The sequence below is a fragment of the Callospermophilus lateralis genome, chromosome 9, assembly GCF_048772815.1.
Source record: "Callospermophilus lateralis isolate mCalLat2 chromosome 9, mCalLat2.hap1, whole genome shotgun sequence".
Lineage (NCBI taxonomy): Eukaryota > Metazoa > Chordata > Mammalia > Rodentia > Sciuridae > Callospermophilus > Callospermophilus lateralis.
This window is the reverse complement of record NC_135313.1, coordinates 90,891,888-91,180,245: the sequence shown is the minus strand read 5'-3', so window position 1 is coordinate 91,180,245 and position 288,358 is coordinate 90,891,888. Positions and strand designations below refer to the sequence as shown.

General features: G+C 37.2%; 4 protein-coding genes across 11 annotated transcripts; 2 read left to right on the top strand and 2 right to left on the bottom strand.

Annotated features, from left to right (window-relative positions):
• Positions 1-12,125: 12,125 nt before the first annotated feature.
• Positions 12,126-110,142, top strand: R3hdm1 (R3H domain containing 1). 8 transcript variants are annotated; one of them, XM_076866875.1, is made up of 25 exons: positions 12,126-12,212; positions 14,213-14,423; positions 22,320-22,361; positions 22,845-22,934; positions 26,852-26,966; positions 28,342-28,420; positions 36,489-36,548; positions 36,631-36,771; positions 40,591-40,699; positions 41,201-41,296; positions 44,145-44,182; positions 44,266-44,316; positions 44,426-44,652; positions 46,897-46,965; positions 50,092-50,243; positions 55,729-56,043; positions 60,735-60,858; positions 74,098-74,252; positions 78,543-78,694; positions 98,716-98,819; positions 101,382-101,554; positions 103,859-104,003; positions 107,287-107,369; positions 107,813-107,897; positions 108,820-110,142. In XM_076866875.1, exons 2-25 carry the CDS (start codon positions 14,253-14,255, stop codon positions 109,173-109,175), a joined length of 3,132 nt encoding a protein of 1,043 aa, XP_076722990.1. In that variant the 5' UTR covers positions 12,126-12,212; positions 14,213-14,252; the 3' UTR covers positions 109,176-110,142. The 8 variants fall into 8 exon arrangements, with proteins under 8 accessions (XP_076722990.1, XP_076722987.1, XP_076722986.1 ...); XM_076866872.1 differs by having other exon boundaries at positions 46,897-47,151; positions 55,732-56,043; XM_076866871.1 differs by having other exon boundaries at positions 46,897-47,151.
• A 15,259-nt stretch (positions 110,143-125,401) lies between these two features.
• On the top strand, positions 125,402-164,911 carry Ubxn4 (UBX domain protein 4). Its single transcript, XM_077110286.1, has 13 exons — positions 125,402-125,695; positions 134,254-134,356; positions 137,078-137,106; positions 137,793-137,911; positions 139,089-139,266; positions 144,631-144,724; positions 148,495-148,549; positions 149,247-149,411; positions 150,536-150,663; positions 153,753-153,855; positions 155,983-156,114; positions 157,195-157,397; positions 161,890-164,911. The coding sequence occupies exons 1-13, from the start codon at positions 125,614-125,616 to the stop codon at positions 162,026-162,028; spliced, it is 1,530 nt and encodes a 509-aa protein (XP_076966401.1). The 5' UTR covers positions 125,402-125,613; the 3' UTR covers positions 162,029-164,911.
• A 2,076-nt stretch (positions 164,912-166,987) lies between these two features.
• Lct (lactase) lies at positions 166,988-207,405 on the bottom strand. The gene is made up of 17 exons (XM_077110281.1): positions 206,766-207,405; positions 202,596-202,675; positions 199,943-200,026; positions 196,346-196,448; positions 195,403-195,481; positions 191,101-191,827; positions 186,522-187,167; positions 182,566-184,116; positions 181,644-181,912; positions 178,003-178,293; positions 177,545-177,743; positions 175,858-176,054; positions 173,601-173,710; positions 170,867-171,001; positions 169,167-169,390; positions 168,171-168,401; positions 166,988-167,211 (listed from the first exon to the last, which is right to left on the bottom strand). The coding sequence occupies exons 1-17, from the start codon at positions 207,403-207,405 to the stop codon at positions 166,988-166,990; spliced, it is 5,790 nt and encodes a 1,929-aa protein (XP_076966396.1).
• A 9,589-nt stretch (positions 207,406-216,994) lies between these two features.
• Positions 216,995-268,678, bottom strand: Mcm6 (minichromosome maintenance complex component 6). The gene is made up of 17 exons (XM_076865825.2): positions 268,464-268,678; positions 261,444-261,590; positions 259,267-259,377; positions 257,639-257,888; positions 254,259-254,424; positions 253,851-253,996; positions 252,505-252,655; positions 247,857-247,998; positions 245,079-245,220; positions 244,255-244,362; positions 236,070-236,225; positions 234,439-234,567; positions 229,773-229,934; positions 225,697-225,832; positions 224,869-225,024; positions 222,089-222,228; positions 216,995-218,031 (listed from the first exon to the last, which is right to left on the bottom strand). Exons 1-17 carry the CDS (start codon positions 268,568-268,570, stop codon positions 217,915-217,917), a joined length of 2,466 nt encoding a protein of 821 aa, XP_076721940.1. The 5' UTR covers positions 268,571-268,678; the 3' UTR covers positions 216,995-217,914.
• Between the last annotated feature and the right edge of the window lie 19,680 nt (positions 268,679-288,358).

The window sequence follows — 288,358 nt, the reverse complement described above, 5'->3', positions numbered from 1 at the left end:
TGCTTTTCTGAGGTTCAGCTCTGTATATTCAATTTCCTGTCATATTTCTAAGAATGTCCTGAAGACAACTTAAATTTATTGTATGTAAAGCTGAAATGACTATCCTGCCACAAGATCCTTTTGATGCTATCTGTATATTCAAAGTGCTCTTTCATAACTCTTTCAACTATTAAACTCTAACCTTTTCTCTGACCACTCCTATGTGGATTTGTCTTTCCCTAGTTATCATAGTCGTTAAATTAACCTATTCATTACTAGAGATAAAACATAGGTAGTGGCAAATAGCAAGGGGCTCTAGCCTAACTACCTGAGTTTAGACCCTAACTTTGCACTTTCTTATTTTTGGAACCTTGGAAAAGCTGTTTCTCTGCCTTGATCTCCTCATCTACAAAATGGGGATAATAAGAGAACCCAACACTGTGGGATTTTTTAGGACTAAATGAATTAATATACTTAAAGCTTTGGAAATAGTGCTAAGTGACTAATAAGTATTTAAGAGATTACTAGGGTGGGGTTTTTTTTCAATATTTTTTAATTGTCAGTCGACCGACTGACCTATCTTCCTTCCTTCCTCCCTCCCTCCCTATCTTCCTTCCTTCCTCCCTCCCTCCCTCCCTTTATTTTATTTATACATCATGCTGAGAATCTAACCAGTGCCTCACACATGCTAGGTAAAGCACTCTACCGCTGAGCCACAACCCCAACCCTGAGATTACTGGTTTTAAGGTACATATTTCAATCATTATCTCCACACTAGAATTTAAGCACCTTGGGTTCTGGCAGCCTGTCTTCTTGATTCACTGCTATAATCCCAATACCTAGAACAGTGCTTAGTACATAGGAGCCATTCCAAAGATACGAATGAATGAAATTTCTTCTCCTTTTAAGCTTTTATCTTTATTTTTTTTTATTGGTTGTTCAAAATATTACAAAGCTCTTGACATCTTATATTACATATATTAGATTCAAGTGGATTATGAACTCCCATTTTTACCCCAAATACAGATTGCAGAATCACATCGGTTACACATGCACATTTTTACATAATGCCCAATTAGTAACTGTTGTATTCTGCTACCTTTCCTATCCTCTACTATCCTCCCTCCCCTCCCCTCCCCTCCCATCTTCTCTCTCTACCCCATCTACTGTAATTCATTTCCCTCCTTGTTTATTTTCCCCTTCCCCTCACAACTTCTTATATGTAATTTTGTATAACATTGAGGGTCTCCCTCCATTTCCATGCAATTTCCCTTTTCTCTCCCTTTCCTTCCCACCTCATGTCTCTGATTAAATCAAAGAAGACATTTGGTATTTGTTTTTTAGGGATTGGCTAGCTTCACTAAGCATAATCTGCTTTAATGCCATCCATTTCCCTGCAAATTCCATGATTTTGTCATTTTTTAGTGCTGCGTAATACTCCATGGTGTATAAATGCCACATTTTTTTTATCCATTCATCTATTGAAGGGCATCTGGGTTGGTTCCACAGTCTAGCAATTGTGAATTGTGCTGCTATGAACGTCGCGATGTGGCAGTATCTCTGTAGTATGCTCTTTTAAGGTCTTCAGGGAATAGACCGAGAAGGGCAATGGCTGGGTCAAATGGTGGTTCCATTCCCAGCTTTCCCAGGAATCTCCATACTGCTTTCCAAATTGGCAGCACCAGTTTGCAGTTCCACCACCAATGTACCAGAGTACCCTTTTCCCCACATCCTCGCCAGCACTTGTTGTTGTTTGACTTCATAATGGCTGCCAATCTTACTGGAGTGAGATGGTATCTTAGGGTGGTTTTTATTTGCATTTCTCTGACTGCTAGAGATGGTGAGCATTTTTTCATGTACTTGTTGATTGATTGTATGTCCTCCTCTGAGAAGTGTCTGTTCAGGTCCTTGGCCCATTTGTTGATTGGGTTATTTGTTATATTATTGTCTAATTTTTTGAGTTCTTTGTATACTGTGGATATTAGAGCTTTATCTGAAGTGTGAGGAGTAAAAATTTGTTCCCATGATGTAGGCTCCCTATTTACCTCTCTTATTGTTTCTCTTGCTGAGAAAAAAACTTTTCAGTTTAAGTAAGTCCCATTTGTTGATTCCTGTTATTAACTCTTGTGCTATGGGTGTCCTATTAAGGAATTTGAAGCCTGACCCCACAATATGTAGATCGGAGCCAACTTTTTCTTCTATCAGACGCAGAGTCTCTGATTTGATATCTAATTCCTTGATCCACTTTGAGTTAACTTTTGTGCATGGCGAGAGGAGGGGATTCAGTTTCATTTTGTTGCATATGGATTTCCAGTTTTCCCAACACCATTTGTTGAAGATGCTATCCTTCCTCCATTGCATGCTTTTAGCTCCTTTATCAAATATAAGATAGTTGTAGCTTTGTGGATTAGTCTCTGTGTCCTCTATTCTGTACCATTGGTCCACCCGCCTGTTTTGGTACCAGTACCATGCTGTTTTTGTTACAATTGCTCTGTAATATAGTTTGAAATCTGGTATCGCTGTACTGCCTGATTCACACTTCCTGCTTAGAATTGCTTTTGCTATTCTGGGTCTTTTATTTTTCCATATGAATTTCATGATTGCTTTCTCTATTTCTACAAGAAATGCCGTTGGGATTTTGATTGGCATTGCATTAAATCTATAGAGAACTTTTGGTAATATCGCCGTTTTGATGATGTTAATTCTGCCTATCCATGAACAGGGTATATTTTTCCATCTTCTAAGATCTTCTTCTAGTTCTCTCTTTAGGGTTCTGTAGTTTTCATTGTATAAGTCTTTCACCTCTTTTGTTCGGTTGATTCCCAAGTATTTTATTTTTTTTGAGGATAATGTGAATGAAGTGTTTTTCCTCATTTCCGATTCAGAAATTTTGTCGCTGATATACAGAAATGCCTTTGATTTATGCGTGTTGATTTTATATCCTGCCACTTTGCTGAAATCATTTATTAGTTCTAGTAGTTTTTTTGTAGACCCTTTTGGGTCTTCTAGGTATAGAATCATGTCATCCGCAAACAGTGATAATTTAAGTTCTTCTTTTCCTATTTTTATGCCTTTAATTTCTTTCGTCTGTCTAATTGCTCTGGCCAGTGTTTCGAGAACTATATTGAATAGAAGTGGTGATAGAGGGCATCCCTGTCTTGTTCCTGATTTTAGAGGGAATGCCTTCAATTTTTCTCCATTCAGAATGATGCTAGCCTGAGGCTTAGCATAGATAGCTTTCACAATGTCAAGGAAAGTTCCTGTTATCCCTAGTTTTTCTAATGTTTTGAACATAAAGGGATGCTGTACTTTGTCGAATGCTTTTTCTGCATCTATCGAGATGATCATATGGTTCCTATCTTTAAGTCTATTTATGTGGTGTATAACATTTATTGATTTCCGTATATTGAACCATCCTTGCATCCCAGGGATGAATCCTACTTGATCATGGTGCACAATTTTTTTGATGTGCCTTTGTATCCGATTCGCCAGAATTTTATTGAGAATTTTTGCATCTAGGTTCATAAGAGACATTGGTCTGTAGTTTTCTTTCTTTGAGGTTTCTTTGTCTGGTTTCGGAATCAGGGTGATGTTGGCCTCATAGAATGAATTTGGCAAAGCTCCCTCTTTTTCCACTTCCTGAAATAACTTGAAAAGTATTGGTATTAATTCTTCTTTAAAGGTTTTGTAAAACTCCGCTGTATACCCATCCGGTCCTGGGCTTTTCTTGGTTGGTAGTCTTTTGATTGCTTCTTCAATCTCATCCATTGATATTGGTCTGTTCAAATTGTGTGTATCCTCCTGACTCAGTCTGGGCAAATCATAGGATTTAAGAAATTTATCGATGTCTTCACTCTCTTCTATTTTATTGGAATATAGGTTTTCAAAATAATTTCTAATTATCTTCTGTATTTCTGTAGCATCTGTTGTGATCTTGCCTTTTTCATCCCATATGTTAGTAATTTGAGTTCTCTCTCTTCTTCTCTTCGTTAGCATGGCTAAGGGTCTGTCGATCTTATTTATTTTTTCGAAGAACCAACTTTTAGTTTTGTCAATTTTTTCAATAGTTTCTTTTGTTTCAATTTTGTTGATTTCCGCTCTGATTTTAATTATTTCTTGCCTTCTGCTACATTTGCTGTTGTTTTGCTCTTCCTTTTCTAGGGCTTTGAGATGAAGTGTGAGCTCATTTATTTGTTGGTTTTTCCTATTTTTGAGGAATGACCTCCAGGCGTTGAATTTCCCTCTTAAAACTGCTTTCATTGTGTCCCATAGATTCCTATATGTTGTATCTGTATTTTCATTTATCTGTAAGAATTTTTTGATTTCCTTCTTTATGTCTTCTGTAACCCATTGATCATTCAGTAACATTGTTCATTTTCCATGTGATGTAGGATTTTTCCTTCCTTCTTTTATCATTGATTTCCAGTTTCATTCCATTATGATCAGATAAAATACATGGCATTATCTCCACCCCTTTATATTTACTGAGGGTTGCCCTATGGCATAATATATGGTCTATTTTTGAGAAGGATCCATGTGCTGCTGAGAAAAAAGTATATCCACTTGATGATGATTGATATATTCTATATATGTCAGTTAAGTCTAGGTCATTGATTGTGATATTGAACTCTATAGTCTCTTTATTCAACTTTTGTTTGGAGGATTTGTCCAATGGTGAGAGAGGTGTGTTGAAGTCACCCATAATTATTGTGTTGTGGTCTATTTGATTCTTGAACTTGAGGAGAATTTGTTTTATGAACGTTGCAGCACCATTATTTGGTGCATAAATATTGATAATTGATATGTCTTGTTGGTGAATGGTTCCTCTTAACAGTACATAATGTCCTTCCTTATCCCTTTGGATTAACTTAGTCTTGAAGTTGATTTTATTCGATATGAGGATGGCTACCCCTGCTTGCTTCCGAGGACCGTGTGCGTGGTATATTTTTCCCACCCTTTCACCTTCAGCCTGTGTATTTCTTTTCCAATCAGATGTGTCTCCTGGAGGCAACATATTGTTGGATTTGTTTTTTTAATCCATGTTACCAGCCTATGTCACTTTATTGGTGAGTTTAAGCCATTAACGTTAGTTACTATTGATAAATGGTTTGTACTGCCAGCCATGTTTAATTATTTATCTTTTTTTTTTAATTTAGTTTGTTTCTCCATGATTAGCTTTCCCCGCTGTCCTCTGTCGTTACCGAGGCTCTTCCCACTGATGGTTTTGGTTGTTGTTTTTCATTTCTTCCTCATGTAGTGTTTTGCTCAAGATGCTTTGCAATGCTAGTTTTCTGGCTGCAAATTCTTTTAGCTTTTGTTTATCATGAAAGATTTTTATTTCGTTTTCGTACCTGAAGCTTAATTTTGCTGTATACAGAATTCTTGGTTGGCATCCATTGTCTTTCAGTGTTTGAAATATGTTATTCCAGGATCTTCTCGCTTTCAGCGTCTGTGATGAAAAATCCGTTGTTAACCTTATTGGTTTACCCCTGAATGTAATCTGCCTCCTTTCTCTTGTAGCTTTTAATATTTTCTCTTTATTCTGTATATTGGCTATCTTCATAACAATGTGTCTTGGCGTTGATCTACTGTGATTTTGTGTGCTCGGTGTTCTGTATGCATCTACAATTTGTATATCCGTTTCCTTTTTTATTTCTGGAAAGTTTTTTGTTATTATGTCATTCAGAAGGTTATTCATTCCCTTGGTTCGATTCTCTGTACCTTCCTCTATCCCGATGACTCGTATGTTTGGTTTTTTAATGTTATCCCGTATCTCTTGGATGTTTTTCTCGTGATTTTCTACTAGCCTTTCTGAGTTGGCTAGACTCTTTTCAAGATGATATATTTTGTCTTCATTATCTGACGTTCTGGCTTCTACTTGCTCTACTCTGTTAGTAATACTCTCAATTGAGTTTCTAATTTGGTTTATCGTTTCCTTCATTTCTAGAATTATTGTTTGATTTTTTTTTAATAATCTCTATCTCCTGATAAAGATGCTTTACTTCTTCTTTTATCTGTTTATGTAATTCATTTTCAATGTATTCTTTCACTGTTTTGCTGTCTCGTATCCTCTTTAAGGTTCCATTCCATCTGTCTAAGGTGTTCCTTGAGTTCTTTATATGACCATTTTTCTGGTGACTGTAGGTCCTTCTGAATATTTAGGCTGTCCTTCATTGTTCGTACTCCCTTTCTTCCTTGCTTTTTTATGCTGCTCATATTACTTCTTGTTCTGTTTGATTGCTGAGTTACTGTTGACTCTTATAAATTTATTTGATGCTTGGGAGGAAAGATATTAGAAGGGAAGGGAAGAAGTCACTAAAGAGAATGGGGGTAGGCAAGTAGAACTCAAGAAAGGGGGAATAAGAAAATTGTAAAGAGATGAAAAGACAAAAAAAATAGAAAATAGGGGAAGAAAGAAATTTTTTTAAAAGATAATAATTATAATAAAAAATGAAAGTTAAAATTTAAAAAAATAATAATAATCATAAAAATTTAAAAGGGTTAAAAAAATTAAAGAATAGCAACCACAAAAAAGAAAATGAAAATGAAAGAAAAGAGGAAAAAAAGAAAAAGAAAAAAAACCCAAATTAAAAAAAAATAACAACAATAATAATAATAATAGTAATAATAAATGCAGTCATAGAGTTCGATTTACTTCTCTTCCAGTAGGTGGAGCTGTGCCCACTGGGTCAAGCTTCTCCTCTCAATAGGTGGGAACCAGTCACTGTGCAGCAGCTCTTCCTCCCAGACTGGGCGGGTCTCCAATCCTGAGTGCCTAGGGCCTTCTCTTGTGTTTCCTCGAGCCAGGCCCTGCTCACCTGTGACACTCACCAGAATACTGGCTACACGCCTGGTCTGCTGCTCCTGGGAGCCCTGTTTTCATTAGTTCCTGGGCACACTCTCCGTGTTTGCCTCCCTCAGACCCTAAGTTTGTAGAGCTTGGGGCTGAGAACCCCCAGCGAATTTGCTTACCTTCTGGTAGCCACGCCCCCGTATCTGGTGCAAAAGACCTCAGTTGTCAGCACTGGTGGGAGTGGTAGCCGGGAGTCCCGCGCCGTGGCGAGTCGGTGCAAGAGACCTCAGTTGTCAGCACTGGTGGGAGCGATAGCTGTGGCTCCCGCGCCGCTGTGGCTCCCGCACCACTGCCGCGGCTCCCGCGCCACTCCTGATTCCCTTGGTCTGGCTATCGCGCTCACAGGAGAGCTGGGAGGGGCCCTTAAGTTTTCCCCGCTGTTCTATAGCTGAAAGAGCTGCGATCAGTCAAAAAACAGAGATGATGACGTCAGCTCTCCATGATGGTGGCCGCTGGCTTCCTCTGTGGTCTGACCGATGTGGAGAACCGAATTGGATGGCTTCCTTCCCCGTCTCAAGCCCAGAATTCAGCTCTGAGTACAGTATTTGCACAGCTGGCGGGAGCCTGCAGAATCCGTAGAGCTGTATCTTTGCGTTGTTATCTCATCGTTGCTTCCCAGCGAGCGCCACAGACTCTGGCCGCGGGGCGATTTGCTGAATACGCAGCGTGACCCTCCGTGCGGACAAATCTCTCGCGTTTGAGCCCCAGTAGCTGGTCCTTATGTGATGGAAATCCTTCCTCTAGGTTTCGGAGCACCCCAATTTTGCTGGAAATTTCTAACAAGCTAGCTTTTAGCCATTCTACCTTGTCTTTTTCCTGCTCAGTGACGCGGTACACGGGGGTGCTGCACTCCCTTCGCCGCCATCTTCCCACCCCCAAGCTTTTATCTTTAAATCCTTCATCTAAACTCTAGTTACTTTCCATTACAACTATAAGCATTTTGCTTGCTAGAACAAGTTATGTCTATATTGTAGCTAAAATCATTCCCTGTGGCTTCTTTTTAAAATATGAACCTGTTATTCAAGCTTTTTGTATTTCTAATCCTTTCCTTTTCTAGAGGTAATTAGTAACATAAAATATCTTTCCCATCCAGGTACCTTTCCCATTCTTTGACCCCCCAACCCCCGATTTGTTTGGTTTTTTTTCCATTGGTGCTTCATTGATAATAAAGCTAGAATATATTTATATGTATCATACCATAATTTGGTAAATTTCATTTCATAGTTCCTTCCTTTTCTTCCCCCTTCATCCTCAATCTCCTTCCTCAATCTCCTTCCTCAAACCCACTGATCTTCTATTTTCACAGGATCTCTTCCCCCACATTTTTCGCCCCGTATTTCACTCAAGTGTCCATTTATAAGAGAAAACATTCAACCTTTGACTTTCTAAGTCAATGTGGTAAATATTTTTGTTCCATATATTTGTGTGCGTGTGTGAGTCTTCTTAGATTGTAAATCATTGCAGATGTGAAATGTTAAAATTCAATCTGATGTCTCAGATGTAAAATTTTAGGATATGAAACTTAAACTTGATTTGGTATCACATTATTTTCTGAAGTGGACTTAAAATACAGAAGTCCTTCTCCCCCATCTTTACCATCATCAATTTTTTTTTTTTTTTGCCTTTAACCTCAATTCATACATTTTGTTTTAACTAAGTGGTCTTTTTCCTGCATTCTATTTAAATTCTTTTTTCCCATCTTTCCATATAAGTTTTTCTTAAAGGCAATTTGTCTTGAAGTCTTGTAAGCCTCCAGTTATAAATTCTTTCCTCCCATTCTAAAACTATCGAAAGTCTTTTCCCCTCTCTTATAATACCCTCTTGAAATGATTGTAAGGGGGGCAGAATATAGCTCAGTAGTAGGGCACTTGCCTAACACGCACAAGGCTCTAGGTTTCAACACCCCGGTGGCATTATCTGTTTGTTAATAAATGTCACTGCTAAACTTTTTTGGGGGTTAACAAACTCTTTCAAGTCAAGACAGTTTGTTCTCTTCACTCTTTTTTAATAAAACTGGTACTCACTGAAGTTCAATATTTTCTATGGTTATTCAGTAAAATTTTTTTGAATGTCAGTAACTGTTTGTAAACCATATAGACATTTAGCAAATGTCGATGTTTTTATTCTTGTTCAAGTGATGACCAGTGACTGAGAGTCAATTTCCACTATTTCTAACTACATCGTTTTGTCTTTTTCTCTGGAGGCCTTTGACCAGTTAGTTTCCCCAATTTATAATCTTAGGGAGAAGCTGACATGTGTTAGTTTGGGGCATTTTTATTTCATTTTTAAATATGATGGGTTGACTATATTTTTTAGCATTATAACCATCAGATGAAGTGGCACTGAAGATCTGGATAGTCATAAGGAAATAGCAATGTACTGTGCTTTGCCACATTCTATTCAAATGACTTGAATAGTGTAACTTTTTCCCCCTCAGTATAAGTGATATTTAAATATTTGTTAACTTAGAATAAACTACTGTTTTTGTTAAATACTAATGGGATTTATTGTTGTTGTTACCTAACTTTTCAATTCTTTTATGTAGTGAAACTAAAACTTAGGCCCTAAGCATAGCAAAATTATATTTTTAATTATCAGTATCAATATTGCATTTTTATTGCTGAAAATTCCATCTGAAATTTTCACTAGAGAATCTATTCATCTGTAGACTGCATATATATTGTAGTCTCCCTTTTCAAATATGGTTGATCCTAATTCCACCATTCTTTGTTACATCAAGGAAGGTCCGTAACTATACATTTTATCATTTGTGAACTGCTTTCACATGGTTCCTTAGCCTTCTTGCTGCTCAGGTTTGCAGTTAGAATTCATCATCACAAAAGACAGGAGATTTAGAGAAGTTAGATGGTTGTATATTACTGGAGTTGAGAGAGTTGGGTAGAAAATAGTCAGTAGCACTATTATTACAAAGTTAGTAGTATTCTACTATTAACTTTGTAATAATAGTTACAGACACACACAAGTTCATAGATCCTGTCATTGAGAAAAGAATAAGTTTACTTTCTATCTTAAATCTGATGTTAAGGAGTTAGTACATATTGTGATTAGTCTTAAAATAAAGGCTCTATAAATGCAAATTGTCCATCTTCTTGGTACATATGAATGATGATATAACAGTAGTGTAGCATCAGTCAACGCTGGTTTAAATCCTTGGTTCTCAGACTTAACTAGTGTGATCTTAGACAAATTACTTAATTTCTCAGTGCTTTTAGTTTCTTTATCTGTTGTGAAACATAGATAATAATAAGATATTCTTCTTATCATTGTTGTGAAATTTATTTGTTTTTATAGTGCTGAGGTTTGAACCCAGGGCCTTATACATACTAGACACTCACCCACCTAATAGTTATAAAAAGATTTACTATATATCCTAGTACATTTATAGTTTTACTTTTTTTTAGGATATGGTCTTTAATTTTATATATAATTCCTTTTTGTTTATAGTTCCAGACAGGTATCACCCTTTGGATAAACATTGGAAGAATGTATCTGTCTCTTTTAGGTTAAAACAGATTCTGAGAATTTCCATTTTTAAATATCAGTAAGAGAAGGGTCTGGGATAGTGGCTTCTGAGATTCTTTAGGGCTCCAGAGACTAAGGGGGATCTTCTGAGATGTCCATCTCTTCAGGTTATTCTCCTTTCTTATTTCCCTTGTAGCTGTTACCTTTGCCAGTACCATATTTGCTTCCTAGTGGATTTGAACCTTACTTTTACAGAATCTCAAATTTAAGGAATTCATGATTTTATCAGTCACTTAACAAGAAATATGTAAAGCATTTTATGGCTTAGTGAGTGCTGCCATCTTGTGTCTATCATTTTATGAGAGAAAAAGTTAAAATTGAGAAAAATTATTGAAGGAATTTTTGTTTGTGTTTGGTATTGATGTAACTTAAAAAACAGCCATTTAGTGGCCAGAGAAGCTTGATCAAATTGAGATGATATAGTGTCCATTTTAAAAAATAAAACAAAAAAACCTGACATTTGTTTATGATTCTCCCTTTTCTATTTATTAGCCCTTAGTTAATGGAGATGTGAAAACTAATCTGAAAATATTTCAGGGTTCTAAATTATTATATTTCAAAATATCTTTTAAAGAATTAACATGGGATATGAAATCTTCTATTATGCATGCACAGCTGTGTAATAGATTTCTTGGTACTTTTACATCATTTTGCTCAGTTGTTTTACCTTAAATGGTACAATTCTGTTTATTGACAACATAAATGTCAAAGGAAAATGGAAGAATCATATGGTATATTTTTAGAATTATTTGCTTGCCATGAGGTCTTTGCTTGAAATACATAAATGTAAAATGAAACTGGCTTAAAAAATATGACGTGGAGCTGGGCCCAGTGGTGCACGCCTGTAAACCAGTGGCTCGGTAGGCTGAGGATTGTGAGTTCAAAGCCAGCCTCAGCAATTTAGTGAGGCCCTAAACAACCCAGCAAGACCCTGTCTCTAAATAAAAATATAAAAAAGGACTGGAGGTATGGACCAGTGCCCTTGGGTTCAATCCCTGGTACCAAAAATATGTAGAGAGATATGTGACTTGGAGAGACTTTTGGCACTGAGTTTTTCAGATGTTATTAAAAATTGTCATTCTACCCTTTACAGACATTTTCTTTTAACAGACAAAGTAGATTTCTTTGAAAATGTTAATTGACTACTATAACCTTTTGTTCATTTGTATGTTTAAAACTCTAGGATGTATTATTCAAAATTACCATCTTAAGTTCATAGGGTTATAGCTCTGGGGGGAAAAAAGCTATTTAAAAAAATCATAGTTTTTAGAGTTAAAGTGTTCCTGGTTGGGATCTTGGGACAAGACTTTTTTTTGTTTTCCCCCTCCCTACTATAAAGTGGAGCTACTGTCTCCCTTTTATCACTAACCATATTACAGGTTCTCCTTTTACATTGGTTCCTTCCCTCTCCTCATCTTTCTTACTGATAAGCTCTCCAGGCCTCCTTGACTTATTCAGGTTTACATAACTAATATATGTGTGAATTAGTTATAACTAAGTGTCCTTACTCTTATTTAAGAAAAGAAAATAAAACTCCTAATGGTAGTATTTTTAATTTCTAAATTGCTATGAAGTGTTCCATTTCCCCTACTGTTTTGCTAAAATGTGTCCTTTTGTTTTAATTTTAGGCCACTGAAAGGTATGATACATTTGATCCAAGACAGTCCATCTCAGTCCAAGAATCTACAGTGGTGACAAGGACATGGGACTCCTCCTGCCAGAATACAGATGGTTCAATACAATTGACATCCTGGCTGACAGCTGTGAAAAGGAACCTTGGATTATTTTATTTTATTTTTGTGGAACACCACAATCTCAGATCCATAGGACACATCAGGTAACACTCTCCAGTTCCTTCAGAAAAACACATCCCTTGTTCTTTTTTTAGTTATAGATGGATATAATACCTTTATTTTATTTTATTTTATTTTATTTTATTTTATTTTATTTATTTTTATGTGGTGCTGAGAATCAAACCCAGTGCCTTGCACATGCTAGGCAAGCGTCCTACCACTGAGCTACTACTGTAGCCCCATATCCCTTTTTCTTTAAACATCTTACCTATAGTGCTGGGAATGTACTTCATTGGTATAGTATTTACCTAGCATGTTTGAGGCCCTGAGTTCCATCCTTAGCACTAAAAAAAAAAAAAAAAAAAAATCTTATGTGTAAAAAGTAAAGATCCAGAGTATTTTCAGTAGCCTCCCTTTCATCTTCCCATTTTGCAACATTATTTTCAGAATGACCCAATTAACTTATGGTATGGATTCTAATTAAGGAAGACATTATTTGTTTTGTTTTGTTTTTGAGATGGGACTGCAGACTTGAACCACTGTGCCTCACTAATAGAAGATGCATTTTTTATTCAGTGTAGTATACCTGTAATTTTAGAATCTATTTTTCTTTGGCAATTTTTTTTAAGAAACATTTATAGATATCTAAAATCTACAGGTACTTTATTGTAGATCTTTATTTCACTAAACTCTTGAAATTTCCAAATTGTACAAAGAAAACCACGTACACAGTTTTTTCATCAAGTTTTATTTTAAAAATTTGTTAAAATACAGAAAAGAGGAAAGAATTTTACAGTGAACATTTATATAATCATCCTTTATTCTGCCATTAACATTGTACAATACTTGCTTTAACCTATTTTCATCTCTATTTATCCATTGATTTTAAATTTTTTGATCCATTTCCAAATAAGTTGTTTACATCAAGAATAAGAGTAAATTGTGGGGGCTGGGGATGTAGCTCAAGCGGTAACGCACTCACCTGGCATGCGTGGGGCACTGGGTTCGATCCTTAGCACCACATAAAATAAAATAAAGATATTGTGTCCACTGAAAACTGAAAAAATAAATATTAAAGAAAACTCTCTCTCTTCTCTTCTCTTCTCTCTCTCTCTCTCTCTCTCTCTCTCTCTCTAAAAAAAAAAAAAAAAAAGAGTAAATTGTTCTGCTGGTTTTAATACATTTTTTACATGTCCTAAAATGACAGCTATCTTTCTTTCGGTTTAATCTCTGATACATTTCTATTTGATATATAGTGTAAAGTTTCCAGTATTTTCTTCACTATTGACTTAGAGATATATTTATATCTGTATTTGATCCCTATGGATTTCATTTCCTAGAATTTCTGATAATGACATGTTGTTTGCATTGAATCACATAAGTTAGAGTTTCATTGCTTTACTGGGTTCATTTTGAACCCTAACCACAAGCATATTTTGCATAGGATTTTTTTTTTAATTTTTTTTAATTACTTCCTTTTGGAATCAGGATAATTTAAGAAATTTGGAATTTGAAGAATACAGATGGAAGTTATGATAAGAAAATATTTTTCTACCAGGTAATATAGTATGCCTTTAGAGAAAAGTGTTTTTTCGAGACAGGTCTCACTCATTTTCTTAGGGCCTTGCTAATTGCCGATGCTGGTCTCGAACTTGCAATCTTGTCTCAGCCTCCCGAGCTACTGGGATTGTAGTATCCCATTCCAGCAAGAAAAAGATTTTTAAGGTCATCAAAATATGCATATGTAACCATCTAACTATTATCTTCCATCTTGATGTGATTCATTCCTTACTGTTTCTTAAGAACTTCTACAGTATGTGCAATTAAATCACCTTGTATCTTTATTACATCTCTTTTCTCCCTGTATTGTGGCTTTTTAAAAAACATATCCACCACAAAATAATATAATCCTTAAAAGCAGAAATTTTGCTTCTATGTACATTCAGTGTTATATATTGTAATATACAAGGTACACAGTCAATATCATATAGTAAATGAATGTAAAGAATGTTTCAAACTGAATTAATTTTTTTTTCTTGTTAAGGCTTCAAGTTCCCGATAGAATTCTAAAATAACCTTCGCTAATGAGGATGTCTGATACTGTTACTGTAAAAGATGAAACTGAAACAGTGAAGAATTTGGAGGCAGAAATGAAAGATACAAGCAGAGTTGAAAATCTTATCAAATCAGAAAACTATGGGAAGATTTTGGCAGAAAAGAATGAACATTGTATTGACAACAATATTGATTTGCAGGTAAACAGGACTTTCTCTGTTGCTATAATTACCTAATATTCAATATGTAGTTATGCTTTTTTTCATACAAAACTCACTTTTCAGAATTCTAAATGGGTAAGTTGACCCTCTGGGACATGCTTCCCAGCTGGTTTTTCAGTTATCTGGATTAGCTTGCTGAGTCTTAGCTCTTTGATTTGCATATGTCATATAACACAATTCTATTTGTGTGTAGCCAATGTGTTTTATTGGCTTTATACTTTTATATTCTACTCTTCCCTATCAATGCTGTGAAAGTTCAGTATGTAACTGAAGATCACTTAGAGGAGAGAGATCTAGAGAGATTGAACCTGCAGAAGATCTATTGGCAAAAACAATCTCCCCTGGGTTTCTTAGTCAGCCATGACTAAGTAGAGGTTGGTGAGGGGAAAAAATGTCACTTGGTGCTTTTGATGCTGTGCATTCAGTGTTAACTTTGACTAACCATTGACAAGACTTTTAATTCCAGGCCTAGTTAGAAATTCAGTTGCTAAATTCAGTTGCTATATTGCTAGATTCAATATAGGTTGAAACTGTGTCAAGTAGTACTTTCAGTATTCATTCTTTTTCAAGGTGTTTCAATTACCTGTTCTCAAAATGACAGGCTAACTATTTTTTTTTAATACTTTTAGTTGTAGATGGACACAATACTTTTATTTTATTTATTTTATTTTCCTGTGGTACTAAGAATCCAGCCCAGTGCCTCACCGTTGTGAGGCAAGCGCTCGACTACTGAGCTACAACCCCAGCCCCACAATTTTTTTAGTAAGGTTTTGTGGGTCAGGAAATGATGCAGCAGTTGGCTGAGTGAAATTTTGTATTTTATAAGGTGTTCAAAAAGGTGCTGGTATTTAACTGGACAATGGGCTGGCCTGGAAGATCCAGGATTGCTTCCTTCACTTGTCTGGCATCTTGGTAGGAATGGCTGGAATGCTGGACTCACGTGGACCTAGGAGCATCCATCCATGATCCCTCCAATGTAGCAATCCAAGATAGTCACACTTCTTATGTAGCACCCCAGCAGTCCCAGAGAGAATGTTACAACAGGCCAAACAAAGCTTTGAACTAGGCTCGGACATCCTACCCTGTTTCACTGTCTTTTGATGACACATATCAATAACCCCAGCTCATAGGATGGAAAATTAGACCCCATCTCTTGGTAGGAAAGAGTTTAGCCTTCTTTAATGTACCACAAAAATTTATCCTAAAATAGAAAAACTATTCTATTATTTTTTTTTTCTGTTTCCTAAAGACTTTGAGGTCTGCAAGCCAAAAATTCTACCTTCATCATTTTCTTAAGACAATTAAAGCAAGCTCCTTTAAAGATCATCTCATTCCTTTATTCAGTCAAAAACTATTTCTCCCTGTTATGTGCCACACACCATGTTAGACAGACACCAACTCCTACATCTACAAAAACGTACTTAGTTCTCACTGATTAAGCATAGTCAAGTAATAATTATCAAAGAAATTAGGAATAGTACATTTTTTCCAGTCATTTTTAGTAACAGCACTTTTTAAAATAACAAAAAATTTTCATCCCTATAATTAGTACACTGCAGTGATGGCAGCATGCCAGTATGTTGATTGTATCAGAGAAAATCTGCTAAAATTTTATTGCATTTGTGATTGAAATTGTATTTCATTTTAGTCTCTTTTCTACACCTAATGAACATTCTTCCAGGTTGTGTTTAACAACACATGGTTAACTTGTATTATTGTGTTTCCTGACATGTCTAAGTATTGCACTTGACAATAAGCATAAGAACATTCTTATGACCACTATTGCATCATGGCTCAGTTGTTTGTACAGGTAATACAGGAAATTTTTTTTTTCTTCTTTCGTGTGTGTGTGTGTGTGTGTGTGTGTGTGTGTGTGCGCGCGCGCGCGCACACAAGTATGTGTGGTATGATGCTGAGGATCAAACCCAGGGCATTGTGCATACTAGGCAAGCACTATACCACTTTTTTTTTTTTTTAAGTTAGCTCCCTTAACTCAAAAAACCACTGAACTCTATCCCAGCCCAATCCCAATATTTATTGAAAACCTGTTCTGGGGGTTGGGGATATAGCTCAGTTGGTAGAGTGCTTGTCTCACGTGCACTTGGCCCTGGGTTCAATCCCCAGCACCAAAAAAGAAAAGAAAACCTGTTCTGTGTCAAGGAAATATAATAAACAAAAACAGGCAAGGTCTTTGATCTCATGTTCCATATAGCATGGTGACTATAAAGACTTGGAAGAGGAAAAAGTGAGAATTTATTTTATGTTAATTCATCAAATACGATCTTTACTGTTTCTTCAAATGTTTATTTAGCATTTACTGTATGAAAAATTGATTCTGTTTTGAGTTTCTGGGGTTCAAGATGCCTCCATCAGAGTTACCTGGCAAGGGGACTACAACAGTTGAAATGAATGTACAGAAGAGACTAAAGTAATAGAAATTGGGGATGGAAGTAGATAAAACTAGAAAGTAACTTTTCCTGTTTTTACAAAAAAATAATGTGAAAGTCATCTCTTTCAGCATCAACAAGGAACTGTGTGTTTTATTAATATGTGTGGTATGATATTGAGGATCAAACAAAAAGTCTGATTAGTATGGAGTTACCTATTCTAACACTATTAAGCATTTTATCTTCCTTTGGTACCTCTAACGTACTGGGTAAAGATTGTGTATACACAATCCAAAACCTATTGGAACAATTCAAACAATGCCTCCCTACTCCCCAATCCCTTGTCAACTATTTTTTAAAAATAGGATAGCCAGTCCAAATTGTGTTGGTAATCTTTGTTGTGGAGTGAAGAAGAGAGCTGATTTTTGTTATCACCTAAGCAAGCCTTGTTTGTCAGAATGCATGAATAGCTTCTAATGTATATGAATGAATTTTCAACACACAGACTCAGTTAAAGTAGGATTGAATACATTCCCAGTTTCTTTAGTAAGCCTTTTTTTAATATTTATTTTTTAGTTGTAGTTGGACACAATACCTTTGTTTTATTTATTTATTTTTATGTGGTGCTAAGGACCGAACCCAGGGCCTTGCCCGTGCTAGGGGAGTGCTCTACCACTGAGCCACAACCCCAGCCCTTTAGTAAGCCTTTTGATAATCAAGATGAGACTCTTATGTCTTCTATTCCCCAAATTAGTTCCAAGACATTTCTTTAAAAGGGAACAGGGAGCACGATAAGAGGAAAGAAAGCAATGGTGTTCTAATAAGGCTCTCAGAAAAATTCAGGGCACAAAGCCACACTTTTTCAATATTGAGAGCAAAGGAGTAGGCAATAAATTCCTTAATTGATGAAACATACAAAGATGTTTCTTTTTAAGCCATCAAATAAAAGCCTCTATGTGAAATCATGCAAATCATTTTTCTATTTGTCATGCAGAGATTAAAAAGGATGTGTGTAATGTAGTGCTGGAGAGAAAAAAGGAAAAGGTGGGGATGGATGTCATGAAAATCAAAAGGAGATCCGTAGAAGAGAGGGACCAAGAGATGGGAGGAAGGGGGAAAGTGCTTGGGAGTGATATTTTCCAAAGTATATTTTTATATTGTGTGCATTTATGATTATATGAAAACAAATCTCATCATTATTTACTATAATGCACCAATGAAAAAATGTATAAAGAATTTTTTTTAAAAGGATGTATAATGTACCTAACACAGAGAGCCTAACAAATGGAAGATAGTATTAACAATAGTATTATAATAATCATAATTATTAGTAATTATTTATGAGCTACAACACAACTAAATGGCTTTTCAAATTTGTCCCTTTATTATCATACAAGATGGATTTTTTAATATTGAAATAAAAAGTAAAACTTCTTTCTTAACACAACTCCCTAAAATTTCAATGTAATAATTATTGTTTCTGTTAACCCTATTTATATGCTGTAGTTTTATTGTCTTTTATTAATTTTGAATGAGTTCTCTTTTTAGAACTTCTTGCTTCACTTCCCATGGTACAATTTACTTTTTAAATCTCTTTCTAGAACTTGGTACTCTTTCTATTGAACCTGGGTTATGTGCATATATGACAGACTTTATAAATATGTTCACTTTTCACAATATTTTACTATGACATGTATGAAGATGTTTATCATACTTTGTAAGTGTAGAAATGTTTTTATATACTATTTTTACTTCCTTGGGTGATTTTCATGTATATCACCAATAGGATGAGGAGATTCTTTGCCTTCATTTAAGTTAGCTCCCTTACCTCCAAAAACTTTGTTTTCTCTTTCAAATGGCAGCATGTTGTCTTTTGTTTTTACTGCTTCTGACCTTTAGCCTAGACATTTATTCATTATATTCTTTCACATAATTACCATTAACCCTTCTACCATCCAGAGAAGTGGTGAGAATAAGCTCTTCAAGATCTGTTAAGAGTCTTAGTTAAAGGTTTCATTAAAATTAAAATTTCTTTCATAATAGTTATTAATTATAAAGGAAAATGATCCCCTTTTTGATTAAGTCACATTTCCTCTTAATTCAATGATATTAGATTGGCAGTTATTTTTATGTTAACATTGTATAACCCAGGAATATTATTCTGGTTCTCAATTCTCCAAATTCTGGTAGCTGGCAGCTCTGTCCATACATTAAATACTAGTTTCAAACTGAAATTCTACTAACATTGTTGCATATTCTGTACCCACTTGTTGGCCTAGTTCCTGTCCTATACTTCGTTGTAGAACAGTGTAAATTATAAATTGGTGCTTTATCTCTAAACCATCTAAATTCTAATTTAATTAGCATCCCTTTGAACTAGTTAAGATCTGTTAAACTAGCTGCCACATTTTTCTGACAGCAAAATTCTGCTAAGAATGAAAATGTGCTGTAAATGACAAAATCTGATTTTAAAATAATTATATACCAAATTTGGAGAATTCCTATTTTAAGCCAAATTTAACTGCCAGATTGATAACAAATATGAAATAAAGTATATTAACTTAATAAACAGAACTTTTTTCTCTGCTTTGTTATGTGTGTATGGCAGTGTTTTAGAATACATTATATAACTTTTGTTCTTTGCTATTGAACTGAAATAATACCTAATTTTACTGAATAATGCCACTTAGGCAGTTTATAGTTTACTTACGTAGTAGTGCATTCATTTTACTGTGTAACAAATTACCACAAACTTATAGACTTAAAAGAGCACTCATTTATCAGCTCATAGTAGATCCAGTTGGGTTCTCTGCTTAGCGTTTTACAGGACCAAAATTAAAGGTGTCAGTGAGACTGAGCCCTTTTCTGAGGAATCATGCTTTTACGGATCATTCCAGTTGTTAGCAGAACTCACTTTTTTACTGTTGGTCTGAGGTTTTACTGTTGGTCTGAAGTCCTGGTTTCCAAGCTGGCTGTTGGGCTCTCTGCTTTTAGGAGGCTAGTCAGTACTTCTCAAATTGTCCTATTTTCAAAACCAACAATGGTGTATTTAATTCTTTAAATCTGTCTGACTTTCCCTTGTGTTCTCTACCTGAGAAAACTCCTTGCTTTTAAAGGTCTCAGTTGAATGGGTCAGACTCACCTAAATCCTAAATCTGTATCCTAAAATCAACTGACTTGTCACAGTTACTTGTGTACAATCCCTTCATACTAGTACCTAGATTAGTAATCAATTAAATAGGTAGAGATTGGGAGTCCTCTTGGGGGCCATCTTTAGAATTCTGTCTACCAGGTATATGTATAATCCACAACAAAAACGTTTTTTATAGGTGTAATGTAAAGGGCACAGGACTAAGATTGTGAAGCTCTTGGGTTCTGTTTGGCTATTTAAGTAGCTCATTCTGGTTTGGGCAGTCTTTAATACCAGGTCCTATGTCTTATTCATTTTCATATCTCCAGTTCCTGGAACAAAGTTTAGTGTATAGCAGAAACTAAGAACATGTTAGTTGCATGATGTTAAATTAAGATAATTTTAGTTCTCTGTGTCTTTACTCATCTTTCTTCAGCATCATCAAAGGCTCCTTACAAATTAAAACTGAGATAGTCAATACACATGTAAGACTTTGAATACTCTAAAGCAATACTATAGGAACAATATATAGCATCATCTTTATTTTACAGGTTGAAAGCAGCATCTGATAAATTAAGTAACTTATCAAAGACATCATGGCCAATAAACAGAGATAGAACATTGGTTTTCTGATACCAAAGCCACCTTTTTTTTTTTTTAATTGGTTATTCAAAACATTACAAAGATTGCAGAATCACATCGGTTACACATCCACATCTTTTTTTTTTTTTTTTAATCTTTCACTGAATCTCTTCAAGAACCCTGCAAATTAGCTCAAACTGTGTAAACTTTATACAGATAAGAGTAAACTGAAATAGTTTGACCAGGGTCACCTGCTAGTAAAGAAGCAGAAATTTAAGTCCAGCTCTTCTGCCTTTTAATCATCTTTTATTTTAGACATTTTTTATAGAAGGTTTATACTACTAGTACTTATAATTGCAAGGGTTGAAAGCATAGGACAAGAGTAAGCCACAAATTAATTTCCTTTATACTTTCTTAGAACTCTTCTAGTCACGTGCATTTTCCTGGTATCCATCTATTAGATTTCTCTCGTTTTTTTGGTTCCTATAAGCCTTGACTCTATGGCAGTATAACTTCTTTTCTTTCTTTTAGTATGTAAGTTACAGTCTTTTTTTTTATTTTAACCAGATTAAAGAAGAGAGCAACTAGAAACAGAAAACAGTACCAACATGCAGAAGCCCTCTTAGGCAGCATTAATACATGTGTATGTATACACATACATATAATTTTATTCTCTATAAGAAACAAAGTAATTTTTCTTAATTTTGTCCTGATTTTTCTTTTGTTTTATTATTGATTTGGTGATCCGGAGTCAAAATCCTAAGAATATCATGCTCTTATCTTTGAAGATCTTTGGACTCAAAATAGGAAGAATGACTTACTGCTACTATAGACTCCTATTTCTGTTGACTCTATAAAAAATGGCTTTGTTTGAATGTCAGAATAAAATGGTGGCCATTTTATTTCTTATGTGACATGTATAAGTCTGAGATTTAAGGATGTTTCATATGTTTTGCGTTTGTTACCAAACTGGCTCCCTGACGTTACTAAGTATAAATGGTAGATGCCTGGACCCTGTGCTGGTTGGGGTTGGGTTTGGAGTGGGAGATAGGAAGGAGGCAGGAAGGAAGTCTATTTTAAAAATCTATCTGGTTCTGATGCATAGGTGTTTTGACTGCTTTCCCAAATCAAAGCCTGATATCAGAAACTAGAACTAGTTGCCTTAGTGGGTTCTCCAGTTATGTGACTGGTAATCTGTCGTGTTAAACATCCATATTGTAAGTCTGCCCTCTTTCTTTCATCTCTGCTTCATTGCTTTACCCCAGACTTGGTGAACAGGATTCTGTCACTAATAAACTGGTGATGTGCTTCATACATTGCCAAAAGGCTCAGTACATGTGTGTTGGACTCTGACTCTGCATTTGAAACATTCTCTTTAGTAAGGTTGGAACTTTTCTGATTTCAGCTACTTAAAACTGCTGAGTTGTTTTGGGAGGTTCCCTGCCCCCAAACTTAGCTATAAAGCAAATATAAAATAATGAAGAAGTCTATCTTATTTTGCTATAAAATCACCTTGTAAGTTCCACTGAGTTCAATTAACACAGAATCATGGCTCTTTGCTGACTTAAAGAAAAATGCCAACTGACAGAAGGATTTTAGAGAAATTTCTTCAAGTGTGCTTCTGGGAGGAATCAATACTCTTTCTCTGAAACCAACTTTGATTTCCTCATTTTGCATACTTTGTGCACAGTTTTTCTGTGTTTTAGGTTTATGAATTAAGCAAATTTTCTGTCTCAGTATGAAATTTAATACAAATCTTTCTTGTTGTATGTTCAGCGACCACTGCAGTCATTTGGACAGACAGGAAAAAGGTCTAAGGTATAGTAAATATTTTGGTGTGCTGGCATGCCAAGGGCCTTCCTTCATGCTTGATGAATCCTTGTTTTCATATAGCACTACATTCAGTTTAGTTTTTTTTTTTTTTCATATTTTGTTTGGGGCAGAAAGCTTGTTTTGTTTTATTTGGGGCTTTTTTTGTCTTGCCTAGTTGCTTTTGTGCATTGCTTTTTTATCTTGGATGGTTTTTTATCTATAGAGAAATTGCTTTCTCACCATTCTTGGGTTTTGAAGTTGGAATTTTTCCCATTCTTGCTATTGCTATAATTTTCCAAACTGCAGTTGTTTGCTTTTTCTCTTAACAAAAGGCTTTAGAGGTGCTTAATGATATATTTGACTTGTACATTTCATCTATTTTTATACATGGCAAAAACTATAAAGAAATTTAGAAACTCACTCCAGGGGGCTTTTGGATATGCCCTAGACTTATGAAATGTAGTGTTAATTTTAAATACTTCTCTCTAGTCAAGCTCAAAGTTAAAGCTAGTTCGGAGCCTTGCAGTTTGTGAAGAGTCTCCACCACCTCCTGCAGCAGAGATATCACAGGAGAACCAGGTAAAAACAAAACAAAGCAAAACAAAAATTGTTATTTGAAGACATGGTGGAACTGGAGAAATTTTTCATATGGTTAAGTGTGTGTGCGTGTATTCTATTTGTTTTGTTTTTACTAAGTAAAAAAACCAAGATACATAAGAAAAGCTGGAAAAATTCTTTGCTTTAGTCTAAGGCTTAAAATAATGATTTCTCTTTTGGTAAAACTTTGGGATCATATAATAACTGGGACTATTAACTTAAAGATAATTACAAAATTTTTGTTGAAATGTTACAAAATATTAAATTGTATTTTCAGCAAGTATTATTATGATGAAATTTGTCCTTTTACTTTTTAGTTTGAGAAATTTTTATAATATTGATTGTTTGAAAAGAAATTGCCCAGGACTTCAGCTTAATACATTATTTGACTTAAGATGAATGCATGATAAAGCCAGTTTTCATTTTAATGTAATTCTTTAATAGTTGTCTCATACTTCTAATTCTTCTATCTGTACTTAAAAAAAAATGTAGAATAATGAGATTCAAGCAAATAATCCAGTTTGCTTGTTACATTCTTTTTAATGCTATAATTTAACCTTTCTATTAATTTCAGCCGTGAATTGATCTTTGTCTCACGTTACATTTGGGACATTTGTGCGTAAATGTTTTTAGACCTTTCACCACTGTTCATCATTGTGATAACTTGGGATGTTAGTGGTTTGTTCTACTTTATAAAAGTTCTAGCAACCTAAAATGCTCCTGTATCCCAACCATTTCCAAACAATGGAGGCAACTTTGTGGTTATTTAAGAAGCTGTGACTAATTTAAAAAAAAAAGAAAGAAAGAAAGAAAGAAAGAAAAAGTCATGCCATTTTGCACATCTTTTTTTAAAAATATATATGTATTTGGTGATTCAAGTGAAAATTATACTTTGCCTTTATTCAGATGATGCTCTGAAAAGCATACTATAGATACTAAAGATAGTTGGCACACATTTAGAATATGCACCATACTTTGTTTCTAGGATTTAAAGAAAATAAAATTTTAAAATAAAATCAGTTGTTAATGAAACGTTCTTAAAAATCTTTCTTCTTTGATATTTGTTCAAGTGTCAATATCAGATTCAAAATTCTTTGTAATTTTTTTAAAAATGTAGCTCCTTAGGAGACAGACATATGTTTTAACTTGATAAAATAGATACATATTAGCAATAAAATAGCAGACTTTCTAACAAAAAGCAGAAATACAGTCAGAATATTTTATTAAGTAATATTGTCTGGAGAACATTTTCAAATATATACCTTTAGCTTTTTGCATGGTTGTTAAGTCTGAACAATTATGACATACTCTGAAAGAAAAAAGAAGAAACTCAGCAAAATGTTTTTTTGAAAAGCAAACTTTAAAAGTTCTTTTGTACAAATGAGAGTGAAGAATGCTCCTGTTCATAATGGAGCGATGAACAGTATAGTGTTCTTTGAAAATTCATTTCTTCTTTCTGTTTACTATAATTCTATATCATTTCAGCCTCATAGTATAATAATCAAAGGAGATTGAGGGCATGAGAAAGATTGGGCATTTGTAAGTATATTAATGCAGAAAAAGTGGGTAATTTTTGAGAATGGTATTATCATCTTTTCTTATTTTTCAATATATTTTACCTTATGTGGAAACACATTGAAGGAAAAAAATCTTAAGGTACTCAATAAATCTGTGTAATGAAAATTCGTGTGAGAAAAAAATAACAGGGATATATAATGTATTTTAATGTATACATTGTTGAAAATTTTTGTGTTAACAGTTTTTAAAAATGGTTTACATCATATGGATAATGAATGAGATGGTTATGTCAGAACTTAGTTATTCCTTAATATAATGTTTCCTTATATTCTCAGACATAATTTTTTCTTTTTAGATGTTAACCTATTATTACTACCTCTTTGCATAAAAGATACTCCTTTTATAGAACGGTTTTCAAGCTTTGAGTTAACCAAATGGCACCAGAATAAGTACTGGAAAATAAACGAAATATGCTACTATCTTATCCTTGATGCTGGAGATCCTTTTCAACTAATATGCTTGATATATTTTTGAGGAATTAACTTGGAATAAAACTCATTATAAAAAAGGTTGAGAGGCAATCAAAAGAGAAATGTCACTTATGTCTGATGAGAGATTATGAGAGGGAAGTGACCTCAAAAAAGATATCAATGACAGTAAAGAATAAAGGAATTATAGCTTTTTATAATACTCTAGTTATTTGTGGTCAGAAAAGTTTATATATAAGGATTTCAGCATTTAAAATATGTCTTGTTTATTTACTAGTGGGGGGGAAGGCCAACTGAAGATGCCTTTCATATTAAGTCTACTAGATTTTTTTAATACCATTCATTTTGATTAAATAATTTAATATCTAGAATGTAAATGTATGGCTTTAGGAGCAGTATTGGAAATGAAATCTGCTAGTCATTGGAAAAGCCTTTGAGTGATTGTCTAAGAGGAGGTAATATGAATTTTTTTTTCCCCATCTGGATTTGTAAGAAGCTGCAAGTCAGGAAAACTCCTAAATGTTCTACTTATGAAAAATAGTTCTGAAATTTATTTCCAAATGCCTGCTTTACAATTACAGAAAGATTAAGGAAAATGCCTTAGAAATTAATCACAGTGAAAAATATGACAAACTGGTTGATGAATGTAATAAGTAGCCAAGTGTTTTGGGTAAGCAAAAACAGAGGATAAAGCAAATGTTCATCATCCAGGTGAAGATTGCCAGTACACAGCATTTACACTATATTCTGAGCACAAACTAGGAGGGAATAGATTAAAAGAACAAAAATTAGATGAAAACAGCAAAATGTGTTTGATCAAGATTCTATAAAGGCTATTGTGGGAGTGGTAAAAAAATTCCACTAGCTGCAAATTTGAAAACCCTGAAATTTATATCCTCTTTGATACTGACTTTCTGCTTCTATTGCCACCACCACCATCCAGAAAAGCTAGATAATTGTCTTGATGTTTTTCATCACAAAAGAACAACACTATAACTTAGTCTAAAAATACTGAACTTTTTTTAATATTAATTTTTAGTACATATTTTAATTTAGTACTCAATAGACTAAACTTTTTAGTACAAATGGTCTGGAATAGATCCTAACTTTCTTTATAACATTGCCCAAATAAAGAAAGCTCAACATGATTTTTACCCTTTTCAGGCTGTATGAATTAATTTCCAGTAATTCCATTTGGTTCTGTGTTGCATGGAATGAGATTGTTTTAAAATAAAATACAAAGTGTTCCATTTTAGTTTTATAGAATGTGGTTTTCTTTACAGTTCAGCATTATATATCTTAAACGAACTCAATCTTCTTTGAAATATTTCTAAAACAACTTTGTGGTAATTGAAAGAAGCACAGTGATATATAAATATTAAATAGGAAATAATCATTTTATGTTATATGTCATTGATTTTGGAAATTTTGTATTTTTGTTTGTGGTGGGAGAATGAAGGAAATGTGTGCTTTTAATAGGTACTCTGAAACCTAAGTTTTATTGACTCAACACTCATGCATTTCCATTTTCATGACTGATGATAATTACCATGCTTTTGCTTGGCATGAAAAAATAGGTTAAGGTAACCTTAGTTCTGACCTTCCAGGGGCTTACTAGTAAAAACAGATACACTTTTGTTTTGTCCAAAATAATTTCTAAGATGTTTTCCAATTGATAGAGTCAATGAAAATATTATTTTAGCATTTTTCTCAAGATATTGATAAAAGTAATAAATACTTTTAAGTTATTTTCTAGTGTGAAATTTCCAATTGGGTAAAATTAAAATCTTTTTCCTTCTTCTACAATTGTGTGTTGCTCAGAAAATATAACCTTGTAGTATTATATGAATTGCTTTATATTTTCATTGGATAACTGATTTTGCCTTTCAACAGGAAAAAATTCAGATCCAGTTATCACAGTCATTTGAAAAAGAGGAGAAGCCCTTGAAAGATGAAGCAGAAAAAGAAAAGGCCAGTGATAAGTTGCCCAGAAAAATGTTATCAAGAGGTTTGCAATTTTTTTAACATAATTTTAGTTTCACTTTCAATAATTTCATCCTTTATCCCTCAATAATTATGTATAATAAAACTGTATTTAAAACAACTCAGAGCAGCCCAGATATGGTGACAAACACCTGAAACCCCAGCAATTCAGGAGTCTGAAGCAAGAGGATCTTAAGTTTGAAGCCAGCCTTAGCATCTTTGCAAAACCCTGTTTCAGTATAAAAAATGAGAAGTACTGGGCCCTTTGTCATAGTGAGAAAGGGCCCTGGATTTAGTCTCCAGTACAAAATTTAAAAAAAAAAAAAAAAAAAAAAAAAGGCAGACTGGAGAGAGATCCTGTAGTTTTTATTTATTTGGTCTAACATACTTCTGTATATCAGATTCTTTGGCCAAAAATGGCAGGCAGCACATACTCATCACTAAGGAAGATACTCAACTTGATCTTGCTTGTCTGTCTTTCATACTGAAATACTGAAATCATTATAATTTGTATGTTAAATTGGATGTGATGGTGCACACCTGTAATGCCAGTAGCTCCAGAAGCTGAGGCAGGAGGAAAGCAAGTTCAAAGCCATCCTCAGCAACTTAGTGAGACTTTAGCAACTTATTTTACATACACACACACACACACACACACACACACACACACATACACACACATACATATATGTATATACTTCATTCATTTCCTTATGATATAAAGAACTGATGCCATGATATTTAGTGCCCCATAAGATTATTCTTGGAAACCCAGAATGTTTATCTTTCATAAAAAGTTTTAAAAGTCTTCACCATCATTTCAGTTATGTTCATGAGTATTATAAACTGCATAAGGATATTATATTTTAAAGGAAAGAAACATGACTTTATAAAATATTTTGAAAGCAAGCCTTTGCTAATAGACATGAAAGAATTCTAAATATGTAAAATTATTCTTGGAGAACTAAAATTCTTATCTACTTCAAAATTACTGTCTCTATTTACTTTCATAAGTGAGGTGAACTTTTAATTTGATACAAATATGGTTAATTATCCAAATCATTTGAATTTTTTACCTAAGGAAGTATTTTTTAACATGAGGGTGTGGTGAGTATGTAAGAGAATCTTAAAAGAATTCAGAGTAAATTATTCTGACATGTGTGAGAGGTTCATTTTTTTTAAGAATATGCATGTCCATGTAGTTATATAAACCTATGTCATGCACATTATACAAGAGTAGAAAAATTGTAATCATTTGAGTTGATAAATTTCTTTTCCTACTTTGTCAATTTTTTTTTTTAATGTGGTGCATCACATTTAAAGTATACATCATATGTAAAAGGGAAAAGGATTTGTTTTCAAACAACTTTATACTGGATTTCTGTGTTGTTGTTTTTTAGATTCCAGTCAAGAATACACTGATTCAACTGGCATAGATCTACATGAATTTTTAGTAAATACATTAAAAAACAATCCCAGGTAAAAATTATATTTATAAGGTTTACATTGCTTCTAGAGTACAATAATTTTGCTATATATTTTTATTATTGAGTTAGAGTATTAAAGTAAGATAGCAGATATTTGAAGTACCCCAAAGGCATTTTAGTTTTTTAGGGCTCAGATGTTGTTGGTCTACTGTATGCACATGTATAAATATTTTTTTGCATTATGCATGTTATCATGATGTAAAAATTCATAAATTTTAGGTATTTGAGGAAATACAAAATCACCAAGATAGGCTCTGATGTGAAATTGAGAGATGGTATTAGTCATTAGAAAAAAAAGAAAAATATATGGCTTCTCATAGTGCACCCAACCAAATTAAGAATTCAGTGTATTCATTTATAATGAGGTCTTAAAGATAATTAAATGCAGAATTTTTGTTCTTTATTGCTGAGTTGGCAAACATGTACTTCCAGAGCTTTTTTGAAAAAAAAAAAAAAAAAAAACTCCAATTTACCCCCAAAGCTTTTTTTTTTTTAGTTGTTAATAGACCTTTATTTTATTGATTTATATGTGATGCTGAGAATCGAACCCAGTGCCTCACACATGCTAGGCAAGTGTACTACCGCTGAGCCACAGTTCCAGCTCACTGCCCCCAAAGCTTTTTAAAGTGCTTATTTGAGTGAATACTTTGTCATGGTACTGGGTGAGTAGTTTTTAACTTTTTGTCAGGTTTTCAAGCTGCTTTAAAACTCCACAAAAAAAGCTATCCACAAAATATCTCATCAATACTTTCATGACGTAAAAGGCACCAAGGTTATGAATCCCTCATCTAGATGTGAGCTTCCCAATTAATAGTTATTTGACATTCAGTAAAATTAAAATAAAACAATGCCCCTAGGTATGAACACACAGAAGATAACTCAGTTGTTAGAGTGCTTACTTAGCATGCACAAGGCCCTGGGTTCAATCCCCAGCACCACAAAAAAAAAAAAAAAAAAAGGTGTATCTATGAAACAGGCATATATTGAGTATCTATGGTATATCAAGCACTGACCTAAACATTGTAAATATAAAGTTGAATGAGGTATCATCTCTGATCCTGAAGTATTCACTATCTCTGTTCTAGAAAAGGACACATAAGGACTGGGGTTGTAGCTTAGTGGCAGAGCACTTGCCTAGCATGTTTAAGGCACTGGGTTCAATCCTTAGCACCATGTATAAATAAACCAATAAAATAAAGGAATTCTGTCCTCTACAAGTACAAGAAAAATTTTTTAAAATAAAAAAGGACAAATGATAAATAAACTAGAAAAAATGTAAAGGAGGTGTTTAAGGTAATATTTTTAAAAAAGAGAGAGAGAGAGATCCAACCTCTCTTTGAAAGGAAAGGGAGGACTTCACTGAAAAAGTAGTGTCTGGGGCTGAGATTGTAGCTCAGTGGCATAGTGCTTGCCTAGCTTTTGTGAGGCACTGGGTTTGATCCTTAGCACTACATAAAATTAAACAAAATAAAGTCATGCTGTCTGTCTACAACTACAAAAAAAAAAAAATTAAGAAAACTAGTGTCTGGCTGAGTCTTGGATTCAGAGTTTCAGATATACAAATGTTTCAAATAGAAATGTTTTTTTTCTATCTGAAATGCCCAGGCATAATAGTAGGTTGGAAGAAAGGCTGTATCTAAAGAAAGACAACATTGAGCCCTCTGACTCAAGGAGTATGGTAAATGATTCTAGAAAGTGATGAGAAAGGTGTGGTAAGATGAGAAACACAAAGCATATCTAATTGTCCTCAACCTAAGAGTACCAACACCTTAAGATCTTGAGGAAGTGTGCAGGGATCATTTTTATTGTCCCAATGAGTGTGGAATGCTATTGGGAAGTCAGGGGTGCTAAAAAGACCAGTAAAACAGCAATGAACAATGAAAAACTGTCTTACTTGAAATGCTAATAGTGTGCCAGTTGAGAAATACAGATTTTGGTGTACTAAGTTGAGGAGTAACTACAGAATTTTTTAAACAGTGTAATGCCATAGTGAAATTTGTGTTTTAAATGTTACTTTGACATTATAAAGATTACTTCAGCAAAAAGGATGGTAAGTAAGGGAGGTATTAGGAGGCCATGAAGAAGAAAAGAGGAAAGGACACATTTGAAAGATATTCAGGCAATAGCCTGGCAGGACTTGATTATTAGTATATGCAAGGATAACAGGAATAGCCCCTATGTTTTTGGATGGTAACTGGTCCTGTTAACTGTGAAAGTAAATAAGGGGCAAGCATGAATGGAATGAGATATACTTTAGGTATATTTTAAAGTACCCAACAGAGATCAAGGAGATAGTCAGTTGAAAGGCTCTGGTTTTCAGGTGAATGAATGAGGCTTGAGTTAAGAGACTCAAGAGTCATCAGTAAAGATGAAAGTTGCTAGGACAAAATTCTCTGAAAAGGCAGACTTACAATGTAGATGAGAAGATAAAGACTGGAGTCCTAAAGATAGCAGAAGAATCATGAGACCATTTGTCTTAAAAGTCAACCAAAGGGAAACAGTTTCACCAAAAATAAAATAACAGAGGTAGATTAAAATAGAAATATCAAAACAGTCCATTAGATTGGGAAATCAGGAAGTACTAGCTGCTTTAATAAGTCATTTTATTTACAAATAAATGGTTGGTACAAATCAGAAATTAGTAGGTGGAGGAATAAGTGGGAAGGTAAGAAATACATAGCTAATGTTGGTAAAACAAAATAGAATCCTAAGCTTGAGTGCAGTAGCACATGCCTATAATCCCAGAAGCTCTAGAGGCTGAGGCAGGAGGATCATGAGTTCAAAGCCAGCGTCAGCAAAAGTGACTCTAAAGAAAACAAAAATAGGGCTGGGAGTGTGGCTCAGTGGTTGAGTGCCCCTGAGTTCAATCCCCAATATCCCCAAAAAATTTTTAAAAAAAACATAGACTCTTAACAACAGGTAGAATCTCTTTTTTCCTTTGAATCTATAGAAAAAAATATCAGCAAGGGACAAAAATTAGGAATCCATTTTTACACATTCCTAATTTTATATTGTGAAGTTCTGTTTTCCTCTACAAATGCAAAAGTTTTTTAAGTTGGCTGCACAGATTTTTAAATGTACAATTTAATGGTTTTCAGTATATTCACAGATATGCACAAGTATCACAATTTTAGAACTTTTTCATCACCCTGAAAAGAACCCAGTAACCTTTAACTATCCCTATGCTAATAGTAATAATGAAATTATTATTTTATTATAATCTAATCTGTTTTTTGTTCCTATAGATTTCCGATTTGGACATCTCTTTGAATGAAATTATATAACATATTTTTTAATGACTGACTTTAATTCACTTAATAAGGTTTTCAAGATTCATCCATGTTGTAGCATGCATTAGTACTTTATTTTTCTTTGCATTTTTTTAGTATATAAAAGTTAACAACTCGTGATGTCTAATGAACAATGAAAAAATTGTTTTTACTAATATCAGTGTGGGTTTAGGAAATTGAAGCTAATACTAAGTTTTGTGAAAAATAAAGTTTACTTAATAAATGGCTCATTTTCTCAATGAAGCAGATGGCTAATTGCCAGTTATAAATGTCCCACAATTAGTGGTAAGTACAGCAAATTTTCACTAAAGTTTTCAGAATGAAATATTGCCTGGTAATTTCTAGATTTGTTTTTATTGATAAGAAAATTTAGTTAATTTTTAATCCAGGCATGGTGGCACATGCCTGTAATCCCAGGAAGTCAAGAATTTGGAGCGGGAGGATTGCAAGCTCAAGGCTAGCCTAGGCAACTTAGCAAGACCCCCAACTCAAAATAGTTTTTCCTTTCTGGATCATTTGCATTTTGAAATTTTTCTTCATATCACTAAATCTTCTTTATTTTGTTATTAGCCCAATAAATAAACTCAATTTTAACTGTTGAATAATGAGTTATCTGTAATTTCTGTTAGCAAGAAATATTTTCAGAGGCCTCACTAAGTACAATTGTTACTGAATTAGAACCTATATACCTGAAGAACACTTTGACAGAGATTATACTACTAATTTTATTCCTGTTTTTGTATTTTATAGCCATGTTGTTTAGGTTTTATATGTACTTCTTTTATTGGAGGTAATATTTAAATTATTTCTTACTTTTTGCAGAGATTTGACCCAGGGCATATAAAATAGTGAATTACAAGGTGTTCAGATAGAAGCTTTATTGTTTTCTGCTTTTTAAATTTGCTACTGGTACACCAGCTATACACACTTTCTCTAAAGTTAGTTCTGGTACAATGACTTGAACACTGAAAACTAACAGATTGTTGCCTCTTTGTGTTAACTTTAAATACTAGTTTATTAATCAGTTTAATTGAAATAAATGTGTTTACTGTGTCTTAAACAATTAATATGTATTTGTTCCTTTTAAAGCTTATACAGTAGCAATTTCAGTAAGTACGTCTACCTTTAGATGGTTTTGTTTCACCTGCCAAACATTAATACGCCTTAAGAAAAACAACTGTGTACCCATTAGTTCTAGTCCTATATATATAATACTCCTACAAAGAATTATTAACTTTTAACTTATGTCAATAACCAAAAGACCTAACCTTGATAGTAGATTTGAAAATTTGGAATTGTGAACTAAGCACTGTGAATAAAAGATAGAAGGTGTAAAACTTAAAACCTTAGCTGAGTTATCACTCTTATTTGCCCAGCAAGTCCTACTAAAAGCAGGGGATTTTTATTTAAATAGTATGCAGCCCAGATAATAATAGAAAATCCTCTGCAGTTCATATATCTAAATTTTAAGGGGGAAAGTCCTGTTGTGTCAAGAGCACAATTTTTATATTTTATTTTCTTTCATAGAGACATTAGAATTTTTTTTTCCCAATGGAACTCTGAGTTGCCTGCTTCAGATGCTTTTTTTAAAAAAATAAGAGTGTATAAGCCAAGTGCATGCCTATAATCCCAGCAACTCAAAAGGCTAAGGCAAGAGAGGATCACAAGTTCAAGACCAGCTTCAGCAACTTAGTGAGACACTGTCTCAAAATAAAAAATAAAAGGGGCTGGGATGTGGCTCAGTGGTAAAGCACCCTGGGTTTAACCCCTAGTACCAAAAATAAATAAATAGTATAAAATATATCAAAAGAATTACTGAGAATTGTATGATCTCAAAATAAAAAATAAATTGACCCTAAAAGCTGAGAAAAAAGAGATCTTATAGGGGTGGGGTTGTAGCTCAGTGGTAGAGCGCTTGCCTCACACATGTGAGGCCCTGGGTTTGATCCTCATCACTACATAAAAATAAATAAAAATAAAGATATTTTAATAAAAGAGGTCTTAAGCTAAGCAAATACATTCTTTGGGGGAAACATTTATGAAATAGAAATCCCCATCCTTCCCCAAAAATGTAAGGAGGGATATTTAAAGACCTTTGGATAAAATAATTTCATTAATTTATTCCATGCAAAAAACATATTTGGTGGTTTTTTATATACTAACAATACTGATGAAATAAGATAATAATTGTGATAAATGCTATTGAATAAAGAAATGAATTTAAGAAAAGCATATTAAGAGGATATTCTAGGCAAAGAGAACAGCATATTCAAGGAACAGAGATAAACAAGAATACGAATAGTTTAATTGAGTTAGGTCAGGCAGTGAGGCTGGAAAGATTGATGAAGACCAGTTTATGCCTGTTCTTGTAGGCCATGTTACAGAAGTTCAGTTCTAAGAGCAGTGGGAAACCCATAACAGATTTAAGCAAGGGAATACATGGTCACATATATATATTCTTAAAAGATCATTATCCAAAAGAAAATGTGGTATATATGCACAGTGGGATATTTCTCAGCCTTAAAGAAGAATGAAATGGATGGAGCCGAAGAATATCATGCTAAGCAAAATAAGCCAGTCCCCAAAAAACAGAAGCTGAATGTTTTTTTCTGATATGTGGATGCTAATTCATAATAAGGGGCAGGGGGAGAGGGTTAGGGAAGAATAGAGGTACTTTGGATTAGGCAGAGGGGAGTGAAAGGAGGGGAGAGAGGGTATTAGGGTGGAAAGGATAGAAGAATCAATCGGACGTTATTACCCGATGTACATATATGATTACATGACTAGTGTGATTCTACATTATGTACAACCAGAAAAATGAGAAGTTATACTCTTTATGTATGATGTGTCAAAAGACATTCTACCATTGTATATTACTAATTAGAACAAATTTTTTAAAAAGATTATCCAGCTGGGCACAGTGGCACATGCCTGCAGCTTAGAGGCTAGGCTGGAGGATCACAAATTAAAGCCAGCCACAGCAACTTAACAAGGCCCTAAGTAACTCAACAAGATCCTGTCTTCAAAAAAAGTAAAATAAAAAGGGCTGGAGATGTTGCTCAGTGGCTAAGCACCCCTGTATTCAATCCCTGGTACACCCCCAAAAAAACTATATAATACATCATATATATTATATATTTTTATCCATGCTTCATAAAGAATAGATTGGGAAAAAAATAAGGAAATATACAGAGAAAGAGTATTTACTGCCATTATAATAATCAAGCCAGAGATCCAATGGAAAAAATAAAAGGCAAAATTTTTAGCAGACATTGTAACAGAGTAGGAGAATTAGAAAAAGAATGGTACAGGCCTGAAATTCTTATGCTTCTAATATGACACACTGGGTATAAGGTGGTACTAAGATAGAGAGTATGAAAGAATCGGGTCTGAGGGCAAAATTGAATGTTGCTAGAATTTGTGTTAAAATGTAATTTTCTTCTCAGCTTTTGGGTTTGAAATCACCAGGTAGACATAGTTTTCTCTTGACTTTTTAAACTAGTGAAAAATGTGACTAAATATTTGTTGAATATATGAACTTTCTATGGAGTTCAGCATGTTAGTTTTATGAAATTTGTTTTGCAGTGAACAGAGAGAATCAAACTCATGATTGATGCATAGACTTTCAGGTGACCTAATCCAGATCTGTTAACTCCTGTATTAAAATTTGAAAAGATTCTCCTATATAGTGTTTATTTTAGAGAGCCATTAACCCTTTGATCTCATTTTCTTTTTTTAGTTTTCTGTGGACACAACATCTTAATTTTATTTTTTATGTGGTGCTGAGGATCAAACCCAGCGCCCTGCGCATGCCAAACAAGCACGCTACCACTTGAGCCACATCCCCAGCCCATCATTTTCTTAATTCTTATTCTTAAAATTTGGAAGACAGAACTGAATGATTTGCTTCTACCCTTAAGGTTATGTTAGGTTGGCAGGAGAGGGGTTGTTTTGTTTTGTTTATCCACCATGCACATGAAATTTCCAGAGAGCATAGAAAAACTAGAGCAATGTTCTTGTTTTGTGCACCTTTGTGAAGTGGTACCATTAATTTGTTACAGCCTTACTGTACTAAATAGGACCCTGGTGTGCTAATTAGTTGTATATGTTGGACATCTTTGTTTTCACTTTGATATTTCTGGGAATAGTTCTCAAAGCCTTAAAAGTACACAATAGCAATTTACAGAATGATTGAAAAGTCCTTCTTTTCTGTGATAGTTAGTAATGTAGTTTATACTTCTCTGCTATAGCCCCATCTGCATATTAGCATTATATTCCCTTAGGAGTATTCCTGTTATTAGCAATACAGGTTCTTCAGAGTACTGTTTCTATGGAGTTCAGCATGGTAACAAAGCCATGAGCTTAACTAAAGATGGCTGCTTTCCTGCTAACTCTCAGCTTTATTGAATGAGGAAGAAAAACTAATCTACTCCATATATTTTAAGAGCAAACTGTAGCATAATGATACTTAGCAGAACAGAATGCATTTAAGAATGGCCACGTTTGGTAATTGTTAAAGTTGTGTGTATATTACACACTCTCTCCACAGGTGTGCATTTGTGTGTGAAAATTTCCATAATGAAAATTTAAACAGAAAAAAAATCATTTTTCAGTCTCTTAAAACATTTGTTAGAAAGCATGTAAATATTTTCACATCAAGCTTATGATGATAGTTCTGAATGTATAAAGGGGAAAATAGCTATAAATTCATAACCTGTTGGCATTTATGATTAAGCTTTTACATACAAAAGTCTTCATACTTTGTTTCAGGGACAGAATGATGCTGCTGAAATTGGAACAAGAAATTTTAGATTTCATTGGTAATAATGAGTAAGTCCTGACATTTAACAAGAAAAAAATTATCATCACAGTTCTTCTTGACTTACTAAATTAGTTTTTCTTCTACTTCTAGGTCTCCACGTAAAAAATTCCCCCCAATGACATCTTACCATAGGATGCTATTACACAGAGTAGCTGCTTACTTTGGATTAGACCACAATGTTGATCAGAGTGGGAAGTCTGTCATAGTAAACAAAACTAGCAATACAAGAATGTAAGTGTCAAGAGATGTAGGTACATGTTATATGTCTATGTATTAATACTTACCTTCCCACAGCATCTTTCATCTCAAGGTTTCCACATGTTTTAGCAGTCTAAATAAATGTCATGATAACCGTATGTGATATTACCTACAAATACATTTAGCTCACTAGGAAAAAATGGACCCACCTGCACTGAAATAAGAAAGAAGAGTCCGGGACACATGTTTTGAATAATTAACTCAGAATATAATATCAGCCATGTTTGTTAGCTACTCTCTATTAAAGATTTTTTTTAATTTACATAATTTAGATAGCCATGGCCAGCCTCAGGCAAATTAGTTTTAGTTTTTGTTTTTAATGAGCAGAATTTGTCTTTACAATTTTTTTTAACAAATTTTCACATTTAATTTATCTCCTGTCTATCACTTTACTATCCTTTCCAAAAGCCCATTTTTGCTCCTTTCCTCTAGCAGACCTCAAGAAATTGTGACTGTTGGTTAATATAGCATCATCCATATTGCTACATTCCCTTCCTGGGCTATGTATATAAAACTTGCTGAGGAAATTTTTTAAATGGTTAGGAGGAGCTTTTGTTTTATGGTATTGGTAAAGTAGATAATCAATGCCGATATTGCAAGTAGAAGGCCCCATGCAGAGACATTCAAATTATTACATGTACACAGCACCTATTCTATTTGTAAGTCTTATCCTAAAGCAGTTTGTTAAGTTCACCTTAAATTTGGTATCTGCCTTTCAAAAGGATTTTGTTTCTTAATTTCATATATGGCAGCATGGGACAATAGTAATAAGCATCAGTTGACTTCAGATGCTATAAATAATATTCTTTAATCCATTATTTTTCTGCCTTTCCTGAAATCGGACTTTTCTCAAAGTCTTGTGTTTGAACCATGTAGTTTGCACATTTAAATTTAAATCATCTTTGTCCCTTCTGCTATAAAGACCTTTATAGCTACCATATTGCTTACTGGAACTAAATTGGTTTTCTTCCATTTCAAATAGTCTTTTGTCAACTAAATAGATACATTTGGTATTTTTAAAACAATCATTCCTACAAGTAAAATTAATAAACATAGTTGTCTTGGGTGAAAGGTCCTCTCTTTAGGGATTATTTAAAAAATGTGGATCTGATTTAATTTTCATCTGTTGACTCCTTGCTCTTAAAATATTATTATCAGTTAGTCTTTTTCCAATTAGTTATATAATGGCTAAAGTAGGATATTAATCATTAAGATATGAGCTGAACTAAAAGTGAACAAAATTTTTAACTTAACCAAATTCATTTAACCAATACCTTTCAACATTACTCAGAGCTGCTGGATTCCTAAGCACATGTACATTAGCAGGCATTTTGACTAACATTTTGACTGATGACTCTAAGGTTTTCAATACAGTGTAACCTCAGTTATTTGAATTCTATGAATTATGTCAGAAAGCTTTAGGGTTCTCTTTATTATGGTAATTAGTAGTTTAGCTAAGCAGAGCTAATTATGATGTGCTTAAAGAAGTCTGGGTTGATAACGTAATTACTACTAGACATTTCGGATCATTGAAGTTACACTGTATTTTTGTTTTATATCTTCTGGGATATGAAGAAGGCTGTAAATCGGAAAACCTTAGAGATCTGCTCCACATTGAATAAAAACAAACTTACCTTTTCCTCATAGGGAGATTACCCGCTCCAGCCTTGAACCAGTGGTGTTGTGGATGTCAACAACCCGGTGTCCACTGGGGTGTCTCAATGGAGCGGGAAGTTGGCGATTGCAGGGCAGTAAATTCAGGCATCTATAAAACAAAGAGGTAAGACAGTCTTAAGGTTAGCGAAAATGCCTGCCAATGTTATTTGGTGTGGGGAATCCAGCTGCTCTTAGAAAAGTTGCCAGGCCCTTGGTTAAACCTTAAGAGTTCACTTTGGAATAACAATCTTTCACTCAACTGCAATCTCCTTGAGTAAGAAAATGTGAGTTTGAACAACTACTAAAATAGATGTCATTAGTAAATGAGGCAATCGTATGACAAAAACAAGATACTGCCATTGTCAGAACCAAATAGATAATCTTCCAAATCCCAAAGGAAAGCACGCTTCCCATAATTTTGATTGCAAAGCTGTTTGTATTCCTTTTTACTTTTTATATAGCTTTATGCAGATATCTACTCCATTTCACACATCTAAATCTGTTTTGTAATAGAGATTTCTTTTGCTTGTTTAAATTATTCTCATTTTTAAATCTTCTGCATAATTTACAGGAGTCAGTACTTTATTAAAAATTCACATTACAACAAATATTCAGCAGTGTAATTTGGGTTCTATATATAATGAAATGTTAGTTTCTGAACATGGGGGATTTGGGATTATGATTAGAAATTTTCTAAGAGTATTCACATACTTACATACCTTTATAATAAACATGTGTACATATACAGATATATATTTATTTATATCTGTATATATTTATATATATTTGAACCTGATTTTAAAAACTAATAAGATTCATTAAGATTTTGTGACTATTAGATCTATTTTTCTATATCATATATTTTAAAAGAAAAATTCACTGTTAGAATAGAATGACATTAAGGCCCAGAATTTTATTGAATTAATATTTGAAGCTGAGCATATATTTGGGGAGATGAAATTTCATAATTATATTTTCCAAGGGCTAGAACCATATGTGTGTCTTCTAGTATCAGTGGAATTTACAACATTTCTAGTCTGAAAAGACTAATCTGCTATAAAATATATTGCTAGGACTTCATATTCATTATTTTAGGTTGCAATGTTCAGCTCCAAAAAAGAACTTATCTTTTCTAGCCTGTTAATGTAAAACAAAACCATGCCCTGCTATAATATAGAATTTTTGGTTCCAGGCACTCAGGCCCATAATCCCAGAAGCTTTGAGGGGTGAGGCAGGAGGATCACAAGTTCAAAGCCAGCCTCAGCAACTTAGTGAGACCCTAAGCAACTTAGAAAGATTCTGTCTCAAAACATTTTTATAAAGGGTTGAGGATGTAATTCAGTGGTTAAGCACCCCTGGGTTCAATCCCTAGTTACCTATACACACACACACACACACACACACAGGGTTCAATCCCTAGTTACCCATACACAAACACACACATACACTCAGGAATTTTTAGTAACTTGGGTACATTTTGAAATAGTCTCTTAAGTTTCTAGTTAATTCAACCCAAAATATTTGATTACTTTCAGTTATATAACTGGAAGACTAGGTAATATAGGAATGTAATATATACGCTGTAGTGCTATATGTTCTTACATGTACCACATTTTCTTATATATTTAGAGGTGGCAATGGAGAGAAGATATGTAGGCTTTTTGTCAGACTGTTCTGGACTCCAACTATAGCTCAGTCATGTACTTGTCCTTTGACCTTGACTGTTCGCTTAAGCTATTTGAACCTCAATTTTCTCAATAATATTTATAAAAATAACAAACTTCCCCTGAGCATTTACCATGTTAAATGTTGTTCCTGTATTAATTCATTTCATCTTTAGAACAACTCTGTGAGATAGATACATTATAATTCCCATCTTATAGATGAGGAAACTGGGAAATAGGTTAAGTAACTTGTGCAAGTCCTAAAGCCACTTCCATGACTAAAGCTTGATATTTGAATCCGTAACATGGGATAGTTAGTGTTTTCTTGTGAGATAATTATGAGGAAAAAGTGAGATATCTATTAATGGCACTAATAAATAACTTATTACTTTTCATTAAATGTTATGTTTGATTTTTCTGTAAATACTGTGCATTATCTTTTTTGTTCCTTTGTTTTGTTTTGTTTTTTTAGACCTGATCAGAAATTTAATGAACATATTAAGGATGATAGAGGTGACGACTTTCAGAAACGATATATCCTTAAGAGAGACAACTCTAGTTTTGACAAAGATGATAACCAGGTAACCTACAGCAAACATGACATTTTTATACATGCAAGACCTATTATACAAGTAGTTCATTGTTTTCGTCAGCTTATTCACTGCTGTGACTAAAGGACCCAACCAGTACAATTGTAGAGGAGAAAAGGTTTTTTTAAGAGCTTCACGGTTTTATTTTGAGCTCACGGTCTTAGTCCAAAGGCAGCTGACTCCATTCCTCCTTGCATGGTGGAAGAGTGTGGTAGAGGGAAGCAGTTCACATGGTGATCAGAAAGCAGAGAGAGTCTCTACTTGTCAGATACAAATATATACCCTAAAGCCACACCCCAATTCCCACCTCTTCCAGCAACACCCTCCCATTTCAATTACTACTCAGTTAATTCCTATAGGGGGATTAATTCACTAATTGAGTTAAGACTCTTATAATCCAATCATTTCTCCTGAACTGTGAGCTTTGGGGGAACACCACATCTAAACCACAACATTCATTTTCCCAAGAATTAATTGTTCTCTTTTCTTTAGATGAGAATACGTTTGAGAGATGACAGAAGAAGCAAATCTATAGAAGAAAGAGAAGAAGAATACCAGAAAGCTCGAGACCGAATATTTTCCCAAGATGTATGTACCAATATTTAGGACTTTATGTTAGAATACATTCTAATTGCATTGTAGGGTCTCAATTCCTCTTTAATCTATTGACCTTATGTTTATTATTTTACACATAAGGTCACCTTTTAGAAATATTGACACATTTTGTTTGTTACTCATTTTTTTTTTTTAATATTTATTGTTAGTTTTCAGCGGACACAACATCTTTGTTTGTATGTGGTGCTGAGGATCGAACCCAGGCCGCACGCATGCCAGACGAGTGTGCTACCGCTTGAGCCATATCCCCAGCCCCTATGTTAATAATTTAATAGTTTACAGAATACTACATTGCAGCACTAATGTAAAATTTCAGAAAAGGTAAAAGCAAATGACAGGAGTCACTGAGACTGTTGGACTTAGTATATGTTTGTATTTTTTTTTCTCCAGACTTCTGACAGACCGGAAATTTTTAGAACTTTGGTAACTGTCTACGAGTCATATGTTATAAAATTAATTTTTTTATTAATAATCATTTTAACTTTATAAGTGATTATAAATGACTAATTATTTTATACATTTTTGTCAGAAGAGAATTGATTTGTTTTGTTTTTGTTTTTTGTGGTGCTGAGGATTGAACCCAGTGCCTTCTACATGCTATGTGAGCGAGTACTCTACCAATGAGCTACATCCCCAGCCGGAGAATCAATTTGTTTTTACCAGCATTTGCTAAGCACCTCTTTGCAGTACTCAGTATTCTTCAAGGAATATATATAAATGTATGAAACATGTACTAACACTGCTACATACAGAAATTTTCTGTGTCTTAAAAGAAAAAGATGAAATAACATTAAAATTCAGACCATTCCTTAAAAGAATTTATAAATTTAACAAATCTCATTGATTACTTACTTAGTAAGTACTATGCTGGGCACTGAAGAACATATCCATTGTCAGTTTATGATAATTAATCCTAAAACAACCCTGTGTGATCAATACTGTCAGTGTTTTTATGCTATACATAGAGAAACTCAGAATCCAGAAGGCAAAGCAAAATAGCCAGAATTCACACAGCTAGAAAATAGCAGAGTTGGGATTTCAGTCTAGGTCTGCTGACTGCAGAACCTACATTAGATATACTTTTCTCTCAATAGTTTGTAAGATAAATGAGGTCTGCCCCGATAAGGAGTTAAATAATAACAATATGGTGTGTGGTTTGTATAGAGATATGAAGGTAAAATAGGGGATTATAGCCATGAAGTACTGCAAACTATGGGACAAGGTGTAGAAGAACCACAAACCAGAATTTGGTAGGGAGTGACAGAATTATCTTCTGAGAGGAGATCTACAGGAGTAAAGAGTTAAAAGTATATGGTTAGTATATGCATAGGCCCAGAGGTAAGGGGGAACTTGTCATATAAAGAACTGGAAGAATCAGTGACAGGGTTATAGCCAGGCTGGCATAGGAAGTATAGAAAGTTTAGGTCAGAGAAAACAGGAACCAGGTGACTTGAGCCCTGGAAGTTTGTTAAAATATCTGAACTTCAGGTGGTGGTGGTTGTGGTGGTGGTGGTTGTGTGTGTATGTGTTTGTGTGTGTGTGTGTGTGTGTGTCTGAAAACTTTTTCTATGAAGGACCATATAATAAATATTTTAGGCTTTTTGAGCCATATAGTTTTTTTCACATCACATCTACTCAAATCTGACTTTTAGTGAGACAGTACAGTACATAAATAAGTAGTCATGTTCCAATAAAACTTCATTACAGGGCTGGGGTTGTGACTCAGTGGTAGAATGCTCACTTAGCATGTATAAGGCCCTGGGTTCAACCCTCAGCACCACATAAAGATAAATAAATAAAGGTATTGTGTCCATCTATAACTAAAAATAGATTAAATAAAAATTTTTATTAACAGAAATAAGTGGCTGGCCATAGTTTGTTGACTCCTCTGCTAAAGCAGGGATCCATGAAGGGTAGAAGTATAATCACAATGACCTTTGATAGAAATCGCCCTGGCTTCTCTTGTATAAACTGAATGAAAAAGGCAAAAATTGGTAGCTAGAAAACTGTACAGAAGACTGTTTTAATAAAACAAACAAAAATGATTGTTGCCTGACTTCAGTTAGTAGCACCAGAGGAATTTGACTATAATCTCCATAAAAGCATAGCTGTTTGTTCACTCTGTTAATATAATATTTATTAAGGGAATGAAGCAGAATCAGTAAACTGGTATATATTTTGAATATATGATAACAAAAATGCATTCACTTGTTTGGAAGAGAATATTTGAATTTCAAGTTAATTTGGACCATACAACCAGTGGCATCAAGATACATAGCTATTAAAAGTATAGTAGTTGGGGCTGGGGTTGTGGCTCAGTGGTAGAGCATGTGCAAGGCCCTGGGTTCAATCCTCAGCACCACATAAAATTAAATAGATAAATAAAATAAAGGTATTGTGTTCAACTATTAAAAAAAAAAAAAGTAAGCATAGTAGCTAAACACACCTATAACCCCAGTGGCTCAGGAGGCTGAGTCAAGAGAATTGCAAGTTCAACACCAGCCTCAACAATGTAGCAAGGCTGTAAACAATTTAGTGAGACCAAAATAAAAAATAAAAAATGAGGAGGGCTGGGGGTGTAGCTCAATGGCAAAGTGTCTCTAGTACAAAATAAAAATAAGCATAGTATCTCCAAGCCACAAAAAATTCCATCATAATTTATATGTGTATCCTTATTCTTATCACCAATTTGGAGGTTTTTGGGGGGTGGGGATACTTTTTAAATATTATTGCGTGTGAATTTTGTTGTCATCGTTGGTTTACAAGTGGCATTATGTATTTGACTAAAGCTCAACTTTTTATCTCTCTCCTTTCTTTCTAGTCCCTATGTTCCCAAGAGAATTACGTTATTGACAAAAGGTAAGAGAATTTTTGACATCTATTTTGGTAAATATCTGATTGATGTTAATAAAAATTAAAATGTCTTATTCAAATTCCAACAGAATCCAAGACGAGGATGCTAGTAGTACCCAGCAGAGGCGCCAGATATTTAGGTATCGGAAGCATGTTTTCAATGCAGTACTGAAAAATTAAAGCATTTTTTCTTTATTCCTTCTTTTCTTTCCCCTATTAGCTTTTCAAAGTTTTATTTTTAAATTACAGAGTTAATAAAGATGCTTCAGGGAGATCAACCAATAGCCATCAAAGCAGCACTGAGAATGAGTTGAAATACTCAGAACCACGGCCCTGGAGCAGCACAGATTCAGATAGTTCCCTGCGAAATTTGAAGCCTGCTGTAACCAAAGCCAGCAGCTTTAGTGGAATCTCAGTCCTGACAAGAGGTGATAGTTCTGGAAGCAGCAAAAGCATAGGCAGGCTTTCTAAAACAGGTATAAATATCTGCTTAATCCTATCTAATCAAAATATTAGTTTCCTGATGTTGTCTTAACTTTTTATTATGTGGCTTTGATTATCTAAAATGTAAAATTGCTATCTGTAGTGCACTAACATTAGAATTCATTCTTAGAGATAGTTTACAAATTTCAATCAAAATAAAAATTTTTGTTTGTTGTGACAAAATTAGGTAGGTTTGATGGCACACCTCTTGGTGCCCAGAGGTAATTGAAAATTCTTCATTGCTTATTTCTTTTTGGAAAGCATGATTTCTTATCTTCAATTATTTAACACTAGGTTTTCAGCTAATACTGTCAGGTATTGATTGATATTTTTCATGAAGTCCTATATTTCCCTTTCCAAAATGAATAAAATTGTTAGAAGTTTTTAAGAAATTTAAAAACCAAGGAAAAATAGTATGATGTAACTGTTATCAATGGCTGGAAATTTTAATAGTCTCATTCTCTTATCTGTTTTGTGTTTAGAATACATTGATATATAACTTTTTCTTTTTACATTTTTACTAGTCGGCTTCAATACAAAAGAAGCTTATGTATCCTTTTAGGACCCTTGTAGATATTTATCCCACTCCCCAGCCCCCGTCCCCAATAAACAGGAAGTTCAGAAATGGCTGTTTCTCCCTGGATTTTGGGGTTAGTATAGATACTAGCATTATGCAGGCAAGATTTGAAGGGTACATTTCAGGGTAACCAAATTTTTAAATACCTGACTATAACCAGTGCTTTAAATGTTTAAGACTTGTGAATTTCAATTACCACCTTTTTAACTTAAAATATGGATATATTAAAAATATCTTAGTGGCTATGATGTCTTGCTAAAGATAGGCAAATATTATGAATATGAAAAAATCAGCATTTATTTTAAAATGGCCACTTCATGGTTATAATTTTAAAAAAGAACTATTACTGCATTATGAGAAAGTCATTTAGAAAAAGTACCAAATTAAAACATTTTGAGAACATGTAGTATAAACAGTCTATGTTATCTTCAAAGGTGAAAATAAATATTACTTAATCCTTTAATAGGGAAAATGATTTTTTTAATTCCTAGGATAAATTGATGGAGTTCTTGTCAAGAGCCATTTTGAAACAAAATAGAAACTGTCTTTCCTAAGGCAGTCTATATGGTTCATCATAGTGGTTTATTTCATTTCATTAATGACTCTCCAACTCACTAGGTGCAGTGGCACATGCCTGTAATTCCAGCAACTCAAGAGGCTGATATACAGGAGTATCTAAAGTTTGAGGCCAGCCTCAGCAATTTAGCAAAACCTTGTCTCTAAAATAAAAAAGATTAGTGGTATAGCTCAATGGTAATGTGCCCCAAGTTCAGTCCCCAATGCCAAAAAAAAAAAAAAGACTGTCTATCCCAAAGTCAACTTTCATTTTCAAAACCTAATCTAACTATATGCATTGTTCAAATATTTTCCGTTCTTTCATTGTCTCACTGTCCACCGTTAGCCATTATGCTGGAAGTCAATGCCATTTTCCATCTCTGTGATAGAGAATTACATAGATTGCAAGCATAAAAGCAGTCAGATTCAGTTATCAAATTAGTTTATTAATTTAGTGAGAAATAAATTTTAAGCTGATGCTAAATGTAAGTACTTGGAATATATTTGGTGCTATCTCTGTCCCTTGATAAGAAAATTGAAAGTTGAGTTTACATTATAGAAATGCTATGATTGTAAGCTGAGAAATGAAATTCTGCAGTGAAACTTGACAGTTTCTCTCAATAGAGAATTTATCGTTTCTGTTATTTCCTACACTATTCTTGATCTTTCTGTGTTCTTATAGATAAGGGGTTTCTGATATAAGAGGTTTGCGGCATTTAGCCGTACTAAGTTCTTTTTCCTGGGGGAAAATTGTAATCTGAATATTCCTAGGTGTTAATCTAAAAGGTAAAATGTATATAACTTTGTCCTTTTGGGAATGTGGATAATGTGCTTTTTGTGGCTGTCCGTGGCTGATGTTATTATAAACTTGCTTAAATTGCATGCTTTGGCTATGACTTTTCTGACAACTTAATGTGATCAGTTTGCTTATTAAACTTGTTTGTGTTGGGGGCAGGGTAAGCAAATTGAACAGTAAATCAAAAATAGCCATTGCTTTTATGTGATAACTGCATGTTATGCAATGTGAATTTAATTGTAAATTGTTAAAGCCTATGTTTTTATATAAGGTTTAAAAAATCCATATTTTTCATTACTCCTCCCCTAGGTTCTGAGTCTTCTGGTAGTGTAGGGTCATCTACGGGCTCTCTTTCTCACATCCAGCAGCCTCTTCCAGGTACAGCTCTCAACCAGTCTTCTCATGGCGCACCTGTCGTCTATCCAACTGTCAGCACTCATAGTTCTCTTTCCTTTGATGGTGGCCTAAATGGGCAAGTCGCATCTCCTAGCACTAGCTTCTTTTTGCTTCCCTTGGAAGCTACAGGCATACCACCTGGCAGTATTCTGATCAACCCACAAACAGGTTGGTATCCAGAAAAAGTTGTTTATTTCAGTTGAGATAGTAGAAATTATCTGAAAATAAAAGATACTTTTTAAATGTATTATCTGTGCAAGTGTTTGACAGCTTTTTATTTTTTTCACGAATAACTGACATTTTCCTAAGAACTTTAATAAAAACACTTACCCTAGAAAATTTTAAGATATTTAAATCAGAAGGCACTTTCCCCTGTGACATCTATGAAATCTTCAAGGCTAAATAATGACCTAACTACAATTAAAGATTAGTTCCTTTCCTAGAAATGAGACAGCCATCTTTGAAGAACAACTAAGTAAACAGCTCTTAATCATTATATAAAATGAAGTAGAGAAAAATCCTATACTTAATTTCTGCTGAGAATGTGGTGGTTGTTTTCTACAGAGGAAAAGCTCTGAGACATAATTTGTTGAAAGAAAATGAATAGTCATTATGAATTAGTATTGACCATACATGTTCTTATTTTTTGCAGTGAACTAATAGTACATCTATTGAGCATTTACTTTGTACCATATCCTGTGTTAGGTATTTTTGAATACTTCATTTATAATCTTTATAACAACCTTATTAGGTTGGTGAAATCCCCATTTATAGAGAAGGAATCTAAATCTCAGAGAGATGTATAAACCACACTTATAATATATTTCACTATGTTGAGTGACAAAAAATGATTTATAGAGAGAAAACATGATCTTTTAAAGGATTGCAGAAAAATGGAGAGCAGTTTATTGTGTAAGAAAGGATGTTATGCAGGTAATTTAAGAAAATATTGGTTAGTTAAATTTCTCTCTTCCTCTGTCTTCTCACTAAATGGGTATCGTAGTCAATGAATAGTTTATTTCACATAGTTGATTCTGTTTTTCTTTTATGATAATCCAATGTATTGTTTTCATTCCAATTTTATTTAATATATCAAAAGCAATTTATACAGTTAATTATATCTCTTATTTCTTGCAAGACCATTCAAATATTCCACTGGTGAGAACATGCAAAGAAATTTTAATTTTAAAATTATTTGGAAAGGTCATGAAAGCCATCTTGGATCTTTTGATGCCTTTACTTTAAAATTTGAGGATGTAGATGATGTGGTCATAAAGGCAGTGGTTAGGCCACATAAAAGTGGAAGTGTCAGATCTTTCTAGTGTCCTTGCCCTTTCCTTTTGTTTGTAGTAGAGAAAACCATGGCTTAGAACTCATTACTTTCATTTTTTTAAAATTCAAAACATATGAGTTAATATGGTTTTGGTGACATGAAAACATGAGGCTGTAACTCAGGAGCAGAGCGCTTGCCTAGCATGTGTGAGGCACTAAGTTTAATCCTAAGCACCACATAAAAATAAAGGTATTCTGTCCATCTACAACTATAAAAAAATTTTTTTAATTAAATTTCTTATGTGTTGATAGACTGAGAAACTGATCAATTATATACACTTTTAGTGAGTCCAAATATGATTTCTTCGATTTTGGGGAAGTGTTGTAATACATCTAACTTTTTGCAGACAGCCTTTAAATGACTTCTGATCCAGCTGTCATCCAAATGTGCTCTACCACTTTGTTTTTGTTTTCTATTTTTTCCAAATTCTTTAGCAGTCAACAGATATCTTGCCTGACTTGTTTTTGTTGTCTATAACTATCATATAAATTATCAGGAAGCTAACTGATGAAATTATTTTACTTTGGTGGACTTTTCCTACTTTGTAGCAATAGATGAGTAGAGTCTTCTCTTGAATATTATTTTATTATATGCCATAAGTTTCCTCAAAAAATAAAATAAAATGGAGAGTGATTTAATATGTAAGAAAGGATGATGTAAAGGCAATTTAAGAAAATATTAAATTGAGCTACAGCCCCAGCCCAAGAATTTTTTTATGTCATTAAAAAAATTAATTTTTCATGTCACCAAAAACCATATTAACTCATGTTTTAAATTTTTAAAAAATGAAAATATTAATTTTCTCTTTAGAATGTGTTCAATTTATCTCTATTCCTCTGTATTCTCACTAAAAGGGTATCATAGCCAGTGAACAGTTTTTGACATAATTATTGTTCTTCTTTTATGATAACTCAGTGCCTTGTAAAGAAAAACACTGATATTTGAATCTCTCTATTGCTTCATCAAATAAAAGTCTAGAAGAATATATACAAAATATTAGCTATAAAATTATGGGAGATTTATTTATTTATTATTTCTATTTGTTAACTATTTTTCTACATGAAATGCTATATTATATAATAAGAAAGAGTTGTTTAGAACACATGTATACAGAGTATTGTACCAAAGTTCTCTCTGACTTTTTCATTTACCAGTGAATAAGGCTCATAGGAAGTAAAAAGAAGTTGTTTTAGAAAATTATAATTAAAAATAAATTACTTACAACTTTTTCAAATTTGAAATTATAAAATAAGGACACTGCCATTAAACTCAAAATTTGAAGTTTAAAGCTGTCAACCATCTTAATTTTATCCTACATTAATGAAATATATGCAGCACAGCCTCTAAGTTAAAGATTTCTCATCCACTAATAAAAATTAATGAATAATAGTCTATTATCCTATAGTCAAGCATTTTTTCTTTAAAATGTGTCCAGCCACACAGGAACACAGTCCTACAACTGAGTAAAATATGTTGCATGATTCAGAATTTTTCAGAAAATACTGTGTATTATAAAGTAAACTCAGTAAGATCTGGGACAATAACACAGCAGCAAAACATTTGAATATTTAACTAGGAAAAATAAAGACTTTAATAGCTTCATGTCAAATCAGTCTATTTCCCAGTGTAAGAAAATCGTTTGTTTTTTTTTATAAGTAGGAGTTTTGGAAGTGGAGATAAGGAATGTGTGGACATGTTTTGTAAATTGTCAGTAGAATGACGTATTTTCAATCTTCATTGTAAATTGTCTTTTTTCTCCTTTTCTAATTTTTCAGGTCAGCCCTTCATAAACCCAGATGGAAGTCCAGTTGTGTATAATCCTCCTATGACTCAACAGCCAGTTAGAACCCAAGTGCCTGGACCTCCACAGCCACCTCTGCCACCCCCACCACCTCAACAACCAGCAGCTAATCACATTTTCTCACAGGTGCACATATCCACAGTTACCTAATGCCAAGTTCACTTTCTTTTGCATATTGAAACAAAATTTACTAAGTATAATTTATATTTTATAAAATATAAAATTTACTAAGTATAAATAACAAAATTTACCAAGTAAGTCTTAGAATGTTAATATTTTGCCACTAGTGATGTCCCACTCACTACTCACAGCGAGCCTTAAATTCAAGGGCTTTCAACTAATAAATACTAAAAATAGTTTGGAAAGAAGGGAATGGTTTTATCTTATATGCCTGTTACTTTTCGTTATTTTATAACAATAAGAAATGGGCAAAGAGAGAAATTAAAACAAAATAAAAGTTGTTTATTGGCTCAGTGAGCAAAATAAATTGTTGTAAGATCCAGCAGATCAAACAGAAGAGACTAAAGGGGTTTGCTGTAGTTCTGCAAGGTATTCTTCCATTCAACTACCCTGTAAGAAAGTGAGACAGAGATTGGGAGAATTCCCAGAAGTATTCTTTGTTGGGGATAGGAGGGTATTGAGTATTGAACTCGGGGACACTTGACCATTGATCCACATCCCCAGCCCTATTTTTTATTTTATTTAGAGACAGGATCTTACTGAGCTGCTTAGCAGAAGTACTCTTAATAATTTCTTCAATTTGCTTATAAATAAATGTTTGCACATATATTTTCACATTCAATCTTTTTCCCCTAAAGATGTGTTCTTCATCTTTGGAGAACTTGATTATGCCAATCTAAACTCTTATTTTCATTTCTAACTTTTAAAGATTATTTGTTTATTTATTTATATAAAAAGCAGTTTATAAAGTTAGTTATACCTCTTTTTCCCTGCAAGATGATTTTAATGTTAAGACCATGCATAAAAATTTCATTAGCTTTGCTCACAAGAGATATCATTTATATTTTGGGGATAAAAAACATACACAAGCAGTTTAATTGTGTTATCAAATAGTATGAAAGTCATGAAAATAATTGGCCTCTGCCAATTAAGACTCGTGGGCAAGGCAGTTGGGTTTTTTATTTTATGTGTTTGTTTAAATTGAACTTAAAAGTTTTTGGGGCACTTCTAAGATCAGGCAAATGAATTCATATATGTAGAGGAGAGTGCCTTCCAGACACTCCTATATCTCCTTCCCAAACTCCATTTGGTTACACACACTCATACTACATAAAACTTCTTTTCTTGGCTTCATTCATTTTTGCTCTTTATTTTACTAGCATGTAATTGTCTTTGCAGGCTATGTATTTCACAAGAGCTTCACAAGAGTGATTTTGATCCAGTTCATTTTTATTTAATTTTGTGGGATAAATGTCAGTGTGGCAGCTTCAGAAAATTCTGAAGATTTATCTGTGATCATATTTTTTACATTTTTATCCCTCAGAAATAACTTTGATGTAGTTAGAAGAGATTATCCTAAATGGAGGTATAAAAATAGATGCTTCAATGAGCTATAATTTGAGGTTTTGAGGCATGCATCAAACTCCATGACTGATTTTCCTGGCATTATCTTAAGTGTTGTGGGTATTCATTATCAGATAAAAAAGCAAAGTCTCAATGATCAAATGATGTCAATAGCTATCTTTTGCACACTGAGATCATTCATTCACAGAATTTCAAATAAACAAACAAAATAATGCTGTGGTTTCCAAACCTTCCCAATGGGCTAATTTCTTAACCATATAATGTAAAACCAATTACCTTAGATGGATGTTGTTTTGCAGGTAGTGCAAAGTCAGAAAAGGAAGTGCTAAGGCTCTATCTTAGAATTTCGCTTTGATCCATCAGTCTTTTAGCCCATAGGTGGCTCTTTACCATCTGACACTGGGAGACATTAATCCATGTTCTTGATTCTCATAGTACTCTTCCTTTTATCCTCAAAAAGACCAAAATTTTTGTTGCATCTGACACTTATATAGAAAGTCAAGTTTTCTCAAAGTTATATCTTAATGGCTATCTGTCTTGATAACACATTGAATAGAAGTTCTAAAGCCACTGTGCCTCATTAGTGTGATATACACTGCCATCTTCTAGGAAGCTTGCTCATTTCTAGTCCAGAGGTTTATGAGCAACCAGAGGCTACTCTACAGATAGTTCAGCATTTACTTTTTTTTTTCTTTTTGTGCTTTCACTTTAATCTAGCATTTTTATTGGAATCTATACTAATCCAAACCTTTTGTTTTGCTTTGCTTTCTAGAAACCATAGTGTTGGTTTTGTACTAAAAAAGGGCAACTCATAAATCTTAGTTGTCCTCAGAATTTTTCCTGATTTAGATTATTCCCTGAGCAGTCATTCCTTTACTTTGTCTTACATTTTTAAATCATTCTCTTCAGAGGTATTGTCCAAAGCAAGATTTTTTTGTGAATATACATTTTCACCAAAAATAACCGATTAGAGTACCCGGGTTCTGCATCTGCTTGTGTATCTTACTTTCTACACATCACTTCTTTTTCCTTGTTCTGATTGTCATCTGTAAAGTGGATCACAGTGTTCAAGCCTATATGTATTTTTATCCCCTTTATAATCAAATTTATAAATATAAGATTGAGATGAAATCATATACTAATGTTATTGTATAAATGGTCAGCTATATTCCCCAATTTTTCAAATGATCAAATTTTTTTTTTTTTTCAGAATACCTGTTTTTTAGTGCCCCCAGGAAACATAAAAAACTCTTTCCTAGAACTCAGAAGTATTTCATTAGTGGATAAAGATTTCTAGTAACTCATTTTTCAGCTCCCAATGTGTATTCTTTCAATAAAACATGTTTAATTAAAAGGGAATTATTTATCTTCCTTACTTTAAAGAGTTTGTGTGTGTGCATATGTATGTATTGTTAACTAAGGTTGTTATTTTAAGTTGTTACTATTAATGTTACCCACAGTGCATTTTTCTTACAAAATTGCTAAAATTTAGGAACTTTGGCCCTAAAAGAGTATTTGATCATGCCTTATCAAGTAGAATAATTTGCATAAACATTGTGTAAGTTATTACTCTCTGATAATAAGAATGAAGTTTTTTCATTTATAATTTAGTGTTATATACCTAAATAGGACAGTCCCTCCATAAAAATGAGGAAAAAAGTATAAATAGTTTTGCTTTTACTAATTTAACCCAGGGGTCTTTGTTAGATAATAGAATTTAAAATGACTCAATTACCTATTTGCATTAATCTATAATAAAGAAGTATTTTTATCACAAAAAAAATCCTTCTAGTTATGAAGTAAATTTAGGCATAGAATGTTCTCAAAAGTTTCATTGTGTAGTTTCTTCATTTGGTATTGTTTTGTTTCCTCTGTTGTATTTTAAATGACTTTGTAAATGTTAAAGCTATTGCCCAAAACTATTAATTTCCATTTAATGCAATTTTTCTAGCATTTTATTCTGACATTAACATTGTTTGCCGACCTATTATTCTTTAGCCTGTTCGTCCTCTGCAGTCCTCTGCTCAGCCTGTTCAGTGCTCTACAGCCCCTTACCCACCCCCGCTCCTGCCAGTCTCACCCACCCAGCAATATTCCGTGGTACTATATCTCTATTCACCTCCTGTGTTGTTTCTTTATGTTGGATATGTGATAATTAAACTCTAATATTTTCCTACTTTTTCATAATGAGATAATTTTCAGATTGACTATTCTAGTTCTAAAATGTTTTAGCTTTGTTTCTCTTATTAGAGATCAGTGTAGAATCTGTGCAGTTGTAGGATGGCAGGTTTTATCTGGATTCAGATTTTCTATTCTGTCCCCAGTGTTATGAGTCCAGAAGATTCAGTACCAGTTATTAGAATAAATTGTAGCTTAGAGCTTCAGAGGACCTCTTCTAAGTATCTTCCTGAAGATCTCTAGATATTTTATTTCTAACTATAAACTAATGGGACCTCCTTTAATCCAAAGTCTGCCCCCAAATTATACCTCTCAGTGTATAGAGTACACTGCCACATTAGCTGTGACCCTGAAGTAGCAATGTAAAGTACCTTCTGCATAATGCCTAGCATGAAGTATATTTTAAGTAAACATTAGTTTTCTTTCCTTAAAATGAAATTACTAACAGCCTTAATATTTTTTTGCAGTAATACTGCTATTTTTTAGACTATATTGACCATCACATTTTGAAATTGTATTTCAAGTCAGATTACAAACTATATCTGACTATCATCCCCAACTCTTTTTGGAAACATTTTGTTTTGTTGGTGTTGACTTTGTTTGGAGGTAGGACAACCTTATTTACCAACCTTAACTCTAAATTATTTCCGAAAGTTACTTCCAGTGTGAAAAGAAAAGAAATTTTTATAGTGTTAAAAATATTTAGAAAAGAATAACAAAAAGCCTCAAACATGTTTTGGAAATTTTCACTAGAATTAGAAAATGACTTTTCAATGTGTCTCTGACATTGTTGTATATGGTATCTCATTTAAGAATACTTTACCATATTACTTATTTAAGTATAGCTAACAGGTATGTTCAGTAGGTATGCTCTTTCCTATCAAATCCATTCACTGAATTACTGTGATGGCACTAGAGTACTTGGGAAGAGTAAAACTTGTATTTTCAATTATTGAAATCAGGTTCCCCTTTTGCAATCCTTTTTCTTCTCCATAGCATTAATTTACTTCTAAAAACCATCAGACTAGAAACCGCAAATATGTCAGCTTTAATTTGGCAACTCAGTTGCCACAATTTTGTAAATCACTTTTTTTCAGGATTGACTTTGTAATAAAATGAGGTATATATTGTTATCTGTGGCTCCCTGGAAGAAGGATAATTCTATTTAAACATCATACTATTTTAGTGGTATTTTTCTAGACCAGTAGAAGGTGGTCCTTAACACTGTTGGTTCAAATGACACATAAATCATAATAATGTCTTGGGTGAGTGCAGAAGCAGCATAAACTGTCATTTGGATTACACTTATGTAACATTTAACTTTAGTGACACTAGGGAAGAATAGAATGGAAGACCAAATGATTATCAAAGAGATTAGAGAGAGGGGCTGGGTGATTGGATTTTGATTGTTGAGGTACAGTGATGCAAAGAACTGGAGTCCTGCCTTCTAGGAAAAAGTATTCATCACTTTATTCTTTACCTGGTCTTTGAAGTACTTTCAGAAAATGTATAATATAAAAATGTCCAATTTTACCTAAACATATTAATATGTATTTAATCTTTATTTAAATAAACGTCTTTTCATTTTTTGATCTTTTCTGCATGCTCTCATTAGCTATATTTTATAAATAACTGTAATAATGCCATTATAATAGCCCTGCCTTCCACTTTAAGAGTTCTCATGTTCTTGAAAGTGCTCTTCTGTTAAATCAGATCTGTTGTAGATGTGTTTGATGTCCATAATATATACTATTGCAACTCAGTTAAAAATGTATAAGATACTTTTTTTATATAGAAGTTTTTTTCTTTCTTGTATAAAATACTTTTCATGGATTAGCTCGGACCATGTGTAAAAGGCTTATTAATTGCAAACTTTTCCCTTTTTTAGCAGGATAACCTTGGTTCTCAGTTCAGCCACATGAGTCTTGCCCGCCAGACATCTGCTGATGGTTCTGATCCTCATGCCACCATGTACCAGTCCACTGTTGTTCTTCAGTCTCCGCAGCAGTCTGGATTTATTGTGACAGCAGCACCCCCACCACATCCTCCTCCTCCTCCTCCTCCTCCTCCACCACCACCTCCTCCTCCTGCCCCCATACCACCTGGGCAGCCAGTCCCTACTGCTGGCTATTCTGCCTCTGGTCATCCTGTCAGCCAACCTGTGCTCCAACAGCAGGGATATATCCAGCAGCCCTCACCACAGGTACATTGATTTTTCATCTTTTCTTTCTTATTGGAGTCTCTCATTTACGATCAGTTTTCACTTCAAAGATCTGATTTTAAATTCTCATGGAAAGAATTTGTGACAGTGTATAAACTTATCTTCTCCCATCTGGAGATAGTTAAGCACATGTTGGACACCCACATTGACAGGTAAATGTTGGTGAGTTTAACTACATAATCTTTGAATTTCCTTCTGATCCTGAGAGAGGTGTGTGTGTATTTGTTTATTTTTAATTAGCTTAAGGAAAACACAATAAATGTAAATAGCATTTCAAAAAGAAGAGACCATTTATTTGTTACTTACTAGTATCGAATATAGGAATAAGTTGATCTTGTATTCTGTGGTTTTGTTTTGTTTTGCAGTACTGCAGATCCAACCCACAGCCTCCCATATGCTAGGCTCCACCATTGAGCTACACCTGCTCTCCTGTGGCCTTTGTATTCAGTTATTCTAGTAGGTTTTTTTGTAGACAGCTTAGAATTTTCTACACCCAAGATTATTTCCATGATCTTTTCCAATCTGTATGCCTATTGTTTTTTCTTCTTCTTGCCTCATTGACAAGGGAGATACTCCAATACAATATTGAGTAAAGATTTTGGGGGCAGGGGGTTGTTGTTGTTTTGGTACCAGGGATGAAACCCAAGGGTGATGAATCACTAAACCACAGCCCTTTTTTATTTTTGATTTTGAGACAGGATCTAACTAAGTTGCTAAGACTGGCTTTGAACTTGCCATCCTTCTGCGTCAGCCTCCCAGGCCACTGAGATTACAGGTTTATGCCACCACTCCCAACTTGAATAGAAGTTTTGAAAGTACATATTCTTGCCTTGTTTTCAATCATAGGGGGAAGGAATACAGGCTTTCATCATTAAGTGTGGTTTTATCTGCAAGCTTTTTAAACATATTCTGTCAAGTTGAAGAAATTCCCTTTTATTCCTAATTTGTTAAGACTCTTCACCATGAAAGAGTATTAAATTTTTTGGAGTGATTTTTCGGTATCTATTGAAGTAATCTTGTGATTTTTCTCCTTTAATTCTGTGAATATGGTGAATTGTCTTGACTGGTTATTTTAAATTTTTTTATTTTGAAATAACATATTTGTACATATTTCTGGGGTACAATGTGACATTTCAATACATTTATACAGTATGTAGTGAGCAGATCAGGGTAATTGGCATATCTACACCCTCAGATATTTATTATTTCTTTTTGTTGGGAACAGTCATTATCCTCTCTACTGTTTTGAAATATTCAATTGTTGAGGTTGACTAACTTTTCAATGTTTAACTTACTTTTAATTTCTGGAGCAGACCCATTTAGTCATGGTAGAGTATTCTTTTTATATTTTGCTGAGTAAATTTGTTAGTGTAAAGTACTTTTGCATCTGTGTTAATGAAGGATATTAGTCTATAGTTGCTTATTAATGTCTCTGGTTTTATCATCAGGGTGGTACCATACTGGCCTCAAAATGAGTTAGGCATTATTCTCCCTCCTTTATTTTCTGTAGGAATTTGTGTGTGAATTTTGCTATTTCTTCTTAAATTTTTTGTTAGAATTCATCATTGAATCATCTGTGCCTGAAGCTTTTTGCAAAGAAAATTTTTAAATTTCAGATTGAATTTCTTAGAGCTATTATAATTTCCTGTTTCTCTTTGGATCAGATTTGATAATTTGAGTCCATTTCATTTATGTTACAAATTTTTTGGCATAAAGTTGTTCCTAATATCCCCCTTATATCATACTTTCAATATCTTTGGAATCATTGTATAGCCTATGTTGATCTCTATGTTGTGGAATTATAATAAATCTTTATGAGTTCTGGACATTAGGACCTTTATTAGATGTATGATTTGCAAATATTTTTACCCATTCTAAAAGTTGTCTTTTCACTTTGTTGATTACATTCTTTGATATACAGAAGTTTTTAATTTTAATAAAGTCTACATCATCTGTATTTTCTTTTGTTGCTCACTTTCAATAGCATATCTAAGAATCCATTCCCAAAACAAGGCCGTGCAGATTTTAGACTATGTTTTCACCTAAGAAGTTTATGACTTTAGCTCCTGTATTCAGGTCATGTATCCATGTTGAGTTAATTTTTGTGTTATGAAGTAAGGGCACCCCTCATTCTTTTGTAAAGTATTTGTGTGATTATTTGATTATTCCATCATAATTTGTTGAGGGCACTTTGCTTTTCCCCTTGAAGAGTCTTGGTACTTTGTTGAATATCAATAGACATTGAACGTAAGGGTTTTGGGGAGTGGGGTAGGTACCAGGGGTTGAACTCAGAGCCACTCAGTCATTGAACCACATCCTCAGCCTTATTTTGTATTTAGAGACAGAGTCTCACTGAGTTGCTTAGCACCTCACTTTGCTGAGGCTGGCTTTGAACTTGAGATCCTCCTGCCTCAGCCTCCCAAGCTGCTGGGATTACAGGTGTATGCCACTGTGCCCACCTATAAGGGGCTTTTGTGTTTTGTTTTGACTCTACTTCATTATTCTATATTTTTGTCTTCATATCATTAGTACATTAATTTTTTTAAATGGAAATTATATGTCTTCCAAGTTTGCTCTTTTTCAAGATTATTTTGACTTTCAGGTCTCTTGTATTTCCCCATGAATTTCAAAACAAACTTCCATTTCTGCAAACAAGGCCATTGGAATTTTGATAGATATAATCCTGAACATATAGATCTCTTCAGACATTATTGCCATCTTAAGTCTTCCACTCTTAATAAACATCATGTTTTTATATGTACTTAAGTTGTTCATTTTTTTCATATTGTTTTTTGTTTTAAATTTGTTTCTCCATTAAATTTTGTCCATTTTTTATAGTATTTGAATCTGTGTCAGTCAACTTATTTTTATTATATCTTCCTGATAAATAAACTGGTATCATTTTGAAATGTTTTTCTCTTTAGTATTTCTTGTTTTGCATTCTGTTTTACCTGAGATTGAAGATAATATGACATAAGCTTTCCTTCAAGTAGCATTTAAATGGTGTGTCCTCTTCTCTATACTTTTATTTCCAACCTTTTACTTAAAGCTTGTCTTATGTCTGTTTCATAGTTGGGTTTTAGATTTTTATCCATTCTGATGGAAGTATTACTAGACCCTTTAGATTTAACATATTTATTGACATAGATATACCATGTTGCTATTTGTTTTCCATTTCCTATATATGTCTTATTTCTATTTGTTTTTTTTCCTGCCTTTTGATTTGAGCTTTAAATATTCCATTTTCTGTCTTTTTATCTACATCCCTATGAAACTTGTGAATGGTTGTTTTTGTAGGGACATGTGCCTTTAGTTTACCAAAGTCTACCTCAAGTGACTTTTGAAAAGTATAACAGTCATATACAGTATAATACCATTTACCCTCCCTTTATCTTTTGTTATTGTTGTCATATATATTGCATCTGTATACATTGTAAAAACAATAATAATGTTACAATTTTTGCCTTAAAAAGTGATGTCTTGGGGCTCAGTGTTGAGCGCTTGCCTCGCATACATGAGGAATTGGGTTCGATCCCCAGCACCACATAAAATAAATAAATAAAGATATTGTGTCCAACTACAACTAAATAAATATGATGTCTTTTTTTAATTACAAGGAATAAAAGAAAGCATAATAATGAATAAGATGATTTCAGGTTTTACCAGTTACTTGCTGATACTTCCAGGAAAAAAAATAAATGAAGAGATCCCATATATATTAACATCTATTCTAGTGTATCATAGACAGGAAAACTGCCGTGAACTTTGGAGATTCTCAAACTACAACCAGTAGAGGAATTTTATGGTTGGCTGGTTTTCAGATGAGATGGGTACCCTTTAAGATCGCCACAGATCTCTGATCTTCTTATAAGTAATCTAATCAAAAGAACAGAACCTGAGGAAGCCTGTGACTTCTCTAAAATGAGCCTACTTATGCTCCACTGAATTACTTATTCATTCTTCACCTCATCCTAGGTCAAATTAAGAGAAATTCACAACTGATATGAATAGCTCTGAAAGGAAAAATAAATCAATAAATCAAAGGAAATGTGAGGAAAAGTAAAAAGTGACATGTGCAATAGTGTATTGGTATGGAAGTGGATAAACAGGTTTATTTATGCAGTGAATGATATTCAGCAGTTAACTGAGCTGGCAGTACATGTTTCATAAATGATTTTAATCGCAAAATAAGTTTCATGAAGTTGTATATTGTAAAGTACCACAAATTAACATTTTTAAACACTCAACAATATATGTATAGATTGTAGATATATAGTAAAAGTTTAAGACATTTATAGAACTATAGCCAGATATGGTGGCACATACCTGTAATTCCAGCGAATCAGGAGGCTGAGGCAGCAGGATCACAAGTTCAAAGACAGCCTCAGCAACTTAAAAGATCCTGTTATTTCAGTAGTATTTGGCTTTAAAAAAAGAGGGAAATCTGAAATAAATAATGGCAAAAATATTCAAATATGATTGATGGGCACATTAGTGTATACTGTATGTTTGAATTTTTTAACTTTTTCCATTAAATGTAAAAATTAGAAAATCAGATTTCAGATGATTGATGGCTGGAAATAATTATTATTCATATACTCTAATGTTCCTCACAAGAGTGGGGGAAATTTGCAAGTGAAATTGATTTTTGTCCTCAATGTTTATAATCCTAGATGCCAGCCTGTTATTGTGCTCCAGGCCACTATCACTCCAATCAGCCTCAGTACCGCCCTGTCCCTTCTGTCCATTACAGTTCACATCTAAACCAACCACTGCCACAGCCTGCACAGCAGCCAGGTGAGTCACATTTCTGATGTCATGCATTCTTAGCTGTGGATATTGCTTTTTTTCATCAAATTTCAAAATTAATTAAGATACTATCACATTCAAGGATCTAAATATGTGCATACATATGAGTATGTAAGCCAGTGAGATTTTTAAAATGAACGTATCTTAGAAGTCTCCAGAAACCAGCACACTGTCAGATTTGTATTCTAAAGGGATGAGAGCCACAATGGGAAGGTTCTGCCAGGCTGAGTGGTGTGCAGCTGCCTAGTCCTCACTGCTATGGTAATAGAAGCCCTCTGCAGCCTCAAAACAGCAAAGAAAGGCAAGGCAATGCAAAATGTCTTCTTAAGGGCTAACCAGAAACAAAGACCAAGACCACCTAAATTTGATTGAAAACTCTAGCTGAGGGATGATATTTTATTATCTTAGTCTCATGAAAAATGCCTTAAAGGAATGTTTTTATGTGTATTTTCAGTGTATTGTTTTCAATTCTTGATTATATAGAAAAAGAAAACAAATTCATTCAGTCTAATACTAGACATACAATATATATTTAAATTCAGCATTCTTTTCCTTTTGCCCTCTTTTAAATTTTCTTCAAGCCTTCAGTGAAAACAGCTGTAATATTAGTGTAAAAATATGCTTCACACTAGTTGCATTCTTATGTCCCAGTTGTTTAATAAGGTATTTATCTGGACTTTCATAACTATGGGGTTGAAGTAGAATTTTATTGTTGGTCTCTTTAGAGAATTTCTAGCTGTTTGTAACTATTGAAGGTCCTCAGACTATGCAAGTGTGACTCATGGAGGCACCATCACCTCCTCTGAGGAGTTTGCTGCTCTTGAAATTAAGTATGACTCTGAGACTTATCTCCACTTCAGGAGAAACATCTCTGCCTGGCCCATCTGGTGAGAAGTACTCTTACTTCTTAGGGGTGCAGGCTCCTGTGATCATTATGATTCATCAACTTCCTTTATCAGATGAAAACCATACTTAGCATAATTCTGCAGCAGAACTTTCACATCCTTAACCTATTTCCCCTGGGAGTGGTCTTGTACCTAGTATGCAGGTTCTTCCCTTTTCTGTATATTATTAGCCTTGTATTGTATGTGTGACAAATGTTTTCCGAAGGATGTTGAGTACAAACAGGCCATTTTAGCCAAGTGAGAATGTGTTCTCTGTCTCAAATATGACTCTTTTTAGTTTAAGGTTTACCTGAAGCTTAGTAATACAGCCCATGTCAAATAATATAAATTAGCATATATTCTAATTTCAAAAGATATCAAAAGTTGTTTTTTTATGCATGGTACCATTGGTCATGATACTGCTCATGCTTTACATACATTGTTGTTTTGTTCTAATAGAAATTATTTTCTAAACTTTCCTGGACCTCAGGTGATTGACTTTTCTTTAATATTTTTGTCTGATTTTTCTTCCAAAACTAACATTGATTACAATTGATGTCATGATATTTAAAAAAAGAAATTTATCCTCATGCTAGCACCTTTTGTTTGACAAATTAATTCAGTTCACTACTGTACGCTGTTAATGAGGCAAACAACTATTTTTTTTCTATATTGTGTGAGTCTTTTAGTTTTGTTCTTTTCCATGGCAAGATCTTTAATCCTTTTCATAATCAAACTGCCTACAAAATAAAAATTTTTATTCACAAATTGGGACTAATGTGCTAGTGCGAATGCATCTCTGCAAAAGAATTTTTCACTTAATGGAAAATGATTACAAATTCCTAGACAAGAACCAAAATATCTGATATTTTAGCATATGCATATTGTCAGTGATTTTTTTAATTGTGATGTTTTCTCTATGCCTAGTTATAAAAAAAAAAGAAAGGAAACAATAAGTCAGATAATGCAGGCACAGAAAAGAGAATCATGTCTTTGAATAGTTTTGGACCCTTTGCTTGACTATTACAACTTAGACATAATGTGACACTTTTAAACTAATTTTGTCCATTTAGTTGTTTTATGCAGTAGCCTCTTACAGCTTAAGTTAGTTTTATCTCAGTTTGAAGAATAAAAAAGAAAAGCATTCTTATCTAAGAGAAATTTTTGTTATCCTAATAAGTATAATAGAAAATTTCCCTGCAAATCTACCCAGCAGATACTATGGTGATAATTACATTATATCTTTTTATAGAATTAGTAGGAATTTGAACTCTTATAAAAAAATGTAGTCTAAGGAATTTTTTATAGTTAAACAATAGTATTTCCTTTTTAGAGTTTTTTAATCCTTGTATTTATTTTTTTAAACAATTTTTTTTTAGTTGGACACAATGCCTTTATTTTATTTTTTATGTGGTGCTGAGGATCGAACCCCATGCCCTCCACATGCGAGGCAAGCACTTTACCACTGAGCTACAACCCCAGCCCCTCCTTGTATTTATTTCACCATCTCAATCTGATTAAAATGAGAAATTTACCACATCCTTTACTTTTTTTTTTTTTTGGCCACACAACACTTGCATACCCACAAATATCAAGAAGCATGTTGTTTTCTTTTATTACATAAAAGGGTGAAACTAATTATTCAATGAAATAATGAAAGCATTGGTAAACTTGGAACAAATTTTCTTCACTGTGGCACAAATAATAGTTAAATGTATATATGTGAGTTTTAAGAAATTTTTCCCAAATTAACAAACCCAGCTGAGTCAATTATTATTAGGCTGGGTAGGGTATGGCAGTAGAAAAGAAATCAGAATTTTCTATTATTTTTCCCTTTTGAAGGTAGAGAGAAGGTTGAAAAGATTTCTCAAGAATAAAATGCTTTGGTAGCCAAATGTGTGCCAGTGGACAAGAGTTACATTGATCTCACTGACAATAAATCTCCACATATTAAGGAAATCAAATTGAAATAGTATTAATTTGACTGCTGAGAAATGAATGCACTAGTCATTAAAAATGTGAAACTACTGAGCATGATCATTTGAAATAAGATTGAGTTATCCCATCTATAGAAACAGAAGAAATTCTGGACAGTTCATTGTATAATGTGTAAAAAATAGCAAACTATGAGTCAGAATTCTGATGGCTCCTAGTCATTTTTAACTGGTGCTAGCTATATCACTTAAAACCTCTGAGTTTTAGTTTACTCACTTGCAAAAGTAAGGGAGTTTTACTGTATTGTCTATTGAACCTCTGTGTACTCTAAAATTCCATGAATCTCTGTATCTCCTGTGAGCCATTTCTGATGGAGAAAGATGAATATTAGAGAATTTATTTGCGGCAGCTTAGCAACTTACTGTCAATAATTAGAGTCATACAAGCAGCTGTTTCAGAAGATAATGTTACTTGCCTATTGGAATAGTAGATGTATTATCTTAACCCTTTAAAATGTGTAGTTTGAATACTATAAAGTACACTGCATGTGAGGAGTTTGGTGTGCTATAGAAAAACTCTTCTGCAGGTAGTAATTTTAGCAAAAATTTTAGGTTTCTGAAGCCCTGGTTCTTTTATAGGCAGCTGCTTTCATTCTTACAACTCTTTTTAAAAAAAAGTTTGCAGCTTCACCATACATGTTTAATATTTTGCTATAATTGGCCTTGTTCCTGAGCTGTTGGATTCGGGGCCGTAGCACTGTCTGAGAGGCTTACATTTCTCACAGTGAACCGGTCTCTTTTTCAGCTGCTTCCTGGCTTCTTTTTACTCAGATTTCCACTGCTTTTTGCTTTTTGCTTTTTGCTTTTTTTTTTTTTTTAATGCTAAGCTATTAACATTTGTTTATAATTTCCATTAATTGTAACTGCCTTTTAATCATGCATCATACTCAGAAATAAGCATTTAATTTAAGTGATAACCTTGGCTTAATATAATTTACCTTTTAAAAATTCATGAAAACTATTTAATTTCTTTTCCAAAGCAGATTTGAATGCCAGATTCAGTATGGTTTGGAGCTTATCAAAAAAAGTTTATTGTCTTAAACATGCCATACTCATTAGCAGAAGTCAATTGCTACACAAATTTTTAGGGACATTATAAATTAAAGCATGCCTTCAAATGGACCTAAGATACCTAAATGCATTTGAAGCTACTTGGGCCAAGGATATAATTCAATTTTTTTTCAAACTGGGTTATTATTGCATGCCTATGAGAAAATAATTCTGTAAAACTAAATATAGTTTTAGTTTTGCAACCATTTGGCAAATATAAAGAATATCAGTAAATTTATACCTTCAGTCAGCTTTCCAGTAACTCAACCATGTGATTCCAAATTTATTTATTTATTTATTTATTTATTTATTTATTTATTTATTTATTTATTTTAAGAGAGAGGGAGAATTTTAATATTTATTTTTTTAGTTATCGGCAGACACAATATCTTTGTTTGTATGTGGTGCTGAGGATCAAATCCGGGCTGCACGCATGCTAGGCAAGCGCGCTACTGCTTGAGCCACATCCCCAGCCCAATTTCAAATTTATTAAGGTTTGTTACCTGCAAACTATCGTTAGATCTTGATGAACTACACTATAGAAAACATGATTTAGGATAAATAGCATAAGACATGCAGACCACTGGCAGAATTGCAGGGCATAAATTTAAGAGCAACTTGGGTTTAAAGGCAAGCAAGGAAGAAATACCACTTTAGGTGAGTAGAGGAGGGAACATATTGACAGGAGATTCAGCTATGTCAAATAGAGACTACAGGAAAGTCAATAATTTCTTTATTTGACACTATTACCTGGTAAAAGGAATTTTGTATTTGTGTTACTGGGTGGTAGCCCTGGCTAGCCTTATGTTTTCATTGATTCTCTGAGTATTTCTGAGCATTGTGAGCAGCACAGAATCAGACATTTTGTAATACCTACAAATCCACCTATTTCCCTTTTCCCTTCTCCATTAATCTGCTGCCACTGAAATCTGGAGCCAAATATATCTGGTAAGTACCCCAAGATTTCCTTGAGTTGTTCAATAGAATAGTCATTTAAACAGCTGAGAATTAAAACATCTGTGTAGCTGATTTAATTAGAATTGAGGGTTTTTTTGTTTTGTATTTATGTTTATTTTGGGCACAAAGGTAGGAGAACAGAGAATGTTGGGGAGAAAGAATAGTGAAGTATGATGACAGCTATCCCCTTCCAAATATGCCTGAGGAACTAACCTTAATTGAACTTGCCTGCCCACTAAAATAATGCCACAAATAGAAAGATGACTAGGATTATAAGCGTGAGAGTTTGATAATTTGGAAATAGTTCTTCTAATTTACAAATGAATTTAGATTCAGCAAAATAGCTCATCTTTTTAAATAAAAAACCAACTACTTTCACAGTGCTGCTCCTGTACAAGTTCAGACTTAAAAATTTTAATACTACTATTAAGGGAAATAACCTTAGATTTATGGCTATTCTAAGTCATTCTTCATTTCTTCTATTATCTTTCTGATTGTATCTAATCTGTTATTAAGAATGCTTTCCTTTAACACAAAAGCTAGCTCAGGTCACTTATATAAAATAAAACTAGCCTATTAAAGTCTACTTTTTTGCTGAACACTGTATTTCTTTCTTGCTCCCTTCTCTGTTAAAGTGAAATAGAGTTTAAAATAGAATTTTATTGGGGGCCCTCCAGGGAAGTGCCTGAGCCATCAATTTATATTGTCCTAGTTCTCTCAGCTTGCAGAATTGATTGTGCTTTCCTCTGAAAGTGCTGGAAGAAATGAGATATTATTGCAACTATGCATTCCTTTACCAAAGGAAAATGGTAGGGTTAACAAGCACCTGTGTTGAGATCTAGATGTTAATTCCATTTGGTATTATTATTGGTATTGCATGCTCTACAATATAGATACTTTCTCCCAAGATTGACAGACATTTCTATAAAAGTTATCATAGGATAACTTTTAATTTCCAGGTTAAATCCAGCTGTATCGAAGAAATTTTCTAAAGTCTGTAATACAGAAACATACTTTTGTTGTTGTTGTTAACATGAGATTATTTATTGGATTGGTAAATGAGATTATTATTTATTTGACTAGAATTCATATCTCTGTAAAAATCAAAATTCTATACCAAACAGTGCTTCTCTTTGTTCAAAGAAATTGGTGCCTTGACAGAAACATACTTTTTAATTAAGAAAGAATAATTGACATTGTAACCAAGTTGGTGATATATTAAATGTCAGAATACTGAAAGTACTCTTTTTTTTTTTTTTTTTTTAACCTAATAGAACTTTTCATTCTTCAGGAATCTATTTCTCCTTCCTAATCCTCAACCTTCTCCCTCTTTTCCAGATCACTGGATTTTTTTCTCATACTTGGCAGTCTTCAGACTATACTTTTGAAACTATCAGAACTATTTTCCCTTCTCCCTTTTGTCTGAATAATTACATAAGGGACCTGAATGAAAGTGTCTCTTTAATAGGTGCTACTCCATAACAACCTACCTCAGTAGCCTGATTGCTTTGTTTAAACAAAGTTTCAGAGGAATTTGTGACAGTTCTTATAAAATTTTATTAAGCAATTTTATACTGAGGCATGCCTGTAATTTAGTGATTCTTTATGTTTATACTAAATTACATTATTAATGATTTTCTTCTTACATAAATAACAGTGAAATTCTTATCTTTGATTAGAATTGAACAACAATATTGAGGGTGAGTTTTTTGGTTTTAGTTTTTTAGTGTTTGGCATCTAAATACTTCTAGTTTTGCTTACAATTATAATAACTTGAGCCAATCAACCCAATCTTGGGTCCTACAGTCTTTTTGCATTGGAGAAATCCAGTTGTTTGGCTTTTTTGTTTGGTTTTGGTACTGGGGATTTAACGCAGGGACGCTTTGCTACTGAGCTACATTGCCAGCCCCTTTTTAAGACAATCTCACTAAATTACTTAGGACCTCACTAAATTGCTGAAACTCACCTGGAACTTGAAATCCTCCTGTCTCAATCTCCTGAGCTGCTGGGGTTACAGGTGTGCACCGCCATGTCCAGCCCCAATAATCTTTTAATAACCTTGAATATCCTACTCTTTAGAAAGTATAATCTGAAACTATATACTTTTAGCAATAATTTGCTAAAATTATTGGAACAGTGGTCAAACATCTCATCAAGACTTTTGAAGGAAGAGCTCAGATACGTGTCCTAATGCCCCTAAAATTTCCCTCCTGATTACCAGTCATGCAAAGCATCAAATGTTAACTATTTTCATTGCCACAGTCTTATGTTCCTCAGGCCCTGATTACTCCCTCCCACTGTGGTTGAAGCCTGGTAGGTTTTCTTATATCAAAGGTAAAAATGAATGAATGTACAACTACTCAGTGGATGGGGAAAAGGCATTACTTCACAGAACTTCAAGACTTCGTTTGTGAAACAGACTGCTCCCCTTGCACACAAAATGTCCAGGTTAAAGCTGGCATCATGCCAGGGGTATAAAGTCTGACTTCTTGGCAAAGCATCCTGACTTTGTAGAGAAAACAGCCACCATCTTTGAAAATTCTGCTAGAGGGCTGGGGATGTGGCTCAAGCAGTAGCACACTCGCCTGGCATGCTGGGTTCCATCCTCAGCACCACATACAAACAAAGATGTTGTGTCCGCCAATAACTAAAAAAAATAAATAAATATTTTTTAAAAAAAAAAAAGAGAATTCTTCTTTAGACTCATCTGGAATTGGCAACAGAATAAATATTTTGAGCAAAAACAGCCTCTGAGGCAAAGAGGAATATTGGAGATTCACATGTAAATAACTCGGTCTGAGAAACAAAAAGAAAAAAAAAACTCTGTGGGACGTGGAACCTTAAATACTTAATGATTTGAGCTCTTCTTCCCTTTCCCCACTGTTTTATATGTGTGAAATATAACTATAATAAGGAAGTGTAACTTTGAAGTGCAAGTCTCAAACTGTGCATCTTGGGAGTAGTAGGAAAATGTAGGACAGTCCCCCCACACACAGATAGAGGACACTGTGGGCTGATTATTTAAACTTTTAAATATGGTGGGGTTTTAGCCCTTAAATTCACATTAGCTATCATCTAAGGTCAGGTCCTACTTCTTTGTATATTACTATAATACTCTATCTACTTCAACATTTGTTCCTAAAAATTTTAGAATCAGACTGCTATGTGCAGATCCCAACTATACTATAAAGGCTAGAACCTCGGGCAAGGTATGAATCTCTTTATGCCTTTATTTTCTTATCCAAAGAAGGGATAATAATTATACCTGTTTCATGATATGAGCACTGAGTTAATTTTTATGGCAAGTACTCAAAACAGTACCTGAAACCTAATAAATGTAGTGAGTGTTAGCAATTAACATTACCTTGTGATGCTATTGAGGCAATGATAACTATATAGTATTCTAAATGAAAAAACAAAGGAATTTTAGGTAGAATTCCATCCTGATCACAGGAAGATAACAAAGTTTGTCCTAAAATATTTTGTCTTTTGAGTTATTATTCTTTGATTACTAAACTTGAGGTCTGTATTTTAAGAAAATTTATTTAAATACTTCCTTCCCATAGTTTGTAAAACCTCTATTAACCAGATGCAGAAGCATTACATAGAAAAGGGTTTTGAAACAGTAATCATATTATCCCATTTCTTTAAGTAATAAATATAAATATATATAAACATACATATGTATATGTTGCTGGCTATGTAGAAAATGAGGCTAGCCATACATGTTATAAGTGGTGATTAAAAGTGTTTTACAAATGATTTTTTTCTATAGAAACTTTTTTTGTATTTTCCAAATTTTCTTCCATGAATATCTATTTCATGATCAAATAAGATTATTTGAGGGGCTGGGGTTTTGGCTCAGTGGTAGAGTGCTCGCCTAGCATGCATGAGGCACTGGGTTCGATCCTCAGCACCACATAAATGTGAAATAAAGATATTGTATCTACCTAAAACTAAAATAAATAAATAAAATATTATTTGAAAAAGTGTTTTCAGTGTTCACCTTTTTTCAGAAATTTTCAAATAATACCATTAAACTTACCATATTAGATGTAAATAATGACTTATTATATTCTTATCAAATAAGTACTTGGAGGTTAATTAAATCTATGATTCAGCTATTATGGGTGATCCATTTATTTCCGACTGATGTGCTTTATATTCATTATGTCTTTTTTTTAATATTTTGTTTTAGTTGTAGTTGGACACAATACCTTTATTTTTATTTTTATGTGGTGCTGAGGACAGAACCCAGCACCCCGCATGTGCTAGGCGAGCGCTGTGTCAATTTAATGAAAAGATAATTAAGTGAATTTAACCTTACAAGTAATGTTGCCTTAAAACTTAAATTCATCTTTTGCTATCAGAAACCATTCACTAAATGTGAAGACTTGAGAAACTGGCCATACTTAACCTGTCCACACACATTAACTTCTGGTTTTATGTAGAAGCATATATTATTTGGGTTCTAGTCTATTAATATGTTTTCCCCCATTGTTTCCCTAAGGGAAAATATCTAATGTCCACATTTTGGCCTAGCTGAGTGAGAGCTAATATAGATTGGATTGTTTTTCTCAAAAGGGTAGTGGTGTTTAAATTTCTTTTTTTACTCCAAAGAAGCATATCATTTCTATTTTTTAGAAGTGTACACAAACCATGAGGGAAGAATTAGCAGGATAAAGTTTATGTTGCCAATAGATAATGATGTAAGGCAATGAACAGTTAGGAGGAGATGGACAAGAGCTTTTTAGGATGGTATTTTCTTTTAAAGTCCTTGGCATTCTTATTTTAGTATCTCCACTCTTACTCAAAGACATGTTGGAGTCTTCTAGTGAAGTACTAATGTTTGTGGTTTTTCTACTTTCATAATCTTTAAAATCTGGAACTTCCTGGTATTTTCACCACTCTCCTACTTGTAAAACTTTGCTTCTCCTTCAGTACTCTTCTGCTTTTAATCTTTTGCTTTTCACTCTATATATCATATCCTGTCATTCCTGAGTATTTTCTATTCTTCAAACATATTATTTACTTTTTATTTTTTCCAGATCTTTGCTTTTTGCTGGAATGTTCTTTTAAGTCCAAGCACAAATTCACTATCTCCATGGATATCAGGAGTAGTTTCTCCTTCTTATTTTCACAGTGCTATACTGCTTATCTTATGATTCTAAGAATCCTTATGTCAAAGAAAAGAACCCTGTTACACTTACTTTATACAACCCAGCAGGCAAATGGTATCCTCTTTACTACCTTCTGTAATGAATGACCAATTGTTGGGGTCAGATGTTTCAGATTTCACATTATGTTGTCACATTTTCAAAACATGCATGGTATTTATATGGATATGTGTATGTGTGGGTGGCAATAAGTGTGAATTAATGAAAATTAGATTCCCTTCATAAGAGAATTTTAGATAGGGTACCTCTAAGATGAGTCTTCCAAAATTAGGTAATTTAAAAAATGAGAACCACAATTGGCCTTTTTTTCCCAAAGCTGCTTCTAAGACAGCCTATAACCTTGAAAATGTTTGGTAAACTACAAAAGTAATATGCAGGATGGAGATTTAGCTCAGTGAAAGAGTGCATGTCTAGAATGCAAAAGGCCCTGGGTTCAATTCCCAGCACTACCCAAAAATTATTTAAAAAAAAAAAAAAAAAGGAATAGACAAAACATTTAAAGTTTCTTAAGGGAATGTGACTATTTAAGTCAAAGTATTTTATTTATTTTTTTTTTGAGAATTTTTAATATTTATTTTTTTTAGTTTTCGGCGGACACAACATCTTTGTTTGTATGTGGTGTTGAGGATCGAACCCGGGCCGCACGCATGCCAGGCGAGCGCGCTACCGCTTGAGCCACATCCCCAGCCCAAGTCAAAGTATTTTAATTCTGATTATGTTACAGGGAATTCTGCCAGGTATCCACTGTTTGTTTTGTTTGTTAGTAGACTATAATTCATCCAATTCCTTGTTAGCTGTCATTTTCCCAATATGTACAGAATTGAGCCCAGATTCTGATGCTGTGATATATGCTTGTGTGTATATATTGAGAGGTGGCGTTTCCAACACAAGATATCCTGTTTGTATCTTATTTTATTCCTGTCCTTTATTTTTCTAGGGTACGAAGATATGTCACTATGTTTCAATGATGTTTGCAATTTGTTATACGAATTTGAAATACTATTATTTGATGAATTGAAAATAGAGTTGAATGTTAATTGTTAGATTAAAAAGTGAGTGAGAAAGAAGGGCTGGGGCTGTAACTCAGTGGCAGAGTACTTGCCTAGTATGGGCGAGGCACTGGGTTTGATCCTTAGCACCACATAAAAAAACTAAACAAATAAAGGTATGATGTCCATCTACAACTATAAAAAAATGTTTTTAACAAAAAGTGAGGAAGGGGCTGGGGATGTGGCTCAAGCGGTAGTGCGCTCGCCTGGCATGCGTGCGGCCCGGGTTCGATCCTCAGCACCACATACAAACAAAAATGTTGTGTCTGCCAAAAACTAAAAAATAAATATTAAAATTTAAAAAAAAAAAAAGAAATTTCTTAAAAAAAAAAAAAAAAGTGAGGAAGAAGGGCTGGGATTATGGCTCAATGGTAGAGCGCTTGCCTAGCGTGGGTGAGGCACTGGGTTTGATCCTCAGCATCACATATAAATATTTAAAATAAAGGTATTATATCCATCTACAATTATATATATATATATATGTGTATATATATATATATATACATATATATATATATATTTTTTTTTAAGTGAGGAAGAAGATTCTTCTGCTCTCTCCCTTTGCCTACCTCCAAGTTTAAATAGTAGTATGCAGGAAATATACAAGGGAGAATAGTGTAGGAGACAGCTTATTATCAATTGTTTCTGACAAATGAGGAATTAGAATATACAATTTTTTTTGTACAAAGTAAGATTGGTAAAAGTCATTCAAAACATAGCTATGTAGTACTATTGCCATAGAAATAGCACCATTTTACAAAAACCCTTTACTGTTAAAAGATTCGCTGTAGGTTTTGACATTGTTGTGGTTAATATGTTGTTTAGCTACCAGATAAACTTTGTGTCTTTAAAGAAAGTGGATGCTAGAGTACATTTAATTATTTAATCCTTACGCAGAATCCTTAAGACTTCTAAGTGTCTATAGTGATATTGTTGTATGTAGTCAATAGTTAAAATATCTTTGCAGTTTCTCTTGATTTTGAGATAAATGAGGATGGAAATGAAATCTGATATAAGAGAGCAAAATGTGTTTGTGGTGTTACTGGGGAAACATTGGACTTTGCCTGTTGGAGTTTATATAAGCAGTACTAGAATTCAGTTCATTTTTGTAAAAACTTTTCTTCAGTGCCCTGAAACTAAATGATAAGTTATTTTTATCTTGTTTCTTTTTAAAGAAAGAATTTGTGGTAGCATTTTGTAGTTCCCCAAAAGCCTTGAGCTAATTGGTATACCTGAGTGAGTCCTCTTAGGATCAAGAAACAAAATACAACTGACATTCACGACTCTACTTTTAAATTATAGAGTCTTAATTAAGCTAAGTGACAAGTTCACTTTATCAAAGTAAATTTCTAATGTTAACATACTACTGAAATTACCAATAATGCCTTCATTGTATAGATTGAATCAAGTAAATTACTTAAGCTATTTCATTATGTTTCTTTGCTAAGTGACCATAATAATAGGTAAATAATCAAAAAAATTAATGAATAAGCCTACTTGCCTATGTCTGACATAGTCCTAATATAAGGATTTATATCTTAGTGTGATGTTTTTAAACATGCAGCCATTCTACAATAATGGTTCCCTGCACACACACACTTTTTTTGGTCCCTAGCAGGGCTAGTGTCATGAGCCTGCAACCAGTGCAGCGCATGGGGCCTTATACTTGCTTTATTGTTCTGCTCTTACCAACTTGACATTCTTAATCTTTTTTAACAAGGGGAGCTACATTTTTTTTTTCTTTTGGACCAGGCCTCACAAATTATGTAGGCAGCCCTGATACCCAAGAAATGGTTGTTGTAAAACATTGTAATATAAAGTGAATAGTGATTATTCTATGTTAACAAAGTCTTTTACCCTGTGATTTTCTATATAAGAAGTTTTTGTGCACATATTTTATTTGAATGTATTTTAAGAAGGAAAAATTGTAGATGATTCTACTTAAAATTAGTATAAACACTTTAAATGTTGCTGAAATTAGAAGGCTTTGGCAATTTGCTACTTAAAACAAAATTCTGTTGTTTAGAACACAGAAGTACTTTTTTAAAATAGAGATACCCTGTTAGATGGAATATATTAAACTCAAAACAGAATTTAACTCATTTTCCCTTTACAGGTTTTCAAGTTATCTCCAACCAGCAGCAAAACTACCAAGGAATAGTTGGAGTTCAGCAACCCCAGAGTCAGAGCCTAGTTGGAGGCCAACCCAACAGCATCGGAAATCAGATTCAAGGAGTGGTGATCCCCTACCCTTCAGTGCCATCATATCAGGTATATTGTCTCTCTTATCTGTTTTAGGTAGAGATGATTATAGATAAAACGCGTATCTACAATGTATCTTCTGTAGTTCTTTAATATATGAGAAATGTTTCTGTAATATACAACTTGATAGTCTTAGGAGTTTTTTAGTTTTTGTTTTTGCGTTTGTTTGTTTTTTTTAATTTTATATCTTTATTTTTATGCTGAGGATCGAACCCAGGGCCTTGCACATGCTAGGCAAGCACTCTACTACTGAGCCACAACCCAGCACCTCTTAGAAGTTTTATTAGTAATAGTGTCTTTGTTTTATACTGATTTTTTGCTTTATTTGTTCACTTCATTAATATTTCAGATATCTGCAACAACACATTATTTTTGGAAAGTAAATTTTGCCTGACACCGTCTGTGTTTCCAACTATAGATTTATAAACAAGTATCTTATTCTGTTCTTCAGCTCCTTAGAAAGTCGCCTGTGTGGAAAGAGAGTACTAGGAGAAAAAATAGAGTAAAGGGTAGGTATTTGAAATAGTGAGAAATAGATAGTATAGACCATAAATCAGTATTTAATAGAATAGTTAAGTATATGCAGTTTTTTATGCTAAAAATCCCTAAAAGGGATGAGGAATGAACTAATTTATATTTCTAAGACAGAAATATCTATTGTTCCATAAATAAGCAGGTGTCTTTATTATAATATGACACATTTTCCAAAACTCTTCAAATTTTAGAAGAATAACTTGTAAGCAGGTTTATTTTATTAGCCTTATAGTTTTTCATAGCTGAGCCTAACTGAAGAAAGATGTTCAAAGACCATTTTCATTCATCTCAACAGGAAAAAATAATCTAATTGGAAAGATAAAATGTGTTCATATTTTATGTACACATATATAAAGAAATTGATGACAGAATGCAAACCATAACTGAGGAGATCATGAAATAAAGCAATAAACAGTTTATAAAGACCTTGATAATAATGCCTACTCAGAAGATAGAAACCTTTAACTATTCCCTTAAATTATAAACATGGATTAGTTAAGAAGATATTCTGGGGACAGAGAAGGATCTAAACAAAGAGCAAGTATATACATTCCATATAATTTCAGAAAATTTAAGTTGAAATTAAAGTATGAAATGTGGAATTTGTCAAGGGAGTGTGTTTACTTTTGAAGCCCTTTGATAACAGAAAGCAATAACACAAAAGAGATATTTCATGAAACTAGGTTTTACTTCTTTTGCTTTCACATCCCCCATGCTTTTTTCTCCTGATAGTTCATGCTTGAGTATAGGCACATAAACTGCCCTTCTTCGGGGCTGGGGTTGTGGCTCAGAGATAGAGCGCTCGCCTACCATGCATGGGGCACTGGGTTCGATCCTCAGCAACACATAACAATGAAATGAAGATGTTGTGTCCACTTATAACTAAAAAATAAATATTAAAAAAAAAAAAAAAAACACTGCCCTTCTTCTACTTTCCCCATAGACATTAGATAGGAGCAACACCAGTCCAGGAACACTTGCCTTCTCAAGGAGTTTGGTCTCACTGTCAATCGAATACATTGAGCATCTGTTAAACATTTAAAAGCTCACAGTCTAGTGAGAGAAATGTTATTTTTTTAAATTGGTGTATTATAGTTGTACATAATGATGGAATTTGTAGTCATACATGCACACAATATAATTTGACCAGTATCATTCCCCAGCATTTCCTTTGTCCTTTACCTCCTTCTAAGTCCTGATCCTTTCCTCTACTGATCTCCCTTTGATTTTCATTAGATCCCCACCCCCATTTTTCTTTTCCATTTTCCTGTCTCTTCCACGTATAAGAGAAAATATAGGACCCTTGACTTTCTGAGTTTGTCTTATTTTGTTTAATGTAATGATCTCAAGTTCCATCCATTTTCCTGCAAATGATATAATTTCTTTTTTTAATGGCTGAATAAAACTCCATTGTATATATATACCATATTTTCTTTATCCATTCATCTGTTGATGGACACCTAGACTAGTGTCATGATTTCACTAGTGTGAATTGTGCTACTATAAACATGGGTATACATGTTTCACTATACTATGATGACTTTAGGGGAACCTTCATACTGATTTTCATAGTCTTTGTACTGTTTACAGTCCCACCAACAGTGTGAAATTTTTCCTTTGAGAATTGTCATTTTTAAATAAATTACAGCATTATTAGTGTAATTTTTTCAAATGGAGCTTAAATATTGGAGCTATTCTAGAGCTAAGACAATTCTAATTTCTATAGCATGTTTTTTTTTTTTTTACAAGTTGTAGATTATTTTCTCTTTATCTCATAATTCTCACACTAGGTGAATGATTATAGGAAGTGTTCTAACCAGCAGTGAATGGCAGCGTGCTTTACAGTATGCTTCCTAGTATGTTTGGTAGACAGATTAGGTAGTGATAAACTGTTTTCTGAACAATAAGCCAAAAAAGTCCTTTGTTTTTAGTAATGAATTCTATGGCTGCACATTCTCTTTCTCTTTTCATACTTCACACTTTTTTCTTTACCTGGTTACATCATCTAGTTTAAGCTGTGTCATTTTTCTCAGATCTGTCTTGCATATGTATTAATTTATACAGTAAGAAATAATCTCAGAGCCAGGGGCTCAGGAGGCTGAGGCAGGAGGATTGTGAGTTCAAAGCCTCAGCAAAAGCGAGACACTAGGGCTGGGGCTGTGACTCAGTGGTAGAGCGCTTGTCTAACATATGTGAGGCACTGAGTTCAATTCTCAGCTCCACATATAAATAAATGAATAAAATAAAGGTCCATCAATATCTAAAAAAATATTAAAAAAAAAAAAAAGCTAGGTGCTAAGCAACTCAGTGAAACTCTGTCTCTAAATAAAATACAAAATAAGGCTCAGTGGCTAGGTATGCCCCTGAGTTCAATCCCAGGTACCTGAAAGAAATGGGGGGGCGCGGGAGGGAGAGGAGAATCTCAGAATGTTATACTGCCTCAACAGATAAAAAGATGGAAATATGTTGTAGTATACAGTTAGATAAATCGTACTAATAATTTTCTTTTGGGATTAAGAGCTAAAGGGAAAATAATTAAGAGATTATTATATATTTTCTAAATTTTTTTTGTAATTGTAGATGGACAAAATGCCCTTATTTGTTTATTTATACATGGTGCTGAGGATTGAACCCAATGCCTCAAGCATGCTAGGCAAATGCTCTGCCACTGAATTACAGCCCCAACCCAGTTTATTATATATTTTTGAGAGGATTAATTGCATTTTATATAAGTAAGTAATTTTATATAAGTAAGACTTAGAAGATAATCATTAACTTTTTAAAATTTATTTGTAATTATAGATGGATACAATATCTTTATTTTATTTATTTATCTTTATGTGGTACTGAGGATCAAACCCAGGGCAAGCTCTACCACTGAGCTACAACCCCAGCCCCTTAATCATTAATTTTTAATTCACAAAGCCAAGGATGGAGAATAGGATGTGGTTTTAAAGAACTGAGGCTCTGGAGCTAAAGGGAATGCATCATAATCCTGAACTTTTTACTAACTAACTATACAACCTTGAGCAACTTACTTAACCTCAGTTTACCCATTTACAAAATAAGGATAATGAAAATACCTTCTTAAGTTGTTAGGATGCCTTTATGAGATAATACACAAAGTACTTACAAAAGAACCTGATACATGGCAGTAAGTACCCAGTAATGTTAATCCTCATCACCCCATTGATGTTGTCACAAGCTTTTATGTTGGCTTCATTTAACAAAATCACTATATTATGGTATATTAAAAATGAAGACATTATGATGCCTGTGTGGTTTCTGTTTTAGAAACTAGATAATGGAAATAGAGTATTGAAGAATCCATTATGTCCCTTTGGTTTCTTGTAAATAATATAGAAAACAAAGAATTGAAAGATTAACTTTACTAGATCTTTTAGATATACTACCTTATAATAGAGATAATACTCCTCCCTATGTTGGAGGTGGCATTTCTAGCTTTTTAGATAAAGGACTGAGGAGCCACTGTATCTTTGGCTACCAGTGTTAGGTTAAGTGATTGAGGAGGATGGACTTTTTAAATGGCAAGTTAGTTATGAATCTTGCAAGCAGCTTGAGAGTTTTAAGGTAGAGCTGCTACACAATAAAAATAGTACAGTACTATGGCAAACTTAACAGAAAAAAAAAAAAACAGTGTTATGTTGACTTAATCCTAACTGCACATTTTTAAAGTTTATGGAGGCTATGAACATCTGCAAGATTTAAAAAATCTTTTTCCCTTTAAATTGTCTCAAATTTTAGGTTTCACTGCCTCAAGGTTCTCAAGGAATTGCGCATCAAACTTACCAACAGCCTGTTATGTTCCCTAATCAGTCTAATCAAGGATCAATAACCACAACAGGAATGCCAGTTTACTATAGTGTCATTCCACCTGGCCAACAAAATAATTTAAGGTGAGTATGACTAAAAAACCTAATCTTCTGGCTTCTCTTTGTTTACCAAGATTATTATCTATTGTTAGTTTTAAAGTTGACTAAATGACTAAAATCATTTTCCTGATGTAGGTGAAACAAAGTATGATAGTCTGTTTTTCTAATATTTTAAAAACATAATCCATATAAGCTAAACATTCCATATATGAGCCAGAATCAAATCTCTCTTGTACTGTGTCCTTTATTCATCCAAATGGGGTACTAGTTATTCATAGTCCTTGGCATTTTGAGCATTTATTTGTTAATGATTTATTTGTAGTAGTTTGGGAAGATTGTATTTCCCGTAGATAAACTTAGCTGCAAAATATCTTACTGAAATTTTTCAGGCTCTGGGATGCTCTTTTTTCGTCATTAGGAGGAAAGAGGCATGTAAGAAAAGTAAATGATAATAGGTCTGTATTTAAAAAGTCATGAAATATTTCATCAGTTATTTAAACTTGGAAGATCAGAAGCTTCTCTGACAAACCTAATGTGTGAAAAATAGTAATCTTCCCTTGAATTGGGTACCTTTAGTCAGTTTTTCAGAATGTATTTTATTTACTCTAATAACATCCCCATGATGTTATCAGAGAGACAGCTGATCTCTTTTTAAGAATGGGAACCTAAGTTATAATCAATCATAAGAGATTGTTGCTACCCAATTATAGTAACAGATGACATTTAGGGTGGAAATGGGACTGACATTCCTTATTTCACTGAAATCTACCTAGGAAAATAGGAGCCTGTTCTGACCTTATTTGTTGTCAGGACCTTGCAGGAGTTCCACAGGAGGAACTCAAATTTTTCTTGTCTCTGTATCTTTGGCTACCAGTGTTAGGTTGAGTGATTGAGGAGGATGGACTTTTTAAATGGCAAATTAGTTGTGAATCTTGCAGGCAGCTTGGGAGTTTTAAGGTAGAGCTGCTACAATAAAAATTTAGAAGTGTGTATTGGGTTAAATTTAACAATTGGGCTGGGGTTGTGGCTCAGTGGTAGAGTGCTTGCCTAGCATGTATGAGGCAATGGGTAGGATTCTCAGCATCACATATAAATAAATAAGGTTCATTGACAACTAAAAAAAAAGTTTTTTTAAATTCACATTTGAATTTAAATTTATAAATAAGGAGAAAAGACTTTAAATTCTATAAATAAGGAGAAAAGACTCAATCTGATCCCCTTATTCTAACATGTACAAGTTCAGGATCTAGAATGCCAGTTCAGTTTATAAAATGTCAATTAGAGGCAGAATTCTATAGTAAAGTAGATGAAATGAAAGGTTAGAAAGTTGTTAAATTGTCTGCTTGTTTGAACCAAGGTGTAACCTTTTATTTATCAATGAAAGCAATTATCAGCAAAGTAAGTATCCCTATGTAGGGCAGAGGTTGAAAGAAATAGGTACACACTATTAATCCAGTGACTCATTTGAGACCAAAAGACACCTATTTCTCTAAGTTAATTCTGTAGGCATTTATGCTGGGAAGAGGGTCTTTTATGAGGGAAGAAGATAAGCTTACAGGAACCTAAAGGGGATAATTTAGGTTTTAAATTTTTGCCAGTTGTTTATTTGTCAATCCCTTGAAACAAAAATGATCGTCTGTACTTGACTTCTGAGGGAGTTTATCCTAAGTGTGAGTAGACATAAGAGAGCATTCTGTACCCATCTCTACAGTCAGCCTAGTATCAGGCATGACAGCAGACTCCAAAAGTAGTCAAGTTAATACTAATGACTATGCTTGGAAAAGAACAACAGGTTTAGTCCCTGGGCCTGCTTCTGCAAAGAAAATTAAACTGTGGAGAGCATCTGACTTGAGGAATATCCTAGAGCACAACAATAGAGAGATGAATGAGGTTCCCCAACAACCTCCAACTTGAATCTTGATAAAAAGTGTGGAATCCCTCACTAAAGTTTATGGCTATGACCCAAAATGAGGCAGACAAACTTCAAAGAAGCTAGCTACAAGCTGATAGTAGTGATTGTCATCATATAACAAACTGGCATTGATCTGTTTTACCTATAGATTATCAGTCTATGAAATGGAATAGGTTGTACAGAAAGCAGGGAATATGCATTCTGTCAAACTTGTATCCAGGTACCATGTAGTAGTTACTTGTATGAAACTAGTCATGTATGGAATTAATTAAGGATACCTTTGGGTGAAAAATAAAAATTGCTGTTAAATAACACCATTTTTCCAATTTAAAAGCATTCTTTATTTAAAAAAAAAATATTTCTGCTTCTGGAAAATATTGAATAGTTAAATTACTATAATATTTCAAATTTACTTGGAACCATCACTTAAAGTTAAACATGGCTATTTCTTATTGATCCAGTAATTTAATTACCATCTAGTGGCTAATGTAGAAGCCATTCCTTCATAAATCTATATTTAGCAGCTTATATAAATTATATTTTATCTGACATATTCCATTGTACTTACATGAAAAGAGGAAGTTGGTCCAAATACCCAAGTACCTGGAACAGGCCCCAGAATAGAAAGGAACTTGGTAAATCTATACTGAATGAACACATTCCTTTAATGTCAAAGGCTAGCTTGCACATATGTATATATACCTGTGGCAATTAATTATTGACCTTAATTATATTTTGTTTCTGTACCTCTATATATTTTTTAAGTTTTTCATTAGTGTTTTTAAATTACAAAAAAATTAGTGGTGTTGACGTAAATGAATGCAACGATGTATAAAAGGAAACTAATTTTCATGCCTCACTCCACCATCATCCCCAGATCACCAGCATTCACAAGCTAGTCTGCATTCTGTTGCATTGGCCCTCCTGTCTATACAGTACATGCATAAATGCACACATATAGGAATTAGGTAGTAGATTTTAGTGAAATACAGATTGTCTTACATTTTTCCCATAAATACAGATTGTCTTACATTTTTCCCATACCATATCATGAACATCAAACTAATAAGTATTAGTCTAGAACATTCTATTTTATTTCTAATTTCTTCACAATTATAATTTATTTAAATTAGATCATGTCATACAGATAGTTATTTGTTGGTGTTCTAACTTCCTTCTCTCTCTCCACCCCTGCCATCTGGAGCATCTCCCACATGGCATACATGCTAGGTAACTACGCCATGTTTCTCTCCTTGTTTATATCTTAAGTTTCTCCTTGAATTTAATCATACATTAACAAATATGGTGTGGAAACATAAACAAGATTCATTAACACACAAATATGAAACTAAGTGTTTATGTATGTATAATCTTACATATAAAATGTCTACAGCTTGGGCTGGGGCTGTAACTCAGTGGCAGAGCACTTGCCTAATGTATTCGTGAGACACTGGGTTCGATCCTCAGCACCACATAAAAATAAACAAATAAAATAAAGACATTCAGTCCATCTACAACTACAAAAAAAAATTTTTTTTAATGTCTACAACTTGTTTTTTTTCCCCCTTAATATGGCCATCTTATGTCTGACATGTTATAGAATTTTTATCCATTCACGTTTAGTATTACAGCCGATATGCTGAAGTTTTTGTTGTTGTTTTTTTCTGCCAGCCCTCATGTTTTTGTTTATTTCATCATAACTGTATCATTTGATTGGTCAGTCTTCTGCCATTTTCTCAGATGTATGTCAGTATTCCTTGAGACTCTTTATCATGGAATCTCAAATCTGATCCAGGCATGAGTTAATCTAAATAAGCTAATTTTTCATTATCAGAATCTTAGGCATTAACTGAGTGGCATGATGTGGTTAGAAAGAATATGGGCTTTAGAATCAGACACACCTGACTTCAAGTTTATTTGACCTTAGTCTCTTTGTATCTTAGTTTTCTCATTTCTAAGATTAGAATAATACTTCAAAGGACTGATCTCAGAAATTACATGTCTAGTGACATGTCTAATGACTTTCCTTGCCATTAATTATCAATTTAACTGTTTGACATCTATAGTGGAGTCACTGGAATGGGGAGTTGTTTTAATTTTTATTATTTTTTTATTTTTTTTAATTTTTTTAAAGTCAGTCAGATCCTGGATCTAGAGGACTCCACTATGGAAAAGATTGTGGCAGGCAGCAAAAACAAGAATAGACAGGTGGGACTACATCCAACTAAAAAGTTTCTGCACAGCCAAGAAAACAGTTAACAGAGTGAAAAGACAGCCTACAAAATGAGAGAAAATATTTGCAAACTATGTTGTCTGACTAGGAGTTAATATCCAAAATATATAAGAATCTCTTGACAATTCAGTAGGAGCAAACTGGTTTGGGCTTTTGTGGGGTTTTGTTGTTATTGTTGTTGTTGTTTTTAAGTAGTGCTGCAGATCAAATCAAGACCTCACACATGCCAGACAAGGCACTCTATCACTGAGCTATATTCCCAAGTTTTTTTTATAGATAAGCAAAGGATGGGGCAATGGCTGGGTATCTCAGTGATAAAAGACTTGCCTAGCATGTACAAGGCCCTGGGTTTAATCTCCAGCACCACAAAAAATAAAAAGAACTTAAATAGAAATTTATTCAGAGAAGACATAAAAATGGCCTCTAAGTGTAGGAAAGGATGTTCAGTATCACTAATCAGCCGGCTTGATGTCACATACCTATAATCCCAGCTGCTTAGGAGGCTGAAGTGGGAGGATTACAAGTTCAAAGCTACCCTTAGCAATTTACTGAAGCCGTAGGTAACTGTATCAAAATAAAAAGGCTGGGGATGTGACTCAATGATTAATCACCCCTGGGTTCAATCTTCAGTACCAAGAAAAAAGAAAAAGCAAATCAAAACCATAGCTATCACCTCAAATTTACTAGAATAGTTGTTATCAAAACAGCAAAAGGTAGCTAGTACTGGCTAGGATGTAAAGAAAAGGGAACTCAGGCTGGGGTTGTGGCTCAGTGGTAGAGCGCTTGCCTAGCATGTGTGAGACCCTAGGTTCAATCCTCAGCACCGCATAAAAATAAATAAATAAAATAAATGTCTATCAACAACTAAAAAATAAAAAATGTGGGGGAGAACTCTTATATGCTATTGATGAGGAATATTAATTAGTACAGCCATTATGAAAAACAATATGGTGGTTCCTCAAAAAATTAAAAACAGAACCTCTCTATGATGCAGCAATCCCACATTCTTCTTTTTATCCAAAATAATTGAAATCAGTATCTACCTGAGGTATTTTCATTCCCAACTTCATTGTAGTGTTATTCACATCATGTAACCAAGATGTAGAAACAACCTAAATGTCCACCCATGGATGAATAGATAAAGAAAATGTGGCATGGACATATTATGTAACATTATTCAGCCAAGGAAATCCTACAATGTGTATCATTATGAATGAATGCTTGAAGACAGTATGCTAAATGAAGTAAGCCATTCAGCAGAAGGATTAATACTGCCTATTTCCACTTATATGTCTAAAATAATCAAAAGAAAAAGAAGAGAATAGAATGGTAGTTTTCAGGAAAGAAGTGAGAAGAAAGCAGGTAATCAAGATTTAATGAGCAGGGGCTGGAGATGTGGCTCGAGCGGTAGCGCGCTTGCCTGGCATGCGTGCGGCCCAGGTTCCATCCTCAGCACCACATACAAATAAGATGTTGTGTTTGCCGAAAACTAAAAAATAAAAAATTCTCTCTCTCTCTCTCTCTCTCTCTCTCTCTCTCTCTCTCTCTCTCTCTCTCTCAAGATTAAATGAGCAGATTTAAAGTTTAAGTTGTCCAAGATGAATAAGTTCTAGAGATCAGCTGTACAACATATGCATATAGTTAAGTATTATATTATGCATTTAAATTTTGTTAAGAGGATAAATTTCTTGTTAAACATCTATATTATAATGAAAAAAAGCTGTCAGGAATTTCTGACATCTCTTTTTATAGGTCACATGTCTTTAGTACTTACCTGGTTCTGGGCTTTGTTCCAGATTATTGTGTAACATGAAAATTCCCCCAAAGGCAAATATGAAATCTGGAAGAAAGCATATAATAGGATATCACTATTTGCTTAAAGCAGCAAATATTTTCATTTTGGGTATTATTCCCAATTAGACTAAACAGAGGTGAATCTCTTTACTGTGACATTTTCCCCCCGCTGATTTACCTTTGTTTTCTATATGACTTCAATTTATGTCATTCATTTCTGGTATGCCAAATCAATACTTCTTCAAAGACACTACCTCTTTTGGCTTTAAGTAAATTTATCTCTTTGTTTATCTCACTGAAAAGCCTGGTTTTTTACAAGAGCTCTGAGCTAAGAATTAAAACTATATCATATTACTCTTCAGCAATACTTAAAGTATGTACAATGGATCTTTTGTTGCCCTTATAATTGCCAATTTGGGCCTCTTTACTAAAATTTATTTTTAAGCCCAAAATCAGTATTTGTGATTTTCTTGTATATTTATGGACACATTCAGAGTGACAAAAAATTTGAGTCATCATACAACATATTTCCAGCTGAAGTCAAACAAGGCACACTCCACCCCACCCTGCCTCCGTTCTCACATTGTAAACATTCATCTTTTTTACTGTCTTTTTAGTGCCATGTACACATTTTGTGCTCTTTGTGGTGATTTCACCACTCAAAATGACTGCCACATAGAATGCTGAAGTTCTGTCTTGTGTTCCTAACCACAAAAAGACTACTGTGTGTTGAAGCATGAATTATATCACTGTTGTCCAACATATAATACATCTCTAAAAAGGAAGAAGAAATTCACAGATGTATATGTGAGGCTCCTCTAAACAATGCTAAAGTCACATTCAAAATGCATCAGAAATTATGGCCAAAATGGAAAGGTGGCTAAGTTTGGGATTCATGAGATGATAGACTGAGTTTAGGAAAGGATAGCATACAGCATTATTATAGACTGAGAGCCATATAAATTTACAATCACAGTTCCCAGGGTCAGGAAAACATATATTTCTCAATTAGTGTTTTGGGTTTTTTTGTTTGTTTTGTTTTTAGAGAGAGAGAATTTTTTAATATTTATTTTTTAGTTTTCAGTGGACACAACATCTTTATTTTACTTTTATGTGGTGCTGAGGATCGAACCCAGTGTCCCATGCATGCCAGGCGAGCACACTACTGCTTGAGCCACATCCCCAGCCCCTCAATTAGTGTTTTGTTATGAAGAAAAAACTCCTTATAATTAATTGCAATAGGAAATGTGTATTATTATTAAGATGTTTTTAGGGCTGAGATTGTGGCTTAGTGGCAGAGTGCTTGCCTTGCATGTATGAGGCACTGGGTTCTATCCTCAGCATCACATAAAAATAAATAAATAAAGGTGTCCATCTACAACTAAAAATATTTTTAAAAAATAATGTTTTTAAATAAAAACAAGGTTGTATATTAATCAGTTGATTTGATACCATGACCTGAGCCTTACAAGAACCTAACTGAATTTCTTATAGGAACAATGGCTCATAATTTACTAAATCAGTGTACATACAACTTTATAGAGCATAATTGCTGCAAATAACATGCATTGGTTGAATTTGTACCTAACCCAGCATTAGATACTATAAAGATATACACATTGCTTTAATGATATTAGAGTTTATATTGTTACTGAGTTTTAATCATTTCCACTGTTAAAGTCTGCCAGATCTTATTAAAACACAATGTTTAAGTAAAGAACATAAAATTCAGTAAGTATAGCTTTTATCTTTTACAACACTGAAACTTTGCCTTTCTCTCTGTTACCAAAAACTTAATCCAGCAATAATTTACATGTTTAAGTATATTTAGCATGGAAGAAAGATAGGATATAATCTTGTCCTTGGGTAGCTACACATTTTCTTTCTTTTTTTTTTTTTTTTTTGAAAGCTAAATATGCATATGAAACAGAAAATAATGCAAAATTAATATAAGAAAGGGCTAATTTGAAAGTAGTAAGGAACAACATTTATGCCCAGACACTAAGCATTTTGTTAACTGTGTGGTATAAAACGTTAGAATTATAGTTTGGACCCTACTGCCTAGTCAACATTTCTCCACCTGCAGTTTTATTCCTACAAAATTAGTAATTTTACTACAGAAAGCTTAAAAATGCAAATGAAATCTTTCTTCAAAATTTTCTTGCCCAGAGGTGTCACATTTCTAAAACCTGATTACCACAGTGTCCTAAAAAGGATGAGTATGTGTTTATTTTTATTTTACATGTAGAAACTATGAAGCATAGAAAAAGATTAACCCAAAGGCCTGAACTCCTACTTTGTGAATTCTAGCTCTTCAGCTCAGTTATTCTTAATCTTGGCAGCATGTTAGGATGCTTGTGGAGTTATTAAAATTTACCAATTATATCCACCACCTTGCATTTTCTCAGTTAGTCTCACCTGATCTAAAGCCTGAATACCCTTATTTTTGTAAGCCCCCCAGGTGATTCTAACAGACATTTAGAATTGAAATCCACTGAACCTACAGTAAGCAGCCCTCTATAGTCTTATTTTCATCTGTAATTCAGCTGTCCACAAGTAGCTAACACTCGGTGATATTTATGCATTTGTAGTAAAGACATAATGTCTCTGTCATTATTAGATATTCATCTAAAACCCAGTGTCCTAACAATACTGTATAAATGACTACATTCCAACCAATATAATCTGTCTCTGTTAGATTAAAAGTATATCTTAGGGTCAAAGCTATAAGGTCTCATCCAAACAGTTTTATGTTCTGGATACTAAATGGACTGAAATAACTATTGCTCTATTATTAGGGTACAAAAAGTAAGATTCCTATAAGAACACCAATCAAGTCTTTGTTTTGAAAAATGTTTTTTACTTAGCTTGGGTTGCTTAGCAACCTTGTTTTCTTACAGAAAGGTTCTTTGTGCAGAAAAGGTATAATTTAAATTATTATTTTTGCTTTCAGTTATCACAGAGGAATCTTTGTATTTAGATTGGATTGTGTTTTTACATGTCAATAGGAGCACTGAGCACAGCCTCATAAAAGTCACACAACCAGTCACTTTCAGCAAGCAATGTACTAGTTAGGGTCGTTTGTTTTACAACAACTCATTACGGGATTTTTTTATTTATTTTTTTATTTTTTTATTTTTTTTTTTTGGTCTCAGTCTTTAGTATAAAGTGAAATTTATTTTGATACCTGCTGAGACCTCAAAACTGACAAACAAGGGACTGGGGCTATAGTTCATTTGGCAGAGTGCTCGCCTCACATGCACAAGGCCCTGGGTTCAATCCTTAGTACCACAAAAAAAGGTGGGGGGCAAATAAGATATCTTCAAAATGCTGTCAGTTTTAGTGTCCTTTCCCCAATTTTACCTTTTATTTTCCCATTTTTATCTTGAAACTCAAACGAATAATATATATTTGTCTTTGATCTCTAATCTCAAAGCGCTAGCCTAACATATAGAGAATAACTTGAAAATAGACTAACCTTTATTTCTTAGAACTCTGTTAAAGAAAACACTTTATAGAATCTTTATGAAAAAGAAATCCTGCTTTTAAAACTTTTCCCATTTTTCTCTCCAATGTGTTTTTCCTCATTTTTATATTCCTAATATTCCCCTAGTGCTTCCTTTGTCCTACTTCTGATACCTCTCTTGAATTCATTTTATTTCTAAGCTTCCAGTTTTGTATTTTGTTTGCTTCAGCTCTCCTTTGAAATAATTATTAACAATAAAATCTGTCAAACTGAATGAACCATATCTTCTGGTGAATTTCACCTCTGTTGTTGTTTAAAAAAGGAAGTTTCTAACAACTAGCCTAGAGAAATAAAATGTAGTAAGGAATAAAATTTCAGTTATATAAGATAAATAAATTCTAGAGATGTACTGTACAACATTGTACCTAGAGGGTACAGTGGCTCGTGGTAGAGCGCTTGCCGAACATGCTTGAGTCACTGTGTTGATCCCAGCACCACATAAAAATAAGCAAAATAGGGGCTGCAGTTGTGGCTCAAGTGGTAGAGTTCTGCCTAGCATGCATGAGGACCTAGGTTCAATCCTCAGCACCACATAAAAATAAAGATATTATGTCCACCTAAAACTAAAAAATAAACATTAAAAAATCTTTAAAAATTAACAAAATAAAGGTATTATATCTATATACAACTAAAAAAATAAAAATTAAAAAATGGTACCTAGAATACTGATACTATTTTCTACACTTGTAATCCCAGGGGCTCAGGAACCTAAGGCAGGAGGATCGTGAGTTTTAAAGCCAGCCTCAGCAAAAGCAAGGCGCTAAGCAACTCAGTGAGACCCTGTCTCTAAATGTGGCCCAGTGGTTGAGTACTCCTGAGCTCAATCCCTGGCACCATAACCTCCCCACCCCAAAAAAAATAAATAAATAAATAAAACATTAGGGCTGGAGATAATATAGCTCAGTGTGGAGTGCATAGTTAGTACGAACAAGGCCCTGGACTGATTTCCCAGCACTGCAAAAGGAAAAAAAAAAAATAGTGTGTGTGTGTGTCATGTTAACTGTTCTTATCACAATAATTTTTTTAACCACTCATTATGGTACTAGGGATTGAACCCAGAGCCTTGTATATACCAGACAAGCACTCTACCACTAAGCTACTTCTCTAGCCCCCACAAAAATTTTTTTTTTTTTGGATAAACAAACCAGTATATACTACATTGTACCTGTCTTGATAACCTACATATAATTTTGTAGCACTTATAGAATAGATGAAGAAATACATAATTATTGAATGAATAAAATAAAAAGAAAAGTCACTTTGCTAAAACATTTTCTTTTCAAAACATTCACTTCCTCTTTAATGTAATTTGTAATAGATGTAATAGATGTATTTTTAGCAGAATTCATTAGTAAAGTTTTACTAACAAAAAACAATGTAGAGAAGGAGGGGAAGAAGACAGTACTATATCTACTTCATTTTTATGAACTCACCAAAAATGAGAGAACAGTAGTATTTTGGATTTAAATTATACTATTTAAGTAGTTGCCTTTAAAGAAGAGGAAGGATAAGTGCCTTTTCATGCAAAAAGCTGTTCAATTTTATGCATAAATAAAGTTTAAAGTATTTGTGGTACTTCCTCAGCCTTTCAAATGAGTTTCTATTGTTGAAAATATCCAAAGTATTTCTCCTGCACCTCTGTATTTTGTTTCTTAATTAAAATAGTTTTCTTTATTTGCCTTTTTGTGTCATTCTGATTATAGGAAAAAGCAAATCAACTATAACCTCAGTACCCAGAGATAATCACTGATAGGTTTAGTGTACTTCACTCAGTTTTCAGTGTACACATATATATGATATTAAACTATGAAAATACATGGGTTAAAATATAAAAATTCTGTCTTATTAATCCATTTCCCTTACTGGAAAGAAACAACTGTTCATCAACATAAGAACTGCTCAGTTTGGTGTGTATCTTTCTAACGTATCTATTGCTTTTCAATAAGATATGTGAAGTAATGTGATTTGAGGAGAGAGTGTTGGTAGGTTGCCTTTTTTGTTTGTTTTGTTTTTTGTTTTTGTTTTTTTGTGATGCCAGGGATTGAACCCAGGGCCTTGTGCATGCGAGGCAAACACTCTACCAACTGAGTTATAACCCCAGCTCACTTGTTTTCTTTTTGAGGTGGGAAGATTAGTGGTATTTTACTTGTGTCACTGAGTTTTTTTACATATGTGGAATCTTTTCATGAATGTTTTATTCTGGAACTTGCTTTTTTCATTGAAAATTATGCTTAAACATCTATCTATGGAGTATCTGAATTACCTTTTAGATTGAAATAGAGAGAAATTAGCCTGAGTAAGAGTCTCAAAGGTTAAGGTAAGGAATTTTTTCTTTAGTAAAATAACAAGGAATTGTGGTTTCTGAAGCACAGATATATATGATAAAGTCTGTCTTTAAAAACAGAATTAGTGCATAATGGATTTTGATTTGGTTTTGAAATGGGAGAAACCCCAAATAGAAAGACATCATAACATATGCAGCCTCAGCTGTAGTGGTGGCAGTAGGAGTGGAGTCAGTCTAAGATGCAATTTGAAAGAAAAACAAATATTTGGTGATACTAATACAAGAAGAGTAAAAAGAGCCCGGTACTGTGGCACACGCTCTAATCCCAGCAACTCGGAAGGCTGAGACAAGAGGATCGAGAATTCAAAGCCAGCCTCAGCAACTATGATGCCCTAAGCAGCTCAGTGAGACTCTGTCTCTAAATAAAATACAAAATAGGGCTGGGGATCTTGCTCAGTGGCCAAGTAACCCTGAGTTCAATCTCTGGAACCCCCCTCCCCTCACCAAAAAAAAAAAGAGGAAAGAATGATTTGAGATTTCTTGATGGAATATGTCCCACTAGAAACAGTAGAATGTTGGGATTAAAAGTGAATATAATTCTAATTTGGATACATTTACTTCTATACATATTAAAGCTAGACTTAGCAAACTTTCTATAACAGACTAGCTAGGAAGTATTGTAGGCTTTCCAGAGTATGACACAAAATTTTGGTTACTATTTAGATATTTATATGATGAGGGAAAAAAAGCAATTTTTCCAATAATGTGTATTGACAAAATTCAAAATTTAGTGGCAATTTAGCAAAAAAGATTTATTGCTAATGAGAAGAATGGATTCAGTGGCAGATAATATTTCTTAATTGTTGTTCAAAGCCAGCATTCCCTATCATCAAATGTTCATCTGTTAAACCATTCTTAGCTTTTAGGCCATACAGAAGAAGGCAGTCGGTCAGATGTCACCCACATGCCAGTTTGCCCACTCCTATACTAGATGATGGACAGCCAACAAAAACAGATCAGAGGGCTGGGGATGTGGCTCTAGCGGTAGCGCGCTTGCCTGCCATGCGTGCGGCCCGGGTTCGATCCTCAGCACCACATACAAACAGAAATGTTGTGTCCGCCGAATACTAAAAAATAAATATAAAAAAATTTAAAAAAAAAAAAAACAGATCAGAGGGATATGGTCACCAGTAAAGGGATATATAAAAACCAACATAGAAAGAGATTTCAAAGATTGACAGTCGGATGTTGTTGGGGGGAAGATCATTAAGGGGAAAAAAATGAATATGACCACGATGTCATTTGTAATTTTTGAGATAGTATGTAGAAAGTAAAGGATTCTTAAGAAGAAAATAACAAATCAGACAGCTCCTCAAGTCTATGGGTAAAAGATTATAATTACTGCCAGACATGCATATAATCTTAGCAATTTGGGAGGCTGAGACAGGAGGTTCACAAGTTGAAGGCCAGCCTGAGCAACTTAACAAAACCCTGTCTCAAAATAAGTACTAAAAAGACTGGGAATGCAGCTGAGTGGTAAAGTACCCTCTGAATAGGAACGCAGCAGGGGGAGGACTATTTTGAAAATGGGATAATGAAAAGCATTTTTTAAAAAAACAGGAAAAAAGAACTCTTTAAATCATCATTTTCTACTGTTGAATTCTTCAATTTAGAATTTTATAGCTTCTATCACTCAAGTAAATTTTAAGCTTTTCTAATTTTTTTTTTTTAATCCACAGTGACTTTCCTTTACTGCCCATGAGTTTGAATGACTGTTTGTGAATGACTGTTCACAAACTTGCCCTTCATTAGATATTTCTTCAGGCCACAGGTAACCTAAATAACAAGCGGTCCCCTGAGATAATTCAGCCTACTTTAGGAAGTAGAAGGGGTCTATGTCGGAAGTTTCTCTCTGGCATTTCCTGAGAATGTTTTATTTTGTGAATAATTTCTGGGGCATGGTAGGTGACTGGTTTCTCTTTCTTATTTGGAGTCAGTGATATCATGAAATATGTTGAAGGATACCTACATCCTCCTGTTCTCTGTTTTGAGACAAAGTTGAGTAATAGGAACTGGATTTATCCTTCTACCTAACTAAAATGCCAAAATAGTATATAAAACAGTGGTTTTCAGGCATTTACTATTAGGCAGTGAAGGACACAAACAGAAAAAGAAGAAACAAAAGAATTGTCTTATGTTTGGTCCCTGCTCACTACCTATACAGTAATTTCTCAGTTACAGCTCAAAGAAGGGGAACCCAAGCAGACAGTCTTTCTAAATTAGGGGATGAAGTTGGGACTTCAAGGAAGCCAAATGGCTGGAGTTTACAGAGCAGAGGAATAGAAGAGAGCTACAGAGAGATATTTGGAGACTCACAGAGGGACCCTTTTCAGACTTAGTTGAGTACTGACACACATAAGTGCACAAAACCTACCCGGTGCCAAGAAAAGAAGCACTCAAAAGGATCACCAGGGCAGGAGTAGTTTGTATTCCTATCAGTCAGGGTCAAAAACCTCATAACACACAACACAAGAAGGATACTTAAAAGGTGGCGGTGGGAAATTAGTCCTAGATTAAAAACTGCCCTGGTCGTGCCTTAAAAGCATAAAAGAAAAACCTGAAAGAATTAAATCTTTTTCATATAATTTAACTGTAGTCCAGAACAAAACTAAAATATTGTTATAAAATATAAGAGTGTCCAACATCCAACAAGGTTAAATTCCCAAAGCCTGGCACCCATTCGGAAAGCACCAAGAATGAGAGGGCTCAGTGGTACAGTGCCTCTGGGTTCAATCCCCAGTGTAAAAAAAAGAAAAAACTTTAAAAGCCATGGTGGGCGGCTGCAGGTATTGAGGGAACATATTACATATGGAAGAACAAAGATAATAATGTCAGCAGACTTCTAGTTAGAAACAATACAAGCAATCTAAGCCAGAAGACAATGGAGCAGTACCTTCATTTGAAATAGTGAAAAAAAGAAAAAAAAAAAAACTAGCATTCTGAACTAGTATAAATGTTTTTCAGAAACAAAGGTAAAATACTTTCAAGTACACAAAAACTGAAAGAACTAATCACCAGCCAACTTGTACTGCAAGAAATATTAAAGGAAGTTTTTAAGAGGAAGACAATTCCAGATAGAAATTAGCTATATAAAGAAGAACAAAAATGAAAAGGCGAGTGATACACTGATTTAAAAATCAAAGTATCTGGGGCTGAGGTTGTGGCTCAATGGTAGAGCGCTCGCCTAGCACGTGTGAGGCGCTGGGTTCGATTCTCAGTAACATAAAAATAAACAATAAAATAAAATATTGTGCCCAACTATAACTAAAATAATCAAAGTATCTGATAAAGGACTTCTGTGGAGAATAAATACATAAAATAAAGGCATTGTGTCCATTCATAACTAAAAAATAATTTAAAAAAAAGAATTCTCAAAACTTAATAATACTTTGGAAAACAGTTTAAAAAGTTAAATATAAAAAAAAAAAAAAAAAAAAAGTTAAATATATACCTGCCACCTGATCCAACTATTCCACTTTTAGGTATTTAACAAGACAAATGGATACTGGAAACAACCCAAACGTCCAACAACAGGTGAATGGATAAACAAATTATATTTGTTACATTTATCAAAGAATATTCTTTATAGTAAGAATTAAGCTGGGCATAGTGTCCCATGCCTTTAATCCCAGTAGCTCCGGAAGCTAAGGCAGGAGTACAAAGCCAACCTCAGCAAAAACGAGGTGCTAAGCAACTCAGTGAGACCCTTCTCTCTAAATAAAATACAAAATAGGGCTGGGAATGTGTCCCAGTAGTCGAGTGCCCCTGAGTTTAATCCCCTATACCAAAAAACTAAGAATTATCTACTGATAAGAACAAAATGGATGAATGAGTCCCACAATTTTAAGTGGAAAAAAAAAAAAGACAGATTTTTTAAAAAGATAATATGGATACCAATTTTTTCCATTTATTCAAAAAGGATAGAAAATGCATTTTAATCACTGGTGAAAGCAAACAGATCAGTGATTGTCTGGTGCCAGGGGGCTGGGAAGAGTCAATGGGGGAAAAAGGGACAGTGGGATTACCAATGAACAAAATTTTCAGGGTTGGTGGTTTATCAGATTGCACACTTTATTTGCAGTTTATTTTCCATCAATTTATTTACCTCAGTAAAGCTATAAAATAATCTTGGGCTTTTTTCAGATAAATTAAGCAGAGATTAGTTTAAAGTGAAGAGAAAGCTGTAAAACTAACAGATCATTAAAATAAGAATATTTGTACCAGTAACATGCCATCTAACTGAGAGTTAAAGGTAGACTCACACCAAATGATTTTAAAACCTGTTCAGAGTAGCATATTGAAAAAGAAATGTCAAAGTTTAATCAGAAAATGTTTTAAAAGGCAAATGCTTAAAAATAGCTTCACAAATGTATAGAACCTTTATGCATAAAACCATATTGTGTTGAAAGCCAGGGAAGATAGTGCACACCTGTAATCCCAGCAACTCCAGAGGCTAAGGCAGAAGGATCATAAGTTCAAGGACAGGCCAGCCTTAGCAAAATAAAAAAGGACAGGAATGTGGAAATTGTTGTAGAGCACACCTAGGTTCGATCCCCAATCCTACCAAAAAGAAAAAAAGAAAGAAAGACAGACTAAGGAAAAAGAAAGGAAGACTATCTTGTTTGTTTGTTTGCCAGTTTCATGGTTTCACTGGGGTACAAGTCAGCAGAACTCCTCATATTGTCATATCACTTATTCTACAATAGGTGAAATTTATATTAAGAAAGTATGGGGCTGGGGATGTGGCTCAAGCGGTAGTGGGCTCGCCTGGCATGCATGCGGCCCGGGTTTGATCCTCAGCACCACATACAAACAAAGATGTGGTGTCCACTGAGAACTAAAAAAAACAAATAAATATTTTTTTAAAAAAGAAAGTATGAAATGATATTATTCTGGCTTCTTTTTTAAAATTGTTATTTCTGAAATGAGATGAAGCAATCAGAGGAATAAGACAAGTGTTCTTTAGCTGTGTTACATAGACAGGTGAGCATGGTTCTTTATGTCAATGCAGTTTTATGATGTCAGTCTAGGAACAGAGTTAAGAAGAGACTAAACTGTTGCCCAAAAGAGCAACATAGGATATCAACTGTACTAAAACTAAAATTATTGTTTGGCAGATATCTTCTACCACTTCAGTGAGCCACTAAAGTGATATCCAACAGGGCCACTAATGCAGCTGCCAATGAAGGCTGGTTCGTCCTAGTGGGTTGTCAGAATATGGCCCTTCTCAAAATCACTCATCCTCCAGGAGCACCAGAGACATCATTATGGTTGATTTTGTTTGATGATACCTGCCCTCCAGTTTCTCAAGCCAAAGACATATTTCCATAAAATGTGTAACATGGACTCTTTTGGGTCTCATGCAAGTACTTGTTTAAATACTGAAAAAGTTCAAAGCTCCTTTTTATTTAAGGGAGGATTGCTGGAAATTGAACCCAGAGCCTCATGCATGCTGAGCACTCTTTTTTTAATTGTATGTGGACACCATAACTTTATTTTTTTCGTTTATATGGTGCTGAGGATCAAACCCAGTGTTCCATCCATGCAAGGCAATGAGCCACAAAAAAAGAGAGCATGGAATTTTTTAAAGGCCCATTTCTATGCTATTTTCTTTTTATTATTATTATTATTATTTATTTATTTTTTAGTTTTCGGTGGACACAACATCTTTGTTTGTAGGTGGTGCTGAGGATCGAACCCGGGCCGCACGCATGCCAGGCGAGCGCGCTATCGCTTGATCCACATCCCCAGCCCTATGCTATTTTCTTTTCTAGAATATTTAAGTGATTTAAAACTATGGCTCATTGCCTACTCTGTTTGCTTTGAATTGTTCTTGGGGGAGATTAGTAGGGACCTGGAACTCAATTTTATAATTCTGAAACCTGATTTGTACTCATTTACTTAAGGATAATTTTGCACACACACACACAGAAAAAAATGTTTTACACTAACTAAAATGAAAACCTACTGAAGCGCTAAACTGAAATAGTAGTCTATAATTTAGTAATATGGATTATATTGTTCACCTCTGTGACCTGAATATTCTCTTCCCTTTTCTGGGTGGTTTCCTGTCACCCCATATGTCTCAAACTTGAGTAAGCCATATTAGCATGTGCCTAGTGAACAAAATCAGAGTAAGGGGCTCTGCACTGGCCCAAGAGAGCTGTTTACATGGTTTGGAAAATAAAAAACACCTTTTACCCAGTGAGAACTATCTGTTTTCCTCAGTATGAGCACATTCTCAGATTCTCAAGCTGTATTATTTCCATTGGTAGCTAATACTCATATATTCCAATCATAATATTACCAAATTCAGAAAATACTGTTTTCATATTCAGTACCCAAATCACTTTGTATAAAATTCTCCCTTTACATTCCTTTCTTTTTCCCTTTTATTGAACTGAACTGAGCGATTCTCACTTTAACAAAAAAGAGAGAGAGAAGCAAAATTTTTTTAAAAATCTTATTTTTTAGTTGTAGTTGGACACAATACCTTTATTTTTTTATTTTTATATGGTGCTGAGGATTGAACCTAGGGCCGCACATGTGCTAGGTGAACGCTCTACTGCTGAGCCACAACCCCAGCTCCAAGCAAATTTTTTTAATTCATATTAATTGGGGAATTGTCCATCTGGCCTGAATTACACAATTCTTTGTTAATCTTTTATTATGGACTGTATTTTATGTATGGTGCTAGGGATTGAACATAGGGCCTCAGAAATGTTAAGCATATGATTTACCACTAAGCTATACCCCTCAACCTCTGGACATTTTTAAACATATATAAATATGAACAGGAGTTAGAAAGTCAACAGAGATATAGCTGAGTGGTAGAGCACTTGGCTAGTATGTGTGAGGTGTATGTGTGAGGTCCTGGTTCAATCCCCAGCACCACCTAAATAAATAAACAAAAAAGTATGAAAGTGTACTGACCTTCTCCCTCACCCCCCCACCCCACCCCCAGCTGCTAACAGTTTCAACAGTTATCAACTAATGACTAATCTATTTTTATTTAAATCTTTACTTCTCCCTCCCATATTATTGTGAAATAAATTCTAAGTATCCTATTATTTCATTCATAAGTATTTCAGTATAGGTATCCCTAAATATACTATGACACATCCTAAAACATTTTGCAGTTAATATCTTATTTAAATCAAACATATCCCTTAAGTATTGCTTGTGTTCTTAAACATTTGTCTTAGAGTTTCCATAACCTCAATCTGACTGGTTGCATCATCATGGTGTCATTTGAAATGTCTCCCTATATTCTGTGTATTTCATTCATAGAGGGATCTAAAATAGAATTTTTAATTCAATTACATGAGATACAAGTACAAAAAATATTTCAGTTGGTTAAGAAATAATGTTTTTGCAGGCATGGTGGCACCCATCTCTAATCCCAGCAACTTAGTAAAACCTAGTCTCAAAAAAATAAAAAGGACTGGGAATATGACTCAATGATAAAATGTACCAGGATTCAATCGCTAGTACTGCAAAAGAAAAGATATGCTGCTTTATTAAATAAAAATTCCCTTAGTAAAAAGAGAAGACTGAAAAAAAGATACAGCTAATGGGGATTTAGATATAAATTAAGTTTCCTGATAATTTGCAAATTATATACTATTCTATAACTTTAAATTACTATCCTGAAATAATTTGCTGAAAAGAGGAAACTGAATAGAGACATATTATGACAAACCTTATTTATTTGAGTCTCAAAGACTGGCTGTTCAAAAATATAGCCAAATTTAATGGTTTTATACTAATTGCATTTTATTGTTTTTAGTATTTATGTTAGAATACATTAGAACATGTTCTGTTGCCTCCTTTATTCTTGGTTCATTTTCCAAGAAATAAAAAAACTTTTTGAGTCTGAATAGTGTCAAATTGCATATTCTCTTTTAAGTAGCTCAGTGAGATCCAAATACATTATTTTTTAAAGTTTATTAAAGTTTACTATTTTTAAAATAATTATTTGAACAATACAAAAGACATTTAGAATAATTTTTATAAAGCTAAAAGAGTTGGATATTTTTAAATCAGTACCATAAGCATACAGTAATATTTATTCAAAAAAGTAATTATAATTTACAGAGAAAAGATTAAAATTGGGTTTGACTTATTACCTACCAATTTGAAAATATTTTTAGCTGGATTGTTTATTCAAAGACTCTTCAGTCATCATCTTGTCATTGTGTTTTGTTTTTGTGTTTGGTTCTCCCCCCATCCCTAGCTCTTCAGTAGGCTACTTACAACATCCAGGATCAGAACAAGTACAGTTTCCTCAAACTACTTCACCATGCAGTTCCCAGCAGCTTCAAGGCCACCAGTGTGCAGGTATGAATAGATTACTGAAAAAAAGCAGGTAATAGTTTGTCTATTTGAGAAATAGTTCAATTAATGTCCTTTGGTATTTCTACAAAAATGTTCTCAACTTGTGCTTGGATATAGTCTGGATGTTTGAGTGCCATGCTGAATCAAACTTAAGGCATGCATTCCACGCCTTCCTTTATGACCCCTGCTATCACTCTGCTATCTTGATTGACATTCTCCAGGGTCCTTTCCTAGGCCCTCTTCTCATTACTTTCCAAGCTCTCCTTAGATAATCTAACCAGCCCTGAGACCTAAAGGTGTCTGCTTTTTGCTGACAATTCACAAATCTTATTTCTGCTAAGATCATGTAGCCAGCTGCCTACTGAACATCCTACCCAGGTATGTCAAAGACACATTAGACTCAGTATTTTCCTCTTTTTACATACTTTACCTCACCCTCCAAATAGTGACCAAACAGAAATTTCAGAATCATAAATAATTTTTTTCTACTGTCTTCTGTCCTTTTCTTTTTTGCTATATTGACATGGTACTCAGGTCTTTGCACATACTAGACAAATGCTTTACCACTGAACTATATCCCCAGCCCATTAAGTCATTATTTCCTCAAACCTGATACCTTCTCTCCTTCCCCACTACTGCTAAGTGATCTGTTTTGTTCTCCCCATCCCAATATCTTATTTGCAGTAATCTCTTAAGTGTTTTACTTACTTTATATTTTCCTCACTCCCAAGTTTTCCTCCTCCCCAAAACACATACCAGGAATTTAAAAAATTATTGTCTTGAAACAGAAATCTCTTCATGCCATCCTCTGAACAAAAAACCTGAGTAGATTCCCATGGTAAACTCCCTCTCAAACAAGCCTCCTACTTATAAGTACACATTCAAGTCATACAAAACTTTATTTTCTTGCTAAACGTACTTTTGCACCTGTTGGTCATTCTGCCCTGTTGCCCATTCATCATATTTCTCTGCTTGCCTAAGTCTTTCTTATCCTTAAAGTTTGAGAGTTGGGGATATAGCTCAATGGTAGAGCATTTGCCTGGCATGCTTAAAACTCTGGGTTGAATACTTAGCACCACACACACAAAAGTACAATATAATTTATTCCTGAATCTTTCACAGCAATTTTTTTTTTTAACTGAGAATCATCCTTAAAGTTTGACTCAAAAAAAAAAAAAAAAAAAACACCTTTTTACAAGGGCTTTTCCCAGTCTTTGAAAAAATTTTTTCTTGCTTCTAGGGAAACTTAAACAGATCTTTATATTGGATTTTATGTAATGATTTATTGACAAATATAAGCTTCTGAAAAACAGATAAGCAATAAATATTGATCATCAGTAAATGACTAATAGTGGCTATGTCTGGCATAAACAACTTTGACCGAGGAAAACCTTGAGAGTCTCGAAGGAGGCAACCTTTCCCCTAGTTGTTTACACAGTCAAGTTAGTTCTATATCTAGGGAACTGGAAATCATCTTTATGGTCACAACAGTACAAACTAATGTTCTGGTGTCAGGACGTGAAATTCTTTTTTTTTTAAAGAGAGAGAAAAAAAAATTTTTTTAATATTTATTTCTTAGTTCTCAGCGGACACAACATCTTTGTTTGTATGTGGTGCTGAGGATCAAACCCGGGCCGCACACATGCCAGGTGAGCGCGCTACTGCTTGAGCCACATCCCCAGCCCCAGGACATGAAATTCTAAATCACAAATCTATGGTCAGCATCAGGCAAAGTACTTGCTTGATACCAGTTGTGCTGCAGTACCTGTCCACTAGAGACATAAATCAAGATAGGGAGATACAGGGCTGGGGCTCTGCTCAGCGGTAGTGCACTTGCTTTTTATGTGTGAGGCATTGGGTTCAATTCTCAGCAACACATATAAATAAATAAAATAAAGGTCTATCAACAACTAAAAAAAAATCTTTAAAAAAAGATAGGGAGATACAGATATAATAATTCAATCATCTCTAATGAACAGTTAGCAAAGTGTTTTAACACACACATTATCCTCACAACTCTATGAAGTCATCCAGGGAAGCCTTCCTAGCCTCCTTTCTCAGGTGAGAAAAGAGATGAAATAATTTTCTTGAAGTCCAAGGATTTTTCAGAGTACTAAAATTGTGCTCTCTGACTCTCATGTCCCAAACTTTTTCTGCTAATTCATTCTCTATACAGATGATGCTTTATTGTCCATGTTTCTTACGAGTATTAAATTTTTGCAAAGTTTTTCATTTAGAATGCCTATTTTTTAATTTATTTGAAAAATTAGCGACTTTTGTAGATCATGTATGTTGTAGTACTGTACATAAGATCCTGTTGGGGTAATTAGGCTCTCCTAAGTAATATAGGCCTTTTTTTAGGTTAAGTGAGTTGTGTAGCCCTAGAGTGTTCATTTTAATGTCTTTTGAAACACATAATGCTTGTAGCATAGCTACAAGCCTTTAATTTGGCTTGCATATCTAATAGTAAAATTATTTTCAGAAATGTGAAATCATTGCTGTCATCCTAATGATCAGAGATACCAGCTAATATACTGATTGTAGTATCCTAATTTTGATTTTCAGCCATGCCACCACCACCACCTGGTGGAGGAATGGTGATGATGCAGCTCAGCGTACCAAACAATCCCCAATCTCGTGCCCACTCTCCTCCCCAGTGGAAACAAAATAAATATTACTGTGACCACCAGAGAGGGCAGAAGTGTGTGGAATTTAGCAATGTAGACAGTGTTGTTCAGGTAAGATGCTTTTGTTCATTATCACTTTGAAACTTTGCTTTTTTTTATCATGTAAGATCAACTTGTGCCTTGACACTAAATCTGGAATTCTTTTAGACAGAGAATCTTGAACATTTTCTACATCCAGACATTTATTTCAGTATTCAAATAGTATTTGCCAATTTCTAGATAAAGTTTAAAAAATCAGAAGGACCTGGGGGTGTAGCTCAGTAGTAGAGAATTTACCTAGTATGCATGAAGCCCACCCAGCTCAGGAAAAAAAATAACAAATAAATTAGATCTAAAGTTTTCTAAAGAAAAAAAAATTGAGCACTTACCCTACCATTCCCCCTTGAGCTATATTTTAGTGTAACCTGATAGTCAATGAAGAAACATTCTTCACAGAAGAATCTAGTTAATAAGTACAAAAACAATGGCAGAATCAGAAAAATTGACATTTTAGAACCCTATCAAAATAATGGATCAGGTAGGAAAGCTGGTGGAATGAGGCGAATATCATTATCCTAGATACATGTATGAATGACTACACCTGTGGTGTGACTCTATATCATGTACAAGCAGAGAAATGAAAAGTTGTGCTCCATTTGTATATAGTGACTCAAATACATTCTGCTATCATATATAACTAATAAGAACAAATAAAAAATAATGAATCAGGAAAAAATCATTAGCCAATATTAAAATCATTTTTAGGTAGAAAGTTCATGAAAGACTTTAAAGTAGATGAATTAGGCAAACAACATTGAACCTACTGATCAATTATACTCACTGATCATTTACAGCATTACTAAAAGTGTATCAGCCAAACATTATTTGCCTTTTGATGTTGTATAAGAGGAAATACATAACATCATCACCACTGAAATACTTTTATCAAAAAATTTGAACCAGAGCCAGGCCTTGTAGAAAAATACCCTTAAGTGTATTTACTGAAAAGAATAAGATTATATCTACTACCCAGATGGTAGTTTTAAAATGCCATTATCAGGCTGGGGTTGTAGCTCAGTGGTGGAGCACTTGCCTAGCCACATACAAGAGGCTCTGGGTTTGATCCTCAGCACTACATAAAACTAAATAAATAAAGGTGTTGTGTCCATCTACAACTAAAAATATTCTTTTAAAAAATGAAATCAACAACTAAGAAACAAAATTTAAAAAAACAAAACACCATTGTCTACTAAAAGAACCAGAGCTCCTCAGAAAAATAATGGTTGCCAAGATTTGTGCAGAGGAAGTATAAAATGGGTCTTGAGGATACAGGATTAGGCTTCAAGGTTTGGAACATAAAAAAGATACTGTTAATTTCCTGGTTTTGTTGATTCTACTGTGATTATATAAGAAAATGTCCTTATTTTTAGGAAATAGACACTAATTATTTCAGCAAAAGAGAGAGTATCCAACTTGAATTATTCTCAGAAATATATATATGTATATGTATGTGGGGGGGTGTGGGTATATATACACATATATATCATATGCTACATGCACACACAGAGTCATGTGCCACATAACAATGTTTTAGTCAACAACATGCTGCATATATGACATTAGTCATATTATATTATAATGGAAAAGGATTTGGCATAAAATACTTGCCTAGCATATTTGAGTCCCTGGGCTTCATCCTACACCGCCAAAACAATAAATACATTAAAAAGTTTTGAGTTACGAATGTAGCTCAGTGGCAGAGCATTTGCCTAGCATACACAAGGCCCTAGGTTCAATCCCCAGCATAGCAAAAAAAAAAAAAAATTACTATGGAACTGAAAAATTTCTATCATCTACTGACATTTTAGCTATCTTAGCAAACTCTTAGGATGTTCATACAATAGTACAATCACCAGATAACACATTTTTCAGGATAATCCCCATTGTTAAGTGACTCATGAATATTTTTACAGGGAGAAAGAAAACAAATGCAATAAATTTTTAGCATCATTTAGGAAATCTGGGAATTCTTTATGAGAGGTTAAACTTTTTAATGGAGGAAAGAAAGATTGGGATAAGTATATATATTCTTGCTTGCAAAAATATCAACAATATTATTGCCAATGTATGAAAGCAAATTTCAAAAATAAAATTTAATCTGTTCCCATTTTAGTAAAAAATGGATATATGAATGCATATGTATAGAAATGGTCTGTTACTCATGTTGATCTTTGGGAGTCGGAAGGTATGTTTGAGTTTTTTTAAACAAGTACATATTTATACTCAAGAGGAAGAAGAAATTTTGTCCAAAAGGAAATTTGCAAAAAGCATGCCCCAGTAATGCTGACCTGTTTTCTCTATGTACTGTAATTACAGCACAGCCCTCAACTCAGCAGTCCCATTATTTCACCAGCTCAGTCGCCAGCACCAGCTCAGCTGTCCACCCTGAAAACTATACGTCCCTCTGGACCACCACTTTCCATCATGCCCCAGTTTTCTAGACCTTTTGTCCCTGGGCAGGGTAAGTGCATCAGAAACTAATCACAGCTTCAGAGAATTTTAGGCATCCAATCCCAATCATTTGGTAATTTATCTTGATACTGTTACTTTTCTGTTTCCCACAAAACTGCATTTTCACCTTCCCTCAGGCAAATCTGTTTATTACCAGACACTCTTCTAGCCTTGTTTTTGCTGCTAAATACTTTCACAGCCAGGCATGATAGTGTACTCCTATAATCCCAGCAACTTGATTCAGGAGGGTCGTAAACTCAAGGCTAGCCTCAGCAACTTAGGGAGACCCTATCTCAAAATAAAAATTAAATAAGTAATGGAGGGTCTCAGGCCTCTGGGTTCAATCCCCAACACCACCCCCCAAAAAAATTTTTTTTAATTCAAAAATGTATTCAGCAAACATTTTTGTTTGCCTTTGAATACCAGGGATTGAACTCAGGGGCACTCAACCACTGAGTCACATCCCAGCCCTATTTTGTATTTTATTTAGAGACTGCATCTCACTGAGTTGCTTAACTTTTGAGGCTGGCTTTGAACTCCTCCTGTCTCAGCCTTCCAAGCCACTGGAATTACAGGCGTGCCACACTGTGCCTGGCTTCAACAAATGTTTGTTGAAGTCATACTGTTCCACTGGTATACAGTGATGAATAGGGAAAAAATCTTTAACATCATTCTCCCTCAGGTCTACTTAGAGGAACAGACTTGCATGCAGATAATTATAAACCAACATAGAGACCATTCATTTTATTTCCTGAAATTATCTTAAAAATTAATGCACAAGGGCTAGATTGTGGCTTAGTGGTAGAGCACTCTCCTAGCACATGAGAGGCCCTGGATTTGATCCTCAGCACCACATAAAAATAAATAAAGGTGGGCTGGGGATGTGGCTCAAGCGGTAGCGCGCTCGCCTGGCAAGCATGCAGCCCGGGTTCGATCCTCAGCACCATGTACAAACAAAGATGTTGTGTCCGCCGAAAACTAAAAAATAAATATTAAAATATTCTATAAATAAATAAATAAATAAATAAATAAATAAATAAAGGTATTGTGTCCAACTACAACTAAAAAAAAATAAATATTTAAAAAAAAAAGATTAATGCACACAATGATTTATTTACAAAAGCATTTTTCCTATAGCAGAAAAATTAAAAAAAAAACAACCTAAATTTTCAACAGTGAGGAATAAGTTATAATATAGCTGTACAAGAAATACTGTACAGGGCTGGGGATGTGGCTCAAGCGGTAGCGCGCTCGCCTGGCCTGCGTGCGGCCCGGGTTCGATCCTCAGCACCACATACAAACAAAGATGTTATGTCCGCCGAAAACTAAAAAAAAAATGAAAAATGTTAAAATTTAAAAAAAAAAGAAATACTGTACAACTGTCTAAAATTCATGGTTTAAAGAATCATTTAAAGGAGAACTACTGGGCTGGGGCTGGGGCTCAGTGGTAAAGCACTCACCTAGCATGCTTGAGGCCCTGGGTTCAATCTTCAGCACCACATAAAAATAAAGTAATAAAAAAGATATTGTGCCCACCTATAACTAAAAAATAAATATTTAAAATAGAAAGAACTACTCACAATATATTAAGCGATTTTAAAAAGCAACATGGTCATTTCAAAAAAGGTATACGCATGTTTGTTAGGCCCTTGAAAAGGTACTCAACGTGGTTCGTCATTAGGGAAATAAATATTGAAACAAGAATGAGCCAGGCACAGTGGCATACACCTCTAATCCCAGTGACTCTGGAAGCTAAGGGAGGAGAATCTCAAGTTTGAGGCCAGGCTTAGCAACTTAGCAAGACCTTGTCTCAAAATAAAAATTAAAATGGGCTGGGGATGTAGGCCCAGTGGTATAGCGCCCCTGAGTTGAATTCCAAGGAGGAAAGGATAAGGAGAATTTACCAAAAAGGAACTAGAGAAAACTCTTTGGAAAATAGGAATGTCCTTTTATCTTTTTGGAATCATGGTTACATAGATTTTTTTGGTACTGGCGATCTAACCTAGGGTGCTTTAACACTGAGCCATATCCCTTAACCCTATTTTATTTTTTATTTTGAGACAAGGTCCCCCTGAATTTCTGAAGGTCTTAGTTGCTGAGACCAACCTTGAAATTGTGTTCCTCCTAGTTCAGCCTCCCAAGTTGCTGATTACATGTGTGGGCCACCATGCCAGGCAGTTACACAGACTTGTACAATTGTTAGAATTTACCTAATTTAATAATTAAAATGTGCATTTTGCATGTTAATTAGCTCAGTTTTTTAAAGAATTATAAAATGTACTTGCATATAAAATGAGCCACACACTTTTATTTTCTCCTTTGTAATTCTCTATTTCCGAATTTTTTTTTTTTTTTATTTTCTAGAGAATTTTTTATATTTATTTATTAGTTCTCGGCGGACACAACATCTTTGTTTGTATGTGGTGCTGAGGATCGAACCCGGGCCGCACGCATGCCAGGCGAGCGCGCTATCACTTGAGCCACATCCCCAGCCCCTATTTCCGAATTTTCTACAAAATTTTACTTTAATATTCTAGAAAAAGAAAGCTTATCATTAAAAAAAAAATGAAATGGTATGTGTCATATAGTCTGATATGGCTGTAAGTGCATTTCTGCATATATGGTGGTATACATGATCTAGTATGAATACCCCAGAGGACTGCCTCACCCACCCTGTAAGAAAGAGTCTCTGTTTATTGCTGACCACAACTTAACATATTTGAAAAGAATGTCGCTACATGTGATTAAATCTTGGGTATCTTTATTTAGGAGGTACCAGAATTTTTAAGCATCTTTCTCTCTATTCTGTTTTAAATTTTGAGCCTTATTGTTCAATTTCATTATTGTAACACTCAATTATGACTTCTTCATAGTTTTTTTTTTTTTTTATGCATCTCCTCTGAGCCACATCCCCACCCCTATTTTGTATTTTATTTAGAGACAGGGTCTCACTGAGTTGCTTAGCACCTTGCTATTGCTGAAGCTGGCTTTGAACCCACAATCCTCTTGCCTCAGCCTCCCAAGCTGCTGAGATTACAGTCATGTGCCACCACGCCCAGCATAACTACTGTTATTAATCATAATCCTTTTAGAAGTTTGCCCCAGCTCTTTAAAGGAATTTTTTTTAAATACATGAATTACCTATACTTGCTTTACTCTATCAAATATGTTTCCCCTCTGTATCTTATTTTTTGAACAATTTCTAAAATTCTGGTGGGGAGGGGGAGAAAAGAAAACTGAGAAGTGCATTATAACTGAGGAGAGAAAACTGTAAAAATGTTTTTGACTTTCAGGAGATGCCAGGTATCCATTACTCGGCCAACCTCTGCAATATAATCCTCCTACTGTTCTGCATGGGCACATTCCAAACCAACAGGTATGAAAGGCAGCTCTATAACCTTTTTGTCACAGAATCCCATATTCCTTTGTCAGATACGGGGCACTGAACCCACCTGTTGGTACTGCCTAAGAAGAGCTGCATGTCTCAGCCAAATGATTTATACCTGTTAGCTCTGAGAGCAAAAGCAAGAGAAGGCAGTGGTACTTGATGAGCAGTGGCTCACTAGTACCACCCAAAGATGGGGCCAGGTGGCTAAGGGTTGGGGCACTTTTGCTTATGAAAGAGTCAGCAAGTGAGCAATCATATACCATTGCTGCGGAGCAGGATCCAGAGGGCCTTGGATTGATTTATTTCTGCAGGAATACTAAACCCTAACCAAGTTTACTAAACCCTAAAACTTAGGTGCTAAGTTTTTAAGCACTACAAACACATTTTTCAGCATTATTAAACTTATTTCTCAACTATTTGTGGGCTTCCAGGGTCAGTCTGGCAGCAGACATGGAAACCGAGGAAGGAGACAAGCTAAGAAAGCTGCATCCACAGACCTTGGAGCAGGAGAAGCAGGTATGTCCCTGAGGGGCAAGGGAATGTGTGTCTACAGATTGGTGACAGTTTTAAAATATATCACACCACAGAAATGGGCTTTCTTTTTCCTATAATCCCATAGAAAATGTCCCAGGAAATTATGCAATCTCCAAGTTAGGATTCTTGAATATGTTCTTTTAACTCTGCTTCATTTTAGATGGGAGAATATGTATAGTAAAGTGCAGGTGGGTTTAGGAACAATGAAGGGGCAACAGAGAGAAGCAGGTAGAGTTCAGCAGCCTCTGTGTTGAGAAAGGGGTTGTCTGAATGAACCATTTAGGCTTTTCTGTGGTGTAGTGCTTTCACATTTATACTTTAATCTTCTACTCAACAGCCTGGGTTGGTTAGGGCAAGGGTTATCTTTATTTACAATGGAAACATGAAATTCAATAAAAGATTTGCCTGAGATTACCTGATTTAGAAAAGTGTTACATATACTTGTGAAACTATCAGTGAGGACTTTGAGATCAGCAGCTTAGCACTATTAGCTCCATACCCTTGGCCTAAGTGGTGAATAGGAATGATTTAAAAGATGGCCATAGCCATAATGGTATAATAGCCATAATTATGGTGCATGCCTGTAATCCCAGAGACTTTGGAGGCTATGGAAGGAGGATCGTGAGTTCAAGGCCAGCCTGGACAGCTTAGCAAGACCCTGTCTCAAACTGAAAAATGAAAAAGGTCTGGGAGTGTAGATCAGGGATAGAGTGCCTCTATATTAAATCCCCTATACCAAAAAATAAGTAAATAAATTAAGGAATATCATGTCAAATATACTTCTGTGATTTTGAATAATTTCAGAAAATTTTCTTCATTACCTATGTTGTCTTTGGATCTGCAGTACTTTTTATCTAACTTTTTTGGTAACAGGGATATATTAATTCTACCTTTTCCATTCTAGTTGTTGGGAAGGTCTTAGAAATTACTGAGCTACCCGATGGAATAACTCGCATGGAAGCTGAGAAGCTTTTTGGAGAACTCTTTAAAATTGGCGCCAAGATTCGATGGCTCCGGGACCCTCAGTCCCAGCCACGTCATCACCCCCTTTGTTGTGGCAGCGGGGACAGCACTGTCAACCCTGAGCGCTCTAAACCCAGTGACTTGGCCTCTACATACACCGTCTTAGCCACATTTCCCTCCATTTCAGCTGCACAGAATGCATTGAAGAAACAAATTAATTCAGTTAACAAGTTTAAGCTGAGAACAAGCAAGAAGCATTATGACTTTCACATTTTGGAAAGGGCAAGTTCTCAGTAACAGAGCCACCTTTGGACCTTTCACCTCCATGATTCCCCTTCCCTCTCACATATCTGATTGGCTTGGTATTTGGAGCTTCTGTTAACGTTTTAGAGTCTCCTAGGATGTGTGGTCGTGGTGTTCTAGCTTTTGAAGAAAGGCCAGTGTTCCAGCAAATGGGAGGGGGAGAAAGACACATTTTCCCTACTGACTATAGGAATCCACACCGGAATGATACAGAGTTAGCAGCTTTTCTAAGGAAATGCTGTCAAATGCCTCCTAACTTTTATAGTTATTTTGTTTTATATTTCTGAATTCTTGTATCAGATCCAAAGCTCTATTGTACAGCAAATTATTATTCAAAATGATTATAACCAGTTGCAACCTGTATTTCTTTTTACAACCAGCACAGTATGACCCAACTTAGAATTTGGGGGGAAAAGATTGCAGGAATGGAAGAACCAAGCCAAAACCATGTACTATCCCTTTGGGGGCCTGAGGGTGCTAAAGAGAGCCCACAAATAGATTTCTCTTCCCCTGAATCTCTAAACACAGAAACATTTTCCATAAAATACAGAATTCTTCTATAGGGTCCCTTCCTTATTCACTTAGATAGTATGAATATTAAGTGTAAAGTAAATTATGTTCTTGATGCCTCTAAAGCAAACCACTTAGATTCGAAGGGGAATAAGAATCATCTTAGGCAGGAAAATATTTCCACTTTCTTTTATAAGTGTCACTCCAATAACTAAATGCCACTTATCTGCATTCCCCTCCTCGTGGATTTTTTTTGTCACCTAAGGAAATACATTTGATGAGTGCTGGAAACTTGAATGGTTCAAAATTTTTCATTGTTTGCAGCAGATAACTGGACATAAAGATTCATTGCACTTATGAACAAGGAACCTTCTTTTCAATTTCTGTGTAATTTGCAAGGCTGTACAATGTGTGCTGATGCAAGCCTTTTTCAGTTCAAGAGAATAAATGTTTACAAAGATAGGCCCACTTTGTCTTTCTTTTTAATTAAAAACATAACATAATCAGGCAACTAAAAATAGATGATTATGTTTGGTTATATAAATAATTTTGTTTAGTGGTAGTTGGACCCAATATCTTTATTTTTATATGTTGCTGAGGATCGAACCCAAGGCCTTGTACATGCTAGGCAAGCGCTCTACCTCTGAGCCACAACCCCAGCCCCAAAAATTTGTTTTTAGCGTATATTTTACACACAATTGTCTAGTTCAGCTCAAATGCTTCACAGATATTTTTCTCTATTGGTCAGTCAAGCATAGTCAGTCACATGACTGGAATATCCGCAAGGTGGGGTTTGCCAGCTTCAAGTTTTCTGCAGCTGGATTTGCTCCTACCCATACCAAGAATTTACTGTGAAACTGAAGATACTAAGTGTCACTCACTTTAGAGCATTGGCAAAGTCCCCCAGGACCCCAGTGAATGCCAGGGCTACCCCTCAGGCTGGCACATCCCACTTATGACTATTGTACTCTCAAGATCAGAAGTTGGAGCTTCCTTAGAATCTTTTCAGAATAACAAGCCCTGTCAAAGAGAAAAAGAATGAGTGAGGAATTATGAAACCACTTCCAAGGCCTAGTGAAATCTTTTTTAATTAAATTCAAAATTCATTACAAACTGGGTGTGGTGTTACATTCTTAGTCCCAGCTACTCAGGAAGTTGAGGCAGGAGGATCACTTAAGTTCAGTCCAGTGTGGGAAACAGAGAGAGACACTATCTCAACAAAGAATTTTTAAAACCTCCCAAATTTGGGCCAGTATGGATAAATACATCAACCAGGTTCAGCGGCACACTCCTATAGTCCTTAGGAGGTTGAGGGGGATGATTACAACCGTGGGCCACATAGCAAGACTCCATCTAAAAAAAGAAAAAGAGAGCTGGGGTTGTGGCTTAGGGGTAGAGTGCTCACCTAGTGTGTGTGAGGCACTGGGTTGGATCCTCAGCACCATATAAAATTAAAATAATGAAGGTATTGTGTTCACCCACAACTAAAAAATAAATTTAAAATAAATAAATAAATTTAAAAAGAAAAATAATGCTATTAGTGGAGAATGAAACCTTTTTTTCTTGAAAGTAAATGCTCATTGATCTTCAATTAGAAATTCAAAATATTAATAAGCTATAAGTTATCAGCAGAGATGTTGCCAACAAGACTACTACTGATTTTTATAGTTTTGTATCAAGGTTTACAAGGAAATGAAATGACACATAGAGGAGAACATGGATCAAAGTAGACTTCATAAATATTTCTTAAATTCAATTAGATTTTTATGTCTTAAAATTCCTTGGAGATGAGATTGAACAAATAGCACAGATCCAGAAGCCATATAGTCCTTATGAGAAGTTTTTTGGGCTGGGGATATACCTCAATGTTAGAGTGCAAAATTTTAAAGTTTACAACATTTTAGGCTTAGAGTAATGGTAAGCCACTTAAGTCCTTGCCCATGTGAAGTAAGGGAGAGATAAATTCATCATATGTCTCAAAGAAATATATAACATTACAACTATGTAACATAGTTGTAATGTAACATACTAAAGAGATTTTCATGGAAGAAATCAGGCTTTCATGAAAAAGCTGGCAGCTAAGAGGAAATCAGTCTCCTACCTGGAGATGAAGATAAGCTACAACCTCAGGGTTTGTTGCAAATAATTTCTCTGAATTTTGGGGGGGGGGGGCGCGGGTAGATGGACACAATACATTTATTTTATTTATTTTATGTGGTGCTGAGGATCAAACCCAGTGCCTCACACATGCCAGGCAGGCACTCTACAACTGAGCCACAACCCCAGCCCTGAATATTCTCTTTACTACAGTAGGAATCCTAGTCAACCCGAGCTTTTGCTTTAGACCTTTGTTTACCCTGAAGGAGTTAGTACAGTGCAAAGGAAATAGGTAAGAAACTAGAATAAAAAGGTTAGGCTATTCTCTGACAATCACATGGTAATATTAGTGAAACTGCCAATCCCACCTTATAAAAATATGTGCACATAGCTGGGTCTGAATGTTGCCCTGTTCTTTTTTTTCTTTTATTTTTTTTAGATGTTGATGAACCATAAAGGTTAATTATTTATTTTAATTATTAATTAATAATTAATAATTATTTTATTAATTTATTTATATGTAGTGCTTAGAATTGAACCCAGTGCCTCACACATGCAAGGCAAGTGGTCAACAGGAGCCACAACCCAGCCCCTGCCCTTTCTTTTTTGTCAAATATGATTGTTTTAAAAGATATTTATTTTTTAGTTGTAGTTGGGCACAGTACGTTTATTTCACTTATTTATTTTTATGTGTTGAGGGTCCCGCACATTTGAGGCAAGCGCTCTACTGCTGAGCCACAACCCCAGCCCATGATTTTAACTATACAAAAATGGTGGGCAGTGGAAGCACACATATGAAGACATTTAAGATGTGACTTAGGGGCTGGGGATGTGGCTCAAGCGGTAGCGCACTCGCCTAGCATGCATGCAGCCCGGGTTCGATCCTCAGCACCACATACAAACAAAGATGTTGTGTCCGCCATATTAAGATAAATTCATTCTCTCTCTCTCTCTCTCTCTCTCTCTCTCTCTCTCTCTCAAAAAAAAAAAAAAAAAAAAAAGATGTGACTTAGCACAGACTGAACTTCCCTAAGGACAGCTTCAGATGTCCCACAGCTGGCAATAAGCCTTATTTATGGGTTTTCCCAGAGCATTTAACAGGGGCAGATGTTACTTCTACCTATAAAGTGTGTTATTTTTTCCTGTGTCTATACTAACAGCTCTGGTAGCCTTTGGGAATGACAGATCACTTTTATACATTAGATAAAAACACAGCTGATGATTTTTAAGTCCTTGGTCCATGAAAGATATGGAAAAAATCCGTATGTGATAGTGAATTTAGAAGACAAAATGTGTTTGCCATTGTGCCAAAAATAATAAAAAATTCACTTAAGCCAGGTGCTATGGCACACTCTTGTTATACCAGCTACTTGGGAGGCTGAGGCAGGAGGATCACAAGTTAGAAACTGGCCTGAGCAATTTAGCAAAATCCTGTCTCAAAAAGATAAAAAAAAAAAAAAAAAATTAAAAAGTCTAAGAATGTAGTTCAGTGGTACAGCACCCCTGCATTCAATCAATCCTAAGTTGCAAAATAATAAAAAAACACTTTGGCATCAAAGTTGGCATTTTGGGAGGAGATTCCTCCTCCCGAGCTAAAAAACATTTTCCAGATCCCATCAGGGAGAGACCTGGGGCAAGTGAATAATGTGGAGACACAGGCCTTCCAGTATATAAACCACAATTCCTGAGTGGCTTAGGAAGAATCGAGGCATTACATCTACAGCTGCCGGGGAAACATCTCAGTTGGATTCATCACATGTCAGCAACTGAAAAACGTAAGATTTCAGCAGGGATGGGATGTGGCTCAGTGGGAAAGCAATTATCTAGCATGTGCAAGGTACACACACACATACACACAACTTGCAGAAGCCAGCCATTAGATCTTCATGAGGTTGGCCAGACCCCCTTCAATTCTTCCAATAGATGTTAGGATATGGTGTCCATAGTCTTCAAAGGCAGAGGGCATGGATTCTATCTTCTAGTGCCAGTGTAGAACTAGCACAAAGGTGCTTTACATGCTAGCATGATTCAAAGCTGGTCCTGATGTTTGGGATCCTAGAAGCTTTTATGAGTTAGTGCTAAAATAGAACCTGAGGCTCACATGCATGCATTCCGGCCAATAGAGCTAAAAAACAGTACAACTGCCCTTTAATCCACCACCATGCCCACATATGCCTAGACTGCATTGTATGTGGTTTTTTATGTCCCTCTTCAATGCCTACACTTGGATTCATTTTCGTTTTATTTCATAGACATGCATAGCAGCATGGGAGTGTGTAAAGAAAAAACAATAGGGGCTGGAGATATAGCTCAGTTGGTAGAGTGCTTGACTTGTATACAGGTAAAGCATTGAATTAGATAATATTATATATATAAATAATAATAAAATAATCTGATTAGACACTATTAGCTAAATAATAACATGTTTTTTAAAAAAGCACTGTTTCAGTTGTATCTTGTTGCTTAATAAACATCCCAGAATTTAGTGTTTAAAGCAACATTCCTGGATTGGAAAGCAGTTCAGTGGTAGAGTTTTTTCCTAGCAAGGACCTAACCAATCCCCAGCACCTCGAAAATAAATAAATAAAGGAAGGAAGGAAACAAGCAAGCAAGCAACAATCCTGTGGGTCAGGGATTTGGGGGAGGACTTAAGAGGATGGCTTAGCTTTTCCCACCTAATATCAGCTGCCCTAAACTAGGGCAGGGCTGGGCTGAAAGTTCCAAAGTGGCCTTACTCACAGGCCTGTGGTACATGGTCTGGCTCTCAGCTCTGATACCTCTTCAAGAGATGTCTCATCTTCCCCAGCAACTGTGTCCTAGACATCTTTACATAACTTCCCTAAGAACTAGAAAAGTTAAGGGCCTCTTAAAACTTGGTCTGGAAAATTCCAGACCATCATTTCTGTTGCATTCTACTAGTCAAAAATATGTCAGAAGACCAGCCTAGAATTAAGTACTAAGGAAATAAATCATCTCTCAAGAGAAATGGCAAAATTAATAATAATAATAATAGGAGATATCTTTGTAAACAATTTACCACAAACACAAATACTTAATAAAAAAAAAATCCCAATGACTACTTCATCTATATCTACTTCATATACATTACCAACACCCTGGTCCAGGCAGTCATCAGCCATTGCTTAAACTACTGAAATTGGGTATTATTGGTCCATTTCAGGGCAAGAGACCTCTCTGAATCCATCATGGTACTCAGAAAGGAATGAGTTGACTAGCCAGACTCATGTACTTGACTTTTTAGAGGACAGGGATGAGTGGTATCACTCAGGCTAAAGAAACTGAGAGGAAAGAAGAAACTAAAATGCTGTTATCACTGGGTGAAGGAATGAACACTGGACAGGTGGAACCACCTGATGTCCATACACACATAATCTCATCTAATCTACTGTACTACAAACTAAATTTTCATGAAGCTTGGAAGAAAAAAAAATTAAAAGCTAATAAATCAGTTCATTCAGTTTGGAACTCCAGATCCAGAGATGATGCTCTAAACTCAGTACCCCTTTCTTAATTGCATATAACAGTTTATACTACACTATGTGACTTATTTGGACTTCATCACATACAGTAGTCCCTCCTTATCCATGGTTTCACTTTCTGTGGTTCTATTTCCCATTGATCAAAAATATTAAATGAAAAATTCCAGAAATAAACAATTCATGGTTTAAGTTGTGCACCATAATAAGTAGTATGATAAAAATCCAGTCTGTTCTAGCTACGATTGGATCATTCTTTTGACCACAGTATGTTTGCTTTATATACCACCTAACCATTAATTACTTAGTAACCATCTCAGTTATCAGATTGGCTGTCGCTTATTTCAGAGCTTGTGTTCAAGTAAGCCTTATTTTACTTATTAATGGCCCTAAAGTTCAAGAGTAATGAGATTGTCAATTTGGATATGACAAAGAAAAGCCATAAAGTATTTCCTTTAAGTGAAAATACAACCAGGAATGGTGGCACATGCCTATAATCCCAGCAGCTCTGGAGGCTGAGGCAGGAGGATTGCAAATTCACAGCCAACCTCAGCAAAAGCAAGGCACTAAGCAACACAGTGAGACATTGTCTCTAAATAAAATACAAAATAGGGCTAGGGATGTGGCTCAGTAGTCGGGTGCCCCTGAGTTCAATCCCCAGTACCCACCCACTGCCAAAAAATACAATTAGACATTTTGAGTGGAAGAGATACTATCTTCAAATAACTCTTATCTGTATTTTGTCATAATTGTTATATTTTATTATTATTGTTAGTCCCTTATTGTGTCTAATAAATTAAACTTTATCATATGTATGTATAGGAAAAAACAGTATATGTAGGATTTGGTGCTACCCCCAGCTTCATCCACTGGAGGTCTTGGAACATACCCTCCATGAATAAGGGGGGACTTAGGTACTGTCTGGTGTTGTTAGTCATCCTTGTAAACATTTTATTCCAACTTTTAAAGCTGTACTATCCAAAATGGCAGCCACTAGCTACATGTATCTAAATTAATTAATATTAAATAAAATAGAAATTCAGTATCTCAGTTGCACTAGCCACATTTCAACTGCTCATTAGCCATATGTGACTGGTAACTATCATATGGAACAGAGCAGATACAGAACACTTCCTTCATTGCAGAAAATTCTATCAGCAACGCCATCCTAGAAAACTGGGATAAGGTGCTATATCTTTGATATCCAGAAGAATCTTATGAACAGTAGATACTGAATAAGTGTTGATCAATCAAAGACTACAAATATAGTGAGAATTGAGAATGGGTTGTATAATTTAAGAGTAAAGTTTGCTGGGCACAGTGGCATATGCCTGTAATCCCAGCCACTCAGTAGGAGAGAATCCCTGGGTTCAATCCTCAATATCAGAAAAGGAAAGGGTGGGGGGGGGAGAAGAAAGAAGAAAGGAAGAAGAAGAAGAAGAAGGAGGAGGAGGAGGAGGAGGAGAAGAAGAAGAAGAAGAAGAAGAAGAAGAAGAAGAAGAAGAAGTTGTTCAAAAGGATACAGAGAAGTGAGCTAGAGCAGTCAAATTTTCATCTTACCAATCTTCATTATTAGCTTAAGAAAAAAAGAAAAGTGTCTAAAATCACCCTGTCATTTGTCACATGGTTCCGAGTGCTCTCTCCATTTGCCCTTATTTTCTTATCATCCACTGTCCATACACTGCAATTACTGTGAACTTACTGTGAACTTTCAAAAATGCAAACCTTGATCATGTTACTTTTAAAAAAAAAAACCTTCATTTTATTTTCATGTGGTGTTGAGGATCGAACTCAGTGCCTCATGCATGCCAGGCAAGCACGCTACCATCTGGGCCATATCCCCAGCCCCTTGGTCATGTCACTTTCCATCACCCTAAATCCTCTTAAGTCTTGCCAGCTTTGGCCCTTGCTACTTCATCCAGCAAATGCCCTCTGTCTTCTAGGATTTAGTCCAACTGAACTTTCCTACATTCCTCACACATACCACATTCTCATTTCAAGGGTTCTACATAGTGGTTATCCACTTGAAACTGGAATTTTCCCAGTCTGTAACAGAATTGGGGTTCTCTCTACCCTGGCATATTACCAGACTAGATTTTCCAGCCACCTGTACTTTGGTGAGCCATATGTCTATATTTTGACCAATGAAATAAAAGCAGAAATGATACATACACTTCCATCCCCACCTCCTAAAACTCCAGAGAGGCTCTTGCTAACCAGGGTAGGTTTATAAACCAGCAAGTATCAGTATCACTAGAGAACTTGACACAAATGCAGAATCTTAAGCCCCACTCCACGCCTACTGAATTAGAAGTTGCATTATTAACTAAATCTCCAGGTTATCTGGGGATACTGAAAATTATTTATGGGCTACAGGCAGATCTAAAGATGTCAAGGAAAGATAGAGCCCCTGGGTACAAAGATCCTGAGTTTTTCAATGACTATGTGGAACAGAGTCCCTTGCACCAATGCCAGGCTCTAGGTGCCATTTATTAGTCTGTCCATTGAATGAGAAATAAACCTTGGTGTTAAGCCACTGAAATATGAGGATATTTCCACATGAAATTTACCCTCTGCCTGCAAAACTTATCCCACCCTGCCCTCCAACTTCTGTTTAATTTGTACTCATACTTGATATCTCAATTCAAATATTATTCCTTTAGGTAGCCTACTCTTCATCCAGAGCTCCCTTTTCAGTCCTCCAAATAAATCATTTCTGCCAACAATACTAAACTAATCATTTCCTGTGCTTCCTCTTTAAAGCATTTATCACAATGGTAATTATATGAGTAACTGGCCAATTAAGTTGCTTAATGTTTTTCTACCCATCAGAATATTGCTTCTGTTTACTAATAAATCCCCCACACCAATAGTGCCTTTCTCAATAAATATTTGTTTGATGATTAAATGAAGAAAAATATGCCAGATCAAATACTTTGAATCCTATAAGGCATATATGTAGTTTTCTTAAGCATGATTTTGGCAGGCAGTCAAAAATAATAGCTCACATTTATAAAGCAGTTAATTACCATGTACCAAATATTTTCTAAGGCATTTACAAGGGTTGCTATGTGATTGTAAGTGCCAGAGAGTGGTTGAAAGTACAAATTCTACTGTTACCCCAATTTATTGGTGGTACAAATGAAGTGTAAGAGAGGTGAGAAAATTTGTCCAAGGTTACTCATCTAATAAAAGGTAATGGCATTCATGAACTAGGCAGGCTGTTTACAGAGTTCAAAGGTTTAACTACTTGTATTACTGCCTCAAGCCTTGCTAATGCTATAGAAATTGCATTTTTATGTATTGTATTCACTAGCATCTATATGATTCAAACTCAAGAATCCTTTCCATAATTCCTGACGGGGTCCATGTCCTCCCCGAAGAATTTTATCATTTTAAAATCCCATATTGGTGTGCATACCTGATATCCCAGGGACTTGGGAGGCAGAAACAAAAGAATTACAAGTTTGAGGCCAGCCTCAGTAATTTAGTGAGACCTGTCTCAAAATAAAAATATTTAAAAGGGCTAGGGATGTGGCTTAGTGATAAATGCCCCTGGTTAAATCCCTAGTATAGGGCTGGGAATATAGCTCAGTTGGTAGAATGCTTCCCTTGCATGAACAAGGCCCTGGGCTCCATCTCCAGCACAAAAACCAAAAAAACCCCACAAAATCCCTAGTACATCCCCTGACCAAAAAAAAAAATCCACATTGCTAACCAGTCTTCTGCCCACCCTTTGCCCTTTAGGACATTGATTCTCCTCCACTTTTTTTTTTTTTTTTTTTTTTCACCTCCTTAAATCAATTAGCTCCTTTCTGCATTCATTTCCCTCCTCAACCAGTTTAAAATCCATGTACCCCCATTTGGTTGCTTATATCCTAAACTCCCTTCTTCTTTTTTTTTTCTTCCTCACTGTCTAGTACCCACAAACCTGCAATAATCCAAGCATCTACTTTATAAATGCCTGCACCCAAGGATTGAATTAGCACTCGAGAAAATCACACAATTGGCAACTTTAGTTTCACCAATTTCACCTGGCCCTCAGCACTCTCTGCATTCTATGCTTCCCTGTCCCTGCACTCAACATTACTTCAAACCTTGTTCCCTGTACCCTTGGCGCTAATTTCCTCACCTCTCTTCTATCAGCAAATGACCTCTCCTTCATATAGGGGGGAAAAACAGATAAAGTCTTCAAGTGAAAATTTACTCAAATTATTGTCCTGAAACTTATAAACTTATTTAAGTCCATTGTTATTTTTTCTTTCCTCTATTTATTAAAAATTGAGTGTTTCTCCTATCTGCCTGGCCTCTGATTCTTTTTTTAACTTTTAATTTTTTTTTAACTTTTAACTTTTTTAAAATTGTACTTTTTTCTAATTAGTGATATATGACAGCAGAATGCAATTCAATTCATATTTCACAGAGCACAATTTTCATGTCTCTGGTTGACAACAAAGTAGAATCACACCATTGCTATTTTCATACATGTTCTTAGGGAAATGATGTCCACATTATTCCACTGTCTTTCCTACCCTTCTACCCCTACTTCCCCTCCCTCCCTTTGCCCTATCTAAAGTTTGTCTATTCCTCCCATGCTCCCGAACCCATCCCCATTATGAATCAGCATCCTTAGAGAAGACATTCGGCATTTGTTTTTTGGGGGATTGGCTAACCTTCGCTTAGCATTATATTCTCCGCCTCCATTCATTTACCTGCAAAAGCCATGATTTTATTCTCTTTTAATGCTGAATAATATTCCATTGTATATATAGATCACATTTTGTTTATCCATTCATCTACTGAAGGGCATTTAGGTTGGTTCCACAGTTTAGCTGTTGTGAATTGTGCTGTAATAAACACCGATGTGGCTGTGTCCCTGTTGTATGCTGCTTTTAAGTCCTTTGGGTATAGGCTGAGGAGTGGGATAGCTGGGTCAAAAGGTGGTTCTATTCCCAGTTTTCCAAGGAATCTCCATACTGCTGTACCATTTTTCATTTCCAGCAGCAATGTATGAGTGTGCCCTTTTCCCCACACCCTCATTGGACTACTGATTCTTTGTGTGTGTATGTGTGTGTGTGTGTGTGTGTGTGTGGGTGTGTGGTGCTGGGGATTGAACCCAGGGCCTTATACAAGTGAGGCAAGCACTCTACCAACTGAGCTATATCCCCAGGCCCAAACTCTGATTCTTTAGAATAGTAGCTATAACCAACTTCCAGTCACTTAAACAATGAGGACAGTTATTATCCCTCAGTACAAGAACTATGAAGGCTGAGCAGTCCCAGAGGTGGTTTAAGAGCTCTGTGATGTCACCATAAACACACGTTTTCCATATTCTATTCTGCTGCTCTTATAGGCATGGTCTCTCTTCACATCTCATCACAAGATGGCTGCAGCAGTACCAGGCATCATTTGCATACAAACACATCTAGCTGGGCACCATGGCAGTGCAGGCCTATAACCCCAGCAACTCAGGAGGCTGAGGCAAGAAGACTGCAAGTTTCAGCCCAGCCTGGGCAATTTAGTGAGATCATGTCTCAAAATAAGAAATAAAAAGGGCTAGGGACATCCAGCAAAAAAAGCCTTTTACTTTATTCCAGGTGTCTTTCATTATTGTTGTTCTTATTAGGAAAACTCTTCCTGTTTCCCCTCCTTTCCACAAGGCCCTAGTGATTTCAAGAGGAGGTTGAAAAAGCAAGTATTTGGCAGTTTTGCTTCAGAGAAAGTATACTTGGCTAGCAGGAATATTGGAGGGCCCAGTAGAAATAGGGCAGGCTATTTTTGGGTAGGCTATTTTGCCATATATTCCATTTTCCCTCCCATTTTGTCAGGGCCTCCCTCTTTGATGTGTATTTAATCTCTCCAAGACTAGCTCCTTCCATTTAACCTTGTACGTCCCTCCCATCTTTAAAACGGAGTCTTTCCCAATCCAAATCTCTGTCCAGCTAATAATGTCCTTTTATTCCTCCTTCTCTTCATATTTATTGACTTCCCTTCTTTATCTCTTCTTGCTCTTCAAACCCCTGCCATCCAGCTTCCACACAGAGAAACCCACCAAAATCGCTCTTGCTAAGTTTATGGACATTTTAAGACCTCAGTCGTATCCTTGTCTTGTCTCATTTTCCCCCACCTCCTTAGGCGTCAGCACCGTCCAGTGCCTCATCCTGGTATATACAGAAATCTCAAATTCCTATCTTTAGTAATGAGTTCTAAGTCTAATAGTATCTGCAGGTAACATCTCCATATTACTGACTCTCTAGCACTCCAACACTTTTCTAATATTGAACTCACATCTTTTCACATACTCCTTTCCACCATCATACTCTTCCCGTTAGTGTTCCCTATATACTATTACAGTTTCTCGAGACAAAAACCCCAGGCTGGTGTGGTGGCACACACCTGTAATCTCTGCCAATTCATGAGGTTGAGGTTTGAGGTCAGCCCTGACAATTTAGTAAGTCCCTAAGCAATTTAGCGAGACCCTGTCTCAAAAAATAAAAAGGTCTGGGAATGTAACTCAGAGGTAAAACACCCCTGGGTTCAATACCTAATACCCCCCCCCAAAAAAAAAACCCAGAAACCCTAAGTCTCCTCTTGACATTTATGTGTCTAATCAATAATCAAAACCTATGGAAGCGGGACTAAGAGTGTATTTCCGTGGTAGAGCACTTGAGTAGCATATGTGAAGCACTAGGTTCGATTCTCAGCACCATATAAAAATCAATAAATAAAATAAAGGTATTGTTTTCATCTACAACTAAAACTGAAAAAGAAAGAAAACCTATTGGGCTGCCTTCCTCCAAAATGTCAAATGTATTCACTTCTCCATCTTCCTCAAGCGAGGAGGAGTCCCTTTTTGGGGGGTGGGAGGGTTACTGAGTATTAAACCAGGGTCACTCTACCACTGACCTATATCCCCAGCCATTTTAATTCTTTAAAATCTTGCTGAGGTTGTATTCAACTTGCAAACCTTGCCTTAGCCTCCCTAGACACTGGGATTACATGCTTGCACCACCAAGCCAGGTGATAATAGCTTCTTAATTGGTCTCTTTATATTTCACTACTTATACAAGGTATTTCATAAAAAGTATTTGCTGTAGTACAACTTTAAAACACAAGTTTGTTTTTTTTAATACTTATTTTTTTAGTTCTAGGTGGGCACAATTTTACATTTATGTGGTGCTGAGAATCGAACTCAGTGCCTCATGCTTGCTAGGAGAGCACTCTACCACTGAGCCACAATCCTAGCCCTAAAACCCAAGTTTTAACTGTAACAACTGTATTCATAATTCGTCAAAGGCTTTCTACAATTCTTAGAAAAATGTCTGCAATCCGGAACATGACTTCCAAGTCCTTGTCTGATCTGCTCCTTGCCTGTCTTACTATCTCATTTGTACCATACTTTCTTTTTTCTTTCCATTGTTCCTTCCTTTCTTTGTTTTAAAAAGATGCTCAATTTTACTATAAAAATAAAATTATGTCTTTTTAACCTACCGAAAATTGAATAAAGTGAAATAAGTTACACAAGAAGTAACAAACACTGCTGATTCTGATGTATAAATTTTTTTAAATGTTGATCTCATTTAAGTACAGGGTACAATTATGGCTCCCTGAGTGTGGGGAGTATTCTGAGGAGATAATAGACACAAATAGGGAATATAAGTTTTATGGCTGTCTCACATACTAGGGAGACTAGCTATTAACAATATTCTATATATTCCAAGATAACTAGAAGTATTCTTAAGTTGCTTCCCATATCAACAAAAATGTTTGAGGTGAAGCATATACAATTTACTGATTTTATTATATAACGTGTGTGTATATTTAGATTTCAGTCTGTACCCCACAATTATAATGTTTGAAACAAAATTTAAAATTAAGACATGCTCCAGAAATCTTCGAAATGTGCTGTATATTTACTTTAGTAAAATGTCAATGTCAATCCACTTATGAAAACAAAATGAATAAATAAATAAGAAAAAAATCCTGTAAGAAGACTTGGATTGACCAAAGTGAAAAAGCTAAAGTCATAAAACTGGCAATAAAAAAATACTTGTCATGCTTCTGCAGCTGAAAATTAAAGATTTAATGAGAAATTCCTTTCCTTCCTTTCTTTTTTCTTATTTCCCTTTCTATATTTCAGCCGCAAAGGGCATTGTTCATTCTTCAAGTGCACTGTGGGTGTTTGCTTGCCTTGTTTGTTGGTTTGCAGTACTGAGGATAGAACCCAGTGGCTCACACATGCTAAGCAAGCATTCTACCACTGAGCTTACTCCCAACCCCAAGTGAACTGTTTGCTTGCTTGGCAGCTTTCACAAAGGTGATTCCTATGTTAGGAATGATTCTTCTCTAGCTAGAGTTCCTTTGAGAGGTCATTTTCTCATAAAGGGTTTCTGATCTTTACTTCATGTTTGGTTTCATCATCACACATTCCTATAGCATTCTGAATTTTCCTTCTTGTGGCATTCATTAACAATATTCTATATATTCCTAACAACCACTTGTTCAAACATCCTCCCTACTTACTAAATTGTACAATCACAGGGTCCTTGTCCATCTCACTACATCAATGCCAAATACATGCCTAGTTCACAGTAGCTAAACATCTGATGAATGAATGAAAAGCTATAAATGATTCATATAATATTTAATTCTAACACTAGGAATAATTAAAGACATAGTTCTACTAGAAGAATCTCTACATTAATTGAAATTTTATTTAAGTTAATTTTAACTGATACATAAAAATTCTATATAGTAATAACATACCATGTGATATTCTGATGCATGTATACATACATCATGTTTAAATTAAGTTAAACACATCTCATAATTTCTTTATGGTAAAAACATTCAAAATCTATAGAAAGGTGTAATCCCAGCAACTCAGGAGGCTGAGGCAGAAGATTTGCAAATTCAAGGGCAGCCTGGGCAACATAGAGATAGATTGTCTCAAAATTAAATAAACAAACAAATAGGGTTAGGGATGTAGCTCGTTGGTAGTTTGTCCCTAGCACAGTACTGCAATCAAACAAACACAGAAACACCAAATCCTTCTAGCTTTTTGTAGGTTGATTGAAATTTAAGAAGTGCATTTCAAGTTGATGTTAGTGAACAACTGGAGCAGTAGCGGTGGTCAATGCTTCTAATGGCAGTGGCTAGGAGTCTGAGGCAAGATGATTTCAAGTTTGAGGTCAGCCTCAGCAATTTAGCGAGACCCTGTCAAATAAGAAGGGGCTGTGATGTAGTTCAGTAGTAAAGCAACCCTGGGTTCATTCCCCCGTAACATACACAAAAATCAACTCTAATTCTTTCTGCGAAATGGTGCCCTATATAAGCAACAACTGTAATCAGTGTTGTTTCAGTATATAATAACACTGAGAGACTTGGATGAAAAAATGTACAAAAACTGGAGTGCAGTTTCTTAGCTATTTTTAGGTAAAATATTTTAGGAAAAGGGTATTTTTATATCACCTCCTTAATCCTTCAAAGATTGCCAAATGGTTGTACTGCTGGAGAGAAATTTAATTGATGTAGAATGTATATTGTAATCACATATGCAACTTCAAAAAAGCAGATGTGGCATGGCATAACTACTATTTTGACATTTTTTAATAATCTCCAGCTAATGTCCATGAAATTACTGAAGGCCGACATTCTAACATCTGTCGTCAGGCACATGGACTACATATTACAAAAAGTGATTGTCGGAGGAGTTTTTATCTTTTTTTCACAAGGTCGGGCTAAATTCAAAAGAATCCAAAGCCTTGGAATGGATTTATCTCATGTGGGGACGACTATCTTCACATTTAAGGGCTCAATGAAGCCGAGGATAGAATAGTCTGGTCAGAGGGACACACTTCTTTGCTTCCTTCTCCCTCTTCACAGTTGTGTAGCGGCGCTCACTACTTCCCCTTTCGTGCTGCCTCGGAAACCACAAACACGCCCAAGACTACAATTCCCGCCATGCCTCAACTGCCAGCGACGCCGACTTGCCGTAGCGGTTAGTCATCCTTCTCACTGCCTCTTTCCACTTCCCGGATGGCAAAGCCTGAGGTGTATCGGGCGCGCGCACGCACTGACTTGCCAACGAGACACGGCGCTTGGACGCTGCGCCGACGGCGGCGTGACGCGAGCGCTCCTTGCCACGCGCGCGCCTGCGCGCGTCCCAGGAGCCGCTGACGGGAGTGCGCGTTTGTGAGGAGCGGGAGGCGGGGGCCGGACCAGCTGAGGCTGCGGGGGCCGCTGGGCCCGACGAAGGGGGAGGGCGGGACCAGCGCCAGTACTGCTGTGACTACAAACGGAGCGAGTTCCTGGGCCCGAGGGGAGCGATGCTGTGGTTCCAGGGCGCCATTCCCGCCGCCATCGCGTCGGCTAAGAGGAGCGGCGCGGTCTTCGTGGTGTTTGTGGCAGGTGAGGTGGGGGGAGGGTTCGAGATGCGGCTGGGACACCCCCCTTGGGCCTACTGTCGCCTTCTGCTCTGCCTCAGGCGCGGGTCTTTCCTCCTGGATACACTGGCACCGCTCGGCTTACGCAGCCTGACATCCCGCGCCCAGGCACAGATGCAGCCCCGCCTCCAGGTTCCCCCAGGCGCCCAGCTCTTGGACCCCAGGCGTCCCCAGTCTTTCCTCAGTGCCCCGAGAGGCCCGGGCGGCCTCTCAGCGCATCCGCGGTCCGTTTGGGATGCAGCAGGCCCGCCCCTCCACTCGCCTCTCCTGGCACCGAGGCCGGAGGCACCGTCTGGGCCTGGCCCCTAAAGCACTCTGAGCCCCGCCGAAACCTCCCTGCACTTGGCCAGGCGACGCGGGAGCAAGGCCCTCTTTCCCCAGCTGCGCTCTTCCCCGCCGAGGCTCTCACCCGCGCCCCTCGAGGAGCCGACGCGGAAGGACCCCCAAAGCCCCCATCCCGCGCCCCTCCGAGTCCCTTAGTCCCTCATCGGAATGCTTGGACGCCCTTCAGTTCCCCTGTGCAGGTGGGGGTGAGAATAGGCCGTAGGCAAGTGATTGGGATCCTAATTAGTAATGGACTGAGGAAGAAAGCTGTGTCATCGGTAAGCAACAAAGAGAAACCACCTGATGTTCACGGTTGCTGGGGTTACTGTGTTAACACCTGAAACGCAAACTTTTGAGCTTGTAGAGGTTTAAAAAATTTTTAATGATAGTGCTGAGGGGGTGGTCTAAGATGGAATAACTACTTTATTGCAAGTTGATTTTTAGAATTTTTTTGTATTTCACATTTGGTTTAAAAGAAGTACTAATGAAATCTGTGGTTCTTCCCACTGTTTTCCTAGCCTAAAATTAACAGAGTTTTCTAGAACATGTACTAATTAATTTACCATATGTTGCGCACTGTATTATTTTGCTCCATATGCTTCTGTTTTATCACTGAAATTTTGTAGATTTACAGTAAACCGCCTGCCGCTGTGGTTTTGCGCATTGTCATTCCTTAGACCAGTATTTGTAACCACTGTTAATTTGAGGTATATTTCTCCAGCTACTTGTTTAGTAACGGTTTAGTGGTAACTTTCCTAATATCTCTTAGTAGTTCTTAGACCTTTATTCCTTGAGATATAGAGCATGTTGCTGAAAATGAATTTTAGCATTAAATTTGGAATATTAATTGTTTCGTTGTGCTAAATTTTTATTGCTGTTAATTAGAAGAGCTGAATAGTTTTTATTGGCTGTCCTGGGGTTATGTTATATTTTTCATAAATTACTGCTATAATGAAGTTGGGAAAAACATGGGTAAAAATGAAGTGAAATTGTTGACATTATGCTTATTATGAGTTCAGTAATAGGTTTATGGCACTTTAAATTGTTTTTCACATAAAATCTCAATTGATCCTTGTGGTAGGTAAAACAGGTTTTATCATCACTGTTTTATAGATGAGGAACTTGGGTCCACAGTCATAAAGTGGCTTATATCAGTGTCACACACGTGAAAATTTTACATCTTTTTGATTTTTTAAATTTTTAGCAGTGGATGAACACAATACCTTTATTTTATTTATTTATATTTTTATGTGGTGCTGAGGATCAAACCCAATGCCTCATGTTTGCTAGGCAAGCACTCTACTCTGAGCCCCAAATTTACATCTTATTTGTTAACTTCAAAAAAAAGTGTGCCCCACCCCCAAAATGGGATTGAACCCAGAGGCATTCTATCACCAGCTACATCCTCACCATTTTTTTTTTAATTTATTTTTTAGTTGTAATTGGACACATATTTTATTTTATTTATTTTTATGTGGTGCTGAGGATTGGACCCAAGGCTTTGCATATGCTAGGTGAGCTCTTTATGGCTGAGCCACAATCCCAGCCCCAGCCCTAGCCCTTTTTATTTTGAGACAGGATTTTGCTAAGTTGCCTAGGCTGACTTCAGTCCTCCTGTCTCAGCCTCAAAGGTATTTGGGATTACAGGCCTGTGCCACAGTGCCCAGCACCTTTTTGTTTAAGACAAAAAACTGAACAGGTATAGGTTGCTTAATAATTTTAACTGGTGTAGAAATAAAATCTAGGACTATGGTAGTCATATTTTTTTAACAGAAAATAATTGGTGATGTCTAAACATTCCTAAAAGACATTCTTGAGGTAGTTAATTTGAAAAAATAAATATTAATAATATATATATATTTTTTTTTTTTAGTGTTAGCCATGAAACGCAGGGCCTCCTGCACACTGAGCAAGTGTTCTTACACTGAGTGACATCCTTAGCCCAAAATGCTAGATTTGATTAACAAATATTTAGAAACCCAAAGACTATTGTAAGTCTTTGGAATAAAGTTATGGGTTTTGATACTGATGAGCAGGTATTACATGGATTGAGAATATTAACAACTCTGTTGAATGTAGAAAGATTGTTGACAAGATCTGTCTCTTGATCTGTTCCAAAATATAGTTAGCTTTTCTAGAGGTTTACTGGTTAATCCCCAATACTAAGTAGGATTAGTTTTACTCTAGGAATATGTAGACACTGTGTACTCATAAAACTGCAACACTTTCAGATTGCCTAGAGTTTTGTTCATAACTTTGAACAATATATCCAGAACTGCCATGATTTTCTTAGATTTGAGACCCACAACAATAAGATAGCAATGTAATAAAATATCCTTATGGTTAGAAGGAGTGATCTCAAGAGTATACTTTGGTTCATAGAACTATTCAAGTGGGAGACATTTTAGGTGAGTTGTTTTTATTTAATGAAATTTGCTTTTTTTTTTTTTTTTTTTTTTTGGTATTTTTAGACTGGGTTTTGCTATATTGCCCAGGCAGACCTCCAACTCTTGGTCTCAAATGATGTTCCTACTCAGCCTCCCAATATTTAAGATTATAGGCATGTACCACCTGGCTTTATCTAATGAAATTTTTTAAAAGAATTTCATTACAGATAGATAGTATGCCTTTATTTTATTTGCTCATTTTTATGTGGTGCTAAGAGTTGAACCCAGTGCCTCATATAGGCTAGGCAAGCACTCTGCCACTGAGCTACAACCCCTACCCTCTAATGAAATTTTCATGGATGAATTAAAGAATGTTGTACAGTCGAAACTAGAAAGATTATTGCTACTTTAGCCAGCAAATTAATAAGGATTTTTAGTTGTAACTGTTTAAATTGAAAGAGGTAAAGCAAGATAATTTGGTTTTGTTGCAGTAATCCAGGAGTGTGGAGTGAAGGTGTATTTCTGTTCACTAACTGGTGTCCTGAGGCCAGCTTAAATTTGTTAATATCAGACACCACTTACTGTTTTTCATTTTGTTTGGGGGGTTTTGTTTGATTTTTGTTGTTTGTTAATATAGACCCTATTACTAAGTTTCAAGCAATTTTTTTTAAACATTGTTTTTTGTTTTTAAAGAGAGAGAGAATTTTTTAATATTTATTTTTTAGTTTTCAGCAGACACAACATCTTTGTATGTAGTGCTGAGGATCAAATCCAGGCCGCACGCATGCCATGTGAGCGCGCTACCGCTTGAGCCACATCCCCAGCCCAAGTTTTAAGCAATTTGATCTTTTAGATTGGAAGGGCAGGCTATAAAAGGTGTGCAGCTTGCTTCAGAATTTAAATGCCTTTGGATACTGCTAATACTATCAAGGATACTTTGTTTTCTCCTAAAATCATAGGCCCATCTAACTTCATAGAGTGATAAATAGAGTAAGAAACTAAAGATAATAAAATTGACAATTGGTTATTGCACTGGGTAGTAAGTATTTAAAAAAAGGTCTGAGTTGAAAGTTTTATTCAACTTTCTGCCTCTGCTGTTGTGGCAGCTGTTGCCCCCAAAAGGCTAGCAATGGGATTGTGGAGTTTGGGATCCTGACCACATGGTACATTAAAGGTGAGGGAACCTCATAAACACATCCATACTTCTAGCCACTTATAGTGACATCCTCATTTAGATCCCTCACAGTTGATTCTCAAGCCTAAAAGTATATGTTTTTCTCCCCCAGCGTGAAATTTCTCAGTGGCCACTGTACATTCAGTTGGATAAATCATAAGTATGGGAGTCATCATCTTTTTTTTTTTTTTTAAGATTTTTTTAGTTGTTGATGGATGTTTTATTTATTTATATGCAGTGCTGAGAATCAAATCCAGTACCTCACATATGCTAGGCAAGCACTTTACTACTGAGCCACAACCCCAGCCCTTGGGAGTCATCTTTGACTCTTTAACTCATCTTGTGCTCCCCATTGAACTGGCAGTCACAGTTCCTTAGGCCTTTCCATACATATGTATTTCTTCTGGTTGGGGAACTCTGGTGCTTGACTTAGATTTTTTCTTTCTTTCTTTTTTTTTTTTTTTTTAAGATATAATTTGACACAATACCTTTATTTATATATTTTATGCTGAGGATTGAACCCAGCAGGGCCTCACAGGTTACCTTAGAAAAAGTTTCCCTGACCACTGGAAAGAGGTCTCTTGTCGTTTTAGTTCTTTTTTTTTTTTTTTTTTTAAATAGTGTTTATTACTGTAAGCATTTATAGTTGTCCACTGGTTTAAATTTTTTTTATACTGTTAGATTTTAAGCCCCAAAGAGAGCAGACAATGTTTCATTTTTTGTTTGTTTTGTTTTTGGAGAGGTATTGAACTCAGGCACTAGACCACTGAGCCACATCCCTAGCCCTATTTTGTATTTTATTTAGAGACAGGGTCTCACTGAATTGCTTAGCCCCCTGCTGTTGCCAGGGCTGGCTTTGAACTTGTGATCCTCCTGCCTCAACCTCCTGAGCCGCGGGAATTTCAGGCATGTGCTACCATGCCTGGCTGATGTTTAGCCTTAATACTTGCCAAACTGTTAATATTGGTTCTTTTTGGTAAATAGAATCAGGTAAAATATGAAGAAGGAACTTATGTTTTTGACATTTAGATTATTGGCTTGTTTATTTAAGACTGTACATTAGAGTAAGATTCTTACTGTGCCAGAAGTTTAGCTATTCATTTTGTTGAATACTTACTGAGTGCTTACTATATGCTGAGTATTTACTATATGTTAAGTTCTCTTTTAGGGATTTGAATGTATAACATGGAAAATAATTTTTGCTCTTGTGGAACTTTCTTGCTGGAGGAAAAGGATAATAAACAGTAAATGTAAAACACATAGTATATTAGAAAATGATAGGTAATACTGGGGAAAAAAAAACAAGAGAGCTTTGCAAGTATCTGAGGATATAATTTGTAGGTGGAAATTACAGAAGACTTTACTGAGTAGGTGATATTTGAGCAGAGAGGTAAAGAGAATTGAGAGTTAATCATGTAGATATTTGGGGAAGAAAATTCAAAGCAGCTGATTGAAGACCAGAAATCTGGAGTGTCTTTTGTATTTGAGGAATAGAAAAGAAAGGAATAACAAGAAAGCAAATGGGGGCTGGGCATGTGGCTCAAGCAGTAGTGCGCTTGGGGTAGTGCGCTTGCGCTGGCATGCGTGCGGCCTGGGTTCCAGCCTCAGCACCACATACAAAGATGTTGTGTCCGATGAAAATTAAAAAATAAATATTAAAATTCTCTCTCTCTTTGTCTTAAAAAAAAAAGAAAGAAAGAAAATGGGAAATGAATTCAGAGAGGTAAATTAGAAGCTCCGTGTGTAGAGCCGATGGCCCTTATTTTACTTTGGGAATAATGGGGAGTTATTGTACAAATTTGAGAAAGGGACGATATTATCTTTCTTTGTAAAGAAAGTTGCTATGTTAATAGACCCAGCAGGGAGACCAGTTAGGAAGCTATTTTAGCTGAAATGTGTAGCTTGGATTAGGGTGGTACTGTGGAAGTGGTAAGAAATAGTTACATTCCAAGTATATTTTGGAGATGGTCAACTGGAGTCAAGGACAACTAAAGTTGATTTGTTTTGTTTTTGTTTTTTCCACTTTATTTTTTTTAATTTGTTATATATGACAACAGAATGCATTACAATTCATATTACACATAAAGAGCACAATTTTTTATATCTTTGGTTGTACACAAAGTAGAATCACATCCTTCATGTCTACATATATGTACTTAGGATAATGATGACCATCATATTCCACCCTCTTTCCTACCCCTTTGTCCCCTCCCTTCCCCTCCTTCCCCTTTGTCCTATCTATAGAGTTCTTTTAATCCTCCCATCCTCCACCCTGCCCCACAGCCTGTTATGAATCCTTAAATCAGAGACTTCCTTGGCATTTGTTTTTTTTGGGGGGGCGGGGATTGGTTTATTTCACTTAGCATTATATTCTCTGCCTCCATCCATTTACCTGCAAATTTTATTTATAAAAGAAATGCTGAATAATATTCCATTATGTATATGTACCACATTTTCTTTATCCATTCATCCACTGAAGGGCATCTAGGTTGGTTCCACAGTTTAGCTATTGTGAATTGTGCTGCTGTATGTAAACATTGATGTGGCTGTGTCCCTGTGTTACCCTTGAGGAGTCCTTGCTTCCCCAGAGAACACCAGAGAAGCACTCCGAGGCAAGTTTGGAGTGGGAAGTAGAGGCTTTATTAAAGGACATTAGAAAAGACTTCTCCTGGAGGAAGAAGGAGACCCAGAAGGTGGAAGCCATAGAAGGGCGATGTTTTCCCCTTTTTATAGCTAAGGTCTTAATCTAGTTTCCCCCCTGTCCTTTGTTCTGTTATCTTTCAGTGATGGAATGTAGATGGGAAAGCCGGAAGGGTGGGGCACAGGTGGGCCAAAGAAGTAATCTGGGCAGGAAGGACTTTTGGGTCAGCATCTTCAAGTTTGCTGGGAACTGTTTCATTAATATTTCTTTGGGTTGGGCTCTGGGCCTTGGGGACATTAACATTCCAAGAGTTGTTCTGCTTTTCCCAGACTTCATTCTCAACATACCCTTCATTTTCTGTTTGACTGAGTTACTAAACTACACTAACTACCTATCTTTAAATCTGGCTTCATCTGTAGTATGTTGTTTTTAAGTTCTTTGGGTATAGACCAAGGGGGTGGGATAGCTGGGTCAAATGGTGGTTCCATTCCCAGTTTTCCAAGGATTCTCCATATGCAACAAAATGAAATTAGACCCCTATCTCTCACCATGCACAAAACTCAATTCAAAGTGGATCAAAGACTTAGGAATTAAACCAGAGACACTATATCTGTTAAAAGAAAAAATAGGCCCAAATCTCCATCATGTTGGTCTAGGCCCCAGCTTCCTTAATAAGACTGCTATTGCACAAGAATGAATATCAAGAATCAATAAATGGGATGGATTCAAACTAAAAAGCTTCTTCTCAGCAAAAGGAATAATCAGTGAGGTGAATAGAGAGCCTACTAATTGGGAACAGGTTCTTACCACACGCACATCAGATAGAGTTCTAATCTCTACAGAATATAAAAAACTAAAAAAAATATAAAGAACCAAAAAAACAAATAACCCAATCAATAAGTGGGCCAAGAAACTGAACAAACACTTCTCAGAAGAAGATATACAATCAACCAATAAATATATGAAAAAATGTTTATCTCTAGCAATTAGAGAAATGCAAATCAAAACTACCCTAAAATTTCATCTCACTCCAGTCAGAATAGCAGCTATTAAGAATACAAACAACAATAAGTGTTAGCAAGGATGTGGGGAAAAGGGCACACTCATACATTGATGGTGGGACTGCAAATTGGTGCAGCCAATATGGAAAGCATGGGAACTGGGAATGTGGCTCAAGCGGTAGTGCACTCGCCTGGCATGCGTGTGGCCTGGGTTCAATCCTCAGCACCACATACAAACAAAGATGTGTTCGCCGAAAACTTTAAAAAAAAAAAAAATTAAAATTCTCAAAAAAAAATATGGAAAGCAGTATGAAGAATCCTTGGAAAACTGGGAGTGTTTTGTTGTTTTTGCATACATGGTAGGCAATTATCTACCACCGAGTTATATCCCCAGACCTGTTTGTTTTGTTGAGTTGTCCAGGCCAACCTCTAACTCGTGGGTTAAGCAGTGCTCCTGTCTCAGCCTCCCAAGTGTCTGGGACTTTAGGCATATTCCACTATGCCCAGTTTAACTAAGGTTTTTGGCCTCAGGACTGAAAGGATGGAGTTACCATAAACAGATACCTGAGATAAGGAAGGCAAAGGGCAGATTGAATTAAGGAAGGAGGTGCATACTGGAAGAAAGCAGCTTATAAAAATGAGTAGGTAAGGGCTAGGGTTTGTGGCTCACACGTGAGGCACTGGATTCAATATCCAGCACCATATTTTAAAAAAAAACTAAAGAAAATAAAGATATAAGGTTAAAAAAATGTGAGTAGGTAAATATTCTCAACATATAAGTCAGCAGTGGATTTCTGTGTGTGTGGTGCTGGGGATCGAATTCAGGGCCTTGTGCATGCTAGGCAAATGCTTTACCACTGAGTTGTATCATCAGCCCTTGATGGATTTTTACATATGATATTATATTTTATTTGAAGTTACAGTTTTCCAGAAAAAATAATTTGGACTCAGCAAATCTTGGCTGTGTATTTTAAGAATTCTTAAAATGTTTTACAGGCGATGATGAGCAGTCTACAGAGATGGCTGCAAGTTGGGAAGATGAGAAAGTGACAGAAGCATCTTCAAACAGTTTTGTTGCTATTAAAATCGATACCAAAAGGTTTGCTTATGCTTTAATATTTTCACTTCTTTTATTTGATAATTGTGGTCTTTTGTTGTGATTTATGGATGTTACTCTTGGACTATAAAAATGCTGATGTCATGTTTGTAGGTATCTAAGGCATAGTGAGAACTGAAATTCTAATTGTTTTTTTTTTTTTTCAAAATTCGTCATTGCATCTAGCTGAAAAAAATCTCAGGTTTTTCAAGTTACTGAGCAGCTATGTAACATGTAGCAGGAATGCAAAAGAATTGTGGTCTCTAGCTTCCAAGAACTTGGAACTAAGTGTAAGCCATATATTGAATACCTCTGCAAGTAACACTTTCTTGGAACCTATTTTTGGGGATGGACCTATTTAATTCCAAAGGGATAGGGACATTTATAGATCCTTCATAATACAAAATATCCACAAGTGTGTGCCACCACACCAGGCATCCAATATGCTTTTTTTTTTTTTTTTACATTTATTTTTTAGTTGTAAGTGGACACAATACTTTTATTTATTTTTTTAATGTGGTGCTGAGGATCGAACCCAGTGCCTCACGCATGCTTAGGTGAGCACTCTTCCTCTGAGCCACAACCCCAGGCCAACCATATGCTTTTGAAAGAAATCATAGTCATCACATCACTTCGTCTATAAATACTTCCGTGTGTCTGAAGGATAACAGTGCTTAATTTTTTAAACTTAACTGTGATACTTCAGAAACAAACTCATAATTATTTAATTTTATTAATAATTGTTTAAATTTTCAACTTTCTTATCAAAGTCATAGTTTTATTAATTGATGTTTCATAGTTCTTTTGATTCAGGATCATTTGGATCTTTCTGAAGTCTTTTAGTCTGTTGACTTCTCCTTCACCTCTTTTTACTTTGTAATTTGTTTTGAAAAAATAAATCATTTATTCTGTACAGTTACTCTATTCCTTAGTTCTTCTGTCCCCTGTTTTCTATAAATTGGTAGATAGATTCAGGTTCGTCCTCCCCCTTTAAGATCACTTTTTAGATAGTGCTATAATACCTTGTTATCTTTCTGTGTGATGTTAGAAGTCAATAGTGATCACTACCTAGGAAGAGTAACTCATTAGCAATTACACAGTGGTATTCCTGCCTTTTGATATTGATAGTATCAGAATAAATAATGTGTTTAAAAATCACAAGATGAAAATGTTTAACTAAACTTATAGGCTTTTAAACTTTTTTATTTAGAAATTTTCCACATTGGGGCTGGGGTTGTGGCCCAGCGTTAGAGTGCTTGCCTCACATGTGTGAAGCACTGGGTTCAATCCTCAGTGCCAAATACAAAAAGAGGAATAAAATGAAGATATTGTGTCCATGTACAACTAAAGGAAATATTTTAAAAAATTTTCTACATTAACAAAAATATTATAATTAAAACTATAGTATGGCCTGCCTTATACAACAGTTCCCAACAGTTCCGTGTGTGTGTGTGTGTGTGTGTGTGTGTGTGTGTATGTATGTGTGTGTGTGGTGCTGGGGATTGAACCCACACGCCTTGTGCATTCTACCAACTGAGCTATATCCCCAGCTCACCAAACTACATTTGTTGAGCTGTATTAATTATTTTTTTAAATATTTATTTTTTAGTTGTAGTTGGACACAATACCTTTATTTAATTTATTTATTTTTATGTGGTGCTGAGGATCGAACCCAGGGCCTCACACATGGTGAGTGCTCTACCGCTTAGCCACAACCCCAGTCCTATACTAGGGGTTTTTTTATTTTTTTATTTTTTATTTTTTTTGGTGGGGGCGGCAGTGGGATCAAACCTAGGGTCTTACATGTGCTAGGCAAGTGCTATACCACTGAGTTATATTTCCATCCCTGTTTATTTGTAGTTGTAGATAGACAAAATACCTTTATTTTGTTTATTTTTATGTGGTGCTAAGGATCAAACCCAGTGCCTCACACATGCTAGCAAGTGCTCTGCCACTGAGCTACAGCCCCAGTCCCTTGTTGTGTTTTTTTTTTGTTGTTGTTGTTATTTTGTGTTTTGAAAACAGAATCAGTCAAATACATCATATCATTTTATTTATATTGTCTATTGTCTTCCATAAAGCACCTCTTAGAGTCACTAATAGCAGGAAGAATATAAGGGTTTGTTGGAAATATGGAAGACATGAGAATTAATTCTTGGAATCAATCTACATTACTCTACATTAATTAATATCTTATTGGTGTTAGCCTTTCCCATTCCTAACCACCCAGTTCCCTTCTCTGGGGACAACCAAATTAAGAAAATTCTTCCCGTTTTTTTTACAAAAATGGTGGCATTCATCCACTTTTCTATACCTTTTTCCTTTTTTGTGATTGTATAATTAATCAGTTTTTATTGGTGGATGTTTAGTTTTTTTGGAATCCTTTGTTTCAGAATATTATGTTCACATGCACAAGTAAGTCGTAATTCTATCTTGTACAGATTAAATTTTGTATTCAGGTATACTTGCTGCTGAAGAAGCATCATGGTAGATACTGAATAAATCCAGTTTTGTTGATTATAAGAGCAAATGATTTTTTTAATCTGAAAATTATAAGAAAAATAAACCCAAAAAAGTTTTATGAATCAGAGTTACAATTTTTGCTTTCAGCCATTACTTTCAGAAAAAAGAGTTGTGACTGATACAAGAAGTTTTATTAAAAAAACAGTTTTGGAAAATAGTTGCATTCATCTAGTGATTCTTCTCTTCCATTTTGTTTTACAGTGAAGCCTGCCTACAATTTTCACAAATTTGTATCCTTTCAATGAACAATTGGTTTTATATGATACTAACACAATTTATACATTTACCTTTCTTTTGGCTAATTCATAAAATTTAGTAATTGTGGTTTTTTATTCAGAAAACCTTAAATTCTTAGTTGCAGAAACATATTACATAGTGTCCTTTGAGATAATACATGTGTTTAATGGGAGAATACAGTTTGTTCTTTTAGTGTGAATATCTAAAAAGCCACATGGAACAATTTGGTTGAAATATTAGAAGTAGCTGTCAAGAGGCAGCTGGTAGAAAGATATGTATTTATTTATATATACATATATATCTCAATGGAGAAGAATGGGGAGTATGTCTTCATTTATAGCCAGGTACCGTGACATGACTGTAATCCCAGCAATTTGGGAGGCTGAGGCAGGAGAATTCTAAGTTTGAGCTTATTAGCAACTTAAAGGCCCTGTTTTAAAATGAATTGGCATTCAGCTCAGTGGTAAAACTCCCCTGGGGTTCAGTCCTCAGTATAAAAATAAGTAAATTATAAATCATTTTATTTACCACATACACTATAGTTATGGTAGTTGAAATTATTTTATAAACATGTTAGTGGATTGTATTATGAAATTCACAAAAATAAGTTGTTATCAGTATTGTTTCCAGAAATTATCCTTTTGTTTCACATGAATTGTTAGACTTAATTAAACTACAGATCCTGTAGTATGTGTTCCATCCAGTTTCTTTATTGGAGACAGTGGAATCCCTTTGGAAGTAATAGCTGGAAGTGTTTCTGCAGACGAACTCGTTACAAGAATTCACAAAGTCCGACAGGTGAGGAGGAATAGAACTGTTTTTTGCATAAATACAGGAAATTGATCTTTTATCAATAAGAGTTTGACATTGGAATATTTTTAGAGACCCTCTGTATAAAGAATCTGCTATACTATTAAACTTAAAAAGTATAAAGACCATCTTCCTGGACTGTTTTTTTTTGTTTTAAGAGGTGTTGTTTAACCCAAGTGTGGTGGTGTACACCTGTAATCTCAGCAACTCGGGAGGCTGAGGCAGGAGGATAGCAAGTTCAAAGCCAGCCTCAGCAACTTAGCAAGGCCCTAAGCAACTCAGTGAGACCCTGTCTCTAAAGAAAATAGTTTTTTAAAAAGGGCTGGGGGTGCTGGGGACGTGGCTCAAGCAGTAACGCGCTTGCCTGGCATGCACGGGGTGCTGGGTTCGATCCTCAGCCACACATACAAATAAAATAAAGATGTTGTGTCCACCAAAAAACTAAAAAATAAATATTAAATAATTTTCTCTCTCTCTCTGTCTCTTAAAAAAAAGGGGGAGGGCTGGGGATGGGACTCAGTGGTTGAGTATCCCTGGGTTCAATCCCTTGTACCAAAAAAAAAAGGTGGGTGAGGAGCTATTACGTTTCCCAGGCTGACTTAGAACTCCTGAGCTCAGGTGAACCTCTTGCTCCAACCTCCCAAGTAGCTGAGACTGCAGGCATGCACTGGCACGCCTGGCTTCCTGGATTGGTTTTGAAAATAGCATTATGAAGATATAGATGCCTTTACCTAATACTTGAGTAACTTCTTATTCAGTTTTCTCTTTTGCCCCCATCCTAACCACATAATGCATATCACCATTATTTTGTTGCAGGAGAGAGTTTTTATCATTAAGGCCCTGTTGTCTATATATTGCTTGACTGACTTAAGGACTTTAAACTCAATTCCTTGTTTCTATCCACTTTGGGAAAGAGGCTAATAATATAAGCTTGTAACTTTTTCTTTGAATTTAATATGCTCTTTTTATGCTCTTACCAACTTGCAGTTGAATTCCATTATGTAATTTTGTCATATTTAGGATTGTACATTTTAGATTTGTCTACTTATGAAAGTTTAGTACTTATCTCTAGTACAAATTGGCTTAACTCATATTTTAGTCTCATCTGCTATGGTAAATTCAGATTTTTATATGCTAATTAAATTCCCATTTATTTTCTACCTAGATGCACTCATTAAAAGGTGAAACATCAGTGGCAAATGGCAGCCAGTCAGAAAGTTCAATGTGTACTCCATCCGCCTCATTTGAACCTAATGACACATCTGAAAACTCCCAGTCTAGAAATACAGAGCTTTGTGAGACACCACCTACTTCTCCTGATACAAAGTCAGATGTTGCAACAGGTAATTTTTAGAATACCTTTTTGGGTACAATAGAAATATCCCTTCGCTGTATTTTAAAGAGCATGGATTGAGCTGGGGCTGTAGTTTAGTGGCAGAGCACTTGCCTAGTATGCGTGAGGCACTGGGTTGGATCCTCAGCACCACAAAAAAATAAACAAAGAGCATGGATTAATATTTTTAAAACTAAAGGGCTGGGACTGTAGCTCAATGGTAGAGCACTTGCCTAAAATGTATATATATATATATAGGTATAAATATATATGTGTGTGTAATTATATGTATGTATAATTATATATGTAAATATATATATGTATATATACCTAAATATATGTGCATATATTTAGGTTTTATTATTGTTGTATTTTATAATCTAGGAATTGTACCCAGAGATGCTCTACATTCATCTACAACTTCAATTCTTTTTTATTTTGAGACAGGGTCTTTCTAAGTTGCTGAGGCTAGCTTTGAACTCTCTCAGCTTCCTAAGTAGCTGGGATTACAGGCATGTGCCACTATGCTGGTTGACATTGTTTTTCTTTTTTTTTTACCTTCAACTTTAAATTTTAGAGTAGTCTTAATTATATCTGTGTCATGTAGTGGCAGAAGAAGATAGTCAGAGAATGTATCCTTCATTCTCAGGTACTCCATAGTAAATTCTGCTGCTGTGTTTATATAATTCAAGGAATGTCATTGTAACATTTTGCAGTTTTATAAATATCTCCCAGCCTAGAGAATTTTGAAAGATTCAAATGAACTAATTTATTTATAGTTGCTTTTGTAACATCTGAAATGCTGTACACGCTTAAAAGGGAAAAGTATTATTTTTTTAATTAGAATAAAAAATATGAAACATCTATAGAAATAAAGGGTATGACTACAAAAGGGTTGGTAGAAAAGGCAAAAGAGAAATTTTATATTATATATTTGGAATTAGAGTTATGTAGTATAAAAGCTTTGTATCAGGCAACATAAAGGTAGGTAAATCATGAAGTTAGAATATCACTCTCCTAATGTATAATCCTACTCTAGCACTCCAGGCAGGTAATCATCCCCTCTGTAGATGGGATTATGTTCTGATAGGCCCATCACAAGTTGAAAAACACTAAGTCCAAAGGACATTTAATATACTTAACCTACTGAGCACCATAGCTTATCAATACAGTGGTTTACCTTCATTATCATTGACTGACTGGGAGCTATGGATTGATGTGTATTCCACTCAGCATAGACAATGTTGTCATATATTACTAGCCCAGAAAAAGATCCAAATTTGAAGTGTGTTTTCTACTGAATGTGTGTGCTTTCACAGCAATCAGGAAGTTGAAAAATCATTAAGTCAAACCATTCTCTGTATCTGAATGTTCAGTGATAGGAAGCTCATCTTTTCCTTGCTAAGAAGCCTATTCTATGTTTGAACAACTTTAGTTTAAAAAAAAAGTTCTAGGGCCGGGGTTGTGGCTCAGTGGTAGAGCGATCGCCTAGCACATGCAGAGCCCTGGGTTTGATCCTTAGCACCATATAGCAATAACTAAATAAAATAAACGTATGGTGTCTAACTACAACTAAAAAATAAAAAATGTTTAAAAAGTTCTGTGATTGATGCCCTGTAGCTTCCCATTAACTTCAGTGCTGCTTTAGGGAGGTTTTGATTTTTTTTTTTTTTTTTTTGGTACTGTGAATTGAATTGAACACAGAGGCACTCAACCACTTAGCCACACCCATAGCCTTTTTTTTTTTTTTTTTTTTTTTTTAAAGATGGACACAACACCTGCACCTATTTATTTATTTATGTGGTGCTGAGGATCAAACCTAGTGCCTCATGCGTGCTAGGCAAACACTCTACCACTGAGCCACAACCCTGGCCCCATAGCCCCCCTTTTTTAATATTTATTTTTTAGTTATAGGTAGACACAATATCTTTATTTTTATGTGGTGCTGAGGATCAAACCCAGTGCCTCACACATGGTAGGCAAGTACTCTACCTCTGAGCCACAACCCCAGTGCGGCCGTAGCCCTTTTTTGTATTTAATGTATTTTCAGGGTCCTCACTGAATTAGTTGATTAGGGCTTTGCTAAATTGCTGAGTCTGGCTTTGGAATTAGATCCTACTATCTCAGCCTCCGGAACCACTGGGATTACAGGCCTACACCAATGCACCTGGACCAATTTTGAATATTTGAAGAGCAGCTATCAGTCTTATTTTGAGGTTTTACACCCACAGATCATTCAAATTTTGAATGCATACAGAACTGGGACACTGTTATGAAAATAGTTCATTTAGGTCTACAACAGAATAATTAACCTTTTTTACGTTTCTTAAATTCTTCATTCCATTTTGAGGATATGTGATTCCTCTGATATAATTTCTCTTCAGCCTGAAAATTTTCCTTTAGAATTTGGTATTGTGCAGGTCTTATCTAAAAATGTATCTTATTTTCATTCTGGAAGGATATTTTTGCTGAATATAAAAGTCGGAGTTCAGTTATTCTGTATTCCTTTTTTTTTTTTTTTGGTACTGGGGATTGAACTCAGGGGCACTCAACCATTAAGTCACATACCCAGCCCTATTTTGTATTTTGTTTAGAAACAGGGTCTCACTGAGTTGCTTAGCCACCTCACTTTTCGCTGAGGCTGGCTTTGATCCTCCTGCCTCAGCCTCCTGAACTGGTGGGATTACAGGCATGTGCTTACCACACCTAGTTAGTTTATCATCACCTATCTGGGGCAATATTTATATTATGTCTTTTTTTAAATTGAGTTAATTTAATACATTGATATTGGTTGAATAGGTCTTTAATATATTGATTCCTACTATTAGGCATTTTTTCCCTCTGGTTTCCTAGAATTTGGACTTTGCTGCATCCCCATGTTATTATGTAAATGTTTCTCTTTCCCTTTTGATTTCCTCTAAATTGGATCAGATTCAAGTTCCCTTTTTAGTACTTTTTATTAGGATTACTTTATAGGTGATGGTGTATATTTCCATCAGGAGATATATTATACCTGATATTCCAGTTGACTCTAAACCAAAGTTAGAATTTCCCCTAATATATTTTCATTATGTTTAGATGTTATCAGTTGTCTTAGCTTATAGAGTTTTCTTTTTCATTCAGTGTTTATCAGTTAAAGAAATTTAACTTCCACCCACTTTTGGGTTACCCTAAAGTTAGAGATAAATGTTGTGCAACTTTAATTCATTTATAAAATACTGAAAATAGAACTCTGATATATGATTAGAAATCTTCCTCTGTATGACATCTATCCATTTCCCTTTGATTATGGATGATAAATTCATGTAACTGAATTGCTATCCAGCACTTTCTATCCCCAGCTTGTTCATAAGTTTTTTTTCAAAAGTTGTGTTAAATTTGTTGCTGATGATAATTATGTCCTTGGCATTCATTTTATTTACTAAAAAGTTAATTTCCCATTGAACATTGCTGGCTGCCAGTGGTTACTACTACTTATCCAAAGATTATATTCAGTAGTGTGCTAGTAAATATTTAACAAAAGGTTCTGTGGAAGCTTAAAACCTTGTTACTTGTGGTATTTGGTAATTTACAAACGTACCTACTTCCACTGTGGCTGATTGCCAGCTACCTAGAAGATGTACAGCCGAATGCAGTGGGGCATGCCTGTAATCCCAGTGAGTTGAGAGGCTGAGGCAGGCAGACCAAAAGTTCAAACCCAACCTCAGCAATTCAACAAGGCTGTAAACCACTTGGCAAGACCCTGTCTCTAAGAAAATATATTAAAAAAAAAAAAAAAAAGGGCTGAAGATGTGGCTTGGTAGTTAAGTGCCTCTGGGTTCAGTACCTGGTACCAAAAAAATAAAAATGAGATGTACACCATTGGATTTTCTTGGTGTAATATTATATCTGTTGCTGCCTTGTAACTGAAGAGTTACTATATACCAGTCTTAGTAGTTCTGAGCATTTTATTGTATTAATATATATATTTCTCATAACAAATGTGTGAAGTTATTATCCCCATTTTGCACATGAGACACAGAGAGATTAAATAACTGAAGTGACTTCACAAAACTTGCATCCCAGTCATTGTTCTGTAGTTCTTTCTCTTCCAAAGATCATAACTGTCAAGAAAAAACAGGTGTGGCAAATGATAAGAAGGGACACAACAGGTTCTAAAAGGAAGTATGAGGCCATGACTATCTTCTAGAACAGAACAGGATCTTCTATCCTTTGGAAATCCTTAAAGAATACTAGTATAGATATAAAAAGACTCTCTAAAGAATCACTCCAGTCAACAGAAACAAATTTTTCAGACCAATGTAGTGTAGAGTCATATAAGGATCATACTTAACTTCTAGAGTAACAGTATTCCACACTGTAGAGCCACATGAGACTGTTTTATTTAAAAATAAATACAGTTATACACTTAGTCCTTCACCAATAATAGCCTGATTTCAAGTGTTCAGTAGCCACATATATCCAGTGGGTAATGTATTGGTCAGCTTAGATACCATATAGCACTGCTTTTGAGCGAAGCTTACCTCTGGCCATGTATGCCTCCTGCAAAACTGATCTCTATTCATGTTTTATTCCTGACTTTTACTTTGGTGACCTTCAATCAGATAGTTGCCTTATTTCCATTTATACATTATTTTATCCAGATCCAAACTTCAGGATTGATAATTATTACATACCTGCTATTCTTTTCTTAGGGGAAATATTTAAGAAACAAGATTATTAACAGGTGTCATAACCCAGAAGGTTAAACCTTTTAAAAATTGCATTAAGGAGCTGGGGATGTGGCTTAAGCGGTAGCACACTCGCCTGGCATGTGTGGGGCACTGGGTTGGATCCTCAGCACCACATAAAAAAATTAAAGATGTTGTGTCCACTGAAAAACTAAAAAATAAATATTAAAAAATTCTCTCTCTTGGGCTGGGGATGTGGCTCAAGCGGTAGCGCGCTTGCCTGGCATGCGTGTGTCCTGGGTTCCATCTTCAGCACCACATACAAAGATGTTGTGTCTGCCGAAAAACTAAAAAATAAATATTTAATTAAAAAAAAAGAGTTAAAAAAATCTCTCTCTCTCTCTCTCTCTCTCTCTCTCTTTTTTTAAAAAAAAAAATTACATTAAAGTCAGGTATGATGGCGCATGCCTGTAATCCTGTGGCTACTTGGGAGGCTGGGGCAGGAGCATTGCCAATTCAAAGTCAGCCTCAACAATTTAGACCCTGTTTTAAAATAAAAAGGTGGGGGAATGGGGGAAAGCTGAGAGTATAAATCAGTGGTAAAACAACTCTGAATAAGATCCTCAGTACCCTCCCCCCCCAAATAAACAAAATTTTATAAGTTGCATTGAATGTTCTACTCTTTAATTCTTTTTTTATTTAAGGAGGAGAAAATTCAGACCGTACTACTCCCTCTCAGGAGCCTAGTGGATGTTCAAATCCAAGACCTGCAGAGGACCTCACCGTCAGAGTGGAAAGGTTTGCTCTTATTTTTGCAAGTAGCACTTTGTTTTAAAAGGCAATGTTTTTTCAGTTATTTCATTAATACAAATAAAAGCTAGCTGGGCATGGTGGTGCAGACCTGTAATTTCAGCCGCTAGGGAGGCTGAGGCAGGAGGATCATGAGTTCAAAGCCAGCCCCAGCAATGGCTAGGCAACTGAGTGAAACCCTGTCTTTAAATAAAATGCAAAAATATGGCTGGGGATGTGGCTCAGTGGTTGAGTGCCCTGAGTTCAATCTATAGTACCCCCGCCCCAAGAAAAAAAAAAAGAAAGAAAAATATAAATATATATAAGCTAATATTTCACAAGTGAAGTTTTAGAATTTTGGGATGAAATTTTTGATTGCCCGACTTTTGTATTTACATTCTAAGAGAGAAGACGTGTATATCAGTCAGCTGAAGTGCTAATATATACTGTGTCATTTTCTGTTGGTTGATCTAATAAGCAGACACAAATTTCTGATTCTAATTTTTTTTTTTTTGGTAGTTGTAGATGGACAGCAATGCCTTTATTTTATTTGTTTCATTTTTATGTGGTGCTAAGGATTGAACCCAGTGCCTCACACATGCTAGGCAAGTGCTTCACCACTGAGCCACAGCCCAAATTGTAGTTTTTTGTGGTATGATGTGGGGACGAGAGAGAGCCCACGCAATATGATTCTTAAAAGTTTTCAGGGTTAATGGGTATGCAGAAAATTATTATTTTTTTTTTAATTATGTATGACAGTGGAATGCATTACAATTCTTATTATACATATAGAGCCATATCTCTGGTTATATACAAAGTATATTCACACCAATTTGTGTCTTCATACATGTGCTTTGGATAATAATGATCATCACATTCCACCATCATTTATAACCCCATGCCTTCTTCCTTCTCCTCCAACTCCTCTGTTCCTCCCAGGTTTCCTATCCCTCTCCCACTGTGAATTAGCCTCCTTATATCAAAGAAAATATTTGGCATTTGGATTTTTAGGATTGGCTGACTTCACTTAGGATTATCTTCTCTAACTCCATCCATTTACCTGCAAAGGCCATGATTTTATTCTCTCAGAAATATTTTTAATCCTGGCCTAAAACCATTAAGTGTTATATGGACGTTTAAAAATTCTTCAGATGAATCTGGGAATGTAGCTCAGTTTTAGAGTTCTTGCCTGTGTACACAAGTACCTGGATTCAATTCCGAGTGCACACGCGCTCACGTGCGCACACACACATACACACACCTTACGGGAATTTATTTTCTTGTTGACATAAATACTTTGGGGAGGGCTGGGGTTGTGGCTCAGTGGTAGAGCGCGTGCCTAGCAAGTGCGAGGCCTTGGGTTCGATCCTCAGCACCACATAAATAAAATAAAGGTATTGTGTCCAACTACAGCCAAAAAATGAATATTAAAAAAAAATACTTGGGGCTGGGGATGTGGCTCAAGCGGTAGCGCGCTCGCCTGGCATACGTGCGGCCCGGGTTCGATCCTCAGCACCACATACAAACAAAGATGTTGTGTCCGCCGAAAACTAAAAAATAAATAATAAAATTAAAAAAAAAATACTTTGGGGAAAGTGTTTGAAATGATCAGTGATATCGAATCTGAGTTCACTCATGACTTGGTGAAGATTAGCTTCTTTTTTTTTTTCTTTTTGAGTACCAGGGATTGAACTTGGGGGCACTCGCCCACTGAGCCACATCCCTAGCCCTGTTTTGTATTTTATTAGAGACAGGTTCTTACTGTGTTTCTTAGCATCTCGCTAAATTGCTGAGGCTGGCTATGAACTCGTGATCCTTCTGCTTCCACCTCCCGAGCTGCTGCACCACACTGCGTCAAGCCCAGCTTCATTTTTTAACAAAACCTACATTCTGATTGTTACTGGAGTTGTGTTAGTAATAAGTAAAAACATGGCTGGATCTCTCAAGGCCGTGAGAAAAGAGGGTAAATTTGGAAGAATAGCAGCAGAGACCCCCAAGTTCTCAGAGGTTTATTCTCTTCTGTTTCTGGTTTGCTAATACCAGACCAACCATTTTGCACTCTGACTTGCACCACCTTGGAGTAAAGTGAAAACTGAAAATCTGAAAAAGGGTTTGAAGACTTGAGGCAAAGGTTAAAAATAGGTTGGGTGGGTATCCCTTTATTGTGGAGGTAGGATCAAATGCTATTAGTTGCAGTGGATAGGAGAAGTTTCTGTTGTTGTTTGTTAATATTATGTCAACTGGTGTCTACCTGTGTAGTTCTGCAAATGGAATTCAGTGTACCATTTCAAATTAGGAAAAGTTCTTATACATAAACACACTGTTTGTGTGTTGTATTTCACAAATTGAGATAAAGACACTTCAGGACATATTCCAAATTATATGTACTATTATCCATGAAAGAACTATTATTTTTTTTTTTAATTGCTCTGTTCTAAAGATGCCACATTTTCTTTTTTGAGCATATTATTAACCTTTTATAATATGCAAATCAGGTCAGGAGAGTCTGACTATTGTTTGACAGTCCTTAACAACAAAAAAAAGGTAAGGTATTCTCTGATTTTTTATTTTTGTGGTACTGGGGATTGAACCCAGGGCCTTGTGCATGCAAAGCAAGCACTCTAACAAATGAGTTATATCTCCAGCCCTGTAAGGTATTCTTTAAGATTAACTTAAGTAATTCCTCCCAAACCCTCCACTGGGGTACTAGGAATTGAACCCAGCAGCACTTTACCACTGAACTACATCCCCAGCCCTTTTTATTTTGAGATAGGTTCTCATGAAGTTGCCGAAATTGGCCTCAAACTTAATAATTCTCCTGCTTTAGCCTCCCAAGTAGCTGGAATTACAGTTGTGTGCTTCAGTGCCTAGCTCAGAATCATTAGGTATTTTTTTGTTTTAGTATTTATTTTTTAGTTGTAGTTGGACACAATACCTTTATTTATTTATTTTTATGTGGTGCTGAGGATTGAACCCAGGGCCTCGAACATGCTATGCAAGCACTCTACTGCTGATCTACAACTGCAGCCCCCAGATCATTAGTTTTTAATTAATGGACTTATAACTGAGAATCTATTTGGTATTATTTGTTTTTATAAAAGCTGACCTCAGGGCTGAGATTGTGGCTCAGAGGGAGAGCACTCACCTTGCATGCATAACACATTGGGTTCTATCCTCAGCACCACTTAAAAATTAAAAAAAAATAAAATAAAGATATTGTGTCCACCTATAACTAAAAAATAAATATTTTAAAAAAGTAAAATAAAAGCTGACCTCATGTTTTTTTTTAACCAGTTTTGTGCCACATTACTTTTCACTCACACAGAAGGAATAGATCATTTACAAGCTATTGACATATGTTTATTGAAAATTTATTTGCGTATTTTAAAATCGGTATCTGAAAAATCAAAAAGGGTGGGGGTACTCTTAATAATAAGCTTTTTTTTTTTTTTTTTAATGGAGCTAAGTTTTTGATGAGTTCCCATTGACTGAAGGATTTCTGTAGGGAACAAGCAGGTAAATTCTTGCTATGCTTTTAGGAGTTTTCTTTTAGGCTTCTATATTTCCCTAATTGTATTAAGCTAAATATATCTCTTAACTGAGTTTGATATTAATATGATGTGTCTTTTTTTTTTTTTTTTTTTTTTTTTGGTGGTGGTGCTGGGGATTGATCCCAGGGCCTTGTGCATGCAAGGCAAGCACTCTACAAACTGAGCTATATCCCCAGTCCCTACATGATATGTTTTAATGTATCTTTTTTAAAAAAATTTTTAACACAGACTAACCAAAAAACTTGAAGAGAGGAGAGAAGAGAAGAGGAAAGAGGAAGAACAGGTAAAAAGTCATGCACTTAGTATTGTCTTCAGTGAGGGAATTTCAGATTATTCTGTTCAATTTGGCAGACATAGGATGGCTTCCTTTATCATGTTGTTCTAATGTTATAGTTAAAGAATTGTTTTTGTATTCAGATCATAGTGTATACTTTTGTATGTTCTTTTGTAAATTGCTCAGAATAGATTGAATCATCTTTTTTTCTACTGCATTGAGTCTTTTACACTAATATAAAGGGACTTGAGCTAAAATTATTTGACTCAAGGCCAAAGATCAAATGTTTAGTTCAAATGCATAGACAGTCTGGTAAATTTTTTCTTAGGTTGTGGCACCCCTAGTGCATTTTTCTCACCAGGTACACCTGGTATACATCTTGGAGTGAAGTGAAAACTCCATATATTATTTCTTTGTTATTTGAATATAAGAAGGTTATTTCCTTCAAGCCAAGTAAATCATCGTCATGTTCTCTCTAGAAACCAAAGACTAATTATACTCTGAACCCAACTACTAGCAAAAATTTATAAATTGATAGACTTTGACCATTAACCATGCTATTAATAATTTCATTTTACATTTTACAAAGTCCTATTTTTAACTAGACCCTCAACCAGCTTTCTCTAAATCTTATTTAAAAGATTATCTGCATCAGATTAACAAATTATGTTTTGGATTCATAAAACATACTTTCTCTTTGATTCAGAGAGAGATTAAGAAGGAAATCGAGAGGAGAAAAACTGGAAAAGAAATGTTGGATTATAAAAGAAAACAAGAGGAAGAATTAACAAAAAGAATGTTAGAAGAAAGAAACAGAGAGAAGGCAGAAGATAGGGCCGCTCGAGAGCGAATAAAACAGCAAATTGCATTGGTGAGTCTTAAGTTCATTTTTAATGCTTGACTCCAGGACATCTGTTAAAATATTTTTCTATGCGCAGTGGTTTTGGATTAGAACCAGACGGTGCACAAAAACATGATAGATATTAGCAACTCAAAGAGTATCAGTCCTGACCTTTACTTTATTGGAAATTACATATTGAATTTAAATAGTTAAGGTTAAAATTAAGAGATAATTTTTTCAAAGTAATTTTTCTCCATGTTCTGTTTTATCAGTTAAAAGGCAGCTTGCAAAAATTCCCTAGAAACAAATTAAGCATTAGTTGCCTAGCTGTCTCTAGTTGAAAGTATTCTTTTTTGGAATATTCAAAGGATTTACTCACATAAAGCTTAGGAAGGGGGTTGCAATAATTGCTTTTATTTTATTTTGTTATGTATTTTTTTAGTTGTAGTTGGACATAATAACTTTATTTTATTTATTTATATTTATGTGGTGCTGAAGATCAAACTCAGCACCTCTCAGGGCGTGCTGGGCGCATGCCCTACCACTGAGCCACAACCCCAGCCCTGATTTTATTCTTATTTATTTATTCATCTATCTATCTGTCTACTTATTTAATATTTTGTGGTGCTGGGGATTGAACCCAGGGCCTTATGCATACAAGGCAAGCACTCTACCAACTGAGCTATTTCTCCAGCCCAATGAACTTTATTTTATTCATTTATTTATATGTGGTGCAGAGAATCAAACCCAGTGCCTCACATATGCTAGGCAAGCATTCTAAAACTGAGCCACAATCCTAGCCCAATAATTGCTTTTAGAATTAAGCAGTTGTAATACATATGAAAACTATCCCTACCTTAATATTTATTATTTATTTAGTCACTCAGCAAATATTTATTGAGTATCTACTTTGTGCCAGACCTCATTCCAGGCTCTGGAAATATAGTGATGAGTAAATTCATGTCTGTGTCTGTCTGTCTAATCACAAGTCTTGTTCCTGACAGTTGGTAAGATTTAAAAATACCAGATCCAGAACAAAAATTGAAGTTCACACATCACTTTAAGGAATTCCACACGTATTTGTGTTTGTTCTGTGTAAGTAGATCATCCTGGCAGGGACGGTAATTAGTGTCTAATAATGTTTTAATTAAAAGGACCGTGCAGAGAGAGCTGCTCGTTTTGCAAAGACAAAAGAAGAAGTAGAGGCTGCCAAAACTGCTGCCTTGTTGGCCAAACAGGCAGAAATGGAAGTCAAGAGGGAATCCTATGCACGAGAAAGAAGGTACTTCTTACTGTGTTTCATCCTGAAACATCTGTGCACGTGGGGGATGGTTAATATTTATTTGTATTTTCATGTTGGGTAATTAGCAAGTAATATACTTTTATAATTGGGAAAATTTACTTTTTTTTTTTTTTAATAATGTTTTTGGGTACTTAGGATAGAATCCAACAGCATTCTGCCTCTTAGTTTAATTTTTTAAATTTTATTTTGAGTCAGGGTTATGTTAAGTGGCCCAGGCAGGCCTCAAACTTTGATTCTCCTGCCTGCATAGGTGTGTGTGCCTCTGTACCCAGGAAGAAAAATTAACTTATTTTAAACAATTTTTCAGAAATATCAAAACACTAAAATACATATGTAAGGTGTTTATATACTAAAATGTATTAAAACAGCTGGGTTTGCTGATACAAGCCTGTAATTCTAGCTACTTGGAAGACTGAGGCAGGAGGATCACAAATTCAAGGCCAGCCTCAGCAACTAATAAGGCCCTAAGCAGCTTAGAGAGAGACTGTCTTAAAATATCCCTATCAAAATTCCAGCTGGCTTTTTTGGAAGAACTCTTTTTTTTTTTTTTTTTAACTTTTATTTATTTTTATGTGGTGCTGAGGATCAAACCCAGGGCCTTGCACGTGCTAGGCAAGTGCTCTACTGCTGACTTACAACCCCAGCCCCTTTGGCAGAACTTTTAATCCCCCAATTTATATAGAAATGCAAAACAGTCTGAAAAAAGAACAAAGTAGGAAGGACTCAAAACTTCTCCATTTTAAAACTTAATACAAAGCTACAGTAACCAAGACATTGTCATACTTTCCTAAGGATTGTCATATGGATCAGTATAATATGGTTGAACCTTCAGGAATTTGAATTTACAGTTTGTTTGTTTGTTTGTTTGTTTGTTACCAGGGATTGAACCAAAGGTGCTCAAACACTGAGCCATCATCCCCAGCTCTTTTTTGTTTTATTGTGAGACAGGGCCTCACTAAATTGTTTAGGGCCTTGCTAAGTTGCTGAGCCTGGCTTTGAACTTGTGATCCCTCTAGTTCAGCCTCCTGAGTTGCTGGGATTGTAGGTATGTGCTGTTGTACCTGGCAAAGTTAAGGTAGCCAAACTACTTAGTGGGAAGAATAGTCTTTTCAACAATTGGTGCTTTTGACAAAACTACATAAAGTATAAATTCTTGGGAGTAATTTTTTGTGATTTCCAAGGAAAGTACAGAAATGTTCTTTTAAGTATGTGTATTTATTACTTCACTAGGAAAATCAATTAAAACCACAATAAGTGGCTGAATGTGTAACTCAGTGATTACACTTGCCTTGAATACACAAAGCCCTCCTTCAATTTCCTAGCACTGCACCCCTCTACAAAAACAAAAAGAAAACAGTACAATTCTGTACCTCCTACGATGCTAGAACTTATAATAACAAGTGCTGGTGAGGAAGTAGAGAATTTAGGAACTTTCCACATTACAATGGGATTGTACAATCATATAGTCACTTTGGAAAACAGTATGGCAGTTTTTAGAAATGTTAAGTGTAATGTTAGCTTATGACCTAGTAATCACTCTTTTTTTGTTTTTTCTTTCTTCTGAGATATTGAGGATTAAACTCAGGGCCTCATACAAGCTAGTGAAGTATTCTACCATAGAGCTATCCCTAACCCTCAACAGTCATTCTTCAGTATATATACACAAGAAGATTCAAAATGTTCACACAAAAACCCAAACTAAAATTGAGTTGTTTTTATTTTGAGACGAGGTCTTTCTAAGTTGCTGAGTCTTGTCTTGAACTTGTGATCCTACTACCTCAGCCTCTCAAATAGCTGAGATTATGGGCATGTGTCACAGTACCTAGCTGTATCAGCATTATTCATAATAGCCAAAATGTGGTGATAACCCAGCTGAAGAATGGGTAAACAAAATATATATTCCATGTGATGGAATCGTATTAAGCAATAAAGAGGAATGATGTATGCATGAATGAGCTTCAGAAACTTGATGATACGTGAAATAAACTAGAAGTCTGTATACTGTGTGATTCTCTTATAAAAAGCTATATCCCAAAATAGGCAGAATCATAGAAGCAGTAAATTATTGCCAGGAACTGGGGGAGGAAGGAATGGGAATGCTTGCTAATGGTTCTGGGTCTCTTATGGGGTGATGAAACATTCTTGAATTAATAGTGATGGTTGCATACCTCTGAATATATTAAAAGCAAGTGAGGCGGCTGGGGATATAGTTCAGCTAATAGAGTGCTTGCCTCTCATGCACAAGGCCCTGGGTTTAATCCCCAGCATCACCAAAACCAAACAAAAACAGTGAATTACAATTTCATGAGCTGCAACCCTTAGTTTGGCTGGATGGTCAGGGACTGGAAAGGGTCATGAATAGAGAATTGGTGACAAAGACATTTGGAGGAAGAGGTATGTGGATATATCTCTCTGGGCACAAGACATGAAAATATTTGTGTCCCATGTGAATGCTCACCAAAGGGTGACCTCAGCAGAGACAGAATAATAATAAATTGAATGGGACACACACACACACCCCCCCCAAAAAAACAGTGAATTATGCACATTAAAATGTTGAATTATGGGCTGGAGTTGCAGCTCAGTGGTAGAGTGCTTGCCTGGCATGTGTGAGGCACTGAGTTCAGTCCTTAGCACCACATAAAAATAAAAGTATTGGGAAACAAAATCCAAGCATTGAGGGCTGACTTTCTTAAAAACAAAACAAAAAGAACTTGAATTATATCTCAATAAAAGTATTATTAAGAATAAATGAAGGGCTGGGGATGTGGCTCAAGCGGTAGCGCGCTCGCCTGGCATGCGTGCGGCCCGGGTTCAATCCTCAGCACCACATACAAACAAAGATGTTGTGTCTGCCGATAACTAAAAAATAAATATGAAAATTCTCTCTCTCCCTCCCTCTCTCACTCTCTCTAAAAAAAAAAAAAGAATAAATGAAAAACTCTGGCTTTGTACAAAGAAATCTTTTGTCATTACACATTTCCACTTCTTTTTTCTCTTTTAATGATATTGTTTGAAACTATGTAGAGGTAAAAAAAAATGCTGACTTTAATTTTCTTTTTTCATAGTACTGTTGCAAGAATTCAGTTCCGTCTGCCTGATGGTTCTTCCTTTACAAATCAGTTTCCTTCTGATGCTCCTCTTGAAGAAGCAAGGCAATTTGCTGCACAGGTGAATTTATGTCTCAAGTTATAGATGTATATGTTATTAAAATGTAGAAGGATACATTTCAAAGCAGAACTTGAATGTGAATTAATAATGACATGATCTCCAAATAGAAAATCCATAATATATCTTGAGATATTGTAAAGCTTCTGTCATGTATTAGTGCATATGGGAGCAGCATATCTTCCTATTATGAAAACATGGAATTTGTTGATGTTGTACAGTAGACTTTGGTAACTTCTCACTGGTGAATGTACTAAGAAAAGAAGGAGGAGTAAAAAGCAAGTGGTTTCCCAGAGTTCTAATGGAGCAAGTTGTCTCATACCCCTCAAAAGAAAGCAGTTTTACTTGGTTCTGTTTTCATTTTCTGCAGTTTGCTTAGAGACTAGCTGTTTTCTCACCATCTACCATTTGACCAAGACAAAAGATCAGTAATTTTTTTTTTTTTTAATCTTTTTTAATATTTATTTTTTAGTCATCGGCGGACACAACATTTTTGTTTTGTATGTGGTGCTGAGGATCGAACCCGGGCCGCACGCATGCCAGGCGAGCGCACTACCACTTGAGCCACATCCCCAGCCCCAAAAGATCAGTAATTTTTAACAAGAAATATCTTCTTAGCCAGGCATGGTGGTACACACCTGTACTTCCAGCTACTTGGGACACTGAGGCAGGAGGACCACAAGGCCAGCCCAGGCAACTTTGCAAGACTCTATCTCAAAATATAATAGGACTGGGGTGTAGCTCAGTGATAGAACGCCCCCAAGTTCAATCCCCAGTGCCATCAGAATTGGGTATTGGGTTCAGATCTTTCCACCAGATTACTTCTCTCCATTTAGTCTTCTCTCACTTATGGATCCCAAGAGAAGAAAGATTTCTTTAAAGCTCTTTGTCTTCCTAGGCTGGAAAATTTTTAAACTATTGTTCAGAATCCTTTTCCAATAAGATTATAGTATAACCAACCCCAAGTAGGTTATTTTATTATTATTTTCTCTTGGAGCCTCCCACAAGTATCTTCTGCTTAGAATTTCCAGTATATATAATCTATAGCAAAAAAGAAATTACAAAAAAAAAAAAAAAGTCTTTTTCTTTGGAGTTTTCTAGTGAAAGATAAGCTGTTGTCTTAAGATTTTACAAATATAGGTGATTTAAAATTGTGAAGTTGATTGTGGTGCTCCCAGTGTACCTTGAATTGCATGTATGGTGTGGGTTGATTATGAATCATTTGTGTTTTGAGATAAGAAGGTGGCCAAAATCCCTGAAGTTATATTGGCATACCTTGGGAGATAGTGTGAGTTTGGTTCCACACCACTGCAATAAAGTGACTATCAATTACACACATTTTTGATTTCCTACTGTATGTAAAAGCCATGTTTATACAATGCTGTAGTCTAAGTATGCACAATAGCATCATGTCTAAAAAACCCAAGAAACCTGTTTAAAAATAGCAAATGTTAGAAAATGGTGCTGTTAGACCTGCTCAACAGAGGATTGCTACAACCCTTTAATTTGTAAAACAAATTTTACTTTTTTTTGTTTTTTAATGGTTCTGGGGATTGAACCTAGAGCATTGTTTATGCCACACAGACACTCTAACACTGAGCCACATCCCCAGCCCAAATAACAAACTTAAAAACCAATGATATTTGGGAATCACAGAAGAGCAAAGTGCAATAAAGTGAGGTATAAGGAAAATATTGGTATATTCCACATTTTAAACAGGAAGTTCCTGTAATCCAATATAAGACATTAACATAAGTTTGCAAAATGATACTGAAAATGCTAATGATGAACTTTGTTTGGCATGATAAGTCTTTTTCCGCCCCCCCGCCCCCCCCCCCCAATGCTGGGGATCATAACCTAGTACTTCATGCATACTAGGCAAGCGCTTTATTGGGATACATCCCCATCCATAATTACAATTTTTATTCAGTTTATTTATGTAGTTATAGTTTTTAGAACTGTATGCTTGCTATTTATTCATATTTAAGTTATAAATACTTTTTTAGAAATGATTTTTTAGTTTACATTTGAATGAACTTTCTAATTAAGTCAGTCGTTTTGAATGTACATATGTATCTTTCTTTTAAAAGGCACCTTTGTGAGATTTTAAAACTTACCATTATATTACAGACTGTTGGCAACACTTATGGTAATTTTTCACTAGCAACCATGTTTCCCAGGAGGGAATTTACCAAAGAAGATTATAAAAAGAAATTATTGGATTTGGAACTTGCGCCAAGTGCTTCAGTGGTACTATTGCCAGTATGTATATACTTTTTTTTCTGCTTTATTTTTGGTCGTTTCTTAGAAATAGAAGGGAAAGGCAAATGTGTACCACAGATAATTAAAATTCCAATTTTCTAAAAATTAGATCAATTTATTGTAGTTATTCTATGTTTTACTTAAATGTATTGCTAATGTTCTTGAGGCACTAAATAGTTTTTCAGCTATTTTCCTCACCTGTTTTTATATACAAGAAAGGATCAGTAGAAGAAAATAAGGAATGTTGGAGTTTCTAGTCTACAGATTTTAATGTCTTTTATTTATATCTGACTTTACTGTTTGCAGTTTTTAAAACATTATTTTAACATAAAAATAACATTAATTTTCAAGTTTATTATCCCATTTGATCCTAACAACAGCATTTTAATCTCTGATTAAGAAAAAAGGCTCAAACAGGTTAAATGATGCCAAAGTCCCACCTTCAGTGCCAGAGCTGGGAAGAAAGAGCTGGGTCTTTTATGTCCTATGGATTTCCTTGTTCTAAACTAGATCTTCCTACCCTAATGTAGGATTTCATTGTATAAACTGAGATTTGAAGCCTTTCCTTTTTTTTTTTTTCCTCCTCAAAAAGACTTATTGAAGTTATTAATTGCACTTATAGAAGCTTAATTTTCTTAAAAAGTTGGTTCATGTCACCAATGAGAACCACTTTCTAATTTTTAATATTATAATTACTCTTAAAATGCAAAGATCCAGAGTTCCTATAAATTTATATATACTTAGAAAACAACAAAAGTTGGTAATTTTTACCTTTTTTGCAGTAAACTGAAATCCATAGGGCCTCATTTTCTAGATAAAAAAAATGCATCTTAATTGGGAGGCTGAGACCGGGGGATTGTGAGTTCAAAGCCAGCCTTAGCAACTGTGAGGCACTAAGCAACTCAGACCCTGTGTCTAAATAAAATACAAAATAGGGCTGGGGATGTGCTCAGTGGTTGAGTGCCCCTGAGTCCAATCCCGGGAACCAAAGAAAGAAGAAAAAAAGGATCGAAAACCTTGAGTGATATGATTATGCTATAATATAGTCTTACCTAGATTTGTTAATTTTGTAATTTCTAGGCAGGAAGACCATCTACATCCATTGTACATTCTTCCAGTGGAGACATTTGGACATTGTTGGGGACAGTACTTTACCCATTCCTTGCCATCTGGAGATTGATTAGCAATTTCTTATTTAGTAATCCTCCTCCTGCACAGACTTCAGTGAGAGCTTCATCGCCAGAACCTTCAAACCCTGCATCATCTAGCAAATCAGAAAAAAGGTATCTGTTTTCCTCATTTGTAAAATATGCATGTAATGCCCAGCACTTTTATCAAAATGAAAACTTATGTTAGGGCTACTTTGCCTTCTTTCTGCCATTCTCCTCTGTCTCTGTGGTGGATGGAAGAAACTAGTATTATACCGTTGCTCCTGGGAAGTTCACTGTCTGGGTTTACTTATTCAGATTTTACTCGATGAATTATCCTTACCCCGTAACTATAAAGACAGTTTGTTTTCCAAATGTATAATATCTTTCTTGCTAACCATGTTTGCCCAATTAATGAAACTAAATAGTTTCATTAATTGCTTGTGGCCATCTTGCATAATTTCTTCACTGTGCTTAGATAATTTTAACCCAGGTGGTTCTTTGATCTACTGGATGACAGTCTTGTCTGGGTCATTTGAAGAAGGACCTAATTGAGAAAACTAGATAGTTCCCTGAAGTGGTGCCTCCATCAGAGCATTATTTTGAACTATTGCCTTAATCCAGAGGACATACTTTTACTGCAGATTACAAAGGTTTGAATGGTAATACAGATAACACAATTTTAGCTTATCTCTCTGGTTAGATGTTAGATGGTTAGATTGAAACAGATCAATAAGAAGTATTTTACTAGAAGGTAAGATTAGGCCCTTTTCTGGTAATTTTATTGTATTTTTAAAAATATTTTTAGTTGTAGATGGACACAATACCTTTATTTATTTTTTATGTGGTGCTGAGGATCAAACCCAGTGCCTCACACATGCTAGGCAAGCACTCTATCACTGAGCCACAACCCCAGCCCCTTATTTTTATTTTACTGATTAATTTATTCATTTAGTGGTGCTGGGGATTGAATCCAGAGCCTTGTGCATGTGAGGCAAGCACTCTACCAACAAAGCTATATCCCCAGCCCTCTTTTATGATAATAGTAGCACAGTTTATTATGTACTTACTCTGTTGAACATTCTTTTGGGCCTTTAATAGACATTATAAACAAGTCTCTTATCAGTCCCGTGTGATAAGTATTGGAAATCCTTGTCCATTTGCTGTCAGTGTGGAGATCCCTAGTTTTGTGTTCCAATGATTCTGTAGACGATGATTTATAATACTGATTTAGCCTTTATCTTACTTTGGACTAATAGGTAACAAGAACAATTACATTCATAGTACATTACTCAAGTTGAAATTATGTATTTTTTTTTTATTAGTTGTTGATGGACCTTTATTTTATTTATTTATTTATACGTGGTGCTGAGAATCGAACCCACTACCTTACACATGCTAAGCAAGCACTCACACAGCACTGAGCTGCAACCCCAGCCCTGAAACTAGGTGTTTTGTTTTTTTTTTTTAAATTGGTTATTCAAAACATTACAAAGATTGCAGAATCACATCGGTTACACATCCACATTTTTACATAATACCATAATAGTAACTGTTGTATTCTGCTACCTTTCCTATCCTCTACTATTCCCCCTCCCATCTTCTCTCTCTACCCCATCTACTGTAAATCATTTCTCTCCTTATTTTTTTCCCATTCCCCTCACAAACTCTTATATGTAATTTTGTATAACAGTGAGGGTCTCCTTCCATTTCCATGCAATTTCCCTTTTCTCTCCCTTTCCCTCCCACTTCATGACTCTGCTTAATGTTAATCTTTTCCTCCTGCTCTTCCTCCCTGCTCTGTTCTTGGTTGCTCTCATTATATCAAAGAAGACATTTGGCATTTGTTTTTTAGGGATTGGCTAGCTTCACTTAGCATAATCTGCTCTAATGCCATCCATTTCCCTGCAAATTCCATGATTTTGTCATTTCTTAGTGCTGCGTAGTACTCCATTGTGTATAAATGCCACATTTTTTTTATCCATTCATCTATTGAGGGGCATCTAGGTTGGTTCCACAGTCTAGCTATTGTGAATTGTGCTGCTATGAACATCGATGTGGCAGTATCCCTGTAGTACACTCTTTTGAGGTCTTCAGGGAATAGTCCGAGAAGGGCAATAGCTGGGTCAAATGGTGGTTCCATTCCCAGCTTTCCCAGGAATCTCCATACTGCTTTCCATATTGGCCTCACCATTTTGCAGTCCCACCAGCAATGTACAAGAGTACCCTTTTCCCCACATCCTCGCCAGCACTTGTTATTGTTCGACTTCATAATGGCTGCCAATCTTACTGGAGTGAGATGGTATCTTAGGGTGGTTTTGATTTGCATTTCTCTGACTGCTAGAGATGGTGAGCATTTTTTCATGTACTTGTTGATTGATTGTATGTCCTCCTCTGAGAAGTGTCTGTTCAGGTCTTTGGCCCATTTGTTGATTGGGTTATTTGTTTTCTTATTGTTTAATTTTTTGAGTTCTTTGTATACTCTGGATATTAGGGCTCTATCTGAAGTGTGAGGAGTAAAAATTTGTTCCCATGATGTAGGCTCCCTATTTACCTCTCTTATTGTTTCTCTTGCTGAGAAAAAACTTTTTAGTTTAAGTAAGTCCCATTTGTTGATTCTTGTTATTAACTCTTGTGCTATGGGTGTCCTATTAAGGAATTTGGAGCCCGACCCCACAATATGTAGATCGGAGCCAACCTTTTCATCTATCAGACGCATAGTCTCTGATTTGATATCAAGGTCCTTGATCCATTTTGAGTTAACTTTTGTGCATGGCGAGAGGAGGGGATTCAGTTTCATTTTGTTGCATATGGATTTCCAGTTTTCCCAGCACCATTTGTTGAAGATGCTATTTCCTCCATTGCATGCTTTTAGCCCCTTTATCGAATATAAGATAGTTGTAATTTTGTGGATTGGTTTCTGTGTCCTCTATTCTATACCATTGGTCCACCCGCCTGTTTTGGTACCAGTACCATGCTGTTTTTGTTACTATTGCTTTGTAGTACAGTTTGAAATCTGGTATCGCTACACCTCCTGATTCACACTTTCTGCTTAGAATTGCTTTTGCTATTCTGGGTCTTTTATTTTTCCATATGAATTTCATGATTGCTTTATCTATTTCTACAAGAAATGCCGTTGGGATTTTGATTGGCATTGCATTGAACCTATAGAGAACTTTTGGTAATATTGCCATTTTGATGATGTTAGTTCTGCCTATCCATGAACAGGGTATATTTTTCCATCTTCTAAGATCTTCTTCTATTTCTCTCTTTAGGGTTCTGTAGTTTTCATTGTATAAATCTTTCACCTCTTTTGTTAGGTTGATTCCCAAGTATTTTATTTTTTTTGAGGATATTGTGAATGGGGTAGATTTCCTCATTTCCAGTTCAGAAGATTTGTCGCTGATATACAGGAATGCCTTTGATTTATGCGTGTTGATTTTATATCCTGCCACTTTGCTGAATTCATTTATTAGCTCTAGTAGTTTCTTTGTAGACCCTTTTGTGTCTTCTAGGTATAGGATCATATCATCCGCAAATAGTGATAATTTAGAAACTAGGTGTTTTTAATACAGAATTTTAGAACTCTTACTGAAAAGTGGTTGGGAGCACTTAATCAATACTGTTATAGGATAGCTTGCTCTATCAAATAAAGGAAAAATGTCTCGGGTTGGGGCAAAGAATGGGATGGATGTATATTTAAGGGGGTGAAGCTTTGTGTTCCACTATTTTTTCTCACCCCACCCCCTTCTCTGTTATAAGTTTTTTTTAGCTTAAATTTCATCCCTATTTCTTTGCTTTTCATCCTTCCCCTTCTTTCTCCCTTCCCCTTTCCTTTCCTTCTTGGGATTGAACTCGGATACTTGACCACTGAGCCACATCCCCAGCCCAATTTTTTTTTTTTTTTTTTTTTAAGTTGGACACAATATCTTTATTTATTTATTTTTATGTGGTGCTGAGGGTTTGATCCCAGTGCCTCACATATGTTAGGCAAGTGCTCTACCGCTGAGCCACAACTCCAGCCCCCAGCCCAATTTTTGTATTTTATTCAGAGACAGAGTCTCCTGAGTTTAGCGCCTCACTAAATTGCTGAGGCTGGCTTTGAACTTTCCTCCTGCCTCTGCCTCCCTCTGCTGCGATTACAGGGATACATCACCACACCCAACTCTTTTCTGTATATAAATGACAAAGTCCTGTTTATTCTTAGTTTTAAGTCATTTTAAAAGATTTTGAAAGGATTAAAAATTACAGATTGATTATTTTTGTCATTTAGGCTATGAGTAGAGGTTTGGATAGTCTCTAGGATACTCTAAGTCACATTAATATGTCGGCTTGCGTACATAAAAAAGGAAAGATTAGTTATCAATTGAACATATTTTTTTCTAAAACTTAGTCATCGAAACATTCGGAAACAGAAAAATGATTTTGCTGATTTTTAGAGACCTGATAGAGTTAAACTACTAAAGATTAATAAAATCTAGTACTGCTTTGGTAGACATAATTATCTCTGTGAACTTTCCTCACCTTGGAGTTAGAAATAAAATATAATTGCCTGTACTAATGGAAGTTTGGAGAAAACAGTTTGTATTACTGGTGTTTTGTTCCCTGTTTCTCTTTTGTATATCAGGGAACCAGTCAGAAAAAGAGTGCTGGAAAAACGAGGGGAAGACTTCAAAAAGGAGGGGAAGATATATAGATTGAGGACTCAAGATGATGGTGAAGATGAAAACAACACTTGGAATGGAAATTCTACTCAGCAGATGTAGTGCAACAAGTACATTATGTACAATAATCATTGTTTCTCTTATGATTTAATTCAACTAAAATTCTACTGGAGAAGTTGGTCTGCTTTTTATGTTTTCTAGCTGATCTACAAATGTGTCTTTATTCCTGATGAGTGGGTGCAGGTGAAAGTTGTTTAACCCAGAAAAGTTAAGATGTAACAAGCTGCTTGCATATGGTAACCAACAACAGGAAGCCTAAAAGATTCCAAAGGTCTGCCACAGCCTCCCTCCATTAGCTTCTTCCTCATTGTTTCATAAAGCCTTTAACCTGTGCTCTCAGATGGCATGTTTCTTTTTAGAATACTCTTTCCTCCAAGACACTTAAACCCACACAAAGTAGCTGGTATGTCACTGAGTAATTTGACTCTTAGAGCATTTTAACTAGCCAATCAGATGACAACTTATGTTTAACTTTCTCTTTTTGCTCATCAGCTGCAAGCTAAATCTTAGTTTTTGATCTTCCATAAACATTGAATAAAAGTTCTTTTCCAAAAATCAGAATGATCTTATTTTGCTTTAAGCATCTTTTTGTTGTACAGGGTTCTGATGAAGTCACATTTCTCTCTTCTGTTCCCTCTCCACCCCCAATTCCTGGAAGCTATTTCAGCAAAATAGCTATCTGCCTTCCCTTTAATAGCAAAGGAAGAAATTTTCTGATGCACTTCGATGCCATGCTGTCTCTCCTAGTTCACTGAGGCATCACTTGGCTTGCATAAATTTATGGTCGGTCTTCTCACCTGTTTTGCTTCTGATGCAAAACAGTTGAGAATTGCTAGTCTACGACTTACTGTTTTTCCTCTCACCTTTATATTGAAGTTTTGTATTCAGTAATAAAGACCTCTCTAGGACCTTAAGTACCTGTGGTGTGGGATGAGAAGTATAGAATAAAGATACACTTTTACTCATTTATTTCTTAATCTGACTTACATGCTACTTTTTCTATGTATGTTTGGTAATAGAGACCACTAAACTAATGATGTTTGAAAGGGGGAGTAAGCATGTTAGTTGCTGTGTTTTCAGATTTGAAAGGTATTGCTCTTTGAGTGAATGTGTAAGAAGACACTGACTTTTTTTTTGTAACAGGAGGAAGGAATTTTCTCAGCAAACTTTTTCACCTATGAAATGACAGTGACTTTTTAAAATGGTAATAGTGTTGGCAAGGAAATGGTGAGATATAGGCTATGCTGTTGGTAGAAGTAGAAACCAATATAATCTGGAAAAATTCAGAAACTAACGATTATTTCATACTCTGATTCAGTGATTTTTTAAAATAATGCTGATAAATGTATACCTTTTTCACACATAAACATACTCATTGTATGTTTATTTTACTTAGAAATTGGAAACCAACTAAATGTCCTCTGTAGAAGTAATTACTTTTTGATGACAAATGATATAGTACTAATTCAGTAATTCACTTTAATATTGATTAAACATCTGTTATGTGTTGGGGGAAAAGAAGCAGGATACAGAGCTGTAGTTACAGTATGATCTCAGCTTTGTAAAATAATTTTATATATAGATAGAACTATGTATTAATATATATGTGAAGAAAGAAGAAAACACAGTGTAACATTAATAATGGTAAGAGTGGTTATATGTGATTCCAGTGTTTCCTTTTGCACCCTAATGTTTTTGCAGTCTTCTGCAATGATCATTACTTCCATAATTTAAAAAGTGAGTTTGAAAATCTCTAGTAGGCATCCCATTTAAAGTTTTGTCATCTTTAAAAATGCAGCAGTAGGTGATATTTTTTTAAAAAAACTGTCAAAATGGGTGTGACGCTAGTAACTATTTAGAGATATATTTGCAAAAACATTGAATACCTCAAGTCATTTTGTCTTGAAGAAAATCAAATATGTCTTAGAGAAATTACATAAAAGAATGCTTCATAATCTTTGAGTAGGAGAATCCTTCCTCAATTTTATCTTTTAAAAAAATAAAACATCCAATACAGTATATAAGGCTATAAGATGAAATGAAGTCTCTCCTCTGGCATCTTACTACCCCCAAGCACTGCTCTTCCCAAGAGGTAACCTCTCTATTAACAGTTTCTTCTGTAATTTTCAGAAAATTTTTATGCATATATGAGCAAATATGTAATCTTTATTTTTAAATAAATGGGATCATATTATATATACTACCCGGCATCTTGCTTTTTTACTTAAAGTCTTGAAGATCTTTTCCTGTCAACACATAGCTACCTCGTTCTTACTAATGGCTGCAATAGCATTCTACTTGATGTAAGTACCCTGGCATTATCTATGCTCTGATGGCGTTCAGTGGCTATTACAAGTGTATTATGCCTGTTTTTCCATTATAAACATTGCTATAATGAACATCTTGAGTGGGTGGTATATTCTTATTGTGAAAATATACCTGTAGAATGTGTTTTGCATAATTTGCTAAAGGGTATTTGTGGTTTGGATTAAGAAAGATGCCAAATTGGCTCCTTAGTGGGATGTGTGAATTCTACCCCCCACCAACAGTGTATGAGAATGTTGTTTGCCCACACCCCTGCCAACACTGTTACCATGCTATTTCATCTTTGTCAACATGATAGGTGAAAAATTATGTGAATTTTTATATGCATTGTGTTTATCTCAAGATTGAACGTCTTTAAATGTTATTGGTCATTTTAACTTAAGTTGAGCTGTTCTTTGCCAATTTTGTTTTCATAGTTTTCTTATTGATTTATAAAAAATTCCATGTACATTAAGAAAATTTGCCCTTTTGTAGCATATACTGTAAATATTTTATCTTTGAACAAGTATGTGGATGGTAATCTACCACAGTATTGATGTGGTCAAATTTGTTAGTGTTTATGGTATTTGAGTCTTGCTCATAAATACCTTTCCCACTTGAAAAGTTAATTTTTTTGTGTCCTAGTATTCTGGGTTTTGTTGTTGTTTTTATATTTAAATATGGTATCCAAGGAAGGGGTCCAGTTCCCTTCCAGACCCGTGGCTAGCAGCCTAAGAGCTACCCTGTTGATTCACCACCAGTTAAATGCTCATCTAACACCCTCCCCTCAACTGGGATGCAACCATTGTCTCATACTCTATTCCCATATGTACTTGGAGCTATGTCTAGGCTTTCAATCAGTGATCTTTTCCATTTGCTCTCTACTACCAAACTATTAGTTGTAGATGGGCACAATACCTTTATTTCACTTATTTATTTTATTTTTTATTTTTTTAAAGAGAGAAGTTTTTAATATTTTTTAGTTTTTGGTGGACATAACATCTTTTATTTTTATGTGGTGCTGAGGATCGAACCCAGGGTCCTACATATGCGAAGCAAGCACTCTACTGCTGAGTCACAATCCCAGCCCCTACCAAACTATCTTAACTAGCTTTATGTTACAGTATTCTTTTTCATTCTATATCCTGGCTCTTAAAAGTTTATTCTTTTTCATTCTATATCCTAGCTCTTAAAAGTTTGTGAAACTTTTGTTGTTGATATCCCTCCCCAAAAAATGTCATGTTGAATTGTCAGATTAATGATAGTGAATCTTTCTGCCTAAGAAATGTCTTTAATATCAATTTTAGAACTACTGCATCTGACAAAATGTACACCTGACTCATACAGTTTGGCTGGTTGGGACTCATGAAACTGGAACATTTTGGTAGGAATTTTCCATAGACATAATTTAGATGAGGGATGATAACAAGAAAAAAAATTTCAGGTATGTCACTTTTTTTGTTGTTATATATGGATGCAATACTTTATTTATTTAAATAAGGATTGCTGAGGATCAAACCCAGTGCCTTGCATGTACCAGGGAAATGCTTCTACCACTGAGCTACAACCCCAGCCCTCGGGCATATCACTCTTAAAACCAATTAAAAATTTTTTTTTCTCGGGTGCTGAGGTTTGAACACTTGTTAGTCAAGAACTCAACCATTGAGCTCTGCAACCCCCACCTTTTTTGTAAGTATTTGACAGTGCAGTTATCTCTTAGAACATTCAAGGGGATTGATAAAGACCATATCTTTCTCTGCTCCCAGGTACTTGCCAAAGACAGAAATGGTCATTGACTAGGTCTAATGGCAGAGAAATATGAAATATGTGGTCTAACCATAATGTGGGGGGAGGGGAGGATCTGCATGGGGAATTCATGGAAGCCATCCAGAGGAGGAAGCTCATTATTTGAGCTGCTTTTGACTTGAGGGTGTTTTCAGAAAATGGGGGATCCTAGGCAGAAGGAATAGCATTTTCAGACAAGAAATGTGGGATGGTCAAGGCAGTTCAGAACTATTTTAGATTGGAGAAGAAGGGAACAGTCTTAACTAAGCCCAGGTCAGATCACTGAACTTTGAAATCCTAGTTCGGGCCCTTAGAAGTCATATTGTAAGAGAGCCAGGATGATCTAAAAGGTGAAAGTAGGGGAAGTATAATTTAAACAGACAGCCTTGGTCGGGTTTGGGAAAGTTAGGGTGCTAAATGACTCGAGACTTTATACCTTCTGTTGACCCTTTTTTAGGTGAAGCAGACATAGGAGATAAAACATAATGCATAGAACAGTTTTTTATTTTCTGAGGAAAATTATAAGGCTCAGAGAACTTGGAGAGGGCGATATGATATCATAGTTATTCTGTACAGTAGGATTGATTTCTTCTAAAAAGGGTTTTTACTCATGATTCAATCTTCAAAAACTCAAGGATACAACAGACCAGTATCTGCACTTTTCCACAAGAACCACCTGTGGGCTACTCTAGCATTCAGATGAATTCCCAAGACTGTGGCAAGATGCAGGTAATTCCATTTTAATCAGGAACTCAAAAGTCCAGTCAAGGTTGAGGTCATCTCTGACAGTGTAGAAGGCCTTAATGAAGAAGTTCGGTATGGGCAGAATACAATACCTTATGGAGATTGGTGCTGGCAAAGGCATATCAAGAAAGTAGGCCTGCTTTGCAGAGTGTGGGAAGTGGTGACTTGTCAGAATGAAGAGATTTTACTCAATTCCTGTTGGGTTGTTGGCGTTTTTCCTTGCTTGGTGCGTTTGCAGTATTTGTATGACAGAAATGCCAAGCCACAGACTCCAAGAAGCATAAGAGAAAAGAGCACATACAAAGCTGTCTGCGCCTCCATGATGCCGAGACTCAGCCCCAGGAACTGGACCTCCTCTCCCTCTCTCACTGGGCTGATGGTGGGCCCAACATCTAGGAGAGGACAACAGAAGGCAGTATGTGATTCAGTGCATACACAGTTATCCAATCTCTGGGACCATAGAGAGGCCCCAGTTGAGTCTTTGAAGTTCGGGGGGCTACATAGTACCCCAAATCTGCACAGCCAGTATGGGCATGTTGCTGCAGTGAAGATGCCTATCCCTTGAGGTATATTAAGAACCTCTAAATCGGGGCTGGGGATGTGGCTCAAGCGGTAGCACGCCCGCCTGGCATGCATGCGGCCCGGGTTCGATTCTCAGCACCACATACAAACAAAGATGCTGTGTCCGCCGATAACTAAAAAATTAATATTTATTTTTAAAAGTTCTCTATCTCTCTCTCTCTCTCACTCTCAAGAACCTCTAAATCTTGGGAGGTTCCTGGGGATTTAACCGGGGCAGTTTACCGCTGAGCCACATTCCCAGCCCTTTTTGCGACAACTGAAGCTGCCCCTTGAACTTGTGAGCCTCCTGCCTCAGGTTCCCAAGCCGCTGGGATTATAGGCATGTGCCACAGCACCTGGCTGGCAGTTTTTATATTTTAAATATTTCTATTAGTAATTAGGATGTAATCTAAATTGCACTGTGGTACATTTACATGGTACATCTTATGCAGTCAACAAACAATGGGCCATTGCAGTGTGCTTTTCACAGTCCTCTTATTTGATCCTTGTAATGGCCTAAAGCACTTGTCTATAGTTTTTTGCCTGAGGTGGCACAGCATGTTATTGGTAGGGTTGGAAGAAGAATCTAAACCTGCTTGTTCCTACATTAGGTCTCTATAGTTTCTGGGTGTAACACCAGCCCTTTGTTTCATGCATTCCAAGGATGTCTGGAGCATTCAAATGAATCTTGATTGAATGAATGAAGATGGAGTGGCAGAGAGGAAGGTAATACTCTATATGAAAACAGGCCCTCCCGCTCACCCTTCATCCCTCCAGAGCCACCTCTCACCTTCTGGCTGGTGAAGACAAGGGTGGGGTCCTGCCGCAGGGTCAGGGAAGCCATTGCATCGAACTACCGAGGCATAGAAGCTGGCTGATGCTTTGGGGATCCTTGGCCGAGAAGGGTCAGTGTAGTTCACAAAATGTACACCAAACCTCTCTACATAGCCTGTGGCCCACTCGAAGTTGTCCAACAAACTCCAAACCGTGTATCCTCGAAGGTCCACCTTATCCTGCACGGCTGTCCAAACAGAGGCCCAGGCATGAGCTCTCCTTGTCTCATAAGGCACCTCTCTGCCAGGTCTCCTGTGTCCCAACTTGGAGAGTGAAGTGAGCCCAGGCCCTATCTTTTAAAAGAGCTGCCCCTTACTTTTAATGATTGTTAGCAAATCCTTTGTGGTGAAGCTGCAGTGCCACCAACATCTTTCTATAAAGACTCAGCCCTAAATGGGTGTTGGGCACATAGGTAGACGAAGCTAACTCCACTGAACAATCTGTTGCCCCTCTCTTTTCAGCAAAGGAGACTGGTGTGGGTCAGGGCCTTAGAATGTCAGTGTTCTTCCCTACAGGAAACCAACACTCCTAGAAGGAAAGGATTTCCTGACCATCTTCTTGCCTAGCATGGCTCACTTAGAATCATTTTCTGCCCCCCTGTAAGTCCCATCCTAAGTTGTTTTGCTTGAGGAACAAGCTACTCTACATTTCAACAACCCAGCCTATTTCTCTTGGGGATGCCACGTTCAGAACCATCCAGCATAGGATCAAGGGGAACAAATAACTCATGCCAAGAACTTAAGTTTAATCAGTGTTGAGCATCTGGGTTTTCCTGTTGAATGTAGAGCTAGGAAAGAAGGGATGGGGGGGAGTCCAGCCCCAGTAGGAGCAAGAAGCCTTATCTTTGTCTTGTCTTTGACATTGGGATATGGCATTAGCCTTCCCCTGCAGATATTGGCCATGTCTCCAACAGTGAAAGATGCACGTGAAAGAAGTCGTAGGTCTGTTTTACCTTTAAGGGCCTCGTTAATATAACTGCGAAGGTAGTAGATCCTTGCGGTGTCGTTGAGGTCTGTCTCTTCCCTCTGAGACACTCCATTCTCTGTTATATAAATTGGAGGATTGTTGTACTCCTCCTTTAACCAGTTAAGGATCCTTCTAAAGCCAAAAGGTGTCATCTTCAGCCAGGCAGAGCCAGATTCTGGCCAAGTAGGGTCGGCAATTATGGCAACTCCCCTATGAGTTCAAAAACTAAAGGTTAGGTTTTGTTTTGTTACTCCTCAGAGGCCCTTTACACAAAACAGGATTTATGGGAGGAAAAGCCTTAGGTTTTTCTAAACTTAAGGGTCATGCTAAACCCAGAAGAATCAATCACCCCAAAATCTCTTTCACTCATTCTAATTGCCCCACTCAATATTGATGTATTGTTGTCAAACCACTTCTGCTCCCCATTCTCTGCACTCCACCTGTGCAGAGAAATGGTCTTGCCCATGCAGCTTAACCCTCCATGGGCTCCCTGTTCACAGATGTCACCTCATACTGATATGAATGGCTCTGCCTGTCTCCCAACAAAACAGGTTTCCCTGAGTCACCTATGTCTAGTCAATGCCATGGGCACCCTTACTGGAAGTCTTCATTCGTGTGGTGACAGGGACGGACAGGCTTGGGCCTGCTTCGGGTATCTCTCCAGTGATGAACAAGGGAGGGAACTGCTTAAAAAAGAGTATCGGCTGGGGGTTGGGGGGAGACACCATGCTGGGGCATCTCTAGACCAACCACTTAAATACTTATACACAAATCTTTCAGGGAAAAAAAGTTTAGTTTTATTAGTACCTGAGTTACTCAGCTGAACTAAATGTGGGCTGTTTTGTAAGCTTCAGTTAAGTTTGTGGAGGAGACAGTCCCTGGATTGATGAGGCACCAAGAGTACTGACAGCCCCTCTCTGAGAGCCTGGCTGGTGATTTCAGGATACAGTGGGGGTAATAGGGGTATAAGGACTTGTTTTTGAAAAAAGAACCTAAACAGGTTCAGAAGTACTAATTTGGAAAGATGCTTGTTGAAAAGGAACAAAATAATGTAGAAACTAGTTCTGCTTATTGTAATAGTTATAATTTATATGTCATATACTTCTATATAAGTAATATGTATAAAAAGATGTAGATGCTCCCCACATGTAACTTTGAAACGTGGTGGCACACACCTGTAATTCCAATGACACGGGAGACTGAGGCAGGAGGATCCCAAGTTCAAAGCCAACCTCAGCAACTAAGTGAGGCAGGCCCTAAGCAACTTAGTGAGATCCTGTCTCAAAATAAATAAAAAGGGCTGGGATTTATCTCAATGATACAGTGTGTCTGGGTCCAATCCCCAGTACCAGGGGATCAGGTGATCCCATTCTTATTTTCTAATGTTTCCTCCATGAACCTGTACTATTTGTGTAGTACAGAATAATAGTTTGATATTGCCTTGAAATGGGATTGTGGGGGAGCTCATTGTTATTTTGACTGAAATAATTTAAGAAGTGAGATAAATTTGTCAGGGAAAAAAAAAACAAACTTGAAAATGTTTCTGAAAACCAAGCACCTCTGCTTAAGGGAAGCATGTAGGAAAAGCAAGCATCACTTGTGTATATGGCATCAGGAGGCCCTTTTCTGAGACGGTATTCGTCTCTTGAGCAAGAGGTAGATTCAGGGACAGACTGACTGACTTACCTGTCTGCATCAAAGGAAGATACTGTAGGAGGATAATCAAGGTTGTAGGCTAGGACGGTGGTATATTGATTGAACCCAAAAAAGTCATAGGTGCCATTGATCCTCCTCTTCTCACTCTCAGTAAACTCTGGGAGCCTGGGTGGGTGAAATGAGGCATTAAGGGTGAGGGACTTTTAGGAAGAATCACCTTTATGGAAACCCCCTTATGTTATGAGGGGTCGCTCTGGATTCCAGGCACTTGACCATGGCTAGAGGCTGCTGGCAGGTAGGAGTGGCCAAGTAGGCTCCTCTCACCCACAACCTCACTGCCCTTTTATAAGCTCCTGCTGCAGGGCCACACACAGTGTATTTTCTTCCAGCATTAACATGCAAATTCTGATATGTACCATCTGTGATAAATTTCAAAATCAAAAACATCTGAGGTACATATCTCAAGACTATTTGTTCATAAAGTTCTCTCTCATAACTTGTATTTCCTTGTTTTTTTAAAGTTCATCTGTTTTTGCTGTTGGTTTGTTCAGGCGTCTTTTCTCTAAAGTCTCCTTAATTCGTGAGGGAATATTTTTACAAATTGAGTAATAGATGTTTGGGCTTAACATGTACCTGGGACTTGGTTTCCATGTTTTCTAAATGAGGAAACTTTTCTATGAAAATTGACTACCACACACTTGTGTTTTGTATCTACAGGGTAGCCTTTCACCCATATCCCAAGTGCACACACAGGCTGACAGGGAGACCCTGGTGCTCTGGTTTAGATATACCAGGTGTTACCCTGCTTAGACCTCAACACATTCTTGACTTTTCTGCTATCATTAACCTAGGGGATCAAAACCAACCTTCTCTAGGGTTTCTGAAATGCTGCATAAAAACTAAAGCCCAGTATCTTCATATCCTCGCTCCTCAGGGCCTGTGACTCCAAGGCCCTGTGCCTGGCTTCCCAGACCCCCCACCACGCAGTCCCAATCTCTTCACTGCTACAGTTCCGTCTCCCCACTTTTAGCAGCACACACTTCATTCTTACCTCTAGGCTTGTACTCACACCCCCACTTCTTGGGTGGAATGACCTCTACTCAACTAAATGCAAGTCATTGTCGACTGATGTTCTGCCTCATGTAGGAAGTCTCCTAGGTCTATCTTGCACACCCTGATCTCATCTGAGTTTTCTTTGTACTGAAGAAATTGGAGAATAGAATTCCAGGGAATACTGTCTTCTAGCTGGTCTGTCAGCAACTAGAGAAGCCAGACTTGTACTCTTCTCCTTAGTTGGCCCCCACTGGGCTCTGACCTAGATAACCCTGTAGCAGCTCACCAAAGTTGTTAAGGTCTGTAAACAAGTCAGGCTGGCACCTGGTATTTTGCCAGAGAAATGTTAGAGTCTGTAAACAAGTCTGCATGGTGCCTGGCAAAATGCCAGAGGGAGTGGTTTGTGAAGTAACAAAACCGAGCCATTAAGTGTGGAGATTCCTTATTGGTTGACTGCTGTATCTAATTTTATGCTAATTAGATAAGCTGTGTAAAATGTATAAATACCACTCCTGTCCTACAATAAACGGCTTCTTCCACTCCTGCTGTATCAATCTACGCAAGTTGCTCGTCACCCCCCTGGTTATTTTGCTGCAGCCGGACTGCAGCACAAAGTTGTATGAATGGGCCAGACTACTCACTTGCTTATTGGAGCCCAGAGTTAGCACATCAGACCTTTAGGCACAACCTGCTCAGCAGGATTGTCCTAAACAAGCCAGGAGTGCGTTATACAGTGAGAAGTGGATTTTCTAATCATTCAGAGATGGGCTTTTTGGTGGCATTTGGGGAAAAGTCTTAAAAGCTGTATGTGAACCCATGCCTGCTGAATTCCTTTCACCACCCTTCCTTGTGAGCTATCATGAAGTATGTATATTCCCATAAGGCCAGTGACCATCGCTCTGTGCCCTTCCACACACTACACTTCTACCAGTTGGATGATTCTTAGACCTAAACTATGGATCCGGGAGGCAGGCAGCCTGGCTTCGAATCCCAGGAGGTGAGTGAACTTGCCTTAATGTGTTTTTTTGGGGTACTGACAATTGAACTTAAAGACACTCAACTACTTAGCCACATCCCCAGTCCTATTTTGTATTTTATTTAGAGAGAGGACTCACTGAGTTGCTTAGTGCCTCATTTTTGCTGAGGCTGACTTTGAACTTGCAATTCTCCTGTCTCAGTCTCCCATGCAACTGGAATTACAGGCATTCACCACCATGTCCAGCTCCTGCCTAGATCTTTGTGTCTCAGTTTACTCATCTTTAAATTAGGAACAAAAGTACCAGTGGAAGATCAACAAATGATAGTAGTTCCTGCTGTTGCTATTACTTCCTTGACAAGAAGTGGGGTGGACCAGGAAGTGGGGATACTTTGATTCAAACAATCACCTCTGCCGACAAAATGCACAGAATGGGCAGTTACCCATTGCTATCCACATTGACTCAAAAGGTGATGAAATAAGAACGGATAAGCTGGCCAATTTGTCTTTGGAGTGACTTAGTAGGATTGCTAAGATATGGCTGCTCTTAGGACAGAGTCCCTGGATGTTCCTAAGAATAACAATAATAGTATAATAATTGTCAAGTACAAACTTAACATATGCCACCACATATAATCTTCCCAGCAAGCAAGGAAATTCAGAGAGAAGCTAACTGAGACATGCCTCTCTGACCCCAGTACCCATGCGCTTACCACTGTGGGCATAAGACCTTACCGAGACTTGGTGAGTCCTGCTGCCAAGCTCCTCTCACGGATTCGAGTCTTCATCACCTCATGGTAATCTCCATTCTTGAAAATAGGATGTGCAAACCAGCCTCCCATAAACTGTTGGGGGTGGGGAACAGTCAGCCTTATATATATAGCATTATAAGTGTCATTGAGAGAGAGCAGTGTCCCTGCTCATTGCCTACAAAACCTCCCCTTCCCATGACCTGGTGCTCTGCTCTCCCTAGTATGTGCATGTTTTGAATAAGTCTCTGCAGGTCTTTCTACCTGCTTCTGTTTGCATAGCTACAGCATGGTTCTTAGGACAGAGCTATGTCCTCAGTAATTACAGTGGGAGGAAAAACTGACCACTGGCCTTGGTTCTTCACAAGTGCTTCCTGGCCGTCCTTAGAAGGGTTGGACAGAAAAGGAAGGAGACACTCAAAAGCCCCTAGGCCACTGATTCCCTCTCCTACTGCAGAGCAGTTGAACTAATAACTTGATCCTTATCAAAGATCAACCAGAAGTTTCTGAGAAGGGCTGAGTTGCAATTTGTGTGTGTGTGTGTGTGTGTGTGTGTGTGTACCAAGGATTGAACTCAGGGGCACTCAACCCCTGAGCCACATTCCCAGCCCTATTTTGTATTTTATTTAGAGACAGAGGCTCACTGAGTTGCTTAGCACCTCTCCATTGCTGAAGCTGGCTTTGATCTCCTGCTCATCCTCCTGAGTCACTGTACAGGCATGCGCCACCGTACCCAGCTGAATTGCAATTCTTTCCTGGCTGCCCAGGTTGCTTTATGGACTTTAGGTTCAAAGCCCTGTGGCACATACCTGTAATCCAGCAACCCTGGAGGTGGAAGCAGGAGGATTGCAAAATTGAAGTTAGCCTCAGCAACTTAGTAAGGTCTTGTTTCAAAATAAAAATAAAAAGGGCCAGGGATGTGTTCGATGGTGAAGAACCTCTAGGTTTAATACCCCCAAAAAAGTATCCTCCCCTCCAAAGTGGGGATCTGTTCAACCTTTGTGTGTGTGTGTATGTGCGCACACATGTACTGGGTATCAAACCCAAGGGTCTCATGCAAGCTAAGCATTCACTCGACCACTGAACTATATCCACCTCCACCGAAAACCTATTTTCTTTAATAAGGTCTAAGCCATCCTTATTAAGAGGATACATGGCACTAAAATATATAATGCTAGAGAGCTTAAGAGGCTTCTTTATTCTAGAATGTGGGGCGAGGGCAGCCTTCCACTCAGTCTGAGATGAGGCTTAGAACACACATATACCCTGGTACAGTGCACTGTAGGGTAACAAATTGGACCTTTTGAGGAAGCTGACTAACAGGAGATGTGTCTGATGTAGTGCTGAGCTGCAGTACTACAGTTCCCCAACAAATGGTGCAATCTAGTGATACTACAGTCTTAACATTTCCTGAGGTTTGGGATTTTGACTTCAGGGGGTAAAATTACTGCTCTAATTTACTAGTGCTATGATTCTGAAATGAAGGACTCCTCTGCAGAACCAAAAGTGGGAAACAATGTGGAGGATGGAGACCCATGCCTGCCTTTGATACCAAGACTTGGTACCTTCTAATTCAGGGGTGCTAGCAGGATCCAGGGAGAAAGCTGTCCCATGAATGAGGGCCATTCTTCACCCCCACTTTCTTGTCAGGAGCCATATGGAAATGCAGTGGGCCATGTTACCATCAACTTACTACTGGTGTTGCTATTTTCCAGGGGCAAGATTCCACAACCAAGATGGACATCCTTGACTTAAACTCATGGTATTTACTAATGAGTTTTACAGAATCTAAAGCCCCCAATTAAAGGAATTCTTAGGCTGGAACAAATAAAAATAGATGCAACACCAAGAGAAGTGTGCAGCCCCAGATCTGTTGGCCACTAAAGACAATGCAGAGAGATTGAAGAGATGGGATTTCTTTCTATAATGGCTTCAAATCAGTGTTATATTCAGGAAAGACCACATGTACAAATAAATGTTTAGGACTTAAATGTGATAAGAAGTTGGGTTACCTTTTATCACAACAAACCTACAAGATAGGTAGGGCATCTCTAATTGACAGGTTAAAAAAAAAAACTAAGGTATAGAAAGTTAGATGGTTTCCCCAAGCTCACAAAATCGGGTAATAGCAAAACTGAGCCTAGATCCTAAATTTTTGATTCCCAGTGTAATTCTGTTTCCATTGGTCCACTACAAGAGAGGAAAACAGATAAGAGTGAACACTGTCCAGAAGGAATCCAGACCTCAACATGTCTTCTGGCTGCCTCCACATCCTCCTGGTTGGAGGGGTCCCTGGGCTCAGCCCAGTCACTGCTGATGGTGATGGAAATAATGCCACCTTGCTGGGCGCGGTACACATCATTGTACAGATGCCAGACCTCGGAATGAGACTTTATTAGGTTGTGGCCAGCAATGTAGGGAGCAGTGTCAGAGACGATTCCTGGAAACAGACACATGTCAACAGAATGAGCATGACCAAGGGAGTTATTCCCTGCATACAAAAGTCCCTCTGTGTTTGGGAGAAAGATTTGGCATTAGGAAGACAAATTCAAATCCTAGTTCTACCTCTTACTAGATGCCCTGTCACTTTGAGCAAGTAATTCAGCCTTAGTTTCTTCCTCACTAGAATGGGCATCAGAGAGTGATGGTGAGAAGGAAAGTTGTTGACTTTGTGTGTCCCTTGTATGTGAAGCACCCAGTATGTCTGGCAAAGGGAAGGCACTTGATGAATGTTGGCTTCTGACTCTCTCTCCCCTAAAAGAATGGCTGGTATGTCTCAAGCAGAATACACACAACAGCGTGTGCCTTAGGAGTTACGTCTCAGAGCTCTCTGGGGACCCAGATGGGAGAACATAGCAAATGCAAGCAGCTGATAAGAAGATGACTGAGAGCAAATCCTATGGGAAAGGCTGCCCAAACTAAAATGCCAACCAAGGCCCAGTTGATGATCTGATGATCTGAGCCATCTCCCCATGGCTCTTTCCAGCTCTTACACATGATTTGGAGGAATCACAAAGAAGAACACAAATTTACTCTCATCAGCTTAGAATCCAAGGAAAGAGAAGTTGGATGTTTTATAAGAGGCAAAAACAGGTTCACAGTCCCTGTTCAAAGCCCTCGTGGTCCCATGTGTTTTGGAATTAAATGTTTAGTTTTTTTTTGTTTGTTTAATTTTAGAAATATTGTCTATAACGTTTGTATATACAAACCAGGATATAGCACCACTCTACCAGGGCCCAAGACAACTCTCCATAATCAAGCACAGTGGTAACTCCACTGAACTCAGGAGTGCTCACACTGTGAGGTAAGCTCATGTGGGCTCAGGTGAGACTTCACTAAGATTAAATGGGCTCAGTCAGCCAAAATCAGTAACTAGAATCTTCAGGATTTGGGGATTATGAGCAATAGACATGAATCTGTGCAGCCTGAGGAATTGCCCCTCTCTACAACAATCTGCCACATCCCAATTTGAAAGAACTTCCCTCCGAGGCAGGTCAGATTCACAGAGCAAAGAAATGAAGTCATCTTGAGGTACCAAGATGTGATATTTGTGTTTAGCAAATGTGGTGCCAGAAGGGAAACCTCTACAGGTTGGGCACTGTGGTGCATGCCTGTAATCCCAATGGCTCAAGAGGCAGGAGGATTGCAAGTTACTAAGTAACTCAGTGAGACCCTGTCTCAAAATAAAATAAAAAATAAGGATGGGTATGTGGCTCAGTGGTTGAGTGCCCCTTAGTACTCCTCCACCCCGCCCCCCCCCCCAAAAAAAGAAAGGAAACCTCTGCAGCCTTGAGCAGGAGGCAGGGTTTCTGAGACACTGCCATGGGGCTTTTATAGCCATGTCCTCCCCTGTCACCTGGATTTCATGTCTTCAAGGTGCAAAGAAGCCCATGTTCCAAAGAGCTGAGAAGATAGGTGTAGGACATTTACCTGGTGCTCCTGTCCCAATGGCATAGCCTTGGTAAGCAATGACATAGGGCTCATTCAGTGTGATCCAAAATTTCACCTTGTCTCCCAGCCTCTGGAAAAGCACATCTGCATACTCTTTAAACCGCTGCACAATGGTCTCATTCTGCCAGCCTCCAACATCTTGAAGCGCCTGAGGCAGGTCCCAGTGGTACAGGGTCACCTGTGGGAAAACCGAATTGATAGTTCCAACAATTATCTTTCCATGGGAAATCACTGACATTAGATGCACCTACATAAAAATGTTGCTAAACCTGAGAAGGGGGGTCAAGGTTGGAAAGAAAATGCCATGTGAGTTTTTGGACAATTCAAAAATTAAATTTGAAAATAGCATTTCATTTACAATAACATTTCATTTATAATAACAGTTCCTCACTCCTCTATGTGGGCCTTTTCAGGGCTTGATGAAGGCCCACCCTCACCTGGGGCTGGATGTTGGCAGCCAGCAGTGCATCAATTAGCCGCTCATAGTAGTTCAGGCCTGCTTCATTGATGTACTTGGTGGTTCCATCAGGGAGGATGCGAGTCCAGGATATAGAAAAACGATAGTGGGATACACCCAGATTCTTCAGGGCGACCAAATCCTCAGCAATCTTGTGATAACTGTCACAGGCCACATCTCCATTGTCATCATTCTCAATCTTCAGTGGTGTGTGAGAAAATGTGTCCCAAATACTAAGTCCTTTGCCATCTGCTCTCCATGCACCTTCGATCTTAAGATGACAAGATATGGTCAAATTAAGTCATTCAGTCAATTTGCAAATTCCTGTCAGGAGGGTAAACCCAAGTCAGGTGTTTCTCAACATCACCTCCTCTGGGAGCCTTCTCTCACTATCCCTCCAGTTTCTGAACTCCTATAGCTTTCTGTACAAATGTATCACCATCACACTGAATGTCCATTCAGGATTGGCTGGGAGAGCACCCACCACGTAAATAAGCTATCAGTGTGTATGGTGGTCTGGGAGGAAGATTAGGTAATGCAGTGAGATGAACAAATCGAATGAACTATATCGAATATACTCAAAGCTAGATTTCTCAGCACCAGAAAGCAAAAATACAAATACAGAAAATGAAAAGGCTAGCATTGACCCTATGGAGTTGGACTGATATTGATGATAATGGTGTGAATTCATGGTTTTAGTATATACAGGTGAGTGCAGAAATATACATAAATCTGTGTGTGTATATGTACTTATATTTCCTGGCTCTGTTCTTGAGAGGGCCTAGAAATGACACCCCCAAATAGTGAGCAAATTCAGTGTCTAGATCATGGTTTCTAAATACCATGCTCCACTTAAAGGAGCCAGGAGTCATTGTAGAAAAGGCTGGATAAAGGCTGGAGCAGAAAAGGTGCAAGATGAGAAGTGATTGACATGGGCCATGTCAAAAGGATGTAGGATCCAGAGCTAATAGAGCACTTGCCTAGCATGCCCAAGGCCCTGGGTTTAATCCGTAACACAGCCAAAAACAAAAGCAAAGCAAAGAAAAAATGTGTAGGATCCAGCTAAAAGCCACCCCCCCTGGAAAAATTTGGGACAATTTGAGCATCTAAATAATGAGTCAGGTACAGTGGTAGATGCCTATAATCCCAGCAACTCAGGAAGCTGAAGAAGGAGGATCACAAGTTTAAGTCAGCCTCAGCAACAAGACCCTGTCTCAAACTAGACACTGAAAAAAAACCAAAGAGCTGTAGATATAGGTCAGTGGTAAGGTGCCCAAGGGTTCAATCCCCAGTACTAAAATTAAATTAATAAGTAAGTAAAAAGTATAATCCATTGGATAAAATAGGATTCAACAAGGTCATAACAATGATATATATGTAAATATATATCAATATGTGTATTTACATATACAGCATCACTATGTATACTGACATATATTGATATATACATAATATAGTAAATAGATAAGAGAAAAAAGATTGTCACCTAATAAATATAAAAGGAATGATGGAATTTGAAAAAAATCACTATTTGTTAATCATTATGGTAATAATTGATTCAAGCAAACAGTATTAGCAGTTCCTAAAACTAGTGGGTAAATTTTTTTAAATGTTTATTTTTTAATTGTAGTTGGATACAATACCTTTATTTTATTTATTATATGTGATACTGAGGATTGAACCCAGGGCCTCGCACGTGCTAGGCGAACACTTTACCGCTGAGCCACAACCCCAGCTCTAGTGGGTAAAATTTGATGAGGGACATATTTACAGTCTCCAAGAAGCTCCCCACAAAATGCTTCTAAGTATGAAATAGATATTATTGATTTTATGGTAGAAAATCCTGGTAGATGACTATTTGTATTCAAGTAATAAAATAAATTTCAATATAATACACATGTATTTGTAAAAATACACATGCACACATATATACATGTGTACATACATAGAGATAAGTAAATATGGTAAGATATAAAGAATTGAGGAGTCTGGGAAAAGGTATATGGGAGTCTACTATTTTTGCAACTTTTCTCTATGTCTGTAAAGATTTACCAATAAAAGTTTTTGTTTTTGTTTTTGTTTTTTTAAAGAATACACAGTCCTGGGGCTGGGGTTGTGGCTCAGCTGTAGAGAGCTTGCCTAGTGCATGCAAGGCCCTGGGTTCGATCCTCAGCACCACATAAAAAGTAAATAAATAAGTAAAACAAAGGTATTGTGTCTAACTACAACTAAAAAATAAACATTAAAAAATAAAAAAGAATACACAGTCCTGAAGGGAAGACGACTGGTGCTCTAGGCTTATGGCTGAGAAGCGCTGACAGCCCAAACTATAAGTGCTTCTCATCCTTCCTGATTCATACCCACACTTTGCTCATCAGAATATTCAGTGTCACAAATGGTGACAACTATGCCTTTTGACTGCCATGATGAATGGAAATGGACACTCAATGACAACTCAAAATTCAAGATGTGAGGTGGCTAAAATGTTTTCAAGTCATGCCCTATCGTTGCAAGACAGGGTCTGAGAAGTTAACAAGGCTTGTAGCCTTGGAGAAATCTAGTCCTTCCTGTGTCCCTTGTAAACCCAGGGGACAGTGGTTCTCCCTGGGTCATTTTGCCCTCAAGGGAACAGTTAGAAATGTCTGTACAAGTGTTTGGAAAGCTTCAGTTATTACAATGGGCATGGGGCCAGGAGGGGCTGGGAGCTGTGGAGATTCTACTGGCATCTACTGTGTAGAAGCCACAGATGCTGCTGAACATCCTATAGTGTACACGAGAGTCCCCATGACAAGGAATCATTCATAAAAAATATCAGTCAGCCCCTAATGAGAAACCTCTGACAGAGGGTTGCCTGATTTAGCAGGATCCAGCCTCTTGGCATTCTCTCAAGTGAATATTTTGTGTTCTGGTGTTGACCAGAGTACTAAGAGGACTGAGATCTGGGGTTTCCTTGAACTTTTTTTTTATGTTTTTCCACAAATTAACTTAGCTGATAAATATCTAGCAGAATTTGGCCTGAGACTTTCCTTTATCACTCGGTAACGCAGTCATCTGGGAGTAGCTAACCCTCATCTTCCTGAAATATTTTCAGCAGTGATAGTCATGTAGAAAATCCTCACAGGCTCAGCACCTTGCCCAGGTCCAGAATGCCCATTACTGTATCAGAGAAGATAAATAGAGGTAGAGACCCACTACTAACTTCCCAGCAAGGCATTCACCGCCCTTTATCTTTCATTATTCCATAAATAAATAAATAAATAATAAAACCATCATATCTTTGGTTGAGCCTCATGTGGCTTAAATAAGGTAACAGTCTCATGTTAGATCATCAGAAAAATCCCAGACCCAGGTTTAGAAGCAAACTGGGTAACCTGCCTGCTTGGAAGGACCAGATAAGGAAGAGAAACGTCCAGCAAGACTCTGCATAATACGCACATGTCTTTACCTGTGTTGGCGTCCAGGCTCTCCCTGCTCCTGGCTCTACAAGCACCCATCTCAGCACAGACTAACCATGCTGGTCTAACCAAATTTGGGGAAGTAAAGAAGCTGGACCCCCAGGATCTGGCAGGGGCAGGGATTTGGGGATGTGGTCATAGTATTGATGGGCTCTCGGCTCCCCACCTGATATGCAGCAGATGATGTACTCCAGATGAAGCCCTCTGGAAACTGTCCGTATAGGAATTCATCCTCTTTGGGCAGTGGCATGCCATTGTTGGTAATGACCTCTGTGTAGTACTTGGCTGAGGCTCTTGCTGTGCGAGGCCTGTTCGTGTCATTGAAGTCAACGTGGTACAGTCCGAACTTGACTGTGTAGCCAAACAGCCACTCAAAGTTGTCCATCAGAGACCAGACAGAATACCCTCGAAGGTCTACACCATCCAGTCTGTAGGCTGGGAACATCCCAAAGAGAAGAGGAGAGCTTTACATCAAGAGGCAGGATCTCTGCCAAGTGCTGGTTCCTCAACCCTAAACTATCAACTTGTACACAAAGTAACATAAGCTCTAAGAGCCAAACACCTTGTGGATCTTACTTTTTGCCATCTCAGATAACCTTACAGTATTAATGACTGATCTTTGCAAAATCAAATTATTTTGTTAAGAAAAAGAGGCATGTCCTGAATTCAAGACCTCAGTCCACTTCAGAAGCACAGGTGTTTGCATTTAAAGAAGAAGGGTTTTTGTTATTATTGGTGTTGTTCTGAGGTAAATGGAAACTCCATGAGGGCAGAAATTTATGTTTTGTTCCCTGCTGCATCCCCAGCATCTAAAATAGAACTTATCAATCAAGTAATTGCTCAATAATGAATAAATGGACTAATGAAAATATTCTTTGGGGGGGGATTATGTGTATATACATTTGTACATTTTTCCTGGGGAAAGGATCATAACTTTTTCCCCCAGCTTGTCAATGGATGTGTAACTCCCGAACAGGAAAGGAATATATGGAGTTAGGGCATAAAAGTGAGACTGTGAAAGCACGCTGCCAAAACATTTCAGGCACACGACATACAGATTTTATAAGATGAACTGAACCCTCACATACCTTTCAAAGCTTCATTGATATAGGTTTTGTGGTAAAATATCCTATCGATGTCTTCTACTGCTGGATTTGATAGCCCCACTCCATTTTCTGTGATGTAAATGGGGATGTCACCATATTCTTCCTTGATCCAATTCAGCAGTCTCCGTATCCCCCAGGGCACGGCTGGGTTCATTGCCGTGGCAGTCCATGAAGGGTCCACCTCATCAGTCAGCTCCTGGTCATCTTCGTAGGAGGGTGGGTCTAGCCTGGTTGTTTTGTACTGCACGATTTTGGACGAGTAGGTGTTGAGGCAGAAGACATCGGCTGTACCCCTGATGTATGCCTTCTCTTCCTCAGTGAAGCTGGGCAGGCGGGAGCTGGCCAAGTGTTGTAGTTCACTCCTATTCCCCACTTTCCACTTCATGGCATCAGGATAGTCTCCGTTCCTAAAAATGGGATGGGCAAACCAGCCCAGGGAGAACTGTAGCATTCGGTCAGCTGCTTCTACATCTCTTGGGATCCCTAGTGACTTGGGTTCTGCCCAGTGGGCACTAAGGCTCAGTGAGATGACCCCCTTCTGCTCCTGCCGGTATTTCTGATCATAAGTGTGATAGACTCTGGCGTGAGCCTTGATGACTGTATGGGCAACCCTGTAAGGTGTCCATCCTGGGTCCTGCACATTCGGGGGATATTCTCCTGTGCCGTAACCCAACCATGCCTGGAACGTGGGCTCATTAAAGGTCATCCAGAATTTGACTCTGTCACCGAATGTCTGGAAACAGAAGTCTGCATAGCTGTCAAACAACTCAATCAAGGACGGATTCTCCCAGCCTCCAATATCCTGGAGGGCCTGGGGCAGGTCCCAATGAAATAGTGTTACCATGGGAGAGATGTTGCTTGCCACCAAACCATTGATCAGCCTGTTGTAGTAATTGACACCATGAGTGTTGACAGAGTCGATTCTCCCAGTTGGGAAAATCCGAGACCAGGAGATGGAGAAGCGATAGGCCTTCACCTTCAAAGTCCGAAGCATATTCAGATCCGCATCCAGATTGTTATAACTGTCACAGGCTATGTCTCCAGTGGCATTGTCTTTCACGTTGTTCCCTGGAGTATGAGTAAAGTTATCCCAAATGCTGGGGCCTTTGCCATCAGCGTCCCAAGCTCCTTCGATTTGATAGGCTGAAGAGGACACGCCCCACAGAAAGTCATCCCGGAAGGTGCCATGATAGAAAAAGTCTCTTTCAAACTTAGGTTGTTTGGAGAACTTTTCCCAAACTACTTTAGCCTTGGAGGGCACCTCAGATGGAAAAGTGAAAGCTTTGGCCTTGGAGGGGAAGTCTGCTGTTTTAGGAGGAGGCAGTCTTTTTACTACTGGGGCGAGGAAACCATTCTTTTCAATGATGCTGGTGAAAAAGTAAGCTGATTTCCTGGGAGTCCTTGGTTTGCTGCTGTCATTGAAATTGACATGGTACAGCCCGAATCTCTGGCTGTAACCAGAGGAGCCTTCAAAGCCGTCAAGGAAGGAACGAGCAATGTAAGAACGGACATCCACTGCATCCTCCTTGATGGCTGCGAAGGAGACAGAAATTAGGGTTATTTTAAAATAATCATTATTGAAAAAAAATATAAGTAAACTCTGTTACTAGTGTTGCTTTAAAATTTTTTTCTCCTGACTTGAAAATTTTGGAGGTGACTTTGTTTACCCCTCAAATTTAATTCTTTTTCCTCTTCCAGAATGAGCACAAGGATTACAGTCATGTGCCACTGAGCCGGCCTTAATTTTTTTTTAATATTTATTTTTTAGTTTTAGGTGGACACAACATCTTTACATTTATGTGGTGCTGAGGATCAAACCCAGTGCCCCCTGCATGCCAGGCAAGCACTGATCCACACCCCAGCCCTGAATTTTTTAAACTGTTTTTGTTCTTCCCTATTTACATTTAGTAATATTGGCATAAAATGATGACACATGCTATGTTAAAAAAAAAGACTAAAGAAATTTATTCCCTGGTACAGTAGGTTAAATGGTGGTCTGCCAAAAGATACATTCAAGTCCTAACCCCAGGTAATCTACAGTTTCAAGACGAGGTCATTCTGGGTTAACTCGGTAAACCCTAATCCTGACAATAAGCATGACAACAGGAGAAGGTCATGTGAAGCTGGAGGCAGGGATTAGAGTCCTGTATCCACAAGACACGGAATACCTGGAGCCACCAGAATCTGCAGAGAGCAAGGGAAGGAATCTCTATTACAGGTTTAAGAGGGAAAGCAGCCCTACTGAGACCTCAGTTTTAGACTTCCTGATTCTAGACCTGGGGGATAATACATTTCTGTTATTTTAAGCCACCAAGTCTGGGTAATTCGTTACAGCAGCCTCACTCACCGTCAATTTGCCAAATGATCTAGTAAATCAACCAAAAACCAGAGCCAAAGTAAAAAGATAATGGCTGTAGAGGGCTCTAGCTTGGAGCCAGTGGAGAATGAGGCCCGTTTGTTTTCAAGCTATACAAACCTCTCAACTAACAAACTGCTTGCATAAGAGGTAGAAAACACTGTTCATTCAATAAATAAGTTAGTAAGCACGGACTTTGTTCAAGGTCTATGCTAGGCTCTGGGGACACAAGGATGGATAAAATCATTACAGCTTAGTGGGCAGAGGGAGGAACTGAGCCAGAAATAAAGCTTCTGGTTCAAATCACTGCCTGTTTGGGGGTGTCAGTCTCTCAAAGCATGGGTTTTTGCAGTTGTCCTGTGAGGAGAGTATCCCCTGTCTTTACTGGACAAAGCTATTTCAAGGATCCTTGAGATAATGTCTCAAAGGAATTCCAAGATCATTTAAAAAGAAAAACAGAATTGTAGCTAACACTGAGATGTGTCCCAGTGAGGGGCAGAGGGTGCCTAACCCCTCAGGTCTCACCAATTGACTTTCTCTCTGAATTTAGACAGTCTCCTAACCTTGTCAGCACAGCCCTGTGGTCAGCCAGCCAGCCACTCACTACCAGGGATCATGACTGACTTGTGAGAGGAAACCCATTTGCCATCTTTTCTCATTAGGAATAAAAAGACATATGAACTGGTATGTTAGGTAAGAGTGAAAGTGTAGGAACCAGTCAACCAGGTCATGTGGAATGCAGATTTTATAGCCAGTCAAAGGGGATGGTTATCAGGGTGGCTGGAGCAATGAGGGAAGAGTTAATGGGCTGGAGTGCCACCTAAGAGTCCTCACACCATGCATGACCTTGTCATCCTACACTTGAATTCTTTGCCTGTGACTCTCAGTAGACTGTGAATTCCCTATGGAAGGAATAATGTTTGTTCAATATTGTACCTCTACTGTCTTGCACAATACCTGGCATATAATAGGCACTCCATTTTTTTTTTAGCTGTGGATGGACACAGTACCTTTCTTTTATTTATTTATTTTTATGTGATGGTGAGGATTGAACCCAGTGCCTCATACATGCTAGGCAAGTGCTCTACCATGGAGCTACAACTCCAGCCCCTCAATATTTGTTTTTAAAGTGTATTAAAAATGGTAAGATTTGCTAGGTACCATGGCATGCACCTATAATCCCAGCTACTCAGGAGGCTGAGGCAGGAAGATTGTAAGGTTAAGGCTGGCCTCAGCAAATGAGCAAGACCCTGTCTCCAAATAAAAAGAGTTCTCAATGGTAAAGTGCCCTCTGAGTTAAATATTCAGTACAACAACAACAAGATAAAACTGATGGTTGCTAAAAATCAGGTGGACAGAATGTAGAAGGGTGGTGTTCTAGGGAACAAGAACCCAGGAATAAAGACATAAGCCTTCAGGGAAATAGAGTTAGAAGGATGATGTGAAGAACTCCCCACTATTGATACCAATACTGCTTTTTGGGCTTCATTGCCCTGGGAGACCATCTTTGTTCCATTAACAGAACTCTAATGAGGAAAAATACTTCCCACCTTCTGATCACCAGCATATCCATTGTCCTTACCCTTGAGCACCTCATTGATATACTGGTTGAAGTAATCCACTCTCAAAGAATCATCAAAGAGATCTTCACTCTCTCCTATGGGCATGCCATTCCCAGCCAGGTAGATGGGAACTTTTCCTCTCGTGTATTCCAGGGACACAAACCGCAACAGCCTCCTTATACCCCAGGGCACTATGCGAATCCAAGAAGAGGAAGTTTGGGGCCATGCAGGGTCCACATGTTGGGAGAAACCTCCGATATTATCATAGCTGGGGATGCAGGTGACTTGTTGGGCCTTGCTGATGAGGCGGGAGGTGTAATGTGACAGGCCCAGAAAGTCGGCAGAGCCCTTTAGGAGCTGCTTCTCGGCCTCGGTGAATTCAGGGAGCTGGGCCATAGGCTGGGGACACTGTTTGTTTATCTGTTGAATCTGAGCCTTCAGAGTGGCGGGGTAGTCTCCATCCACAAAGATGGGGTGTGCAAACCAGCCCAGCATGAAGTGCAAGAAGCGCTCAGAGGCTATCAGGTCCTCAGGTCTCTCTGGAGACAGGGGCTCTGCCCAGTCTGAGTTCAGCACTATGCCCACACGCCCCTGCTGCTGCAGGCGATGCTGACTGTCATAGTGGTGCCAGGTTCTGGCGTGAGCCTTGAGGATCGAGTGAGCCACCTTGTGAGGAAGAAAGAAGGAAACAGCGCTTAGCATCAATGACAATGTCAACAATAGCACTAATGAGTCAAAAATAAGGCCACAATAACATCAATGAGTTAATACCAATGTCAATATCAAGGCAACAGAGAAGACAACACTTTGTCAATATGATATCAACACTATTTTCAACAAGTCATCAACAACTCAACATTAACACCAATGTCAATAATGTCAACTAGTCAATAATAACATCAAAAAATCAACATGAGCCAGGTGTGAGGCGCATCCCTATAATCCAGTGACTCAGAGGCTAGGCAGGAGGATCACAAGTTCAAAACCAGCCTCAGCAACTTAGTGAGGGCTGCCATAAAATAAAGTTAAAAGTAACAAAGGCCTATGAATGCAGCTCAGAGGTAAAAACCCTCCTGGGTTTAATTCCCAGTACGGTGAGGAAAAAACATTATTGTCAACACTATCAACGTGAGTGTTAACACCAGGGAGGCAACGAGTTAACCATTCAACATCAACAAATCAACACCGACAGCATCAACAACCACCTGAACATAACATGTCAAGAGCACCTACTGCTCAATAAATCCTGTCACATAATCCTTTCAACCACCTCATGTGGCAAGTACAGCAATTACCACTTTACATATGAGGAAAACGAGATCCACGTAGGTGTGATAACTACAAGGCTACAGTCAGGAGAAACATGAGAATATAAAACCAAGGCAATCTGACTCCGGGCCTGTTTGTAACCCACATCCCTCTAATCCAGTGACTCAGAGGCTGAAGCAGGAGGATCACAAGTTCGAAACCAGCCTCTCTACTCAATAAGTGATTATAGAACAATTTGTCAGGGGTAAAGGGATATTATTTTAATTAATGCACAAGGGAGAAGACCACTTTTTCTAACCTACTTGTTCTGTAGTCTTCTTAAATGTATAAAGAAAAACCACAACCAGGAACTATCCCCACACAGTGCTGGGGATGGAACCCAGGGCTCGTGGCGTGCTAGGCAAGTGATCTACCACTCAGCTGCATCCCCCAGAGTCTCTTTATAGACTTAGCTCATCATCTTGGAAAAGTTATCAGCTTTCTTGGTGGAACATGGGAAAATAGGGATAAAAATGGAGTGGTATGGAGTATAACAAGCTTACTTTCATAACAAGACTGTTAATAACTTGCTCTGCAAACTTGAACTATCGGTTCCCTCAATTTCAGCTTTTCTACAAGAACTCTATATTATGCAGGAGGACTAAGTGAGATTCACATACGTAAAGCACCAAGCAAAAACTTGGAGTGCTGAAGGGAGGTTGCTAAATCTTAGGTTTTTTTTTTTTTCTTTTTATCATCTGAAAAGATGGACACGTACTTTTGAAGAATTTCATATCAAAATGTGGCCTGGGAAGCAACACCTGGCTTCTCTTGTGTCCTGAATGTTAGTCCTTAATTGAGCTCTAAACACTACTGGCAAACTTCTCCTTTCCAAAATGCAGGAATGGGCCCTATTTAACTAGTCTGTGCTTGGCAGGGTGCTCGTTTGTGCCATTAGGCAATCATTAGAAACAATCATTGTTACTGTGATACAATGTGGAAAGTGCTAATAACATGATGCCAAGTAAACAGTGAGCACTAAACCAAAGCCTAAGTGCAAAAAGCCAAGAATGGAAAGAAATACTAGACATTGTTCCTTAATAGTTGTTATGGACTGAATTGTGTCACCCTAAAATCTGTATGTTGAAGCCCTAGACCCCAAGACAACGGTTTTTGGAGAGGAACCCTTAGGGAGGTAAAGAGATTTAGGGGAGGTCACAAAGGTGGCGCCCTCTTGGTGAGATTAGTGTACTCATAGGAAGAGCCATCAGGGTGTGCTCTTGCTCTCCCCATCACGTGTGAACATAGCAAGAGGGCAGTCTGCAGACCGGAATGAGAGCCCTCCCCAGAGAGACCTCGTTAGTACCTTGATCTCCAATTTCCCAGCCTCCAGTAGTGTGAAGAAAACATCTCTGTTGTTTAAGCCACCAGACTATGGTATCTTGTTACAGCAGCCTAAACTAAGACTATCTCAGTATTAAAACATGTTAATTAATAAATAACAAGCAACAATTGAAGGAGCTGGGGAAGTGGCTCAGTGATAGAGTGTTTGCCTAAATAAATAGAATTTGAGAAGAAGAGTGAAGGGAACTTTCTCAAAGTCTCTAAAAATATCTTGGGAGTCATAGTGAAGCCTAAGAAAGTCTCAGTCATAAGAAAAACCTAAGAAGAAAAGGTTTGGATGAGTTTTACAACAGGCAGACACTGAGAAAGCATGAAACCTTTCGTTTTCAAAGGGGCTGCTTTCCAGGCACGCAGTCACTTGTTAACAAGAGCAGAACAGAAGCTTTGAGAGAGGGGCTTTGGCATCTCATCGTGTCACTTACACATGATGTTCCAGTTCGCTCTAATTGTGAACATTTCAAATTGTTCTAAGTTTATTATGTGTGCCACTAACATCTCTCCCAGAAGGTTATAACATGTTGAGGACATGGCTGATCTCTCCCCTTAACCTGGAACAGAACCCAAAATATGAAAGGGAAAGCCAGCCTAACAAATCTACCCTAAAGAATCTTACCAGGGAAAGCTGCTGGATTTTCTGGGAGATTCTGAAAGAAAAAGGGACATGATGGAAAGAACCCATAATAACCCATTTGAAATTTGGTCCCCAGAGCCTAGCATTGTGGTGCATGCCTGAAGTCCCAGGTACTAGGGGAGCTGAGGCAGACAGATTGCTTGAGCCCAGCCGGGAGTTTAAGACCAGCCTGGGCAACACCTGAGAGCCTGTCTCAAGAAAAGAAAAATTAAAAATTGGTCCCATTTGTCTATCTCCATCTTGTCGAAATGATATCTGATTGCCTTCTAAGAAAGCCACCCCCGTGTCCCACCTCCCCATCTCTCAGTGTGGGTGGGGCCTGGGGTCACGAGTCCCCTAGCTGAGATCCAGAGATGGATTCAGGAGTGTGTCTGTGGTCACCCAGAGACCGGGAGATAGGAGCAAAAGCAAACGGCTGCCCAGGGATCCCAGGGATGAAGACAACAAGGGAAACGGGAGAGCGGCTGGGTCTGGAACTATCTCCTGTGCTATGATCAAGTTCCATCTTGACTAAGCTACAACCAAGATTTTTCAGTTTGCTGAATTCACGAATTCCCTCCTTGATTAACACAAAGAGGCCTAGGTCACATGAGAAACTTGCTCTTTTTTTTTTTTTTAAATAAGTGCAGTGCTGTGGGTGGAACCTAGGGCTAGGCAAGCCCTCTATGGCTATGGCTCCAGCCTGGGGACTTGCTTTGAGTCAGGAAGGGAGTCTCAGAACCTGTCTTCCAACCTGCAACCCAACAGTGAGGTCATCACAAACATTGTTTATCCTCTCTGAGCCCAATTTTCTCATCCATCAGGGCAATTCTAAGGAATTCTATTTTTAAAGAGCTAGTCAGTGTCTGGACAAATTTGTTAAGGTCTGTAAGCAAGTCAGATTGGCACCTGTTATTTTGCCAGAGAAATATTAGAGTCTGTAAACAAGTCTGCATGGCGCCTAGCAAAATGCCAGAGGGAATAATTTGTAAAGTAACAAAAGTGAGCCATTAAGTGTGGAGATTCCTTATTGGTTGACTGCTGTATCTATTTTATGCTAATTAGATAAGCTGTGTAAAATGTATAAATATCGCTCAGATCCTACAATAAACGGCTTCCACTCCTGCTGTATCAACGTACACAAGTTATTCGTCACCCCCCGGTTATTTTGCCCAGCCAGCTGGGCTGCAGCACAAATTAAGTTAATTAATTTATGGTTTCCTTTCCCTCCCTCTGATCACCTTTAAAGAACAAAAAGTAAAGACTTGCTGATGCCAAAGAGACAGATAAAATTACTTTCTTCCAGCCCAATTAGGAGCTGTGGGAATGGGCAGTACCTTAAAAGAGGCTACTCCTGGGTCAGAAATGCCCGGTGCATGTTGGCCGGTGCCATAGCCTGCATAGCTTATCACCCATGGCTCGTGGAAGGTCACCCACAACTTCACACGGTCCCCAAAAGTGGAGAAGCAGAAGGCGGCATAATCCAGGAAGGCATCCACCACGCTCTCATTCTGCCATCCGCCGTGATCCTGCAGGGCCTGAGGCAGGTCCCAGTGGAACAGTGTCACCATGGGCTCGATTCCAGAGTCCAGCAGGCTGTCAATCAGCTTGTTGTAGTAGGCAACCCCTCGGAGGTTGGGGCTGGTCCTGTGCCCAGTGGGGAAGATCCGGGACCAGGAAATGGAGAACTTGTACACTTGAGCCTGGAGGCCACGGAGCAGGGCGACATCAGAGACTGGCTTGTGGTAACTATCACTGGCCACCTTTGGTGTTGCCTGGCCATTGATGGCATTCAGGTGCCCGTATTGGTCCCAGATGCTCGCCCCTCTCCCACCCTCAGCCCAGCCTCCTTCCACATTAAAGGCTCCTGTGGAGACGCCCCAGAGGAAGCCTTCTGGAAAAGCATCCTGCAGGAAGGCATCTCTCTCTGCCCTGGACTGGTTAGCAAAGGTTTCCCAGACTCTCTGGTAGGCTGAGCCTGAGTACAAGGACCCAGCTGCCATCTCTTGGTCCTGATGCTGGTCGGTCTGAAGGGCCAGGCTTTCAGTCAGAGAACAAGATACGCTGTGGGGTTGAAGTGACACAAAGGAATGATCAGTGACTCGGAGTTACAAATACCCCCATGCTGATGAATAGGGTTCAACGGACTTAATCTGTAAAGATTTCAGAAACACCGAGTCAACTGCCACATTCACAGAGTCATGGCAGGCAGTGACTCTTGGTTGTGGAAATTGTTAAATATTGTTCTTACTTGAGAATAGTAACAGTGCTACTGATCCCCATGTTGGTCTACCCTGAATACTGTCTTCAGTTCTGATACCAAACTTAATTCTTCTTATGACTTATTGTGTAAAACAACTAATAATGAGGATTTAAATTTCTTGAGCCAAGATTCTATGCCATTAACAGTGATAAGAGTAGATGTATATTATCTCATTTAATTTTATGACTACTTTACAAGATAGTACTACAACTCATCTTCATCCTACGGAGCGAGAAACAGACTTAAAGAAATGCATACCTTCTGGGCCTCAGGGGCAGCAGCTATTTACCAGCTGGGACAAGAGTATTTCAATAATGAAACTATGGGTATAGCTCTCCTGCTAAGTACCAACTATCTGGGCATGGCAGCACACACCTGCAATCCTAGCAACTTAGGAGGCTGAGACAGGAGGATGGCAAGTTTGAGGCCAACCTAGGGTAATTTAATAAGACCTTGTCTCAAAATAAAAAATAACAAGGGCTGAGAAAGTGAAAATACTGGGGAATGATATTGGCCAAATTATATTGTTAGAGTGTGTGCATGTTCAAATATGTAACAGTGGAGACCATTACATACAACAATAATGCACCAATAAAAAATATGGAAAAGGAGTCAGGGAATATGGCTCAGTGGTAGAGTGATTGCTTAGCATGTACTAAATCCTGGGTTCATCACCGTACAATGAAAACAAAAACCAGACATGTACCCACTAAATATCAGTCTTGTCTACAATCTCTTTTCTTCCTCTTGCTGTCTGGATTGCGGACAGGATATCAGGAGCTAGAGCGTCCATCTACCTATCTATCCGACTTAAGGATAAAAATGAAACAAGATAGAGGCCTGGACTCCTGGTGAGCATCGCTTCTCCTTGATCCCAAACCTTTCAAGTGGTAGTAATGTCTCTATTTTTAATCATGTACCATTATGTGAATGTGTGAATGTTTCTGCTTATGTGTATATGTTATATATTTGAAATAAAACACCACATCAACCAGGCACAATGGCACATGCCTATAATCCCAGACACTTGGGAGGCTGAGGCAGGAGGATGGCAAGTTCAAAGCAAGCCTTAGTGAGGGCAACTTAGTAAGGGCAACTTAGTGAGGTGCTAAGCAACTTAACAAGACCCTGTGTCAAAAAATTAAAAAAGGGCTATGCATGAGGCTCAGTGGCAGAGCACCTGAGTTCAATCCTCAGTACCAAAACAAAAACAAATCTCGCACACACACACGTGAAGTGCTATCCTTACATGCGACATAGTCTATTTTCTATTTTATTCTAGTCTATCTCCCATTCCTTTCCTTTCTTTTAAAAAAAGTTTTTGGTTGTCATCCTCTAAATTGATTTCACCTTCGGTGAGCTGGGCCCTGCAGGCTGGAAAGCATCAACCACAGTGTACTGCAAACTGTACTCAGCAGAGCCAACCTTGAGGAAAGGCTAGCAGAAGTGGATGTGTCTGTCCACACAGGGAAAAGAAGGTGGAGGTCAAGAGCATCACCTCTGAGGGCCATCATGTGGAAGGAGACCACACTAGACCAGATTGGCCCAGAGCACAGAATTGGCAGAAGTGACAGGGACACTGAAGAGGGGTCTCCCTTCCAAGGGGGGATGCCAGAGCAAATCAGCCCCACATTAGGGATCTTCTAGACCAAGCCCCTCTGCTTTACTTAGCATCAATTTCCCCAGATTCACTAGAGCAGTGGAGACGGGGGGACCACCATTTATGGTTGTGGATTATCCCAAACACATGAATTGTGGAGCCTGACCAGGTATGTGGGAGCTGCTTGGTGCTTAGTCAGCTGTGCACATACGCAGCCTCGGCTGATCATGACCTCACTCGGCCCTCTGACCCTGACTCTGAACTCCTGACATAGAGGAAAGAAAGTCTGAGGAAATAAACTGCCCTGGGTGGAACAGGCCCTGGAGCAGGGAGTCTGGGGTTTGCCTAACCTGGGGAAAGATTTAGTGCACTAAGAAGCACTCTGTGGCCAGAGAGATTCCAAGTGCCCCGCTTCAGCCCACCTGCCAAACAATGCTCTTCTGTCCTTTTGGAATGTAGGGCTGTCTCCCCTGCTGTGCTCTGGTCTTTTTGGGACCTCTCTGCCTCACCTGTGAAGTCTAAAATTCTCGAGGGAGAAAACTGGTAGTCCTGAATCCCCCTCCCCTGCTTCCCTTCCACCAGCAGGTCTCCATCCACATCCAACTGAGTCAGGGCCCCTGCTGTAAACCAATGTTGGATCTTCCCTTCAGGAGAAATGCAATGAGGTCAGGGTGTTGGAGAGAACCTCAGAGCTGGTGTCACTTGTGTTTTGTACTTACTGACCTCCCAGGGAATCCATTTTATTTTGGTCTGTTTTTTTTTGTTGTTGTTGTTTTTCTCGGCCAGAAGACATAGCCCAGCACTTCTTGGTGGACTGTAAGGTCAGGGAGAAGGTGACTTCTCTGCTCATGGCACCATTTTGCCCACACAGCAGAAAGTCTGACGTATGACAGATACCCAAGCAAGATCTGTTAAACTCAACCGCTGATTTGAAGTGAGTTGAAAATATGGACAATAAGAAGTGATTATGGCTCAGGACAGCCAAATGGCACCACTGTTCACAAAATGTGCAGAGGAATGACAAGGAGAGCTCCAGCAGAGGGTCTGGGAACCAAATGACGGTCTCCAGTCTGTCCTACCTAATAGCATGGTGTGTAAAGTCCACCTGTGACATCCTGAGGGAGTGCTGAGGTTGTGGGGACTTCTCAGTGCCACCTTCCACACCATCCTCTTTTTGCTCATTTAATATGGGATATGATATAATTACAGGGCTAACCTTAAATCTGCTCCAATTTCATTTAAAGTATATAATTTATAAAACCTTGTAAATTTACAAACTTCAGTCATTGATAAATTTTTTGCTGTCTCATCATTGATCAAAACCTCTATCCTGAGAACTCTTAAGATAGGCTTCTGCAAAAACTGTCCCTCCTGTCTACACTGTCCCCAGTGGGGAAGAGATTTCACTTAAGGAAATGGGGGCAAGAACTCACTTCATGAACCTAGTGGGATGGTCAGATCTCTGTTTAACCTGGCCTCTTTTCCACACGCACTGTTTCTAAGATCTTAAACTAGAAGAAAGGATTCAAATCTCAGCTCTGCTAATTGTGTGCAGCTGGAGTGAACTGATAACAGAGGAAGCCAGACCGTAGAGCCTAAACCAAAATCCAGTGAGGGATAACTTCTCCAGCTTTCCTCTGACCCCTTCTCCTTGTTTTTGAATGACCATAATAAACCTGCTGGTCCAATAAGCAGTGCCAACAATCCCAAAAAGAGATCCCATGTGAAAGAACAGCAGAGTAATCTAAAAATATCAGTGACTTAATCTAACATCACCTTTTCTTGGAACTTGATGAGCAGGTCAGGAGCTCATTAACATCAAACCCAATGGTGAGCACTTGGTCCTTATTTATGGCTGTAAAAGAAGAAATTGAACTCTATATGAAACTCAACCAAGAATGTGTGCATCTGATATCAGCAGTTTTCCTCACTCATAAAATATCCCCAAACTCTAAGCAACAGTTCCAGGTCCCTCTGAATATACCATGGGCTAAAAGGTTAAGGAGAGCAGACATTTCTGATCTCCTTACACACTTAGTGGTATAATCAGAATCACCTGCAGATTAAAGAGATTGTCAGCTTCACCCCAGAGCCTCCGACACTGGTCTGGGTGGGGTCCAGGAAACGCATTTCTAAGTCCCCAGGTGATGCTGATCCTGATGCTGCTAGTCTAGGAACTGCAAATTTGAGAACTGTTGATTTAGAATTTAAACATCTGAAAGCAATGGAATTTTAAAATTGTGGTTTGCATATACATCAACATAAAAATTACCATTTTAACCATTTATAAAGGTCTGGCATTTAAGAACAGTACTCATGGTGCTATCAAAAGTGAGTTGGGGTGAGGATATTAGGTAAGTGTGCACATTAGCTGCAGAGGCCCGTGGAGTCGGTGAGGCACGGGGAAGAAGAGGCAATGGACGGAGACTAGCAAACAAAGATCAGCTTTCATGCTTACAGTGTACATCCGAGGCCCAATGGTCTTCATCTGTGTAAGAGGCATCCCTGGCCTTGTATAGAGCCTCACCTCTTTCTTGGGGCAATGGGAGCTGTTTGCCAGGGAAGGCAGAGGACCCCCAGACCCACCTGGGTAGGTTTCTCAGACCAGTCGTCCTCCCGTGCCCCTCCTCCTATTCAAACCCCATCATTTAAGACTGTTAGTCACCAGGCCAGTTGAACCAAATGTCCCTCAAAATCTCTCCCATGAGGACCCACTTACCTTCCAGAAGGCTAAAAAGCAGATTGGCAGGACTCTTCCTGGTAGAGGGACAGTCCTGAAGTTTTAGGGTGAAGATAAAAACTTTCACTTTTGGTTCAATGGTCTGAAAAATATAAAGGCCAGCAAGTGAATGAAGCTCCCTAGGAAGTATCTTTTGAAAAGAGGGACAGGGTATCAAGATGAGACGTCACAAACATTCCCTAGCTTTGAAAATGACCTCTCGCCATATCAGTTAATTAGAGTAGCTGACTCTAGACCTTGAAGGAGAAAGACCTACATGGTTTAGTACACAGGCCACTCTCCTCACCCCTACCTGCACCCTTTCTTCATCTTGGGTACACAAGGAATGTCTTGGAGCCAAGAACAAGGCCATCTGCTCTCATGAGGAGCCCGTGTTACTCAAGAAACCACCATCACCATATTTTTAGATGTCTGAGGTTTGCTTAAAAATAATCTGGTTTAGAAGGTAGAGGAGAGGGGTATAGGTAAAATAGTACTTGCAGCTACAGATGGATTCATAGGGGTTCCTTATATTTTTCCCCTTACTTTTAGATACACCTGAAATTTTCCATAATAAAGTTAAAAGAGGGGCTGGGGATGTGGCTCAAGCGGTAGGGCGCTCGCCTGGCATGCGTGTGGCCCGGGTTCGATCCTCAGCACCACATACAAACAAAGATGTTGTGTCCGCCAATAACTAAAAAATAAATATTAAAATTCTTAAAAAAAAAAAGTTAAAAGAGCTGTCATTATTAACTATTATGGTTTAGATATGAGGTGCCCCCAAAAAGTTTGTGTGAGATAGTGCAAGAACATTCAGCAACATTGTTCTAAAACAATCAGGCTATGAGAATTATAACATAATCAAAGATATGATGTGACCTATCACTGATTTGGATTAATTGGGTGGTAACTGTAGGCAGGTAGGGTGTGACTGGAGGAGTTAGGTCACTGGGGGCGTGCCATTGGGATTTATATTTTGTCCCGGCTGAGCGGAGGTCATTCTTTGCTCCCTTGTTTCCATGTCCTGAGCTGCTTTCCTTTTCCATACCCTTCCACCATGATGTTTTGCCGGCTGCCAATGGATTAAGACCCTTGAAACAGTAAGTGCCAAATACACTTTTTCTCCTCTACATTGTTCCTGTCGGGTGTTTTGGTCCCAGAGGTGAAAAGGTGACGAGAACATTAAGTGTAGAGCAGGTGTTCTCCACTTTAGTATCACGGGAAGTATCTCCAAGCTGACTTGCTTCATTTCATATTACCCTTCCTTGGGAGGCTGGGATCTGTCTGGTTATTTTCCCTCTCACTAATTTTTCCTCCTCTGAGCCATTAAAGGCTACAAGAGATACCAATAGCAACTACTTAAAAGGAGCCAGGCACATTCTTTATTTTCTCATAGCTTCCTTTGACAATGTCCCTTCTTGACAGGTGAGGCATCCAAAGCTCGGAGAAGCCAGGTGAGCTGCCCATGAGCACACTGTTGGTGGAGCAGCACCTCCACACAGGTTCGGTCCTTTCCCAGGGATGGATCAATGCAGGAGATCCAAACAACCCAGGGCAGCATACTTACAGAACTGAGGTTTTTTTCCTTCTTGAAGGATCCATACAACTGGTGTGGGGGGGGTGTGTGTGTAAATTGTGACATTCTAGGACTAATGAACTAGAAATGTTTGGGGCCCCTGCCCTGCCTTCTGCAGAATGAAGTGTACCCTGGGCGAACAGAGCCTTTTCTGATAACTTGATATGGGACTCAGTGTGTGCCTCTTGCAGAACTCAGAAGCTGGGGCTGTGCTGTGCCTCTTTATCAAGGTGCTGAGGATGTTCTCAGGCCCTAAGATACCTGGGCACCATTGATGAGTGGCAGCTGAGGGCCCCTGAGGCTCAGCAAGGTGCTCTGGGGAGATAGAAGGGATAGAAGTGAGTGTGTATTGATCTCGACAACACCTCCACCCTCTCCCCTTGCAGTCCATGGGAGAGGCCCCTTCAAGTGTGGGGGCATCTAGGGTGAGAAAGGAGGTTATGTTGAGAAAGAAGCTACAGGCAGCATGCTGCAGGCTCCTGTGGATGCTCCTCAGCCCCTCTCCTCAGGGAGAACTCAGCTGTTCTTTTTTGCATGCTGGGGATCAAATTCAGGGCCTCGTGCATGTACAGGGCATGCTCTACACTGAGCTATAGCCCCTGCCCCATTCTAAATCTTTGAGGCTGCATCTGAGTTGTGAAGTCCAACATCTGGAATTGAATTCCTACATAAGGAAACAGAAGGAAAGAAAGAACTGTTGCAGGGCTTAATATATGGCTCCTAAGTTTGTCCACAGGATGGCCAGCTATGAACTGAGGTTTCATAGCATTTTCCAGACACCAGTGGTGTAGATCTTGAAAAAGAAGCACTTTAAACCACATCCTCTAACACAAAACCTGCAGATGCTCCTGTTGACTGGAGGCAAGCTGCATCTGAATAACTGAGATGGGCCTTTTTAGATGTTTTTTAGATTCTGTAGCCTTTAGCTTGGCCACAAGCTCTGGTTTAATCCCTTGAGGAAGGGAAAGGCAAATTTTGTTGTCAGGCACAAGAGGATCTCAAAGACACCACCATTCTGTTTAAGACCCAGAAATCTCACCCAGGAAGCCCAGAAGTGCAGGCTGTGGTTCTCAAGCAAGTTTAGGTTCAGGTGAGAAGAAGCTTACAAAACAATTAAAATAGTATGCAATTAAAAAAAAAAATTCAACCTTCATTATAAAGTTGCCAACCTTTTGCTTATTTTTGTTTTGGAGAGGCAGTGTAGTGTCTTAGAATGAGAAAGCCCTGGTTCAAATCCTACCTCCAGCACTTACTATAAAGCATCTGACCTTGGCTACCTAGGCTCATTAAGTAGATTTACACTTGTGCAAATGCGTTGGTTTAGATATGGTTTAAGTGTGTTCTCTCAAAGGTTCGTGGGTTGGGTCTTGGTTCCCTGGGTGGTGGTATTGGAAGGTGGTGGGACCTTTAAGAGGTGGGGCCTAATGGGAGGGTGTTAGGGCAACTGGAGTGTCCCCTTGACTATGGGACCCCAGTCTCTCTCTGGTTTCCTGTCTCACTGATGTTTTTCATCACACACAAGCTCCCATCATGAAGGGATGCAGCCAAGAGGGGCCTGACTGGAGCTGAGCTGAGCTGAACTGATGCCAGTGCACCATCCTTGAAGCTACAGAACTGTGAGCTAAATAAACCTCTTTTTAAAAATAAAGTTAGCTTGCCTCAGGTATTTTGTTGTAGTATACAAAATGAACTCACAGCAATCGTCACTACCATCAATGAACTGTCTTTTTAAAACTGAGAACACTGAAAATTTCAATTCTCAGGCAATTCCAATGAGAGTAGAAGATCCAATGTGAATATGTACCTTAACAAGTCAACCCTTATTTCCTTTTCTAGGAAAGACTGCCTAATACCCAGTATTCTTTAGGGATGTTCTTAATGAAAATATCCCCAGATGCATCATGGCAGATCTTTTGACTGTGTAGAAGTTCAGTTCACACATTAACCAACACATTAGATGTCTAATAGGCTCTTAGGAACCCTCACTATTCATCGTTGTTAAGGAAAAGGGATCAAATTACCTGCAATATATTCAACTTCTGTGGTAGACTCTCCACACTTTGGCATTCATAAGACAAATCAAGAGATAGGAAATCAACTGAGTCCTAGAAATAAACAAATAGGGTCATTAGAGAATAAGAAGTTTCAAGGCAAAATGCTGCTTAGAAGTATTTTTTATTTCTCCCCTTATTTCTAAACTGAGTACCACAACGTGAGGTTTTCCACTGTGTGTGAAGGGGGAATGCCTATGTCTTGTTGGGAATACCTTATCTGTGTGCTCTGCCAAGAGCCTGGCACACAGAAAGTGCTCACTAATGGTTAAATGAATGAGCACATGAGTATTCCAGAAATGGTGGGTCACACCATGTAGACAAGGGAAGGCACTGGAGGTCAGAGGTGTCCCCAACAGCACATTCCCTGAGGCCCTCATGAGCTCTGTGAGCCTTTCTGGGGTTTGGGGTTTTGTTATAGTTTCAGGCCAGTTTGAAGTGCACCCCAGTTAACCCTAGCTTGACCCATCGACTGCCTGAGAGCATGACTCTCGTGGTCCTAGTCTACATCCTGATTAAGGACATAACCTTGGCCCTGTCTCTGGCCTGCCTATGTTGAAAAAACTCAGAGTCTCAACACGAAGATACCACACTGCCCACTTGTCTCAGTGAGTGGATGGCTACTCCATTTCTAACCGTGTCATAGTTAAGCCATGGCCTGCCTCTCCCCGTCATGGATCATCTTTTCCCTTAAGACATCTGGTGAGAACCAAGTGTGTCATGGACTTTGATAACTGATTCATCACTGCCTCCCCACTGCTTTCCCAATCAAGTTATCATCAGTGTCAACAAGACTCCTCACACTTGCTCTGTGCTCACTCAGAATTTCCCTTACCGGTCTTCTCAGTTCTTGCTTCTGTTTGTCAGTTCCATATAATACATAGTAATTGAGTCCCTACTCCTGCAAGTCATTGTGTTAGAAACGTGAGTGGGGATTCATATTTAAAGATAAATAAGATTCACAGGAGAAGGGTGCACTCCTGTAATCCCAGCGACTTGGGAAGCTGAGGCAGGAGGATCACGAGTTCAAAGCCAGCCTCAGCAACAGCAAGGCATTAAGCAACTCAGTGAGACCTGTCTCTAATTAAAATACAAAATAGGGCTGGGGATGTGGCTTAGTGGTTGAGTGCCTCTGAGTTCAATCCCAGGTACCCCCCCGCAAAAAAATTCACAGGAGCTTACAAGTTAATAAGGAAAATTAATACAGACATCACTTACATGAAGAAAAGGCAGAAAACAAGACGTGCTGTAAGAAAAGCCCACACCAATGATATTCAAACATCAGTGGAGATCACACCCACCTGGGAACGTGGATGCCTTCCAAGGGCCCAGATTTGTCCCACCACACTAAGCCTTGGTCTCTGTATTCTAACTCTAGGTAATTCTGATACGCAGCAAAGCTTCAGAATTGGTCTAAACAAATGGCTAAAGGGTCTAAGTGGGGAAAGAATTCAGCAGGTTGAGTTAGAAAGTATTGGGAGTGTGGTTAAGTAAGGCCTTCTAATAGAGCACATTCACATGGACATTAACAATAGGTAGGATTTTTTAAAAAAATATTTTTTTTAGTTGTTGATGTACCTTTATTTCTTATCTCTTTATACGTGGTGCTGAGGATTGAACTCAGTGCCTCACACATGCCAGTGAGCTACAACCCCAGCCCTGTAGGTAGGATTTTGATGGAAAAAGATTTGAGGAAGGTAGAACAGGAAGGACAAGAAGTAGATGTCGTGCATCATCTTGAAGAGAGTTAGCTAGCATAGTGTATACACTGGGTATAATAAGAATTGAGGAAGACAGTGGAAAGCCCTGAGGGATTTGTTGATTCAGGGGAGTGTGGCATCCTGATGGGATCCGAAAAAACTGTGCTTTTGGAAGGTTACCCTGAAGCATGGCACAGCATGGATCTAGGTAGGAAGACCAGTTCAAAGGCTACTGTCAGACACGCATTTTTCTGATGAGCACTTTGGTCTTCTGAGTTTATAACTGATAACAGTTATTACCCTTTGTAAATCAATTCAGGCAGCAATCTGGTTGTGCAATCAGCCCGAGAGTTGTTTATTCGGAATCTTATCACATCTGGGGTTTGAGTTCCTGCACTTGTAAATCTGAAAACTGAACCCTGATACATGTAACCCCCAGTGAGCAGCATGGGGTAATGATAGTACCGTGACAATGCCACAGGAACTACAGGAACTACAGAGATCAACTGTTTTTTTCTGATGACTTTCCACATTGCCCATCAGTCAAAAGGAGGCAAACCTGCTTACTGCTCAGATGTTTTAATTTTTCTTTTTAGAATGGAGAGTTATAGAGATGTAGAAACCAGGGTAGATACTCTAGGGAGCACATTTCTAAAACCCAGCGCTTGCCTAGCATGGGTGAGGCCCTAGGTTCCATCCTCAACACCACATAAAAACAAGTAAACTAAAGGTTAAATTTTAAAAACATAAAAATAAATTAAAAATTTTACAAAAAGGACTGGGGATGTAGCTCAAAGGTAAAGTGCCCTGGGTTCAATCCCTAGTACCACGAAAAAAAAAAAAAAAAAAAAACCCAAAAAACAAAACAAAACAAACGACTTCCCCCAGGTACTATAGAGGCTGTATCTCTGGGTTGTTGTCACCTTGACAAGTGCAGATGTGGATGGTTCTAGCAGGAGCTCCGAGATCTCTTCCACTCTTAGGACCACAGAGAGCTTTCCGCCTGAAACAACCAGAAGAACAGCAGGTGAGCGAGAGCAGCAGGCTCTGACCAAGGAAGCCACTGGGGCATTCATTTTCTACCCACCTTTCTCTAGGAAGGTAGAACTTTAAAAAGGACTTATGAAAAAATAGTTCACATGATTTTATCTGAAAGGCTGTAGAAAACAAAGTAGGGGGGGAAGAAAAAGTCCCTGAGAGACCGTTTTGTAGGAACAATATCCCTGCCCTACCACCAGCAAGATAAAAGGTGGCAAGGGAAGAACCTGCTTGGAAGGCAGGGTGCACTCAGGAAACTGATGTCACTTTGTCCTTGTTCACTGTGTAGATCTCAATATAGAGTCCTACTGTGCATTGAGTGAGAAACAAAGAGAATATTACCATATGCAACTTGTTTTGATTTAAGGAATCTAACAGTGACTCTCAAACTTTTGTATGCATCAGAATCACCTGCCAAAATTATTTTAAAATGCCAATTTCCAGACCTCCACCCTCAGATTTGGAGTCAGCAAACTAGGGTGAGCCCAGGAACACACATTGTAACACAAGCTACCTATGTGATTTGAAGTGGTCCTGAGACCGTAATTTGATAAACAGTGAGCTGTATTCTTCTTAAGTTGCCTTATGTTGCCAACTTTTTTTTTTTTTTTTTTTTTTTTTTGCGGGGGGCTTATGATGGTACTGGGAATTGAACCCAGGGATGCTTTACTACTGAGTCACATCCCCAGCCCTTTTTTAATTTTTTGAGACCGGATCTCACTAAGTTGCTTGGGCCTTGCTAAATTGCTGAGACTGGCTTTGAACTTGCAATGCTCCTGCCACAGTCTCCCGAGCTGCAGGGATTACAGGTGTGCACCACAATATCTGGCTCCCTGAATGCATTGATCAAAATAATCTGGCCAATAACAAGCTGCTATTGCTAGAGGTGTGGCAGGGGTTACTAGATGTTGCCCTGGAGTGTCCCAATGCTGGGCAAATGGGGGTGCTATGTGTGATTCTACTCTTCTCATCAGAGGGATGTTTACTTTTTTCTCATCCCTCCAACTCTGCCAAAAATCATATCTTCTTTTTCCTCCTGATTGGCAACACAACTAACAAACCAGTAGAAGGTTTATAACACATAAGAAAAATTATACTTTTTTATTTGCTAAAAATTATGTTAAAATAAGGCTGGGGAAATAGCTCAGTTGGTAAGTGCTTCCCTCACATGTACAAGGCCCTGAGTTCAATTCTCAGCACCACCACAAGAACAAAATTGTGGTAAGATATAACAAAATCTACCATTTTAAACACTGTGTGTGTGTGGCGGGGGAGGGTGGTGCTGAGGATTGAACTTGGGGCCTTGTGCATGCGAGGCAAGCACTCTACCAACTGAGCCATGTCCCCAGTCCATAAATACTTTTAATTGTACAATTCAGCAGCATCATGTATATTCATATTATTGTGCAGTCATCACCAGCATCTCTCTCCAGAACTTTTTCATCTTCCCGAACTGAAATTCTGTACCCACTAAGCAGAAACTCCCCTAGGTCTCCTCTCTTCCAGCCCCTGGTAATCTCTATTCCAATTTGTCTCTGAATTACTACTGGAGGTTACTGCATATGAGTAGAATCATAGAGTATTTGTCTTTTTTTGGGTGTCTGATTTATTTCACTTAGCATGTCATCTTCAAAGTTAATCTATGTTGTTGTGTTAGAATTTCCTTCCTTTTTAAGGCTGAATAATATTTTTTTGTAGGTACATTCCACATATATTTATCCATCTATAGACGGAGATTTGGTTTGTTTCCACCTTTTAGATATTATGAATAATGCTAAAATGAACATTGGTCTACAAATTCTTGTTTAACAATCTGCTTTCAATTCTTTTTTTTTTTTAAATTTTAATATTTATTTTTTAGTATTTGGCAGACACAACATCTTTGTTTTTTGTGGTGCTGAGGATCGAACCCTGGCCGCACGCATGCCAAGTGAGCGCACTACCGCTTGAGCCACATCCCCAGCCCCTGCTTTCAATTCTTATAGGTATATACCCAGAAGTGGAATTTGGATCATATGGTAATTCTAAATTAAATATTTATTTTATGTACTGGGGACTGAACCAGAGCCTTGCACGTTAGGTAAGTACTCTACCACTGAGCTATACCAGGCCCTTAAATTAAATTTTATTTATTTATTTTTGTAGTACTGGGAATTGAACCCAGGGTACTCTACCACTGAGCTACCTGTCTAGGCTCTTTTATTTATTATTTTATTACAGGGTCTTGCTTAGTTGCCCAGGCTAGGCTTGATCTTGTGGTCTTCCTGCCTTAGCCTCCCTAGTTCCTAGGATTACAGGCATGCAGCACCATGCAGCCTGGCTAAGTTAAAAATTTTAAAGAATCACCATTCTGTTTTCTACAGTAGCTGTGCCATTTTACTTTGCTGACCCCAATGCATAAGCACTGCAGTTTCTTTATGTTCACACCATCACTTGTTTTCTCTTTCTATTTCTCACTCTCTGTTTATGATGGCCATCCTAATAAGTATAAAGTGGTAACTAATTGTGGTTTGGATTTGTATTTCTATATGATTGGTGATGTTTCATGTGCTTATTGACCATCTGCATTATTTTCTTTGGAGAAATGTCTATTCAAATCCTTTGCCTATTTTTCATGGGATTTTTTTTTTTGCTTTAAAATAAAATAAAACAAAACAAAATGAAACAAAAAGGACTAGGGATTCAGCTCAGTGGTAGTGCATTTGCCTAGCATGTGAGAGGCAGGAGGATTGTAAGTTCAAGGCCAGCCTCAGCACCTTAGGCAGACCCTATTTCAAAATAAAAAATTATAAAAGGCTGGTATTAGCTCAGGGGCAAGACACCCCAGGTTCAACCCCACTGCTGCTACCACCACAAAAAAAATTGTGCATATGCATTATATAGTATACACACATACATATAGTATATATTAAAAAGAAGAAAGCATATATAGTCCAAAATTGGTATACCTAGCATTCACTTTGGGAATTTATTAAAAACACAAATGTTCTAGTTCTGCCTAGAACTACTGAATCAGAACTTCAGGTTACCTAAGAAATAGGAAATGAACAATTAAACTTACAGTATTCTCAGGGCTGGAGGTACAGTTCAAGGTAGAGCACCTGCCTAGCATAAGTAAAGCCTTGGTTTCAAACCCGTGCCACACACACACACACACACATAAAACAAAGCAAAAAAAAAACAAAACACCTTATGGGGGGCTGGGGATGTGGCTCAAGCAGTAGCGCGCTCGCCTGGCATGCGTGCGGCCCAAGTTTGATCCTCAGCACCACATACAAACAAAGATGTTGTGTCCGCCGAAAACTAAAAAACTAGCATGTGTGACGCACTGGGTACAATCCTCAGCACCACATATAAATAAATAAATTAATTAAATAAAGGTATTGTGTCCATCTATAAGTAATTTTAAAAAAAACACACCTTATGTTTTTTCATTCCCTGTCAGTATATCATCATTTTATTTTGTGTTTGTCTGTCTCCCTTGATGTAATGTAAGCTCTAGTTGGGGCTGGAGATGTGGCTCAAGTGGTAGCGCGCTCGCCTGGCATGTGTGCGGCCCAGGTTCGATCCTCAGCACCACATACAAACAAAGATGTTGTGTCCGCTGAAAAACTAAAAAATAAATAAATCTCTCTCTCTCTCTAAAAAAAAAAATGTAAGCTCTAGCTGCAGTGGATATACAGTGGTCTTAGTGGTCTTCATAAGAAAAGGGGTGGGGCTGAGGAAGAAGCACAGGCAATCTTGAAGCCTTGGATAGTTAGGAAGGCAGGTCTCCTTGTGAAGGGAGAGGGGACAATGAGACAATCAGTGGCTGCACAGTTTCTAGAGTGGGCAAGAAACTTAAAATATATTTTTCAAAGGGCATTATGCAATATAAACTACCCTTTCCTACCTCCATTGGAAAATCAATACAACATTGGTCTCTCCCACTGTATAGATATGAGGAGTCTATTGAAAGTAAGCAGAAGAAATACCAAGTCCGGCTCTAAGAAGGATGGGGGAAGGTGTGTGCCAAAGCTGCTGGTGGATTAGCTTCAGGGTCAATATGTACTTACCCTGAGAAGCAAATTTTTCATGGTAAATATTATAGGCCTTTTTGTGGGCATCAGTGACAGTCTGGAGACGCGAAGCTCTTGATTCCTGGTGCGGAAGATCCATTATTACTTCCTCCAAGTCACTAAAGGTGAACCAGATCCCAACTAGGTCCCCAAAGGAGTGGAAGGCAAATGTGGCATAGTCAGCAAAGAGATCAGCAAAGCCCTCATTTCTCTGCACAGGGCTGGCGGGTAGGGTCTGGTGGTGCAGTACAACCATGGGCTCAAGCTTCGCAGTCCTGAGGGCCTTGAGGAGTTGTCGGTAGCAATGCACTGTTTTCTCATCTGGATTCTTGGAGCTTCCTGATGGGAGAAGTTGTGCCCATGACAGAAATACTTTATAATGGGTGATCTTACTGGCATGAAGATTGCTGAAGTATTCTGGCAGGAAAGAGGGCAGTGGCTGGTGACAAACATAAATGTCCTTGTCCCCAGCTACAAAATTCAAACTCTGGTTTCCCAGTAGATAGCTTGGGTTGTGCAGCAAATCATTAGTTAGAGGACCAGCAGCTGAAATGAAATTTCTGTCAGATTCCCAGTCTAACCCCTTGCATGAAAAACTTAGTAGAACAATAAAGACTACATTCTGAGACAGCTCCATTTTCAGGGAACTGTTAGGTATGTGGAAGGAATCCTGACTTTTATAACAATAGCTGAGGTTGCAAAATTCTACATGATTGTTAACAATATTTAACCTGGTTATCTATGGTAGTGAAAGAAGTACATGGTTCACTAATATTTAAAATTTAACGATAATAAGAAATAACATGAAACCCTCAAACTATCCATTGAATTTAAGCAGAAGAACCTAGAAAATATCTGGGAAAAAATTCTCCACTTTTTGTCTATTACTTTAAAATTTATTTTTTTGTGGGGTGGGGGACCAGGGATTAAACTCAGGGGCACTCAACCACTGAGCCACATCCCTAGCCCTATTTTGTATTTTATTTAGAGACAGGGTCTCACTAAGTTACTTAGTGCCTCACTTTTTGCCGAGGCTGGCTTTGAACTCATGATCCTCCTGTCTCAGCCTCCCGAGCTGCTGGGATTACAGGTGTGCACCACTGCACCTGGTACTTCAAAATTTCTTGACATAAACAGAAATAAGTCCCTCAACAACTCCCCCACCACTTTGAAAATATGTGAACAGCTGGGCAAGGTGGCACACACCTGTTATTCTAGCAACTCTGGAGACTGAGGCAGGAGAATGTGTGTTCTAGGCCAGTATTGAATTTAATGAGACCCTGTCTCAAAATTTTAAAAATGTTAAAGGGTTGGGGAAGTAGCAGTGGTAGGAGTCCCTAGGTTTAATCCCTAGAACTACACACACTCCTATGCACAAAAAGCAAACAATGAATAATCTTGTAAAATATTTAAATATAGAAACATCTATGAAAACCTTGCAAATTCTCCTTTGATCACTTCCATATTCTTTCTAGAATAAACACCTTCAACAATGTGGATTCTTCCAGCTTGCTTTTTTTAAAAAAATTGGCACATTATAATTTCTTCCTATTTCCTTTCACCACATGGCATAATGGTTATTCAAAAGTTTATGGGCTGGGGATGTGGTTCAAGCGGTAGCATGCTCGCCTGGCATTCACGGGGCGTGCAGGGTTCAATTAAAAAGATGTTGTGTCAGCTGAAAACTAAAGGAAATAAATATTAAAAAAAAAAAAAGAAAGTAATTTCTCTGTGCCTGTTAGAATGGAGATACTGAATGATATATTGTGGACAGTAATGGGACATAATTGTAAGATGTTTAGAATAATGAAACTCAGTGATTATTACATAAAAATGCAAATATGCATGTAGCATTCAAAGTATATGACATAAATTAATGTATTTGGAATCATGCCATATGCATTGTTACTAAGCTCCTTTTTTCACTTAATAACTGAGTGTCTCAGAATAGACTCATCTCTTTTTTTTTTTTTAGTTGTTAATGGACCTTTATTTTTTATATATGAAATGCTGAAAATCAAACTCAGTGCCTCACACATGCTAAGCAAGCACTCTGCAACCCCAGCCACAACCCCAGCTCCATAGACTAATCTTTTTTTTTTTAAAGAAAGAGTGAGAGAGAGAGAGAGAGAGAGAGAGAGAGAGAGAGAATTATATATATATATATATATATATATATATATATATATATATATATATATATATTTTAAAAGTTTTCGGCGTACACAACATCTTTGTTTGTAGGTGGTGCTGAGGATCAAACCCAGGCCGCATGCATGCCAGGCTAGGGCGCAACTGCAACCGCTTGAGCCACATCCCCAGCCCCTACTAATCTCTTTTTAACAGATGTACAGCATTCCAGTTAAGGATTGAGCATAATCAAACCTCTTGCATATTGAACCCTTTCATTGCTTTTAAGGTTGTTTCCTCCATCCTCCTGCCAGTACTGGAAAGTGAACCCAGGAGCACTCATAATGAGTTACATCAAAGCCCTTTTTATTTTTTGTGATGAAATTTTGCTAAATTGACCAGGTTGGCCTCAAACCTGTGATCCTCTTGCCTTATCTGAGTCACCGAGGTTACAGGCGTGTGCCACCACACACAGCTTGTTTTAATGTGTTATAAACAATGCTTCAAATGTATATTCTTATTCACAGCTAGTCCATTTGTGACCATTTTTGTAGATGGATTCTATGCCAGGCATACCCAAATTGATTAAAATAAGTTTTTTTTTTTTTTTTGAATTTAAATCCTTCCTGGTAGTGTTCCTAAATCTCTCTGCCTTGCTAACATGTTATAAAATTTCACATTTTGACACTTTGAAAAATGAAATACTTCCTTGATTTTCTCATTTTCCTTTTTTCGTAGTTGTAAATTGACAGAATGCCTTTATTTATTTCCATGTGGTACTAAGGATCGAACCCAGTGCCTCACACATGCTAGGCAAGTGCTCTGCCACTGAGCTACTGCCCAAACTGATTCTCATTTTTCTGAATTAGAGGTGTTCTTGTAAACTGGCCATTTATTTTTCTGTGATTTATGTTCATATTTTTTTATTTTCTTACTACTGATATAAAATTTTAAGTTTGAACATTTCATCAAAAACAGGATAGAAAAAATTTTCTCCTAATTTGGTTCCCTAGTGTCTTCAACATATATTAACTAGTACCAGTATCTAAAAAGAAAAAAATATCCCTGGTCAAACTACCTAATATTTGATTATTCTTTTTATATCTTCAGATCTTTAACCCATCCTGAATTTTAACGGTACATATTGTATAGCAGGCCAATTTCTAATATGCTATTGAATAGGCTGTTCTTCCCCATTTTTCCCCCACTACTAGGGATTGAACTCAGGGGTGCTCTGTTACTAACCTGTATTCTTGGTCCTGGTTAGTCTTTGAGACAGTCTCAACAAATTGTAAAAATCGGCCTTGAATTTGTGATTCTCTGCCTCAGCCTCTCAAGTCATCTTTCTGAACTATTTGAAATGCTAATTTACCAGGAAAGAAAAACTATATGTGCAGAAGTTTATAGATTTCCACCTATTCCAGCACCACTAACACACTATTTTAATTTCTATACCTGTGTAGTATTTTTTTTCTTTCTGACAGGACAAGGCCTCTCCTATCATGCATTCTCCCAGAATCTTCTTGGAAGTGTTTATATATTTCCTCTTGCATGTGTCCTGGAGATAGTCCCCATTTCAGAATATCTATGACTATGTAATTTTGTGTGTAAACCAATGCTACAACTTATGATTTCCTTACTGATGGATATCTGTTGACATTTGGTTAAAAATCCTTTAAATTTATATATCAGTTGACAACATTACAAAATTCAAAACTTTTCCTTTTGGAACAGTCTATACTCACCTTAAATATTTTTCTAATTTTCATCAAGATCTTATACATGCTCTATAACCCATTTACCACTTTAGCTCCCTACCAAGTACTGCTTTAAGAAAGGGGATGTGTAAGCACACATTTTCAGCTATGAAAATGGATTTCATTGTTTGCAGTCATGATCTTGCTCTGGAGTCCCCTCTTCTCTAATGGCAGGACTGGAGGGGAGAGGACAAATTCACCAAAAAGGAAGGCATTTTTCCTGGGTTTAAAGTTTTCTTTGGGGTATATATTTGGTCAAATTAATGTTTCAGTTCTAGTCAAGTTGTTTCCTTTCAGGACCTCCCCACCCCAAATCAGTAAAGAAACTTCCTACTACACCTACCAGTGAGACCTGCCTGCGGGGGCGGGGCTCAGACCCCGAGGACGGAGGGGCGTGGCGTAAAGAGGTGTGGCCCGAGGGAGAGGGAGAGGCGAAATAGGAAAGAGGCTGGGGAGTTGGGGGAGGACAGGGAGGAGAGAGTTGGGCTGGGGAGAGGGGTCTAGAGTGCTAGACGAAGTTGGGGGGAGGGGAAGGGGCGGAGTGAGAGGGAGGGGACAGGGAGGATGGGGGAAAAAAAAAGAAACTTCCTACTAGACATGGGAGAGGGCTTTCTTTTCCTTCTCATCCCATTGTCAGTGTCTCAACCTTGTTAATTAGGAACATACATTGACGGTAACTTTTACCCTGCATTTACTGTGGAATTCCTCTATGTACTTCCAGATCGCCTCACCCCATCATTCTCAAGTCAGGTTTCTTTTCTTCTGAGACTGGGTCACTACATTGCACAGGCTGCTCTTAAACTCCTGGGCTTAAGCAAACCCCTTCCTGAGAGGCTGGGACTGTAGGCACATGCAAATGTACCTGACTGGAGAACTTAACCACACAGAAACACTCACTGTGCCGCAGTCTGGCTGGGCACAAATCACGAGCCACTCAAGCAGGAACAAATTTTATTTTTGAAACTGCCACCAATGCCACAAAGGCTCCCGGCCAGATTGCCCATCCACCCAAGCGGTGTTCTCCTGGAACCCAACAGGAAGTCCCCCCTCGGAATTCCCTCCTACCGCACTTCCCCAACCATTGGGAACTCTCCAGGAATCCCGTAGCAGGCCGAGGTGGACAGCAGGAGTCCAATATCCATATGAATGCAGATCTTAACATAATCATATCATCTCAATGGCTTGCTGGAGTCACCTTTCAACCAAAAATATCATACATCATATTACTTGGCTGTGACTCTTAGCATCTCCCCCCTTCTGTTTAATTAAGCAACAAGCAATGTGGCTAGGGACCGTGCCTGTTAGGTTTGTCCAATTCAACATATGGTTCTTACCCGTCATCGGATGAACTGACCTCTAGGCGTCAGCCTCCTGTCTTAAGTTGATACCACTGCAATTGGATCATACCGGTCACTGACTACCGGTCCAGCATATAGCCATACTTGTGGATAGGCCTATGCACCAGTGGCGGGGTAAGGTTCTTTGCCTCACCTCTGTTGGCCCCCAAAATTAGACCATCACTAGTAGAGGGGAGGAGGATACAGAAATGTCACGACACCAAGCCAATTGACGGCTCCTTAGGAAAAATTACATCACTGGTGACACATCAGCAAAGATACGCCAGCACTACCGTAATTTGCTGCATCAACAGATAGATCACAATGCATACAAGTGATACATAGTCCAGGCAAGTTCTGCAAGCAGTTCAAAGTGGAGGAATCTATCAATATGTCCATTTCCTCCCAAAATAAATCGACTCCTTAAATGAGCATTACTTGTTGAGTTATTATTCATTGATGCATCAGTTTATACAGTTTGTTGTGATAACTATCGAAGAAACTGTAGTTTGGTTTTATCTTTGTCTTCACCGGCACTGGGATGAAGATAGGAATTCTGACAATGATGCTAAAAAAAAGTTATGTAACATTCCAACAGGTACTAAGAAAACAATTTTTTGAACAATTTACATTATCCTGAACAGAATTATTAAATATAATGAAAAGGAAAGGTGAAAGTAAACAAACAGATCTGTTAACCTGCTTATATGTACACATATTAAAACAATCCTCAACAGCTGTTTACCCAATTTAAATTAAACCATTAAAATCACGTGAATAATAAAAAAAATTCGGATCCATTTATTCATGAGCGCTTCTCATATATGATATATGGACATACGCACATACAGACATACAACACAAAACAGAAGGGTGCACACGAAACATACAACACATAAGACAATAGTAAAGGCCTTGTAGCTTTACATAGGTGAAATCTCCATTGCAATGTTTAAAACCTCCACAGTCAAAAAATAAAACTGATCAGAAAAACATTAACCTAGGTCTGTATGAGCTCAAGAATAAAATAGAACTTTATGATGTGGGAAAAAGCAAATAATAAAATAGATATTGAAAAAGCATCCTGGTTAATCATTGTCGCAGATGTAAGAATAGCCAAGCTGGAGCTCTGGATATCAGCTGTTATGGATTTGAGTCAAATCATCTTCTTTTTGGTCTGTAGAAATTGTTTTGGTTAGTCTCTCTGGAATCCAAATCGGCTGCTGTTCTCCCTGTGGAAACACACAAACAGAACTCCGACTCCAGACAATCACTGGGTCAGGACCTTTCCATTGTCCTGTTAGAATATCCTTCCAAAGTACCTTAGGCTTATGTACATTTTTTGGATACAAATGTCTTTCCGCAGCACTAAGCCCTGATGAATCCAAATTTAAAAAGTTTGGAGTAAAAAGGGTTATTTTAAGTTTATCTTTGGGGGATATATACCCCTTTCCAATTCCCTCCTTTTGTTTTAACAAGTACATTTTAATAGTTTGATGAGCTCTTTCAACTATGCCTTGTCCCTGTGGATTGTATGGAATTCCTGTTATGTGAGTAATGCCAAATGATGAGCAAAATTGTTTAAAAGAGGTAGAAGTATAACCAGGACCATTATCTGTTTTTAACTGTTTTGGAACGCCCACAGTGGCAAAATTTTGTAAGCAATGAGCTATAACATCTTTAGTTTTTTCTCTGGCATGAAGGGAGCCCATCAAAAATCCGGAAGAAGTATCATCTGTAACATGCAAATATTTTAATTTTCCAAATTCTGGCAAGTGTGTGACGTCCATCTGCCAAATATAGTTAGGTATCAGTCCTCTAGGATTGACTCCAAGATTAACTTGTGGTAAAAAGGTCACACAATTTTGACATTGTTTTATTATATGTCTGGCTTGTTCTTTAGTTATTTTAAAATGCTTTTGTAAAGTATTAGCATTGACATGGAACCTTTTATGAAAATTTATAGCTTCTTCTATTGTGAAGAAAATATGTATGTCATGTGTAGATTTATCTGCTAATTCATTGCCCAAACTAAGGGCTCCAGGCAATCCTGTATGTGCCCTAATATGACCTATAAAGAATGGATCTTTTCTGTCTCAGATTAGAGTTTGTATAGTGGAAAACAAAGAGAAAACAGTAGAGGAAGGGGAAATCCTACCAGCATCTTCAAGGGATACTATAGCATTAACTACATACTGACTATCAGAAAATAAATACAGAATCTTTGAACATCACAAAAGCTTGTAATACTGCATTAAGCTCTACCTTTTGAGCTGATTGTTTGGGTACTAAAAATGTAAAAGTTTGATCAGGGGTAACTACTGCTGCTGTACCATTATTTGACCCATCAGTGAATATATTTGGAGCATTCATGATAGGGGTTTTTCTTGTCATTTTTGGAAAAACTACAGGATGCTTAGACCAAAAAGACAACAAAGGATTAGATGGTAAGTGATTATCAAATGAAACATTAGATTTACACATGATTATTGCCCAAATATTTAACTTATTAGCTAACTCATCAATTTGATCCATAGTATATGGAGTAATAATTTTATTGGGAGAAATCCCAAACACTCCCTTTGCTGCTCTTATTCCTTTGAGTATTAATTGTCCTACAACCTCAGGATACCTAGTAAGAATAGTGTTAGGAGAATAAGATAAATGCATCCACAATAATGGACCTTTTTGCCAAAATACTCTTGTAGGAATATTTTTTGTTGGTAGTATAATAATAAAGGCAAACTTATATCAATTCTATCCAAATGCATATTTTCCATATATGTTTCAATGATTTCTAATGCCTTTCTTGCTTCAGGCGTTAACATGCGGGATGAATTTGGATCTGATGGACCTTTTAGGATATCAAATAAAGGTCCTAGCTCTCCTGTTGGTATGCCTAGATAAAGCCTTATCCAATTTATGTCTCCCAATAACTTTTGAAAGTCGCTAAGTGATTTGAGTTGATCTACTCGTATTTGAATTTTTGGTGGACGGACCATGGTTGAGGATAATAGAACTCCTAAATAATTGGAAGATTTAATTGTACTTTATCTATTGCTATCTCTAGATTATAATTTTTAAATAAATTTGTAAGTGTGGCATAACATTCTAGCAATGTGTTTTTATCTTTATGTGCCAATAACACATCATCCATATAGTGAAATATTTGTAGTTCAGGATTTTGATTTCTAAGTGGCTGGATTGCTTTGTTAACATAAATTTGACACATAGTTGGACTATTAGCCATCCCTTGAGGGAGTACTTTCCATTCATATCTCTGATCAGGACCTTCATGATTTGATGCAGGGATAGTAAATGCAAAACATGGACTATCCTCAGGATGAATTGGAATTGAAAAAAAAACAATCCTTAATATCTATAGCTAAAACATACCAGGTTTTTGGTAAAGCAGACAATTGGGGAATCCCTGATTGAGCAGGTCCCATAATAACCATCTCATTATTAATGGCTCTTAAATCTTGCAATAATCTCCATTTACCAGATTTCTTTTTAATGACAAAAATGGGAGTATTATGGGGAGATATGGAAGGTTGTATATGTCCCTCCGCTAATTGTTGTTTGACCAGGTCATGGGCTACTTGTATCTTTTCTTTAGTCAGGGGCCACTGAGGAACACACACAGATCTTTCTGATTTCCAAGTAATTTTGATTGTCTCAGTGGCCCTTTCTGAAAACCCAATCCATGTCTATTTATTCCTTGATCTATTTGAATTGGTGCTGATAATGCCAAGGTCGCGGGTTTGATCCCCATACGGGCCACCAATTGCCGCAGTCTGGCTGGGCACAAATCATGAGCCACTCAAGCAGGAACAAACTTCACTTCCCCAACCAATGGGAACTCTCCAGGAGTCCAGGACGAGGTGGACAGCAGGAGTCCAATATCCATATGAATGCAGATCTTAACATAATCATATCATCTCAGTGGCTTGCTGGCATCACCTTTCAACCAAAAATGCCATGCATCATATTACTTGGCTGACTCTTAGCATCACTGGTCGTGCAGACCCCTAGAAGGCCATCTGTTGTTAAAGGTGGCATCATGCTGGGGCACTATTAACAAGGAGCCTGCCCTGCCCACACTGCCTCTCTGGCTCCTCCCCAACCCCCATGGTTCTGGTTCCATCCTTTCCTCTATTCACAAACTACCTCTGGACAGTTGTGTTGATTTTTAGTATTTCATTCTTAGACACCAGTCACTGTTGCTACCAGTGCCAGGCATTCATCCTCTTGCCTCCCCTGTTCTGCCTCATTCCCCTCCCTCCCCAAGGTGTTCCTCATGGGGAAGGGGGGGGGGTCCTACCCCTAGGATGCTGCAGCAGAGTGAGGAGGAGGTCCATGTTGAAAAGAAGGGTGTTGGGGCCGCCTCCCCTTGTTCTGTCGGAGAGGAGAGGGTTTGTCCCAGCCTGGGGCCCCCCTCTGGAGGAACACAAATTTGAGGCCAACCCAGGCAGCTTAGTGAGACTAAAAATAAATAAAAAAGAGCTAAGGACATAGCTCAGCCCCTGCATAACGCTTTGGGTTTATCCTAGCACTGGCCTCCCACCTCTTCCCAAAAAAAGGAAAAGAAAGAGAGAAAAAAAATTAAGACATCATGGTGGCTCAGTGGTTCTGGGTTCAATCCCAGTATTACAAAAAAGTTTTTTTGGGTCATAGCTAAATCTTATGGAGAGCAATATTTTTTTCTAGAAAAGTCATAAAATTTGAAGACAGTTTATAATACAGAAAGTGACATTACTTTTATAAGAGCAATTTAAAAATTTCCCTTAGAACACAGAAGTAAAAGAAATTATTAGAGTAATGAAAAAAAAATTAATGAAAAACTTTTTAATGAATTACCTGGAAAAAAAAAAAAAAAAAAAAGACACTGGAATTACCCTTGGAAAGTCATCTCCAAGGTCTTGTTATAGTTAAAGCTTCGTCCCAGGGTTTCATAAACTGACTTCCAGACCACTCACGTATAATCGAATCAAGCCTTTATTGAAGCACACCGGTGGCAGAACATAAAGCTGTTCCCCTGATCAGCCCTGAACAATTGCAAGGGCGTTTGGGGGGGGGGGGGGAGGTCTAGCCAATGCAAACAAGCCAGGTTACAGAAGCAGGACAGTGCAGTCAAGCAGAGGGAAGCCTAACCAATCACAGTTAGCCCAGTCACCCCAGTTACAAAAACAGAGCCCTGTTACCCTAGTTACAGAAACAATACCCCATTAGGTAGTTCCGTGTCCTTAAAGGTTTCTATAGCAAAAGGAAAAGAACATCTCGCTCCAGTCATGACTCTTCTACTTGGCATGGTTGTTTTACAGAATGAGGTCATAAAACAAAATGGAGTCACATTTGCTCCTACTATCACAGTCTCTAGCTTTCATTCTCTCTAATGACTCCTCTTCAAGAACCTAATTCCAAATCCATAATGCCACCCACACCTTCACCCCAGATCAGCAAAAAAGAACTAGCACTTAAAAGTACATGGACATGATAATCACAGCAGAGTAAAAATAAATCCAACAGACACTTCAGAACAAGTTATTTTATTTTGATGAATAAAAGCAGCAGTTGGCAAGTGGAAAAGTGATTTCCTTGATAGAATACTATATACCATGAAAGTGACAGGTCTCCTGCTCACATGAAAACGAAGGTCTCAGTTCCAGAAACCACACATTATTGGGGGTCCAACTTCATTAAGACAAGAAATACACAAGGAATAAGCTGAAGCCCATGTTGATAGAAAAGTATGTAATAGATGTGATACACAGGACCATCACCTCAGTTCCTGTTTGTCAAAACAAATCCTGAGGCATCATTCCCAGAAACAATTCTCATCCTAGCAGAGCTCCATCCAGGCTCCAGGTCAGGAGGTGGTGTGGCACAGTGACTTAGCTCTGGTCAGTTACTTTCAACATCTCAATCTTCAAGCAAGTAGTTAGGGTTAACTACCAAGTAGGGATCTTCTTCATAGCTCTCACTTCCTTCTGTGGAGCCTTTCAATCCAGCTTGAGTGAGCTCAATTAGAACATGGTCCTATAAAACAAACATTTCCCTCAGGGCTCTGGCAGTATTATAAAAATGTTCAGACACACTTTTAAATTTATTTTTGTAGTACTGGGTATTAAACCCAGGGGTGTCTTACCACTGAGCTACACCCCCAGCTCTTTGAGACAGTGTATAAGTTGCTTAGGGCCTCACTTAGTTGATGAGGCTGGCCTCAAACTTGCAAACCTCCTGCCTTAGCCTCCAGAGAGTTGCTGGGATTACAGATGTGCACCACTGTGCCTCACAAAAAAAAGTCCAGATATACTAATCCTTCTGAAGGATTATTACTGATATCTGTTTGATTTCACCATCCAAAACTTCCAGGACAAGGACTATTCCTTAAAATCACTATCAGTATTCTGCTAAACACCCTTTCCATTAGGTTGCTGAACTTTTCATACAATAAACCTTAAAAAAAAAAAAAAAAAAAAAAAATTAAAGAAAGAAACATAAGCAAGCTCAACAGGTAATATGATTTTAATGTTTCCTGGCACATTACAACCAATGATTATAAATATAACTTCGAAAAAAGTAATGCTTGAATATGGGGAAAAATAAGATAATGCTTGAGTTTTAAAATTATGCAAAATTCTCTAATATTTAAATCTGTTTAATTTTATTTAATATTATCTACTTAAGCCAAAGTAGAAAATGCTTTTTTTTTTTTTTGCAGTGCAGTGAATTGAACCCAGTGCTTTGTGCATGCTAGCAAGTGCTCTACCAGTAAGCTATACCCTCAACCTTTTTTTTTGTACTGGGGACTGACCCCAGGGGCACGTTACAACTGACCTACATATCTATCTATCTATCTATCTATCTATCTATCTATCTATCTATCCATCCATCCAGCCATCCACTGTGGATTTAAACTGCTGAGGCTGGCCTTGAGTTTGTGATCCTCCTACATAAGTCTCCTGAACTGCTGGGATTACAGGCATGTGCCAATGCACCTAGCTAAAATTTCTTTAATCCTTGAAAGTATCAAGTTCAGGACTGGATGCATAGAAAACGTGCAGACATGAGATCTGGAAACATTAAACAAAAACCACAGTTTGAGACTTGAATGACAGGATTATATGGCTGACTTTTCTATTCAGATTCTCTTACGGAGAAAGATCCTTAGTCAATTACCATTAATAATCATTGCCAATCACAACCACAATTCTTATTTTGATAAACATAATGGAACTTTGAAAACCTCTGACTAATGAATATCACATGGAGACTTTCAGTCTTCTTTATTCTGATAAGATAAAGTTGTTTTATAGTTGTTCAAAGACTGGCCCAATGGATCCATTTCACCTTTCATATATTTTCACGCTTTAGCCTATTATCATATCAGCACATGCAGAATGTGGCATATGCTTAATCTTTCAGAATGTCTTGTGCTCCTGAGTCACTAGGATTACAGGTACGTGCCACTGAGCCCAGCCCTAAATTCAAGTCTAGTATATTTGTTAATTAGTTGAAAATATCCATAAATGAGAAGAGCTTTTAGCCAACTCCATGGAAAAGAACTGATTTGATCCTAAGAAGTTTGGCAGCTGGGCACAGCGGTGCACACCTGTAATCCCAGCAGTTTGGGAGGCTGAGGCAGGAGGATCAGGAGTTGAAAACCAGCCACAGCAAAAGTGAGGCGCTAAGCAACTCAGTGAGACCCTGTCTCTAAATAAAATACAAAATAGGGCGGGGATGTGGCTCTGTGGTCAAATGTCCCTGAGTTCAATCCCAGGTACAAACAAAAATAGTAGCAGTAGTTTGGCGATGCCCCATAGTTACAGCACTGCTGCCACTATGGGGGACTGGACCCTTTAAAGCACTCTATCATGTTGATCAGCACAGCACAGGTTCTCTTGTCTTGAACTGGAAAATCTTATCATTCAATGGTAAGTCAAACTAAAAAGAACCTTGATTCAGATCAGTTAGCTCCCTGGTGTGTTCTACAATCCTCACACAAATTTCTTGTCTGGATATTTTATGTTGTATTGATCCCATGGAGCACTAGGGAGGGAAGGCCTGGCCTATGCAAAGATATTTCCCACCACTAGAAAGACAACTCTGTATGCACACTACCTCAATCCAGCCTAAATTTTCATATAAATTATTTACTAGATCCTGACCTGAGCATTAGTTATCACCCCTCTACACACACCTATAATCACATATCCATCTAAACCCCACAGGTAATGTTTTCACGTGATACAACCCTAACACGTGAGGTGTAATATTTAAATAGTGAGCACTACTGAGTGAATGGGCATGATGGTTGACTCTCTGCCATGTGAACTGGAAAATCCTATCATTCAATAAATATTTGACCCCTCTATGTTGTAGGTACTACTGTGCATTCCAGAAATATAGCAGTGAATAAAACAAAGTTTTATTTGGCCCTCCAAGAATGGAGCTTACATTCTGAGAGTGATAAACTAAACACCTAAGTAAAAAATAGACAATAAAAACCATCGTGAAGCAACACAAAGCAGGATGATAGAGAAGGCTGTTATTGTGACATGCTGGGCAAAAAAGGCTTGAGAAGGTAACATTTGAAGAGACCCCAGAAAAAAGAGACAAAGGCAAGTGCAAAGCCCTTTATGTTTGGTGTATCTAAGGAATAATGACAAGGCCAGTGTCACTGGCGAGGAATGGGCAAAAAGGAAGAGAGCTATGAAACAAATGAGAGACAGGGGTTAACCTGTGCCAGATTCTGCATGGCATGCCAAGGAGACTGAATTTTATTCTAAATGTGATTAAAGCACTTAATAGTAGGGAAGAAAAATAACCTATGTTCTGTTCTAAAAAACCCTGACTGGCTGCGTGCAGGGCAGAGAGCCAATATTCAAGTAGATGTAGGGGTTCAGGCCTGGCGACCTGGGAAAGCTGGAGAACTCATTAGTTCTTTTCATTAAAAGAACAGAGGAATTAAGGATTGTTCCAAGGCCTATAGCAACTGAATAAATGGGAAAACAGAGGAAGAGGGAAAGAAAGAACTTTTTTCTTTTGTGGTACTGGGGATTAAACCCAGGAGTGCTCTATAACAGCCCTTTTTCTTTTGAGACAGGGTCTCATCAAGTTGCTGGGATTATAGGCACACATCACTATGTTCCACTAAGAACTCTGTTTTGAACACATTAAGGGCAAAAAGTCTATTAGTTCATTCTGCGCTCAACTGATTATATACATCTGGAGTTTATAGGAGAAGTGAGAGAGATAGCTATAAATTTGGGAGTCATCAACAGATGGATGAATTCATAAAACCAAATGAGAATGCTTACACTAAAGACATTTGTGCCTATTATCTAAAAAAGAGAAAGATTCAGGAAAAGAAACTAAATGTCACAAAAGACGAAGGAGAAGGGGAAGGTAGTTTTCTAGAAGGAGTAATCAACTAACAAATGCTGCAGACAGACTGAATACTGAGAATGACCAGCTGATTCAAAGGGTGGAGAAAAGCAATGTAATAGTTAAGAGTGGAAAAATGAACTGTCTAAGGAAAAGAAACAGTGCTTTTAACGAAACAAAAAGTTAAGAACTGGGCTGAGGTTGTAGCTCAGTGGTAGAGTGCTTGCCTAGCACATGCAAGGCCCTCAAGTTTGATCCTCAGCATCACATAAAAATAAATTAATAAAATAAAAGTACTGTGTCCAACTACAACTAAAAAATAAATATTAAAAATTAAATTTAACCAAGGCTGGGGTTTTGACAAGTAAGACAAAGAGAGAAGAAAGCTGAAGAAAAAAAAAATTATTGGACTGGATAAGATGGGAGATAAGGATATAAGAAAGATGAAATACAAAAAACAGGTGATAATGCTGGAAAATAAGAGGTTTAAAACTGAAAACACCCAAACAGTTAAGATACCAAAGCCACTTTCTCTGATTTCCCCCCAATTCTGCTTGTTTTAGCAAAGGATGTAAGTCATTTACTTGTTAACACTCCAATAATTCAAGGTAAACACATTAAAAATACATTCTGTTAATGAGCCCATATAGATAGGAGACATGAACTCCCTCATTAATTACTAAAGCAAATGCCATTATGTACATACATAGTGCGTGAGTCGATGAATGACTTTCTCTATGATCCTCTTTTTATTTATAAGCTCCTCTTCAGAGTCTATTTCTGATTCGATTTCCTTCAAGTACCAGTTAACAAGCTCACTCCTCTTTAATGCTGACTCATCCTCCTCTGCAACAAAAAAATGCATTTTACAAGAATTCAGTAAACATTCCTTGGGGGTTTGCATACACAAGATAATGTACAGAACAGATAACCATCAACCTGTCACAAAGTGCATCTGCTAAAATAAGGTTTACTATGTTCCAGCATTAAGCTGGAAATAACTTATCATATTATTTGTATCAAAGTACACTTTATCTAGAAAAGAAGAAAAATCTAATAAAACAGAGATAAGTGTCCTAAAGCTATTAAGATCTCAAAGTATAAAGGTCTTCATGTTATGATTCATCACTAAGAGAAACTGAAAGCATAAATTAGGAGCAAAGCAACAGCAAGCAAAACTTCTTAGATATAACATTTCCTCTTTGGAAAAAAGAACTTTATGGCACTGGAGTCAATTAAGATTAAAATTCACAGGTGGTCCTTCAAAATAAAAAATTAACAATTTATTTTATCAAGGTCTATCCATGCCAACTTAATAGCTGTTCAAGGTAGAATACTCAACTCACAAGAAAAGCTGGAACCTAGATAACACAATCACCATAGATATAAGGGGTAATAAAAGAAAACTCTACTTTTTGGTTCAAGCAGTTTCAAATAAAATACAAAATCAAATCAGGAAAATTCTAGGGAACTAAAACTCAGAACAGACCTGGGTTCAGAACATACTGGGTCCTGGGTTCAATCCCCAAGCACCAGCAAAAACAAAAACCACCCCCCAAAAAGGTAAATTTTTAATTTATGAGTTCCTTTTCAGAGTCTAATGCAGATTTAATTTTCTTCAAGTAGTAGTTAATGCCTCTGAAAAGTTTTATTATGGCTGCAGTAAAACTTCAGTGTTTTTGTCCAAAAGTTCTTGAACAAGTGACTTCCACGGTTTAAAGCTGTATTCCCTATGCTAGAAAACAGCTAGTTACTTGAGGACTGAAAAATAAGAAGTTACTTGATTCGGTAAGAAGAGAAAACCAAGTAAAATTTACTTCTGGGGGCTGGAGTTGTAGCTCAGTGGTAAAGTACTTGCCTCATATGTGTGAGGCACTGGATTCGATTCCCAGCACAACATATAAATAAGCAAATAAAGTAAAGGTCCATCAACAACTAAAAAAAAAAATACTTGAAAAAATAAAATCTTTTGCCTAGCATGTGTGAGGCACTTGGTTAGATTCTCAGAACTGCCTATAAATAAAGAAAATAAAGGCCCATTACCAATTAAAAAAAAAAAAAACACCAACCCAGGGCTGGGGTCATGGCTCAGCGGTAGAGCACTCACTTAGCATGTGTGAGGCCATGGGTTCGATTGTCAGCACCACATAAAAATAAATATGTGAAATAAAGGTATTGTGTCCAACAATAACTAAAAAATAAATATAATAATAATATATAAATATTATATAAATTATATTTTATGATAATAATATAAATAAATATAAATAAACATGTAAAAAGAATAATGAAGTATAACATGAATACAAGAACATGGAGTCTAAAGGTATAACTCAGTGGAAAAGTGCTTGCCTAACATGTTCAAATACCTGAGCCCTGAGAAAGAAAGAAAGAAAAAAAAAAACAATACCCAAGACAACAGGGGAAAAAAAAAAAACAAAACACGCGAGCTCTCTAATTTTTAATTTATGAGAGAAAGGAGTGGGGATAAAACAGCTGATGTGTTTTATGTGTTTATGATGACCACTTTATTGCATCTTCTCCTTCCACTGGTCCAGTTTCCAGGGAAACAAGGGCAGAAACTGCAGAGTTCAAATATTCAGTAAGGTAAGACAATCTCTGGTGTTTTCTTCTATAACTGATAAATTTTTTGGTAGTGCCAGGGATGGAACCAGACCCATGTGCATGGTGGGCAAGTGCACTACCACTGAGAGCTATATCCCCAGCCCAACAGTAGTAATTTTGCATCTTTAAAACATTTGTGGGTTTGAGGGAATATATAACAGTTAAAAAGTGCTAGCTTAGCATGTGTGAGGCTCAAGGTTTGATCCTCAGCACTACAAACAAAAAAAAGCAAACAACATACAAGTGCTCTACCACCGAGCTACACCCCCAGTCCTATGTGTATCTTTGTATGTTATCAGATCCAAAAATTCTGCTTCAAAATTACTAAAATAGGCCAAGATCATTAAATAAGAACGATCCATATTTTTTTTTTGCTGGTGCTAGGGATTGAACTCAGGGCCTTGTGCATTCGAGGCAAGCACTCTACCAAGTGAGCCATATCCCCAGCCTGATCCAAAAACTTCTGACAATAAACTTGCTGGAAAATGTTCAGGCTGGCAGGTTATGTTGATACTCCATAAATTTACTTTGCTAAAGTGAGTGTGTGATAAAATAAAATGCAGAAAGTGGGTGGGGGAGGGGAGAAAGAAAAGGGAAAAAAAGTGAGTCTGTGTAATGATTTATCATTTCTTTTTTTTATTTAAATATATATATATATTTATTTCTTAGTTATCGGCGGGCACAACATCTTTGTATGTGGTGCTGAGGATCGAACCCGGGCCGCATGCATGCCAGGAGAGCGCGCTACCGCTTGAGCCACATCCCCAGCCCTTATCATTTCTTTTGATAAACAATACAATATTTAGTAATCCAAAGTGGCTTATATATGTGAGCACGGAACAATATTAGACATAGCCTCACCTTCTTCCATCTTTCTCAGGTGAAGAACAATAAGGTTGGAGATTCGGCAGTATTCAGAAAAGCCCAGTCTTAAGGAAGCTTTGGGAATGTTGTCTTGATTTATGTCTTCACTAGAGCCATTGATTCCATTCACAGGGGCAGGGCTGTCAGCATGACCTATATGCAAAATTAACTACCTGCATCTTGTTTTTATGACTTCAACATTCCCTTATCAAACATTTACAAATAAATTAAAAGTAAACTGATAGACTTTACTAGTGAAGATATGAAGGAATATGAGGGTTAGAAGACAAAGATTTCATGATATAAAAGTCCATTTACAGAATCATATACAAAATTAATAATTCTAAGTTACTTATCATAATATGCTTGAAAAATGTTTTTAATTCAAGATCAAAGTAACAATACTAAAAATAAGGGTGAAGGCCAAAGGACTTAAGTCTAATACCATCATTTGACTTTCTTTCACACACACATACACACACACTTTTTTTTTGATTACTGGGGACTGAACTACCACTGAGCTATATCCCCAGCTTAGATAGTGTCTCAATAAGTTGCTAAGGCTGGCATCAACTTTGCAATATTCCTGGCCTTAGCCTCCCGAGACACTAGGATTACTGGCATGTGCCACCATGCCCAGCTAAGCATATACATATTTTATATCAACTATTTAATTATATTAACTTATAAATGGTTAAAACAATTTAATGTTTTCCCCTTTTACTAAATACACTTCAAAACCATCAACAAGTATACTTGTACCATATGATATCTAAAAGAAGATTTTAGTACCTAAGAAAAGAGGAGTTATGAAAAAAATCTCACCATTGATGCCACCTGGACCCTCATCTACCTCCATCTGGATCTCTTCCTCTTGATCTAGATTGACATCAGGTGTCTCTACACGAATGATTGATTTATTCAGTAAGCGAAAAGCTTCCTTCACATGTTTAGGTTGAACCTAAACCAAGAATGATGAAGTAATTCAGAAGTCAATCTTCTTGACATATTAAATAGATTAAAAAAATTGCGCGCGCGCGCGCGCACACACACACACACACACACACACACACACACACACACACCCCCCCCCACGAAATCGTACTATAACCTTACCGGAATGGCTAAAATGGCTGATAATATTAAGTGTTGGCAGGAATGCACAGCAAACATACAAGCTGATATAAAACTGGCAGTTTTTACTAAATATATATCAAAGACCCAATAATTCTACTTCTAGATATGTACTCACAAAAATGTGAATACATACACAAGTATGTCCCATAAGAACCAAAATTACAAGTTACTCAAATGTTCATTAACAGAACAACGAATGAACAAATTGTGGCATATTTGTCAACAGACTATAACACAGCAATGAAAATGTACATTTAGAAAATGAAATACAAGATTCTACCTTTAGTAACAAGAAAAAAAGATGACAAAATATCAAAAAACAATAGGTAAAAATCACATAAAAAAAATTTAAACACTACTGAAATAAAAGATACCGATACTTGTGGTAGTCATTAGAATTCAGAATCCCCCCCCCCCCCATTCTGGGGATCTGGAAGAAAGACACTTCTCTACCTGCTTAAATTTAGGTTATATAGCCACATTAACTTCTCTGATCACAGAAATGTGAGCAGAAGTTTCACTTCTGGATTGATGGTTAAGAGGAGCAAGGTGGCTCTCTACCTGTTCTATTCCTTGCTTTTGCTTTCACAGATACTTGGCTCAAGATTGAGCCCTTATATCAGCCTCCATCAGCCGGAATCTGAATGACACAAAGAGGCCCCTGCTGACTAAACGGACATGTAGCATGATCAAAAAGATTTGTTTTAAAGTGGCCGAGATTTTTATAGTAGCAAATTCCAATCCACTCTAACTGCTATAACATTCTTAATTAGGAAAATTAATCATAAAAATGTGAATTTTGAGTTGGGGATGTGGCTTAGTGGTAGAACATTTGCCTAGCATGTGCAAGGCACTGAGTTCAATTCTTAGCACAACATTAAAAAAAAAAAAGTGAATTTTCATAGTTATATGTTTAATGTTATATCAATATGAATTTCAATAGCTTTTTGTTTGTAAACTAAGAAAGTTGATTTCCAAGTTACTAACAGCCAAAAGAAACAATGCATTGGAACTAGCATAGCCCTACATTTAAAATATAAAGTCCCACTGATTAAAAAATCAGGGTACCAATGTGACAGGACCTGATAGGCCTAATAGAACAAAATAAGAAAATCTTTTAGAAACAGATCCTAGCAACCATATGAATATGGAATAAAGGCATACCAAACCAATGTGAAAAGAATAAAATGAACTAATGGTGTTGGAAAACAGCTTAAAAAAGAATTAAGGGAGGGGCCACGGTTTCAAGTGATTCCTGTCTTATATCTTTTTTTTTTTTTTTTTTTACTTATAGGTGGACACAATGTCTTTATTTTATGTGGTGCTGAGGACTGAACCTCACGCATGAGCCTCACCTCTGAGCCACAACCCCAGCCCCATGTCTTATATCTTATAGTGGAATAAATACCATGTTTAGATGATTTAAATGCAAATGATGGAACTCTTAGATGAAATAATGGGAAAGTTCAAACAATATTGGAGGAAAACCTTCTAAAATAATAAAAAATTGACAAAGAATAAACATAAAAGGAGATAATACAAGCTCTTAAAATATATGAAAAGATACCCAATTTCATTCAAAACAAGTTATTTGTGTGTATAGATTATGTGTACTTATTTTTAGATTATGTGACCCTTCTACCTATTTAAAGACTAATTTTAAGGGCTGGGGATGTGACTTAGTGGTAGAGTGCTCGCCTAGCATGTGTGAGGCATTGGGTTCAATCCTCAGCACCATATAAAAATAAAATAATAAAATATGTTGTGCCCATCTATAAAAAAATAAATGATAACTATATTAGAGATTGCCCTAAGACACAGATCATTTTTTTTTTTTGCCTGTTTATGTATGGTACTGGGGATTGCATACAGAGGCACTCTACTGAGTCACACATCCCCAGCCCTTTTGAGATGCAGTCTCAAAAAGTTGCCCAAGCTGGCTAGATCTTGTGATTCTCCTGCCTCAGCCTTCAGAGTTGCTGGAATTATAGGCATGCAACACCATGCCTAGTCACATATTAGTTTTCTGGAACTAATTTTGAAATTCTGCCCTCTTCAGGAATGAGGCTTAAATACTAGCACCTCCACAAACTCTCCTCTTCTTGAGGAATAAAATAATGGATTTCTGACTTCTGTACTCTTGTTTGTGATGTTCTATCATAACATTCTCCTCTCAAAAAATATATATTCCTTCATTCCTTACAGGTTTAATTAAATGCATATCTCACTCCCACTAGTTAGGGCTCTCAATTCATATTTTATTTCACAAAGGTATACATTAAACATTTGGTGAGTCAAAGACTATTAAGTAAGTTAGTGTAAAAGTACTTTGTCAAATAATGCATCAGAAAATCTAAAAACTTAGTTCAGTATGGTGGTACACATCTATAATCCCAGTGATATGGGAAGCCAAGGCAGGAGGATTGAATGTCTGAGACCAGCCTCAGCAACTTAGGAGACCCTCAGCAACTGTATCAAAATAGCCCAAAGGACTTGGGATATACTGCAATGAAATGCTCCTGGGTTCAATCCTTAGTGCCCGCCGCCCCCGCAACAAACAAACCCAAGAAAATCTAAAAAAAAGGGAGGAAAAACAATTTATGAGATAAAAACAGTGCCTGATGTCTAAAAAATGATTATTTGGGGGGTGGAGGAAGCTAAGACTGAAAAGGGAAATAAGGAAACTTTCAGGAATATAGATTTTCTTTTTCTTTGATACTGAGGATTGAATTTAGGGGCACTCAATCACTGAGCCACATCCCTAGTCCTTTTTGTATTTTATTTAGGGACAGGGTCTCACTGATTTGCTTAGCACTTCACCATTGCTGAGGCTGGCTTTGATCTCACAATCCTCCTGCCTCAACCTCCAGAGCCGCTAGGATTACAGGTGTGTGCCACTGTGCCCAGCCCCAGCCCTTTGTATATTTTATTCTGAGACAGGGCCTTATTAAGTTGCTTAGGTCTCGCTAAATTTCTGAGGCTGGCTTTGAACTTGTGAATAGAAATGTTTTTTATCTTCAGCAAAGCAGTCATTAAGAATGTTAAAAAAGGAAACAAAAAAATCACCAAAAAATCACATTTTCTTCTATGTTATATATACTTTTAATAAATCCAAGCCCCTTTGATAAACAAAATCTTACATCTAACCTAATATAAAAAATTAAATAAAGGTTACTTCATCTGAAGCAGAGATGGAGGGCTTGAATACCCTTCCAAGGTACAAATTTTTTTACCTCTCAACACTCTCTAATATATTCCTATGGAATCCAAGGATCAAAGAACGATTTAAAAGACTGGGCTGGGGGTATAACTCAGTAGTAAAGTACATGTTTAGCATGTATGAGGCCCAGTTCAACTCTCAGTACCAAAAAACAAAAAACTTCCACTAAGAAAAACAATCCCCATATATTATAAAAACCTAAGAATTCCTTTTGAGGCCAGAGATTACATGATCATACCTATTTCCTCAGCCCAGAGTCCTAGCACACTGTAGAGTCTAAATACATTTTTCCTGAATAAATGGTAGCTCACTATTATCTATAGTTATCTCATTAATATTGATATAACCACTCGAGTTTAATAAATGCTTGATAGCAACCTTCTTAAAGGGAAAAAAGTTTCATGGTCATGTATCCTGTAAGCATGTAGCAGTTACATAAAAATAAATCTGCAAATAATTCTAGGATGAACCATACCAAAGATAGAAATATGCCTATAAGCCAAGAAATTAATTTCAATTTTCATCATGTCAAAGTGACTCATACCTCATCACAGCAGTGCATCCGAGCCATAGCTTCAGAGAGACGGATCATGCTCTCCAGCTGACGCACTGTAATCCTCCATGAAGACTTGGTTACTCCAGAACCATCCCTTTGGCGGAGACGTTTATACTGTTCCACAATGAAGTCCTCTGATTCTTTGGAAATCTGTTTTAAAACAGCAATGATGTCACCAACAATGAATTACTACAGAAACTAATGCCAAGGAGGCCTCTGAATTCCATATACTAATTTTAAGAACATGGAGACAGCAGACTTAGTATTTAAGCAAATGGCCATTTCTAAATGATGTTTATAATAGAATAAAATGTAACACCTCATACATCTCTGGATGTCAAAGCTCATTAAATAAATTAATGCTCAGATTACCTTGAGGCTCAATTACTTAACTCATGCTGTTTTGGGGAAAAAGGAAATCAACATAAATATATATTGGCTATTTCAGTAAATTTACAACCCAAAGATCGTTTTTTAAAGCAAGAACTCAGCATATTAAGGAAGTGTGCCAGGGTCACATAGAAACCAAGATACAGTCATGGAAAACATACCTTTTATACACAAGTCACTCGTAACCTTTTGTTTTACACAACTGAATTTCCTCTGGGAGAATAAGAGCCAGCCCAATATCATGAATAATCAAGTGAAGGTAACAGACAATAAACAGCTAAAGAGAATTCTCTAAAGTCAGATAAGTGTAAAAACCTCAACTGGAATAAAACAAAATGTTTCCTTTTCATAGGTTACTGTAGGAAAATGCCAACAATAAGAGATGCACATTGTGAAGGTTTGCTTATTTTTATTAGAGCTTTACAGTTATACATAGTAGGTGGGTTTATCCCAACAAAAATCATACATGCTCCCCTATTTTCCATCCTATCCTCTCTCCTTCCTCTACTCAGCTAGATTTCCTTTTGCTCATCTATATAATTATTTATTTTTTTCCTTTTTAGTACCAGGGATTGAATTCAGGGCAGTTAACCACTGAGCCACAACCCCAGTCCTTTTTTGTATTTTTTTAGAGACAGGGTCTCACTGAGTTGTTTAGGGCCTCGCTAAATTGCTGAGGCTGGCTTTGAACTAGTGATCCTCCTGCCTCCACCTCCCCAAGCTGCTGGGATTACAGGCATGTGCCACTATGGCCAGCTCATCTATTTATATTTGACTGGTTCATTTTACTTATGCATAAAGTGAAATTCCCTGTGGCCTATTTATACGCACACATGATTTTTAAAAAATTAATTCTGCATTGCCCCCCCCTTTCCCATCCCTCCATTCTCTCACTTTGATCTCCTTCTACATTACTTGTCTTCCCTACATCTTCTTGATATGTTATCCTTTCTTCCTCCTTTCCTTTATGTTACTCTAGCTTCCACATATAAGAAAATATTTGACTTTTGGATTTTTGAGTCTGGCTTATTTCACTTAGTATGATGTCCTCCATTTCCAACCATTTACCAGCATATGTCACAATTTCATTCTTCTTTATGGCCGAGTAGAATTTCATCGTGTAAGGTAGACACAGAGGTATACACCTGTAATTCAGTGACTTGGGAAGCTAAGGCAGGAGGATTGCAAGTTTGAGGCCATAAGTAAGTTAGTGAGACCATCTCAAAAAATAAAATAGCCCTGGAGCAATGGTAGACACTTATAATCCAAGTGGCTTTGGAAGCTAACGCAGGAGGACTGTGACTTCAAAGCCATTATCAGGGGCTGGGGGTGTGGCTCAAGCAGTAGCACGCCCGCCTGTCACGTGTGTGGCCCGGGTTCGATCCTCAGCACCACATACAAAAAAGATGTTGTGTCCACCAAAAACTAAAAAATAAATATTAAAAATTCTCTCTTAAAAAAAAAAAAAAAAAAAGCAGCCATAACCTTCCCTCCCACCCCCTTTTTAGAAAAAAGAAAAAAAAGCCATATCAGCAATGTAGTAAGGCTCTAATAAGCAATTTAAATAGATAGACCCTGTTTCAAATAATGGCTGGTGTTGTGGCTCCGTGATTAAGTGCCTCTGGGTTCAATCCCTGATACTCCCACAAGAAAGAAAAACTATCTATGTATGTATACCATAATTTCTTAACCCATGTATCTATTTTTAATTTTTATTATTATTTTATGATGCTGGGAATTGAACCCGGGACCCTATACATGCCAGGCAAGCACTTTACTACTGAGCCACACTCCGGGTCCCATTCATCTACTGATAGGCAACTGGGTTGATTCCATAATATAGCTATTGTAAATTATGCTGCTATAAAAACTGAGGTGGCTGTATTGCTATAGCATACTGATTTTAGTTCTTTTAGGAAAATACCGAAGACTGGGATAGCTGGGTCATATGGTGGTTCCATTCCTAGTTTTTTGAGGAATTCCCACACTGCTTAAGTGGTACCTGTCTGCCATCCCACCAAAAATGTGGAAGTATATCCCTCCACAGCATTTGTCCTTATGATCACTGTCATTCTGACTGGAATAAGATGAAATCTTAGTTTCATTTTGATTTATTTTCCTGATTGCTATAGATGCTGAGCATTTGTTGCCTATTTGTTTCTTTTGGTACTAGGGATTGAACCCAAGGACACTTACTCTGAGCCATATACACAATCCTTTTTTGAGACAGAGTCTTGTAAAACTGTTCAGGCCCTCACTAAACTGTTGAGGCTGGCTTTGAACTTGTGATCCTCCTGTCTCAGTCTCCTGAGGCGATAGGATTATAGGTGTGATTCTTCTTTAGTTATTTTTCCCATTTATTAATTTGGTTAGAGAATGAGTGTGTGTGTGTGTGTGTGTGTGTGTGTGTGTATTGAGTTCTATATATATTCTGGATATGAATTCCCAATCAGTAAAATAGCTGGCCAAGATTTTCTCTTTCTGTAAGCTCTCTCTTCACACTCTTTTCCCCTTACTGTGCAGAAGCTTTTTAATTTGATGGTGTCCCACTTATTGATTCTTGGTTTATTTGTTGACTTCAGAAATTTTGTTGAGAAAGTGCCAGCACCTATATGATGGAGTATTGACCTATGTTCTCTTTTAATAGTTGCAAAGTTTCTGATCTAGTTCAAATCTTTGATCCACTTCAATTTGACTTTTATGCAGAGTAAGAAAAAGATCTAGTTTCATTTCCTACATATAGCTATTTAGTTTTCCCAGCACCATTTGTTAAAAAGGCTCTATGTTCTCCAAAATATATTTTTGGTACCTTTGTCAAGTATCAGATGGCTCTAAGTATGTGGGTTTGTCTTTGTGTTTTCTATTCTGTTCCATTTGTCTTCATGTCTATTTTATTGTTAACACTATGCTGTTTTTGTTAGTACAGCTCTTCAATATAATTTCAGATCAGGTAATGTAATGATCCCTGCAGCACTTTTCTTGCTCAGTATTGCTTTGGCTATTCTAGGTCTCTTATTCTTCCACATAAATTTAAGAATTGTTTTTTTCAAATAAGAATTTCATTGGCATTTGAATAGGGACTGTATTAAATCTGCATATTGCTTTTAGTCATATGGTTCTTTTTTAAAAAATATTTTTTAGTTGTAGATGGACATAATACCTTTTTTTTTTTTTTTAATGTGGTATTGGGATCAAACCCAGTGCCTCATGTGTACTCTGTAAGCACTCTACCACTGAACCACAACCCTGGGCCCCATATGATTCTTTTGACAATATTAATTCCATCTATCCAAGAACATAGGAGGTCTTTCCATTTTCTAAGGCCTTCTTCAAATTTCTTTCTTCAGTGTTCTATAATTTTCATTGTTGTGTTCTTTTATCTCCTTGGTTAGATTAATTCCAAGTTTGTTTTTTTATTGTTGTTTGTTGGTTTGTTTTGAGGTTATTTGTAAATGGGATGGTTTCCCTGATTTCTTCCTCAGCTGAACCACTACTGGGAGTATAAGAAAGCTATGATTTACGGGTGTTTATCTTGTATCCTCCTACCTTGCTAGACTCATTTTATAAGCTTCTGTTGGAGTTTTGTGGGTTTTCTAGATATAGGATCATGTCATTAGCAAACGGGGATTGTTTGACTTCTTTCCTATTTGTATCATTTTGATATATGGATTTTATTTTTAAAAACAAATGCATAATAGGGTCTTTGATCCAGTACAGATTCAATCTAATAGAAGTACATCTATTGATAGCCTAGAGGAATCCAGTGTTTTCTTTTTTTTTTTTTTTCTCTTTTTGGTGCTGGAGATTGAACCCAGGGCCTGTGCACGCAAAGGAAGCACTCTTAGGCAAACATTTTAAAAATTCTTGGTGATAAAAGGAATCTAGCTATTTGGTTTTCCAAAACTCTTTTCTGGTAAGAATCTTTTTATTAGCACCTAACCAAAAAAAAAAAAAAAATCCCCTTTTAAAAGAAACAAATGCTGTTAAGAAAAAACTTTTTAGGGCTGGGATTGTGGCTCAGCGGTAGAGCACTCGCCTAGCATGGGCGGGACCCAGGTTCGATCCTCAGCACCACATAAAAATAAAGGCATTGTGTTGTGTCCATCTACACCTAAAAAAATAAATATTAAAAAAAAAAAAAACTTTTCAAACTTAAATGTAAAAAACAAGTACAGATTTAGTTAATTTCCATAACCCACTTGCTTTAATTTCACTTTAATAATATACATTCTATGCTTTATCCCAGCACAGAAGAGCAGGTTACCTTGGGTTTAAATTGTCTTGCAAAGAGAAGATACCTCCTGATATCATCAAGGGAATAGACACGATCAATTGATTCCTCAATTCTTGAATGCAAGTCTACTATACGCCTGGCAATGGCATAATCTGTAACCTAAGTCAAAACAAGAAAATCACTTGTCAGTCACAGCATTATCTACTCCAGATTATCCTAGGCAATAAGAATTTCAGAGCTGGGCTGGGGATGTGGCTCAAGTGGTAGCGCGCTCGCCTGGCATGCGTGCGGCCCAGGTTCGATCCTCAGCACCACATACAAAAAAATAAAAGATGTTGTGTCCGCCGAAAACTAGAAAATAAATATTTAAAAAAAAAAAAAAAAAAAAAAGAATTTCAGAGCTAAAAACAATCTTTAATATGCAACCCAAGTATTATATAACAAGGTTTTAAAATTTTTTTTGGCTGTCATTGGACCTTTATTTATTTATATGTGATGCTGAGAATCAAACCCAGTGTCTCATACATTAGGCGAGCACTATACCACTGAGCCACAACCCCAGCCCCCATAACAAGTTTCTGAGGAAACTATTTCTTATAATTCTATAAGCTTTAAATTATTTCTAATGAAAATGTTTAAAGGCTTATAACTTGATCTCCCCTGTTCCCAAAACTCATTTAATAAGTCACGCACAAACAGAAATATATGAAAATGAAACAAGTCCTGATTATCTGAGGGTTTTATATACCTATACATTTGTGAAGAAAAAAAAAAGCCCTCTAAACATTCACATGATGAAATTTTATTAAAGATAATTTCTGAAGTTCCACTGGAATCAAGAATTATACAATGTGCTCATTGAAATGGAAGAACTCCATGCTCAGCAATTAAAAGCACAACTTCTAATAATAGCTCCTACATATTGTACTCGAGCACTTCTGAGATGTTAAATGTTAATATTTAAGTCTCAGTGCAAATAAGTCTAGAATTTTTCACTCAATTTTGTGAGGGAGTGCTAGAGATTTCACTCAACCTTAAACTATCACATGAACAGATAGACAAAAGTATCATATATTTAACAAGTTGATGGAATGAAATAGGAAGACAAATGACTCATGATTTAGAAAAAGAAAATATGTTTAGCATCCCAGTTATTTTTAAAGTGACTGAAAAACTAAATCAAAGCAACCAATAAAACAAAACAATATATATATTTGTATTGGGGGTTAAACCCAGTGCTACTATATCCCCAACCCTTTATGTTTTGTATTTTGAGACAGGGTCTGGCTAAATTGCCAGGACTGGCCTTGAGATCCTCCCTCATCAGTCTCCTGAGTTGCTAGGATTATAGACATGTGCCACTGCACCCAGTTGAAACAAAAAATTTGTATAGAAATCTTATTGTGGTTTAGGAGTCAACTGTGATATATTTTTTTCTTGTGAAAATTTCAAAGAAGTAACAAACCAAAAAACTTGATATACCTTAATATAGGCAATTATTACTAAATCCTTTGTCTAAGCCCATGACACCCTGAGGAAAATGAAAGGTCAATGCACATGCAAGCACTAGCTGTTGGGCAGCTATCTTTCAGCCTTGTCTCACTGAATTATTCAAACTAGAAATAAAAATGTAAGCTAAGAGCAAGAGCTCACATGGTTACCTCATTACATTCGTCCACCAGGATAAAGAAGAGATCAAATCGGGACATAATTGGAGCTGACAGATTTATATTCTGTTTCAATGACTTTGACCTGTCATAGTGTCCACTGATTGGGTTTGCAGCTGCCAAAATGGATGTCCTGGCATTTAGAGTAGCCTGCCCACAAAAGAAAGAATTATGAGATTTACAAAGAAACCTGAAACAGCCAACAAACGTAACAAAAAGCCCAATCCCCCTCATAATTAACTAAATAAGCAAGCCAAAATAATAAGCAACCATTTTCTATTTATCAGATCATCAAAAAGTAAAGTCTGATAAAAGAGCAACTAACAGGCATCCTACATTCTGCTGATGGTGTGATGTGCACATCCTTTAGGCCAGCAATTTGTTAGCAATAATCTTACAGCAAGATACAAGAAGCTGTATTCAAGGATGTTTACAACAATATTGTCTGTCATACAAAAAAGACTAAACATGACCTACATGTCACTTTACCAGAGTGTAAAGAACCCAACTATGGTACTATCAACTGAATTCCAAAGTATAATAATAAATCAAGGGCTGGGATTGTGGCTCAGAGATAGAGCACTTGCCAAGGCAGGTAAGGCCCTGGGTTTGATCCTCAGCACCACATAAAAACAAATAAACAAGAGATCCAACATGGCGGCAGGCACGGAGAGATCAAGTCTCTGACCTCCTCAGCTGCGCGGGCATAGGGAGTCGTAAACTGTCTAAAGGCTGTTTGCTCAGGATCACTAGGCAATGCTGAGCTGATGTGGATCTGGGGCGAACAGTCCGGGCCTCTCAGAACACACACCAAGCCCAGATAGGCTGCATTCAAGCTCCCGTTTGCCTGGTTCTCACAGCCAAACTGCTGTGACTCAGCACTAACGATCCAGCCGAAACAACTGGTCGGCCCTTCTGATCCTACGGAGGTAAATGCCAACCGAGCCTTCATAGGCAGTGGCCACAGGATTGAAACGGGGCTTGGGAGAGACAGTCAGGACCCACCCATTGCACTGGTCACCCGGCAAAGGGAACGAACTATCACCATTTGCATGGGATACCACCATGGCAGAGAACTGACGTCACCAAAACGCGGTGGAGGAGATAAATTCATTGAAACCAGTGGCAACAGGTGTGTAATCCCCTAGCCTTCCCTCTCCACACAGAGGGGAAACCTTAAGGGCCCCTCCCAGCTCTCCCGTGAGTGCGATAGCCAGACGGAGGGAATCAGGAGTGGCCCGGGACTCGAGGCACGGAACTCCCAGCTACCGCTCCCACCAGTGCTGACAACTGGGGTTCCTTGCACCAGCTACCGGGGGTGTGGCTACCAGAGGGCAAGCAAATTGGCTGGGGGTTCTCAGCCCCAAGCTCCACAAACTTAGGGTCTGAGGGAATGGCAAACAGGGAGAGTGTGCCCAGGAGTTCATGAAAACAGGGCTCCCAGGAGCAGCAGACCTGGCGTGTAGCCAGTATTGTGGTGAGTGTCACCGATGAGCCGGGCCTGGCTTGTGGAAACACAAGAGAAGGCCCTAGGCACTCAGGATTGGAGACCGACCCAGTCTGGAAGGAAGAGCTGCTGCACAGTGATTGGTTCCTGCCTTTTGAGAGGAGAAGCTTGGCCCAGTGGGCACAGCTCCACCTCCTGGAAGAGAAGTTAATCAAACTCTAAGGCTGCATTTATTAATTTTTTTCCTTCATTTTCATTTTTTGTTGTTTTTTAATATATTTTTAAATTTTTTTTTTCATTTTCATTTTTTTAATTATTATTATTTTTTAAAAAAATTTTTTTTTTCTATTTTTTTTTCTTTTGTCTTTTCATTTCTTTTCAATTCTCTTATTCCCCCTTCCTTGAATTCTACCTGCTTACTCTCATTCTCTGTAGTGACTTCTTCCCTTCCCTTCTAATACCGTTCCTCCCAAGCATCAAATAAATTTATAGGAGTAAACAGTAACTCAGCAGTCAAACAGAACAGGAAGTAACATGAGCAGCATGAAAAAGCAAGGAAGAAAAGGAGTACAAACAATGCAGGACAGCCTAAATATTCAGGAGGACCTAGAGTCATTAGAAAAATGGTCATATAAGGAACTCAAGGAATACCTTAGACAGATGGAATGGAACCTTAAAGAGGATACGAGACAGCAAATTCAAACAGTGAAAGAATACATTGAAAATAAATTACATAAACAGATAAAAGAAGAAGTTAAGCATCTTTATCAGGAGATAGAGATTATAAAAAAAAATCAAACAATAATTCTAGAAATGAAAGAAACTATAAACCAAATTAAAAACTCAAATGAGAGTATACTAACAGAGTGGAGCAAGTAGAAGCCAGAACGTCAGATAATGAAGACAAAATATATCATATTGAAAAGAGTCTAGCCAACTCAGAAAGGCTGGTTAAAAATCACGAGAAAAACATCCAAGATGTATGGGATAACATAAAAAAAAACAAATTTAAGAGTCATCGGGATATAGGAAGGTATAGAGATTCAAACCAAGGGAATGAGTAACCTGTTGAATGAAATAATTACAGAACACTTTCCAGAAATAAAAAAGGAAACGAATATACAAATTGTAGACGCATACAGGACACCGAACACACAAAATCACAGTAGACCAACGACAAGACACATTGTTATGAAGATATCCAATATACAAAACAAAGATAAAATATTAAAAGCTATAAGAGAAAGGAGACAGATTACATTCAGGGGTAAAGCAAGAAGATCCTGGAACAACGTATTTCAAACACTGAAAGACAATGGATGCCAACCAAGAATTCTGTATCCAGCAAAATTAAGCTTCAGGTACGACAACAAAATAAAAATCTTTCATGATAAACAAAAGCTAAAAGAATTTGCAGCCAGAAAACCAGCATTGCAAAGCATCTTCAGCAAAACACTACACGAGGAAGAAATGAAAAACAATAACCAAAACCATCAGTGGGAAGTGCCTCGGTAAAGACAGGGGGCGGGGGGAAAGCTAATCATGGAGAAACAAACTAAATTAGGGGAAAAAAAAAAATCAAACATGGCAGGAAGTACAAACCATATATCAATAATAACAAACCATATATCAATAGTAACTCTAAACTTTAATGGCTTAAACTCTCCAATAAAGCGACATAGGCTGGTGACATGGATTAAAAAAACAAATCCAACAATATGCTGCCTCCAGGAGACACATCTGATTAGAAAAGACATACACAGGCTGAAGGTGAAAGGTTGGGAAAAAATATACCACGCACACGGTCCCCGTAAGCAAGCAGGGGTGGCCATCCTCATATCAAGTAAAATTGACTTCAAGACTAAGTTAATCAAAAGGGATAAGGAAGGACATTATATACTGTTAAAAGGAACCATTCACCAACAAGACATAACAATTATCAATATTTATGCACCAAATAATGGTGCTGCAACGTTCATAAAACAAATTCTTCTCAAGTTCAAGAATCAAATAGACCACAACACAATAATTATGGGTGACTTCAACACACCTCTCTCACCATTGGACAGATCCTCCAAACAAAAGTTGAATAAAGAAACTATAGAACTCAATATCACAATCAATAACCTAGACTTAACTGACACATATAGAATATATCAACCATCATCGAGTGGATATACTTTTTTCTCAGCAGCACATGGATCCTTCTCAAAAACAGATCATATATTATGCCACAGGGCAACCCTCAGTAAATATAAAGGGGTGGAGATAATACCATGCATTTTATCTGATCATAATGGAATGAAACTGGAAATCAATGATAAAAGAAGAAAGGAAAAATCCTACATCACATGGAAAATGAACAATATGTTACTGAATGATCAATGGGTTACAGAAGACATAAAGGAGGAAATCAAAAAATTCTTAGAGATAAATGAAAATATAGACACAACATATAGGAATCTATGGGACACAATGAAAGCAGTTTTCAGAGGGAAATTCATCGCCTGAAGGTCATTCCTCAAAAAAAGGAAAAACCAACAAATAAATGAACTCACACTTCATCTCAAAGCCCTAGAAAAGGAAGAACAAAACAACAGCAAATGTAGCAGAAGGCAAGAAATAATTAAAATCAAAGCAGAAATCAACGAAATTGAAACAAAAGAAACTATTGAAAAAATTAACAGAACTAAAAGTTGGTTCTTCGAAAAAATAAATAAGATTGACAGACTCTTAGCCATGCTAATGAAGAGAAGAAGAGAGAGAACTCAAATTACTAACATACGGGATGAAAAAGGCAATATCACAACAGATGCTACAGAAATACAGAAGACAATTAGAAATTATTTTGAAAACCTGTATTCCAATAAAATAGAAGATAGTGAAGACATCGATAAATTTCTTAAGTCATATGAATTCCCCAGACTGAGTCAGGATACACATAATTTGAACAGACCAATATCAATGGATGAAATAGAAGAAGCAATCAAAAGACTACCAACCAAGAAAAACCCAGGACCGGATGGGTATACAGCGGAGTTTTACAAAACCTTTAAAGAAGAATTAATACCAATACTTTTCAAGTTATTTCAGGAAATAGAAAAAGAGGCAGTTCTTCCAAATTCATTCTATGAGGCCAACATCACCCTGATTCCGAGACCAGACAAAGACACCTCAAAGAAAGAAAACTACAGACCAATATCTCTGATGAACCTAGATGCAAAAATCCTCAATAAAATTCTGGTGAATTGGATACAAAGGCACATCAAAAAAACTGTGCACCATGATCAAGTGGGATTCATCCCTGGGATGCAAGGATGGTTGAATATACGGAAATCAATAAATGTTATTCACCACATCAATAGACTTAAAGATAAGAACCATATGATCATCTCCATAGAAGCAGAAAAAGCATTTGACAAAGTACAGCATCCCTTTATGTTCAAAACATTAGAAAAACTAGGGATAACAGGAACTTACCTCAACATTGTAAAAGCAATCTATGCTAAGCCTCAGGCTAGCATCATTCTGAATGGAGAAAAACTGAAGGCATTCCCTCTAAAATCTGGAACAAGACAGGGATGCCCTCTATCACCACTTCTATTCAATTTAGTTCTCGAAATACTGGCCAGAGCAATTAGACAGACAAAAGAAATTAAAGGCATAAAAATAGGAAAAGAAGAACTTAAATTATCACTATTTGCGGACGACATGATTCTATTTCTAGAAGACCCAAAAGGGCCTACAAAAAAAAATTACTAGAACTAATAAATGAATTCAGCAAAGTGGCAGGATATAAAATCAACACGCATAAATCAAAGGCATTTCTGTATATCAGTGACAAAACTTTTGAAACGGAAATGAGGAAAAACATTCCATTCACAATATCATCAAAAAAAGTAAAATACTTGGTTATCAACCTAACAAAAGAGGTGAAAGATTTATACAATGAAAACTACAGAACCCTAAAGAGAGAACTAGAAGAAGATCTTAGAAGATGGAAAAATATACCCTGTTCATGGATAGGCAGAACTAACATCATCAAAATGGCGACATTACCAAAAGTTCTCTATAGGTTTAACGCAATGCCAATCAAAATCCCAACGGCATTTCTTATAGAAATAGATAAAGCAATCATGAAATTCATATGGAAAAAAAAAAAGACCCAGAATAGCAAAAGCAATTCTAAGCAGGAAGTGTGAATCAGGCAGTATAGCAATACCAGATTTCAAACTATATTACAGAGCAATTGTAACAAAAACAGCATGGTACTGGTACCAAAACAGGCGGGTGGACCAATGGTACAGAATAGAGGACACAGAGACTAATGCACAAAGTTACAACTATCTTATATTTGATAAAGGGGCTAAAAGCATGCAATGGAGGAAGGATAGCATCTTCAACAAATGGTGTTCGGAAAACTGGAAATCCATATGCAATAAAATGAAACTGAATCCCCTCCTCTTGCCATGCACAAAAGTTAACTCAAAATGGATCAAGGAGCTTGATATCAAATCAGAGACTCCGTCTGATAGAAGAAAAAGTTGGCTCCGATCTACATATTGTGGGGTCGGGCTCCAAATTCCTTAATAGGACACCCATAGCACAAGAGTTAATAAGAAGAATCAACAAATGGGACTTACTTAAACTAAAAAGTTTTTTCTCAGCAAGAGAAACAATAAGAGAGGTAAATAGGGAGCCTACATCATGGGAACAAATTTTTACTCCTCACACTTCAGATAGAGCTCTAATATCCAGAGTATATAAAGAACTAAAAAAATTAGACAATAATATAACAAATAACCCAATCAACAAATGGGCCAAGGACCTGAACAGAAACTTCTCAGAGGAGGACATACAATCAATCAACAAGTACATGAAAAAATGCTCACCATCTCTAGCAGTCAGAGAAATGCAAATCAAAACCACCCTAAGATACCATCTCGCTCCAGTAAGATTGGCAGCCATTCTGAAGTCAAACAACAACAAGTGCTGGCGAGGATGTGGGGAAAAGGGTACTCTTGTACATTGCTGGTGGGACTACAAATTGGTGCGGCCAATTTGGAAAGCAGTATGGAGATTCCTGGGAAAGCTGGGAATGGAACCACCATTTGACCCAGCTATTGTCCTTCTCGGACTATTCCCTGAAGACCTTAAAACACAGACGAAAGAAAGGGATACTGCCACATTGATGTTGATAGCAGCACATTCACAATAGCTAGACTGTGGAACCAACCCATATGCCCTTCAATAGATGAATGGATAAGAAAAATGTGGCATTTATACACCATGGAGTATTATGCAGCACTTAAAAATGACAAAATCATGGAATTTGCAGGGAAATGGATGGCATTAGAGCAGATTATGCTTAGTGAAGCTAGCCAATCCCTAAAAAACAAATACCAAATATCTTCTTTGATATAATGAGAGCAACTAAGAACAGAGCAGGGAGGAAGAGCAGGAAGAAAAGATTAACATTAAACAGAGACATGAGGTGGGAGGGAAAGGGAGAGAAAAGGGAAATTGCATGGAAATGGAGGGAGACCCTCATTGCTATACAAAATTACATATAAGAGGTTGTGAGGGAAATGGGAAAATAAACAAGGAGAGAAATGAATTACAGTAGATGGGGTAGAGAAAGAAGATGGGAGGGAAGGGGGGATAGTAGAGGATAGGAAAGGTAGCAGAATACAACAGTTACTAATAGGGCATTATGTAAAATTGTGGATGTGTAACGATGTGATTCTGCAATCTGTATTTGGAGTAAAAATGGGAGTTCATAACCCACTTGAATCTAATGTATGAAATATGATATGTCAAGACCTTTGTAATGTTTTGAACAACCAATAAAAAAAAAAAAAACAAATAAACAACAAAAAAATAAAGGTTAAATTATTAAAATGAAATAAAATAAAAAATAAAGTTGATCTATGCGGTGGTATAGACATACTGTCAAAATAAAATTATAAAGTTAAATGAGCAAGGAATAATATTACATGTATTTGCTTACTAATGTATAAAATACTACTGAAAGAGATATACTTGATACATTCCTGAATATCTATTGTGTTGGGAGTTACAGGGAAAGACTTCTATTTAATTTTTTCTTAATTACTTGAAACTGTTGCTTTTAAAAAAGTTTAGATTCTGGGCTGGGGATGTGGCTCAAGCGGTAGCGCGCTCGCTTGGCATGCGTGCGGCCTGCTTCCATCCTCAGCACCACATACAAACAAAGATGTTATGTCCACCGAAAACTAAAAAATAAATATTAAAAGTTCTCTCTCAAAAAAAAAAAAAAAAAAAAAAAAAATCCTACATTTCATACACATTATATCACAAGTAAAATACTTATAAAAAATTCTCTCTTTAAAAAACTTTAGATTCTATAATTGGTTATTTAAATAATCTGTTGATCTTTTTTTATATTGGTGATACTGGAAATCAATGGTTATTTTTGTTATAATTAAAAGCATGGTTTAATCAAATATACAAGCTCTGTTCATAAAAATTTTGAAGTGAAACACTAAAAATTTTTTACTAGTACTTCCTCTACTTTCTGTCAAAGCAACACTTTCACAGAGTACCCTAAACAACATCTATAGTTTGGATGACTAGTTCTCAGGACTTTATTTTTCGTTTTAACAAACAGCATTACATGTTTAATTACTAAATTTTATCATTCATCAACAGGGTTAAGGAATGATTCAGTGGAACAGAAGTGGACACACATACCTTCACTCCTGCTTTAGTGATGGATATGGTTTGCTGTTCCATAGCTTCATGAATAGCAACTTGGTCCCGCACATCCATCTTATCAAATTCATCAATACAGCACACACCCTATAACCAAACAGATCTAGCATAAGAATCTGCCTTGTGAATGTAAAATAACCAGCTCACAACTTGCTACCAGAGACTTTTCCATTCTCCTAAACAAGTAGAAAGTAGGTAAATAAGCATTCTTAATTCCCTTTTAAGCAAAATAATTTGACAGATCCCAGAGCTTGAAGGACCAAAACACTTGATTCACCCAAAAAACTAAGACCAAACCTGAAAATATTAAGATACTTTATGCAACAGTGAAACTGTGTAAGCCTTGGTACCAATACACCCTAGGGCCCTCTCAGCATTAATTTTAAGGCTAGGGAAGTGAAAAATGAAGGTAGGATATAATGAATATAAACATGTATAGCTACAATTTACATGTATTCATAAATCTAACAGATCAATGTCAAATATACATAAAATGCAATATGCACCTGTGTAGAGATCTACTCATAAAGATCCCACAAGCTGCAAAGGAGGAGGGAAAAAAAAAAAGCTGCCAAGTCACATCACTCACACATGTTTAGAGCAGGTTATCACATTCTAGGAAAGCTTTGAAAGTGTTGATTAATGAAAATAATCCCAATTAATTCTAGATTAATTAACTGACCTACACATTAAAAATACTTTTTAAAAGGATATCTATTTTACTAGAAACTATAAGTCCTTACTGATAGATTAAGGAGGTAATCTGACTTCTTTATATACAAGAGTGAAAAAAACAATCTTACATTATCAGCCAGCATCAACGCTCCAGCCTCAATGACAAACTCATGAGATTCTTCATCTCTCACAACAGCTGCTGTTAAGCCAGCAGCACTGGATGCTTTGCCACTGGTGTAGACAGCTCTGGGGCTGAACTCCTCCACATGCCTGTTCAAGGTTATCATATAAAGACTCATTAGAATGTGACTACACATACATTCCCTTTCTAGGAAAATCAGCTGACAGGTTATGTCAACGAAGAACATCCGAGAGTTGCAGTAAGCTTAAGCAATTCATAAAGACATACCACAGTTGCTTATGCCTATAATCCCAGCAACTTAGAAAGATGAGACAGGAAGCCTCAGTTTGAAGCTAGCCTTGCAATTTAGTGAAACCCTTCTCAAAATGAAAAATAAAGTGGTGGGATGTATGTCAGTGGTTAAGCATCCCTGGGTTTAGGTTTAATCCCCAGTACCAAAAAAAAAAAAAAGAAAGAAAAGACATGCCAAAAACTGAATGGGAAACCTTATATTCTTTGACTTATTAAATGCATTTAAAACCAATCCTGTGAAATGGAAAATAAAAGTTTTGACAATTTGGCAACAATGTTCTATTAGAAGATTTGCAATAAAAACAAAATACAAGACAAAACTAGATGTGAAATTTATTTCAGAAGTTCAATTACTTTAACTGAAAACCAATATGCTGTGCCCTAAACCTGTTAAAGGATTTTTCTTTAATCTGATAAACAGCATCTATAAAACCCCATAGTTAACGTATCCATACTGGAAAGGAGAAATTTTTCACTCATCATTATTTTGTAGATATATGATCTTGTACATATGAAATCCCATGGAACAGAATGAGTTCAGCAAGGGTGCAAATATCAAAAATCAATTGTAGGCCAGGCACGGTGGCTCACATCTGTAATCCCAGAAGCTTGGAAGGCTGAGGCAGGAGGATTGCAAGTTTGAAGCCAGCCTCAGCAACTTAATAGGGCTGTAAGCAACCTAGTGAGACCCTGCCTCAAAAAATAAAATGGGCTGCGGGCGTGGCTCAGTGGTTAAGTGCCTTTGAGTTCAATCCCTGGCAAATAAAATCAACCACCACCATCACCACCACCACTAATCTTCTCTGAGCTTGCAGTGAAAGACCCAAAACAAAATAATTTTTATTTCTAATGGCATCAAGAAGAAAAACTACTCTGGAATAAATTCAATGAAAGTACAAACTTCCACTCTGAATACTAAAAAGTACTGTTAATAGATATTCCATATTCATGAATTGGACTTAATGTTGTTGAAATGTTAATATAGTACAGCTGGAGTAGTGCATGCCTGTAATCCCAGCTACTCAAGAGGGTCAGGCAGGAGAATTGCAGGTTTGAGGTCAATCTCAGCAATTCAGCAAGATCCTGTGTCAAGATTAATAATAATAATAAAAAAATTAAAAAAGGAGAGGGGACACTTGGGGAACATAGCTCAATAATACAGTGGTCTGGGTTCAATTCCCAGTAGCCACCTCACCCCATCCCAATGCATTTTGGGGGAGGTGGGCACTGGGGATTGAACTCAGTGGCACTCAACTACCGAGCCACATCCCCAGTCCTATTTTGCATTTTATTTAGAGACAGGGTCTCACTGAGTTGTTTAGCACCTTGCTTTTGCTGAGGCTGGCTTTGAACTCGCAATCCTCCTGCGTCAGACTCCTGATGCTGCGATTACAGGCATGTGCCACCATGCCCAACCCGCAATGCACTTTCAATTGATCTATGAATTCAATTTGGTGGAACACCACCAAAAAAGCATCAGCAGGGCACCCGGTTTTACTTCATCATTGCCTGGTAGTAATTACTACCAGGATCCCAGTTGGCTTCTCTGTAGAAACTGAGAGGCTGATCATAAAATTCATGTGGAAACTCAGAAGCCCCAGAATAAGCTAAAACAACCTAGAACAAGAACAGAATTGGAAGAGTAACACTTCCCAATTTCACAACTTATAACCAAGATGCTGTAGTCACAACAGCATAGCATTGGCCTTAGAGAAATTAATGGACTATAAATGAAACAGACCTTTACGTTTATGGTTAGTTGATTTTCTGTTAAGATTGCCAAAACAATTCAATAGGGAAAGAACAGTCTTGGTGTTAGAACAACTGGATATCCATGTATAAAAGAAAAAAATTGGACATCATTATACCTTATATAAAAATCAATTCAAAATGTAAAGATCTGGGGCTGGAGATAAAGCTCAGTTGGTAGAGTGCTTGCCTAGCATGCACAAGTTCCTGGGTTCAATCCCCTGTTCCACCAAAAAAGAAATAAAAATAAAAAAATAAAGTGAAGACCTAAATTTTAAAGCTAAAACTACCTGAACAACTAAAAGCAGAGACTCAGATACTCTGTATACCAACTTTCACTGAAGCATTATTTATAATAGCCAGAGGGTAGACAAAACTGAAATGTCCACCAGTGAATGAATAAACAAAATACAATGCATAAACCACTCATATACATAAATATAAATTTGCATATTAAAAAAGTTTATACAAAGATCATTTATACAAAAATATAGAAAGATTAAGAGTTCTATGTAGGATTATAGGCAATTTTTCCATATTTCAAAAAACTATAAAATGTTATATCCTATTTAAAAAATTAACTTAATAGTATTTAATTTATGAGTGTTATATATGCAAGAGTCGTAATTTACACTCATCATGTTCATACTGATTGTATTCTTGGTAGCACAGTAAGGCTGGAACTACATGAAGTTTTTCCTGTACTACTTCAGGCAAAACTTACTTCAGAAATTGGCTCTTGGCTGTGCTTGGATCACCAACAATGCAGACATTTATGTCCCCTCGAAGAGAGGTCCCTTCTCCTGTTGTCTTTGGAACACCACCAAAAAGCATCAGCAGGACACCACGTTTTACTTCATCATTGCCTAAAATGAAAAGTAGTTAGATAAAAAAATTCATTTTTTTTGACATAAAGGCAAATATTCCAAAGAAAACTAAAAGCATTTACCAACCAAAGGGCAGAAACACCTGATGTTAAGCAAAACAGGTAAAACTACCTGGCTTCTGATCTTGAGTCTTGCTCTGTGGACTTATCTAGCCAATTGTTCCAATATCTTCTCAGGATTGTGAGCAGGGGCACCTAAGACATTATGAGCCTTTCCTATCTCTTAACCCTTAAAGATCTCTATCCACAAATGAACTATGTCCATCACATTTACTAATTGTTTTTTGGTGGTGCTAGGGATTAAACCCAGAGCCTTGTGCATGCTAAGCAAGCACTCGACCACTAAGATACACCTCCAGTCCATTTGTTGGTTCTTTCTAATGGGAGCTCTCCAGTTCCATTAGGAGGTTTTGTTAATTTTTCATTTTTCATTTGTTCTTATTAGTTATATATGACAGTAGAAAGTATTTTGACATATCATACATACATGGAGTATAACTTCCCACCCATTCTTGTGGTTGTACATAATTTGGAGTTATAATGGTCTTGTATTCATATATGAACAAAGGAAAGTAATGTCTGAGTCATTCTACTTTCCTATTCCCATCCCTCCTTTCCTCCCCCCATTCCTCCCTGTCCACCCCACCCCTTCCACCTATTGTAAGTTAGCACCCGCATATCAGAGAGAAAATTCGGTCTTTGATTTTTTAGGTCTGGCTTATCACTTAGCATGATAGTCTACAGTTCCATTCATTTACCAGCAAATATCATAATTTCATTTTTCTTTATGGCTGAGTAATAGAAGAGCACCTATGATGGTTCCATAGCTTAGCTATTGTGAACTGAGTTGCTATGAACGATGTGGCTGCGTCACTGTAGTATGCTGATTTTAAGTCCTTTGGGTATATGCTGAGGAGTGAAACAACTGGGTCAAATGATGGTTCATTTCCAAGTTTTCTGAGGAATCTCCATACTGCTTTTCAGAGTGGTTGCACAAATTTGCAATCCCACCAGCACTTTATGAGTGTACCTTTTTCCCCACATCTTCACTAACATTTATTGTTACTTGTATTCTAGATAGTTGCCATTATGACTAGAGTGAGATGAAATCTCAGTGTAGCTTTAATTTGCATTTCTCTAATTGCTGGTGATGTTGAACATGTTTTCATATATTTAGAAGACCCCCAAAACTCCAGAAAACTTCTGAACTCATAAATGAATTCAGCAAAGTAGCAGGATATAAAATTTACACCCCCCAAAATCAACTGCATTCCTATACATCAGTGAAGAATTCACTGAAAAAAATTAGGAAAACTTTCCCATTCACAATAGCCTCCAAAAAATAATAAATAAATAAATAAATAACGGGAAATCGATCTAATGAGAGAGGCTAAAGACCTCTATAATGAAAACTACAAAACACTAAAGAAAGAAATCTCCCATGTTCTTGGATAAGCAGAATTAATATTGTCAAAATGGCCACACTACCAAAAACTATTCAATTTAATGCAATTCCTATTAAATTTCTAATGATTTCTTCATAGAAATAGAAAAGCAGTCATGAAATTCATTTGGAAAAACAAGAGGCCAGAATAATCAAAGCAATCCTCTCAGAGAAAAGTGAAGCAGGAGACATCAAAATACCAGAATTTAAATTATACTACAAAGCTATAGTAACAAAAATAGCATATATTGGTACCAAAACAGACATGAAAACTAATGGTACAGAATAGAAGACACAGAGACAAACTCACATAAATACAGTTATCTCATACTAGACAAAGATGCTATAAATAAGCATTGGAGAAAAGATAGCCTCTTCAACAAATAGTGCTGGGAAAACTGGAAATTCATATGTAACAAAATAAAATTAGACCCCTATCTCTCACCCTGCACAAAATTCAAAGTGGACAAGTACTTAGGCGTTAGACCAGAGACCCTGCACCCTACTAGAAGAAAAAGTAGGTCCAAATCTCCATCATGTTGTCTTGGGAACCGAATTCCTCAACAAGACACTTAAAGCGCAAAAAGTAAAAACAGGAATCAATAAATGAGATGATATCGAACTAAAAAGCTTCTTCACAGCAAAGGAAGCAAGACCGTGAAGAGAGCCTACAGAATGGGAAAAAATTTTTGCCACCTGAACTTAAGACTATTAAATCTCTAGGATATATAAAGAACTCAAAAAACACCACCAAAACCCCCAAAAACCCAATCAATAAATGGGCAAAGGAACTGGACACTTCATGGAAGAAATGCGATCAGTCCATTAAGAGTTTTAAGACATTACTTTTATCATCACCTATACACATTAACTGAACTAATAAGGAGTAAATAAAATGCTGAGTATAATTTTTAACCAATTCTAAACTTGAACTCCACCAATTAAATGCTATGCAAATTTACATAAATCATTCCATAAAAATAGAAAATTAAAAATCCATCCCCCAGGCTGGGCACTGAGGTCCGCACCTATAATCCCAGGAAGAAAGTTGAGTTGAGCCTCAACAATTTAGTTGAGTCCTTGGGGACCATGATCAGGACTGGGGTGCATCTGTAGGTGATTTCAATTCCCAGTACAGGGGGGAAAATCCATTCCATGAACTTACTTCTGTGACTTATATGGAAGAAAATGTGTTGAGGGTGTGGTGGTTTTAAACACATCACAAATTCTTTGAGACACCTCATTATAAGAGATGGAATCCAATTCACCTTTCTCTGAGTGGGGGATGGACTTAGTGACTTCATTTTAACAAATTCTTATGGTGGAAGTAAAAGTCTGGAACTTCTGAGGCTAGGTCTTTGATGGCATTTTGCTTCCTCCTTGCTTTACTCTCTTGGACCATGTGCTCTGGAAGAAGCAAGCTGCTGTACTGTGAAGATAGTCAAAACAGCCCTACTGGGTAGATTCATATGGGAAGGAACTGACATGGCCAGTTAACAATTAGCATTAACTGGAAGTCATCTGAGTGAGGCCCCCTTGTTAAGTGGCACCTCCAGCCCTAGTCAATGATTACAGGCCCTGCTGACATTTTTTTTTTTTTTTTTTTGGTGGTGCTGAGGATTAAACCCAGGGCCTTGTGCATGTAAGGCAAGCACTCTACCAACTGAGCTATATCCCCAGCCCACCTGCTGACATCTTAACTGCAACTTCATGATGAAAGACCCTGAAGTAGCATCACCCAGCTAAGGTGCTCCCAGATTCTTGACCCATGAACTAGTACTGTTGTAACTCACTAAACTTGAGTTTTATAGCAAGAGATTACTTATGGGAAGAAGGGAGCAACACAAAAATGGTGACACCCACTCCCATTTGAGAGGATACTCTAAAATCCATGAAGAATTAACATAAAAGGATTCAGTTGTTCCACTGATCAAACTGGAAAAAAAAAAAAGTTACACCTATACCTAAGAGAAATACCCATAATTTCAGCAGTCCTTTCCATAACCCCAACTTTATATGGAAGGCAGGGATAGACTAATTCAAGGGTAAAACTTCAGGCCCCCAAATTTATTCATGTCCTTCAATATAAGAAGGGGATATAGGGCTGGGGATGTGGCTCAAGTGGTAGCGCGCTCGCCTGGCATGCGTGCGGCCCGGGTTCGATCCTCAGCACCACATACAAACAAAGATGTTGTGTCCGCCGAAAACTAAAAAAAAAATAAATATGAAAAATTCTCTCTCTCTCCTCTCTCACTCTCTCTTTTAAAAAAAAAAAAAAAAAAAGAAGAAGGGGATATAATAACGGTGACAGCTAGCAATTAAGAGTCAGGAAAATACTAAAGAAAACTGCCAAAAGCATAGATAATACAAGTAACCAAAAGCATCATGAAATTTCATGAAATGTCTGAAAATTTTAGTAAAGCAAGCCCAGATTACTCTAGTGTATTGGAATATAGCAGTTTGGCCATAAGGCCAGAAAAATTCGATTTTCTTTTAAAATTGTGGCAAAATATACATAAAATTTACCATTGTAACTACTTAAGTATATAGTTCAAGGGCATTACATACTTTTTTAATACTGTTTATTTTATTTGAGAGAATTTTAATATTTATTTTTTAGTTTTCGGCGAACACAATATCTTTGTTTGTATGTGGTGCTGAGGATCGAACCCGGGCCGCACACATGCCAGGTGAGCCACATCCCCAGCCCAGCATTAAATACTTTATTTGAATAACTTACTGCTACCCCTTTCCAGAATTTTTTCATGATTCCAAATAGAAACTCTGTTCTTTGAAAAACTCATTTCCCACGTGCCCCCAGCCCCTGATAATTTCTATTCCACTTTGTCTCCATGAATTTGCCTACTTCTAGAATGTCTAAACCTCACGTAGTGAAACTGTATTTGTCCTTTTGTAAATAACCCGTTCTAAGCCCACTAGAAACCTTTATCATCTGATATATGCACTTTAAAAAATTAAATGCTGCTCTTTGTAATAATTAGTTAGATTTCAAGTTTGTGCACAAATAGATATAACTCTTACCATGTATAGTAGGAAACAAGCTGGTACAAAGATTGTGATATAGATTTTTATCTTGACTCATTTCAAACACTTTCTCCCACTCTTTCACAGTCATTTGGTTCTTAATACTCTCAGCTGTCTGTTCCTCATCTCTGAGCTCTTTCCCTCCAAACTAAGGTGGAGAAAAAAAGGAAAATATATTAGGATAGAAGTAGTCAAAACAATGAAAAGGAAAACAAACTACTACAAGCAAAATACAGCTCAGAAGGTCAAATTCACAATTTATCAAATAGAAAGGTTTGAAGGAAAGAAAAAAAGCCAAAAATCAAGGTGGGCACGGTGGTACACATCTGTAATCCCAGCTATCTGGGTGGCTGAGGCAGGAGGATTGCAAATTGGAGGACAGCCCAAGAATTAAAATTAAATAAAGCTAGGATGTAGCTCAGTGGTGGAATACTTACCAAGTATGAGGTTTCATGCCCAGCAGCACAAAAACACCCCCAAAACAAAAACTCCCTAACTAGTAAGCTTCAGTTAATGAAACTACTTAAGGTTGACATTCGTCAAGTGAGTCGAACAAAAAAAGCTACCACAATTGTTTTATAGCCCTCTATAAATATATCTGGATGCTCAAGAGATGAGATATAGTTGAATGTTAATCTCTGATATGAAAAAGAAAACAAAATCAAAGAATATTATGTTTTTTTTCCTTTTTCAGTACTAGATTATTTTCCTATTCTTTTTTGGACTGGATTATTTTTCCCAAACCCGTTTCCATTTCAAGACACAGAATTAACTAAATAACACTGCCAGTAATCCACCACTCTCAGAAATAGCAATTTACTTTACTTCCCAGGTTACTAAGTCTTTTTATCAGTACATTCTCCAGGGAGGATGTCAGAGGAACTATAATATTTACCCAAAATAAAAAACATGGATAATACATGCCATTACTCTCAAAATGTATGAAAACAATAAGGCTTCTCTTCAAGATCAGAAAGACATGAAAAGATTTTAATATTTATTTTTCAGTTTTCGATGGACACAACATCTTTATTTTATTTTTATGTGGTGCTGAGGATCGAACCCAGCACCCAGCGCATGTCAAGCGAGCTTATTACCACTTGAGCCCCAAAAAGATTTCGTTTTAATACTGAAGAATCAACATCAACCCAACCCTTTAGACTTTTATACTGACTAGATAACTCAGATGTTTTAGAAGCACATTAAATTGCAGCAGCCTCAAGTGAGCTGTTTGTCAAGCTCTGGTATTTTATTAAGATTCACCATGAGGGATGTAGCTCAGTGTTAAGAGCATTTGCCTAGCAAGACCCTGGGTTCAATCTCCAACATGCAAAAAGACTCACCCTTGGGTTAGTTGGTGCAACAAAACAGGCAAGAAAGACCAGCCTATAAGACAGGTCCCTAACACCAAGGGCCCGGAGCCCTCGAATGCCTTCTGTCTCATATCCATCAACACCACTGACACGGGAATTTGTTTCTGCACGTGCTCCTGAAAGATTAAATGATAGGCCATTTCAAATACTATAGGTGCTGGGAACTAATACTGTTCATATAAATCAGATATAAATATGATTTTCTTATAAACTTTGGAAACATTCAGAATAGCCAATATTGTAGGAAAATCAATTTTTTATTCTCATCACACTTTCGTGTTTCTCCTTTGATTGGCAGCCAAAAAGAAGAGAAGTTGAATGAATACCTTGCAGTTCAGGTAACCAAGAATTTGTTAAATTTGAGCCATAGATTACCACCTGGTGTGCTAAGCTTGGAGACATCAGGCACGACAATCAGTGTCCCCGTAAAGTCACATTTGTCACCAGCTTGAGCTGACTCCACAGCTTCAGCTCTCAAGATTACTTCTAAACTGCGGGGGATACTCCCTCGGGGAAGCTCAGCTTGAGTCTCCTGAATACGAACCTATAACAAAAGTAAACAGCCAAGAATGAGAAGAGATCCCTTTCATGCACCATGTAATCTAAATTAATGACACAAACACTGGCAGAATTCTAAACTGATCTTACTCTTTGTGGACTTTTGACATGTCCCAACTTTCACTTTAAAATTCTCTATCCAAAAACAAAGAAACCAAAAACTCTACCCTAAAATTCTTTGGATTACCCCTACTAAAAATTTCTTGAAAGACAAATATTTAGGGGCTGAATTTGTAGCTCAGTGGTAGAGTGCTTGCCTAGCATGTGTGAGGCACTGGGTCTGATCCTCAGTATCACATTAAAAAAAAAAAAAAAAAAAAAAAAAGAGTATTAGTGTCCATCTACAACTACAGAGATATTTTAAAAATAAAAAGGCTGGGGATATTCTTCAGTTGGTAAAGCACCTGCCTTGCATGCACAAGGCCCTGGGTTCAACCCCAGCACTTTAAATAAAATTTAAAAAGACAAACACATTTTTATTAAAAAATATTTCCACCAGGTACAGTGACACACACCTGAAATCCCAACAGCTCAGGAGGCTGAGGCAGGAGGATTGTGAGTTCAAAGCCAGCCTTGGCAAGGGCAAGGCGCTAAGCATCTCAGTGAGACCCTGTCTCTAAATAAAATACAAAATAGGGCTGGGGATGTGGCTCAGTGGTTGGGTGCCCCTGAGTTCAATCACCCTCAAAATTTCCCTGTTCAAAATGACTATCAGATGCATGCAGTGGTACACGCCTGTTAATACTAGCTACTCAGGAAGCCATGAAAGGAGAATTCCAAATTGGGAAGCCCGCCTCAGCATCTTAGCAAGATCCTGTCTCAAAAAAATGAAAAAATAAAAAGGGCTGGGGATGTATATGAGTGGTAGAGCACGCCCAGATTCAATATCCAATAAATGCGCCCCCCCAACTCTGTTCTGATTCATCTTCTCCCTAAAACTTTGCAAAGGAATTTTATGAAAACTTTCCAATATACTTCTATTTTTGGTAACAGGGATTAAACCCAGGGGTGCTCAACCACTGAGCCACTTACTAGCTCTTCTAAGTTGATTATTAGGGTCTCAATAAATTTGCTGAGGCTGGCCTCAAGTTTGTGTTCTCCCACATCAGCCTCCTGAGTCACTGGGATTATAAGCATGCTCCAATATATTTTTATATCCTCTACTTCAACATTACTTATGTAGCTATACATATTTTCAATTATAATATTTGAAAGTTATAAACATCAAATAACCTCAAGGCTAAATATTTTAGCATTCATCTCTGAGAATAAAGACAATCTCCTATATAGCCATACTACCATTAACACAACCCAGAGAATTAATAGTACTTAATTCCATAAAATTACATACTATCTCCTCTTATCTTATAATTGTTTCCAATTATCAAAATATCCTGTATTACAGTTGAGGTTCCCCCCACCCCGCAAACCAACACCCAACCTAGATTCATACTTTGATTATTATATCATCTTTGAAAACTATAAAGCACCTCTTACCCAAAGCTGATGTAGAACATATGCTTCTTATAAACTTTCAGGTTAACATAAGAAAACTAAGGACTAAAAACTAATTGAATAAACAAACAAAAACCCCCTTATTATTAATTATTTTACTCTGATCATTCTCCATTCTTTTTTTTTTTTTTTTAGAGAGAGAGGAGGAGAGAGAGGGGGGGGGGGAAGAGAGAAAGAAAGAGAATATTTTTTAATATTTATTTTTCAGTTTTCAGTGGACACAACATCTTTATGTGGTGCTGAGGATCGAACCTAGCGCCCCGCGCATGCCAGGCAAGCGCGTTACCGCTTGAGCCACATCTCCAGCCCCATTCTCCATTCTTGAGCTGCCGTAACTTTTTTTTTCATATTCCATATTGCATAAACACTGCTGAGATTTTAATTTGTCTTCATTCTTATTATCATCCATCACCTCTTACCCAGACAACTATCTACTAGTCTCTGTTAAATACCATATACCACTGTCCCATTAAGCTTCCTTAAGAAACCAAAAACACAGGGCTGGGGTTGTGGCTCAGTGGCAAAGCGCTTGCCTCACATGTGAGGCACTGGGTTCAATCCTCAGCACCACATCAAACTAACAAACAAAAAACAAAGATATTGTGTCCATGTGAAAAAACAAACAAACAAACAAATCACCCAAAACACATACCTTCCCCCACATCCACAACAAAATATATTCACACTGCTTATCAAGATAGACCTAGAGGAGGGCTGAGACTGTAGCTAAGTGGTAAAGCACTTGCCTCACAGGTGTGAGACCCTGGGTTCTATCCTCAGCACCACATAAAATTGAATAAGTAAATAAACAAAGATTTTTTTTTTAAAAAAAAGGATAGACCTAGGGGATAGGGACCTAATTCAATGATACAACACTTGCCTATCATGTGCAAGGCACTGGCTTCAATCCCTAACAACACAAACCTAAACTTCTCAGTCTAAAATGTAAAAATCTAAGTATCTTTAAGCCTCGTATCAAATCATCTCTCAGATCATCTCCAACCCAGCTCTCCTACAATCATGATAATCCTCACTGCTTCCATGCTAGTCTGCTGAATTTTCACTCAGGCTTTCACCTATCCACCAAATTCAAAGTTTTATACTAATAAGTTGCTACCTCCAAAGCTTTCTTAAATGCAGCTTATAATAATAGTTATTGGTTATTTTTTGACAGATTTTGTCACAATCTGAAGGAACTTCTAATCTAAGTCATTAAACTTTTTTTTTTTTTTAAAGAGAGATAGAGAGAGAATTTTAATATTTATTTTTTAGTTATCGGCGGACACAACATCTTTGTTTTGTATGTGGTGCTGAGGATCGAACCCGGGCCGCACGCATGCCAGGTGAGCGCGCTACCTCTTGAGCCACATCCCCAGCCCTTAAAACACAATTGAATACTGACAATTAAAATTTACATTAAGAGTTTGGGGCTTAAATTTGAAGTCACTTTTCTTTTAACATTTACTTTTTAGTTTTAGATGGACACAATATCTTTATTTTACATTTATGCGATTCTGATCGAACCCAGTGCCTCATGCATGCTAGGAAAGCGTTCTACCACTGAGCCACAATCCCAGCCCCTTGAAGTCACTCTTAATGACTACAAATAAGCTATTTCAAGGGCCCCAGAGTAAATTATTAAATAGTATAGACTGAATCCAGTCTAAACATAAGTAAATAAATACCTTCTGAAAATCAACAAATCTTGATTTATTTGTATCCAGCAAGAATCTCCTTCTGTTGGCACAAACTGGATTTCGGCAGATATTTGGCTGTGTGTATTTGAACTGCTGTTCTACGTCTTTGATCACTGTCTGACAGTCCAAGCACAAGAAAGTTCCGCTCACAAGCTCTGGGTGAACTGGGTGAGTCCGCACCACCTGCCCACTGATTCGAGTGAGTAAACCAATTCTGGATGAGGTGAGTTCTCGAATTCTGTTTAAAGATAAGTGTTTCATTAATAAATACCTACTTCTCAATTAAAATTTTTTTTTCCTATACTAGGGATTGAACCCAGGGTACTTAACCACTGCCCCACATCCCCAGCCTGTTTTTTTTTTTTTTTGAGACACGGCCTCGCTAAGTTGCTAAGGCTGGCTTTGAACTTGTAATTCTCCTGCCTCCTCCACCTGTGAGCCAGTGGGATTAAAGGTATGTGCCACTGGGCCTGGCTCAACTTCTCCATATGGGAAATCCCCCAATATTTTATTTTAATGAAAGTATCCAATGATAAATTATCATTCTCAGGAAACATCAAACGACAAATAATTTAGTGAACATGCCCATTCCTAAATTATATAACATACACAAATTCATGAAAATATATGAATATGAAAAACTAAATAAAATAAATAAAAATTAAAAATTGTAAAACAGAATGATTCCATTGTTTTATATGCAAACACATCTTTTTGCTTACCTACAATTTGTTAAAAAAAGTATATTTTCATAACAAAGTTATCATGGGGAAATAGTTTATACTTAGAAGTTCAAAACACTTCCTTTACCTTATAAATTCATTTTACATGAAATAATGTGGTAATTTTTAAGTGATTTTGAGAGATTACGTTCTCAAAACATATCACTTCAGCTTCTTCCAGTAAATTTCTTCTTTAAGTAACTACTAAAGGGATGGTTGAAAGTTATGAATTTAAGCTTTAGAGTGTTGTAAGATTCATGTACTTCTGCAATTGTTCTGAGTTTTCGCATTTTTATCACTTGACCAATCTTTTCTCCCAAATTCCCTAAACGGTGCCCTAAAAATGTGACAATCTTAAGCATTTGGTTCACTTCACTTACTTCCTATGCCATCTCTAAAGAAAAACATGTTTCTCCAACACTAAACTTTCAGGGTAACTGGATAGAACTCTTTTAAAAGCCAACTTTCTACAAAATGTGTATAAAAACTTTTTTCCTTCCTGGTATTATATTTATTTATGTTTGTATGTATATATGTATGTACACGGGGCTGGGGATCAAACCCAGGGTCTTGGCAAATACTAGGCATGTGACCTACTAACATCCCAGTACCCTCCTGGTACTATAGCAATTTATAAATACTCTCTGTAACAATTCTTGTCACCACTAGGTGTAAAAAATGTTACAGCAACAAATCCATCTTTTTGCATGATTTAGGTAGAAAACCTAAGCCAAAAGAATTTATAGATGAGAAAAATGAGGCTTAGCAAAGTAAGAGTGATTCATGTGACATTAAGCCAACTAACAGCAGATTTAGGCAATCTCCCAACTTTTCTAACTGATTACTGTCATGTACACTACTGGTAAATTCCTTTTCTTCCAAAGGGTTTCTTACTTGTGTCTAGTAGGAAGGTCCTGGAAGGCAACATAAAAATCCTTGGCAAGAGGGATCTCTTTTCGGTCTTTGACAAAGGTTTTCAAGGCCCGACACAAGTAAGGGTAGACTCTGGAAAAAAAAAAAAAAAAAGACAACTGACATTTTAGAGTCCTACCTGCAAGGCGTCTTTCCCTTTTCATGCTTGCCTACAGCTAAGTAATTTCATCTGGTCACAATCAAGTCATGGAACTGACCTGTGCAGGAACCTTCTATTTAATTTGGGTTTAGGAGCCTCTTTCAATCCTCTGTTGTCCCACCACAAATAGAAACATCAAAGATAAAATGCTGTACCTGACTATCTATTGTCTTTCATTATACAGCAATCATACTGCAGATCACTTCTCTGTCCAAGGGAACTCAACCTAAACAATCACCCTGCCAGTTTTATGCTCAATACTGTGAGTTTTCTCTGGTCTGTTTATAATCTAGTGAAGCAGTATCCTTTTTGGTGTGCTAAGTCCTAGTATATTTTTGGTTTCCTTTTTTTTTTTTTTTTTTTTGGTGGGGGTGGGTGAACTAAGGGCACTCAACCACTGAGTCATATCCCAGCTCTTTTTTTGTATTTTAATTAGAGACAGGGTCTCACTGAGTTGCTTAGCGCCTCACCCTTGCTGAGGTTGGCTTTGAATTTTTGATCCTGCCTCAGTCTCCTGAGCTGCTGGGATTACAGGTGTACACCATTGAACCCAGGTTGGTTTCATTCTTGATTAATAAAGTTGCAAGAAGACAGGGAAGAATTTATGTCCTGATGTGAGAGCAAACTGGCAGAAATGTTCTATTTAACTGAAGTGGGTCTTTTGATCTGAGTTCCCAAAGGCTGTTGCAGCTTGGTTTGTTTAAGTAGTGAGTTCTGAAAGCCCTCTGAAAAAAGAGCTCCTTTCAAGAGAGAAAAGTGAAGCACGGCTTGTACACAAGGTATGGCACAGCTGCTTCTACTTCAATCTGATTTTTCTGTTGCTTATCAATGCAAGTTTTCCTCTGCATGTTTTCACAACAAACTATGCTGCTTATTTCCTCAGCCCCTTTTTCTTGGTGGTAATGGGATTGAATTCAGGGTCATGTGCTTGTTCAGCAAGTGCTCCACCAATGAGCTACATCCCCAGCCTTTTTTTTTTTTTTTTTACGTCAAGACAGGATCTCCTTATAGTGCCCGTTCTTGCCTGAAATTTGAGATCTTACATCAGCTTTCCGAGTCACTAGGATTATAGGCATCTACCACCATGACCTGCTCAATTTTTTTGGGGGGGGTGGTGGTGCTGGGGATTGAACCTAGGGTCTTGTGCATGCCAGACAAGCACTCTACCAACTGTGATATATATAAAAGTCAGCCTAAGTTACTAAACATAAATGTCTAAATATAGTATTTCTACCAATAGATATCAGACTCATTAAATGTTTTCAAAGAATTTTATATGGCATAAAAAATGTTAATACTATTAAAGACATCGAAATACAACAAGATTCTTAGGGCTGTAGCTCAGTGGCAGAGTGCTTGCCTAGTACGTGTGAGGCACTGGGTTCGATCTCAGCACCACATAAAATAAAGGTATGGTGTCATCTATGACTAAAAACATAAATATTATTAAAAAATACAATGAGATTCTTAACAAAACTCTGCACTTGCAGATTTGGAAGGCCTTTGAAACTTTGTTTTAGTAGACCCTAATGGTGGTTTTCATTAATGGGAGGATTACAAACATACAGATGATTTAGCCAAAAAAATTAAACATTAAGGGAACAAGCACAACCTCATTACTATAAAGATATCCCTAAGCCAGACACAATGGTGCATGCCTATAGTCCCAGCTGCTCTGGAAGTCTGAGGCAAGAATGCTTGAACCATGAAGTTCAAGGCCAGTCTGGGCAACATAGTGACAAATCATCTCAATTAAAAGAAAAAAAAAGTAAAAATAGTTCTCCTATTTAAAAAACTATACAGAAAGCAAAATGAACACGAAAAAAAGATTAGCTCCACAAAGGCCTACATTAAGTTCAGAGCACTGCCTTTATTATTTGCAAAGAAATAACTGTGACAGCTGCCTTTCTGCCTCAAAGTGAACACTTCTAGTCCAAAAGGAGCTGGCTTCCCAGGCTCTATCCCTATTCAAAGTAATGAAGATTAACAAAAAATATACCTATAGAACTCTTCTTGAATGGTGGTGGAAAGTTGTTGGTTAAATTGCTCCAGGTCCACAAAACTCACAACCAATGTGTTTCTCTCAGGACGAATTAGCTCTTCTGCCAACTGCAAGTACTTAACTTCTCCATCACTGCTCTGGAATCTGCAAATATATGTGGGTCAGATTTAAATGAGGAACTAGGCAGTAAATAAGAATCTGCACTGCATGTCTGAAAATTCAATGAATTGGCTAAAGATTATTGGCTTTAGGATCAGACAGGTCCCTGTTTAGTAGTTCTGCAACTTGAGGCAAGTTACTTACCTTTTTAAACTTCCTTTTTGCTATTTTTTTAAAAAAATCAAAACATCACTTTATCTCAAAAAATTGCTGATTAAGTTAAAGATTAAATGAGGGAATGCCTATAAAGTGATTTGTACAATGTCTGGCATAGTAGGAAAATTGAATCTTTAGATTTTTAACTTTAAACATTTATTTAACATTTTCTAGGCTGCGGATGTGGTAGAACTCATATGCCATGTGTGAAGCCCTGGGTTCACTCCCAGAAAAATACTGTTTTTTTTTTTTTTTTTTTTTTGGGGGGGGGGGTGGTACTGGGGTTTGAACCCAGGGCCTTGTGCATGTGAGGCAAGCACTCTATCATCTGAGCTATATCCCCAGCTCCAAATACTGTTTTTTTAAAATATTGTTTTTTAAATTAAGACCAGAAAATGTTACACTGAAAAATTCAAGTTAAAAACCCAAAGATTCATCTTCCTTAAGAAATTTGAAAATGGACAGATGAGTCATATTTAAGAAGCAGAAATAAAGGGGCTGGAGCTGAATCTTGGTGGTGCAATGCTTACCTAGCAAGAACAAGGCCCTGGGTTGGATCCCTAACACTGGGGGGAAACACCACAGAAGTGAGATGTGTTCCAAAAGACTGCTAGGGCTAATAAACAAATTCAGCAAAGTAGCAGATTACAAAATCAACATACAAAAAACAATAGCTTTCAGGGCCAGGGTTGTGGCTCAGTGGTAGAGCGCTTGCCTAGCATGCATGAGGCACTGGGTTCAATCCCCAGCATCGCATAAAAATAAACAAATAAAATAAAGGTATCGTGTCCATCTACAACTAAAAAAAAATAAAATAAAAAAAAAACAATAGTTTTCCTATATATCAATAATTAATCTGCTGAGAAAGAAGTCAGGAAAACTATTTCATTCACAACAGCTTTAAAAAAAATAGCCAGGCACGAAGGCTCACGCAGATAATCCTAGCAGTTCTCTAATGTAATCCCAGTGGCTCCAGATGCTGAGACAGGAGGATCTTGAGTTGAAAGCCAACCTTAGCAAAAGAGAGGTGCTAAGCAACTCAGTGAGACCCTGTCTCTAAATACAAAATAGGGCTAGGGATGTGACTCCGTGGTCAAGTGCCCCTGAGTTGAATCTCCAGTACCTCCCGCCTACCCCCCCCCAAAAAAAGTGAAACAACCAAAAACCAGAAATAATTCTAACCAAGAAGGTGACAAACCTCTACAATGAAAACTATAGAACATTGAAGAAAAAAGTTGATTGAAGACTACACAAGAAATGGAAAGATTTCTATGTTCATGGAGAGGCAGAATTAATATTGTTAAAATGGCCATACTACTAAAAACAACGTACAAAATCAATGAAATTTCCCCTTAAAATACTGACAAAATTCTTCACAGAACTGAAAAAGGGGTGGGGATGGGGGAAAACCCCTAAAATTTGTTTGGAAAATAAAAAACCCAGAATAGCCAAAGCAATGCTGGAGGTATTAAGATATCTGACTTTTAGTTGTACTACAGAGCAATAGTAACAAAAACTGCACAGTACTAGTATGAAAACATACAGACCAAAGATACAGAAGACAGAGACAAACCATACATCTACAATTATCTGGTCATTGACAAAAGTGCTAAAAACATACCCTGGAGATAAGACAGAATTAAAATTATATATATATATATAAAATGTATATTAGTTGTTGATAGATTTTTTTTTTTAAATATATGTGGCGCTGAGAATTGAACCCAGTGCCCCACACATGCCAGGCAAGTGCGCCACCACTGAGCCACAGCCCCAGCTCCAAGACAGAATTTTTAACAAATGGTGCTGGGAAAACTGGTTATCCATATGTAGAAGAATGAGACTAGACCCTTATCTCTCTCTCTGCAGAAAATTCAACTCAAAATGGATCAAAGACCTAGGAACTAGATTAGAAACTATGCAACTCTTGGAGGGGGTGGAACCACAGGGTAACACTCCAACATATGGGCACAGGCAACAACTTTGTCAACACAACTCCTAAAGCTCAGGATATAATGCCTAGAATAAACAAATAGTACCAAATTAAAAAGCTTCCTGAACAACAAAGGAAACAATTGAGATGTGAAGACAGAACCTACAGAAAGGGAGAAAGATCTTTGTTAGCTATTCATCTCACCTGAAAGAATTAATATCCAGAATATATCAAGAACTTGAAAAACACCAAAAATGTAGCCCAGTTAATAAATGGGCAAATTAATTAAACACACTTCTCAAAAGACAAATGGCAAATGAATACATGAAAAAATTTTCAACATCATTAGCAATTAGGGAAATGCAAATCAAAACTACACTGAAAGCCAGGCACACACCTATAATCTCAATGGCTCAGGAGGCTGAGGCAGGAGGATCATGAGTTCAAAGGTAGCCTCAGCACCTTAGCCAGGGTCTAAGCAACTCATCAAGACCCTGCCTCTAAATAAAATACAAAAAAGGGCCAGGTATGTGGCTCAGTGGTTAAAGGTAACTGGGTTCAATCCCAAGTACCCCTTCCCTGCCCCCAAAACCAAAAACACTGCACTGAGATTCCATCTCCAGTCAAAATGGCAATCATCAAGAATACAAACAACAGCCAGGCAAAATGGAGTTTTATTCAGCAATAAAGAAAAATAAAATTACGTCATTTGCAGGAAAATGGATGGAAAATTACAGTAAGCAGAATAAACCAAACTCAAAGTCAATGGTCATGTTTTCTTTCATATATAGAAATTAGAGAGGAAAAAGGAAAAGAAAGGCCAGTGGGTAGGGGGAGACAGGAAGATTCTCAAGAAAACTGGAGAGAGATCAGTAGAGGAAAAGGACTGGGGGAGGGAAAAGGGAAACACAGGGGAATGATATTGGTCAAATTATATTGTTCTATTGTGTATGTACAAATATGTAACAACAAATCCCACCCAACTATAATGTGCCAATAAAAAAAAAAAAAAGAAAGAAAAAAAACTGTGATAAAGACTCTGCCGAGTCAATAAAAAACTATTTATGATGGGGGAAAAAAAAAACTATGGTACTGCCTAAGATCTCAGGAAAATGGAAATATACATACAAACAAAATAAAGCAGGGGCAGATGTAACTCAGAGGTAGAGTACTATCTACCATGTGGGAAGCCCTGGGTTCAACTCCCATACTGCAAAAACATAAACTCACCAAAGCCAAACAGAATATCAAAGTTACTTTCTATTCTCTTTAACATAATATGCAGCTGCGTGCAGTGCATGCCTGTAATCCCAGCAAACTGGGAAGCAGAGGCAGAAGGATAAAAATTGGGGGCCAGCCTCAGCAACTTAGCAAGAGTCTTAAAATGAAAATAAAAAGGGTTAGGGGTGTCAATTCATGGTAGATCTTCCCTGGGATAAAACCCCAGTACAAACAAAATAGGAAAAACCATCACCCGCAAAATATACAGGCTAACTTTAGAGGAAAAAAAAAATCAACTCCTTCTCTAAATACAGCATGTTCTGATTCTTCTATACATTAAACAGTATCTAGCTGGGTGTGGTGTGGCAGGCATCTGTAATCCCAAGTACTCCAGAGGCTGAGGCAAGAGAATTGCAAGTTTAAGACCAGCCCAGGCAACTCTGTGAGACCCTGCCTTAAAATAAAATTTAAGAGGGCTGGGATGTAGCTAAGTGATAAAGCCCTTGTCTAGCATGTGTGAAGCCCTACGTTCAATTCCCAACACCACATATACACAAAATAAATTTACTATTATTGAAGGGAGCTTAAAAAAATGGAATTGGAATTCAGCCTTGAAAGACATAAAAAAACTAAAGAGAAAAAGGTGGTAGAAAACTGGTTATAGATGTTTGCAAGTATGTGGGAAAGTCAGAGAAGGTATGGGAAGAAGTGTAGATGATAAATAATGAAACTAGAAATGAGGGAAGAATTTGGACTATTCCATAAGCAATGACAAACCAAAATGGGTTTTGTGAGAGCAAGTTGACTTTTTAAACAAAGTATAGGGTCTATCTGTCTTGTTTATCATTATCCATGGCATCTAGCTACAAGATAAAGTGAAGGCACATACATTACATAAAGACCTTTGTAAGGTGATATGGTAGCTAAGTTTGATTGTGAATGGGACATATTCCAGATTATGTGGCTGACAGGTAAAGATATATGGAAAATGGTAGAAACCCTGGAAGCATAAGGGAACAATAGATTGGTGCTTGATCCCTGAAAGGTTTACAGAATTTCACAAAGATGAGCCTTTAGTTGGGCTCCCATGGCCCCCCATACTGAGGACTGAAACCAGGAGTGCTTTATCATTGAGCTGCATCTCCAGTCCTTTTTTTAGACAGGGTCTCACTAAGTTGCAGAGACTGGCCTGGAACTTGTGATCCTCTTGCATCAGCTTTTGGAGTAGATGAGATTGCAGTCTACTTGGGTTTTGAAAGATGAAGAGTTGTCAGACCGAGAAGAATATTGCTGGTATCAGGGAAATAGAAAAAAAAAATTGGGGGTGGGGGGGTTACTGAGGATGACTCAGGGATGCTTAACCACCCTTTTTTATATTGTTTTTAGAGACTGAGTCTTGCTAAGTTGCTTTGGTTCTTGATAAGTTGCTGAGGTTGGTTGGTTTTGAACCCACAATCCTCTGCCTTAGCTTCCCTAGCAGCTGGGATTACAGGTGTGAGCCACTGCACTTGGCTAGAAACAGAAATTAAATCATTTGGGGGGGGGGGTGCAGGGGAGGTGGTGGTACCAGGGATTGAACTCAGGGGCACTGGACCACTGAGCCACATGCCCAGCCCTATTTTGTATTTTGAATTAGAGACAAGGTCTTGCTAAATTGCTGAGGGTCTCACTAAGTTGGTGAGGCTGGCTTTGAACTCGAGATCCTCCTGCCTTAGCCTCCTGAGCCGCTGGGATTACAGGCATGTAATCTTGGAAACAGAAATTAAATGACTTTTTTTTTTTATTATTATTTTTTAGGTGTAGATAGATACAACACAATGCCTTTATTTTTATGTGGTGCTGAGGATAAACCCGGGTCCGCCCATGCTAGGCGAGTGCTCTACCTCTAAGCCACAATCCCAGCCCCTTAAATGATGGTTTTCAGCATAGCAAAACTTCTTAATATAGCATTATTCAAGTAGAAAAAAGTGGAAGCAACCCAAGTGTCCACTCATAGATGAATACATAAGCAAAATGTGATATATACATACAACACCAGTCTCGAGAAAAAAATTAAATTTTAACTGGGTATGAAGCCAAGAACACTGCAAGTTCAGAGCCAGTCTCAGAAATTTAGCGAGGTCCTAAAGCAACCGAGTAAAATGGTGTCTCTAAATAAAATATTAAAAAGAGCTGAGAACAGCTTACTGGTTAAGCATCACTGGATTCAATCCCTGGTACTACACAAAACAAAAAATTGGGTATGGTGGCACATGCCTGCAATTCCAGCACTCAGGAGGCAGAGGCAGGAGGATCCCTAGAATCCAGGAGTTCAAGACTAGCCTGGCAACATAGTAAGACTTCATTTGGGCGGGGGAATGGAAATTAGGATATAAACTATAACACATTATGCTGAATGAAATAAAGTGAAATAAGCCAGATACACAAACATATTTAGGGCTGGGGATATAGCTCAGTTGGTAGAGTGCTTGCTCACATGCACAAGGCCCTGGGTTCAATCCCCAGCACCACAAAACAAAGAAATAAACAAACCCACACACAACATACTTATATGAGGCACTTAGAGTAATCAAATTCACAGTGTGGTTGCCAGGGCTTAGGACAAGGAGGGAGTGGGTACAGAGCTTGGGAAGCTGAAGAGCATTTAGGTCATGGATGTGGTAGTTGTACAATGAACACACTTATTGGCACTTTTTTACTGCAAGCTAAAAACTGGTTAAACAAACAAATTATGTAATATATATTTTACAATTTTTAAAAAATGAAGAGAAATTCATAAGACATTTCAAAGAGTTTACCACTTGACTCTCGAGGCAGCAGGTTCATACATTAGGGAGAGCACTGGTGTATCTGCACTAAGAAAAGTTCAGATGGGCGGTGTAAGCTAGGGAGGGGAGTTATGAGAAGCCAGGAACCTACAAGGCAACTTTAAAAGGCGGGTGCGGTTGGAGTCTGCAACCCCAAACAAGGGGTATTTCAGCTACTTTTAAGCAGGACAGAACCTACCTGAGCACCTACCCAACCTCAATGTCCACGCCATTACTTTCATCCAACACAGACTCCAATGGTGATGCGAGCCCACGGCGCCCGCAGAGCCAGGTTTCTGGCGGTGGGGTCTGATGGGGTCTTCCAGAACTTAAGGCCAGTTCGGCCTCTCATCGACCCCACTGAGCCCAGCGGCCCAAGTGAGCAGGTGCTCATCCTCACCGCGCCTGAATTTCCCCAAGGTTACCAGGCCATGTGAACACCGACCTCCCAGGTTGTGAGCATTAAATGATAAAAGCACAATGCCGAACACAAGGCATTGGGTGCAACAGGGGTTTGAGCAAGGGATCAAGGAGGCTTTTACCCAAGAAACCAGACCACAGGTCCCAGGCTCCTCCTGGAGGCCTGGCCTGGAGTCTAAAGTGGGGCGGGGAACGCTCTTCCCCGGCTAGAGACCCCTAGGTTCCGGAACACCCGCCTGCCTCACGGCCCCGCCCGGCCCGGAGACCGCGGGCCGGAGGCGGGCGGCTGGGGAGGCCCGGGGTGCACGCCGAGAGACTTACTCCTCTAAGAAGTCCAGGAACAGTTTCTGGCACTTCTCGGCCACCTCGTCGCGGACTTCTAAGTGCTGACTACCGGCTACCGGCTCTGCTGCTGCTGCGAGGTCCATCGCTGCTTACTAAAGCGGGACAGCTACCGCCACGCCAATACCGCCACGAGTCGCTTCTCCCTAGACGCCGCTTTGCGCGCGCCGCCGCTGCTTCCGTCCCGCCCCCTCGCTCGTCGGAATGGCTGGAGCCAATCGTCGCGTAGGAGCTCGGGGATTTCGCGCCAAACCTGCCCAATGAATGGCGTTTTTGCCCAGAGCCCCGCCCACTGAGCGCGAATTTCGCGCCAAATGCAAAGACGCGGAAAGCTAGAGGTCTGCCTTTGCGCTTGCGCAGTGTGATCGTGCCCCGGGGAGTATTTCGGCTTCTCGAGACTGAAAAAAGCCCTTAGTTTTGTCCGAATGGTTTTAAAAATGTTCTTAAAGTCATTTAACTGATATTAGGTGAACTGTAGGAATAAGGCTGTATGAAATAGAAGAGCGATTAAGATTCAAACCTCCTTGAGCGGTCCATTTGGAAGAAATAAACTGTAAACTACGAGTTAGAATCCCCCCTCCATAAGAGTCAAAGAGGTGTGGTTTAATGTCTTTGTTAACCTGAGTTTGTCCCATATTTGTTCCTTAAAACAAAGGAGTTGGTAGAGTTCCTGGTTGATGCTATAGAAGAAAGTCAGCAAAATAGTTAACGCTGTTGATTAATCCCCCTCTTAAAATGCACTCTTGCCTTCTGGTTTTCCTTCAACATCTTTTTCTGACTTCATTTAGTTTTCTTGCAGCACTTTGTCTATTTTTAGTTAACCTTCTTTGTAGGTGTCTTATCTTAGGGGACCACCTTAAGTCTCTTGACTTTAATAATGTCTGGCTGCTGATGACTTCAAAATGTGTTTCACCAGTACTTTTCTCTGAGCCTCCAAGACTCTGAGAAACCCGGACTACTTATACTTTTTGAGGCTTCCAGCATACCTGCACATCTGTAATCCCCATTTCTCTGGAGGCTGAGGCAAGTGGATGGCATATTCGAGGCCAATTTCAGCAACCCTGTCTCAAAATACAATAAAAAAGGCTGGAGATGTAGCCCAGACGTAGAGTATCATGGGTTCAATCCCCAGTACCTAAAATAATAATGATAATGCCCCAGGGTGCAGTGACATACCTCTAATCCCAGCTATTGGGGAGGTTGAGGTTGAGATGGATAAAGCCAAGGCAGGAGGCTGACAATTTGAGCACAGCCTGGGCAACTTAAACCCTGTCTGTAAGTAAAGAAAGAAAAATAAAAAGGGCTGGGGACAAACTGCAGTGGTAGAGCTACCCTGGGTTCAATCCCTAGTACAAAAACCAAACAAATAAACTGAACAAAATGGACAGAAGTTCAAATTCAAGTAGTTCTTTTCAACATAGCGCAATATTAAGATATAGCTGAGCAGGGTGTCCAGACCTGTAATCCCAGAGACTTTAAATTACTTTAGGGTTCTTTAAATTACTTTAGGGTCCTCTTTAAACTACCTTCAAAGTATATGAGAAAGCAAAGGGAGGTAAATAATTTGTAGAAAATAAACAGAAGCAAAGAAGCTAAGGGGAAATATGTCAAAAGAAAAGGAATAATGGGACTAACTCTTTTTTAAAGTTATTTTCATATGTATTTTTAGTTGTTGATGGACCTTTATTTTATTAATTTATTTACATGTGGTGATAAGAATTGAACCCAGTGCCTCACACATGCTAGGCAAGTACTCTACCACTGAGCTACAACCCCAGCCCATGAGACTAACTCTTGACAGGGTCCATTGATGTTGGTATGAAGCTAGGAATTATCACTGTAGGGCTGGAGATACCAAAAAATAAAATATGCTAGATGCTGACCAGTTTTTAAGCAGTATAGGTTTTTCTCCTCAGTTACTTATCTAAGAAAAATTCGATCAAGATGACTAAACAATAAGTGGTGAGGATAGTGCAAGTGATGGCATTTTTTAAAAACTTATTTCTATACAATTCTTTAACTTAGAAGCTGGACACCAGGATTACACACACACACACACACACACACACACACACACACACACAATGATGGTTAATTTTATGTGTCAACTTGAGTGGGTCCTGGGCACCCAGATTAAACATTATTTCTGGTTGTTTCTATGAGAGTATTTCCGGAGGAGTTTAGCTTTTGAATCAGTGGGCTCAATAAAGTAGATTGCCCTCTCCAATGTGGTTAGCATCATCCAGTCTGCAGAGGGCCTGACTAGAACAAAAGACAGAGGAAAGTGAAATTCATTCTTTCTTCTGCCCTCCTTTATGTGCTAGAACATCTCATCTTCTCCTGCCCTCACATGGACATGATAGGTTCCCCCTCACATTCTCAGCCCTTTGGACTAAGAAATGACACCAATAGCTTTCCTGGGTCTCCAGTTTGTAGATGGCAGATTGTGGGATTTCTCAGCCTCCATAATTGCATGAACCAGTTCCTCATAATAAATTTCTCTCCCTTTCTCCATCTATTCATCCTGTTAGTTCTGTTTTTCTGGAGAAATTTGGTTATAACTTTCATAATAGTCTTCCATTCATAATAACTGATTTTAACAGGATCATGTGAGTGTTGGAGGATTCTTATTTCGCACACCAGAATAAAGTATGCAGACAATGGAGGGTGAGAATTCAGTAGCAGATTTATTTGAAGCAAGCAAGAAAAGCTCCCACAGCATGGTGAAGGTAACATCCAAAGGGTATAGTTGGTGGTTCTCTGTCTAGGGGTTTTTATACTATTTTGATGAGGAACTAACCTTTCATTGGAAAGTCTCTCTCTTTTTTTTTTTTTTAATTTTTAGTTACACATGGGCACAATATCTTTATTTTGTTTATTTATTTTTATGTGGTGCTGAGGATCGAACCCAGGGTCTCACATGTGAGAGGCGAGTGCTCTACTGCTGAGACACAACCCCAGCTCCTGGAAAGTCTCTCTTGATGGCTCTTTTTTCTGACTCAATTGAAAGTGTACAATTTCAATTTATTTCCATAATAGGTTGGTTTAATGTCTTTGTTAACCTGAGTTTGTCCTATACTTGTTCATTAAAACAAAATAATTGCTTGGGTTCAAAACAACTCTCTGGGGTTGACTAATATTAATGTAGTCAAGGAAATATCATTACCATTGTGGCTTTGCCTTCCTAGGGCAGTAACAGAATATATGGGTACCCAAGTGTGAGTGAGACCTTCCAGTCAAGCAGACAAAAACAAACAAGAAAGTAACTTTTGCCTAGAGTTTTAATCTGGGGTGGTGGGATCCCATTCTCCAAGGTCCCCATTTCAATAGGCAGATGTCTCCTGCCTCATTATCTTATTAAATACACCTTATAAACTACTACATGTAAGAAACTGCTAAATGTATAATTTTTTTTAAGAGAGAGTGAGAGAGGAAAGAGAGAGAGAGAGAGAGAGAGAGAGAGAGAGAGAGAGAGAGAGAATTTTTTTTTATATTTATTTTTTAGTTATCGGCGGACACAACATCTTTCTTTGTACGTGGTGCTGAGAATCGAACCCGGGCCGCACGCATGCCAGGCGAGCACGCTACCACTTGAGCCACATCCCCAGCCCATGTATAATGTTTTAATATTTATTATTTTTAGTTGTAGTTGGACACAATACCTTATTTTATTTATTTTTATGTGATGCTGAGGATCAAACCCTGGGTCTCACATGTGCTAGGCAAGTGCTCTACTGCTGAGCCACAACCCCAGCCCTAGATGTATAAATTTATTCTTGTTTTTTAACTATTATAAAATGGATGTTAATTATACCTATATTAATTTAAGTGTGACTCTTTTAATTGTCAGTTTTACAGCATATGTTCTATACTTTTTTTCTCAATGATTTTAATATGTATTTCTTAAAATACATATTAAATTTTTTTTTGAATTAAAAAGCAAAGCCAGACTTTTTCTAACAAAATATTATATGTATGACTTGGCTAATTGATTTACAATGAAAACGCTTCAATGATAAGGAGGTTAAGGAGTAGACTTTCCCCCTACATCTAATGGCCTAATCTTTAGCTCCAAGGTTTTGACTAAAACATATTTATAGTAAATTATAAAATGAAAGTACTCTGTTGGGCACAATGGTGTATACCTGTAATTCCAGCAGCTTGGGAGGCTAAGATAGGAGGATGACAAGTTCAAAGCCAGCCTCACTAAGCAACTCAGTGAGACCCTGTCTCTAAATAAAATACAAAAAAGGGCTGGGATGTGGCTCAGTGGTTGAGTGCCCCTGAGTTCAATCCCCAAAACAGAAAGAAAGGAAGAAAGGAAGGGAGGGAGAGAGGGAGGGAGGGAAGGAAGAAAAGAAAAGAAAAAAAGAATGAACTCTATTTTCATTAATTTTGCAGAGCTGGAGATTTAAAATAAATAAGTATATAACAAAGGTGTGTTGAAATCCACTGGGCTTTCCCCCTCCTTCCCTCAACTTTGGAAGAGATTTGGGCAGCAGATACAGATTGAAGAATCCTCAGAAGAGGTGGTGGGGAAGCTTTAGGAGTAAATGAAATCATCCAAAGAGAAGCATTTGATGAAGAAAATAGGCCCAATCACAAAACCTTGGCAAATAATAACACTTAAGGAGAGGCTGAGGAGGACAATGACATGGGGCAAGACTACAAAAGAACAGCCAGATAAATAGGAGAATTGGAAAGTCAAAAGAGGAGATTCTAGAACCCATCAACAATGGGGAATGCTCCAGAACAGTTAAGGAGGATAAACACTGAACATGGTGGAAAGAGTTTCAGTGGTGTGAAGGGAGCACAAGTCAAATCGTAGGAGAGTAAAGGAGGTTGAGGAAGTAGAGAGCTTTGGTGCTCTTACAAGTGAGTGCTCAACCAAAGAGACTGTTGTAGTCCCCTGGACCATGTACTCTGCACCAGTAAAGCTCTCTGCATGGTCAAACTGCACACTACCATCTGCTGAAGTGGATGTATTCTGCAACGTGGCTCTTTTAGCACTGGCAATTAGAGAGTGGTGGAAGATGGACATTCTGAATGGTGTTTTAACTGCTACCTGGGAGGAGAAACTGAAGATGTTATGTGCTTTGGGAAAAACTATGGCCAAAAACCAATCACATCTTAACTTCAGAGTCATCTTAAAAATTGTTTTGTTTTTTGTTGCAGTGCTGGGGATCAAACCCAGGGCTTTGCACATGCTAGGCAAGTGCTCTTGCACTAAGCTATATGCCCAGCCCTGACTTCAGAGTTTTTAAGGAGGGCCAAAGAGAAAATGTCAATGTACCCTAAAGATTTGCTATGGGAACTCATGTAATGTTGACCCAGCTGACACTCCCATTTCCAGGGACCCTTACTAACACGGGATTATTTATCTACTATTATTAGACCTGTCCTTAATCTCTGTCCTCCATGAGGCTTTCTGACCTCTCAGCCTGTGGTTCTCACCTTTCTCTAAATGCTGAAAACATTACATCAACAAGTTAGTACAAATAAGTTTCCATTTTGGTTTTTCCTGCCTTCATTCTTTCTTTCCTTCCTTTGGTGCTGGGAGATTGAACCTAATGGTACTTTACCACTGAGCCACATCCTCAGCCCTTTTTGAGACAGGTTCTCACCAAATTGATTAGGGCCTCACAAATTGCTGAAGCTGGACTTGAATTTATGATAGCCCTACCTTGGCCTCCCAAGTTGCTGGCATTACAGATCTTTTCGTTTCTTTTCTTTACTGAGGATTGGACCCAGGGGTGCTCTACCACTGAGCCACCTCTCCACCCGCCAACCCCTCACTTTTTTTTTTTTTTTTTTTTTGGTACTGGGGATTGAACCCTGGGGAGCATAGTGATTGAGCTGCACCACAACCCCTTTTATTTTTTTATTTTGAGACAGGGTCTCGCTAAGTTGCTTGGGGCCTCTCTAAGTTGCCAAGGCTGATCTCAAACTTGTGATCCTCCTGCCTCAGCCTCCCTAGTCACTGGGATCACAGGTGTGCACCACAGTGCCTGGCTTCCCAAGCCCTATTTTTTATTTTGAGACAGGGTTTGACTAAATTACTCAAGATGGTTTCCAACTTGCAATCCTCCTAGCTCAGCCTTCCAGGCAGGTGAGATCATAGGTGCATGCCACTGTGCCTGGCTGGCATTTTCAATTTAAGTGAAATAAAGAACTATAAGACAAATGGATTAAGTTCTGACTTCAGAATTACAGCCTTCACTCTCTTAGTGGGGAAGGATTATTTAAGCATTAGAAGATCTCAGATACCCCCAAAATTACTCCATTGTTTCATTTATTCAATCAACAACAAATATTTACTGAGCACTTGCTCTTATCAGGTACTGTGGCAGGCACTAGTGACACTACAATGAATAAAACATAAAAGTCCCTACATCTCAGCCAGGTGCAGTGGCACATGCCTGTAATCCCAGCAGTTTGGGAGGCTGAGGTAGGAGGATCCCAAGTTCAAAGTCAGCCTCAGCAATTTATCGAGGTCCTAAGCAACTCACTGTGTCCCTGTCGCTAAATAAAATAGAAAATAGGGCTGGGGATGTGGCTCAATGGGCAAGTGCCCCTGAGTTCAATGCCCTGTACCGCCCTCCCCCCCCCCAAAAAAAAATCCCTGCATCTCATGAAGCTTATTTTCTAGGGAGCTGGATATACTAAAGACTTTGATATAAACCAGGATAATGGTGTGCACCTGTAATCCCAGCTACTTGGGGTTCAAAGTTTGAGGCCAGCCTGGGTTATATAGTGATATTCTGTCTTAAAAAAAGAAAAAAAAGATTTTTATATAATTTATTATCACTTGTTTTTGAGCCTTAGCAAGTAAATTATTTCTTGTATAGTGCAGAGCTCAATAATCACCTAGTGTTTCCCAGAGAAATAAAACCTATCTTCTCAGCTTGAGATTGAAAAAGAAAACCTCATCCTATTTTTTCAGGACACAAAAGACATTTGTACTGTTCATGATGTGCAGTTGTGGCAAGCTTCACAGGTACCATGGGTTTTGAACATCACGTCTTTTCAGCCCCAAGAGACTCACTCTATACATAGCCGATTGGTGCGTTGATAGGCAGTTCAGAAAAAGATGCATTCACAAGTAGTTCAGGTGGAACCAAGTGAAACATTTTTCTGATCTGAATGCAAGTTATTCTGAAGCAATTAAATAAAAGAAAACACAAAATAAAAAGCCAAAAAGAACCTCTACAGCTCTCAGATGTTTCAGAGAATTGCATGCATGATGGCAGCTTCTCAGAAAGCAATTAATTACACAGTAGGTGGTGAGCAATAAGGATGGCTAGTCTGATACCCAGTGTGAATTAGACTAAAATGTTCAAGGGCATTGCCCGCGAGTGCGTGCATGCGTGTGTGTGTGTGTGTGTGTGTGTGTGTGTGTTGTCCTGTTTCTAAGGAAGAGGACAAAGGGTTGTAGTGTTCTGTGCTGCTCTGGGTTCATTCTGTGATACTTCTTTATATGTGCATCTGTCCTTCAGTTAGTCCGTTGTAGGGACAAACGAGGGAAGGCACTGAAGATAGTAGAAAACAGTTTTATTTGGCTGCAGCCAGGTTCAGAGGGCACAGCTTTTGCTGTAATCAATTAATCTCCTGAACCCCCGAGTTCAGGTAGTTTCAGTGTTTTATACCCAGCATGTAAGGGGAGGGGCTCAGAAGTTCACAGTCTGCAGAAGTTCACATAAAGCAGCTCTTTTCTTTCACTGTTTTGGGCAAGTTAACCCCTCAAGGACAACACCTGAGAAGGGGAGAGATTCTTCTCCCCTTTCTTTCCTCCCCCTGCCAGCTGTTACCATGGAGCCCAGTTGGTAACTTCTCTTATCTTAAAAATGTAGACATCTCTGTGAAGCCCAGCTCAAGGCCAGAGGCCTGTTTACACATTTCTACAAACTACTATACTGGATACATGTTTGTGAAAAACTAGTAAGGGGGTGTCCAGCACCTGGAGTGCTGATTTCTTCCCAGCCAGTGGCCAAGTAAAATAGGGCAACATGAAAATTGGAAGTTTATCTACACTAAACTCTTTTGTAGACTCTTTTGCTAACAGTCCTAAAATCAGCCACGATGAAGATTTCCAGAGAAGCCCAGTTAAGACTTTTCTGTGGAGAAAGGGGGTGCTACTACAAGTCATCTTGTCCTTCAGTCTGTCCTTCTGTTGGGACTTTCTCTATATTACAGTTGCAAGTAATACACATTCATTGAAGAAAAGTAGAAATACAGAAAAGCAAAAAGAAAATAAGAACCAATTAAAATTGTACTACACAGAAATATTATTTAACATTGTTGATGTACATCCTTCCACATGAAGCACTATTGTATAATCTTCTTCCTTCTTCTTTTATAGTGCTGAGGATCAAAACCAGGGCCTTGAGCATGTTAAACCACAACCATTGAGCCACAACCCCAGTCCCATTGTCCACACCCAGCTTTTTCAATTTATTTTGAGATGGTCTCACTAAGTTGTCCAGGCTAGCCTCAAATTTGCAAACCTCCTGCCTCAATCTCCTAAATAGGCTGAGGATAATCCTGGGATTATGGGTTTATACCACTTGTTTCAGTTTAGATATGAGGTATCCCCCAAAAGCTCATGTAAAACAATGAAAGAGAGTTTAGAAGTGGGATTATGAGAGCCGTAGCCTTATCAGCGAGTTAATCTGATGACAGGGATTACATGGTAGTAAATATAGGAAGGCAGGGTGTGGCTAGAGGAGGTGGGTCATAGGGAAGTGACTTTGGGGTATATATTTTGTCCAATGGTGAGGGGAGTCTCTCTCTGCTTCCTGGTGCCATGTCCAGAGCCACTTTCCTCCAACACACTCTTCTACCATGATGTTCAGCCTCACCGTAAGCCCTGAGGAATGGAGTTGGCCATCTATGGACCAAACCTCTGAAACTGTGAGCACCCAAATAAACTTTTCTTCCTCTAATTGTTCCTTTTCAAATTTCCCTATGCTTTTTTTGTTTTGTTTTGTTTTGTAATTTGGCTATTGGAGTTCTGAACAGAAGGGTTCTGTATCATTGAGCTACATCCCTCTTTAATTTTGAGACAGAACCTCACTAAGTTGCTGAGGATGGCTTTGAACTTGTGATCCTTCTACCTCAACCTCTTATATAGCTGGGTTTACAGGTATGCACCACTATGCCTGGCTGTACCCAGTATGTAGTGTACGCTTTTCTTGTCCTTTTTTTTTTTTTGTTTGTTTCTGGGATGGAATTCACTATTAATCCACTACTGAGCCAAATTTCCAGCTCTTTTTAATTTTAGACAGGGCCTTGCTAAACGTGGAGGCTGGCCTCAAATTTGTGATTGTCCTGCCTCAGCCTTCTGAGTCACTGGGATTGCAGTTGTGTGCTACTGCACCTGGCCTGTACTGTGCTTTTCAATGGCTGATTAACATTCTATAATATGAATGCAGCATTATTTATTCCTCTATTAATGGATATTTTTAGGTTGTTTGCATTTTTTTCCCACTGGTATAACAAAGCTGAAGTAAATATCCTTATACACATCTTTTTTGTACACCTGTATTCTTAGGATAAATTCTAAGAGTGAGGGATTACCAGATCAAAGGGGATTCATATTCACATTTTTAAAGATTCTGCTAAACTGCCTGTCAGAAAGACTATACCAGTTTATGCTCCACAAATGGTACCTGAAAGTTTCTAATTCCCCATCCTGTGGTGAACGATAAGCATATTTTATGATCATTGTCAGTTTGATATTCATTTGTTTCAATTTGATTACTAGGCAATTTGAACATCTTTAAGAGATAAGGTTTAGGGAATAGGGCTGTAGCTCAGTGGTAGAGTGCTTGCCTAGCATGTATAACGCACTGGATTTGATCCTCAGCATTACATATAAATAAATAAAATAAAGGTATAAAAATACAACATTATTTTTTTAAAAAAGAGATGAGGTTTAAAAAGTTATTTGGGGGCTGGGTAGGTAGCCCCCATTCTACAGTGGTGGAATGTTTGCCTAGCATGCATAAGGTTCAGTCTCAGCACTGAAAAAAAAAAGTTATTTAGAAAAATAATTTCCTAAAGATTACTGATATTGTTGGGAGTCTTCCTGAGAACTCCCCGGGCCTTTCAAACATGGCGGTGGGCAAATTGCCAGTGGGTGGCCAGAACTCCCAGGGCCTTTCAGATAAGGAGCCCCTAATGCAACATGGCGGCGGGCAAGTTGCCAGTGGGCGGATAACAAGTTGTTTTGAAAACCTTCTAATTGGCCCTCCCGTCTTCCATACACGTGGACAGTTCATGCCCTCCATGAATCTTATGCAGGGCAGACGTGCGTGTGCCGTAGGTGATGAACTGACGTTTACTATGATTGGCCCCGGGAGCTTCCTGGTTTAAGATAACTGACTCTCACTTTCTATATAAGCTAGCAGCAGTTTGCAATAAAGTGCTTCATCTTTGTCACTGCTATCTGTGTGTGTGCATTTTAATTTCTGACGACGACGAACCTTGGCCTTTCAGATATGAATGAAGCATTTCCTTGTTCAAGGGATATGAAGATATCTTGGACATCTTGATCTACAAGAAATAGTAGCAGCTATCAACCCATCTCTCTGGGAAGTCATTAAGGGTCTTGCAGTTTATTTTATGTCAGCCAAGGTACAAACAACAACTTCAAGAGTGTTGAGAAAAAGTGGTAAGACTTTGTAAACCAGTGGCTACCCCTCTTAGTCAGACAACTTATTTATGAAGAGGTTTATGGATCACATTTTGATCCTTCAACTAAATATACATACATACTGCCAGGTTTAAAGGCATACAATAATACATGGTTAAATGTGATTATAAAGATAAGGCTCTTAGCTGGGCGTGGTGGTACATGCTTGTATACTAGTGGCTCAGGAGGCTGAGGCAGGAGGATTGTGAGTTTAAAGCCAGCCTTAGCAAAACCAAGGCACTAAGTAACTCAGTGAAACCCTGTCTCTAAATAAAATATGATATTCGGCTGGGGATGTGGCTCAGGGTTGAGTGCCTCTGAGTTCAATCCCTGGTACCCCACTCCCCAAAAAAGTCTCCTCTTATAGATATATTTTATTTGGGGTTTATTATTAATAGCTTCATCTGTGACCTCTTAAACTAATAAATCAACTCATAAGTAATATCAGGTACATGCCATATTATTATTCATTATTATTATATTATTATTATTATTATTATTATTATTATTATTATACATTATTATTCTATAAATATGGAACAACAAAAAGTTTAAGATGATGGGCTGGGGTTGTGGCTCAGAGATAGAGTGCTTGCCTAGCATGTGTGAGGCACATCACACATAAAAATAATATATATATTGTATCCACCTATAACTAAAAAATAAATATTAAAAAAATTTAAGATGTAAGCTAGGAATGGTGGGGCATTCCTGTAGTCCAAACTACTCAGAAAGCTGAGGCAGGTAGATTATTTGAGCCCAGAGTTTTAGAATAGCCTGAGCAACATAGTGAGACTCCATCACAAGGAAAAAAAATAAAAGTTTAAGATGTGGTTCTTGCTCTCATTATTAACAACAATACCTGTTTAGTGAATACATTTTTTTAATGCCAGGAACTAGGTGAGAGCTTTCATGTATCTCATTTAATCCTCACAACCCTGCAAGATACTCACAGTTAACTCCATTGTACAAAGGTGAATTCTGTACTCAGAATTACATATCCATTGTCATTTCAAGACTTGAACCTGAAGTTTTCTGCTTCCACATTGCTGTACTAAATTGTTTAAAACCCAGATAAAACAACAAAGCAACAGTAATTTTAAAGACAAATTAGGTGCAGAACCATGTGGTCTTCACAGTAAGACTGTCTACTTTTATGAACTGAATAGCCTGTGGCCAACAATCAAGTGGACAGATGGGTATTTAGAAGATCCTTAGAAGCTTCAAAAACATAAGTCATTCTTATAAGTAATAACAAAAGCAAACCTGGGAAATGGAGGTTTGAAGGGGCTTTCCTAGGGTCTCATAAGATAAAAGGACAATGTTTGTTTTATGGATGAGCAAAGGCAAGAGATGATAAATGCTGGCCATTCAAAGTCAGAACATCAGAGCTGTGATCTGGGTTCTGTTGTACTGATCAGGGGAAGTGTCACAGTGCAAAACAGTGCTATTCTGACTAGTAAGCATATTCTTTGGTGCAGGTGTTGACATTTGCCAGAAAGTGGCAAAATAAAAAAAAAAATTTTTTTTGTTTAAATCTGAGAGTATTTGATTTTTTTAGATAACAAATATAACTCAAAATCTAGAGAAGTCCTCAACATCAGCAGACTAAGCTAAAATAGAAATTAGGAGAATTTTGTACTTTCTCCAAAGTTAGTGCCAAAGGCAGTGTCACCTAAGTCTATAATTGCATCCTTAAAAAACAACAAATGGGCTGACCCACCTATAAGACTATTCTAATGATCTGAATACTTCCAGAGATTTCAGGAGTTTATGCTTGCTGAAAAATATACTCTTATCTAGATCATTTATATAGTAATCTATAAAAATTACAAGGTATTATATATACACAGTAATTTATATAGTAATGTACAAATATATGTAGTAATGGAAAAAACATTATCTTAAAAATATCAATTAAAGGAAAAATGGTTAAAAGTCAAAACAAGTTCTAGTTTGAGTTAGTTAAGTTCTCCTACATAGAAATAAGTAAAAGAAAAAAAGAAAAAATCCAAACTGCATAAGTTATACAACACAAGATATGGTCTAAAGTTCCAGTTAGCCTGTGGCCAACAATCAAGTGGACAGATGGGTATTTAGAAGATCCTTAGAAGCTTCAAAAGCATAAAAGTCATTCTTATAAATGATGACAGAAGCAAACCTGGGAAATGAAGGTTTGAAGGGGATTTCCTAGGGTCCATAATATAAATCTTCATGCTTCATGCAATGACCAAAGAGAAAATTTCCCATGAGGCCTGCTGTTAAGTTACTGAAAAACCTTAATTAGATTGGGTGTGATGGTGTACACCTATAATCACAGCGACTTGGGAGGCTGAGACAGGAGGATTCCAAGTTTGAGGCTAGTCTCAGTGACTTAGATAGACCCTAAGCAACTTAGCAAGATTCTCTCAAAATAAAAATAAAAAGGGCTAGGGGTGTACCTCAGTGGTAGAGTACCCCTAGAATCAATCCCCAGTACCACAAAAAGAAAGAAGAAAACTAATTAGAAATTACAGAAAAGAAGAATATAGTTATTGAAATAAATAATACAACAAATAGGGTGAATTTTAGACCAGGCATATTTGAAGAATAGTTAAATAAATTAGAAGCTAACACTGAGGACAGGGGGTATAGCTTAGTAGTAGAGTGCATGCTTAGTACCCACGAGGCCCTGGATTCAATCCCTAGCACCAGGGAAAAAAACTGGGTGCAGTGGCACAGCTTATAGTCTCAACTACTTGGAAAGCTGAGGAAGAACTGCTTGAGTCCAGGAGTTCAAGGGCAGCCAGGGCAACTCATTGAGACCCCTTCTCAGAAAAAGATAGAGGAGGTAGAGAAACAATATTTGAAGAAATAATTGCTGATAAATTTTCATATTTGAAAACAGATGTGGGTCTTACATAGGAAATGAAATGAAAATTGAGCAAGATAAATAACTGTTCAACAAATCACAGAAAACTGGTGGAACAAGAATATAAAAGGAATTTAAAAGCTTCTAAGGAATAAAGACAGAGTATCTACAAAGGAAAGATAATTTGACTGACAGCAAACTATTCACAGGTAACAAAAAAAAATGTTCAAATTCAATAGTATCATAGTATCATGCTTCAAAGTGCTAAGAGTAAACAACTTCTAATTGAGATTTTTTTTTTTGTACTAGGGATTGAATCCAGGGGTGGTTTATCAGAGCTACATCCCTAGTCTTTTTATTTTTTTATTTATTTTTAATTTTTAAAAAAATTTTTTTAGTTGTTGATGGACCTTTGTTTTACTCATTTATATGCAGTGCTGAGAATCAAACCCAGTGCCTCACACATGCTAAGCAAGCACTCTGCCACTCAGCCACAACCCCAGCCTCTTTTTAAATTTTCTTGAGAGGGTCTCATGAAGTTGCTGAGGGTCTTGATCACTTATTGAGGCTGGCCTTGAATTTGGGGTCCTCCTGCCTCAGCCTTCTGAGTTTCTGAAATTATAGGCATGCACTACCATTCCTGGCCTAAGAAAGAATTTTATATTGAGCCAAACTATTGAGTGCAGCACATTCTAGAGTTAACAATCAATAGACCCTAACTTAAAAGAAATATTAAAGAAGTACTAAGAAAGGTGAACCCAGATGGAATATGCAGATAGAAGAAACAGAGGTAGGCACAAAAATTGAAAAAAATAAGTCAGTATATTAAATTAAGTATTCACTATTAAAAAAAAAACAACTAAAGAAAGAAAGAAAAAAATGAAACAAACAAACAAACAAACAACAACAAAAAAACCCCACCCCATCCAAACCTACCAAACTAGGAAAAAACCTTAAAGAAGAAAAGAAAATATCTTTGTTTTCTGTGGTTATAAGAGAATGCCACAGAGTGGGTAATTTATAAGGAATAAAGGCTTATTCAGTTCATGATTCTTGGGGTTCATTCAAGGTTGAGGGCCTACCAGCTGGTAGGGACTTTGCTAAGTCCTGAGTTGGTGCAAGACACCATGTGGCAAGAAAGAGCAAAAATCTAGTCTTTTTATTTATTTTTAAATTTTTTTAGTTGTTGATGTACCTTTGTTTTACTCATTTATATGCAGTGCTGAGAATCAAACCCAGTGCCACAATACCATCACGGGGACCTCACTCTGATGAGCTCATCTGATTCTAATTTTCTTCCAGAAGCCCCAACTCCAAATACCATTAACACATGGCTTTGGGGAGTAAGTTTCCAATACATGAAATCTGGGGGACACATTGAAACTGTGGCAGAAAATGATACAGGAGCAGAAACTATCAAACTAAAAAACAAAAATACAACAGAGAGGTTCAATGGGATCAAAACTAAATACACTAGTTGAAAAGATTTGTTCTGCTGGGATTATGGCTCAGAGGTAGAGCGTATGCCCAGTACATGCAAGGCATTGGGTTCGATTCTCAGTACCACATAAAATAAATAAAATGAAGGTATTATGTCCAACTACAAATATATATATATATAATATAAAAATATATATAATATAAAAAATTTACAATGGAATATTACTCAGTTTTATAAAGAAAATAAAATTATGGCATTTGTAGGTAAATGGATAGAGTTGGAGAATATCATGCTAAGAGAAATAAGCCAATCTCAAAAAATCAAAGGCCGAATGTTCTCTTTGATAAATGGATGCTAATCCATATAGGGGAGCATGGGATAAATGGAGGAACTTCAGAGAGGGCAAAAGGGAGGGCAGAGAGGGCAAATGAATAGCAAAGTCAGTGGAATGAGATAGGCATCATTACCTTGGGTACATGTATGCCGCAGTCTAGCTGGGTACAATTCAGGAGTCACTTGTCACACACGCCAAACAAAACAGCTCCTCAGGAAAACCTTCAGAGCCCAACTGCCACCACTGGCTTCCCACAGCCTCTCTCTCAACCACAAGCCTCTCCACCTCCCACAATCCTCCTTCTCTTGAGGCCGACTGGCTGGGTCACGTGGGTGGAGCCAAAAAAGTCCCCCAATGAGCAGCTCCCTGGCCTGAAAGGGCAGGGAAACAGCCCAATGAGCATCACCGCAGAGGAGCCAATCAGCTAGATGTTGCTGGGGCCGCTGTGAGCCAATCATCAGCTGGCAGTCTGAAAGTTTGCTGGGGCCCCTTCGGCTGTGGCTCTCAACACATGTATGATTGCACAAATGGTATGACTCTACTTCATGCTTAACCAGAGAAATAAAAAATTCTGCTTCGTTTGAGTACAATGAATTGAAGAACTTTCTACTGACACGTATAACTGATTAGAAATAATAAATAAATAAATTATACATATATATAATTTATTTATTTAGGAAGACCAATAATTATAAAAGTTTATCAGGAAGATTGCAAGTTTGAGAACAGCTTCAGCAACTTAGTGAGATCCTGTCTCAAAAAATTAAAGGACTGGCAGAATGGCAGTTAAAAAGAATATAAGAAATAACAAGTGTTGGTGAGGATATGGGGAAAAAGGCACACTCATATTTTGCTGGTGGGACTGCAAATTGGAACCACCACTTTGGAAAGCAGTATGGAGATTCCTCAGAAAACTTGGAATGGAATAATCATTTGACCCAGCTATTCCATTCCTAGGTTTATACCCAAAGGACTTAAAATCAGCATACTATAGTGAACAGCCACATCAATGCTTATACAACAGCTCAATTCACAATAGCTAAACTGTGGAACAACGTAGATGCCCATCAATAGATAAAGAAACAATGGAATATTACTCAGTATTAAAAGAGAACAAAATTATGGCATTTGCAGGTAAATGGTTGAAACTAGAAAATATCATGCTAAGTGAAGTAAGCCAATCCCCCAAAACTAAAGCTGATTGTTTTCTCTGATTAGTAGATGCTGATCCATATTGAAGGTGGGAATGAGAATAATGCAGGAACTTTGAATTGGGTAAAGAGGAGGGTGGGGAAGGGTGGGGGCATGGGGCAGGAAAGATGGTGGAATGAGATGGACATCATTACCCTAGGTACATACATGATTGCACAAATGGTGAGACTATATTGTGTATAATCAGAGAATTGAAATGTTGTGCTCTGTTTGTATAAAATTAATTGAAATGTATTCTGCTGTCATGTGTATATAAGTAGAACAACAACAACAACAAAATGACTGGGATGTATGTAGCTCAGTAGTAAAAAGCACCCATGGGTTAAAAAAAAAAAAGGCCAAAAAATGCATAAATGTAAAGGCAAGGCTGATGGGCTGGGGATATATCTCTGTTGGTAGAGTGCTTCCCTCATATGCACAAGCCCCTGGGTTCAGTCCCCACCACCACCACCACCACCACACACACATACACACACACACACACACACACAAAGATGAGGCTGATTTTTTTAAACTATAAGAGAATATTATACATGTTATCCAACAAGTACAAAAGTTTTGATTCATATAAACTGTTAAATAAACAAACAGGCTGTTGTGTCATAGCTAGTCCAACTAGAAGGGACAGTATATGAGAGTACATTATGGTTAAATATCTAGATGCAAAATTCTTTTGTTTTTTCAGTGGGGGCGCTGGGGATATAACTCAGTTGGTAATATGCTTGCCTTAGATGCACAAGACCCTGGGTTCGATCCTCAGCACCACAAAACAACAACAACAACAAAACCACCTTAAATACTAGTAATTATAAGTAGACTTTAAAATATTCAATGTAATATTTAAAAGGCTAGATTTGTATTAACCATTTGTTTCTTATTTGCCTCCTGCTTTTTTCTTTCTGTTTTACTGTCCTGTGTTTTCAAAAAAATGGTTATTTAAATATTTTTTAGAATTTTATTTCAGCTAAACTTCTTGTGCTTTTTATCTCATGATTGGTTGATACAAATCTAGCCTTATAAATATTACATTGAATATTTCAGAATAAACTCTACAAAAAAATGTAGAGATTATCAGAATAAACAAGACTCAGCTCTCTGCTACCTAAAATAAGTCCATTTTAAATATAAAGATACAGATAGGTTGAAGGTATATAGATGGGAAAATATATACTACGTAAACAATTAGCACAAGGAGATGGAAATTGCTGTATAATCAAATAACAGATTTTAAGAGAGAATTACCAGTTTAAAAAATGGGTATTGCATTATGACTAAAGGATAAATTCATCAGGAAGAGACAACAATCATAATAATACACATGCTGGGAATTACTGCGCTTTAAAATACATGAATCAAAAACAGAATTCAAGGGCTGGGGATATGGCTCAAGCGGTAGGTAGCGCGCTCGCCTGGCATGCGTGGGGCCCAGGTTCGATCCTCAGCATCACATACAAACAAAGATGTTGTGTCCACCGAAAACTAAAAGATAAATATTTAAAAAAAATTCTCTCTCTTAAAAAAATTCAAGGGAGAAATAGACTCTAAAATCATGAAATTATTTTTTTTCTTCTCTTTCCCCTGTGCCCACTCTTTTCTTTCTTTCTTTTTTTGGTATGGGGATTGAACCCAGAGGCCTCAACAATTAGATACATCTCCAGCCATTTTACTGTTGAGATAGGGTCTTGCTAAGTGGCCAAGGCTGGTCTCAAACTTGCTATCTTCCTGTTTCAGTCTCCCAAGTAACTGGAATTATAGGTGTGTGCCACTGCACCTGGCTATGAAATTGATTTTAACAGCTTTATTTCAGCAACTAATAGCACCCCCCTGCCTCAAATCAACAAAGGTACATAAGTTCTAAATGATAACATTAACATTATATACAGAACACTTTTTGATCAACAAAGGCAGAATATACATTTTTTCCAAAAGCATATGGATAGATTATCAAGAGATGCGATGCATTTATACATGAAACTGTATAAATGAAGGAAAATTAAAGAAGATCTAAACAAATGCAATGATGTTTCATATCCACTGATGAGAAGACTCAATACAGTTAAGCTGATGATATTCCCCCAATTGATTTATAGATTCAATGTAACTGTAGTCAAAATTTTAACAGGATGTTTTGAAGAAAATGACATGATGATGAAAAGATGAAGGGCTCAGAAGAGTCAAAATTTTGAAAAAGAAGAGCATGGTTCGAATGGTTCGAGGTCTTACACTCCCTAATTTTAAGACTTTTTTTTTTGTGTGTGTGGTACTGGGGATTGAAACCAGGGGTGCCATACCACTGAGATACATCCCCAATCTTTTTTACCTTGAGATAGGGTCTTGCTAAATTGTCCAGGCTGGCCATGAACCTCTGAACCTCATGCATCAACCTCCTGAATAGCTGAGATTACAGTTGTGCACCACCATAGCTGGCTTAAGATTTCACTTAAAACTGTAGAAATGAAAATGTTGTGGTACCATTGTGAGCATAGATATATGGACCAACGTACAAGGAAGGAGTCTAGAAATAGACACATACTTATATGGTCAACTGATTTTCACAAAGGTGCCCATGTAATTCAAAAGGAAAACACTCTTCACAATGAATAGTACTGAACCAACAAAGTATGGAATCAAAACTTTGATCCTTGTGAGTACCACACAGAAAAAAAATAACTTGAATTAGACCATAAACATAAATATTAGCGCTAAAACCATTTAAAATGTAGGAAAAAACATAAAATACTTGTGACATTGGAGTGAGCAGAAATTTCTTAAAAAGATCACACAAAAGCACAACTATACAATTAAAAATTTTTGCTCTTTGAAAGACTGTTTAAAAAACATCAAGGGGCTAGGGGATGTAGCTCATTGGTAGAGTGCAGGTTTAGCATTAGATAGGCCTTTGGTTTAATCCCTAGCACTCTCATTCACACTGCTTCCCAAAAGGCAAGACATAGACTGGGAAAAACTATTTACAAAACACCTCTGACAGTTAAAAAAAAAAAAAAAAAAAAGAGAGAGAGAGAGAGATTCGGCAAGAATAAAACAAAACAAAACAAAACAACAACTACAACAAAAAAACACCTCTGACAAAGGACTTATATCAGAATATAAAAAAGTTATTTCTACTCAGGTAGAAAACATCCCAATTAAAAACAATGGGTAGGCCAAGTGCGGTGTACATGACAGTAATCCCAGCAACTTGGAAAATTGGATTCCAAGTTTGAGGTCAGCCTGGGCAATTTGGTGAGACTCTGTCTCAGAAAACAAAAACAAAAAGCAACCCAACAACCTCTCCCACCCACCAAAAAATCCCCCAAAACAAAACCAACCAAACAATAAAAAC

What these genes read in the sequence shown, in the direction of transcription:
- R3hdm1 (XM_076866871.1), top strand. Translation starts at nt 14,253, where the DNA reads ATGAGGATGTCTGATACTGTTACTGTAAAAGATGAAACTGAAACAGTG. An exon ending in AAAACTAGCAATACAAGAAT is followed by an intron (nt 36,772 to 40,590) that starts GTAAGTGTCAAG and finishes TTGTTTTTTTAG; the next exon opens with ACCTGATCAGAAATTTAATG. An exon ending in ACCGAATATTTTCCCAAGAT is followed by an intron (nt 41,297 to 44,144) that starts GTATGTACCAAT and finishes CTTTCTTTCTAG; the next exon opens with TCCCTATGTTCCCAAGAGAA.
- Ubxn4 (XM_077110286.1), top strand. Translation starts at nt 125,614, where the DNA reads ATGCTGTGGTTCCAGGGCGCCATTCCCGCCGCCATCGCGTCGGCTAAG. An exon ending in CTTCGTGGTGTTTGTGGCAG is followed by an intron (nt 125,696 to 134,253) that starts GTGAGGTGGGGG and finishes AATGTTTTACAG; the next exon opens with GCGATGATGAGCAGTCTACA. An exon ending in TCTAGCAAATCAGAAAAAAG is followed by an intron (nt 157,398 to 161,889) that starts GTATCTGTTTTC and finishes TTTGTATATCAG; the next exon opens with GGAACCAGTCAGAAAAAGAG.
- Lct (XM_077110281.1), bottom strand. Translation starts at nt 207,405, where the DNA reads ATGGAGCTGTCTCAGAATGTAGTCTTTATTGTTCTACTAAGTTTTTCA. An exon ending in GCTTTTTAGCCTTCTGGAAG is followed by an intron (nt 195,482 to 196,345) that starts GTAAGTGGGTCC and finishes CTTCTTTTACAG; the next exon opens with CCATAAATAAGGACCAAGTG. An exon ending in GCAGGACTCACCAAGTCTCG is followed by an intron (nt 171,002 to 173,600) that starts GTAAGGTCTTAT and finishes TCACCCACCCAG; the next exon opens with GCTCCCAGAGTTTACTGAGA.
- Mcm6 (XM_076865825.2), bottom strand. Translation starts at nt 268,570, where the DNA reads ATGGACCTCGCAGCAGCAGCAGAGCCGGTAGCCGGTAGTCAGCACTTA. An exon ending in ATTCAAGAAGAGTTCTATAG is followed by an intron (nt 259,378 to 261,443) that starts GTATATTTTTTG and finishes TTTTTTTTCCAG; the next exon opens with AGTCTACCCTTACTTGTGTC. An exon ending in GATTTGTTGATTTTCAGAAG is followed by an intron (nt 254,425 to 257,638) that starts GTATTTATTTAC and finishes CTTTTGTTATAG; the next exon opens with GTTCGTATTCAGGAGACTCA.